Source organism: Bufo gargarizans, chromosome 3, assembly GCF_014858855.1.
Source record: "Bufo gargarizans isolate SCDJY-AF-19 chromosome 3, ASM1485885v1, whole genome shotgun sequence".
NCBI classification, from domain to species: Eukaryota; Metazoa; Chordata; class Amphibia; order Anura; family Bufonidae; genus Bufo; species Bufo gargarizans.
In genome coordinates this window covers 42678627-42966984 of record NC_058082.1, presented here as the reverse complement: position 1 = coordinate 42966984, position 288358 = coordinate 42678627, and the positions used below count along the sequence as shown (strand labels likewise).

Sequence of the window (288358 nt, the reverse complement as noted above, 5' to 3'; positions counted from 1 at the left end):
GTAAGGAATATCACAGTTGTAATTCACTCAATATGAGGGCACAATACTCTTGGGGGTTTCAGTATCTCAAAGGCACAATAAGCATCTTGTCTCTCATGTAGCGGTACAGTCCTTTAATACAGTCCATAGTTTCGCTATCACTAGTCCCAAAGACAATATTCAGACCTTTAGGTCACAAATGCATGGGCCAAGAGCATCGGCCCCTCTTCAGGATCCATAACACTAATTCTACTCTTGGCTTCCTATTCTTTCAATGGACCCAGCTTCCCACGTGGCACTTTTGTGGGTATGGAGACTCCCACTCTTCCCATGCTCTGCATCAGCTGGTCGGTCATCACTGTCATATCTTTAAGTCATGTTCTCTTTGGTGGCAGCGCCTCCAAGTTACCGCACCGATCCCTTTCCTTCTATCTGTGGGCCATCACTTAAACCTTCTCCTGTGCTCAGATTCTCTGCTGCAGCCTCGCTCAGGCTATGCGTAGTGGACCTTGTTCCGACTGAATGGACCTCTTTGGCGTATTTGTGATGCTCTTGGCGCAACTGCACCACTCCAGCACATGTGAAAGGCAGACTCCTCCTTCTGCAGGCTCTTCTATTGCAGGCTCCTCCTTCTGCAGGCTCTTCTATTGCAGACTCCTCCTTCTGCAGGCTCTTCTATTGCAGGCTCCTCCTTCTGCAGGCTCTTCTATTGCACACTCCTCCTTCTGCAGGCTCTTCTATTGCAGACTCCTCCTTCTGCAGGCTCTTCTATTGCACGCTCCTCCTTCTGCAGGCTCTTCTATTGCAGGCTCCTCCTTCTGCAGGCTCTTCTATTGCAGGCTCCTCCTTCTGCAGGCTCTTCTATTGCAGACTCTCCTTCTGCAGGCTCTTCTATTGCAGACTCCTCCTTCTGCAGGCTCTTCTATTGCAGACTCCTCCTTCTGCAGGCTCTTCTATTGCACACTCCTCCTTCTGCAGGCTCTTCTATTGCACACTCCTCCTTCTGCAGGCTCTTCTATTGCACACTCCTCCTTCTGCAGACTCCTCCTTCTGCAGGCTCTTCTATTGCACGCTCCTCCTTCTGCAGGCTCTTCTATTGCAGGCTCCTCCTTCTGCAGGCTCTTCTATTGCACGCTCCTCCTTCTGCAGGCTCTTCTATTGCAGGCTCCTCCTTCTGCAGGCTCTTCTATTGCAGACTCCTCCTTCTGCAGGCTCTTCTACTGCAGACTCCTCCTTCTGCAGGCTCTTCTATTGCAGACTCCTCCTTCTGCAGGCTCTTCTATTGCACACTCCTCCTTCTGCAGGCTCTTCTATTGCAGACTCCTCCTTCTGCAGGCTCTTCTATTGCAGACTCCTCCTTCTGCAGGCTCTTCTATTGCAGCACCTGTTGCAGCAGAGGTTGCTTAGTGCTCACCCCCAGCACAGAGATAAGAGCGCACAATGTAGCTGGTCAAGATGAAACCCCATCTGGCATTTTTATTTTATTTATTTATTTTTTTATTTTATGCACTTATCTAGCACTACTATATTCCCCAGCACTTTACAGACATTAGCATCCAACTGGGGCTCACAATCTAAGGTCCCTATCAGTATGTCTTTGGAGTGTGGGAGGAAACTGAAGAACCCGGAGGAAACCCACGCAAACACAGAGAGAACTCCATACAGATGTTGCCCTTGGTCGGATTCAAACCTAGGACCCCAGCGCTGCAAAGCACCAGTGCTAACCACTGAGCCACCATGCTGCCCACGGGCCCTAATATCCTCTGGGCATGTGACATGCCAGCTGCATTATTGCTCATCGGCTGCACCGCTTGGCCTTTGTGGTGCCAGAGTTCCACTAATTTCTTCTTAGGTGGGCTTACATGGACATAGATTCTTTGACTCTTCTTGAAATCAGTGGAGACCCAAAATCCATTAACCCAGACCTTTTACACACAGAAGAAGAGTAGTACAAGATGAATTGTTTGGGGGATGACTTGTAGAACTGGATAGGAACTCTTAGGGGGGATCTGTAACGGTGACATTAGTAATGAATCTTAGAAGTCTAGCACCTGGCATCTTTCTAGATGCAATTAGTTTTGAGGGAGGCTGCATAGCACCCCCCGAAATATTGTCTATTTGGCTTTTAGAGTCCCATAAACTGGTATTTAGGATCACTTGAGCTTTATACGATAGAACACAAATACAGTTCCTCGGTTTATGTTTATTTGGCAAAGTGAGCTTTACTTTTTAATCACTCTCATAATCCATGAAATAACAAATGCGTTCTCCAAGTCTCTCAATGTTGCAATAATTCCAGAGAAAATCCCAAAGGTCTCTTCTATGTGTGCGGGTATTGTGTCCAAGAAACAAATCTCCATACTGATCCTACCAGACCCAATAGCTAGCTTTTCAAGGTCCTGGTAGGCACTGGAGAGCATTCATAGGTTATAAGTTCTATGGTGGGCACACAGCTTAGTGATTAAACTTCTCTGGGTGTGTACATAGCTTACTGGTCATAGTTCACGCGTGGACACACAGCTGAGTGGTTATAGTTCTTTGGTGGGCACACAGCTTAGAGGTTACAGCTTACTGGTGGGCACACAGCTTAGTGGTTATAGTTCATGTGAATACACAGAAAGTGGTTACAGTTCTCTGGTGGGCATACAACTCAGTGGTTACGGTTCTTTGGTGGGCTTGCAGCTTAGTTGTTACAGTTCTTTGGTGGGCACACAGCTTAGAGGTTATTGTTCTCTGGTGGGCTCACAACTTAGTGGTTATAGTTCTTTGGTGGGCACACAGCTTAGAGGTTACAGTTCTCTGGTGGGCACACAACTTACTGGTTATAGTTCACATGTGAATACACACATAGTGGTTACAGTTCTTTGGTGGGCACGCAACTCTGGTGGGCTCGCAGCTTAGTGGTTATAGTTCTTTGGTGTGCACACAGCTTAAAGGTTATTGTTCTATGGTGGGATCATAGCTTAGTGGTTACAGTTCTTTGTCGGGCACACAGCTTACTGGTTACAGTTCTCTGGTGGGCACCCAGATGACATGGCTTCTCTCAGTCCATAGGCATACACTAGAAGTGTTTTGGAACCAATTGAAGACTGCATAGGATCGATGCCAGTCATGGAGGACTCTCTCGCCCCGATAGAACCAAGCAACACATCAGTCCAGTTAGAGTTGAGGTGTCGGGATTCGAACCTGTGACCAGCCACATCCCAGGTGGATGTGGCTCCCTGCTTAAACAGGGAGCAGACAGACGTCACAAACCCACAACAGGCCTCCATGTGGGAAACAAGGTGTGGCTGTCCACCAGGAACCTCAGATTGAAGGTCCCCTCCAAAAAGTTGGAGATACACAGGTCCGTTCCGGATCACCGCACAAATCAACAAGATCACGTTCCGGCTCGACCTTCCAGACTCCATTAAGGTGCACCCTGTCTTCCATTGCTCCCTCCTCAAGCCATAAGTGGAGAACACTTTCACAGGCCGCCACTCGCCCCCCCCCCACCACCACCCGTGAGGGTACAGGGTGAAGAAGAATACGCTGTCGCAAAGATCCTCCCTGAAGCCTATTATTTAACCTCAGTCTTGCCAAGCCTTGCTCATCACCCTTGATTCCCCACACCTGGTATTTCCCTATATAAGTTCAGCCCCTTGCACTCCAGCTTGCTGATTATTGAGCTCCTGAGCCTTGATCAAGCTTCTACTTATCTGCTGCTCTTGCTACTACTGTAAGTCCACTGCTGACCAGGAATTGACTACCGACTACTCTTCTGCTTGTCCCTACCTATTGAACTGCTACCACCGTTGCCCACCCGGATTGTCTGACCACGCTCACTGCCGCCTGCCCTGACCCACCGCCTGCCAACCGACTACACTTCTGCCAGACTTCCTGCACCTACTACCTGCCTGCGGTCCTTGCCACTGGGCTCCACTCCTACATCCAGCCAGCTGTCCTCTGACTCAGGTGAGCCTGTAGGATTGTTACACTGGGCATCACACTGAAAACAGTCTGCAACCATTTACAGAACCACCAAGCCACTGCAACCCTTAATGACATATGCTGACAGGGCCACAGACCGGGCCATAGACCTCCTCCTGCCTGGTCTTCACTCAACATAGCTCACTGTACCAACTACGAGATGTAGGAGCCTGCCTCATTATATGCTCAGCGCCATCTTTAGGTGAGGTGGTACGGCACTTCAGGTGGTTCAGACTCAACCAAACTCTCACAGATGCAAAATCTATAATAAGCCTCCCACCTACCAGGTGCCATTTGTAAAATTGGGGTCTTCATATGCGACAGAAGGGTCCTTGAATCCCCTCAGGCACCAGCACCAGGGTGCGACTGGTTGCTCTGCACCTCCTATAGCTATACCTCTGGATGGACTATAGTATGACATGAGCACCATGAATCAGTGCATGCCCTAACCTGAACCCAATCGTACATCTCTGGAGAGACCTGAAAATCCAACCTGACAGAGCTTGAGAGGATCTGCAGAGAAGAATGGCAGAAAATCCCCAAATCCAGGTGTGCGAACCTTGTGGCATCATCCCCAAGAAGACTGGAGGCTGGAATCACTGCCAAAGGGGCTTCAACTAAGTCCTGAGTAAAGGGTGTAAATACTTATGTCAATGCAAGGTTTTCGTTTTTCCTTTTCAAAAAATTTGTAAAGATTTGGAACATTCTGTTCTCACTTTACATTATGGGGGAAAAATAGATTTTTTTAAATTGTATTTTAGCACAAGGAACAACATAACAAAATATGAAAAAAGTGAAAGGGTCTGAACACTTTCCCAATGCACTGTAGGTAACTGTATGGTTGTATTAGGCCAAGGTCTGACACTGTATGGCTCTTATAATTCTGCACTCTATGGTATTAATATTTCTCATAGGGCACCAAGCAAGATAAAGCCCTGATGATAGGTGATATGCTGCACATTTTGCCTTTCAGCCCTAGGCCTCTTGGAGGATCGCTGCTCCTACCTCCTGAAGATACATACACAGGACTGTATACTTACATGTAGAGAAGGCGGTGGTATTTCATCAAACGGGTTTAGCAGCATCTATAGTATTGCGCCTCTCCTCAATTGGTGTTTATTATACATTTTTAGCAGTTTTTGTTCTACAGGTTTTAATGGGGGTTTCCAAGACATTTCTACTGATGACTTATCCTCTAGATATCTGATCAGTAGGGGTCCGACACCTGGGACCCCCACCGAACAGCTGTTTGAGTGGCAGTAGCGCCATATGATGTCACGTTCATCGGTCACATGGCATAGGCGCAGCTCAGCTCCATTGAAGTGAATGGAGCTGAGCTGCAATACCAAGCAAAGCCACTATCAAATCTCCGGCGCTGTGCTTGGTGAGCAGGAAGAAGACCTCGGCGCTACTGCCAGCACCAGTGCCTTCTCAAACAGCTGATTGTTGGGGGTCCCAGGTGTCGGACCCCCACCCATCAGATACTGATGACCTATCCAGAGGGCAGGTGATTAGTAGGAAAGTCTCTGAAAACCCATTTAGGTTTTAGCCTTGCTGCAGAGCATCTTAATTTCAGTTTTACACTGAGTGCCGTCATGTTGCTGTTCTGACAGCTGAACGTGAAGCCCTTATCTCTGTATTTCAGACAGCTCATAAACACTTATTTATAGGGCATCGGTCAGCGTTTTGTACCTATGACACTGGCTGACCTGTTACATGTGCGCTTGGCAGCTGAAGACATCTGTGTTGGTCCCATGTTCATATGTGTCCGCATTGCTGAGAAAAATGATGTTTTAATATATGCAAATGAGCCTCTAGGAGCAATGGGGGCGTTGCCATTACACCTAGAGGCTCTGCTCTCTCTGCAAATACCACTCTAGCTCCACTTTAATTCATATGGCCAGGCAATGAAAACATCATTACGCCTGCCTGGCCCTGTCAATCACAGTGCAGAGGGTGAAGCTGTTGCAGAGAGAGCAGAGCCTCAAGGTGTAACGGCAACGCCCCCTTGCTCCTAGAGGCTAATTTACATAAATTAAACATCATATTTTCTCTAGCAATGGGGGCACATGTGAACATGGGACCAACACAGATGCCTTCAGCTGCCAGCGCACATTGTAAACAGGTCAGCCAGTGTCATAGGTACAAAACTGCTGACAGATGCCCTTTAAGCCATACTCTTATCAAACTGATAAGACTATGGCTTAAATGAGTGTTTATGAGCTCTCAGGCCTTTCTAAAAGGCAGCATTATAATAGTTATATTCTTGTACATAGGAGCAGTATTATAGTAGTTATATTCTTGTACATAGGGGCAGTATTATAGCAGTTATATTCTTGTACATAGGAGCAGTATTATAGTAGTTATATTCTTGTACATAGGAGGCAGTATTATAGTAGTTATATTCTTGTACATAGGAGCAGTATTATAGTAGTTATATTCTTGTACATAGGAGCAGTATTATAGTAGTTATATTCTTGTACATAGGGCAGTATTATAGTAGTTATATTCTTGTACATAGGAGCAGTATTATAGTAGTTATATTCTTGTACATAGGAGCAGTATTATAGTAGTTATATTCTTGTACATAGGAGCAGTATTATAGTAGTTATTCTTGTACATAGGAGCAGTATTATAGTAGTTATATTCTTGTACATAGGAGCAGTATTATAGTAGTTATATTCTTGTACATAGGAGCAGTATTATAGTTATATCTTGTACATAGGAGCAGTATTATAGTAGTTATATTCTTGTACATAGGAGCAGTATTATAGTAGTTATATTCTTGTACATAGGGCAGTATTATAGTAGTTATATTCTTGTACATAGGAGCAGTTATAGTAGTTATATTCTTGTACATAGGAGCAGTATTATAGTAGTTATATTCTTGTACATAGGAGCAGTATTATAGTAGTTATATTCTTGTACATAGGAGCAGTATTATAGTAGTTATATTCTTGTACATAGGAGCAGTATTATAGTAGTTATATTCTTGTACATAGGAGCAGTATTATAGTAGTTATTCTTGTACATAGGGCAGTATTATAGTAGTTATATTCTTGTACATAGGAGCAGTATTATAGTAGTTATATCTTGTACATAGGAGCAGTATTATAGTAGTTATATTCTTGTACATAGGAGCAGTATTATAGTAGTTATTCTTGTACATAGGAGCAGTATTATAGTAGTTATATTCTTGTACATAGGAGCAGTATTATAGTAGTTATATTCTTGTACATAGGAGCAGTATAGTAGTTATATTCTTGTACATAGGAGCAGTATTATAGTAGTTATATTCTTGTACATAGGAGCAGTATTATAGTAGTTATATTCTTGTACATAGGGCAGTATTATAGTAGTTATATTCTTGTACATAGGAGCAGTATTATAGTAGTTATATTCTTGTACATAGGAGCAGTATTATAGTAGTTATATTCTTGTACATAGGGGCAGTATTATAGTAGTTATATTCTTGTACATAGGAGCAGTATTATAGTAGTTATATTCTTGTACATAGGCAGTATTATAGTAGTTATATTCTTGTACATAGGAGCAGTATTATAGTAGTTATATTCTTGTACATAGGAGCAGTATTATAGTAGTTATATTCTTGTACATAGGAGCAGTATTATAGTAGTTATATTTGTACATAGGAGCAGTATTATAGTAGTTATATTCTTGTACATAGGAGCAGTATTATAGTAGTTATATTCTTGTACATAGGAGCAGTATTATAGTAGTTATATTCTTGTACATAGGAGCAGTATTATAGTAGTTATATTCTTGTACATAGGAGCAGTATTATAGTAGTTATATTCTTGTACATAGGAGCAGTATTATAGTAGTTATATTCTTGTACATAGGAGCAGTATTATAGTAGTTATATTCTTGTACATAGGAGCAGTATTATAGTAGTTATATTCTTGTACATAGGAGCAGTATTATAGTAGTTATATTCTTGTACATAGGAGCAGTATTATAGTAGTATATTCTTGTACATAGGAGGCAGTATTATAGTAGTTATATTCTTGTACATAGGAGCAGTATTATAGTAGTTATATTCTTGTACATAGGAGCAGTATTATAGTAGTTTATTCTTGTACATAGGAGCAGTATTATAGTAGTTATATTCTTGTACATAGGAGCAGTATTATAGTAGTTATATTCTTGTACATAGGAGCAGTATTATAGTAGTTATATCTTGTACATAGGAGCAGTATTATAGTAGTTATATTCTTGTACATAGGAGCAGTATTATAGTTATATTCTTGTACATAGGAGCAGTATTATAGTAGTTATATTCTTGTACATAGGAGCAGTATTATAGTAGTTATATTCTTGTACATAGGAGCAGTATATAGTAGTTATATTCTTGTACATAGGAGCAGTATTATAGTAGTTATATTCTTGTACATAGGAGCAGTATTATAGTAGTTATTTTTGTACATAGGAGCAGTATTATAGTAGTTATATTCTTGTACATAGGAGCAGTATTATAGTAGTTATATCTTGTACATAGGAGCAGTATTATAGTAGTTATATTCTTGTACATAGGGCAGTATTATAGTAGTTATATTCTTGTACATAGGAGCAGTATTATAGTAGTTATATTCTTGTACATAGGAGCAGTATTATAGTAGTTATATTCTTGTACATAGGAGCAGTATTTAGTAGTTATATTCTTGTACATAGGGCAGTATTATAGTAGTTATATTCTTGTACATAGGAGCAGTATTATAGTAGTTATATTCTTGTACATAGGAGCAGTATTATAGTAGTTATATTCTTGTACATAGGAGCAGTATTATAGTAGTTATATTCTTGTACATAGGAGCAGTATTATAGTAGTTATATTCTTGTACATAGGGCAGTATTATAGTAGTTATATTCTTGTACATAGGGCAGTATTATAGTAGTTATATTCTTGTACATAGGGGCAGTATTATAGTAGTATATTCTTGTACATAGGAGCAGTATTATAGTAGTTATATTCTTGTACATAGGAGCAGTATTATAGTAGTTATATTCTTGTACATAGGAGCAGTATTATAGTTATATTCTTGTACATAGGAGCAGTTAGTATTAGTTTGTATTCTTTACATAGAGCAGTATTATAGTAGTTATATTCTTGTACATAGGAGCAGTATATAGTAGTTATATTCTTGTACATAGGAGCAGTATTATAGTAGTTATATTCTTGTACATAGAGCAGTATTATAGTAGTTATATTCTTGTACATAGGAGCAGTATTATAGTAGTTATATTCTTGTACATAGGAGGCAGTATTATAGTAGTTATATTCTTGTACATAGGAGCAGTATTATAGTAGTTATATTCTTGTACATAGGAGCAGTATTATAGTAGTTATATTCTTGTACATAGGAGCAGTATTATAGTAGTTATATTCTTGTACATAGGAGCAGTATTATAGTAGTTATATTCTTGTACATAGGAGCAGTATTATAGTAGTTATATTCTTGTACATAGGAGCAGTATTATAGTAGTTATATTCTTGTACATAGGAGCAGTATTATAGTAGTTATATTCTTGTACATAGGAGCAGTATTATAGTTTATATTCTTGTACATAGGAGCAGTATTATAGTAGTTATATTCTTGTACATAGGAGCAGTATTATAGTAGTTATATTCTTGTACATAGGAGCAGTATTATAGTAGTTATATTCTTGTATAGGAGCAGTATTATAATAGTTATATTCTTGTACATAGGAGCAGTATTATAGTAGTTATATTCTTGTACATAGGAGCAGTATTATAGTAGTTATATTCTTGTACATAGGAGCAGTATTATAGTAGTTATATTCTTGTACTGTACATAGGAGCAGTATTATAATAGTTATATTCTTGTACATAGGAGCAGTATTATAGTAGTTATATTCTTGTACATAGGAGCAGTATTATAGTAGTTATATTCTTGTACATAGGAGCAGTATTATAGTAGTTATATTCTTGTACATAGGAGCAGTATTATAGTAGTTATATTCTTGTACATAGGAGCAGTATTATAGTAGTTTATTCTTGTACATAGGAGCAGTATTATAGTAGTTATATTCTTGTACATAGGAGCAGTATTATAGTAGTTATATTCTTGTACATAGGAGCAGTATTATAGTAGTTATATTCTTGTACATAGGAGCAGTATTATAGTAGTTATATTCTTGTACATAGGCAGTATTATAGTAGTTATATTCTTGTACATAGGAGCAGTATTATAGTTATATTCTTGTACATAGGAGCAGTATTATAGTAGTTATATTCTTGTACATAGGAGCAGTATTATAGTAGTTATATTCTTGTACATAGGAGCAGTATTATAGTAGTTATATTCTTGTACATAGGAGCAGTATTATAGTAGTTATATTCTTGTACATAGGAGCAGTATTATAGTAGTTATATTCTTGTACATAGGAGCAGTATTATAGTATTATATTCTTGTACATAGGAGCAGTATTATAGTAGTTATATTCTTGTACATAGGAGCAGTATTATAGTAGTTATATTCTTGTACATAGGAGCAGTATTATAGTAGTTATATTCTTGTACATAGGAGCAGTATTATAGTAGTTATATTCTTGTACATAGGAGCAGTATTATAGTAGTTATATTCTTGTACATAGGAGCAGTATTATAGTAGTTATATTCTTGTACATAGGAGCAGTATTATAGTAGTTATATTCTTGTACATAGGAGCAGTATTATAGTAGTTATATTCTTGTACATAGGAGCAGTATTATAGTAGTTATATTCTTGTACATAGGAGCAGTATTATAGTAGTTATATTCTTGTACATAGGAGCAGTATTATAGTAGTTATATTCTTGTACATAGGAGCAGTATTATAGTAGTTATATTCTTGTACATAGGAGCAGTATTATAGTAGTTATATTCTTGTACATAGGAGCAGTATTATAGTAGTTATATTCTTGTACATAGGAGCAGTATTATAGTAGTTATATTTGTACATAGGAGCAGTATTATAGTAGTTATATTCTTGTACATAGGAGCAGTATTATAGTAGTTATATTCTTGTACATAGGAGCAGTATTATTAGTTATATTCTTGTACATAGGAGCAGTATTATAGTAGTTATATTCTTGTACATAGGAGCAGTATTATAGTTTATATTCTTGTACATAGGAGCAGTATTATAGTAGTTATATTCTTGTACATAGGAGCAGTATTATAGTAGTTATATTCTTGTACATAGGAGCTTATAGTAGTTTATTCTTGTACATAGGAGCAGTATTATAGTAGTTATATTCTTGTACATAGGAGCAGTATTATAGTAGTTATATTCTTGTACATAGGAGCAGTATTATAGTAGTTATATTCTTGTACATAGGCAGTATTAGTAGTTATATTCTTGTACATAGGAGCAGTATTATAGTAGTTATATTCTTGTACATAGGAGCAGTATTATAGTAGTTATATTCTTGTACATAGGAGCAGTATTATAGTAGTTATATTCTTGTACATAGGAGCAGTATTAGTAGTTATATTCTTGTACATAGGAGGTATTATAGTAGTTATATTCTTGTACATAGGAGCAGTATTATAGTAGTTATATTCTTGTACATAGGAGCAGTATTAGTAGTTATATTCTTGTACATAGGAGCAGTATTATAGTAGTTATATTCTTGTACATAGGAGCAGTATTATAGTAGTTATATTCTTGTACATAGGAGCAGTATTATAGTAGTTATATTCTTGTACATAGGAGCAGTATTATAGTAGTTATATTCTTGTACATAGGAGCAGTATTATAGTAGTTATATTCTTGTACATAGGGCAATAATATCGTAGTTATATTTTGTACTAGGAGGCAGATTATAGTAGTTATATTCTTGTACATCGGAGCAGATTATAGTAGTTATATTCTTGTAGATAGGAGGCAGTATTTAGTAGTTTATTCTTGTGATAGGAAGGCAGTATTATAGTAGTTATATTCTTGTACAATAGGAGCATTATTATAGTCGTTAATTCTTGTAGATAGGAGGCAGTAGATAGTAGTTATATTCTTTACAGAGGGCAGTATTATAGTAGTTATTTCTAGTACATAGGAAGCAGTATTCTGTAGTTATTCTTGTACATAGGCAGCAGTATTATAGTAGTTTATATTCTTGTAACATAGGAGGGCAGTATCCTATAGTAGTTCTTAATCTTGTAACATAGGAGGCAGTATTATAGTAGTTATATTCTTTGACAATTTTCTTTTTATTGAAAAGCATATCAAAATTGCATACCACAACGGTTTACATTGATGCAGACAATGGAATACAGCATGTACAATACAAAAGTGCATTTCAACAGTCCGTCAGCCTGGGGACAGGATCCTAAATACAAAATCTTCGTAGTGATGACAACAACAGTGATATACATCCTAGATCAAGTGCAGGGAGGATAAACATATCCTGTTATCCATATAATATCCCTAGGCTACGGATGCTCATTTGAATATGCAAAGGACCTTGCAGTATGACAAGTAAATAATATGGCTTAATAGTAGTTATATTCTGGTACATAGGAGGCAGTATTATAGTAGTTATATTCTTGTACATAGGAGTCAGTATCATAGTAGTTATATTATAATACATAGGAGGCAGTATTATAGTAGTTATATTCTTGTACATAGGAGCAGTATTATAGTAGTTATATTCTTGTACATAGGAGCAGTATTATAGTAGTTATATTCTTGTACATAGGAGCAGTATTATAGTAGTTATATTCTTGTACATAGGAGCAGTATTATAGTAGTTATATTCTTGTACATAGGGGCAGTATTATAGTAGTTATATTCTTGTACATAGGAGCAGTATTATAGTAGTTATATTCTTGTACATAGGAGCAGTATTATAGTAGTTATATTCTTGTACATAGGAGCAGTATTATAGTAGTTATATTCTTGTACATAGGAGCAGTATTATAGTAGTTATATTCTTGTACATAGGAGGCAGTATTATAGTAGTTATATTCTTGTACATAGGAGGCAGTATTATAGCAGTTATATTCTTGTACATAGGAGTCAGTATTATAGTAGTTATATTCTTGTACATAGAGAGCAGTATTATAGTAGTTATATTCTTGTACATATGAGGCAGTATTATAGTAGCATTTATATTCTTTTGTTACTGTATAAGCTAGAACTTGTGTTTTATTCTCAAGAACTCCAATCTCCTTGCTGCTAACTGTTTCACAACTATCCTGCATGCAAGTGGTATTTTAATATAGCAACAGTATTACTTGTGTAAATGGGGATTAAAGATTTAATATAATGTTTCTGACGTTACGTAAATCCCCCATCTGCAAATCTATGCAGGTTTTCTTTGCCGGACAGGAAGATTCCCAAGGACAATGCTATTGGTACAATTAAAGGGACTTATGTCTTCTCTCCATTTAAGCTGGGGAGAAGCTGACGGTAGTGTTTGCTATTGAAGGATGATGGACAGGAGGCGGAAAAACTAAATTCAAGCTCCAGATATGTGTACGTTCATATTTTTATGTACTTTATGTATTTGTTCGGTTTTGCTTATTATTAGCGGCTCTGTGATATTCAGGAAAACATAATAAACTTGCACCCGACTGATGAGATGCTGGATTATCCCATTTACCACATTAATGATGTTTAAAGCATTAATTAGACAAATCCTTATGTTTCCAGCTCCAGAGGCAATACAAACAGTTTTTCTATTCACAATAATTTTTTCCAGACCTCAGGGCTACGTTATTGGCATTTTACAAATTATTACATTGGCACTGAGCTCATATATGAGAACTGCATAAAGTGCAACTCCCTAATCTAATGCTATATGATTAATCTTCCCCTTTATACGCAGTCACCACTAGGGGGAGCTCTATAAACAGGGATTTATATACTCAATGGGAACTGCCTAAAACTGTATACGGGGGGGGGGGGTTCTCGCATATCGGAGGCTGCAGGGGCCGCCATGACAGTTTCATGGGATGGATACATAGCGCTATTCACTATGGGCCCCTTTTTAAATAGATATGTGACCCTTCATTCCGTCTTTGTCTGCATCGCTTCCCCATGATCTTGAATCGGATGACATTTTCATCTCCATTCACATCCAAAGCCGCAATCACATTCTGCTTTCAAGGGAGCAGTGCATTGTGGGAGCTTAGGCGTCACCGGGTGGGTGGGGCTCAAGTGTTGTTGTTTTTTTCCCCAAGGGCGACCCCCAAATTCTGAATGCAGCTTTGGATGTGAATGGAGCAAACAACTTGATCCGTAAATGAAAGAAATCGAAGAAAGCAAATTATTTGCAAAGTAGCCCAGTGTATTCCATCATCCCGTGAAACTCAATTTAATCAGATTGTTTCTTTTTCTGCGGATGAGTTTATTGACAGGGGAAGCATTATGTGGCGGACATCTTGCTACAGGCACTTCCTGTAATGACTTGATGACCCACTTTATGTAATTATCATTGATTACCCTGTGGATTACGCAATAGAAGAGACATTTTACCGCAGGATCCTTAAAGACGAACTCCGGCGGAGAAACAGTACAACCGACGGGAGGAGGCCGGCAGCCATCTTCGTTTTTAGATCTTTATTGTGCCTACTTGCCGGGACCAGGGTCACCCTGCCCATTTTGATCCAAAACTAATAGACGGGACTTTGGGTGGACGAGGGGCGGATGTTGGTGCAGGGGTGCAGTTTTCGGGTGAACATTGGACTTTTTGCGGACAGTACATACATTTTTGGGGACGGTAATAATCCCACTTGTCCTTCTTGTGTTCCGTCCATGATTTAGTCACATCATTTCCACATGGTGGAACGCCTGGCGAGCTCGCCGTGGGGGAGAGATGACGAGAACGGCCGCAACTAATTACAGATTTATTCAATTACCTCACCAGCATCATCAGGGAAAGAATGTGCAACACATTCCAATGTCAGCAGACGATCGACCTCGCCGAACCAAACCGGATCAGACAGACTGGTCTTTTGCTTAAAGGGGTTCTCCCCTGATTGATGTAAAAAATGAAAATCAGACATCATCTAGTCCATGACAGTCTTTCTATAACAAAGCTAGAACCAGCCCTGTACCTCACATGGATCCAGAGATATCCTCATTCATTGCTCTGCTAGATTTATATCAATGGGGCGTGTCCTTTGTGCTGCAGCTCAGGGGGCGTGTCCTTTGTGCTGCAGCTCAGGGGGCGTGTCTATGCTCTCCTTATCACAGCTCAGAAGGCAGTTGAAGGATAGAACTGAGCATGTGCGGCCTTCTCAGTGAGCAGGACAAAGAAATAAGAAAAAAAACAAACAGCAGGTGGCGCTATACAGATACTTTTCAGTGAATAACTCAGTGGCTATTATACATTTTTAATTAATTGTAATTACAAAAGTATTCAGATCCGGGTGCTGGTTTGAAAACTGTAGAATATTTTTTCGTGGGACAAATAGTTTATATTTATGTCAGTCATTTTCGAGTTACATTCATGTACGGCGCAGTCCTATCTGCCTCTAGGAAAGATGGGTTCTAACTAATATGGCAGCCGTTATACTGAAATTATACTCGAGCCTAGCTAGGCTGTGATACATGGTCCATTCCTATACCACCTTCGATATCTGGGTGACGTAATGGGCTTGTACAATACTTGACGACATTTCAATAGAGGAATGTGGGTGACTGGCAGGGGCAGACTGGCTATAGACCCTGCAGGGAAATTTCCCGGTGGGCCAGTGCCCAGGGGGCAACCCGAGCCTTCCTCACTGCCGGGTACATAGCAATCTGATGCTCTCAGCATTAACTAATGTAGGAGCATCAGGTTCTTATGGACCTGGTCAATGGCCGCAGGTGCCCTCCTGAACTCCTCAGAATGGTGATACAATTGGATAATGTGGCGAGGGCGGCAGTATATTGTGCTGCACTGTGGTATCTGGTTCTGCTGGGGCAGTATATTGTGCTGCACTGTGGTATTTGGTTCTGCTGGGGCATTATATTCTGCTGCACTGTGGTATCTGGTTCTGCTGGGGCAGTATATTGTGCTGCACTATGGTATTCAGTTCTGCTGGGGCGGTATATTGTGCTGCACTGTGGTATCTGGTTCTGCTGGGGCAGTATATTGTGCTGCACTGTGGTATCAGGTTCTGCTGGGGCAGTATATTGTGCTGCACTGTGGTATCTGGTTCTGCTGGGGCAGTATATTGTGCTGCACTGTGGTATTTGGTTCTGCTGGGGCATTATATTCTGCTGCACTGTGGTATCTGGTTCTGCTGGGGCAGTATATTGTGCTGCACTATGGTATTCAGTTCTGCTGGGGCGGTATATTGTGCTGCACTGTGGTATCTGGTTCTGCTGGGGCAGTATATTGTGCTGCACTGTGGTATCAGGTTCTGCTGGGGCAGTATATTGTGCTGCACTGTGGTATCTGGTTCTGCTGGGGCAGTATATTGTGCTGCACTGTGGTATATGGTTCTGCTGGGGCAGTATATTGTGCTGCACTGTGGTATCAGGTTCTGCTGGGGCGGTATATTGTGCTGCACTGTGGTATTTTGTTCTGCTGGGGTGGTATATTGTGCTGCACTGTGGTATCTGGTTCTGCTGGGGCGGTATATTGTGCTGCACTGTGGTATTTTGTTCTGCTGGGGCAGTATATTGTGCTGCACTGTGGTATCTGGTTCTGCTGGGGCAGTATATTGTGCTGCACTATGGTATTCAGTTCTGCTGGGGCGGTATATTGTGCTGCACTGTGGTATCTGGTTCTGCTGGGGCGGTATATTGTGCTGCACTGTGGTATTCAGTTCTGCTGGGGCGGTATATTGTGCTGTACTGTGGTGTTTGGTTCTGCTGGGGCAGTATATTGTGCTGCACTGTGGTTTTTGGTTCTGCTGGGGCAGTATATTGTGCTGCACTGTGGTATTTGGTTCTGCTGGGGCGGTATATTGTGCTGCACTGTGGTATTTGGTTCTGCTGGGGCAGTGTATTGTGCTGCACTGTGGTATCAGGTTCTGCGGGGGCAGTATATTGTGCTGCACTGTGGTATCTGGTTCTGCTGGGGCGGTATATTGTGCTGCACTGTGGTATTCAGTTCTGCTGGGGCAGTATATTGTGCTGCACTGTGGTATTCAGTTCTGCTGGGGCAGTATATTGTGCTGCACTGTGGTATTCAGTTCTGCTGGGGCAGTATATTGTGCTGCACTGTGGTATTCAGTTCTGCTGGGGCAGTATATTATGCTGCCCTTTGGTATTTGGTTCTGCTAGGGCAGTATATTGTGCTGCACTGTGGTATTCAATTCTGCTGGGGCAGTATATTGTGCTGCACTGTGGTATTCAGTTCTGCTGGGGCAGTATATTATGCTGCCCTTTGGTATTTGGTTCTGCTAGGGCAGTATATTGTGCTGCACTGTGGTATTGCAGGCCCTGCTTACTTGTGTTGCCCCGCTTTTTGTCAATTTGGACCCGCCTACAACATGTGGGCACTTACATTTTTTTTTCCAGAGCCACTTTAAATTCTCAGTCCGCACATGGTGACTGATGTGGTTATGGCACTCTTCTTACTTCCTCATCTAACCCTACAGTGAGCTAGGGAGGACCTAAGTCCATTACCTAGCATCCTACAAGGGAAGTCAGGATTGTTAACCCTGATTGATCCATACAAAGCTATATTGGGTTATACAATACTTTAAATAACAAGAAACTATTTTACAAGTACCCTATTCTGGCGTACTGTATAAGCCCCACCCTTTTTTTGGCAGTTCATGGGATTTGGTTGGCGGTGGGGCTAATCCAGTTTAAATTAAGTCAGATCTGACACAAAAGGGGGGAGAAAAAAACTGACAATATTTAACAACACCATGATGGGACTCCATGCTATGTTCCCACATAAATAGTGTCGTATTTGCAATGTTTAACAAATAGTATAGGAAACTTTGGGTTTCTGAGTAATATATATGCGTTGTCTGGGGGGGGGGGGTACTCTTTCCTATTACAGAGAGTTCCTGGTATGCATAGTATGACTGCCATGTATTGTAGGCCAGGCTATGCCCCTCAGAGTTTCTGGGAAATATGTTCAAATTAGATGGCAGCAGATTCAGGCTACTTTCACACTAGCGTTTCTATTTTCCGGTATTCAGATCCGTCATAGGGGCTCAATAACGGAAAAAAATGCCCCCGTTTTGTTTCCATTCATTGTCAATGGGACAAAACTAAACTGAACAGAACGGAGCGCTCCAAAATGCATTCCGTTCCGTTCTCGTACCGGAGAGCAGCAGCATGCTGCGCTTTGCTTTCCGTCCTGGGATGCGGAGCAAGACGGATCTGTCATGACCCACAATGCAAGTCAATAGGGACAGATCCATTTTCTCTGACACAATCTGTCGCAATAGAAAACGGATCCATCCCCCAGCAGCATCAGGAGGCCACAGAGTAGCACAATGACAAAGTGTGGAGGTGGCAGCAGCGGCAGCATCAGGAGGAGGCCACAGGGTGGCAAGGTGACATAGTGTTGAGGTAGCAGCAGCATCAAGAGACCACAGAGTGGCAAGGTGACATAGTGTGGAGGTGGCAGCAGCATCAGGAGACCACAGAGTAGCACAATGACAGAGTGTGGAGGTGGCGGCAGCATCAGGAGACCACAGAGTGGCAAGGTGACATAGTGTGGTGGTGGCAGCAGCATCAGGAGACCACAGAGTGGCAAGGTGACAGTGTGGTGGTGGCAGCAGCATCAGGAGACCACAGAGTGGCAAGGTGACATAGTGTGGAGGTGGCAGCAGCATCAGGAGACCACAGAGTAGCACAATGACAGAGTGTGGAGGTGGCGGCAGCATCAGGAGACCACAGAGTGGCAAGGTGACATAGTGTGGGGGTGGCAGCAGCATCAGGAGACCACAGAGTAGCACAATGACAGAGTGTGGAGGTGGCGGCAGCAGCATCAGGAGGCCACAGGCTGGCAAGGTGACATAGTGTGGAGATGGCAGCAGCATCAGGAGACCACAGAGTGGCAAGGTGACATAATGTGGAGGTGGCAGCAGCATCAGGAGACCACAGAGTGACCCGGTGACAGAGTGGGGAGGTGGGTGGCAATACCAGTACTAGCTGAAGATGGTGGGTGAAAGAAGGAGCACTTGGCATCAGATGTGTGGCATCAGGTGGGTGGCAGCATCTGAATAGTAGCTGAGGCAGGTAGCCAGAAGAAACCGGTCTCTTTTGTCAAAGTGTTGGTGTGGCACCATGGATGATTTAGTCTAATGCATTAGGCATTGCTGGGTGGAAATCCTGGCTGATCCACGCCTGATTCATCTTGACAAAGGTCAGTCTCTCCACATTTTGGGTGGATAGGAGAGTACTCCTTGGGGTAACTATGGCCCCCGCCGCACTAAACACCCGCTCTGATGCCACACTACTGGCCGGGCAAGACAGCTTTTCCAGGGCAAACTCTGCTAGTTGCGGCCACAAATCCAGTTTGGCAGCCCAGTAGTCCAGCGGATCTTCAATGTGGGGTGGCAGGGTGCTGTCCAAGTATGCCACCACTTGTTGGTTCAGGTCCTGCTCCAGGTCTACCTGCTGCTGGTGAGTAGTTTCTTCACTAGGCAGGTGAAGAAAGCTGCTCATCTGCGACTCTAGACTCAAGTTGCTGCTGATGGAGAGGGCCTTCCCCCGGTCAGACCTGCGAGAGAATGGACGATGGCGCAGATAGGCAGTGGCCAACTGACTACATAGGATGTCTCTATAGTAGTTTAGTTTGTCTTTCAGCGGGTGTAAAAAAGGCCCCCATATTGGACCGGTAGCGAGGGTCTAACATGGTGGAGAGCCAGTAGTCATTCCTCTGCCGAATGGTGACAATTCGGCTGTCACTACGCAAGCAAGTGAGTATGCATTGGGCCATTTGTGCAAGTGACTCAGAGGGACTCCCTGCCTCCATCTCCACTGCATACTGCCACGGTGTGTCTGGGTCCTCTGCCTCATCTTCCTCATCGCCTTGTAGCTCCTCTGGTTCCTCCTGCTCCTCCTCTCCTGTCACCTGTGTAGAAGAACCACCTGTTTCGCTAAACATTGCTTGTGCTCCAATATCCTCCTCCTCCTGTTCAGCCCCACAGGGCTCATGTGGCCGTGAGATGTAGGCGCCACGTCTCCAGTCCCCTGAGCAGCCACATTTACCAGCATCTTTTCCAGGATATGAAGCAGTGGAATGACGTTGTTCATCCTGTAGTCCTGGCGACTGACAAATAACATGGCCTCCTCAAAGGGCCTGAGCAAACGGCAGGTGTCACGCATGAGCTGCCACTGGCTGACATCGAAGGTACACAGGGGAGTACTCCTGTCCGCTTGGATCATCAAGAAATCGTTGATGGCCTTTCTCTGTTCATATAGTCAGTCCAACATATGGAGGGTGGAATTCCAACGGGTGGAAACATTGCATATCAGTTGGGGGATGCCGTTCTGCCGCTGCAGCTCAAGGAGGGTGTGATTTGCAGTGTACGAGTGGCTGAAGTATCCTGGCCATTTTTAGGATGTCTTGAAGATGGGTGGAAGACTTCAGAAACCGCTTGACAACCAGATTGAACATGTGGGCTATGCAGGGAGCATGGCTCAGCCCTCCTTGACGCAGCGCCGACACCATGTTCTTTCTGTTGTTGGTCACCATGGTTACGATCTTGAGTTCATCAGACCCCAGAAAAGGTGTTGGTTGTATCCACTCTAAAGCGGCAGAAGTCTGACGAAGGCCAATATATGGCCGAAACGTCACTTACTATACACAGCCGCAAATGTCTAATAAAGAATTCCTGCTTTTCAACGCAAATGCTGGAGTTTTCATATTCTTACGATCTTGAGTTGTCGTGGAGAAAGCCAGGATTCGATTTCTTGATGAAGGACACAGAGCAGTTCCTCCCCTGTGTGACTCAGTTCGCCCAGGCAAACGAGGTGCAGAACACCGTGACACCGCCGTGCCCTGCACATGTGGTATGCTGGAGGAGCACTGTGAATTGTCCCTGCAGTGGAGGCTGAAGACATGGTGGAGGATGAGGAGGCAGAGGCGGTCATTGGCGGGAGAACGTAGAGGCAGAAGCGGCGTCACCTGGCCAAGTTGCTGGTGTGGCTGTGCAGGAACCACATTCACCCAGTGGGCCGTAAAGGACATATATTGCCCTTGACCGTAGTTACAGCTCCACATGTTGGCTGTCACCGTGCACTTTGGCAGACACTGACAGGCTCAAGGACTGGCCCACCTTCTGTTCTACATATTTGGGAAGGAATGGTACTGCCTTTTTGGCAAAGAACTGACAGCTTGGGACTCTCCACCTCGACTCGGCACAAGCCATCAGTTCTGAAAGGTGCACAGTCCACCACTTGGAAAGGGAGCGACTACAGCACCAGCAACTTGGCCAGGAGCACATTCAGCTTCTGCGCCATTAAATGAGTGCACACATACTGTTGCCTTTTGGCAATCGCTTCGGTGATCGATTGCTGAAGGAATGACTGACGAGGAGGAGGAGCAGGAGCATCGGGACCAGCAGATGATAGGAAGGACAGACAGCTCCCTTCGGCTGAGGTGGTGGAGCCTTTACTGCCTGAAATCGGGTGCGTACCACTGGGTGATGCAGCGGTTGCTGCGGCAGGCTGGACCACCACAACGGAGCCACGGTTCTCTCAGGCCACTTTATGGTGACGCTGCATATGTTGACGCAGGGCCGTGGTGTCAACATTGGCACCCTGGCCACGCTTCACCTTCTGCCCACATATTCTACAAATAGCCATGTTCACCTCCTCCGGCGGCTTAACAAAAAAACTGCCACACCGCCGAGTAGGTGATTTGACCCCCAACACTCCGCAATGACTGACTGCTACCGACGCTGCTTCCGTGAACCCGTGCAACACTACTTTCCAGGCAGTTAGGCTCCTGCGAAGCCGGTGGTCTACCCCTGGCACGTTTGGCTCCCGACCTCCCACTGCTGCCTCCCTGCTGACTCCCGGCCACGCTAGAGACCACCCTCTTTGGGGGGCAGAGGAGGTCATATGGCTTCCTCTGCCCCCCATAGTTGGCACACACGCAAAAAAATTAAAAATAAATAAAGGCTAATACTTACCTGTGTCCGTGATTGTGAGGCAGGAGCACGTACATCAAGGCCCTGCGCCCCGTTACAGGTGCTCAATGACGTCATCACACACGCCTGCGCCGGGCTTTTACTACTACAAAGGTCTCAGGCCTAATAGGTCTGAAGCCTATGGCGGTAATAGGTGGCGGGGCAGGGAACTATGTGCTCCCGTGCCCCGCCGTAGTAAGTGGGTGTTCGGGTCGGCATTGGGCCCGGGTCTGCCGACCCGAACGTCCCTATTATAATCCGCCACTGGGGGTCATTAATAATACTGGGGGGTAATAATAGGGATATTAATACTGCGAGGTACTAGGGAGCCTTATTAATACTAGGGGCACTAACGGGGGTATTAATAATACTGAAAGGCAATAGGAGGCCGTTAATACTGGGAGGAACTAGGGGGAGGGTGTTAAGAGGGCAATAATAATACTGGAGGCACTATGGAGGGGTATTTGATGTCCTCGGGGCACTATGGGGGTCATTATATATACCGAGGGCATTGCAGGGGTTGGGATTTTAACAAAAAGCTAATTGAATTCATCCATTTTAATGGCCGTTAAAAACTGATGCAAAACGGGCATTAAAAACTCTACAGTGCCCCCATTTTTAACATCCGTTATTTTTCAATGTGTGTGCATCCACAAATCCATGCTGCCAAATCATCCTTCTGCGATCTGTTCGGTCTAACATGCGCATGAGGAGAATACAAACCTATAGTAGCCATGTGTAATTGGAAAAACACGACCAACGGGAATAACTGTGGAAGCAAAAACTAACAGACCCAATAAACTCTGCAACTCTCAGTCGTCTTCTAGACAGACAGTGTATCATCTGATCAAAAACCGCGTCCGATCAATCCTACTGGCCGGTAATCTAAACCCCATCGCAGCGGAATCAATTAATATACAGAAGAACTGCAGCTCCTGACAAAGAGCAACTCGACTTCTCATGAGCTAAAGACATACAGTACCAAAATGCTTGCAAACCACAGTAAAAATGTGATAATTTGGAGCAGATGTGAGGACCATGAGGGCCAATAAATAAAAAGAAATGATCTAAGCAGTGCAACATTCCTCCTTCCCTCATGGAATCCACGCCAACCCAATGAAGGAAGGAAGAGAATAGAAACAAGATAATGTAAAGCCCATGGGCAAACGTTTGTCGAAGTGATCATTACAAGGAAAGCCAAGGGAATTAGAGCCTTCAAGGATTAACCGTCAGCAAGCGGAAGGCTGCTCTAATGGCCGCTCTAGCCGTAAAGCAACCTTGACCAACAGCTCGCAATAAAGAAGCGGCATCATCAAATGATCTCGAAGTAACAGATGCCGAATCTTTATCCAAATCGTCATTGAAAGAATGATAAATGATGAATTTAAAAAAATTATTTTAATAGTTCAGACATTTTCGGACGCGATGATACCCAATATGTTTATTTTTTTTATTGTTTATGTAATATACACTCACCTAAAGAATTATTAGGAACACCTGTTCTATTTCTCATTAATGCGATTATCTAGTCAACCAATCACATGGCAGTTGCTTCAATGCTGAATGTCAGAATGGGAAAGAAAGGTGGGCTACAACAGCAGAAGACCCCACCAGGTACCACTCATCTCAGACTCCCTCTGTCTCCCATCTGTCCCCCATCGACAATGTGTGTGAAGGCTGGGTGGGGTCTCGTGTAGGCCTCAGACCAGCCTTGAGTAATTTCCAGCAGTCTGTGCCTCTCTGGTGCAGCCTGCTGGTCAATGTCAGAATAGCATTGCCATTAAAATGCAATGCACAATAAGGGATAGTGCATTGCATTTTAAAAGCAATCAAAATACTGTCTGTTATAGTCCCCTTGTGAGACTATTAGGTGGTAAATAAAAAATAAAAAACACATTTATTAAATAAAAAATTCCATAAACAAAAACCCTTTTATTGAAAATACGCTTTTTTATGAAAAAAATTGCAAAAAAAATCTCCCCTATATGTTTGGTATTGCCGTATCCGAAACGACCCAGACTACATAAATATAATGTAAATTATACCCTACGGTGAACGCCATAAAAAAAAAGAAAGAATTGCAAATTTTTTCTTAGTTGCCACGGAAAAAAGTAATAACAAGCGATCAAAAAGCGTAATTTACTCGAAAATGATACCAATGAAAAATACAAGTCGTCCTGCAAAAATCAAGTCCTCACAAAATTCCATAGAAAAAAAATAATTAAAAAGTTATGGGTCTTGGGAAGCGGCAAGGCAAAAACATTTTTTTCCTTTAAAAAAAAAGTGGTTTTATTGCAAAAAACTAGTAAAACGTTAAAAAAACTATATGTATTTGGTATCACTGTAATCGTACTGACCCAGAGATTAAAAATATTATGTTATTTATACTGAAATATTAACCCTGTAAAATTTATAACGTAAAAAAAAGGAAGTGGCAGAATTGCTGGTTTTCCTATCTCCCTCCCAGAAAGAGTTAATAAAAGTTAATCAGAAATTTATATGTACCCAAAATTAAAAACTACAACTTTTCCCGCAAAAAAACAAGCCCTCATGCAGCTATATAGACGGGAAAATAAAAAAGTTATAGCTCTTGGAACGCGACAATGAAAAAAGGAAGAAAAAACGCTTGATCAGTAAGACCCAAAACAGGCTGGTCACTAAGGGGTTAATTTTTTCTTGAACCACAACTACATTTCTCTTAACCGGCGGTAAAGTATCATGCCGAACCTGAGAGCTTAGGAGCGTAAGAAACCTTGCTTAAACCATAAAGAATGAACTTCGTCTTAGCCAAGGCATCCTTCTTTCCAGATTCGTAGTTGTCGGTGCTTTTTGAAAGATCCCGTGATCCAGCATTTTGCCAAGATTTTTTGAAGCATTGGAACATTGAACCCAAACAGATGGAACATTCATGCCGATAGCGGCAAAGGCTCAACCATTTACATACCTTGTACCATTTCATATTTTGAAGGAACAGCCAAGCTTTTGTCTAGAGATTTCATCGCACTAAAACCAAGCGAGGCCACCAAACTTCCTGTACGCCTCCAAAATGGAATCAATATGCTGAAACAGTCCTGAACATAATTGAGGGTCCTTAGCACCCAATACTGACGTATATGTAAAAATTGTCTGAAGCAAGGAAACACTGGCCATAGACCCTACAGGAAATTTCCCGATGGCCAATGCCAAGGGGCCCACCCAAGCCCTCCTCCAAGTACATAGAGATCTGATGCTCTGAGCATTAATTAATGCTATACACATCAGGTACTAGCACCTGGCCATCGGCGGAAAGTGCCCTCCTGCATTCAACTGTATTGCTGTCCTGAGGATGGCGATACAGTTGAATACTGCAGCCCGGGTGGCAGTATTTTATGCTGGACTGTGGTATTTGGTTCTGTTGGGGAGGTATTTTGTGCTGCACTACAGTATTGTTGGCCTCGCCTACTTCAGTTGCCCCTCCTTCTGTCAGTTTGGACCTGCCTACAACATGGGGCCACTTTTAGTTTTTTTCTAGGGCAAATTTTAAGTTCCCAGTCTCCCCCTTGCCCCAATTATAAAAGTTTTTAGAAGTTGTTCTCTTCCATTCCTCCTCTTTCTCATCAGACTTCTTATCCAACTTCAATACCTCTTTTAGCAAGGAGAAAATATCAATGTACTCCCTCCACAAGCAGCAAAGTCTATAGCCATAAACGAGCGAATACCTTGCTAACACGCACGGCCTTGTGATCCTAGACAGTCTTTGGATAGCTGTTCCTCTAGCCCTCTAGGATTCTCCACTTCTCAGGAATGATATTTGTCCTGGAGAAATCATCTTCTTCCTTGCCTCCAGCTTCACACAGGCTCATAGGCATCTGCTTCTCTCACAAGTAAAGTCCAAAACGACCTAGCATCTCACTTGAACGGCAAGCAGAGTTAAACTCAACTAGCATATGCTCTTAACAGCAAGCAGAGCTAGACTCAAGTGGCTGATGCAATACTAATTAGAAAACTTCTCCCTCAGAGGGGAAAGCTAGTTCCCTCTGCTGAGTCAGGGCATTATTAACAAAACAGTGCCAGCTGTAGACAGCTTGTGGGAATACATACAAAGCATTAATCATTTTAGTATTGTACTAAATGAACACTTTGCAGGGCAACGGTTTGGGGGTACTGCAGTTTCACCAAATGGACTTCAGGCAATGCATTAGAAGAATGATCATACCATACTGCAGCAGGCTGACTCTTCTGAGTAGGCGCATAAAAATTAGCCCATTTGGAAAACACTTTGGCTAAACTATTAAATGACTGGCTGCTACAAACATAATCACAGATGGCAGGCATTGCTCACATGAGCTCTTTTCTGCCCCTCCAGGGGAGGAACGCCTGCTCCCGCTCATTGCTATTCCAGAGGCTGAAGGTGGTCTCTTGGATGACCGGACTGGTGCATCTTGATGAAGTCCACCGCTATAGGGCTTTTCTTTAGTGGGCAGGGTCGATGACGACTTCCAGCGCACTATGGGGGGACTCCACCATTGAGCTACGTGTCCACATTCATTATAGTTCTGGATTTAAAGGCTCACTCCAGACAAATTTGGGACTGATTTATGAAAACTGTCTAAAAAGAAGAACCGTCTTTCTTGCCCTTAGTAACCAATCCCAGCATAGCTTTCATTTTTCAGCAGCAGATTACAACATGAAAGCTTCCCTGTGATATAATTAGTCAGAGTTACCAGCTTTGAAGAACTGGACTTGGGGTTTATTTAAATGAGCTAATACACAGGGCAATTTTCGGGAACGTACCTCATGGGTGGGGAAATGTCATGGCGAGCTTGCACTCAGACTCACAGATAACCCATCAAACCAGGCTCTGGGCGAGAGACAGGGGAAGGGTCACCTCCTAGCTAATCCCTGACCTCTTTCCCTGCACTGCTCAGCCCACATGCAGACCTTAAAGGTAGGTCTGATGTGTCCCAGTGCCTGGGCTGAGAAAACCCTAAATTCCCTGATATGGTGAAGAGGGGAAATAGGAGCAGCCTGCTCGAACAGAACCTGGATGGGAGAGATGAGACAAAACAACCAAACTTGAAATCACACTTATCTTTCTGAGCTGGAACAGACAACCTTCCTTCCTAGCTTCCAAGACCACAATGATTCTTATAATCCGCTCAGAGCACTAAGCTGGTGTGCTATTTAAACTAATGACCCCACCCAGTGCACCTGATGAGAGGCGGATCCAACACGGCTCCAAAACAAACACTAAACTCGTGCTGCTATCCTGGCCGACCTCCGCACATCGTCACATGACAGGAAGTAGGTGAGGTTGATCTGACATAAGCCGGATTTGTCAACCGCAATATTTTAAAAAAGTCACAAAAATTATTACAGCCTTACTTAAAAGGGTGGGGTAGAAATAAGAGTAACATCTTAGGACAGAAATGTTAAAGTTAAATATGCTACAAATTTATAAAGCACTGTGTGACATTTTATATATTTGGGGCAAATTACGGCAACGCAGACTGGGTTTAAAAACTTCCTTCATGATAAATCTCCACAAATATTTTCTGATGTATATGTCTAGAGGTTGGAGTTCATTTTTTAGGATACAAAGCCCCAAATTCCCTGTTTCTTCACACACAGCCATAGAGTGCCTGTCGCCACCACTAGGGGGAGCTTACAAGCCTACTGAAGACGGATTTATTATTGAGTTTAATGGGAACTGTATACCTTTCTCTACAAGGAAGAAAACAATTGGGGGATCTGTTGGTCTAATTTGCCGGCAAAGGTGATATAATTGTGCTTGTATCTTGCAGACATGAGGATCATGTAAGTCATCACAAATGGGGAGCTCCTCCACCACTCTCAGGAGGTTGAAGCTGGGGAAGCTGAAGATTGTGCGCCGACGCCTCCTGCAGCATTATGAGCACCAGCCGTTTATCTCTCTCCTGGCGGGTCTCTACAGCTGCCGGTGGAAACGGTACCAGCGTCAGAAGACAGAGCCAGGACAGTGCTGCTGCAAATGGGTAAGGCACGTTCAAGCCACTGACCAATGACATTCTAACACATCGTATAATCACCTCCAGAGCTGCATTCACGTGGCTTTCGGGTAGATCCAAGTCACCATCTATATTAATATCTATAGAACATGTACCCAACTTGCAAAGTGGCCCATTGTGCCAGTTAACTATCTGCTGCCTATACATCACCCTTTGGGATTTACAGTATACAGGAAAAATAATACTTTAACCATTGCTATACTTAATATTGACTCTTTAGCACTGGATCACTGCCCTCTGTCCTAGATGACTTCAAGAGAATTTTCAAAGCAAAGAGCATTTAGCAAGTAGGGGGAGAGAGAAGTAAACGGCTGATAACAGAAGAACTAGACTTTTCTCTCTGATAAGATATATTATAACGTTTCTTATGGTTGCTTGTACCAATCATTTATACAAAGTTGTGTAAAATGTTAGTGACCATTTAAGCCCTGTCCATTTTTGGACTGAGAGTAGAAGAATTTACTGTGATTGTCTCTGAAAATTCAGGACTACCCTAGCAAATTTGTGACTGTTGCCAATTATGCAGTGCCCCAATATAGTAGCTTTGTAATAGTGCCCTACAGCAGTGGTCCCCAACCTTTTTTTGCAACAAGGACTAATTTCATGCAAGACAATTTTCCCAGGGACCGGGTGGGGTGGGGGGTTCTGGGTGGGCAGGGCTTAGGGGGTGCTGGTCGGCGCTGACTTATTCATGCGCATAACAAAACACAAGGTGCATATTGAAATATATATAACACTATATAACGACTATATAAACTGACTAGGGTCTCTGCTGCACTGTACCGTATTATTCACCCTATAAGACGCACCTAGGTTTTAGAGGAGAACAATAAAAAAAAAATATTTTCCATTACACCTCAGGTCAGACCAGCAATCAGACCCCCAATGTTAATCAGACCTCAGATCAGACCCCCAATGCCTCAGATCAACCCCCTAACATTCAGCCATCTATCACCCCCCATGCCAGCCATCAGCCCCCATGTCAGCCAGCCATCATCTCCCATGTCAGCCAGCCATCATCCCCCCATGTCAGCCAGCCATCAGCCCCCCATGTCAGCCAGCCATCAGCCCCCCATGTCAGCCAGCCATCAGCCCCCCATGTCAGCCAGCCATCAGCCCCCCATGTCAGCCAGCCATCAGCCCCCCATGTCAGCCAGCCATCAGCCCCCATGTCTGCCAGCCATCAACCCCCCATGTCAGCCAGCCATCATCCCCATGTCAGCCAGCCATCATCCCCCATGTCAGCCAGCCACCATCCCCCCATGTCAGCCAGCCACCATCCCCCCATGTCAGCCCGCCACCAGCCCCCCATGTCAGCCAGCCAGCCATCAGCCCCCCATGTCAGCCAGCCATCAGCCCCCCATGTCAGCCAGCCATCAGCCCCCCATGTCAGCCAGCCATCAGCCCCCCATGTCAGCCAGCCATCAGCCCCCCATGTCAGCCAGCCATCAGCCCCCCATGTCAGCCAGCCATCAGCCCCCCATGTCTGCCAGCCATCAGCCCTAACATGTTAGCCCCCATGTCAGCCAGCAATCAGCCCTCATGTCAGTCAGCCATCAGCCCTCATGTCAGCCATCAGCGCAAATAAAATAAAAAACACTTACCTCTCCTGGTCCTGGACGCCACAGGTCAGACCAGTAATCAGACCCCCAATGTTAATCAGACCTCATATCAGACCCCCAATGCCTCAGATCAACCCCCCAACCTTCAGCCATCTATCAGCCCCCTTGTCAGCCATCAGCCCTTATGTCAGCCAGCCATCAGCTCCCCATGTCAGCCAGCCATCAGCCCCCATGTCAGCCAGCCATCAGCCCCCATGTCAGCCAGCCATCAGCCCCCATGTCAGCCAGCCATCAGCCTCCATGTCAGCCAGCCATCAGCCCCCATGTCAGCCAGCCATCAGCCCCCATGTCAGATAGCAGTCAGCCCCCCATGTCAGATAGCAGTCAGCCCCCCATGTCAGCCATCCATCATCCCCATGTCAGCCAGCCATCATCCCCCATGTCAGTCAGCCATCAGCCAGCCACAATCCCCCCATGTCAGCCCGCCACCATCCCCCCATGTCAGCCAGCCATCATCCCCCCATGTCAGCCAGCCATCAGCCCCCCATGTCAGCCAGCCATCAGCCCCCCATGTCAGCCAGCCATCAGCCCCCCATGTCTGCCAGCCATCAGCCCTGACATGTCAGCCCCCATGTCAGCCAGCAATCAGCCCTCATGTCAGTCAGCCATCAGCCCTCATGTCAGCCATCAGCGCAAATAAAATAAAAAACACTTACCTCTCCTGGTCCTGGACGCCACCGGTCAGACCAGCAATCAGACCCCCAATGTTAATCAGACCTCATATCAGACCCCCAATGCCTCAGATCAACCCCCCAACCTTCAGCCATCTATCAGCCCCCTTGTCAGCCATCAGCCCTTAAGTCAGCCAGCCATCAGCCCCCCATGTCAGCCAGCCGTCAGCCCCCCATGTCAGCCAGCCGTCAGCCCCCCATGTCAGCCAGCCGTCAGCCCCCCATGTCAGCCAGCCATCAGCCCCCCATGTCAGCTAGCCATCAGCCCCCATGTCAGCCATCAGCGCAAATAAAAAAAAAAACACTTACCTCTCCTGCTTCTGGATGCCACCGCCCCTCATCATCGCGATCCTCTTCATACTGCTGCCGACTGTGTATCGCGGGTGCGGCGCACAGTGTAAGGTCACAGTGCGCAACCCTGCACAGCCGACAACCAAGCCGAGGACCAGGAAGCGGTGAGTACAGATCCTTCACCGCTTCCTGGTCCTTCGGTACTAATGAAGCGCTTCCATGATGTACTGAGTTAAAGAAGGCCCTGATTGCTGCGGCAAGCAATCTTCCAGGGCCCGGTCCTGGGCCGCGGCTTGGTGGTTGGGGACCGCTGCACTACAGCACAAACATAATAGTACCATACAATACCAAACTCATGCAGCTATGAAGCTCCAAAATAGCGCTATTTGTATGTATATTACTCTTTTTGGGCTAAAAATAATTTAATTTGATCTTTATTAAAAATATTCATCCGTTCTGTCACAAAGGGTTAACTGTCTAGCTGTGTGAACGCTACTCTCACTTTGTGCCTGTCAACCTTATACTAAAAGGTCATAAACACTTATTTAAGCCACATTCTCATCAGTAAGAACTGAGCTACAATGAGAGTTTATAGGGTCAGAGCAGAATGCTTTGCTGCCTGATTGAACAGAGTGGAAACACAAAGCCTGCTACTAGAGAATCTCAAGGCTGTACACAGAAAGGGGCTCAACATTTTTAATAAAATTGAAAAAAAGATTTTTAGCTCAAATTAAGTACAATGCAATAATAAAAAAAAAATATGGCCCTCAAAGATGTACATAGCCTTTAAGTAAAACCATATTAGACAAGATGGTGTAAGTATAGGGGGGAGGGGAGGCGGAGACTCAGGGTAATTGCGACTTTTGGCCTATACTATAATATAGGCCCAAATTTCCCAATGTGCATGTGAACATTGATGTGGATTGTCTCCACAAGTCAGAAGGAGAGATGTCCTCGGAATCTGTCAGTAGTGCAGCCTCAGGTTTAATAGACTGACTTGTTGTAAGAACAGTCTGTAATGATCCGTATTTCCGTCTTGTAGAATGAGTCCCTGTTCTTCCTCCTCCTGGTCGTGGCTTTCTGTCTTGCTTTAGTTTTCGTGTATTTCTGGGGAGAAGCAAAGAACGACTACAATGACTTTGACTGGTAAGTGGCCCTTGTAGATTTCGGGTGTACCTTGATCATAGGGGAAGATTTACAAATCAGAGTGTGCCCGAATTCTGGTGCCTGCACTTTGAACCACATTTATTCAATATTTTAGACACTTTTTGGCAATGGGGTGTGGCTTAACACAAAAGGGGTGTGGTCTAAAGAGAATTTCAAGGCATGAATCTAGATATATAGATGTATTTTTTCTCGATTCCTCACAGGTACTCGTATAGAGGTTTGGGATACTGGTTCCTGTGGTCATTACTGATCCTGGTGGTGGTGGCCGTGCTCTTCACCTATATAGCGATATTGGTGGTAAGCTTGTGATCTGATAATTAATATTTCCAGTAATGTATACATTATATTGTTTTCTCCATTGTTACATTTCATCAATGTCCATAAAGTTTCCAGGATTCAAACATCTCTTTGAAGGCATATCTGCATAGTTAAGTAGTGTAATGCAGCAGAGGTTGTACTGATGTCTACTTAGGACCCTGGGAAAGCTGGGTGGCTATATGTCTCACACGAGTAGGTTTTGAGTATCGTGAGTATACGTTATAGTAATGGATATTTTTTTTTTTCCGTTTAGGTTTTGTCAGTATGTCTGCTCTCAGAAGGTCAGCGGCTGTACCTGCATTGGAGCCACAAGGTAATAGCTTCACAATCCTGTACTTTATATCTGTCAGAGCTTTGTTTCCCTGATACACAGCACCAAAATCCCCTGCTCAGATTTTAAAAATCTGATAAAAAATCAGCCTACCTGCAGCGACCACTAGAGGGAGATCACTGAATTCTGTTTATACATTGAACTAAAAAATAAACCAGTCTGTAGGAAGTTTCTTAGCTCCCCCTAGTGGTGGCTGCAGGTAATCAGAATTTGATCATTAAATGTCTGCAGTGGATTTGGAGCTTTGAATCTGAAAAAAGGAGCATTGACTAATATGAAGATATGAAAAGACATAAATCAGACTAACTTAAAGAGTCTTTTTCATCTATATCAACAAGATTTTGTTGGCTTTTTTTCTGACCTATATGTTTTCTCTGTGCCAGGGTGGGATGATATTTGTCCTCATATTCTTTACTGCTGCCCTCGCTGTTTTGTCTAATTTATGGGGTGAAGAATGGGCAGCTGTTCGCCTCTCCTTCCAGGTAAGTGTTGTAAGCTATGCATCTGTGACCACAAAGACAGTGGGAAACTGTAGAGTAAACGTCTATAAAAGCCATGCAGCTCTGGAGTATAATACAGGATAAGTAATGTAATGTATGTACACAGTGACTGCACCAGCAGAATAGTGAGTGCAGCTCTGGAGTATAATACAGGATAAGTAATGTAATGTATGTACACAGTGACTGCACCAGCAGAATAGTGAGTGCAGCTCTGGAGTATAATACAGGATAAGTAATGTAATGTATGTACACAGTGACTGCACCAGCAGAATAGTGAGTGCAGCTCTGGAGTATAATACAGGATAAGTAATGTAATGTATGTACACAGTGACTGCACCAGCAGAATAGTGAGTGCAGCTCTGGAGTATAATACAGGATAAGTAATGTAATGTATGTACACAGTGACTGCACCAGCAGAATAGTGAGTGCAGCTCTGGAGTATAATACAGGATGTAACTCAGGATCAGTACAGGATAAGTAATGTAATGTATGTACACAGTGACTGCACCAGCAGAATAGTGAGTGCAGCTCTTGAGTATAATACAGGATGTAACTCAGGGTCAGTACAGGATAAGTAATGTAATGTATGTACACAGTGACTGCACCAGCAGAATAGTGAGTGCAGCTCCGGAGTATAATACAGGATGTAACTCAGGATCAGTACAGGATAAGTAATGTAATGTATGTACACAGTGACTGCACCAGCAGAATAGTGAGTGCAGCTCTGGAGTATAATACAGGATGTAACTCAGGATCAGTACAGGATAAGTAATGTAATGTATGTACATAGTGACTGCTCCAGCAGAATAGCGAGTGCAGCTCTGGAGTATAATAGAGGATGTAACTCAGGATCAGTACAGGATAAGTAATTTAATGTATGTTCAAAGTGACTCCACCAGCAGAATAGTGAGTGCAGCTCTGGAGTATAATGCAGGATGTAACTCAGGATCAGTACAGGATAAGTAATGTAATGTATGTACACAGTGACTGCATCAGCAGAATAGTGAGTGCAGCTCTGGAGTATAATACAGGATGTAACTCAGGATCAGTACAGGATAAGTAATGTATGTACACAGTGATCACCAGCAGAATAGTGAGTGCAGCTCCGGAGTATAATACAGGATGTAACTCAGGATCAGTACAGGATAAGTAATGTAATGTATGTACACAGTGATCACCAGCAGAATAGTGAGTGCAGCTCCGGAGTATAATACAGGATGTAACTCAGGATCAGTACAGGATAAGTAATGTAATGTATGCACACAGTGACTGCACCATCAGAATAGTGAGTGCAGCTCTGGAGTATAATACAGGATGTAAATCAGGAACAGTACAGGATAAGTAATGTAATGTATGTACATAGTGACTCCACCAGCAGAATAGTGAGTGCAGCTCTGGAGTATAATACATAACTAACTCAAGATCAGTATGGTATAAGTAATGTAATGTATGTACACAGTGACTGCACCAGCAGAATAGTGAGTGCAGCTCTGGAGTATAATACAGGATGTAACTCAGGATCAGTACAGGATAAGTAATGTATGTACACAGTGACTGCACCAGCAGAATAGTGAGTGCAGCTCTGGAGTATAATACAGGATAAGTAATGTAATGTATGTACACAGTGACTGCACCAGCAGAATAGTGAGTGCAGCTCTGGAGTATAATACAGGATGTAACTCAGGATCAGTACAGGATAAGTAATGTAATGTATGTACACAGTGACTGCACCAGCAGAATAGTGAGTGCAGCTCTGGAGTATAATACAGGATGTAACTCAGGATCAGTACAGGATAAGTAATGTAATGTATGTACACAGTGACTGCACCAGCAGAATAGTGAGTGCAGCTCTGGAGTATAATACAGGATGTAACTCAGGATTAGTACAGGATAAGTAATGTAATGTATGTGCACAGTGACTGCACCAGCAGAATAGTGAGTGCAGCTCCGGAGTATAATACAGGATGTAACTCAGGATCAGTACAGGATAAGTAATGTAATGTATGTACACAGTGACTGCACCAGCAGAATAGTGAGTGCAGCTCTGGAGTATAATACAGGATGTAACTCAGGATCAGTACAGGATAAGTAATGTAATGTATGTACACAGTGACTGCACCAGCAGAATAGCGAGTGCAGCTCTGGAGTATAATAGAGGATGTAACTCAGGATCAGTACAGGATAAGTAATTTAATGTATGTTCAAAGTGACTCCACCAGCAGAATAGTGAGTGCAGCTCTGGAGTATAATGCAGGATGTAACTGTCACGGCTGTTTGAGGGTAACAAGAGCAAACACAGTGAAAAGAGCTACTGACCGGACCCAAACTAGGGAAGATAAGGGGTGACCCCTGTCAGACCCTCAAAGCTCTCCCTATGCTGCTAAAGCACATGCCTGGATCCAAATGGTGGAAGGAGGCATGCCCGCGTACCTCAGACTGATGGCCACTGTAACCCCTACAATAGTGGAAGGGGCACGGCCACCGGTGCCCTACTCAGTATATGGAGGGAACCGTGGCCACCTCAGATCCAGTCAGAAAATAATCAGGAAAACAACAATATCTGCACACTTAGCTGAAGGAGATGCAGCCGCAGAGAAGACGGATCCAAGGACAGCTGGCAATATCCGGAGTGCTTGCTGCAGCAGAAACCAGGTCCAGTGAACTGATAGCTTACAAGTGGAGTTACTCAAGCCAGAGCTACAACAGAAATGAGAAATATAATCCACGCCCTGCAACAGGAGGAGGGGTGATTTAAAGGCAGGAAAATCAACTGCAGGAGAAACAGCTGAGAGTAAAGACCTCATCACAGGGGCGGAGAAACAGAACAGTGAGAACACCTCCAAGCTCTAAGTGACATCATCGCAGGGGTGGAGACACAGAGCTGTGAGAACTTCTCAAAGCTCTGGTAGTGACAGTACCCCCCCCTCTAAGGGTGGACTCCGGACACCCAGGACTCACCTTCCCAGGATGAGCCCTATGAAATGCCCTGATGAGGCGAGTGGCTTTAATGTCCGACACCGGAACCCACATCCTCTCCTCAGGACCATAACCCTTCCAATGAACGAGGTACTGAAGAGAACCGCGGACAATGCGAGAGTCCACAATTCTGGAAACCTCAAACTCCAGATTGCCATCAACCAAAATCGGAGGAGGAGGCAAAGAGGAGGGTACCGGGGGCTGGACATATGGTTTTAAGAGAGATCTGTGAAATACATTATGTATCTTCCAAACCCGTGGAAGATCAAGACGGAAGGCAACCGGATTGATGACTGACAACATTTTATAAGGCCCAATAAACTTGGGACCCAATTTCCAGGAGGGAACCTTTAGTTTAATATTTTTAGTAGACAACCACACCAGATCACCCACATTCAGGTCCGGACCAGGCACACGTCTCTTATCAGCCACACGCTTATACTTCTCACTCATCTTTCTAAGATTACTCTGAATCTTTTGCCAAATGGTAGACAAAGACGAGGAAAATCTCTCCTCCTCAGGTAAACCCGAAAGAGCCCCTCCCGAGAATGTCCCAAACTGCGGATGGAACCCATATGCACCAAAGAATGGTGACTTATCAGAAGATTCCTGACGACGGTTGTTCAAAGCAAACTCAGCAAGAGGGAGAAAAGAACACCAATCCTCCTGGTTCTCTGCCACAAAACAGCGCAAATATGTCTCCAGATTCTGATTGAGGCGCTCAGTCTGACCATTCGACTGCGGGTGAAAAGCAGAAGAGAAGGACAGCCGAACCCCCAGGCGAGAACAGAAAGCCTTCCAGAACCTGGACACAAACTGCGAGCCTCTATCGGAAACAATATCAGAGGGAATGCCATGCAATTTAACAATATGGTCGATAAAAGCTTGCGCCAACGTTTTAGCATTGGGTAAACCAGGGAAAGGAACGAAATGAGCCATCTTGCTAAAACGGTCCACGACCACCAGGATCACCGACTTCCCCGAGGAACGAGGAAGATCCGTGATAAAGTCCATGGACAGGTGTGTCCAAGGACGGGAAGGTATGGGTAACGGGAGAAGGGAACCTGAAGGTCGTGAACGAGGGACCTTAGCGCGAGCGCACGTCTCACAAGCAGCCACAAAACCCTCCACCGACTTACGAAGAGCCGGCCACCAAAATCTCCGAGCAATGAGATCAACCGTGGCTCTACTCCCGGGGTGACCAGCAAGAACCGTATCATGATGCTCCTTAAAGAGTTTGTGACGTAGCTCAGGAGGCACAAACAACTTCCCGGAAGGACAACGGGCAGGTGCCTCAGTCTGGGCAGCCTGGACCTCGGCCTCCAAATCGGAATAAAGAGCAGAAACAACTACCCCCTCCGCCAAAATGGGACCCGGGTCCTCGGAGTTTCCTCCTCCCGGAAAACAGCGAGAGAGAGCATCAGCCTTCACATTTTTGATCCCAGGGCGGAATGTAACGACAAAATTGAATCTGGAGAAGAACAGAGACCATCTGGCCTGTCTCGGATTCATACGCCTGGCCGACTCCAAGTATGCCAGATTCTTATGGTCGGTAAAAACGGTGACAGGGTGCCTGGCCCCCTCCAACCAATGACGCCATTCCTCGAAAGCCAACTTGATGGCCAACAACTCCCTATCTCCCACATCATAGTTTCTCTCTGCCGGGGAGAGTTTTTTAGAGAAAAAGGCACAGGGTCGCCATTTGGCAGGAGAAGGGCCCTGGGACAAAACTGCACCCACACCCACCTCGGAAGCATCCACCTCAACAATAAAAGGTAAGGAAACATCGGGATGCACCAAGATGGGAGCAGACGCAAAACTCTCTTTAATCTTAGAAAAGGCTGCAAGCGCCTCCTCCGACCAAGAGGAAAAATCCGCCCCCTTTTTTGTCATGTCAGTAAGGGGTTTGACAACAGAGGAATAATTCAAAATGAACTTTCTGTAGTAGTTAGCAAAACCCAGAAAGCGCATCAATGCCTTCTGATTCTCAGGAAGCTCCCACTCAAGTACAGCACGGACCTTCTCAGGATCCATGCGAAAACCAGAAGCAGAGAGGAGAAAACCAAGAAATTGAATCTCCGATACCATAAAAAGACATTTCTCTAGCTTGGCATACAGTTTATTCTCCCGCAGTATCTGCAGAACCTGAAAAAGATGATCCTGATGGGTCTGAACATCAGGGGAAAAAATCAAAATATCGTCAAGATACACCAAAACAAATTTCCCCATTAAGTGGTAGAAAATACTATTAACAAAATGCTGAAAGACGGCCGGAGCATTCATCAGGCCGAAAGGCATAACGAGATTCTCAAAATGCCCGTTAGGGGTATTAAAAGCCGTTTTCCATTCATCCCCCTCTCTGACCCTGACCAGGTTGTACGCGCCTCTCAGATCCAATTTGGAAAACACCTTGGCTCCAACAATTTGGTTGAAGAGGTCCGGGATCAGAGGAAGGGGATAGGGATCGCGAATCGTGATACGGTTCAGCTCCCTAAAATCTAAGCAAGGTCTCAGAGAGCCATCTTTTTTTTTAACAAAAAAAAAAACCCGCGGCAACAGGTGACTTTGAGGGACGAATATGCCCCTTCTCGAGACTCTCGGAGATATAGGTTCGCATTGCGATTCTTTCCGGTTGTGAGAGATTGTAGAGGCGTGCTTTTGGCAGCTTGGCGCCGGGAATGAGGTTAATGGGACAGTCAAACTCCCGGTGAGGAGGTAGCTCCTGAACACCGCTCTCGGAAAACACGTCCGAGAAATCAGAGAGAAATGATGGCACAGTTTTAGTAGACACCTCTGCAAAAGTCGCTGTGAGACAATTCTCTCTACAAAAGTCACTCCACTCATTTATTTGCCTTCCTTGCCAATCAATGGTGGGGTTATGTCTAGTGAGCCAGGGTAACCCCAAAACTAGAGGAGAAGGCAATCCGTTAAGGACAAAACAAGATATCTCCTCCACATGAGTGTCACCTACAGCTAGCCGGATATTGTGAACAATGCCTTTCAGAGATCTCTGCGAGAGTGGAGCAGAGTCAATGGCAAAAACAGGTATATCCTTTTCCAATGTGCAAACCTGAAAACCATGCATGGCTACAAATTGAGTGTCAATAAGATTGACGGCCGCTCCACTATCGACAAAAATCTCACAAGAAATGACTTTGCTCTCTAGCGCCACCCTGGCAGACAGGAGAAAACGGGAACTGCAGGTCAGAGGAAAAGCATCAATTCCCACATCAAGTTTGCCCAAAGTAGCAGATGAAGTAGAACTTGATGATCTACCTCTTGAGGTTTTTCTCTTAATATCGCTCTTAGTACAGTTCAGGAATCTCCTAGACGGACAAACATTTGCCAAATGACCTATGCCCCCACAACAAAAACACACCATATTCTGAGGACTAAATCCTCTTATCAGGGGCAAGTCGGCCTAGCTGCATGGGCTCCTCCTCAGAGGGGAGCGAGACAGGATGAGGCCCCTGCACACTGAATGAGTCCGCACCATTGCCCCAAGACTGACAATGGCTGGACAGAAAGGTCTTGTTTCTTTCTCTTAGACGTCTGTCAAGGCGTACCGCCAATGACATGGCAGACTCTAAGGACGTTGGTCTCTCATGGAAAGCAAACGCATCTTTCAATCTCTCTGAGAGACCATGACAGAACTGACTCCGGAGTGCAGCATCATTCCAACCTGAATCAGCTGCCCATCTCCGAAATTCAGAACAATAAAGCTCCGCAGACAGTTTGTTCTGGCATAAAGCACGTAAGTTCGATTCGGCCAGAGCAACACGATCCGGGTCATCATATATTTGCCCCAGGGCCACAAAAAATCTTTCCACGGATCGAAGGGAGGGATCCCCTGATGGCAGCGAAAAAGCCCAAGTCTGAGCATTGCCCCTGAGCAGGGAGATGACAATCCTCACCCTCTGTTCCTCATTACCAGAGGAAAGGGGACACAAGCAAAAATGGAGTTTGCATGCCTCTCTGAAGCGAACAAAATTCTCACTGCCCCCGGAGAACGTCTCCGGAAGTGAGACCTTTGGCTCGCAACAGACTCCATGAGCCGGAGCAGAGCCTAATGCTTGTAACTGAGTCATAGATTGACGGAGATCCGCTACTTCCAAAGAAAGACCCTGCATGCGGTCAACCAGGCCAGAAAGCGGATCCATGTCAAAAAAGGACGGTTTTGGTGGATTATAATGTCACGGCTGTTTGAGGGTAACAAGAGCAAACACAGTGAAAAGAGCTACTGACCGGACCCAAACTAGGGAAGATAAGGGGTGACCCCTGTCAGACCCTCAAAGCTCTCCCTATGCTGCTAAAGCACATGCCTGGATCCAAATGGTGGAAGGAGGCATGCCCGCGTACCTCAGACTGATGGCCACTGTAACCCCTACAATAGTGGAAGGGGCACGGCCACCGGTGCCCTACTCAGTATATGGAGGGAACCGTGGCCACCTCAGATCCAGTCAGAAAATAATCAGGAAAACAACAATATCTGCACACTTAGCTGAAGGAGATGCAGCCGCAGAGAAGACGGATCCAAGGACAGCTGGCAATATCCGGAGTGCTTGCTGCAGCAGAAACCAGGTCCAGTGAACTGATAGCTTACAAGTGGAGTTACTCAAGCCAGAGCTACAACAGAAATGAGAAATATAATCCACGCCCTGCAACAGGAGGAGGGGTGATTTAAAGGCAGGAAAATCAACTGCAGGAGAAACAGCTGAGAGTAAAGACCTCATCACAGGGGCGGAGAAACAGAACAGTGAGAACACCTCCAAGCTCTAAGTGACATCATCGCAGGGGTGGAGACACAGAGCTGTGAGAACTTCTCAAAGCTCTGGTAGTGACAGTAACTCAGGATCAGTACAGGATAAGTAATGTAATGTATGTACACAGTGACTGCATCAGCAGAATAGTGAGTGCAGCTCTGGAGTATAATACAGGATGTAACTCAGGATCAGTACAGGATAAGTAATGTATGTACACAGTGATCACCAGCAGAATAGTGAGTGCAGCTCCGGAGTATAATACAGGATGTAACTCAGGATCAGTACAGGATAAGTAATGTAATGTATGTACACAGTGATCACCAGCAGAATAGTGAGTGCAGCTCCGGAGTATAATACAGGATGTAACTCAGGATCAGTACAGGATAAGTAATGTAATGTATGTACACAGTGACTGCACCATCAGAATAGTGAGTGCAGCTCTGGAGTATAATACAGGATGTAAATCAGGAACAGTACAGGATAAGTAATGTAATGTATGTACATAGTGACTCCACCAGCAGAATAGTGAGTGCAGCTCTGGAGTATAATACATAACTAACTCAAGATCAGTATGGTATAAGTAATGTAATGTATGTACACAGTGACTGCACCAGCAGAATAGTGAGTGCAGCTCTGGAGTATAATACAGGATGTAACTCAGGATCAGTACAGGATAAGTAATGTATGTACACAGTGACTGCACCAGCAGAATAGTGAGTGCAGCTCTGGAGTATAATACAGGATGTAAATCAGGATCAGTACAGGATAAGTAATGTAATGTATGTACACAGTGACTCGACCAGCAGAATAGTGAGTGCAGCTCTGGAGTATAATACAGGATGTAACTCAGGATCAGTACAGGATAAGTAATGTATGTACACAGTGACTGCACCAGCAGAATAGTGAGTGCAGCTCTGGAGTATAATACATAACTAACTCAAGATCAGTAATGTAATGTATGTACATAGTGACTCCACCAGCAGAATAGTGAGTGCAGCTCTGGAGTATAATACCTAACTAACTCAAGATCAGTAATGTAATGTATGTACATAGTGACTCCACCAGCAGAATAGTGAGTGCAGCTCTGGAGTATAATACATAACTAACTCAAGATCAGTAATGTAATGTATGTACATAGTGACTCCACCAGCAGAATAGTGAGTGCAGCTCTGGAGTATAATACATAACTAACTCAAGATCAGTATGGTATAAGTAATGTAATGTATGTACACAGTGACTGCACCAGCAGAATAGCATGCTTAAAGGTTGTGTACACTTTTTTTTACTATTCATTTCCCAAACCTTAAATAAAGCAACTTTCTAAATATCTTCCCATTCTGCTTCTGGGTGCGTGAAAGTCCTTCATCCTGCTAGTGGTGCTGCTGAATCTGACATAAATCCATCAGAGCTCTGCTTCTGGTTCTGATGGCTCTCTGCTCTCCCTTCTCTTAGTGTTAGGAATAGCAGCAGGGAGAATGAGAATATTGTACCAAACAAATCACAAAGTGATGAGTAGTTAAAGCGTCCAAGGAGGGCAGATCACACAGGCTGTAGATAGGTAAGGAAGAACATGGGGCAGTTTACATAGGAAGAAAGACACGGGCTGTGTACAAGTATAGAGAGCAGACTCTGCGGGGAAGGGAGATGGGAACCCAGTCTCCTTAGCAACTGTCACTGTCATGTGGTATAAAAAGGGGGATTAAGCTGTGCTGATACATGAGAGCTAGTGAAGGCAGCAGTATCCTGGAAACACATCTAGCCTTTATTACCGGGAGGGACATGACCACATGAGAAAAGTCTGAAGGAAGGAGCAGGATGCAAACTGAGTATCAAGGGGCTGAAAAGTAATGAAGATTGCAGACTGAAACTTAGTGCAAGCTCTTTTTTTTAAGGGTACTTTCACACTTGCGGCAGAGGATTCCGGCAGGCAGTTCCGTCGCCGGAACTGCCTGCCGGATCTGTCACAACGCATGCAAACTGATGGCATTTGTCAGACGGATCAGGATCCTCATCCGTATGACAAATGCATTGAAATGCCGGATCCGTCTCTCTGGTGTCATCCAGAAAAACGGATCCGGCATTTATTTTTTTTCTAATTTTTTTGCGGTCTGAGCATGTACAGACCGCAATGCCGGATCCATTTTTCCGGAACTCTATGGGCCGGATCCGGCATTAATGCATGTCAATGTTAAAAAATGCCGGATCTGGCATTCCGGCAAGTGTTCTGGAGTTTTGGACAGAGATAAATCTGCAGCATACTGCTGTATTATCTCCGTCCTGAAATGGCAAAAAGACTGGACTGAAGACATCCTGATGCATCCTGAACGGATCGCTCTCCATTCAGAATGCATGGGGATAAAACTGATCAGTTCTTTTCCGGTATTGAGCCCCTAGGACGGAACTCAGTGCCGGAAAAGAATAACGCTAGTGTGAAAGTACCCAAGTAACTAACAGATGTAAAAGATTTTTTCCATGTCTGTAACTTTCAGTAATGCTGCAACTGTTTTCACTGCAGGTGACTGCTCCATACCTTCACATTGGCTCTCTAGCGGCAATGACCCTCTTGTCTTGGCCAGTAGCATTGTATTTTGTCAGAATGAACACAAAACGTAAGTTTTAAGGGCTTGGAGAAAACGGACTGTATATTATCTTTTATTTGTATCGCCAGTGACTTCCATTTTCAAAAGTGTTTTTTACTGTAATCAAAGAGGTAAAGCCTTAAAGTGGATGGAGAGGCTACCAGGATGGATAACACACAATGCAATGTTTGCTTTTTTCATTTTTTGTGGTAGTATTTCTGTAGTATCATTACTTCATTCTACATTTAGCTCCTTAAATGGGAACTAAAGCCAGGACCTACAAAACAATCTCCTTATGTGTCTTAAGTATTTGCTCTTGATTCATCAAATTTCATACTTGCAGACCATGAAAAATACTGAGAAAAGCAGTGCATTGTTCTCTCAGGCTGCAACCATGTTTTTTTTTACCCTCCCTCTCCCTCCTCTGATACTACTGCACTTGAGCCAGGGAGTGTACAACGAGGCGCTGGGTTTAGTCTGGATAACTGGATGACTTTTGTAGTGATAAATCCCTTCATCTAGCTAGAACAACTTGACATTCAGATTACTCGAAAAGCTGGGTGACAAGACAGTCGATCTGCATCGGTGCCTTGGTACCATATGGCAGATTCCCACAATATCTCAGACAATCTATCAGGGTGGCATTGTGTGTACTTTATATGACCAATATGTCCCCTTCAGCACCCGGCTTTCCCAGACTGCAAAATGCAAGATTAGCCTTTTTACGAATTGATAAATCCCCTGTATTGTAAATACCTATCTGGATTTGCTACCCAGGAGCCTGGACAAGCTGAGTAACAATCCCTGTGCTAAACCTCCATGCTGTAGCATAACTAGATTTGTCATTCAGGGTCCCAGGAATGCTGAGTAAAACATAATGTGAAGATGTAATAGGGACTGCTAGATACTAAGTCTACCAAAATAAATCCTTCTCCTGACTCCCAGAGAGTGCCATAGTTATAGACTGATTTGCCTTTCGAGATCCTGAGTCAAAACCTTGTGGAACTGTAATAGACTGCAAAATACTAAGTCTACCGAGATAAATCCCCCTTCCCATTCATAAATAGTGCCATAGCTAGGTAGATTTGCCTTTCAATGTGATGCGAAAGCTGGGTACCACCATATGGAACTGTAATAGGCTGCAGAATACTAAGTCTACCAAGATAAATCCCCCTCCCCATTCCTAAATAGTGCCATAGCTAGGCAGATTTGCCTTTTAATGTCATGGGAAAGCTGGGTACCACCATATGGAACTGTAATAGGCTGCAGAATACTAAGTCTACCAAGATAAATCCCCCTCCCCATTCCTAAATAGTGCCATAGCTAGGCAGATTTGCCTTTTAATGTCATGGGAAAGCTGGGTACCACCATATGGAACTATAATAGGCTGCAGAATACAAAATCTACCAAGATAAATCCTCCTCCTCACTTGTAAATTGTGACATACCTACGCAGTTTTTCTTACAGGATCCTGGGGAAGCTGAGTTGCAACCATGTGGAACTGTAATAAATGGCAGAATACTAAATCTCTCAATCCCCCTCCCCCACTCAAATATATAGAAATATAACCCAAACAGTGGTAGTCAGTGCAGTCCATCAGGTGGCATTTCTTTTCATCATGCTTTTTCATTATTTTAATTGTTCTCCTTCTATAAAGGACGGTTTTGTGATTATTATAATTTATTTTGTGCCATTAAATGTTTTGCAATTACTAAAAATAAATTATAAAATTATACTTCTGCTTTTATCCTCATTAAAAAAAAACACCCACATAATGTACTGTTATCTAGAGACACATCTTGCTAATTAATAACAGTGCATTGAAATACATGGGAAAATATTCGGGTATTTAGACAGAGAAAATCCTCCAATTAATAACCACGAGCTGTGCAGCTTAATGGTTGGAGCATCTGCATCCAATACAGAAGGTCCTAAGTTCAAGACCCGGCAGTGACAATTTAAAAGTAGGGACAGAATAAAAGTTAAACATACAGGGGTAGCCCAAACATTGGGGATACCCCTCATACTGCTATCTCCATTTTTTGGAGTCAGCCACAAAGCAGAGCAGGGACTCCTAAACTATATATGGAGTCAGGACAGGGACTCCTAAAGCAGCACAGACATTTCTTTGTGTCTGAAGCGTAAAGGGATTGGCAAACTCCCCCTCTTGGGCAGACCTGCAAAGAGAAGCATACTTACCTTCTTCCCAGCTCCATCGCTCCCTGGCCTCGCTGCTCCACTGCACTCCTAGAATGTAAACCAATCACCGGCCGCAGTGGTCGCTGCTCCCCTTGCGTCTTGTCAAATAGTCACGTGACGCATGGGGAGCAGGTCACTGCTGAAGCCAGTTTGGCTGCAGTGGAATCAAAATGTAAGTTTACATCCTGGAAGCGCAACTGAAGTCGGGGAGAGAAGGAGTGGTGAGCCAGCGACGTGAAGCAGGTAAGTATGCTCCTCTTCTCATTTCTGCCCAAGAGGGAGGGGGGATTCGAAAAGTTGTACAACTCGTTTAAAATCTGTCCCTCTGTGTGTGAGAATTTGAGGAAGATGGGTCGGCACTGCGGTTTGCACGTGGTGCACGCGTCCAGGGAAGGCGTCCAACTAGTATCATCAAGAAAGTGAATGCCGGTCCTTCTTCGCTATATAACTCTGTGTGTGAGGTCATGTGCACCTAGCCATTCTGTAGCCGAAGATGGAGAGGAAGTGCTTTGTCTGCAAGATCTCTCCTGAACTCGTTATGGCAGCAGTTTGGCGATCAGCCTGTAAATATAGCCGTATGTGCACTATGGGTTAAATGTATTTGTGTTATTTATGGGGTTTTTTCGGGGTTTAGTGTCCCTCTAAAAACTGTCATCTCCTGAAGACTATCCCTAAAGACTATAACCTATTAGGGCATACTGACATCATAGAGTTGAGAAGGCCCACTCTGGATGTATGTGGAGGCATAGACGTCTGTTAAGTTACAATATGTAAATTATCTAAAATATAAAAAAAATGCCCATAAATTACCAAATCAGAAGCTAGAGCACATACGGTACCCTCAGCACGGTAGATAGTACAATGCATGGATCAGCTCTGTAATGTATCTATGGGCCAACTGAATAAGACTAAATAAATATTCATGTGATACCCCAGATCAGAAATTTTAGATACATATATATTATAAAAGTGTATGGTAACAAATTCATACAAAACATATAAACCTGACAACCCCTATAATATTCCTGAGAATGTGGAGATGAGACATTGAGGGCCTCATTTCTAAAAATCGTCTAACAAAAGAACAGATAATTACATATTGCAGGTTTGTGGTAGAACTGTGATGCCTAAAGATCCCCAGAAACAGATGTAAGCAGGAGTTGTGGAAAGACCTTTCAGACATGGTGACATGACCAAAGCTAGTCAGGTCCTCAGGCTCCACAGAGGAGCATGAGAAGAAAACTGAGAGAGTATTAGTTTCTATGTAAGCTATGCGTATGGTGTTGAGTTTTACCTGTGTGGCCGGGGGTCTGTATTAGTTCAGGGGTGATGAGTCTACAATACCAGCATTTATGGGTATGGGGTCCATATCTACTCAGGGGTCTTGTCTGACGTTTTTATTTACTCTGCGTTGTGAATTTATTTTCAGTTCTTGCCGGGGTCTGTATTTATTCTGGGATCTGTATTCAAGGGTCTTTGCTGGTCTCTGTGTTTATTTTGGAGTCTGGTTTGGTATCTATTTATTCTGTGGTGTGGTTTGAGGTCTGTATTTATTCTTGGGTCTGGATTTATTATGGAGTTTGGTTTGAGATCTGTAATCTAGGGTGTAATCTGGGGTCTGGATTTACTCTGGAGTCTGTATTTATTTTGCTTCAGGGTCTGCTATCTGTATTCTAGGGTCTTATCTGTTGTCTGTATTTATTCTAGTATCTTATCTGGGGTGGTGTCTCAAGGGTTTGTATTTATTCTGGGGTCTGGTCTGAGGTCTGAATTAGTTTGGGAATCTCATCTGGGGTCTGTATGTATTTCGGGGCCGATTTACTTTAGGCTGTCAGGTTTATATTATTTTGTGGTCAGTTGCAATATCTATTGTGCAGTCTGTATTTAGTTTGGGGTCCTTATTCTAAGTTTTGAATCTGAATACACTTTGAGGTTGGTCTGGGGTCTGTAATAAACCTGCGGTGTGATAAGTCATGCACCTACCACTAGTGGGGTTTTGGGGAAGTAGCAGTCTAGACTAGTTCTTCTCTCTCTCTCCTGATTTCCCTTTGCTAACAGCAATAAGCTGCCACTTGTGAAATGCAGGCTTTTGCATGTGCCTGTCCTGAATTGCGGTGATGGGTGTCTTAACTTGTTATCCCCTAACCTGCAGCGGAGTCTGTATAGTGCTGATCACTCTTCTGACTGTAAACACTATAGCTTACAGTTCTTCTGGTGGCCCAGGACCCTGCAGTCTGCCTGGAGTAGTGGTCCTCACATACAAGCTGTTTTCCCAGTCCCAAGGCCCTTGGAGCAGGAGCAAATCAACATGCTCCCTCACTCCAGGCTTGCTAAGCTAACTCTCCCTAGAACTCTCTAGAACTCCCCCACCTGGCAGAAAGTAGGAACAACCCCACTCCCACCAAAAGGGAAGGAATGGAATGGTAATTTCCATTTCTAATGCCAACCACCATACCTTATCATTCTGAAGCTTATGGCAGATACATCAAACATAATGTGACATTACAATATATAATAAACAATTTCAGATACACTTTCTGGAGTATTGCAACAGCTTTCATTTTCTGAAGGATTTTCTGATAATGAGAGCTAAAATCTGATTGTTAAAGGGGTTCTCCCATAACTAATGTAAAAAATCAGACATCATATAGTACATGACTAGTGTTGAGCTAAAATTTTTGAATAGCGAATATTAATCGCGAATATCGTAACTTCGTAAACTCGCGAATATTTCGAATATAGTGCTATATATTCGTTAGATCGAATATTCATCATTTTTTAACATCTAAAAAAAACATGATTTCTCCCTGCTTCTTTCTGGTGGGTCAATAAGCCATTGACCCACAAGCAACTTAAGCAGTGGGGAATCATGTTTTCATATGGAAAATAAAATGACCAATATTCTAAAAAACTAATACATAGCAGTATAGTGAATATATTCATTATTTAGAATTTTGGCATTATTTTTTTCCTATCTGTACAGTTGTTCGCATACTCCTCCCCGACAAGCGTCCCCGTCACCATGGGAACGCCTGTGGGTTAGAAAATACCATCGGATCTGAGTTTTCCCTGAGATCGTGAAAACTCAGATCCGATGGTATATTCTAACCCATAGGCGTTCCCATGGTTACGGGGACGCTTGTCGGGGAGCAGTATGCCAAAGTGGAATAACAGTACACGAATATTCTAAATAACGAATTTATTCGCTCTATTGCTATAACTTAGTCTTTTAGAATATTACGAATATTCGTAAGATACACATATAGACTGCAATTTAGCTAATATAGTGCTATAGTAATTTTTTTAATAGTGTATATATTTTCCAAAACTGAAGTTCAGAAGAGGCAAAAAAGACTAATTAGACAAAAAAAAAAGATTATAGCACTATATTAGCTAAATTACAGTCTATATGTGTATTTTACGAAAATTCGTAATATTGCTCTAACTTCGTCTTTTAGAATATTCGCAATATTCTAAAAGACGAAGTTATAGCTATATATAGAATCGTAAACTACACATATTAGCCTAGCCATAGTCATAGGAACGTTGCCTTATACTGTCAAAAGAAAAATCGCAATACGAGAATAATTAAATTGTATATTATTCGCGATAAATAGAATAATGAAATATCGCGAAATAGAATATGGTACCTCCCGCTCATCACTATACATGACAACCTCTTTCTAACAAAGCTAGAACCAGCCCTGTGCCTCACATAGATCCAGAGATCTCCCCATTCATTGCTGTGGTAGATTTATAGCAAGCTGGCAGCTCAAGGGGGAGTGTCTTCTCTACTGCAGCTCAGGGGGCGTGTCTATTCTGCTGCAGCTCAGGGGGCGTGTCTATTCTGCTGCAGCTCTCTCTCTCTATCACAGCTCAGGAGGCAGTTGAAGGAGGAAACTGAGCATGTGCGGCCATTTAAGTGAGCAGGACAAAGAAATAAGAAAAAACAAAACAGCAGGTGGCGCTATACAGATACATCTTATTGAATAACTCAGTGGCTATGCAAATTTTTTAATTACATGCAATTACAAAAGTATTCAGATCCAGGTGCTGGTTTGAAAACTGTAGAATATTTTTAGTGAGACAACCCCCTTAAAGGACAAATGGAAGAGTTGTCTATAGATTGTAGCTTTTAACAATGGAATATAATTGGTTGCTTCGAGCAACTAGTCCACATTTCCTTTGCACTAGTTTTGATAAGTCTTCCCCCTTGGCGGTTCTGTTACAGATAATTACCATATTTTCATTTTTCATTATTTCATAAGCACAAAAATAAAAAACATTAAATTCTCTTTGATTTAATATTATGATAAAATATTCCGCAGTCTGTTCCTATTAAGGCTCCAAAACACTGACATTTTAGATTGTGCAGGAAAATCTCTGTTTTTTGCTTCCACTCTTAATTTATCATCTGCCCGGTGTCAAAAATTGTTTGCGAGATCGGACCTCAGGGGTCACGACGCTGCGGGGAGACTCATTTGTGTTCATGCCGCAGATATGCCAGCAGTTTAGGAGACATACTTGCCTATTTTTGAGAAGTGACACTGGGGAGATTCTAAGACGTGGCATGCAGAGCGCCACACGAGCCACACATGTCTATATAGGACGCGCCCCCAACCAGAATCAGTGTATATGACCCCCTTCATAAATAATTTCAGGCCCCCAGACAATACCTCCTAAACAAACAGAGACCCTAAACCATTTCAAATAACGAAGACCCCAGACCAGACCTCAGACAAATACAGACCCCAGACATTTATTCAGACTTCAGACTAGACTAGAATAATATAGACCCAAACCCCTAAAAAAAACAGATCACAAACCAGACTCCCTAAATATATATGTACTGCAGACCACCTGTGTAAATAGATACCAGGTGTATAAAAAAAATATACCCCAGACAAGATCCCCAGAACATGCTCACTGAAAAGATACAGACCCCCTAAGTAGATGCAGACCCAGACCAGGCCCCCTAAATAGATGCAGACGCTAGACCAGACTCTCTGAATAAATACGGACTCCAGACCAGACTCACTAAATAGATACAGACCCCCTGAATAAATACCGACCCCAGACTCACTAAATAGATCCAGACCCCAGACCAGACTCACTGAATAGATACAGACCCCAGACTCACTAAATATATACAGACCCCAGACCAGAGTCACTAAATAGATACAGACCCCCGACCAGAGTCACTAAATGGATACAGACCCCCCGACCAGAGTCACTAAATAGATACAAACCCCAGACCAGAGTCACTAAATGGATACAGACCCCCGACCAGAGTCACTAAATAGATACAAACCCCAGACCAGAGTCACTAAATGGATACAGACCCCAGACCAGAGTCACTAAATAGATACAGACCCCCGACCAGACTCACTAAATAGATACAGACCCCCGACCAGACTCACTAAATAGATACAGACCCCCGACCAGACTCACTAAATAGATACAGACCCCCGACCAGACTCACTAAATAGATCCAGACCCCAGACCAGACTCACTGAATAGATCCAGACCCCAGACCAGACTCACTGAATAGATACAGACCCCCTGAATAAATGCAAACCCCAGACTCACTAAATAGATACAGACCAGACTCAACTCCATCACAAATATCCTGATGCTGACCCCAGTGTAGGACATTGATGTACCCATGAGTAAAGAGAAGTAAGTATTTATAATATTGTACAGGCACCTCCTGAGTCCCTCCCCAATGCTGCAGCCATAGTCTCCATGATTTTATTTCAGAAGCAATAATTTTGGCATAGACTCCGAAAGGCTGTTCTAGCAGAGAAAAGCCTGCCAGAATTCTCCAGATCCAGCACTGCCCGATGCAACCAGAGTGCCCGCTGGCCCCATTAATTATAATGGGGTCCGGAGAAGATCCGTCCGCAATCCGGCAAATAAGCCGAGAATCTGGCGGACAGAAACCGCTGCACGCTGTGGTTTGTGTGTCGACGACTCCCGGAACTGGCGGCCGGATTGCAGTGCGGCAGATGTGAAAGTAGTGCAAATTACGTTCAGTTCTGAGGTGGGAGACTTGTCAGACCTTGCAACAATATTTCATTTTCACCATTCACGTCCAGAGCTGCTTTCGAAATTCGACTGGTTGCCCTTGGAAACCAATTTTATCTTTATACCTGTCATCTGAATTCCCACAAGGCACTTAGGTGACAAAGCACAGAAGTATCCATGCATGAGAACAATATTTGCAGTGATCTGAATAATTTTAGCAGCGGTGGGGGGCGCAGGGGGGGGGGATTCCTTGGAAAAAACATTCACGTTACAAAGCGTGAAAATTTCGCCATAATCAGACAGTCGTCAAAGGATCTGTATAGTTGCAGAGGAAAACTGGCTGAAAAATCAATCATGGCTGATCACCTTCTTGCCGGATATATACCCCGGTTGTCGGCCATTTTGAACAACTTTGACCAGGTTTTGCTCTAGGATCATTCATTAGGGAAGGACAGGTCGTCAATGACTACTAGAAGAATATCGTTTTTTTGTGGTATTTCCCCTTTAAATCATATATAAAAAAATATATATATATACATTTTTATACGCTCATTTCTTTTTATTTTCAGTCTCTCGGATGCTGATAATCAGTCCGTACATCGCCGTGCTGCTGGTCCTGTTTTTCCTACCACTGGGGATGTATTCGCCCTGCATTAGGGAGAAGGGGACGCTGGGGGCAAAACCATTGCTAATAGGGCACAGGGGATCACCGATGGTAAGTACCCACCTATAGGGTCACACACCCTTTTAATGACTTACCGTAGAGCGTCCTTACAGTCTGATTGATGGGAGACTTCCCTGATCTAGATTGTAAGGGTCATGTGATCAGCTCACATTTTGGTGGATATAGTTATGTCAGACTTTTGTAGAGATCCTGTGCTGCAGCTCTGAATGTGACTGGAGTATAAGGTTATCAACATAAATCTGGTAATGCTTCCTGTAGGGTGTTCAGGTTTAGACAACCTTTTTCAATAGGTGTTATTTGGGGCCCCTCTAATCAGCTAGTGTGGGGGAGGAGGTGGGGGGGAGGAGCATCTCCTTATCAATAACTACAAATTCATTATATTTTTTTTGTCTTATTTTTCCACAGTTTGCACCAGAAAATACCAAAATGTCTTTTGAAAAAACAATAGATTATGAGGGTGACGGCCTGGAGACTGACGTCACAATCAGGTACTATCTGCCTCTCCGAATATAAGATGCCCCACATGGCGCCAAAAAGTTCCCGTGTCTATAAATTTTATATAAACAATGTATCATGCTCCAGAACATTCTTATCTATGGACTGTATAACAGATTTGAAGGGTGTCCAGTACTTGGTCGCAAGGGTTACGTTAAATCTGTTTATGTGCGCTCATCAAATTGTCAGAAATATTACCGTAAAGTGTGTTGACATTTTACAAGGGTTGTAGCTTAATGTCATAGGAACTGTGACCGCACCATCAATAGTGGGTGGCGACTACAATATACCTAAAGGGGTTTTCTTGTAAGAATTAGTTTTTAAGATTTATGGTAAAAAAAAAAAAAAGAATCATTACTCACCTCCACTGATCCCCCACCGCTGCTGTTCTGATGCTGCTCCTCACTTCCTGCTTCCAACTCCACACACCATGAATGCCAGGAAAGGCCTGCTCAGCCAATTATTGGCCACAGCGGTGACCTGCCTCAGACTGTGATTGGCTGAGTGGAACTTTCCTGGTATATCTGAGGTGTCAAGATAGGACCAGGAAGTGAGTAGCCGCATCGGAACAGCAGCAGTGCGGAATCAGTGGAAGTGAGTAATGATTCTTTTTTTTTTTTTTTATTTAACCATTTTCTGACCAGTATTTTCAAAATAAATAAATTAAAATAATAAATAAATATAAACTTAGAGGGAAACCCCTTAAAATGGTGATCCCAGCTATTTAACATCTTAGTTGGCATGGTCAATTTTGATTGGGGCCCCTGCAGCATTTTACATATGCACTATTTACTCAAAAGCTTATACCCAAACACCACCACACAGTGCTAAATAAAATCTCCATGCAATGTCTACCCAATACCGCCAAATAATACCTCCACACACTATCCAAATGATGCCACTATATATTGTATATGCCCATATAACTGTCCAGTATTTTCCATACAATCCTGCCAAGACAAAGATGATATTCAGTGTTCAAATAATACCGCCATACAATGCCTATACAGTCAAAGGGGTTAATGGTAAAGTCCAGTGAACCTATACGTCTAGTCCTTAGGCACCTGGTAAGGAAAGTGGGCCCTGAGCAATTGCCCAATTTGACAATCCCTAAAACTGGCCCTGAGAGTCAGTCAGATCGCAGAAGTGATCAGATGGGTTGAGATCAGCAACAATGACAGCAGTGTTACAGTTTCTACGAGAGCTTACAAAAAAAAGGGGTTTTGGAAGACGAAAATTGTGGTTTTATGATGAGTGGAGGTTGTTTCCTCAGATGTCTGAGAAGATAAAAGGTCTACAAAGTGGCGGCTCCGGTTGTCAGATCTGTGGCACTGATTGTCGGCGGTGTAGGATTTATCTGTAAATGAACTGATGGGACGATGTCCAGAGATTAGTTACACATCCTGATAGAGGAGACTATACCGCCAGAGCCACAATCTCCGTGTGAACAAGAGGGAAGGATCAACAGCAACAATTAAAATAACCTCAAACTACTCCCCTCATCCAGATTATCTATGATTTACTGATCCAAATCTGAGCAGAAATAGAAGGGATACTTTATATCAACATGTAAGAAAATCCCTGCATATGGCATGATCCAACCAGCGGGACCTCCAGATAGAAAGCTAAGCACAGCGGGAAATGAATGCAGGTGAAGGGGACTGAAATCGACGGTGTCCTTACCTGTGCAGAGTCTCTAAGAGCAGTATTATAGTAGTTATATTCTTGTACATAGGAGCAGTATTATAGTATATTCTTGTATAGAGGAGGCAGTATTATAGTAGTTATATTCTTGTACATAGGAGGGAGTATTATAGTAGTTATATTCTTGTACATAGGAGCAGTATTATAGTAGTTATATTCTTGTACATAGGAGGCAGTATTATAGTAGTTATATTCTTGTACATAGGAGGCAGTATTATAGTAGTTTTATTCTTGTACATAGGAGGCAGTATTATAGTAGTTATATTCTTCTACATAGGAGACAATATTATAGTAATTATATTTTTGTACATAGGAGCAGTATTATAGTAGTTATATTCTTGTACATAGGAGGCAGTATTATAGTAGTTATATTCTTGTACATAGGAGGCAGTATTATAGTAGTTTTATTCTTGTACATAGGAGGCAGTATTATAGTAGTTATATTCTTGTACATAGGAGGCAGTATTATAGTAGTTATATTCTTGTACATAGGAGGCAGTATTATAGTAGTTATATTCTTGTACATAGTAGGCAGTATTATAGTAGTTATATTCTTGTATATAGGAGGCAGTATTATAGTAGTTATATTCTTGTACATAGGAGCAGTATTATAGTAGTTTTATTCTTGTACATAGGAGCAGTATTATAGTAGTTATATTCTTGTACATAGAAGGCAGTATTATAGTAGTTATATTCTTGTACATAGCAGCAGTATTATGGTAGTTATATTCTTGTACATAGGAGCAGTATTATAGTAGTTATATTCTTGTACATAGGAGGCAGTATTATAGTAGTTATATTCTTGTACATAGGGGCAGTATTATAGTAGTTATATTCTTGTACATAGGAGCAGTATTATAGTAGTTATATCCTTGTACATAGGAGCAGTATTATAGTAGTTATATTCTTATACATAGGAGGCAGTATTATAGTAGTTATATTCTTGTACATAGGAGCAGTATTATAGTAGTTATATTCTTGTACATAGGAGCAGTATTATAGTAGTTATATTCTTGTACATAGGAGCAGTATTATAGTAGTTATATCCTTGTACATAGGAGCAGTATTATAGTAGTTATATTCTTATACATAGGAGGCAGTATTATAGTAGTTATATTCTTGTACATAGGAGCAGTATTATAGTAGTTATATTCTTGTACATAGGGGCAGTATTATAGTAGTTATATTCTTGTACATAGGAGCAGTATTATAGTAGTTATATTCTTGTACATAGGAGCAGTATTATAGTAGTTATATTCTTGTACATAGGAGCAGTATTATAGTAGTTATATTCTTGTACATAGGAGCAGTATTATAGTAGTTATATAGTAGTTTGAAGAGAATATTACATCTGAAATGAAAGAGCAGTACCTTTTTGACTGATTCTATTCCTAGTTAGATATATGTTTATTTCACAATTCAGTATCCTGTGCTATATTATGTACTATTATTGCTCGTACTTGTGATCCATCGTTCATGATTTGCATGCTATAAAACAACCATTATTTGGGGTGTTGATGTTGATGCAGATGCTGAGCTGGTTTATGTAATGCCACATGTTTCTGATCCAGGATCCCTAACAAGCCTTTCATTGTCCCGGTATTAATGGACTGTTCTGTGTTGCACTTTCCTCCAGTGCTCAGTGTGTACGATCAGCAACTATTCTTATATTTTTCATGACTGACAGCAATGTTTTTCCCTTCCAGTTATGACGGCGTCCCCTTTCTCATGCACGACAACACTTTAAAGAGAACGACGAATGCTGGAGACGTGTTTCCCAACTATACCAACGTCAACGCCGCCTTGTTACCTTGGGATATGCTGGAGATTCTTAATGCTGGAAAGTGGTTCACACAGGTAACCATAGCACTGCAGACACAGGACATTGGGGTCATCTGAAGGGAAATGACATAGTAACATAGTATATAGGGCCGAAAAAAGACATTTGCCCATCCAGTTCGGCCTGTTATCCTGCAAGTTGATCCAGAGGAAGGCAAAAAAAACTGAGGTAGAAGCTAATTTTTCCCTCTTTAGGAGAATAAAAAATTCCCTCCCAACTCCAATCAGGCATCAGAATAACTCCCTGGATCAGCGACCCCTCTCTAGTAGCTACAGCCTGTAATATTATTACACTCCAGAAATACATCCAGGCCCCTCCTGAATTCCGTTATTGTACTCACCATCACCACCTCCTCAGGCAGAGAGCTCCATAGTCTCACTGCTCTTACCGTAAAGAATCCTCTTCCATGTTTGTGTACAAACCTTCTTTCCTCCAGACGCAGAGGATGTCCCCTCGTCACAGTCCTGGGGATAAATAGATGATGGGAGAGATCTCTGTACTGACGCCTGATATATTTATACATAGTAATTAGATCTCCCCTCAGTCGTTTTTTTTCTAAAGTGAATAACCCTATTGTTGATAATCTTTCAGGGTACTGTAGTTGCCCCATTCCAGTTATTACTTTAGTTGCCCTCCTCTGGACCCTCTCCAGCTCTGCTATGTCTGCCTTGTTCACAGGAGCCCAGAACTGTACACAGTACTCCATGTGTGGTCTGACTAGTGATGTGTAAAGTGGTAGGACTATGTTCTCATCACGGGCATCTATGCCCCTTTTGATGCAACCCATTATCTTATTGGCCTTGGCAGCAGCTTCCTGACACTGGTTTTTGCAGCTTAGTTTGCTGTTTATTAAAATTCCTAGATCCTTTTCCATGTCAGTGTTACCCAGTGTTTTACCATTTAGTATGTACGGGTGACTTGCATTATTCCTTCCCATGTGCATAACCTTACATTTGTCAGTGTTAAACCTCATCTGCCACTTCTCTGCCCAAGCCTCCAATCTATCCAGATCCCTCTGTAGCAGTATACTGTCCTCTGTAGTATATACACAGTATACTGTCCTCTGTAGTATATACACAGTATACTGTCCTCTGTAGTATATACACACTATACTGTCCTCTGTAGTATATATCCAGTATAATGTCCTCTGTAGTGTATATACAGTATACTGTCCTCTGTAGTATATACACACTATACTGTCCTCTGTAGTATACTGTATTTTACTATGCAAGCCTTCTACAGGGTCATTAATAAATATATTGAAGAGAATAGGGCCCAATACTGACCCCTGAGGTACCCCACTGGTGACAGTGACCCAATCTGAGTATGTACCGTTAATAACCACCCTCTGTTTTCTATCACTGAGCCAGTTACTTACCCACATACAGACGTTTTCTCCCAGTCCGAGCATTCTCATTTTATATACTAACCTTTTATGTGGTACAGTGTCAAATGCTTTGGAGAAGTCCAGATATACGACATCCATTGATTCGCCGCTGTCAAGTCTAGAACTTACCTCCTCATAGAAACTGATTACATTAGTTTGACATGACCGATCCCTCACGAAGCCATGCTGATATGGCGTTTATTTGCTTATTTCCGTTGAGATGCTCTAATATAGCATCTCTCAGAAAACCTTCAAACAGTTTACCCACAACAGATGTTAAACTTACCGGCCTATAGTTTCCAGGCTCTGTTTTTAGACCCTTTTTAAATATTGGCACCACATTTGCCATGCGCCAATCCTGTGGGACATTCCCTGTCAGTATAGAGTCTGCAAATATCAGAAATAAGGGTCTGGCTATGACATTACTTAATTCCCTTAGGATACGGGGGTGTATGGCATCTGGTCCTGGCGATTTGTCTATTTAGTAGTAGATTTTCTGTGGACTCTGGTATATTAGGTGGTTTATAGTAAACTCCTATTAGTAATTTATTGTTGTTTTTAGCTCCATGTATCTCTACCCACAGTGACTCCACATGTTCATGTCCCTCACTTATATCTTCTCGGACTGTGGGCTTTAGACAGGACTTTACATAAAGGCAGACCCCCCCCCTCTCCGGTTTTAAACAGACTGGAACCTTGTACATTAACTGCCCAGTCATAGCTATCATCCAGCCGTGTCTCAGTTATTCCCACTGTCATAGCTATCATCCAGCCATGTCTCAGTTATTCCCACTGTCATAGCTATCATCCAGCCGTGTCTCAGTTATTCCCACTGTCATAGCTATCATCCAGCCGTGTCTCAGTTATTCCCACTGTCATAGCTATCATCCAGCCATGTCTCAGTTATTCCCACTGTCATAGCTATCATCCAGCCATGTCTCAGTTATTCCCACTGTCATAGCTATCATCCAGCCATGTCTCAGTTATTCCCACTGTCATAGCTATCATCCAGCCATGTCTCAGTTATTCCCACTGTCATAGCTATCATCCAGCCATGTCTCAGTTATTCCCACTGTCATAGCTATCATCCAGCCATGTCTCAGTTATTCCCACTGTCATAGCTATCATCCAACTGTGTCTCAGTTATTCCCACTGGCATAGCCATCATCCAGCCATGTCTCAGTTATTCCCACTGTCATAGCTATCATCCAGCCATGTCTCAGTTATTCCCACTGTCATAGCTATCATCCAGCCGTATCTCAGGTATTCCCACTATGTCATAGTCCTCCTCACACATCACTAATTCCAGTGTTTGTCGGCTAATTGGGCCTTTTATGCAAGCATAAAGTTCTTAGTGGTTAGCAGCACATGATGTGAATATATAAGGGATGAACGATCATAGAGATGAACAATCGTAGTAATGATCATTCATCTCCCAACTGATGAGAAGCCTCTTTAAATCAGTGCTAATTATGGCCCCGGACTGAGTCATGTGAATTACTCTTAGGCGCACAGTATCTGTCTGCCCTACATCTAATTGAAATGTACATCCTTGGAGGATTTCTTGTAATGATAGGTACATTTTATAATGTATTATGAGACAATTATATATTAGTTAAAGGGCATCTAAAGATAATGAGATGACTCTGTCCCAATCTATACAGAAAAGCTTACAAGTGAACTGCAGAAAACAAGGTGGAAAGTACAATATTTCAGGATTTGTAATATACAGATAGTTACATAAAACATTTTTTTTTAAATACCGCAGTTTATAGTTAAAACCTGAGGGTATCTATCAGCAGTTTTGTCCCTATGACACTGGCTGTGACCTGTTACATGGGACCAACACAGATGTCTTCAGCTGCCAAAGGCACATGCAACACGTCAGCCAGTGTCATAGATACAAATCTGCTGACAGAAGCCCTATTAACAATAAATATATTTTTTGCAGTATTTTTTTTAAATCATTTTATGTAATTATCTATATATAAAAAATCCTGAAATATTGTACTTTCCAAACTTGCCATTGGAGCAGTTACAGAAGGCTGATACACCTTGTTTTCTGCAGTTCACTTGTAAGCTTTGCTGTATAGATTGGGACAGAGTTATCTCATTATCTTTAGAGGATAAGTGAGTAAATAACCGCTCTGCTGTACTGCTGGAGGGCTAGAAAGCAACTCCATACACACGGATAAGGCATACAGCTCAATAGTCAATGTGACCATGGACTGCAGCTGCCGTAAAGCACACACAAGTGTGGAGTGTGTCTGTAATATCCCAGGGAAGATTGTAATAATACTAAAGACAAAAAAGTAAGATTGCTTTAAAGGAGTTGTGTAGGATTTTGGAGGAAGTGATGGCCTGTCCTCAACATCTGATCGTCGGGTATCCAACACCTCTTACTGCCTCCGATTAACTGTTCTGAAGTTGGCGCCATTGTGTAGTGGACGGAGCTGGTTACTGCAGCATTCACTTCAGTGGCAGCAGCGTTGCAGTACCCAGGTCCGTCCACTACAAAATGGGTGGCACTGTGTAGTACCGACCCCAGAGCTACTTTGTAACAGCTGATCGGCAGGGGTATGGGTTGTCAGACCCCCAATGATGTGATACTGATGACCTATCCTAGGTCATCAATGTTCCTAATTCGGAAAACCTCTTTAATGTACACCTTCTTGTTTCCCAGAAACCGCCATTTTCCTATATGGAATCCCTGTCCGATGAAGAAGAGCAAACCGCAACGAATCAGTCCATTTACAAACTGATCGACTTCCTAAGGCTTGCTGACCACGCCAAGAAGATGGTGATCTTTGACCTCTATCGCCCTCCTCAAGATCATCCCTACCGAGACACTTGGATTAACCGGACACTGGAGGTCATCAACGAAGCTGCTATTGATCCAAAACTGGTAAATCTCTGTACGATAGAGTACGACTATATTATAGGGGTATTATTTAGGTCCCATTCTCACGACCGTATTTTTAGATGCGAACCCATTCATTTCAATTGGTCCGCAAAAAATGCGAACAACACTCCGTGTTGTTCCGTGGCTCCACAAAAAAGATAGAACATGTCTAATTCTTGTCCGTTTTGTGGACAAGAATAGGCATTATTATAATGGATCCGCAAAAAAATACAACCATGCAACACGAACCTCATCTGTATTTTTTGCAGATCTGCATTTTGTAGACCGCAAAATACATGCGGTTGTGCATGGAAGCCTAAGAAAGGAATTGGCATTTGGTAGTGGTCAGAAGTGGTACTGCAAGAAGAGAAATAATTTTCATTTAAAAATCTGTCACCCTATTTAAATGCATACTGAAATGACAGGTTTTGAGAATTACATAAATATTGGAAATTTGAAAAGTTGCTGCTTAAGTTTTTATAATAGCAATTTGCATATATTCCAGAATGTTATGAAGAGCGATCGGATGAATTGCATAGTCCTTCTTTGCCATGAAAATTAACTTAATCCCAAAAAAAAACTTTCCACTGCATTTCATTGCTGTCATTAAAGGACCTGCTGAGATCATTTCAGTAATCGTCTTGTTAACTCAGGTGAGAATGTTGACGAGCACAAGGCTGGAGATCATTATGTCAGGCTGATTGGGTTAAAATGGCAGACTTGACCTGTTAAAAGGAGGGTGATGCTTGAAATCTTTGTTCTTCCATTGTTAACCATGGTGACCTGCAAAGAAACACGTGCAGCCATCATTGCGTTGCATAAAAATGGCTTCACAGGCAAGGATATTGTGGCTACTAAGATTGCACCTCAATCAACAATTTATAGAATCATCAAGAACTTCAAGAAAAGAGGTTCAATTCTTGTTAGGAAGGCTTCAGGGTGTCCAAGAAAGTCCAGCAAGCGCCAGGATGGTCTCCTAAAGAGGATTCAGCTGCGGGATCGGAGTGCCACCAGTGCAGAGCTTGCTCAGGAATGGCAGCAGGCAGGTGTGAGCGCATCTGCACGCACAGTGAGACGAAGACTTTTGGAAGATGGCCTGGTGTCAAGAAGGGCAGCAAAGAAGCCACTTCTCTCCAAAAAAAACATCAGGGACAGATTGATCTTCTGCAGAAAATATGGTGAATGGACTGCTGAGGACTGGGGCAAAGTCATATTCTCCGATGAAGCCTCTTTCCGATTGTTTGGGGCATCAGGAAAAAGGCTTGTCCGGAGAAGAAAAGGTGAGCGCTACCATCAGTCCTGTGTCATGCCAACAGTAAAGCATCCTGAGACCATTCATGTGTGGGGTTGCTTCTCATCCAAGGGAGTGGGCTCACTCATAATTTTGCCCAAAAACACAGCCATGAATAAAGAATGGTACCAAAACACCCTCCAACAGCAACTTCTTCCAACAATCCAACAACAGTTTGGTGAAGAACAATGCATTTTCCAGCACGATGGAGCACCGTGCCATAAGGCAAAAGTGATAACTAAGTGGCTCGGGGACCAAAACGTTGACATTTTGGGTCCATGGCCTGGAAACTCCCCAGATCTTAATCCCATTGAGAACTTGTGGTCAATCCTCAAGAGGCGGGTGGACAAACAAAAACCCACTAGTTCTGACAAACTCCAAGAAGTGATTATGAAAGAATGGTTTGCCATCAGTCAGGAATTGGCTCAGAAGTTGATTGAGAGCATGCGCAGTCGGATTGCAGAGGTCCTGAAAAAGAAGGGCCAACACTGCAAATACTGACTCTTTGCATAAATGTCATGTAATTGTCGATAAAAGCCTTTGAAACGTATGAAGTGCGTGTAATTATATTTCACTACATCACAGAAACAACTGGAACTAAGATCTAAAAGCAGTTTAGCAGCAAACTTTGTGAAAACTAATATTTGTGTCATTCTCAAAACTTTTGGCCACGACTGTAGACCCAACAGCACAAAACATATTTGGCCAATAGGTTAGCCCTCATAAGAGGATAGGTGTGGGCTGGCCATAATTTAGTACAGTTCGTAGAGAGGAAGGAAGCAGTGACCCATGCTCCTTCTCCTTAGGCCTCAAGTTCCATCCAGAGACTAACCGATCTCTGTGTGATTTACTGAAAGATTAACAGAAAGGGAGAGAATTGGAGAATTTAGAATCTGCATGGCCAAGCATAGGAGTCAGCAAGGTAATCTGCTACTACGGCCACTCAGACTTTGCTGAAGTGAAGGACACCGTTAAGACACCCTTCACACTTTGACACATTCTGGTCAAATGTTCCTTCAAAACCCTGCATCCGGCAGTGAACATTACAGTCATTATTGCCAGCCACAGATGCTACTGAGAGAGACTTTAATGCCTCCAGAGAGAGAAAAGTGCCATAACTCCCAACTTTGCCTAAATCCATACATTGCCAAATGTCTGTGCACAGACAGAACTGTACTACATCTCCCATTTTGCACTTGAGTAAAAGAGATGTTTGTTCTGCTACATCTGGCCTGGTTACTGACTCCTACACCATATGCTGGCCATTGCACTCTGGCCATTACACGCTCCGGCCTTGCACCCATACAAGCACCTAACATCACCGGCACCCCAGGTACCATCAGGCAGGAGCTCCAGAACCAGGCTGTGCCCTCCCTTCACTGCACAGCCCTAGGGAGCAACGGTGTGAGGAAAGCCACTGTAATTGACTATAGCAACCACTACCACTACCACTCACATCCTCTGCTCCAGCTCCTCCTGGGCTGCTGTATATTTAAGCAGGGGGGGGGGGCACTGTAATCAGAGGGGGCAGGGCAGAATCACAACCAGGAAAATGCACTTTTGGCAACTCTATCCCGGCCTAGCTACCCCCTTACTGATGCCGCAGGTTAGCAGTGTCATGGGGGCTGTGTAGTGCCCCCACCCTATACCAGAATCTGGAACATTTTGAAAAGTAGATCTAGATATTCAATTTGATAATAGATGACGTCAATTTTGCAGGGACTGGTTGAAAATATAAAGGTAGGTCATCAAAATGCTTTCATCTACCATGCATCATCCATGGCCACCTTGAGTCATTGGCCACCTTCTGGCCTCACATGGCAGATATGCCCCTGAGTCTCCGATACACATTAATGTCACGGTGGCTGTCTATGGTCTGGGGTCACCTCTGACTTGTCCCATGTCTGAATCATATTTTTTTTAGGTTTTATGGCTTTCAAATGACATGAGATCCTTTGTGCAGTTTGTGAATCCTGGTTTGCAGCAGACATTGGGTTCCAAAGCGAGTATCGAAGAACTTGTCAGCAATCGCATCGTGAAACTGAACCTGCCGTACAACGAGATGTCCCAGCTAGACATCAGGTAGTCTCTACAGACCGCGCGTTATAACGTCTGCCTTGCTCTTATGTGATGAACCTCCTGCACTATATTTAAAGGGGAGGTCCATTTTGCTTTGATTAATCGTCCTGACACGTCCTGACAACTGCCCGGCCGGTCTTCTTCTTTTTTGCTTTCAGTACACTAGGACAGATTTATTAATCTTAATAGATGGCGGCTAGACCGGCACCAGATTTATCGCTGGGGCTCAGGCTGGAGGAGGAATCAGGTGCAGGGGCAAACATGTTTTACTGACTCTATTTACCAACCATTAGTTAGCTTACTTTGCAACGCAATTTCACGCCAGTATCGCGGCACGATTTATTCGCAAAATTTAGCATCTTAGGCCCCACCATGCAACAGAGGGGGGACATTTTTTACTGATCCTGAAGCTAAAATGAGTTTTATCATGAAGGGGTTAAAATGCATTTAAAAGGGGTTTCCCGTGGACAGGTGATGTACGTGATGGGGTCTGAGCGCTGGTATGGGTCCGATCACTAGAACATAGTCCTGAAGGGAATGGTGTGACGGTCACACCAGGGACAGATTCAAAACTTAAAGTGGTGGTGGGAAAAAAAAAACGTTGCCCCCCCTGGATCCGCCACTGGGCAGCGGTGTTATGTGCTAACTGGAGGCACAGCTTCAAAACCTACCAAAAAAAAAAAAAAGAGACTTTTTAAAGAGCGGTTTACTAGTGAGAATCATTAAATGTTAGCTGTGCTTAAGCAGAAATCTATTTATAAGCCAGATTGTGGCGGTGACACAATGATAATGCTGTTTATTCACACTCTGCTATACAATCCAGGTTCACAGCCCACTGCTCTGTCTAATGGCCCCTTGACAGCAATAGTCGCCCACGTGCACCTGGCTCCAGAGATGTCCAATTACATGAGCGGAGAAAACCAACACTGATTATCCTCATACATCCTCTGCTGTCTGAGCCACACACAGGATATCAGAAGAGGTTCTCCAATTACATGGGGCAATTAATTAACCTGGAACTGCCACACTGATCCTATGTACAAGAGTATACTACCATACTGCCCCCCTATGTACAACAGTATAACTACTATAATACTGCTCCTATGAACAAGAATATAACTACTATAATACTGCTCCTATGTACAAGAATATATCTACTATAATACTGCTCCTATGTACAAGAATATAACTACTATAATACTGCTCCTATGTACAAGAATATAACTACTATAATACTTCTCCTATGTACAAGAATATAACTACTATAATAATGCTCCTATGTACAAGAATATTACTACTATAATACTGCTCCTATGTACAAGAATATTACTACTATAATACTGCTCCTATGTACAAGAATATAACTACTATAATACTGCCTCCTATGTACAAGAATATAACTACTATAATACTGCTCCTATGTACAAGGATATAACTACTATAATACTGCCCCCTATGTACAAGAATTTAACTGCTATAATACTGCTCCTATGTACAAGAGTATAACTACTATAATACTGCTCCTATGTACAAGAATATTACTACTATAATACTGCTCCTATGTACAAGACTATTACTACTATAATACTTCTCCTATGTACAAGAATATAACTACTATAATACTGCCTCCTATGTACAAGAATATTACTACTATAATACTGCTCCTTCGTACAAGAATATAACTACTATAATACTGCTCCTATGTACAAGAATATAACTACTATAATATTGCTCCTATGTACAAGAATATAACTACTATAATACTTCTCCTATGTACAAGAATATAACTACTATAATATTGCTCCTATGTACAAGAATATAACTACTATAATACTGCTCCTATGTACAAGAATATTACTACTATAATACTGCTCCTATGTACAAGACTATTACTACTATAATACTTCTCCTATGTACAAGAATATAACTACTATAATACTGCCTCCTATGTACAAGAATATTACTACTATAATACTGCTCCTTCGTACAAGAATATAACTACTATAATACTGCTCCTATGTACAAGAATATAACTACTATAATATTGCTCCTATGTACAAGAATATAACTACTATAATACTGCTCCTATGTACAAGAATATAACTACTATAATATTGCTCCTATGTACAAGAATATAACTACTATAATACTGCTCCTATGTACAAGAATATAACTACTATAATACTGCTCCTATGTACAAGAATATAACTACTATAATATTGCTCCTATGTACAAGAATATAACTACTATAATACTGCTCCTATGTACAAGAATATTACTACTATAATACTGCTCCTATGTACAAGAATATAACTACTATAATACTGCCTCCTATGTACAAGAATATAACTACTATAATACTGCTCCTATGTACAAGATTATAAATACTATAATACTGCTCCTATGTACAAGAATATTACTACTATAATACTGCTCCTATGTACAAAAATATAACTACTATAATACTGCCTCCTATGTACAAGAATATTACTACTATAATACTGCTCGTATGTACAAGAATATAACTACTATAATACTGCCTCCTATGTACAAGAATATAACTACTATAATACTGCTCCTATGTACAGGAATAATACTACTATAATACTGCTCCTATGTACAAGAATATAACTACTATAATACTGCCTCATATGTACAAGAATATTACTACTATAATACTGCTCCTATGTACAAGAATATAACTACTATAATACTGCCTCCTATGTACAAGAATATAACTACTATAATACTGCTCCTATGTACAGGAATAATACTACTATAATACTGCTCCTATGTACAAGAATATAACTACTATAATACTGCCTCCTATGTACAAGAATATTACTACTATAATACTGCTCCTATGTACAAGAATATTACTACTATAATACTGCTCCTATGTACAAGAATATAACTACTATAATACTGCTCCTATGTACAAGAATATAACTACTATAATACTTCTCCTATGTACAAGAATATAACTATTATAATACTTCTCCTATGTACAAGAATATAACTACTATAATACTTCTCCTATGTACAAGAATATAACTACTATAATACTGCCTCCTATGTACAAGAATATAACTACTATAATACTGCTCCTATGTACAAGAATATAACTACTATAATACTGCTCCTATGTACAAAAATATAACTACTATAATACTGCCTCCTATGTACAAGAATATTACTACTATAATACTGCTCCTATGTACAAGAATATAACTACTATAATACTGCTCCTATGTACAAGAATATAACTACTATAATACTGCCTCCTATGTACAAGAATATAACTACTATAATACTGCTCCTATGTACAGGAATAATACTACTATAATACTGCTCCTATGTACAAGAATATAACTACTATAATACTGCCTCCTATGTACAAGAATATTACTACTATAATACTGCCTCCTATGTACAAGAATATTACTACTATAATACTGCTCCTATGTACAAGAATATTACTACTATAATACTGCCTCCTATGTACAAGAATATTACTACTATAATACTGCTCCTATGTACAAGAATATAACTACTATAATACTGCTCCTATGTATCACAATATAACTCTAATATGATCAGGATTTATATAAAGGTCTCTTTGTACCGTTATCAGTGTGATAAATGTTGGGTGATTTTTGTATTTTAGTGAATACGCTGCAGCCAATATTACCACCAACCTGTATGTGGTCAGCGAGCCGTGGCTGTTTTCCTTGGCTTGGTGCTCAGGAGCTTATTCTGTCACCACTAACTCTGTGCACACACTGAAGAAGATGGAGGAGCCCATGTTTCTTTTGGTAAGACATTCTGGAAGTACAGTGATAGTGACAGTACTTTTGTAACAACTTGCATTAAAGACTACTACTCCCACAGTGACTCAACCGCCGGACATGATGATAATACAGCTCCATTATACCCTGTGAAAGGAATGCTACTACAGTACTTCTGAAATGACCCGAGCACTGGACATGATCATAATACTATTCTATTTTACTTATTACATAAAAGACTATTATATTACAGACTTATAGTAGTATATCATTCTCTCTGTTATGCTTTTATAATGGGGCCCTCGGACTCCTCACCAAGTCACATGACCTCCCCCGATATTCTCTTTCAGACCCCGTCTCAGTACAGTCTAATGTGGATTCTCACAGATATCGTTTCTGCTTTGCTGGTTATTCTCATCTTTGTGCTGCACTGGTGAGTCTGACTTATCCGATACCTGACTGCATGATCCCCGTGAGCAGCGTCAACCAGATAGCCCACCTACCAGACACGGGTGACGGCAGATAGGGATCTGGGTACCGTACTACCCTCTAAGCCACAGAGCAGCGCTAGATATACTGTATAATGTCAGCTATACAGCATCTAGTGGGTAATTCCAACGTCACCCGGTGGTCTAGGGCAGTGAAGGGGTAAATTACTGGTGGCCTTGGTTAATGTAAGAGTCAATTTCGACTTCTTTTGTGGTATAGATTAGTTAAAGGGATAATGTTAAAATGCCTGCTGGCCTAGGGTATAGAAGGGGTTAATATCAACTTCCCTAGTGCTCTGGGTGGTGTAAAAGGGGTTAATGGCAACTTCCCTCGTGTTTGTAAGCCAAGCACCCTCTCCTAAAATAAATGATGACAAAGCACTCCCAAAGTTGTAGAGTTACAGTCTCACGATGTGCTTCATCTTTTTTGAGCACAGCCGGTCCTTAATGAAATTAGATGTGGAAGGGTTAAAACCTGCCTAGGGTCTAGTGCAGGGGAGGAGTTAATGTCAGCCTCCCTGGTGGTCTAGGGTAGTGGAGGGGTTCATACCTGTCTCTCTGGTGGTCTAGGGTAGTGGAGGGGTTCATACCTGTCTCTCTGGTGGTCTAGATAGTGAGAGGTTATTACCTGTTCTCTGGTGGTCTAGGTTCGCGGAGGGGTTATTACATGTTTTACTGGTGGTCAAAGGTAGTAGAGGGGTTAATACATGTTTTCCTGATGGTCTAGGTAGTGGGAGGTTAATACCTGTTGTATGGTGGTCTAGGGTAGTGGAGGGGTTATTACATGTTTTACTGGTGGTCAAAGGTAGTAGAGGGGTTAATACATGTTTTCCTGATGGTCTAGGTAGTGGGAGGTTAATACCTGTTGTATGGTGGTCTAGGGTAGTGGAGGGGTTAATACATCTTTTACTGGTGGCCAAGGGTAGTGGAAGGGTTAATACCTGTTTTCATGTTGGTCTAGGTAGTGGGAGGTTAATACCTGTTGTATGGTGGTCTAGGGTAGTGGAGGGGTTAATACATCTTTTACTGGTGGCCAAGGAGAATAGAGGGGTTAATACATGTTTTCCTGAAGGTCTAGAAAACATGTTTACCTAGTGGATTCAGGTAGTGAAGGGGTTAACTCCTGTTTTCCTGGTGGTCTCTGGTAGTGGGGGGTTCATTCTTGTTCCTCTGATGGTCTAGGGTAATACAGAGATTGATTTATCACCTTCTTATTGTCCTGAGGATCTCTGTATAATGTTCTGCTTGTAGGTGGAGAGAAAGGGGCTTCTCGTGTTGTCCACAAAGTAAAGAGGTCCCGGACAGTGGATTTTACAACACATTTAAAACAGGTACGTGACCGTGTGAGAGACAGGCCGAGTGTATAGAGCGCCCCCTGGGGCTGAAATAGGAGCTTTTCAATGGAGATTTACCTTACCCTGTGTAATGTATGTCAGACTTTTCGTGGCTCCTGCATGAGAAGCCTGGCCTCTCAGTCTCCAGGGCTGACTCTTCTTCTCCCATAGGCAGTCACAGTGTGAGCCTCTACCATTGTGAAAGGTCCTGGATGGGCTATAGAGAAGCTTCTCCTATAGATGGATCACAGATCAAGAAATCTGCTTAATCAAATTTTTGGGGGAGGTGAAACGCAGAAATTGGCCATTTAGATTTTTTTTTTCCAGTTACCCCATTCACTATACAGGATAAATAATTTTATATGTTAAAAGTTCGTTTTTGGACATGCCGATGCCAATGATCTTTATTATTTATAATTTTCTATTTTTATTTATGGGAAAAGTGGGTGATCAGGGAGTACAGCACCTCCAGGGAAAGCCACTTCAGATGCCCTGGTTACAGTTGACCAAGGCATCTGAGTGGTTAAATGTCTGTGATCGGCGTTATCTCTGATCACAGGCATTAGTGTTGCTGAAAATTAGTTTTGCCTGGAGTTTAGGTCGCTGTGCAGTACACTGCCACAGTACTGAGGTGCTTGACAGAACACCTCTCTCCCAAAGGCTCTCTCTATATGGGGGTTGACGTGATGACGTAGGTGTGCTGGGTCACATCCTCCTCCCCTCCTCCATCGTGCCGGGCGGAACAAGCTGAGCGCTGGAGGTGCTCTCCGTAGCCGAACAATGGATCCCCGATTGGGGGACTGCACTGGAATAACGGATCCTTGGTTGGTGCTTTGTGGCCTGATGGTGCGCCCGGCTTCTTCTGGCCTTTCCGTCCCCCGCTTCTGGTGGATCTTCAAGTGCCTTGGCCTGGTATTCTTCCCTGTCTCCATGCCTTACCCGCCTCTCTTCTGTGTGCTGGATGTGCCTCTGCACCCCTCCTGCTTGTAGCCTTTTCTCTTTCTGCCTTGTGTATTTAAAAGAATATAATACTGCTGAACCTGATAAAAACTCCCCCTGAGTGATACAAAAAATTTGGTTTGGTGGACTTGTTGAGGTGGTGACAAGAGCAACCGGGGGAAGCGCGAGAGGAGGGAAAATGAAGAGAGAGAGTTAAGAGAGGGGAGAAGGAAAGATAAACATTAAAAAGTAGAGAGGAGAGAAAAGGAGGAGGAAAAAGAAAAAAAAGGAGGGGGAAGGAAAAAAAATAAAGGCGAAAAAAATTAGAGAAAGGGAAGATAAATGGGTCCTAAGCAAAATAGGCGATCAGCGGACTATTCTAAAACGGGACAGAAGCCTCCAGAATCTGCCAAAATCGATCCGTTTTTGAAATCTCCTAATGTAATGGCAGGAGCAGGAGCAGGCCAAAAATGGATGTTTGAATCCAGCGTTAAAAAACATGCTGGACTCAGAGTGGAGGATTCCTCCCAGGAGGAAGGGCGGGGGGAGAGGACATAAATCATTTGCCTATTGTTGAATCTTCCCCACTAAAAGAAATTTTGGTGGTGGTTAAAAAAAAACGGAGAACTAATACAAGATATGTCAATGCAACTTGGGGCAATTCAGAATGTGATTCTGATACGGGAGGACTTCTCCAAGATAAGGGACAGAGTTACAACCATAGAAAAATCTGTGGGGGTCCTGGGGAATGAAGCTAAAATATTTCAAACTGAAATCTCCACCCTGAGTATTTTTTTTTTATATCTGTTAAATAATATGTGATATAATATTAATTGGTATTTAATATAAAGGATGTATTACACTACACACTGACACCATCTATAGTGATACACAAGGGGCGATGGGAGGTCTGTATGAGGACCTCAAGACCTACAGTATATTTGAAGTCTTCATATATGACAATGTAGAAGCCCATACATTAGTAAGACACGCCTGTATCTATGGTATAAATGACTGACGGAGACAGACAGGGGGGGTGGTCTTCTTACTCTCACTGTGTTGGGGGCTGCTGAAGATGATGGAAGAAACACATGGAGTCTTAGAAGAAGATTCCTAACCTTCAACAATGATACTTTATGGACTTTCATATTCACACATGGACAATAGATTAAGACTTCCTAAACTATTTTTGTAAGTAATCAACTTTTATGAAGACCGAAAATAAATCGCATTATTTATTTTTTATATAACTCTTGCTGAATCCTAGTGAATGAGTCCTCCGGGTGTTCCTCACTCCAAATAACCAGACACTAGATTTGGAGAGAATTATTAAATCAGTTTTATATTTTTCATACATATATATTTTACATTTGGCGTTATATTACAATATCCCTGGTCCCGTGACGGACTGGCTTGACCATGCCCTCGTTTCCTAAATTTTTTCTTTTCTTGTGGTTGTGGTGGGGGTGGAGGAGAGCGGGAGGAGTGGTCTTGGCTAAGAGATCTGGTGCAGTAATGTGGCGGATCATGAGGTTGGGGGGGGTGTATGGGATGGATTGCGATGCGTCTCTTTGGAGGAGGGGATGGGAGGTGGGCAAGTTGAATAGTATTTTTTTTTTTGGGAGGGGAATCTATTGATTGATTTGATGTCGAATAAAATTCTAACTTGGAATGTTCCGGGTCTGGAGGATAATCTAAAAAGACAGGCGGTTCTTGATTTGGTACAGAGACACACACCAGCGATTGTTTGCTTACTGGGGACTTACCTCACTGAGGAGACGGCCTGGCGGATCGGTAGGGGATGGGCCAAGCAGATTTATCACTCCACTTTTTCTAGTTATTCTAGAGGAGTGACAGTGTTAGTTCATAAGCGGATTGATTTTGTCTGCCGGGCATCCTCTATTGATAATGAAGGTGGATTTGTATTCTTCCACCCTTCTCTTTCCATGCACTTAATTGTTTGTTAACTTTCATGGATCATTGGCCTGAATGTTCCTCGATAGTCAATGGGGACTTTAATTGTGTTATTAACCCAGGAATTGATAGGATTTCAATGGGGGGGAGACACCCATAATCAGGCCCAAGGGACCCCCCGGCACAATTTTGTCTGGAATCAGGCTTTGTTGCTGTGTGGTGTTACTTGGGGAAGGGGAAAAGAGCGTATTCTTGTGTAAGTAAATCCGGAAACTCCATGTCTAGGATAGATCTGGCTCTGATAAATAAAAAATACCTTAGATGTATAAAGCGGATGAAATATGAGGCCACGGCTTTATCGGACCATGTACCATTTACTCTTGAAGTATCTATGGTGGATAATAAACATTGGGTAAGACCCCCATTTAGATTAAATCCCCATTGGATCTTTATAATGGATAATCATAAAATGATGGAACGGGAGATTGTCCGTTTTGGGGTATTAATTACAACACAGTTGTTATGGGATGCCTTTAACCCCTTAAGGACTCAGCCCTATTTCACCTTAAGGACTTGGCCATTTTTTGCAAATCTGACCAGTGTCACTTTAAGTGCTGATAACTTTAAAACGCTTTGACTTATCCAGGCCATTCTGAGATTGTTTTTTCGTCACATATTGTACTTCATGACACTGGTAAAATGAAGTTAAAAAAAAATCATTTTTATTTATAAAAAAATACCAAATTTACCAAAATATTTTTTTAAATAGCAAATTTCTAAGTTTCAAGTTCTCTACTTCTATAATACATAGTAATACCTCCAAAAATAGTTATTACTTTACATTCCCCATATGTCTACTTCATGTTTGGATCATTTTGAGAATGATATTTTATTTTTTGGGGATGTTACAAGGCTTAGAAGTTTAAAGGGGGGGAAGCAAATCTTGAAATTTTTCAGAAATTTTCAAAAACCCAATTTTTAGGGACCAGTTCAGGTCTGAAGTCACTTTGCGAGGCTTACATAATAAAAACCACCTAAAAATGACCCCATTCTATAAACTACACCCCTCAAGGTATTAAAAACTGATTTTACAAACTTTGTTAACCCTTTAGGTGTTCCACAAGAATTAATGGAAAATCGAGATACAATTTAAAAATTTCCCTTTTTTGGAAGATTTCCCATTTTAATAATTTTTTTCCAGTTACAAAGCAAGGGTTAACAGCCAAACCAAACTCAATATTTATGGCCCGGATTCTGTAGTTTACAGAAACACCCCATATGTGGTCGTAAACTGCTGTACGGGCACACGGCAGGGCGCAGAAGGAAAGGAACGCCATACGGTTTTTGGAAGGCAGGTTTTGCTGGACTGTTTTTTTTGACACCATGTCCCATTTGAAGCCACCCTGATGCGCCCCTAGAGTAGAAACTCCATAAAAGTGACCCCATTTTAGAAACTACGGGATAGAGTGGCAGTATTGTTGGTACTAGTTTAGGGTACATATGATTTTTGGTTGCTCTAGATTACACTTTTTGTGAGGCAAGATAACAAGAAATAGCTGTTTTGGCACCGTTTTTATTTTTTGTTATTTACAACATTCATCTGACAGGTTAGATCATGTGATATTTTTATAGACCAGGTTGTCACGGATTCTGCGATACCTAATATGTATACTTTTTTTTATTTCTGTAAATTTTACACAATGATTTCATTTCTGAAACAAAAAAAATCATGTTTTAGTGTTTCCATAGTCTGAGAGCCATAATTTTTTCAGTTTTTGGGCGATTACCTTGGGTAGGGTATGATTTTTCCGGGATGAGATGACGGTTTTATTGGCACTATTTTGGGGTGCGTGTGACTTTTTGATTGCTTGCTATTACACTTTTTGTGATGTAAGGTGACAAAAAATGGTTTATTTAGCACAGTTTTTATTTTTTATGGTGTTCATCTGAGAGGTTAGGTCATGTGATATTTGTTATAGAGCCGGTCGATACGAACGCGCCGATACCAAATATGTATACTTTTTTTTATTTATGTAAGTTTTACACAATAACAGCTTTTTTCAAAAAAAAAAAATTATGTTTTAGTGTCTCCATATTCTGAGCCATATTTTTTTTATTTTTTGGGCGATTGTCTCAGGTAGGGGCTCATTTTTTGCAGGATGAGGTGACGGTTAGATTGGTACTATTTTGGTGGGCAAACGCCTTTTTGATCGCTTGCTGTTGTACTTTTTGTTATGTAAGGGGACAAAAAATGGTTTATTTAGCACAGTTTTTATTTTTTATTTTTTACGGGGTTAGCTCATGTGATATGTTTATAGAGTAGGTCGATACGGACGTGGCGATACCTAATATGTATACATTTTTTCCCCCCCCCCTATTTTTTACCTTTTATTTTACTTTATTTGGGGAAAATTACGTTTTTGTTTATTTTTACTTGAAATTTTTAAGGGGGAAAACTTATTTTTTAAACTTTTTTTTCACTTTATTTTTTGTCCCACTTTGGGACTTAAACTTTGGGGGGTATATTCCTTTACAATGCATTCCAATACTTCTGTATTGGAATGCATTGGCTGTATGAGTAATACTGTGTGTATTACTCATACAGCTTCCGGGGCCTGTGAGATCCAGGGGGCTGGATCTCACAGACTCTTCACCGGAAGGCAGCGCGATGCCTTCCTTAGACATCGCGCTGCCTTCCATGCCATCAGGTCCCCCCCACAGCCGCATGGGGACCTGATGGCACCGCCGCAACTGCAGGTAAAGCTGCAAACTGCAGGTCTGAATTGACCTGCGGTTTGCGGCGATCGCCGATACGGAGGGGTCACATGACCCCCCCAGCGTTGTGACAGGATGCCGGCTGAATGATTTCAGCGGGCATCCTGTTCCGATTAACCCCCGCCGCACCGCGGTTTAAACCCATGACGTATCGGTACGTCATGGGTCCTTAAGGACTCGGGAAACATGCCGTATCGGTATGTCATGCGTCCCTAAGGGGTTAAGGCCTTTATGAGGGGTAATATTTCTAATTTAAGAAAGGGGTATAGTATGAAAGAGAAGGGTTTAAAAGAACTAGTTGTAGGCGCTACGAAGGAATTTTCCAGGAATAAAACAGAAGAAAATAGGGAAATTATGGAGAATGCGAGCCAGGCCTATTCCGATGTTCTTCTGGGTAAGGCACAGCAGAGGCTTTTCTTTAAGGGACAAAAATATTTTGCCAAATCAGGTCGCCCAGGGAAATTGTTGGCTAGGGTGATCTTGAATCAGGACCAAAAAAAAATAGATAGTAAGTATTCGTTCACCTGAAGGATTAATTCTAGAAGATCAAGAATCTATAAAAGGAATCTTTGTTAAGCATTTTGTGGATTTATACAAACCAGATAAGAATGTTCCAGATGAAATGGTGGATGCAAATCTGGATTCCATCTCTTTACCAGTCCTAACGGACACTCAAAGAGAATTTCTCAATCATGAGAGGCTGCAATAAAGGCTTGCTCGGGGAACTCCTCCTCTGGTTCAGATGGATTCCCATATGATTTCTATCGTAAATATAGGGAGGTCATTCTCCCATGTTTATTGAAGGTATTCACGGAATCACTGGAGGACGGTTCCCTTCTGGAATCAATGACAGAAGCCATAATAATAGTAATATTTAAAAAAGGCAAGGATGCCCTAGATTTGGAGGCATATAGGCCGATTTCTTTATTGAATACTGATGTAAAGCTTCTTTCAGGGCTTGCTAAGGGTATTACATCAATTATACACCTTGACCAGAACGGTTTCATTCCCAATAAGGGTTCGCATTATAATCTGCATCGCTTGCTTGCGAATATACAATCTCCCGGGGGAAATCTACCGATCCATCCTGTCTCTTGATGCCTCTAAGGCCTTTGATAGGGTGGAGTGGAGATTCCTCTGGAAGGTTTTGGAAAAAATGGGAAGCTTTTGTATAAGTCCCCTAAGGCTAGTTTGAATATTAATGGGAGTTTGACAAATAGCATCATATTGAATAGAGGCACCCTTTAAGGATGCCCACTTTCCCCATTACTATTCGATATATATATATATATACAGTATATATCGAGCCTCTTGCAGTTAGGGTAAGGCAAGACTCTGGGATTGAAGGGTTTGGGACACTTGGAAGGGAGGATCGCATCTCTTTATATGCAGATGACGTATTATTTTTTATACAGAATACCAATATTACACTCCCAAGAATTATTCAATAGTTAACTCCTTTGGTGAAGTTTCAGGTCTTGATATTATGCCCCTAGACAGATTTCAGATTTCCAATGAGGGACCCCTGAACATTTTGAAGATTTCTGACTCCTTTAAATATTTGGGTATAAGGATATCTCCTAAGATTAAAAAATTGTTTGCACCTTAATTGTCACCGCCAGACATCTGAGAAGCTCTGACAGACGTTCTTCAGAACCTCCTGCTTGAGGTTCTTTTGTTTTGCTTTCATTTTGTCATCTCGTTTCCCTCTCTCAGCTGTCATCTAGTTGCACTGATTGCATCCCTTTAAATCCCCTCCCATACTGCATCACTTTGCGGTTTATACAACTTCCTGGAGTGTGTGCATCTTGGATGCTACAACTGATGCTTCTACAGATAAGTTTTGTTCATTTATTTGTGTTTTCCTGTGGGCTTGATCCTAGGTGACCCTGACTCCCTCCGTATTAAGTGTAGGGAGCCGGTGGTCGTGTCCCCTCACTATTATAGGGTGTTCAGGTGTCATACAGTCGAGGAACGAGGATATGCAATTATCTACCATAGAGATTTTTGCATAGGCTGAGCAGTAAGGGAGAGAGCTAGGGCTGTTACAGGGCTTACCCTTTGGTTCCTTAGTTTTGGATCAAGTCAATCGGATCTTCATTTGTGTCTTCTAGTTTTCTGTAACACCATCCGTGACATTAATCTAAATCCATTGATAAGTAAAAGGAAGGCTCAAATTGTGACGTGTCTTAGATTTCCTTCACCTAGAGCCGATAGAATATCCCTAATTAAGATGGTGATTCTACCCCAGTTCCTATACATTCTGAGGAACTCCTCAATATGGAATGAGGATGCGTTTTTTTTTCAATTAATGATCTAATTTGGGGAAGAAAGCGTGTAAGACTTAAAGTGGAACATCTTTATAAGCCGATAGAAAGGGGAGGGTTGAACCTTTCATATTTTAAGGGTTACTTCATATCTGCACAGTTAAGGCTATACTGTGAATGGAAGAAAAGTCCACTATGTAGGACCCTGGTGAGCAGATCTTCCTACGATAGCATGTTTACCTTATTGGAATCCGGGCAATTATTGGATATACAACAGGATCACCGAGAAGCTAGGAAATTGTTTAGTAAATCCTGGTGTACTATCAGAGGTCGGTTGGGAATAAAGGGATCTTTAGGTTGTACTCCCCTTTGGCACAATTATTATTTACAGGTTTTAGATGAATTAGTAGGGGATCGGTTTTGGCAAAAATGTTTTATTTTTTATGTAGCACAGGTAGTAAGGAATGGGGAAATACTTTCATTTGTGGAGTTAGCACAAAAAGAGAATATGATTAATATATCGCGGTTTAGGTATTTTCACTGCACAGTGTTAAAGAAAAGTCTTAGTTAGATGTAGATATAGTGAAATTGAGGCGCACAGATTTTCGGTGCTGCAATTAAAATATTTATTTCGTTTCGCAGTAGTTTCATCCAATTGCCCAAAATTTTTCTTTAAGGTACAAACAGAATATCTAGACCGGACGTTTCGGTCACATCAGACCTTCATCAGCGGTCACATTTTTATCTGTTCTGGAAGGAAGAATGGGGGAATGTAGGGCACAAGGTTAAGACTTCCCAACTTTATAAATTATTAGTTAAAACACTATTTAATGATACACGATCTCCTGGACAAAGGGCGTGGGGAGGTGAATGTTTAAATATACAAGTAGATCATTGGCAGAACACATTGTCCACTTTAAGATTAGTGTCTCACAAGTTTAATCACGTTTTAGTTCAATTCAATATTTTACATAGAGTTTATGGCTTAATAAATGTGGTTTAAGGAATACATCTAATTGCCCGCGGTGCGACTCACCAGGAGCTGACTTTGTACAGAACTAAAAGAATATTGGGCTGCGATTGATGACTTTATTACCCAAAAACTGAAAGTAGTGATTCCTTTCATGGTGGAATGCTGGATACTGGGCGATCTTTCTTTCCAAGGTAAACTGTCATAAAGAGAAGAAGATTCTTTTGACAAAAGTAATGTTCTTGGCAAGACTCTTGATTACACGGGTCGGGTTTTCACAGGATATTCCAAATGTGATCATGTGGCTTAACTTGGTTAAGAAGACTACGTTCTTTATAAACGAAGAAGTATAGATGAAAAATGAATCAGGATATGGGGTGCCTGGAAATTTTTGAATTTTTTTGCCTTGATTCCTCCTTTTTTATTTTATTTATTTTTTTATATAGAGAGACGCACCGCAGAAGGAGGGCACTAAGGGGTTAGGTAAAAAAATGAATATATTGATATGAATTAGTATGGAAAATACAGTTTGATTCTTAATAAAAAAAAAATAAAAATAAAAATGCTCTCTCTATATACCCCAGTGATTGAAGATACAGGGGGCGGCAGATCAGAGGGGGTGGAGCATGACACTGGAAATTGCTACATAGATGACAGGGATAGAGACAGGGCTTGATCAATTGAGATTTGGTGAGTGGTAGAGTCTGGTACTTGGGGTGAGTTGACACTCATTTTTTTTTCTTGTTGCATCTCTTTAAGGCTCCATTCAGACGTCCGCACTTTGGGTCCGGATCCGTTCCGCAATTATGCAGAACGGGTGCGGACCCATTAATTTTCAACGGGGACATAAAAGATGCGGACAGCATCGGCATTTCCGGTCTGGGGACCCGAACTTCCGGTCCGCATAAGTGAAGTGCCCCTTAATGATCGGGCCATTTTTCACCTTCGTGACCAGGCTTATTTTTTTAAATCTGACATGTATCACTTTATGTTGTAATAACTTCGGAACACTTTTACCTATCCAAGCCATTCGGAGATTGTTTTCTCGTGACAGTCATACATTTGATTCAATAGATTTCACCTTTATTTATGAAAAAAATCACGAAATGTACCCCAAATTTTGAAAAATTTGCAATTTTCAAAATTTTTATTTCTCTGATTTTAAAACAGAAAGTGATACTTCATAAAATATTTATTACTTAACTTTCCCCATATGTCTAATTTATGTTGGCATCATATTGTAAATGTCATTTTATTTTTTTAGGACGTTAGAAGGCTTAGAATTTTTGAAGCAATTCTTAAAATATTTAAGAACATTTCCAAAACCCACTTTTTAAGGACCAGTTCAGGTCTGAAGTCACTTTGTGGGGCTTAGGCCTCATGCACACGACCGTTGTGTGCACCCGTGGCCGTTGTGCCGTTTTCCGTTTTTTTCTGCGGCTCCATTGACTTTCAATGGGGCCGTAGAAAACTCGGCTTGTGCACCGTTTTTACACCGCGCCCGTGACCCGTGTTTCGAGGCCGTGAAAAAAATATAACCTGTCCTATTTTTTTCACGGCCAACGGTTCACGGGCCCATTCAAGTCAATGGGTCCGTGAAAGAACACGGATGCACACAAGATTGGCATCCGTGTCCGTGATCCGTGGCCGTAGGTTGCTTTCATACAGACGGATCCGAAGATCCGTCTGCATAAAAGCTTTTTCTGATCTAAGTTTTCACTTCGTGAAAACTCATTTCCGACAGTATATTCTAACACAGAAGCGTTCCCATGGTGATGGGGACGCTTCAGGTTAGAATATACTGAAAAACTGTGTACATGACTGCTGCCTGGCAGGTGCTGCCAGGCAGCAGGGGGCAGACCCCCCCCCCTGTTTTTAACTCATTTGTGGCCAGTGCGGCCGCCCCCCCCCCTCCCTCCCCTGTAGTTAACTTCTTGGTAGCCAGCCCCCCCTCCCTCCCCTGTAGTTAACTAATTGGTGTCCAGTGGGCCCCCCCTCCGTCCGCTATAGATAACTCATTGGTGTCCAGTGGGCCCCCCCTCCGTCCGCTATAGATAACTCATTGGTGTCCAGTGGGCCCCCCCTCCGTCCGCTATAGATAACTCATTGGTGTCCAGTGGGCCCCCCCTCCGTCCGCTATAGATAACTCATTGGTGGCCAGTGGGCCCTCTCCCCTCCCACCCCCTCCTAATTAAAATCGCCCCCCTATCATTGGTGGCAGTGGAGTGGTGAGTACCGATCGGAGTCCCAGTGTAATCGCTGGGGCTCCGATCGGTAACCATGGCAACCGGGACGCTACTGCAGTCCCGGTTGCCATGGTAGCTTAGCAATTTGTAGAAGCTTTATACTTACCTGAAGAGCAGCGATGTCTGTGACCGGCCGGGAGCTCCTCCTACTGGTAAGTGACAGGTCTGTGCTATAAGCAATGCGCCGCACAGACCTTTCACTTACCAGTAGGAGGAGCTCCCGGCCGGTCACAGACATCGCAGCTCTTCAGGTAAGTATGAAGCTTCTACAAATTGCTAAGCTACCATGGCAACCGGGACTGCAGTAGCGTCCCGGTTGCCATGGTTACCGATCGGAGCCCCAGCGATTACACTGGGACTCCGATCGGTACTCACCACTGCCACCAATGATAGGGGGGCGATTTTAATTAGGAGGGGGAGGGAGGGGAGAGGGCCCACTGGCCACCAACGAGTTATCTACAGCGGACGGAGGGGGGGCCCACTGGACACCAATGAGTTATCTATAGCGGACGGAGGGGGGGCCCACTGGCCACCAACGAGTTAACTACAGGGGAGGGAGGGGGGGCCCACTGGACACCAACGAGTTTACTACAGGGGAGGGAGGGGGGGGAGGGAGGGGGGGGGGCGGCCTTACTGGCCACCAATGAGTTAACTACAGGGGAGGGAGGGGGGGCGGCCGCACTGGCCACCAATGAGTTAAAAACAGGGGGGGGGGGTCTGCCCCCTGCTGCCTGGCAGCACCTGCCAGGCAGCAGGGGGCAGTCATGTACACAGTTTTTCAGTATATTCTAACCTGAAGCGTCCCCATCACCATGGGAACGCCTCTGTGTTAGAATATACTGTCGGATCTGATTTTCACGATGTAGCTCATATCCGACAGTATATTCTAACATAGAGGCGTTCCCATGGTGATGGGGACGCTTCAAGTTAAAATATACCATCGGATTGGAGAAAACTCCAATCCGATGGTATAAAAGAACTCCAGACTTTACATTGAAAGTCAATGGGGACGGATCCGTTTGAAATGGCACCATATTGTGTCAACTTCAAACGGATCCGTCCCTATTGACTTGCATTGTAATTCAGGACGGATCCGTTTGGCTCCGCACGGCCAGGCGGACGCCAAAACGACTTTTTTTTCATGTCCGTGGATCCTCCAAAAATCAAGGAAGACCCACGGACGAAAAAACGGTCACGGATCACGGACCCACGGACCCCGTTTTTGCGGGCCGTGAAAAAAAACTGTCGTGTGCATGAGGCCTTACATAGTAGAAACCCCCATAAATGATCCCATTTTGGAAACTACACTCCTCAAGTTACTACAAACTGATTTTACAAACTTTGTTAACCGTTTAGGTGTTCCACAAGAATTAATGAAAAATGGAGATGAAATTTCTAAATTTCACTATTCCCATTTTAATCCATTTTTTTCTTTAACACATCGAGGGTTAACAGCCAAATAAAACTCAATATTTATTACCCTGATTCTGCGGTTTACAGAAACACCCCACATGTGATCATAAACTGCTGTATGGGCACATGGTAGGGGGTAGAAGAAAAAGAGTGCCATATGGTTTTTGGAAGGCAGATTTAGCTGGACTGGTTTTTAGACACCATGTCCCATTTCAAGCCCCCCAGATGCACCGTTACAGTAGAAACCATCAAAAAGTGACCCCATTTTGGAAACTACAGGATAAGGCTACTTTCACACTTGCGCTTGATCGGATCCGTTCTGAACGGATCCGATCATATTAATGCAGACGGAGGCTCCGTTCAGTATGGATCCGTCTGCATTAATAACTTTAAAAAATTTCGCAAGTGCGCAAGTAGCCTGAGCGGATCCGTTCAGACTTTCAATGTAAAGTCAATGGGGGACGGATCCGCTTGAAGATTGAGCCATATGGTGACATCTTCAAGCGGATCCGTTCCCATTGACTTACATTGTAAGTCTGAACGGATCCGCACGCCTCCGCACGGCCAGGCAGACACCCGAACGCTGCAAGCAGCGTTCAGCTGTCCGCCTGTCCGTGCGGAGGCGAGCGGAGCGGAGGCTGAACGCCGCCAGACTGATGCAGTCTGAGCGGATCCGCGTCCATTCAGACTGCATCAGGGCTGGACGGAGGCGTTCGGGTCCGCTCGTGAGCCCCTTCAAACGGAGCTCACGAGCGGACAGCCGAACGCTAGTGTGAAACTAGCCTTAGGTGACAGTTTTATTGGTACTATTTTGGGGTACATATGATTTTTAACTGCTCTATATTATGATTTTTGTGAGGCAAGGTAACCAAAGAATGGATGTTTTGGCACCGTTTTTATTTTTAGTTTTTTACAATATTCAGGGTAGATCATGTGCTATTTTTACAGAGCAGGTTGTTACGGACGCGATGATATCAAATATGTCTACTTTCTTAGTTTGTTTCAGGTTTACATAATAAAGCATTTTTTTAAGAAAAATTATGTTTTTGTGTCTCCATTTTCTGAACGTGCAGGGGCTAGTTTTTTGCAGGAAGAGTTGACGTTTTTTATTGGTACCATTTTTGGGTACATATGATTTTTTGATCATTCATTATTACACTTTTTCGGGCAAGGTGACCAAAAATTTTTTAATTTTGGTACAGTTTTTATTTATTTATTTTTACGGCATTCACCTGAGGGGTTAGGTCATGTGACATTTTTATAGAGAAGATCGTTACGGACGTGGCAATACCTAATATGTATACTTTTTCTTATTTATTTAAGTTTTACACAATAATAGCATTTTTGAAGCAAAAAAAAAAATTGTATTTTAGTGTCTCCATAGTCTGAGAGCCATAACTTTTTTTTTTTTTTTGGCCGATTGTCTTAAGTAGGATCTCATTTTTTGCGGGATGAGGTGACTGTTTGATTGGTACAATTTTGTGGGACATATACCCTTTTTTGATCGTTTGGTGTTACACTTTTTGTGATGGTAGGTGACAAAAAATGTCCGTAGCACCCGTTTAGATGCCGGGTGTATACTTGCGGTGACACTTTGATCTCCTGACGTACTGTGCACGAGTAACTCACACTACATCATGATCTACACCGTACATAATTAGTCACTAAGAAAGGAATGTTGTGTACAGTGTGACATTGCCATCTAGTGGTGAGATGTGGTAATAATCACAATAACAGCTGAGCCAACACAGGTAGGATTAGGGCTATTGGTCCAGTAGTTGAGCATCATTCCTGTCTCATCCCTTTAAATTGTCTTTAGGGGAATTATTAGTCCACACAAATTTTATACATGGTAATTTTGGTGCAACTAGGTGAGTGTTATATGATAGCGGAATATGTTCTCCCCCTCCTCCTGCCATATTACAGTACAATACAGTGATGCTAGCAAAAGGGGCGGGGCTGTGACAACCACTCATAACTACTCTTTATTTCCACAGAGATGGATATGTCAATATCGGAAGACAGCTACGTCAGGAGTCCCCCGACCACCCCAAGTGCCAGACCCAGCGCCCAAAACATGGGTTCTGGTGAAATTGCCTGAAAGCAAGACACAGACAAAGGATGCCCGGCACTGTAAATGGCACAGCAATGACCAGTCATGCCCAGGTCCGTACAGCGGTCCATCTACCCACAGACTCAAATTCTGGGACAGCTGTGGCCATTCTGCTGCTTGAGGTGGAGAATAAACTGGTGCCCCCCTCCCCCCTCAAACTGGAGCTGGGAAGAGGGATATTGGGCCCGTTGTGATGCCCTCCACAGTGCCAGCGCCATAGTCATAATAGTCCATGCAGTGTCATTGGTGCCCACCGTGCTAGTGCCATATTAGTCCCTACTGTGTCAGACTTATTCTGGTGCCCACAGTGTCATCATCATAAAAGTCTCTGCTGTGTCAGACCCATTGTGGTGCCCACAGTGCCAGCCTCATAATAGTCTCTGTTGTGTCAGACTCACTGTGGTGCCCACAGTGCCATCGTCATAAAAGTCCCTGCATTGTCAGACTCATTCTGGTGCCCACAGTGCCATCATCATAAAAGTCCCTGCTGTGTCAGACCCATTGTGGTGCCCACAGTGCCATCCACATAATAGTCTCTGTTGTGTCAGACTGATTGTGGTGCCCACAGTGCCATCCTCATAATAGTCTTTGCAGTGTCAGACCCATTGTGGTGCCCACAGTGCCATCCTCATAATAGTCTTTGCAGTGTCAGACCCATTGTGGTGCCCACAGTGCCATCCTCATAATAGTCTCTGCAGTGTCAGACCCATTGTGGTGCCCACAGTGCCATCCTCATAATAGTCTCTGCAGTGTCAGACCCATTGTGGTGCCCACAGTGCCATCCTCATAATAGTCTTTGCAGTGTCAGACCCATTGTGGTGCCCACAGTATCAACCTCATAGTCTCTGCTGTGTCAGACTCGTTGTGGTGCCCACAGTATCAACCTCATAATAGTCTCTGCAGTGTCAGACCCATTGTGGTGCCCACAGTGCCATCCTCATAATAGTCTTTGCAGTGTCAGACCCATTGTGGTGCCCACAGTATCAACCTCATAGTCTCTGCTGTGTCAGACTCGTTGTGGTGCCCACAGTATCAACCTCATAGTCTCTGCTGTGTCAGACTCGTTGTGGTGCCCACAGTGCCATCCTCATAATAGTCCCTGCAGTGTCAGACCCATTGTGGTGTCCACAGTATCAACCTCATAGTCTCTGCAGTGTCAGACTCGTTGTGGTGCCCACAGTGCCATCCTCATAATAGTCTCTGCTGTGTCAGACCCATTGTGGTGCCCACAGTATCAACCTCATAGTCTCTGCTGTGTCAGACTCGTTGTGGTGCCCACAGTGCCAAGCTCATAGTCTCTGCTGTGTCAGACCCATTGTGGTGCCCACAGTGCCAAGCTCATAGTCTCTGCTGTGTCAGACTCGTTGTGGTGCCCACAGTGCCAAGCTCATAGTAAGCTACAACACACTGACCAACTCCACCCTCTCAGCAGCGAGGAAATGACATATGAGCCGCTTGTTGCAGTCACTTCCTCTTGCGGTGCCCACAGAAGGATGTCTGTGCTATTACTGATTGCCATTTCTCAGTGCTGCCCCTGCAGGCAAGGAGGTGCAGTGCAGCGTCAGCTTCTGCTATGGTCCTTGGTGAGCTCCACTCTGGATAGCTCAGAAGTTGCCATCTTGTTTTCATCAGACGCAATCTTCACCTAAGAAGCCAGGATCATATAAGGACAATGGAGAACACGTGACCCAAGAGTTCTCCCCAAACCTCCAACCATTATTGATCCCATCACGTTTTCTTGGACATAGATGAGATGAAGGTGTCAACATGATTCCAGACATGAGATCCTTATAGAGGTGAGGTAGTGGACCTGACCTCATGACACGGGCTCCTACGGGTGACCCCTGCGCCGAACCTTTGGACTGAAGAGATGTTCTGGTTCTGCATATACATGGCCGGCTTCATGGTGCCTGCACTTCTTCAAGGATGGAAGTCATGATCCTTTGGGTCAGAAAGCTGCAGTGGAACCTATAGGGGCCCCTAGGGTCAAACAATGAATATAACCTGGGGCCCCTGGACATGTGACAGCACAACATGTACATAGCGAAGACTTATGCCCGCTGAACTTACACCCATTAAATGCCCCTACCCAGCATGTGTACCAGGAATACGGGGCTCCATATATACAGAGGGCTTATCCGCCCCCCATATTACACACTTTTCCAACAACCCCCATTACTGGGAATTGTTTAAAAAAAAAAGCAAAGAAACATTTGAATAAACTTCGATGCTGCTGAGATCTGCTCTTTTACCAAAGCCTGAGGCTGCACTACTGAGACGTTATGTACAGCTCACCCTCCCCGTCCATATCTACATCCTACCCGCCAACGTCTACTATGAACATTGATGGGGATGGAGATTGTTTGATTAAAGCAATGTCCCCATCATCACCCTGCACCTGGCAGAACCTGGAAGGTCTCCTTTTACTGTAGGAATCCCTCAGTGGTGCAGCCTCAGGCTTTGGGCCTGTGACTTCATATCTTTGCCTAGGAGTGAGGTATTAAAAAATGGTTTCCATATTCTTTTCTTTTTTCTTTTTCTATATTCTTGGGTGCGCCAAATTTTACAATTTATACAGTGCGTGTTCCCACTGACGATTTGGGGGAGTGGCTTTACTTTTTCACAAAAACCCCCCGGTAAAAATGGTGAAATTAAATTTTACGCTGGACCTCATACATACACTGAGTCTCTACTCTTGTAAGCTCCTCTGTGTAGATATAGCCCCCAATCAACCTGCGATTACATTGGGCTGTAAGGCCGACCTGTTTGAATATGCTGGGACTTGTAGTTCGCCACAAGGTACAGATGCCTAAGCCTATGTTAGAGAGAGAAATGATTCCAGGACTGGTTTTATATTTTCTCTAGATGGGAGACTTGTATCTTGTACCATTTGTATCATTGCATTTAAAGTAACAGGCACATAAAAAAATTACCATTAAAAAAACAAAAATTAATATTTTCTTATTTTTATCTATTTTAGAAAATGATCATATTCAATGTTTACTGTCAGAGCTGAGAAAGCTGCGGCTAAGAGCAATAATGTATTTTCCTGTACAGTCTAATCTGATGTGATGAAGGCTCTGTCTCTCCGGAGATGTGTCTGCTTTAATAAAAAAAATAATATAATAAAAGGATTTTTATATTAAAAAAAATTGGGATCAACCTGTCATTAATACCATATTATTATGGCAAAAATTAAAGTGGTTAGCCTGCCAAAAAAATGAACAGGGCATTGCAAATGAAGAATTACTGTAATATATAAAATGCTATAAAACTATGTTACGTACGTTTTGCTCCGTGGTGGCACCCCCTGCTGGTCCACCTTCTCCTGCATTCAGTAGTGGACCAATATGCTCAGTGTTTATCTGCTACACAAGAGGTCCAGACTAGGGATGCCACTACAACTTCCATTCTGCCCACACTGCCTACAGCAGGACATGGTGGGAGTTGTAGTTTTACAACAGCTGGAGAGCCGCGGGTTGGCCATCCCTGGTCCAGACACTTGTCGCTACTTCTAGATTCACTGAAATACTGTAGATGGCTCTAGCTCTCTCTAGACAGCGGAGAAGGAACTTGTGGGGACTTACGTCCCATATGTATCTCTGGGGCTATACATGAGGGGCTGAGGAGGAAGAGGTTAACAAGAGCTAACTGCAATGCATCCTGGGAGAGGCAGGTGCTTAATGAGCTGCTGCCCACCTACAGACAGGTGAGTAAAAGAGTTTTATATTCGTGGAATAACTGCTTTCAAAAGAAACTTTTCCCTCCCCAAAATGCTTTTCAAAAATACATTACATATCCTGAGCTGATGAGAAACATACAGGATATAACGCAGGATCTCTACTGGAATATATTTATACAATGACTCCACCAGCAGAATAGTGAGTGCAGCTCTGGAGTATAATACAGGATGTAACTCAGGATCAGTACAGGATATGTAATGTATGTACACAGTGACTGCTCCAGCAGAATAGTGAGTGCAGCTCTGGAGTATAATACAGGATGTAACTCAGGATTAGTACAGGATAAGTAATGTATGTACACAGTGACTGCACCAGCAGAATAGTGAGTGCAGCTCTGGGGTATAATACAGGATGTAACTCAGGATTAGTACAGGATAATGTCACGGACGGTGTACAGGAAACAAGACAAAGCAACATGCATATATGACTGAGTGGATCCAAAGCTAAGGAACCAAAAGGGAGACCCCTGCACAAGACCTGAGACTTTCCCTGGCTGCTCAGCCTATGCAAAGATCCCAGAGGTGGAAGGTTGCATATCCACGTACCTCGACTATCTAACCCCTGAACACCCTACAATAGTGAGGGGACACGACCACCGGCTCCCTACACCAGACACGGAGGGAGTCAGGGTCACCTGGGATCCAGCAAACAGAAAATAACAGATAAATGTTCAGCACTTAACTTTGTAGCAGACTGGAAAACAAGATCAGCATGCACACACACTCCAGGAAGTAGTATAAGCCGCCCAGTAATGCATTATGGGGCGGAATTTAAAGGGATGCAATCAGTCCAACTCCATGACAGCTGAGAGAGGCTAACGAGATGAGGAACTGAACAGCACAACAAAGAGAACTCAAGGAGGAGGTTCTGAAAGGCCTCTGTCAGAGCTTCTCAGCTGTCTGGTTGTGACAGTACCCCTCCCTCTACGAGTGGACTCCGGACACTCAGAGCCCACCTTCTCAGGATGGGACCTATGGAAAGCCCTGATGAGACGAGAGGCCTTAATGTCCGTCACTGGGACCCACATCCTCTCCTCGGGACCATAACCCTCCCAATGAACAAGGTACTGAAGAGAACCGCGGACAAGACGGGAATCCACAATCCTAGAGACCTGAAATTCAAGATTCCCATCAACCATAATCGGAGAAGGAGGCAAAGGCGAGGGTACAATGGGTTGAACATAAGGTTTCAATAAGGACTTATGAAAAACATTATGGATCTTCCAAGTCTGAGGAAGATCAAGACGGTAGGCAACAGGATTGATGACAGACAGGATTTTGTAAGGCCCAATAAACCTAGGACCCAACTTCCAGGAGGGAACCTTCAATTTGATATTCTTGGTAGACAACCACACCAGATCACCAACATTCAGGTCCGGACCAAGCACACGTCTCTTATCTGCCACACGCTTATATCTCTCACTCATGCTCTTTAGATTATCCTGAATCTTTTGCCAAATAGATGACAAAGACGAGGAGAATCTGTCCTCATCAGGTAAACCAGAAGACCCCTCTCCCGAGAAAGTCCCAAACTGCGGATGAAACCCATATGCACCAAAAAATGGTGACTTATCAGAGGACTCCTGACGACGGTTATTTAAAGCAAACTCAGCAAGGGACAAAAAAGAACACCAATCCTCTTGATTCTCCGCCACAAAACAGTGCAGATATGTCTCCAGATTCTGATTGACGCGCTCTGTCTGGCCATTCGACTGCGGGTGGAAAGCAGAAGAGAATGACAACCGAACCCCCAAGCGAGAACAGAAAGCCTTCCAGAATCTGGAAACAAACTGCGTGCCCCTATCAGAGACTATGTCTGAAGGAATACCGTGCAATTTGACAATGTGATCAATAAATGCCTGCGCCAGCGTCTTAGCATTGGGCAAACCAGGAAAAGCGATGGAATGCACCATTTTGCTAAAACGGTCCACCACCACCAGAATCACAGTCTTCCCCGAGGAACGAGGCAGGTCCGTTATAAAGTCCATGGACAGATGTGTCCAAGGACGGGAAGGAATGGGTAAGGGAAGGAGAGGACCTGATGGCCGTGAATGAGGGACTTTGGCACGAGCGCAAGTCTCGCAGGCTGCCACAAAACCCTCAACCGACTTACGAAGCGCAGGCCACCAGAATCTCCAAGCGATGAGATCCAGTGTGGCTCTTGCCCCCGGGTGCCCAGCAAGGACCGTATCGTGGTGTTCCTTAAAAATCTTGTGTCTTAAAGCGAGAGGCACAAACAACCTCCCAGGAGGACAAAGATCAGGAGCCTCAGACTGGGCTGCCTGCACCTCTGCCTCCAATTCAGAAAAAAGAGCAGAGACCACCACACCTTCAGCCAAAATGGGACCCGGGTCTTCAAAATTCCCGCCTCCCAGAAAACAACGTGACAGGGCATCTGCCTTCACATTCTTAACTCCAGGGCGGAACGTGACCACAAAATTAAACCTAGAAAAGAACAAAGACCATCTGGCCTGTCTCGGGTTCAGACGCTTGGCTGACTCCAAGTAGGCCAGATTTTTATGGTCAGTAAATACGGTAATAGGGTGTCTGGCTCCCTCTAGCCAATGGCGCCATTCCTCAAAAGCCAACTTGATGGCCAACAACTCCCTATCTCCCACATCGTAATTTTTCTCTGCAGAGGAGAGTTTTTTCGAGAAAAAGGCACACGGTCGCCAATTGGCAGGAGAGGAACCCTGAGACAAGACCGCCCCCACACCCACCTCAGAAGCATCAACCTCGACTATGAAGGGTAAAGAAATATCAGGTTGCACCAAGATGGGAGCGGAAGCAAAACTCTCCTTGATATTAGAAAAAGCCTTACGCGCCTCTACTGACCAAGAAGAAAAATCTACCCCCTTTCTGGTCATATCAGTGAGTGGTTTAACAATAGAAGAATAATTCAAAATGAACTTCCTGTAATAATTGGCAAAGCCCAAAAAACGCATCAGCGCCTTCTGATTCTCAGGAAGCTCCCACTCAAGCACAGCGCGGACCTTCTCGGGGTCCATGCGAAAACCAGAAGCGGAGAGAAGAAACCCCAGAAACTGAATTTCTGGAACCGCAAACACACATTTTTCCAGTTTCGCATATAATTTATTCACCCGCAGGATGAGCAAGACCTGACGTAATAGTTCCTTATGAGTTTTGAAATCAGGAGAAAAAAATCTAAATGTCATCCAAATACACCAATACACATTTTCCCATCAAATGATAAAAAATGCTGTTCGCGAAATGCTGAAAAACGGCTGGGGCATTCATCAAACCAAAAGGCATAACCAAATTCTCAAAATGGCCCCCAGGGGTATTGAAGGCCGTCTTCCATTCGTCCCCTTCTCTGACCCTGACCAGGTTGTATGCCCCTCTTAGATCTAATTTGGAAAAGACTTTAGCCCCAACAACCTGGTTAAATAGGTCCGGGATCAGAGGAAGTGGATAAGGGTCGTGAATTGTGATATTGTTCAGCTCCCTGAAATCCAGACAAGGTCTTAAAGAACCATCTTATTTCTTAACAAAGAAAAAACCAGCGGCAACAGGTGACTTCGAGGGTCGTATGTGTCCTTTTCTCAGACTCTCAGAGATATAAGTACGCATAGCGATCCTCTCAGGTTGGGAAAGATTGTATAAACGAGATTTAGGCAGTTTGGCACCTGGGATGAGATTAATAGGGCAATCGTACTCCCTGTGCGGGGGCAAATCCTGAACTCCACTCTCAGAGAAGACATCCGAAAATTCAGAGAGAAAAGATGGTACAGTCTTAGTAGCAACCTCAGAAACAGATGTCGTGAGGCAATTCTCTCTGCAAAAGTCACTCCAACCATTTATTTGCCTCGCTTGCCAATCAATGGTGGGGTTATGTTTAGTGAGCCAGGGTAGCCCCAACACTAGAGGAGTAGGCAAACCGCTAAGGACGAAACATGACACATCCTCAACATGAGCATCACTCACAATTAAACGGATATTGTGAACTATGCCCTTTAATGATTTCTGAAAAAGTGGAGCGGAATCAATAGCAAAAACCGGAATATCCTTTCCCAAAGTGCGCACCTGGAAACCATGAGTTATCGCAAAATGATTATCAATGAGATTGACAGCTGCTCCACTATCCACAAAAATCTCATAAAATTTGTTCTTGCTCTCTAGCGCCACCCTAGCTGGCAGGACAAAACGGGAACTACAAGCAAACGGAAAACCTTCAATTTCCGCCTCAACCCTGCCAATAGTAACAGACGGAACATTTTTAAAAGATTTTTTCCTGTTTGTTTCTTTATTACTCCCAGAAAACTGCCTGAATCTCCTAGAGGGACAAATATTTGCCAAATGATTTATACCTCCACAACAAAAACAAACCCTCCCATGCGAGCTGAATCTTCTATTGTCAGAAGCAATCAACCCCAGCTGCATGGGCTCCTGCTCAGAAGGGGCTGACAGCGACTGAGACCCCTGCGCAGAGAATGGGACCGCTGCACAGTCCTGGGACCGAGTATGACAGGAAGGGGACATCTCTCCTCTCTCTCTAAGACGCCTGTCAATACGAACGGCCTGAGACATAGCAGAGTCCAAAGAAATAGGCCTCTCATGAAAGGCAAATGCATCTTTCAATCCCTCTGAAAGACCATGGCAAAATTGACTTCGGAGTGCAGCATGATTCCAACCAGTATCAGCTGCCCATCTCAGAAATTCTGAGCAGTATATTTCTGCGGATTGTTTACCCTGGCATAACAGACGTAGTCTAGACTCAGCCAGAGCAATACGATCCGGATCATCATATATCTGACCCAGGGCTAAAAAGAATTCATCCACTGAACGGAGAGGCCGTGCCCCCTCCGGCAGCGAAAAGGCCCAGGACTGAGCGTTACCTCTGAGCAGCGATATAATGATCCCCACCCTCCGTTCCTCATCACCAGAGGAATGGGGAAGAAGGCAAAAATGGAGTTTGCAAGCCTCTCTAAAACGCACAAAATTCTCACTACCCCCGGAGAACGTATCCGAGAGCGAGATCTTAGGCTCAGAACAAACTCCATGAACGCAAGCTGAACCGGTCACTTGAAGCTGAGAAAAAGTCTTACGGAGATCAGCTACCTCCAATGAAAGACCCTGAAGGCGTTCAGCCAAAAGTGAAACCGGATCTATGCTTGAGACGGTTTTGGCTGCTTATCATGTCACGGACGGTGTACAGGAAACAAGACAAAGCAACATGCATATATGACTGAGTGGATCCAAAGCTAAGGAACCAAAAGGGAGACCCCTGCACAAGACCTGAGACATTCCCTGGCTGCTCAGCCTATGCAAAGATCCAAGAGGTGGAAGGTTGCATATCCACGTACCTCGACTATCTAACCCCTGAACACCCTACAATAGTGAGGGGACACGACCACCGGCTCCCTACACCAGACACGGAGGGAGTCAGGGTCACCTGGGATCCAGCAAACAGAAAATAACAGATAAATGTTCAGCACTTAACTTTGTAGCAGACTGGAAAACAAGATCAGCATGCACACACACTCCAGGAAGTAGTATAAGCCGCCCAGTAATGCATTATGGGGCGGAATTTAAAGGGATGCAATCAGTCCAACTCCATGACAGCTGAGAGAGGCTAACGAGATGAGGAACTGAACAGCACAACAAAGAGAACTCAAGGAGGAGGTTCTGAAAGGCCTCTGTCAGAGCTTCTCAGCTGTCTGGTTGTGACAGATAAGTAATATAATGTATGTACACAGTGACTCCACCAGCAGAATAGTGAGTGCAGCTCTGGAGTATAATACAGGATGTAACTCAGGATCAGTACAGGATAAGTAATGTATGTACACAGTGACTCCACACCAGCAGAATAGTGAGTGCAGCTCTGGAGTATAGTACAGGATGTAACTCGGGATCAGTAATGTAAGGTATGTACACAGTGACTGTGAACCCAAATAATAAAACTTTTTGCTGCTACAAATCTCATTGTTTCACACTGATATAACATAGGCTTGTGCCTCCATCATTACAAACACAAAATTCAAACTTCTCAATTTTCTCAATTATATATTTTTTCAAATTCAAAATTTCAGAACAATTTGGGACGCCATAATCATTTTAAGTTAAATAAATAAAGAAGTTAATTTTACTTTTAAATACTGGGAGGTTGCTCTAAGACTCTGGAATATATTATAATCTGTTTCATAGATTTTATATAAAAAGTCCACTTCGTGTTCTCCTGGAATATTTCCGGCTTCATCTCTCGTATCTCCTATTTTGTATTGTTCATCGGCTCCAACCAGATCCTAAATACTGACTATTTACAAGGGCCTCTTGTCATCTCCTGCTCCGTACGAAAGGGTCCATCCAAAAATCAGTGCACCCCTATTGTGACTGTAAACGTGACTGCGCCCTTACAGGTAGTCATCCTCGCTGGATGGGGTGTCTGAACCTTCAGTCTCTGAATCAGATGAGATTTGGGATTCAGCTCTGCTCATGTTCCAGACTTGGGAGGAGAAGGTCTTGCCCCAGCTACACGGATACCCCACGGACCTCAGGCGGCGGATTAAGTCTACCACAAGATGCCAACGCTCCTTCCCAGTTCACTTGCTGCCCTTTGCCCCTCGCTGTTTGCTCATTGATGTCAGCATCTGGCTGATGTAGGAGGTCAACAGGTCGTCCATCTTGTAGCCCTGGCAAATAGGAGACCATGAAATGAGTATCTGCATCAACACATTTTTCAGATAAAAGATTGGTCGCCACTGGTTCCACTAAATCTCCATTACTGGTGCGCCAATAGTTGGAACCACGACTGTGAACATGAAAGCCCTTCTTCATCTGCTTCATATGGTTGGCACTACGTTTACCTCTTCGTAGACAAATTGAAAGTAAATCTTTGCCCCCTTTATCTTTCCAACTGTCTCATGAGTGACAAGTCTGTGCAAAAAGGAGAGGCAGTCTGCTGTTAAAGGGCATCTGTCAGCAGTTTTGAACTTATGAAACTGGCTTACTTGTTGCATGTACGCTTGGCAGCTGATTGAATCTGTGTTGGTCCCATGTTCATATGTGCCCTCATAGCGGAGAAAAATGAAGTTTTGAAATATGCAAATGAGCCTCTAGGAGCAACGGGAGTGTTTCTATTGCACCTAGAGGCTCAGCTCTCTCTGGAACGGTCATCCCTCTGCACTTTGATTGACAGGAACAGGTGTGATGATGCTTTCACTGCCCAGCCCTGAAAGTGGAGAGGGCGCAGCAGTTGCAAAGAGAACAAAGCCTCTAGGTGTAACGGCAACACCCCCGTTGCTCCTAGAGGCTCATTTGCATATATTAGAACCTCATTGTTCTCAGTAATGCGGGCACATATGACCATGGAACCAACACAGATGCCTTCAGCTGCCAAGCGCACATGCAACAAGTCAGCCAGTTTCATACGTTCAAAACTGCTGACAGATGCCCTTTAACACCAGACTGCTTCTCCTTTTTGCACAGACTTGTCACTCATGAGACAGTTGGAAAGATAAAGGGGGCAAAGATTTACTTTCAATTGGTCTACGAAAAGGGAAATGTAGTGCCAACCATATGAAGCAGATGAAGAAGGGCTTGCCCTCAGATGCCCAAAAATTTATTTTCAGGGAGCAGTTCAGTAATGGAGGTCACCTTGTTAGAAATTCATGTAGTTGTCAGTCCATCCGAATTTAGATGTCCTACAGAGTAAATTATGGGCCCGAAGATGCTAAATAACCAGTTATGCAACCCAATGATCTGCCTGGGGAGGAGAAGGTTCTCCTTAGCTTCCAGGCCTCAGTTCTTCCACGTTTGACTATCATGAAGAAACTTAGATGCACAACAAATGTCATGACTCCATTTAGTGTGAAACGCGTTAGGCTACTTTCATACTCGTGTTTTGGCTTTCCGTTTGTGAGATCCGTTCAGGGCTCTCACAAGCGGTCCAAAACAAATCAGTTTTGCCTTAATGCATTCTGAATGGAAGAGGATCCGCTCAGAATGCATCAGTTTGCCTCCGATCTGTCTCCATGCCGCTCTGGAGGCGGACACCAAAATGCTGCCTGCAGCATCTTGCTGTCCGCTTGACGAAACTGAGCCAAACGTATCCGTCCTGACACATAATGTAAGTCAATGGGGACGGATCCGTTTTCTCTGGCACAATAGAAAATGGATCCGTCCTCCTATTGACTTTCAGTGGAGTTGATGACTGATCCGTCTTGGCTATGTTACAAATAATACAAACGGATCCGTTCATGATGGATGCATGCGGTTGTATTATTGTAACGGATCGGTTTTTGCAGAACCATGACGGATCCGCCCCAAAACACGAGTGTGAATGTAGCCTTAGTCTTACAGTATAACTGCTAATAATTTGGCACATAGATGAGATCTACTGTCTATGGCCTTGGGATTGTCAGCCCTGGGGGAGTGTGCCGGATTAGTTGGCAGGTCACTTACCAGCGAGGTCTCACACAGCAGTTTGCTGCCTCTCACCAGATTCCCAATGGTTATATGGAAGTAAGTGTTCCCGCTGCTCCAGTTAGAAATCTTTGTGAAAGGATGAGTAGCCAAGATGTCCTGCGAGAGACATGGGAGGCAGAGGTCAGGGGGTGGTACTATTAGTGAGACCAGCTAGCATATGTCATTTAAGGGGGAGGTGTAAAAATTTGGATGGGTTCATTACAGTTTTCACTGTTCTCACTCCCCCAAGTAGTTGCTGTATAATCCTATATGCAGTGAGCTCCCCCTAGTGGTGGCTGTATAAACCGATAAGCAGTAAGCTCCCCATAGTGGTGGTTGTATAAACCCATAAGCAGTGACAGCCCCCTAGTATTGGTTGTATAACTGCATATGCAGCGAGCTCCCCTTAGTGGTGGTTATATAAACCTATATGCAGTGAGCTCCCCCTAGTGGTGGCTGTATAAACCTATATACAGAACCCAGACCAGATCCCCTAAAGAGAGCTACTAAAAATAAATACTCTAGAGCCCCTAAATAAATACCCCAAACCAGACCCACCCAAAAAACTACTAACTACAGATCCCCTAAAAATCCAGATCCTACACCAGACAAAAAAGTATCGACCTCAGACCACCTAATTAAACATAGACCCTAGACTAGACCCCCTAAAAACAAACACTCCAGACCAGACCTACTAAAATACACACCCTAGATCAGACAACCTGATTGAAGACCCCAAATCACCCCCTCCTTGTTTACAGATACTAGACCAGACCCTTCCTGTTTACAAATCATAGACCACACCCTTCCTATTTATATATCCTAGACCACACCGTTCCTGTTTACAGATCCTAGACCACACCCTTCCTGTTTACAGATCCTAGACCACACCCTTCCTGTTTACATATCCTAGACCACAGCCTTCCTGTTTACATATCCTAGACCACACCCTTCCTGTTTACATATCCTAGACCACACCCTTCCTGTTTACAGATCCTAGACCACACCCTTCCTGTTTACAGACCCCAGACCATCCCTGCTGCAACATAGTCTATAGCAATGCCTGGGAGCAGAGGGAAACACAGGAACGGGGTTAAATAAGTGGGGCACCCAGAACAAGTCTGGGAGGTGTTCTCTATTTCTGGGAGTTCTTCAGACATTCTGGGAGAGTTGGCAGGTAGACAATAATGAATATCTAACTATAATTCGTACCTTCGTCTTCGGATCTATCAGGCTGACGCCATGTTTGTTGATTGCTATCAGGAGGATTTCAGGGAAGTGCGGCTCAGTGGTTTGCTGAATTAAAAGAAAAAATGAGGTTATTCCCAGATTCCAACTGTGATTTCTCTTGTCAAACCCTTTACCGGTCGCCCAGCCTTTCACCAAACCCAGCGCTGGCTTTTCTTTTTACATCTTGCATGCAACGCAAAGCTTGCAAACTCAGTTGTGACTGCAGTTAATCCCAGGTCATATACAAGGGGCCAAGAAGCTGATATATGTGGAGCCGCAGGGCAAAACAATGGCCACCTGTCAGCAAAATAGCAGGACTGCAGGGGTGAAACATACAGTATGGTTTTGCACTGCTTAGCCATGCACTGTTACACACAACCCTCGATAAAATGCAAGCCTAAAACACACAATGAATAAAAACACAGCAATTTGCTGTAAAGTGTGCAGGATGCTACCACCACATACGGCACAATAAGTCCAGGCATGAAAACAAACAGTCATTGACTGTAGTAATATGAAAGTCATGGACACAGTCTGGGAACACCGTGGTCAGTGGCGGTTTTCTTATCCCTTCATATAACGCTATAGATCTCGAAACCTTAACCTGTGTCTTACCTTAACCTCAAAGAAAGCTGAACCAAACGTTGGCCACTTATAGATAATCTTCAGAAAGGCCACCTTGGCTTCCTCTCGCGTCTTGCCAGCGTGTTTATTGAAGTAGGCAATAATGGACTGAAGGGTGGAAACAAAGAGCCGCCTTATGATCGATGTAATCTTATACGACAGATATCAGCTACCTACAGCCACCACTAGGGGGAGATCACTGCATACATTCATATAGCATCTATTGAGTTCAATACTAGATATATAAACCCAAATGCAGTGAGCTCCTCCCAGTGGTTGCTGTATAAATTCATACACAATCAGCTTCCCTAGTGGTGGCTGAATAAACCCATATACCGTGAGCTCCCCCTAGTAGTGGCTATATAAATCCATAAGCAGTGACAGACCCTTATTCGTGGCTGAATAAACCCATATGCAGTGAGCTCCCCCTGGTGGTGGCTGTATAAATCCATATGCAGTGAGCTGCCCCTAGTGGTGGCTGTATAAATCCATATGCAGTGAGCTGCCCCTAGTGGTGGCTGAATAAACCCATATACCGTGAGCTCCCCCTAGTAGTGGCTATATAAATCCATAAGCAGTGACAGACCCTTATTCATGGTTGAATAAACCCATATGCAGTGAGCTCCCCCTGGTGGTGGCTGTATAAATCCATATGCAGTGAGCTGCCCCTAGTGGTGGCTGTATAAATCCATATGCAGTGAGCTGCCCCTAGTGGTGGCTGTATAAATCCATATGCAGTGAGCTCCCCCTTGTGGTGGCTGTATAAACCCATATGCAGTAAGCTCCCCCTTGTGGTGGCTGAATAAACCCATATGCAGTGAGCTCCCCCTGGTGGTGGCTGTATAAATCCATATGCAGTGAGCTCCCTCTAGTGGTGGCTGTATAAATCCATATGCAGTGAGCTCCCTCTAGTGGTGGCTGTATAAATCCATATGCAGTGAGCTCCCCCTGGTGGTGGCTGTATAAATCCATATGCAGTGAGCTCCCCTTGTGGTGGCTGTATAAACCCATATGCAGTGAGCTCCCCCTGGTGGTGGCTGTATAAATCCATATGCAGTGAGCTCCCCTTGTGGTGGCTGAATAAACCTATATGTAGTGAGCTCCCCCTTGTGGTGGCTGAAAAAATCCATATACAATGAGCTCCCCCTAGTGGTGGCCGAATAAACACATATACAGTGAGCTCCCTCTGGTGGTAGCTGTATAAACCTATATGCAGGGGATGTAAAAAAATAAAAAAATAAAATAAAATGGAGACAGCACGTCCAAAGAAATGGAAATTTAGTGCTGTTCACCTGTGTTTTTGTTAAACCTATATGCAGTGAACTCCCCCCTAGTGGTTGCTGTATAATCCTATATGCAATGAGCTCCCCCTAGTGGTGGCTGAATAAACCCATATGCAGTGAGCTCCCCCAAGTAGTTGCTGTATAATCCTATATGCAATGAGCTCCCCCTAGTGGTGACTGCAGGCAGCAAGAATTATGTCATTTATTAAATCCACAAGACTAGAGCACACTATACAGATGCATTCAAAATTTTAGACCTAAAACCTTGTACTGAGAGTCTATTTGGTCGAGCTCTTGGTGGAAGGGGGGGACTATTCTAGGTTTTGCTATGGGCCTAATGATTTTTCTGTACTGCCCTGCATACAGTGCTGTTTATTTCAGCCTGTGTTTTGCCTATGGTGTAGCAGGCACAGGCTGCCATAATACATCTGACTGCAGGGAAGCCACGGGGAGTTTGCCCCATTGCTGGAGTGTTCATACTGTTAAAGGGAAGGATTCTGATTTCCTACTCACTCTCTTCCAGTCGTCCGGGTTTAGTTGCCGGATTAAGTCTTGAGGAACCAGCTCCTTCAGCGTTTTGGGAATGTTTGGGAAATAGGATTTGTCATCCTCATACTTCACTCTGTAGATGAGAGCGGCTAGCTGCAGGACATCTTCCCGGGTGCACTTATGGTAACCTCGTAGGTACTTTGGAAGCTCCTGTATCAAGAAAACATCCATCATCTCCAGGCCTGACGTCCCACTGACAACCTCTCAAGCTAGATTATTGCCCTTGAAAGGATTTTCCAGAAATGTATACGCTATCCTCAGGATAAGTCATCAATATCACATAGATGTGGGTCCTGGCACGTCCACGAATCAGCTCTTCCCTCTAGCCTAAAGCACCAGAACTATCCCTATGAATAGAGCCAGAAGCACAAGTATGGTGGTCATGCTGGTTTACTGCAACTCAGGTCCTATTCTAGTGAATGAAGCTGGGGTTCCAAAACGACTGAAAGTGGTAGTTCTGGTGCTGAGAGCTGCAGGGAAAACCTGAACGGTGACGGTGCCTGGCGTCAGACCCCCACCGATCCAACACTGATGACCTATCCTGAGGAGGAGCCATCGATATCTGAAGCCCAGACAAAACCTTCAAGGCTACAGCTTGTCAAGTGGTAGAATATTACCAAGTGACCATATTGTATAATTGAGCTACGAACCTGGTAGTAGTGGAAGATGGAATCAGCCATCGAGTCCTTTCCAGGAACTGTATTGGTCCACAGTTTCTTCATAAAGAACACTTGATACGTGAGAGAAGGCACTATACCTGCAATACCCAACAAGAAGGGTGGTTACAAAAACATATCAACATAGTCAGATATCTAAAGCGCACTTTGTAAAACATTGTCTTATAGGAGGCAGTATTATAGTAGTTGTATTCGTGTACATAGGAGCAGTATTATAGCAGTTATATTCCTGTACATAGAAGGCAGTATTATAGTAGTTATATTCTTGTACATAGGAGGCAGTATTATAGTAGTTATATTCTTGTACATAGGAGGCAGTATTATAGTAGTTATATTCTTATACATAGGAGCAGTATTATAGTAGTTATATTCTTGTACATAGGAGAAGTATTATAGTAGTTATATTCCTGTACATAGGAGCAGTATTATAGTAGTTATATTCTTGTATATAGGAACAGTATTATAGTAGTTATATTCTTGTACATAGGAGCAGTATTATAGTAGTTATATTCTTGTACATAGAAGGCAGTATTATAGCAGTTATTATCTTGTACATAGGAGCAGTATTATAGTAGTTATATTCTTGTACATAGGGGCAGTATTATAGTAGTTATATTCCTGTACATAGAAGGCAGTATTATAGTAGTTATATTCTTGTACATAGGAGGCAGTATTATAGTAGTTATATTCTTGTACATAGGAGGCAGTATTATAGTAGTTATATTCTTATACATAGGAGCAGTATTATAGTAGTTATATTCTTGTACATAGGAGAAGTATTATAGTAGTTATATTCCTGTACATAGGAGCAGTATTATAGTAGTTATATTCTTGTATATAGGAACAGTATTATAGTAGTTATATTCTTGTACATAGGAGCAGTATTATAGTAGTTATATTCTTGTACATAGAAGGCAGTATTATAGCAGTTATTATCTTGTACATAGGAGCAGTATTATAGTAGTTATATTCTTGTACATAGGGGCAGTATTATAGTAGTTATATTCCTGTACATAGAAGGCAGTATTATAGTAGTTATATTCTTGTACATAGGAGGCAGTATTATAGTAGTTATATTCTTGTACATAGGAGGCAGTATTATAGTAGTTATATTCTTATACATAGGAGCAGTATTATAGTAGTTATATTCTTGTACATAGGAGAAGTATTATAGTAGTTATATTCCTGTACATAGGAGCAGTATTATAGTAGTTATATTCTTGTATATAGGAACAGTATTATAGTAGTTATATTCTTGTACATAGGAGCAGTATTATAGTAGTTATATTCTTGTACATAGAAGGCAGTATTATAGCAGTTATTATCTTGTACATAGGAGCAGTATTATAGTAGTTATATTCTTGTACATAGGGGCAGTATTATAGTAGTTATATTCTTGTACATAGGAGCAGTATTATAGTAGTTATATTCTTGTACATAGGAGCAGTATTATAGTAGTTATAGTCCTGTACATAGGAGCAGTATTATAGTAGTTATAATCTTGTGCATAGGAGGCAGTATTATAGTAGTTATATTCTTGTACATAGGAGCAGTATTATAGTAGTTATATTCCTGTACATAGGAGGCAGTATTATAGTAGTTATATTCTTGTACATAGGATGCAGTATTATAGTAGTTATATTCTTGTACATAGGAGCAGTATTATAGTAGTTATATTCTTGTACATAGGAGCAGTATTATAGTAGTTATATTCTTGTACATAGGAGCAGTATTATAGTAGTTATAGTCCTGTACATAGGAGGCAGTATTATAGTAGTTATATTCTTGTACATAGGAGGCAGTATTATAGTAGTTATATTCTTGTACATAGGAGGCAGTATTATAGTAGTTATATTCTTATACATAGGAGCAGTATTATAGTAGTTATATTCTTGTACATAGGAGAAGTATTATAGTAGTTATATTCCTGTACATAGGAGCAGTATTATAGTAGTTATATTCTTGTATATAGGAACAGTATTATAGTAGTTATATTCTTGTACATAGGAGCAGTATTATAGTAGTTATATTCTTGTACATAGAAGGCAGTATTATAGCAGTTATATCTTGTACATAGGAGCAGTATTATAGTAGTTATATTCTTGTACATAGGGGGCAATATTATAGTAGTTATATTCTTGTACATAGGAGCAGTATTATAGTAGTTATATTCTTGTACATAGGAGCAGTATTATAGTAGTTATATTCCTGTACATAGGAGCAGTATTATAGTAGTTATATTCTGTACATATGAGGCAGTATTATAGTAGTTATATTCTTGTACATAGGATGCAGTATTATAGTAGTTATATTCTTGTACATAGGAGCAGTATTATAGTAGTTATATTCTTGTACATAGGAGCAGTATTATAGTAGTTATATTCTTGTACATAGGAGCAGTATTATAGTAGTTATAGTCCTTGTACATAGGAGCAGTATTATAGTAGTTATATTCTTGTACATAGGAGCAGTATTATAGTAGTTATATTCTTGTACATAGGAGCAGTATTATAGTAGTTATATTCCTGTACATAGGAGGCAGTATTATAGTAGTTATATTCTTGTACATAGGATGCAGTATTATAGTAGTTATATTCTTGTACATAGGAGCAGTATTATAGTAGTTATATTCTTGTACATAGGAGCAGTATTATAGTAGTTATATTCTTGTACATAGGAGCAGTATTATAGTAGTTATAGTCCTGTACATAGGAGCAGTATTATAGTAGTTATATTCTTGTACATAGGAGCAGTATTATAGTAGTTATATTCTTGTACATAGGAGGCAGTATTATAGTAGTTATATTCTTGTACATAGGAGGCAGTATTATAGTAGTTATATTCTTGTACATAGGAGCAGTATTATAGTAGTTATATTCTTGTACATAGGAGCAGTATTATAGTATTATATTCTTGTACATAGGAGCAGTATTATAGTAGTTATATTCTTGTACATAGGAGGCAGTATTATAGTAGTTATATTCTTGTACATAGGAGCAGTATTATAGTAGTTATATTCTTGTACATAGGAGCAGTATTATAGTAGTTATATTCTTGTACATAGGAGCAGTATTACAGTAGTTATATTCTTGTACATAGGAGGCAGTATTATAGTAGTTATATTCTTGTACATAGGAGCAGTATTATAGTAGTTATATTCTTGTACATAGGAGCAGTATTATAGTAGTTATATTCTTGTACATAGGAGGCAGTATTATAGCAGTTATATTCTTGTACATAGGGGGCAGTATTATAGTAGTTATATTCTTGTACATAGGATAGTATTATAGTAGTTATATTCTTGTACATAGGAGCAGTATTATAGTAGTTATATTCTTGTACATAGGGGGCAATATTATAGTAGCTATATTCTTTTATATAGTAAGAGTAGTTGCATGCTATAGTTGTCTATAAGAGACATTACATGTGTAAAGTATATGAACATTATTGTCATATTTTTCTCCTTCATTACATAAAGCATCAAGCCTTGGGTAAGTTCTTACCATCCTTTGATGGTCGGGCTTTCTTTATCCAGTCTGTCAGATGTCGGACAAAATCAAAGAAAAAGTCTCCTTCTGGGACACTTATTACCTAGCAAAAGAATAAAGATCTCTAAAGTAAAATGTTTTATGCTAATGGATTAGTTTCAACCTTAATGCTAGGAGAACTAAAAGAAAACAGAAATTAGGATCCATGATTAGTGCTATTATCAATAGATTTTCAGAAGCGACATCCTACATTTACCCCTATAATCTATGTACGGTATAAACTATGTGACAACTGCCTTATAAAATGCACAAATTACTTACATTGTGTTGCCCCTTATAACCTCAATTGGTACTGCATTTTGTTTTCACATTTGGTCAATCATGCCAGTATTGGTTTCAGTAGTAGCGAGTGTCTGAAACACAGCTCAGTCAATTACTATAGAAGGAGGCCGCGGGTTCCAAAACCTTTATTTCAAGCGCTAAGCTAACCCTTAATATGCAATTGATCCTAGCTCTGATTTAAAGGGATCTTCCATGGTTTTACGCTTTCTTTTATCATTTCATTTGTGACCCCCTCTCTCAGGCTCAATTGTTACCTTATCTGAGATCTTCACAAACAGGCTGAAGCCTTCTGGGGATTTCAGAAGAAGGCGGTTAGCAATATCTTGGCAGAAATCCTTGGCTTTCGTGCTTGACTCTACTTCAAACGCCTGTAAGAGAAGAAGCGGTGTGAATGTCCACCTTGGGATGATATTCTGTCTTCCAAAGTCTTATGAGTACAAAGCTGGGAAAGAAAACCAGACCGATCCCATCACCAACATTACAGAGAAGCTTTGTAGTCCATGGAAGATCCTGGAAACTGGTCCAGATCTGTCCTAGAAGGAGTTGGAGGAACAGGACTGATACAGATAATTCTACAATCTCATGATCATGTTCCCATAATTCGCTTAATGGGAAGAGTCAGAGTAGCTGTACAGAATAGTGAGTGCAGCTGTGGAGCATATTACACAGTGTAACTCAGCATTTGTACAGGGTATGTAATGTATGTACACAGTGACTCCACCAGCAGAATAGTGAGTGCAGCTCTGGAGTATAATACAGGATGTAACTCAGCATTTGTACAGAATATGTAATGTATGCACACAGTGACTCCACCAGCAGAATAGTGAGTGCAGCTCTGGAGTATAATACAGGATGTAACTCAGCATTTGTACAGAATATGTAATGTATGTACACAGTGACTCCACCAGCAGAATAGTGAGTGCAGCTCTGGAGTATAATACAGGATGTAACTCAGGATCAGTACAGGATAAGTAATGTAATGTATGTACACAGTGACTCCACCAGCAGAATAGTGAGTGCAGCTCTGGAGTATAATACAGGATGTAACTCAGGATCAGTACAGGATAAGTAATGTAATGTATGTACACAGTGACTCCACCAGCAGAATAGTGAGTGCAGCTCTGGAGTATAATACAGGATGTAACTCAGGATCAGTACAGAATAAGTAATGTAATGTATGTACACAGTGACTGCACCAGGAGAATAGTGAGTGCAGCTCTGGAGTATAATACAGGATGTAACTCAGGATCAGTACAGGATAAGTAATGTAGTGTATGTACACAGTGACTGCTCCAGCAGAATAGTGAGTGCAGCTCTGGAGTATAATACAGGATGTAACTCAGGATCAGTACAGGATAAGTAATGTAATGTATGTACACAGTGACTTCACCAGCAGAATAGTGAGTGCAGCTCTGCAGTATAATACAGGATGTAACTCAGGATCAGTACAGGATAAGTAATGTAGTGTATGTACACAGTGACTGCTCCAGCAGAATAGTGAGTGCAGCTCTGGAGTATAATACAGGATGTAACTCAGGATCAGTACAGGATAAGTAATGTAATGTATGTACACAGTGACTGCACCAGCAGAATAGTGAGTGCAGCTCTGCAGTATAATACAGGATAAGTAATGTAATGTATGTACACAGTGACTGCACCAGCAGAATAGTGAGTGCAGCTCTGGAGTATAATACAGGATGTAACTCAGGATCAGTACAGGATAAGTAATGTAATGTATGTACACAGTGACTGCACCAGGAGAATAGTGAGTGCAGCTCTGGAGTATAATACAGGATGTAACTCAGGATCAGTACAGGATAAGTAATGTATGTACACAGTGACTCCACCAGCAGAATAGTGAGTGCAGCTCTGGAGTATAATACAGGATGTAACTCGGGATCAGTACAGGATAAGTAATGTAATGTATGTACACAGTGACTGCACCAGCAGAATAGTGAGTGCAGCTCTGGAGTATAATACAGGATGTAACTCAGGATCAGTACAGGATAAGTAATGTATGTACACAGTGACTCCACCAGCAGAATAGTGAGTGCAGCTCTGGAGTATAATGCAGGATGTAAATGTATGTACACAGTGACTAAGTTTCTCTAGCGAAACCTGATATTTTACTGTTCTTACCTCATCTGTGTCATCAGGGAAGTACACTTTGTGGAATATTTGGGTAGTTTTGTGTTGTATGGCTTCCACTTCAACTAAATGTGGTGGATACTTTCTGCAGCCATTCCTAAAAAAGTAAGAAACAAGTAAAACTTTGCAAGTTAGATATTAGCAGCTGACAGATTTATATATATTGTGGTAGCAGTAATCCACGGAGCACATAAATGGCTAACGCCTCCCACATGTGCGGCTGAAGGCGACAGAGTTGTGATTTTCAATCACAGATTAAGGCCTCTTGCACACGACCGCATGCCCTCCGAGATACCGTCCGTGAGCGGGCCATATGTCCCGGAGCGGCATTGATCGTGTGCACGGGAGTGCACATAGATTACAATGACGCTGTGCACGTCGGGCCGCCCGCGGGACTATCGTCCGGCACGCATATGATCTCATGAGTACAGGACAATAGCCCCGCGGACCACAAAACACAGCACGGACGTGTGAACGAGCCCTAAGGCTAAGTTCAAATATGCGCAGGAATTCTGGCATTCAGCATAGGAAGAGCCTTCGGGAGCAGGACAACACCGTCCCCTGAAGGATGCCATTGACTATAATGAGGTAAATCGGGTTTCCTGCATGGATACTGGCATCTGCCAAACAAAATACCACTTTTTTTTTTTGCCAGAATCTGTGACGGAGGCTTCTTCTGGATCCTCTGCCACAGATGTGAACTTAACCTTAGAAATAAGACGTGCGGTCTTAGCCTCTGCATGTAAAAATAATATTCACATTCACTGACAGCAAGTAGAGATCTTGTAAATGGTGAAAAAAGAAGGTATATAAGAAGGCTGCAAACCTTTTCGCAATGATTGACCCTGACCCTAACTGACACAAAGTTAGTAACCCCCTTTAAATCCTCACTCCAGTGACATCCAAAGCTGCATGCAGAATTTTGTTGGTTGCTATCCTTAACAGCATAGCTTAAAGGGGTTCTCCGGGCTTTCAATATTGATGATCTACCCTATCCGCGCAGAGTGCACGTGCCGTCTCCTGTCTCTTCCTGCTTTGCCACAGACATAGCAGCAGGAGCAGGAAGAGAGACAGGAGGCAGCACATGCACGCTGTGAGCGCCGCCTCCTGCTGATCGGCCCCGATCTGATATTGATGACCTATCCCGAGGAGTGGTCGATCTGCGGTGGAGGTCATACTTACCTGTGCTCAGCATTTAACGCTCCCAGGCCAGCTTCTCCTCTCCCTGCCATGCTGAGATCAACATCCATTGATGGGGAACATGTGATCACTGCAGCCAATCACAGGCTGCAGCAGTGACCTTCTCCTCTTGTGTCATGTGACCAGTTGTCTGACTCTGGGATAAGGGTCCATTCACACGTCCGTAGTGCATTGCGGATCCGCCATACACTCGGCCGGCACCCCCTATAGAAATGCCTATTCTTGTCTGTAATTGCAGACACGAATAGGACATGTTCTATTTTTTTCCGGAGCCGCGGACCGAAAGATCAGGGCCGCGCTCCGGAAATGCGGATGCAGAGAGCACATAGTGTGCTCTCTGCATCCATTCCATACCCATAGAGAATGAATGGGTCCGCAGTCATTCCACAATTTGCGGAACGGATGCGGACCCATTATACGGACGTGTGAATGGACTCTAACCCCTTTAAATCCTATAACGGACTGCACACTGTTAAACCTCAATGTAGGACTAGTAAGGAGAATGGAGATAACTGTATTCTAATCTACTGTACAGTGGCCATATATACTGAACCAGCAGGGGGCGGCAGTGAGATGTCCGTCAAACTACCGCCTCCAATGCAGGTATATGCACAGCTACAGTACAGCCCAAAAGTTTGGACACACCTTCTCATTCAAAGAGTTTTCTTTATTTTCATGACTATGAAAATTGTAGATTCACACTGAAGGCATCAAAACTATGAATTATCACATGTGGAATTATATACATAACAAAAAAGTGTGAAACAACTGAAAATATGTCATATTCTAGGTTCTTCAAAGTAGCCACCTTTTGCTTTGATTACTGCTTTGCACACTCTTGGCATTCTCTTGATGAGCTTCAAGAGGTAGTCACCTGAAATGGTTTTCACTTCACAGGTGTGCCCTGTCAGGTTTAATAAGTGGGATTTCTTGCCTTATAAATGGGGTTGGGACCATCAGTTGCGTTGTGGAGAAGTCAGGTGGATACACAGCTGATAGTCCTACTGAATAGACTGTTAGAATTTGTATTATGGCAAGAAAAAAGCAGCTAAGTAAAGAAAAACGAGTGGCCATCATTACTTTAAGAAATGAAGGTCAGTCAGTCTGAAAAATTGGGAAAACTTTGAAAGTGTCCCCAAGTGCAGTCACAAAAACCATCAAGCGCTACAAAGAAACTGTCTCACATGCGGACCGCCCCAGGAAAGGAAGACCAAGAGTTACCTCTGCTGCGGAGGATAAGTTCATCCGAGTCACCAGCCTCAGAAATCACAGGTTAACAGCAGCTCAGATTAGAGACCAGGTCAATGCCACACAGAGTTCTAGCAGCAGACACATCTCTAGAACAACTGTTAAGGGGAGACTGTGTGAATCAGGCCTTCATGGTAGAATATCTGCTAGGAAACCACTGCTAAGGACAGGAAACAAGCAGAAGAGACTTGTTTGGGCTAAAGAACACAAGGGGCCAGATATATCATTAGGCAAAGTCACTTTTGTGGAGTGGAAAAGTCGCAAAAAAGTCCCAAAGGCTAAAACTGCGCACAAATTTGCGACTTTTTTCTGCTCTGCACTATGCTCGCCAGTTTTCTGAAAGTGGGCGTGTTTTCGTATGTAAATGAATCTCTAGACAGATTTACTATTGGGACTTTTTTAAAAAGTCGCAAAAAAGTCGCAACTTCACTCCAGTGAGGACCATGCTTATCTTATGAGACTTTTTAATGGAACATGCGACTTTTTCATAAAAACGTGCGACTTTTGTAAAGCTGCTTACTGACGGATAAACTGCTACCGTCAAACCACATTTATTACAGTCTTAAAGGGCCGATCATAAATCTGACTTGGCTAAAACTGACTTTAGCCATATGTGAAAGTGGAGTGAGCTGTCAGAGTCGTGATAAATCTGGCCCAAGGAATGGACATTAGACCAGTGGAAATCTGTGCTTTGGTCTGATGAGTCCAAATTTGAGATCTTTGGTTCCAACCACCGTGTCTTTGTGCGACGCAGAAAAGGTGAACGGATGGACTCTACATGCCTGGTTCCCACCGTGAAGCATGGAGGAGGAGGTGTGATGGTGTGGGGGTGCTTTGCTGGTGACACTGTTGGGGATTTATTCAAAATTGAAGGCATACTGAACCAGCATGGCTACCACAGCATCTTGCAGCGGCATGCTATTCCATCCAGTTTGCGTTTAGTTGGACCATCATTTATTTTTCAACAGGACAATGACCCCAAACACACCTCCAGGCTGTGTAAGGGCTATTTGACCATGAAGGAGAGTGATGGGGTGCTGCGCCAGATGACCTGGCCTCCACAGTCACCGGACCTGAACCCAATCAAGATGGTTTGGGGTGAGCTGGACCGCAGAGTGAAGGCAAAAGGGCCAACAAGTGCTAAGCATCTCTGGGAACTCCTTCAAGACTGTTGGAAGACCATTTCAGGTGACTACCTCTTGAAGCTCATCAAGAGAATGCCAAGAGTGTGCAAAGCAGTAATCAAAGCAAAAGGTGGCTACTTTGAAGAACCTAGAATATGACATATTTTCAGTTTCACACTTTTTTGTTATGTATATAATTCCACATGTGTTAATTCATAGTTTTGATGCCTTCAGTGTGAATCTACAATTTTCATAGTCATGAAAATAAAGAAAACTCTTTGAATGAGAAGGTGTGTCCAAACTTTTGGTCTGTATGGTACATCTATGACTGAGTGAAATTGGTTTCCTCTGCTAGATGGTAGAACAGAATGAGAAGACACGGGACCGGCACTTACCGGAGGGCTCTCTGCAGCCGATGCATGCAGTCTGCCGCCAGGACATGCTGCTTCCGGGACTGGATGAACCGCTGTACATGAGGCAGTAGGATGTTGCTGGGTGGAAAGAGGCCAGTGGTCAACCACAGCAGCTCCCAGCCCTTCTCTTCACTGTACCTAAAACAACATATTCACTATTAAAGGGGCTGTCCAGTTTAGAAAAACTCATTTTTATACATCCCACTAGAGAGTTCTGAGCTAATAGAGGGTGGTCCTCTGTTCAGGAACCTCATCTCTTGGACAGTGTGGAGATAAAGAACACCTCTCTCTGGAGGACCTGTCCTGTATTACACAGAAAACCCACTGATATGGATGGACACTGTAATACTTCAGCTCTCCAGTGGTGGCGCTGTAGGAAAAATGAACACTTACTTCCAGGTCTCTCCACAGATTAGGGCTGATCGCTGGTGATCCCAGCACCAGGGTGATTACTGATCAGCTTATTGACCCATCTCACAAGTATGGATTGTCCAAAGAGGAGAATCCCTTTAAAGAGAATTTCTATGTAATATATATGAATACATGGGACGACTGTATGAGAACCAAACGTAAACTGAGGAGGGGTTTCCCAGCTGGACTACAGAGCTCTATTGTCCCTCATTTCCGAATGGATGAAGTGAACTGATCAGGGCTAAATTGGAATTTTTCAAGTTGGTTTACCATGTGCATTGGTGTCCATGGTGGATCCACTACACAGTCTCTAATAACTCGGAACCCTGGTTAACACATACTCCAAGTAGTTTGGCATATAAAGGGGTTAATGCACGTGGCTTAGGGTGGGTGATTTTCTGATAGAACTCACCTGCTTCCCTTCACACAGCCACAGAGTGAAAATTCTGTTTACTTGCAGCCACCACTAGAGGGAGCTTACGTGATGCCTATATAGATGTCTATAATGAATCCAAATGCAGTGAGATCCCTCTAGTGGCTGTAAAAAGAATTCCAGCAATTTACGCAGCTTCTAACGAACAGGTTGGGGAAGGTACTAGGAAACCCCCCAGACCCATGTTCACATTGCACAGATTTTCCATAGACAAATCCACCATGGATGTTTTTTAAAATCTGGTTCACCATCCCATGCAGAGTGTTTCCTGAGGATGTGAATAGGGTCATAGGGATTAGTTGGTGTACAGAAATTTCAAATATCCAATTCGGGAGTCAACTGTGGAGAGTCTCCCATTCAGAACCTCTATCAATAAGCCAAGACTGTCTCTCACTCTGCTGGAACCAGGGGATACTATATCTCCTTATGGAGAGTGCCTAAATGGCGTGAGGAGACTTATAGGCCATACACGCTCCTCTGGGATTCTGGGAAGAAGGTATGGAAATCAGCTGTTAGCAAGCTCTGCCTCTAATGCCACCAGATGTACACTAGCCATCCTATAAGTCAATGTTTGACCTTTTACACAGGCCTCGAGACATGACTTGGATATTAACTAAGCCAGCACCCAGACTGGCCGACTGGGAGGCGGGGAATTCCACGGTGGGCCCCCAGTCTTCTGCGCCCAGAGGTAAGATGGAAGAGTAATTATTTCTCTTGTTTCTCAGGAGAGAGAATTATTGTAGCCACTAGATGGCAGTATCGCACAGTGATGCAGACTCCTACTGGTGTACATTGTACAGGAGGCCCCGCAGTATCTTCTAAGCTTCCGGGGATGCTGGCAGTGAAGGAGGAGAGAACATGTCTGGCCATCCTCCTGCCCTCCCTGCTGTCAGGAAACTGTGGCTGCTGGAGAGAAGGACTCCTCTGGATTTTTGGGCCGATTTCTCAGGTGTGTGACGGTAGTGAGCTGTAGGAGACTGTAAGGGGGAAATAGGGGATTTGTTTATAGCAGACACAGATCTATGAATGTGTGCTGCTCTCTGCAGAGTTCAGAGTGGCATTGGGGGGACTCTGCCCTAGGTCCCTCCAAAGCCTCTGCTTTAGGTGCACCCCCATTAGTGTCACGGCTCCAGATGCCGCCCAATGCCCCCACTCTAAATGCACTCCTAAAAATGCCTTTTCTCCAGGTGCCCCCCTAATACCCTAATGGCACTCTGCCCTAACCCCTGAAGACACCGTGATACGGCGAAACATGTCGGGGGGCAGCGTGAGGCTCTGATTTGAAAACAGTAAATCACTGTCGCCTAACAGTACAAGCAAAATGACACACACAGTGCATATATAATACACAGGCAGCGCGCAGCCTGTTGGCACAAGTGTATATAAACCCAGTAGGAGATTAACCTAGTCAGGTGACTATCCTGACAAGGTGGTCTAAGTGATATATGAAGGGCAGTGATTACTGGAATTTTAATTCTAATGAACTAGCTATTCACACCAGTAATATTAAGTAATAGAGAATAAAAGTTAAGTCTTAGTTAAATAGGTAGGTGCAGGGAAAATTGGTGGAATTGAGTCCAAAAGGACATTAGTAGTAGCGAATGTTGGTCAACACACCATACCCCTGCTCTTAAAGTGGAAGTACAGTAATTGTACCCCTAATACCTCTGCTCCAGGATGACCACTATTACCCTGCCTCAGACGACCCTAATATCTCTGCTTTAGGTGCACCAGCTCCAGATGCCCCCACTCTAAATGCACCGCTAATATTGCCTCTTCTCCAGTTACCCCTGCTCCAGGATACCGCTATTACCCTGCCTCAGGTGACCCTAATGCCTCTGCTTCAGTTATGACCCTCCGTTTGTGCCCTTTGCTCACGTTGCTCCTCTAGCGCCTTTGCTTGGGCTTTGTTAAAGGTTATGACCTGCAAAGGGGGTTGGACTTATGCCCGAAAAATTCTATACAGTGCGTCACATTCTCCAGTACTGACACGTACGGTTTAGATGGCGGCAGTGACGATATTCCGTATTTACAGGCATCACTGCTACCATGTAAAGAGATACTGGTGGTGGAGTGGTGGAAGATTTAAAGGGGTTGTCCAGGTTTTCAAGTTATCCTCTCCACACCATAGGGCATAACTATATGATTAGTGGGGTCCGACTCTGCTACCCCCACTGATCCCAGGAACAGGTCCTGTTCACCCTTTTAGATGGTGTGGCCGACCACACATACGCCCTGCTGCTCCATTTATTCTCTTTGGGACCACTGGAACTAGCCTAAATTGGGCCCCTATGCCCTGTTCCTAGCCCCTCCCACTACCCATACCTGGTCCCACCCACTACCCACACATGGCTCCTCCTCCTACTTACATTGGCTGCTCCCTGGCCACGACCCCTTTTCACCCACAAACAAAGAAATAAAATGTACCATAAATAACTTAATCGAACAGAGATAAAAAAAATCTAAAATACATGTAGCGGCATAGAATGCCAGCTGTTAGCAGAGCAGGTGCAGGGCAGCAGCTCACATGAGACATTGCCCTCCTGCCTGTGCCCATGTATGCCGGGCTTTAGCAGGTACATTGTAGAGGTTAGGTACACTTTAAGCTTACAGCACTGGCAGTCGCCCTTATTACCTATACCTGTTGTCACCATAGTAACCCTTATGAACTACACTTGTGCCACCATACGCCCCCTTATAAACTACACCAGTTCCACCATAGCCCCCTTTTGAACTGTACCGTTGCCACCATAAACCGCCTTATGAACTGTACCAGTGCCATCATTGCCCAAACCATACCAGTGCCACCATAGCCCCACTTTTGAACTGTACCAGTGTCACCATAGCACACTTATGAATCAATGCCACCATAGCCCCTCTTTGTTAACTGTCCCAGTGCCACCATAACCCCCTTTATGAACAATGCCAGTGCCACCATAGCCCTCCTTAAGAACAGTACCAGTGCCACCATAGACCCCATAAGAACAGTACCAGTGCCACCATAGACCCCCTTATGAACAATGCCAGTACCACCATAGACCCCCTTATGGACAATACTAGTGCCACCATAGCCCCCCTTAAGAATAGTACCAGTGCAACCATAGACCCCATAAGAATAGTACCAGTGCCACCATAGACCCCATAAGAACAGTACCAGTGCCACCATAACCCCCTTTATGAACAATGCCAGTGCCACCATAAGCCCTCCTTAAGAACAGTACCAGTGCCACCATAGACCCCATAAGAACAGTACCAGTGCCACCATAGACCCCCTTATGAACAATGCCAGTACCACCATAGACCCCCTTATGGACAATACTAGTGCCACCATAGCCCCCCTTAAGAATAGTACCAGTGCAACCATAGACCCCATAAGAATAGTACCAGTGCCACCATAGACCCCATAAGAACAGTACCAGTGCCACCATAGCCCCCCTTATGAACAATGCCAGTGCCACCATAGCCCTCTTATGAAGTATACCTTGCACTGTCTGCCCTGCTGCTGCTGCTTATAGTGTGGATAAGCAGAGCTCCTGGGCCCAAACCTCAGACATGGACTCAGGTTAGAAGCAGCTATATTAAGTTAGCATAATTAGGGGGCGGAGCCTTCCATACATGGCCGGGCCCCATAGCAGCTGCGTGGTTTGCCTCTATTAGAGGTACGCCACTGGCAGGGCATATGCTCCCCCTGCCACTTAATCAAGAAGGAGGATCAGTGGGGGCTCCAGCGTTCAGACCCCCACGAATCACTTAGTTATCCCCGATCCTGTGGATAGAGGATAACTAGAAAAGTGGACACTGGCCCTTTAACAGGCGAGCGTTTCTATTTTAGTTTGACACATATTTTGGGCCAGATTTTTAATTTTTATTTAATTTTATTTTTTTTACACCCAAAGAAAACCTTTAAGGAATAGGGAATGTGAAAAGGTCCAACAGCTATGACACGACAGGTGATCGGTGTCTGATTGATGGGGTCTGACTGCTGGGACCCCCATGATCAAGGGAACGTGGTCGAGACCCTTGTGTACATAGATTGGCGGTAATGTAATTGGATGTCTCAGGACCCCTTTTTTCATGATCAGTGGGTGTTCCAGCAGTCAGACCCCAGCAATCTGATATCTATCACCGATCCTGTAGATGGGCGATCGGTCATTATGGTCGGACAACCCTTATAATTATAATGTAGATTATGTGCAATCTGAGGAGGTTACGATTTGGTAAATTTCATGCCAGACATTTATACTTAAAGGGGTTAAAGGGTTTGTCTCACTTCAGTGAATGGCATTTATCATGCAGTTAATACAAGGCACTTACTAATGTATTGTGATTGTCCATATTGCCTCCTTTCCATCACATTATACACAGCACGTATCCGCGGTTATTACCACCGTGTAATCCGGCAGCGGTTGCCGTGCTTACACACTATAGGGAAAGGCTGGAAGTGCGCATAGGCCAACACCTTTACTATAGTGTGTAAGCACGGCCACCGCTGCTGGATTACACGGTGGTAATAACCGCGGATACGTGCTGTGTATAATGTGATGGAAAGGAGGCAATATGGACAATCACAATACATTAGTAAGTGCCTTGTAACTTTCTCTACATGATAAATGCCATTTACTGAAGTGAGACAAACCCTTTAACCCCTTTGTGCTACACTTAATAGGGTTAGGCATACATGTATTGGTGTGTGCATTGCGTGTTTCCTATGTGTGATTGGTGTGTGCTCTATATGCTCTATGTATCAGTGGTGTATGTGCAGCATGTGACATATGCATCAGTGGCATGTGAGCCACGTATCAGTGTCTTGTGTGCCACATGTATCCAATGTGAGTGATTGGTGTGCGCTGCCTGTGTCTTGTTTCTGACTGACTTAGGGCTCGTTCACACAAACGTGTGAAGCCTGTGCCCGTGCTGTGGACCGCAAATTGCGGTCCGCAATGCACGGGCACCGTCCATGGGGCAGGCGCATGGGAATCGCAGACCCATTCACTTGAATGGGTCCGCGATCCTTCCATTCCGCAAAAAGATAGAGCAAGTTCTATCTTTTTGCAGTGCGAACGCACGGAACGGACCCCCAAAAAGTACTCCCTAGTGCTTTCATACTGTTCTGTTTCATTCCGCATCTCCAGATTTGCGGACCCATTGAAATAAACGGGTCCGCATCCGTGATATGGAATGGCCACGGAACGGTGCCAGTGTATTGCCGATCCGTTGGATGTTTTGCAGTCTGCAAATTGCGGATCCGCAAAACATGGATACTGAGTGTGTGCATTCCACATTATGCAGAACAGAACACCGGCCTCTAATAGAACCGTCCTGTCCGTGTCTGTAATGTGGACAATAATAGGACATGTTCTATCATTCTGCAGAACGGCCATGCGGACATACAGACATGGAATGCACACGCTGCCTTTTTTTTTTTTGCGGCCCTATTGAAGTGAAGTGAACGTTACAGACATGGGGAAAAAAATAAGTTAGTGTGCAGGAGCCCTAAGGTGGGCCCCCAGAATCAGTTACACTGGTGGGCCCTAAGTACCGACACTGCCAGTACCACATCTGCTTTGCTACTAAAGGACTCAGCAATTCTGTCCATTAAACAGACTATTTCACTGGGTGCCATGTAATGTTTCATTTGTCCTGTGGTGGCGCTGCAGGGAACTTGAACACTTGTTCCCAATTGCTCCACAGATTACCACTGATTGCTGCTGGTCCTATTAAGGGGAAACTCTGCAACTGGCTTATTTTTAGAGGCCCCTTTTAACAAAAAAAAAAAAAAAGAAGGGGATTATCCATGGTAAAGAACCCCCTTCAAGGTAAAGACTCTAACCACAACCTCCGTCCTGGTGATGGGGGTTGCAGACACTCACTTGATGTGGTTGTCCGTCAGCTGCTTGAGAATCTGACTGTAGATCTCGTCCTTCAGGGGTTCCGCTTTTAAGGCACCTTCAAAGATTTGATCCGTCAGCTCGTTGACTGAGCGCATGCGCTTGGACGGGTAGTCTCCCATATACTTCAATATAGGTGCACAGGAGCAGTCAAGGAATATCAGGCTTAGTTGTGGTGCAATATCTGTCAAACATCTTAGGATATGGGAAATCGGCGAGTTTGGCCGACTTTACGCTTAGGTTTATGGGTTCCTTATGAGCCCCCCTATATCAAAACTGTAGATAAGCTGCATTTATTTCACTTTGGGCTGAGAGTTTCTTAGGAAAGGATATCTATGAAGGCCATGCAGGCTTCTTGTGAGAGCTCGTCACTCATTAACACCTTCCTCAGGAGGGCCTGTTTGATGGGCTCCCGGGTGTAACACCACAGCTTGTCCTTCCCCCGGTTCTTGGTGATCATAACGCGGCTCAGGGTGTGCTTTGGTGGCGGCCTGAAGGAGAGAGTCAGATAATGGATTACCGAGAGCATGGATCTGAGAAGAGCGTCTCTGTTTTAGGGCTCATGCACACAAAACGTATTTTCTGTGTCCATCCCTTTTTTTTTATTTTGCAGACCGTATGCAGAACCATTAATTTCAATGGGTCCGCAAAAAAATGGAAGTTCCTCCGTGTGCATTCCGTTTCCATATGTCCGCATGTCCTTTCCGCACAAGAAATAGAACATGTCCTATTATTGTCCGCATTACGGACAACGATAGGACTGTTCTATTCTGGCCAAACTTTTCTGTTCCTCAACGGAATGTTCACGGATGTCATCCGTAACTTTTGCGGATCCATGTTTTGCGGACTGCAAAATACATATGGTCGTGTGCATGAGCCCTTAGTGGATCGTCGGTGGTGCAAGCGCAGTGTATGGGACTGATGGAGAGAGCCGAGCGCTGTACGCGGCTGCCTCCGTCAGTCCCACAGACTTGTAAGGTGGCGAGAGGGAGCATGCTCGACCGCTGCATCATTCACAAGGGAGAAATGGGACCCCCGTGCTTGTAAAAGGAGGAGGGCCACGTGCTGGGACCTCCAGCAATCAGACTCTTATGCCATCTCCACAAATTTTAATTCTTAAAAAAAAAAAAAAAACTTTAACATTGCAATTCCCTCATTGGAGCGGAAATCAGCTCTAGATGTTTCTGCCTTGCAGCACAAGAACATGAGCATAGTTATGGGGGCACTCTGGAAAGACTTCTTTATTGTTGAGGTCTGGAGGGGTTCGTACTTTTAGGCCTCTTTCACACGGGAGTCCCGGATTTGCTCCGGATGCATCGCGTGTGCATTGTGGGAAAACCGCGCGAGTAAGCACGCAATTGCAGTCAGTTTTGTCTGAGATTGCGTTCCGATGTTCAGTTTTTTCCGCGCAAGTGCAATGCGTTTTGCACACGCGTGAGAAAAAACTGAATGTGGTACCCAGACCCGAACCCGGACTTCTTCACTGATCTTCTATCTTCATTCAGCAGGACCTGCGCTGATGTCACCAAAGGTCCTTTTGCAGGTCCTGAAAGCAGACGAAAGAAGCAGATGCCGGCTGCGCAAACAAGAGGATGAGGTGAGTTAATTTTTTTTTTTACTTATTAACCCCTCAAGCCACATTTTAGTAAGCATTGTGTATTCAGAATGCTATTATTTTCCCTTATAATCATGTTACAAGGGAAAATAATAAAATCTACAGAACACCGAACCCAAACCTGAACTTCAGTGAAGAAGTCCGGGTTCGGGTCTGGGTACCACATTCACCCGTGCGATAAAAACTTAACAACGCAATTGCAGTCAAAACTGACTGAAATTGCGTGTGCACTGGCGCTGGTTTCCCGCAATGCATACGCGACGCCTCCTGAGCAAATCCGGGACGCCCGTATGAAAGAGGCCTAAAGGAGCAAATTTTGGTAAGTGAAGCAGTGGGAAAAATTGCCCAAGGGTCATTGAAAAGGGTTTAGGCAGAAACCCTTCTGTCCTGTGTGGGGGGCCTGGTTTGATCCTTGCTACGGGGCCCTTATTTCTCTATGTACGCCCCTGACTGAGACTGCACTATTGGGGTGGACATTACTTTGGTGCTACTATGGTTGTCTATGTTATTGTAGCCACCGTGACTGGTATTGTAGCTGGTACAACTCCGAGTCAGTTACCATCATCAGCTGCCATCACTGCAGGAAATCCAGTAAGATAATACGATCCCAAAACATAAAGTTACAGATGTAGCAGAGCTGAAGTTTACATATTATGGACAGGGGAATAACTTACTGGAGCCAATGTACATGTTGTACAATGTAAAATTTCAAATGACAAACTCAGCACTGCTACATCTTAAGGCCTCATGCACACGACCGTTGTGTGTTTTGCGGGTCTGCAAAACACGGATGGCGTCCGTGTGTGTTCCACAATTTGCGGAACGGCACGGACAGCCATTGATATAACTGCCTATTCTTGTCTGCAAAACGGACAAGAATAAGACAGATTATATTTGTTTCGCGGACCACGGAACGGAGTAACGGATGCGGACACCCCATTGAAGTGAATGGGTCCGCATCCAAGCCGCCAAAACTGCTGCTCGGATGCGGACCAAAACAACGGTCGTGTGCATGAGGCCTAACAGAAACATTGCCCTGTTTCTTGACTGTACTGCTGCAGTGACCCAGTGGGTTACATTGGATGACTGAACTGTGAATGTCTTCCATCCTGAGAGCTGCATACAGGGTTAACAGGCCCATCTTAGTCATAGGGGCCACTCTCCCCCCCAGCATGGTCTGCTGCTCAATGTAGTGAGTTACACCCCTGAAGGAGACTGTGGAGATACCGCCATTTTCAGTAATGACTGCTTATTTCGATCATTGCCGCCTCAGCCGGCCCCGTCTCCTGCCTTACACCTCACAATGTAGCACCAACACCAAGGGCACCCTAAACCACCATAAGACAGGAGATCCCTCACTTCAGGGTGTGCCCCTCATCTTACTGTGTGTGCACGCCCAGGTAGAGCTGGAGCAGGATTGCCGTCAGGAGCACTACTCCCGGCATCCTCATCGCAGCCACCACTCCCATCCTAACCTGAAGTAATTATAGGAGAACTCCTCCAGGGTGTATGGCTTCAGCTTCTCCTCCTGCTCCAATGTGGCCGTCTGGACGGTCCGCACTACATCCTGCCTCTGGTCCGGGGTCAGGGTCACCAGCGTCTGGATGAGAGAAAATAAAAAATGGCTGTAATGAGCTTTGACTATTCGCCTTTCCAATCAATATATGTGATATTTAAACCAATCAGCCTGCGGCTGGCAAGGAATGCTGGGAGTTGTAGTTGTCCGAAAGCCACAGGTCAGAGACAACTGCGGGGATTTCAACGTCTGTAATTCTTACTGGAGAAAAACTTTTCGTTATTGGGTTTTGTCCGTCTCACCCCCAATTGGCACCCAGCATAGAGATTGAGGGGTGCAATAAGGCGACAGAAAGCACATTTTTTTCAAAGTTTTTTCCCCCAAAAAGTAGTAAAGCAAAATAAAAACTACAGTATATCAATTTGGTATAGCTGCAATCGTACTGACCACGGAATTAGGCCTCCTGCACACGAACGTGTGCGCCCCGTGGCTGTGCTTCAGGCCGCAATGCACGAACACCAACCGTGGGGCAGCGGATCGCGGACCTATTCACTTTAATGGGTCCGCGATCCGCTCGTTCCGCAAAAAGATGGGACATGTTCTATCTTTTTGCGGAACGGAAGTACGGGACGAAACCCTGCGGAAGCACTCCGTAGGGTTCCGTTCCGTGCTTCCGTTCCGCATCTCCGGATTCGCATACCCATTGAAGTGATTGGGTCTGCATCCGTGATGCAGAATGCCAACGGAACGGCGCCCGTGTATTGCGGATCCGCACAGGCCTAAAGGTCAGTTTTAGCCCAAACCGTAAAGATGATAAGAAACAATGGGAATTGTGATTTTGTTTTTATTTCATACCAAAATATTTTTTTCCCATTCTCCAATACATGATACGGTAGATTAGCGTAAAAAATACAACTTGTCTTGCAAAAACAAGTGTGGAAAAAACTAAAAAATTCGAACTGTTTACGGTGCCAAGGGGTGAGCCCCTTCCTGATGCAATCGTTGCTTCTAGCAGACACAACTGCTTTCCGCTCACATAACCGTACGAGAGCTTGTTGTTTTTTGCGCGAGAAGTTGTACTTTCTAACGTCACCGTTTAATATTGCATAGGATGTCATGGCAAGCTGTTTTTTTTTTCCAAATGGGGTGGAACTGGAAAAAGATGCAATTCTGCCACTGTTTTATGGGTTTCGTGTTTATACTGTTCCCTATGCGCTAAAACTGACCTGTCACCTTCATTCTACAGATCAGTTCAATTACAGCAACACCACGTTTTCCTACCTTTTAATAAATAAAAAATAAAAAAAAAAACATTGAAAATGTTTTTTCTTTGCATCGCCATAGTCTGATATCTGATATATTTCGTTCCATCTACAGAGCTCAGTGAAGGCCCCTTTTTGTGGCGCAATCTGTAGTTATTTTTGGGGCGTGTATGACTTTTTGATCATTGTTTATTCATTTCTTTATTTTGCGAGGTACAGTGATCAAAAAGAGGTGATTCGGCCATTTTGATATTTTTTTTCGTTACACCATTCACCATATGGAATAAATACTTTTACATTTTAATAATTCAGGCAATTTTTGGACTTGGAAGTGCCAATCATGTTTTTGTGTTTATTTATCTTAAATTTATATTTTATGTTTTAAAGACGTTTTAAACTTTCGTTCACCTTTATGTTTAGTTCCCCTGGGGGACAAAATGTTATTGTTATATCACTTATACCATAGACTGCAATGCTTTACTCTTGCAGTCTATGGGAATATCACTCTTCCTATTAAGCCCTGCCTGTGGCAGGGCTCAATAGGAACTTTACTATGGCAGGCCTGTCAGCTTTCAGAAGGCCCCAGATTGCCATAGCAGCTGAATGTTTCCCACAACCTCCTCATGTGGGTATGGAGGGGCGGATGCCCAGTCCCACTCCTTGTAAATGACCGCTTAGATGCCATGGTTGCAATTGACCACTGCATCTGAGGGGTTAAAAGTCACAGACTCCTTCACTTGGTGTCTGGCTATGGCTGAGCAGGCTCCATCTTTAAAACCCCAACATCTGTCGTCCATGTACGGGAGATGTTGGGAAGTGGTTAATGTATAAACAGTGTGCAGTAAGCTCCTAAGCTCCCTCTAGTGGTGGCTGCTGGTGGACATAATTATTTTAATTATCTGTATGTCTGCGCAGAGGATTTGGAGCTCTGTATCAGAAAAAAACGCAGAGTTCCAATTACTAAAAAATATATTAAGACATTAATCAGCGCAGAAGGTCGAAACTTAAAGCAGTAAGGACGGACATTACAGCAATGAACACATGGTGGACAGTCTGACTAAGTCTTTAGGTCTATGGCTAGTTTTACTGTCAAGATGGAGCAATACTTATTCAAAAGTTAATTTAAAGGGAGTGTCTCATGTGTGTAACCTTTGTTCCAATAATTAGATAATAATAATTAGATAGCTGTCGGCCTAGCAATTGGCAGTCATCTCATCCAACTCCCCCATACACATGTATACTTGGCTCGGGTGAGCATGCATGTTTCCAGAAAATGGAGAGGCAAGAAAGCCGTTGCCAGTCTCCTTGGCAGCAGCTTGTCTCCTGGAGAACAAATGGATAAGGTAGCTGAAATATAATGGACTGATCCTTATCCCCCCGCCCCATACATTAGATGTGATCCGGGCAGCTTCAAGTGACAGTCATCTAATGTGTATGGACAGCTTACTATTCTGCTTTATCTAGGCCTCCAACAGTACAATAGAGCTGTCATTAACAGGCCTGTTCTCTAATGATAATGAGATGACTCTGACCATTCTGCCCCTGTCTACACAGCAAAGCTAAGTGAGCCCAATTTAAATATTATGTTGTCTTCTGATGTTAAATTCCCTGTAGGTCTTTATTTATAGGCATACAATAATATCTCAAGATCCAAAGTATTATAAAACAGTATAAAAATTATAATAGTTTTGATTATGATGTGTTTTAATAAGTTTATGCACAAAAGTAGCATCTCAATGTTACCAAAATACTCAAACCTCAGCCGGACACAAGCCTATGGCGAGCACCTACCACAATCTCCGAGGGGGGTTTAGTGACGGTTGGCATGACGTACACAATCTCTGTCGGAAAATCTCCCTTTTGCTTTGTCCTCTCATTATAGCCATGGGCCCAGCCGCCATTCATGATGGATTCCCCGGTGTCCTGGTCCAGGATGATTAAGTCTCCCTTCATAAAACTGAGGAATCCTGAATCTTCTCCGGCTATAGAAGCCAAAAAAACAGGGATGAGATCAGATAATGGAGATGCAATCACTGAATGGGGGGGAAACAGCCTCTGTATTTCCGCGTCTCATGTAGGACTTTGCTACCACCATGCCCTCACCAGTTACATTGTAGCAGTGGATTTTCAAAGGGATACTCCAGTGTTCTGTTAATTAGGGCCTCATGCACACGACCGTATGATTTTTGCGCTTCGCAAATTGTGGATCTGCAAAATACTGATACCGTCTGTGTTGCATCCGCACTTTTTGCGGACCCATTGACTTCAGTGGGTCTGTAGTCGGCATTTTGCAGCCAAGTATAGGACATGCTTTATCTTTCTGCAAAAAGCTATAATAGGTCCGCAAAATTTGGACCACAGAGCCGAGTCCCCAAAAAAATGCCGACGGCACACAGATCGCATCCGTGTTTTGCAGATTCATGATCCATGATTGTGTGCATGAGGATTGCGTGCAAGGGGTTTTCTGAGATTTTTAATAATGATGACCTATCCTAGTATCTGATCGGTGGGGGTCTGACACCGGGGACCACCGCCGTTCATCTGTGAGCGCCACGGCCTTCTCACAACTTTTCCTAGACCAGTGACGTCACGTTCATCCGTCACGTGGCCTAGGCGCAGCTCAGCCCCATTCAAGTGAGCACAATGCCAAGTGCAGCCACTATACAATGGACGGCACTGTGCTTGGTGAGGTGCGAGAAGGCACGGCGCTCAGTGCCATCTCAAACATCTGATCGGTGGGGGTCCAACACCCAAGACCCCCACCCATCAAATACTGATGACCTATCTTGAGGATTAACTGTCATATAATGAAAAGTTCTGCAAGCATTCAATATACTGTGTTTTAATTTGTCACCTTTGACAAGACCTCTGCTGGCTGGCAGTGAATGGAGAGGCAGTCAGGCATGTGCGCTGCTGCACCATTCAATTCTAAAGGGGAGCGCTGTACATAGATTCCGTTCAGCAGACCCATAGAACTGAATAGAGCTCAGCGTGCATCAGTGACCCCCGCTCTAGTCACCCTGGGGCCTCATATTCTTGCGATCGGTGGGGGGCCCAGCAGTCAGACCCCACTTACCCTCTTCTATTCTGCCGATAAGAAATACATTCTTAGGCTACATTCACACGACCGTATGTATTTTGTGGTCCGCAAAATGCGGATCCTCAAAAAATACAGCTGTACAGATGGCGTCCGTGTGACATCCGTGTTGCATCATTTTTTATTTTTGCGGATCCATTGTAACAATGCCTATCATTGTCTGCAAAACGGACAGAAATAGGACATGCTCTATATTTTTTACGGGGCTACAGGAGACTCGTTGAAATTAATGGGTCCTCATCCAATCTGCAAAAAAACGGAACGGACACGGAAACAAAATACGTTCATGTGAATGTAGCCTTATGGTGGGACAGCCCCTTTAAATGGAACTTCCACCTTTTTATAACTTTGTCTCTAGAGTCAGAAAAAGTCGTTGTTTTAAACGTTTCCAGTTAGTTTTTGCTTTGAAGGCTAAAGGCTAAAAAAAAAAATACCCATTACTACCTGGAAACCATCAGCAAGTAGGGATTGGCTGCTATTGACTGATCTATTCTTCTACTATGCCCCGGTTTAGGACTTTGAGTGTATAGGAGTGTACGTTTATGAATGGGTTGTGGGTCTCATCGATTCTAACACCATGATACCCCCTTGCTGACTGACTTGATAATAAACAAGTCAGAATCAGAATAAAAATAATATTGTATAAATCAGGGATGCCCAATCTAAGGATGTTGCAAAACTACAACTCCCAGCATGCCTGGACAGCCTACAGCTATTAGGGCATGCTGGGAGTTGTAGCTGGAGGGACGCAGGTTGAGCATCCCTGGTATAAATGATTTATCGGTTGCAGGATCCTGCTTGATGATTGTTTCCAGGCAGTGACAGATTTATCTGCAGAAACGGAAAAGAACTGAAAAAATATGGGAAAAGTGCAAAAACATCATGAAGATACATTATATATATCTGTATATCCAATGTCGGTATAAGCCGGGGCATCACTAGAAGCAGTTGCCCAGTCGGTCTGCTTGGATAAACCCACGCTGATTACTTGAGAACCCTTCTTACCAGGGTTTGGATTGTCCTGAAGAGCCACCACGTACTTGGACCTTTTTCTTAGTCCTTCCAAGAAGGTCACCACAAGTTCTCGGATATCTTCGGCATTGTTGGATGTGAAGGTGTACTCATCTCCTTTGATGGTGGCCAGGGTGAAGCTCTGTCCCTGCAGCTTTCCTCCCCTGTAAGAGACCACAATGACAAGAATGAATCTGGATGCCTTTAAGGCACATCTGCCAGGCAGGACCACTTTAATTATAGTGCAAGCGGTGCCCCTCCCTGGCAGCAGCACCACCCCTAAATGTATCGGTGTCCTTTTTGTAGTAGACTACAAGGCAGTGGACTGGCGGCATTGCACCGTCTGCTCCAAGCCACTAAAGGTAGAAGATGTCGGTGGCAAGCATCAGCTGTCAGTATCCCTGCATAGGCACTGCGATGATGCCATCACGCCGGATGGAGAACAGTACATAGTGGAAGAGGTCCCAACCACTCCAATCACTGTGGGAATAGGTCTTTTTTTTTTTTTTTACATTTTCAATTCTATTTAAATCACTGTGGGGGATGCATAAAATCACTTTGTTGGGCACAGTTTTACACTGTGGGTTCTAAAGGCTGTTATTACTGTGGAGCACAAACAGGGGCACGTTTACTGAGGGAAGCAGGAGACAGAGGCTTATTATATGGGTGAAAAACATAGCAGGACTCACAGGTTTTTTTTTTATGCAAAGGCAGACAAAGCAGGACTCACAGGTTTTTTTAATGCAAAGTCAGGACTCACAGGCTTTCTGTACAAGTGAGGGGGGAAGAGAACTCACAGGCTTTCTCTATGAGTGATCAAGAAAAAGCAAGACTCACAGGCTTCCTCTATGAGTGAAAGGTGAAGCAGGACTCACAGGCTTTCTCTATGAGTGAAAGGTGGAGCAGGACTCACAGGCTTTCTCTATGAGGGAAAGGTGGAGCAGGACTCGCAGGCTTTCTCTGAGTGGTCAGAAAAAAACAGGACTCACAGGCATTCTCTGTGTCTGGGTGAAAGAAGTAGGACTCACAGGCTTTCGCTATGAGTGGTCAGGAAAAACCAGGATTCACAGGCGTTCTCTGTGTCTGGGTTAAAGAAGCAGGACGCACAGGCTTTACTATGAGTGGTCAGGAAAAAACAGGACTCACAGGCTTTCTCTGTGTCTGGATGAAAGAAGCAGGACTCACAGGCATTCTCTGTGGGTGAAAGAAGCAGGACTCACAGGCTTTCGCTATGAGTGGTCAGGAAAAACCAAGACTCACAGGCATTCTCTGTGTCTGGGTGAAAGAAGCAGGACTCACAGCTTTCACTATGAGTGGTCAGGAAAAACCAGGACTCATTATATGGGTGGAAAACGGAAACAGGACTCACAGGTTTTTTTTTTAATGCAAAGGCAGACGAAGCAGGACTCACAGGTTTTTTTTTATGCAAAGTCAGGACTCACAGGCTTTCTCTACAAGTGAGGGGGGAAGAGAACTCACATGCTTTCTCTATGAGTGATCAAGAAAAAGCAAGACTCACAGGCTTCCTCTATGAGTGAAAGGTGAAGCAGGACTCACAGGCTTTCTCTATGAGTGAAAGGTGGAGCAGGACTCACAGGCTTTCTCTATGAGTGGTCAGAAAAAAACAGGACTCACAGGCATTCTCTGTGTCTGGGTGAAAGAAGTAGGACTCACGGGCTTTCGCTATGAGTGGTCAGGAAAAACCAGGATTCACAGGCGTTCTCTGTGTCTGGGTTAAAGAAGCAGGACTCACAGGCTTTACTATGAGTGGTCAGGAAAAAACAGGACTCACAGGCTTTCTCTGTGTCTGGATGAAAGAAGCAGGACTCACAGGCATTCTCTGTGGGGGAAAGAAGCAGGACTCACAGGCACTCTACAAGTGAGGGGGGAAGAGAACTCACAGGCTTTCTCTATGAGTGATCAAGAAAAAGCAAGACTCACAGGCTTCCTCTATGAGTGAAAGGTGGAGCAGGACTCACAGGCTTTTTCTATGAGTGAAAGGTGGAGCAGGACTCACAGACTTTCTCTATCAGTGGTGAAAAAAAAGGTCGACTCGCAGGGCTTCTATGTCTGGGTGACGGAAGCAGGACTCACAGGCTTTCACTATGAGTGGTCAGGAAAAAACAGGACTCACAGGCGTTCTCTGTGTCTGGGTGAAGGAAGCAGGACTCACAGGCTTTCGCTATGAGTGGTCAGGAAAAACCAGGACTCACAGGCGTTCTCTGTGTCTGGGTGAAGGAAGCAGGACTCACAGGCTTTCGCTATGAGTGGTCAGGAAAAAACAGGACTCACAGGCGTTCCCTATGAGTGAAAGGTGGTGCAGGACTCACAGGCTTTCTCTATCAGTAGTGAAAAAAAAGGTGGACTCGCAGGGCTTCTATGTCTGGGTGAAGGAAGCAGGACTCACAGGCTTTCGCTATGAGTGGTCAGGAAAAACCACGACTCACAGGCATTCTCTGTGTCTGGGTGAAAGAAGCAGGACTCACAGCTTTCACTATGAGTGGTCAGGAAAAACCAGGACTCACAGGCTTCCTCTATGAGTGAAAGGTGGAACAGGACTCACAGGCTTTCTCTATGCGTGGTGAAAAAAAAGCTGGACTCGCAGGGGTTCAATGTCTGAGTGAAGGAATCACTTTGTTGGGCCCAGTTTTACACTGTGGGTTCTAAAGGGTGTTATTACTGTGGAGCACAAACAGGGGCACGTTTACTGAGGGAAGCAGGAGACAGAGGCTTATTATATGGGTGAAAAACATAGCAGGACTCACAGGTTTTTTTTTTATGCAAAGGCAGACGAAGCAGGACTCACAGGTTTTTTTAATGCAAAGTCAGGACTCACAGGCTATCTGTACAAGTGAGGGGGGGAAGAGAACTCACATGCTTTCTCTATGAGTGATCAAGAAAAAGCAAGACTCACAGGCTTCCTCTATGAGTGAAAGGTGAAGCAGGACTCACAGGCTTTCTCTATGAGTGAAAGGTGGAGCAGGACTCACAGGCTTTCTCTATGAGTGAAAGGTGGAGCAGGACTCACAGGCTTTCTCTATGAGTGGTCAGAAAAAAACAGGACTCACAGGCATTCTCTGTGTCTGGGTGAAAGAAGTAGGACTCACGGGCTTTCGCTATGAGTGGTCAGGAAAAAACAGGATTCACAGGCGTTCTCTGTGTCTGGGTTAAAGAAGCAGGACTCACAGGCTTTACTATGAGTGGTCAGGAAAAAACAGGACTCACAGGCTTTCTCTGTGTCTGGATGAAAGAAGCAGGACTCACAGGCATTCTCTGTGGGGGAAAGAAGCAGGACTCACAGGCATTCTCTACAAGTGAGGGGGGAAGAGAACTCACAGGCTTTCTCTATGAGTGATCAAGAAAAAGCAAGACTCACAGGCTTCCTCTATGAGTGAAAGGTGGAGCAGGACTCACAGGCTTTTTCTATGAGTGAAAGGTGGAGCAGGACTCACAGACTTTCTCTATCAGTGGTGAAAAAAAAGGTGGACTCGCAGGGCTTCTATGTCTGGGTGACGGAAGCAGGACTCACAGGCTTTCGCTATGAGTGGTCAGGAAAAACCAGGACTCACAGGCATTCTCTGTGTCTGGGTGAAAGAAGCAGGACTCACAGCTTTCACTATGAGTGGTCAGGAAAAACCAGGACTCACAGGCGTTCTCTGTGTCTGGGTGAAAGAAGCAGGACTCACAGGCTTTCACTATGAGTGGTCAGGAAAAAACAGGACTCACAGGCGTTCTCTATGAGTGAAAGGTGGAGCAGGACTCACAGGCTTTCTCTATCAGTAGTGAAAAAAAAGGTGGACTCGCAGGGCTTCTATGTCTGGGTGAAGGAAGCAGGACTCACAGGCTTTCGCTATGAGTGGTCAGGAAAAACCACGACTCACAGGCATTCTGTGTCTGGGTGAAAGAAGCAGGACTCACAGCTTTCACTATGAGTGGTCAGGAAAAACCAGGACTCACAGGCTTCCTCTATGAGTGAAAGGTGGAACAGGACTCACAGGCTTTCTCTATGCGTGGTGAAAAAAAAGCTGGACTCGCAGGGGTTCAATGTCTGAGTGAAGGAATCACTTTGTTGGGCCCAGTTTTACACTGTGGGTTCTAAAGGGTGTTATTACTGTGGAGCACAAACAGGGGCACGTTTACTGAGGGAAGCAGGAGACAGAGGCTTATAATATGGGTGAAAAACATAGCAGGACTCACAGGTTTTTTTTTAATGCAAAGGCAGACGAAGCAGGACTCACAGGTTTTTTTAATGCAAAGTCAGGACTCACAGGCTATCTGTACAAGTGAGGGGGGAAGAGAACTCACATGCTTTATCTATGAGTGATCAAGAAAAAGCAAGACTCACAGGCTTTCTCTATGAGTGAAAGGTGGAGCAGGACTCACAGGCTTTCTCTATGAGTGGTCAGAAAAAAACAGGACTCACAGGCATTCTCTGTGTCTGGGTGAAAGAAGTAGGACTCACGGGCTTTCGCTATGAGTGGTCAGGAAAAAACAGGATTCACAGGCGTTCTCTGTGTCTGGGTTAAAGAAGCAGGACTCACAGGCTTTACTATGAGTGGTCAGGAAAAAACAGGACTCACAGGCTTTCTCTGTGTCTGGATGAAAGAAGCAGGACTCACAGGCATTCTCTGTGGGGGAAAGAAGCAGGACTCACAGGCATTCTCTACAAGTGAGGGGGGGGAAGAGAACTCACAGGCTTTCTCTATGAGTGATCAAGAAAAAGCAAGACTCACAGGCTTCCTCTATGAGTGAAAGGTGGAGCATGACTCACAGGCTTTTTCTATGAGTGAAAGGTGGAGCAGGACTCACAGACTTTCTCTATCAGTGGTGAAAAAAAAGGTGGACTCGCAGGGCTTCTATGTCTGGGTGAAGGAAGCAGGACTCACAGGCTTTCGCTATGAGTGGTCAGGAAAAACCAGGACTCACAGGCATTCTCTGTGTCTGGGTGAAAGAAGCAGGACTCACAGCTTTCACTATGAGTGGTCAGGAAAAACCAGGACTCACAGGCATTCTCTGTGTCTGGGTGAAAGAAGCAGGACTCACAGGCTTTCACTATGAGTGGTCAGGAAAAAACAGGACTCACAGGCGTTCTCTGTGTCTGGGTGAAGGAAGCAGGACTCACAGGCTTTCGCTATGAGTGGTCAGGAAAAACCACGACTCACAGGCATTCTCTGTGTCTGGGTGAAAGAAGCAGGACTCACAGCTTTCACTATGAGTGGTCAGGAAAAACCAGGACTCACAGGCATTCTCTGTGTCTGGGTGAAAGAAGCAGGACTCACAGGCTTTCACTATGAGTGGTCAGGAAAAACCAGGACTCACAGGCTTCCTCTATGAGTGAAAGGTGGAACAGGACTCACAGGCTTTCTCTATGCGTGGTGAAAAAAAAGCTGGACTCGCAGGGGTGCAATGTCTGAGTGAAGGAAGCAGGACTCACAGGCGTTCTCCATGAGTGAACTCACAAATCTCCTTTAGTCCAGAAGTATGCATCTCTGATGGGAGGGCAGTATATTTGATGTAGCATTCTTTTCTTTTGTACACATATTATCCTTATGATTGTGTCTGTGGAGAATCTCTTGCAGATGGCTCACATTCATAGGCGGTGTATTTTTCGATTGATTTCTATAGGGAAAATACTTTTACCTGCTGCTGGAGACAGCTGTGATCTCAGGGAAGGACAGCTCCAGGAGAACCTGCTCTTGCTCATCTACAAAGTAGACCCCGGTCCAGTTCACAGCCACAATCACGTCGTTCTTGGGAAGGCTCGGTCCTGAAAATGACACGACATGGAAGCCATGACAAATTAATCATGATACATAAATTGTACCAAAATCTCCCATCGTGCCCCTCTTATAGCGGTGCCTGTATACTGTATTATCATTGAGATCAATGTATGAATAGCATGCAGTAAGCTCCTGAGCTCCCCCTAGTGCAGGGGTGGCCATCCCACGGCTGGTGAGCCGCATGCGGCTCCTTGCATCTTTATTTGCAGCTCACAGGGGAGCGGGCCAGCTATTACTCTACTTTGCGCTTGTTTCAGCAGTGATCACCACTGGTGTGCTGGGGGGTGGGGGCGGTCCTCAGGAGGTGCCCGAACACAGAAGCAATCAGCGCTTCCATCAATACAAATAGATGCGCTCGATGCTGGGAGCTGGGTCCTGTCCCTCACCGCTCAGCTCCCCGTGCTCCTCCCCTCCTTCAGGCCGGCGGCGCACAGAATGGTGAAGCAGAAGACTTTTCCCCGCTCCACCATCCAGCCTGCAGACACGGATCGCGCTGCCAGCATGTGTGGGTGGGGCCTGTAGCCCAGAAATCTGCATAAGCTCCACCCACACAGTGCTGCAGAGCGATCTGTGCCTGCAGGGAAGAGAGGATTGTGAGCCTCAGGAACGGGACAAGGTGAGTAGTTACTGTGTTTTTTTGTTTTTAATACAGAAGGTGCACAGAGGGCATTATTATTATGGAGGGGCACAGAGGGCATTACTAATGTGAAGGGGGCACAATTAGCATTTCTACTATGGATGGGGCACAGAGCCAGAGGGCATTACTACAATGAAGGGGGCACAGAGGGCATTATTATTGTGAAGGGGGCACAATGGGGATTTCTACTATGGAGGGAGCACAGAGGGCATTACTAGCACAGTGAGCATTACTACTATTAAGGGGGCACAATGGGCATTATTACTGTGAAGGAGGCACAGTGGACATTATTACTGTGAAGGGGGCATAATGGGCATTATTACTATGAAGGGGGCACAAAGAGGGGATTACAACTGTGAAATGGGCACAGAGGGCATAACTACTGTGAGGGGTGCACAATGTGGGCATAACTACTGTGAGGGGGCACACATCTCTACAAAACTACTGTGAAGGTTGTACAATAAGGGCAATATTACTGTGAGGGGGAACAATTTTTTTTGGGGGGGCCAGCTCAGATAAGACCCCCAAATCCTTATCAGACCCACAAAATAAGCCCACAGTGCCCACATAAGACAGCTAAAATCAGACACCCCATGCTCACATCTCCGCTATGTCAAATCACCCCCACACATGATGTCAGAATGGGGGAGAGACGGTCATTCGAACATGAGGGTGTCATCTGTGCATGAGGCAGTCATCTGTGCATGGGGCGGTCATCTGTGCATGAGGCGGTCATCTGTGCATGAGGCGGTCATCTGTGCATGAGGCGGTCATCTGTGCATGGGGCGGTCATCTGTGCATGGGGCGGTCATCTGTGCATGGGGCGGTCATCTGTGCATGAGGCGGTCATCTGTGCATGGGGCGGTCATCTGTGCATGGGGCGGTCATCTGTGCATGGGGCGGTCATCTGTGCATGGGGCGGTCATCTGTGCATGAGGCGGTCATCTGTGCATGAGGCGGTCATCTGTGCATGAGGCGGTCATCTGTGCATGGGGCGGACATCTGTGCATGGGGCGGTCATCTGTGCATGAGGCGGTCATCTGTGCATGGGGCGGTCATCTGTGCATGAGGCGGTCATCTGTGCATGAGGCGGTCATCTGTGCATGGGGCGGTCATCTGTGCATGAGGCGGTCATCTGTGCATGAGGCGGTCATCTGTGCATGGGGCGGACATCTGTGCATGGGGCGGTCATCTGTGCATGAGGCGGTCATCTGTGCATGGGGCGGTCATCTGTGCATGAGGCGGTCATCTGTGCATGAGGCGGTCATCTGTGCATGAGGCGGTCATCTGTGCATGAGGCGGTCATCTGTGCATGGGGCGGTCATCTGTGCATGGGGCGGTCATCTGTGCATGGGGCGGTCATCTGTGCATGGGGCGGTCATCTGTGCATGGGGCGGACATCTGTGCATGGGGCGGACATCTGTGCATGGGGCGGTCATCTGTGCATGGGGCGGTCATCTGTGCATGGGGCGGTCATCTGTGCATGGGGCGGTCATCTGTGCATGGGGCGGTCATCTGTGCATGGGGCGGTCATCTGTGCATGGGGCGGTCATCTGTGCATGGGGCGGACATCTGTGCATGGGGCGGACATCTGTGCATGGGGCGGACATCTGTGCATGGGCGGTCATCTGTGCATGGGGCCGTCATCTGTGCATGGGGCCGTCATCTGTGCATGGGGCCGTCATCTGTGCATGGGGCCGTCATCTGTGCATGGGGCCGTCATCTGTGCATGGGGCCGTCATCTGTGCATGGGGCCGTCATCTGTGCATGGGGCCGTCATCTGTGCATGGGGCGGTCATCTGTGCATGGGGCGGTCATCTGTGCATGGGGCGGTCATCTGTGCATGGGCGGTCATCTGTGCATGGGCGGTCATCTGTGCATGGGGCGGTCATCTGTGCATGGGGCGGTCATCTGTGCATGGGCCGTCATCTGTGCATGGGCCGTCATCTGTGCATGGGGCCGTCATCTGTGCATGGGGCCGTCATCTGTGCATGGGGCGGACATCTGTGCATGGGGCGGTCATCTGTGCATGGGGCGGTCATCTGTGCATGGGGCGGACATCTGTGCATGGGGCGGACATCTGTGCATGGGGCGGACATCTGTGCATGGGGCGGACATCTGTGCATGGGGCGGTCATCTGTGCATGGGCGGTCATCTGTGCATGGGGCGGTCATCTGTGCATGGGGCGGTCATCTGTGCATGGGGCGGTCATCTGTGCATGGGGCGGACATCTGTGCATGGGGCGGACATCTGTGCATTGGGCGGACATCTGTGCATGGGGCGGACATCTGTGCATGGGGCGGTCATCTGTGCATGGGGCGGTCATCTGTGCATGGGGCGGTCATCTGAGCATGGGGCGGACATCTGTGCATGGGGCGGACATCTGTGCATTAGGCGGTCATCTGTGCATGGGGCGGTCATCTGTGCATGGGGCGGTCATCTGTGCATGGGGCGGTCATCTGAGCATGGGGCGGTCATCTGAGCATGGGGCGGACATCTGAGCATGGGGCGGACATCTGTGCATGGGGCGGTCATCTGTGCATGGGGCGGTCATCTGTGCATGGGGCGGTCATCTGTGCATGGGGCGGTCATCTGTGCATAGGGGGGTCATCTGTGCATGGGTTGGTCATCTGTGCATGGGGCGGTTATCTGTGCATGGGGCCGTCATCTGTGCATGGGGCGGTCATCTGTGCATGGGGCGGTAATCTGTGCATGGGGCGGACATCTGAGCATGGGGCGGACATCTGTGCATAGGGCCGTCATCTGAGCATGGGGCGGTCATCTGTGCATGGGGCGGACATCTGAGCATGGGGCGGACATCTGTGCATAGGGCCGTCATCTGTGCATGGGGCGGTCATCTGTGTATGGGGCGGACATCTGTGCATGGGGCGGACATCTGTGCATGGGGCGGACATCTGTGCATGGGGCCGTCATCTGAGCATGGGGCGGTCATCTGTGCATGGGGCGGACATCTGAGCATGGGGCGGACATCTGAGCATGGGGCGGACATCTGTGCATAGGGCCGTCATCTGTGCATGGGGCGGTCATCTGTGCATGGGGCGGACATCTGAGCATGGGGCGGACATCTGTGCATGGGCCGTCATCTGTGCATGGGGCGGTCATCTGTGCATGGGGCGGTCATCTGTGCATAGGGCCGTCATCTGTGCATGGGGCGGTCATCTGTGCATGGGGCGGACATCTGAGCATGGGGCGGACATCTGTGCATAGGGCCGTCATCTGTGCATGGGGCGGTCATCTGTGCATGGGGCGGTCATCTGTGCATAGGGGGGTCATCTGTGCATGGGTTGGTTATCTGTGCATGGGGCGGTCATCTGTGCATGGGGCGGTCATCTGTGCATGGGGCGGTTATCTGTGCATGGGGCGGACATCTGAGCATGGGGCGGACATCTGTGCATAGGGCCGTCATCTGAGCATGGGGCGGTCATCTGTGCATGGGGCGGACATCTGAGCATGGGGCGGACATCTGTGCATAGGGCCGTCATCTGTGCATGGGGCGGTCATCTGTGCATGGGGCGGTCATCTGTGCATGGGGCGGACATCTGTGCATAGGGCGGTCATCTGTGCATGGGGCGGTCATCTGTGCATAGGGCCGTCATCTGTGCATAGGGCGGTCATCTGTGCATGGGGCCGTCATCTGAGCATGGGGCGGACATCTGAGCATGGGGCGGACATCTGAGCATGGGGCGGACATCTGTGCATGGGGCGGACATCTGTGCATAGGGCCGTCATCTGTGCATGGGGCGGTCATCTGTGCATGGGGCGGTCATCTGTGCATGGGGCGGACATCTGTGCATAGGGCGGTCATCTGTGCATGGGGCGGTCATCTGTGCATGGGGCGGACTGAATACAAGCCAGATTTGAAACACATTGTGAAAAACAAAGATTGCCAGAAGTCTCACTAAGAATACTTTCACATTAGCGTTTTTCTTTTCCGGCATAGAGTTCCGTCCTCGGGGCTCAATACCGGAAAAGAACTGATCAGTTATATCCCCATGCATTCTGAATAGAGAGCAATCTGCTCAGGATGCATCAGGATGTCTTCAGTTCAGTCTTTTTGACTGATCAGGACGGAGATAATACCGCAGCATGCTGCGCTTTGATCTCTGGCCAAAAAAACTAAACATTTGCCTGAATGCCGGATCCGGCATTTTTTTCCATAGGAATGTATTAGTGCCAGGTACGGCATTCAAAATACCGGAATGCCGGATCCGTCCTTCCGGTCTCCGCATGCGCAGACCGAAAAAAAAAAAGGTGAAAAAAGTAAATGCCGGATCCGTTTTTCCGGATGACACCGGAAAGACGGATCCGGCATTTCAATGCATTTTATTGACTGATCATGACCCTGATCACTCTGCTGCAAGTGTGAAAATAGCCTTAAGCCGTCTACATTACAGGTAGGAAAGGTGGTTTAAATACACTTTTTAAATGTTTGAAAACTCAGTTGCAGTAATACTGTCGTGTGCACGCATTTGTGTAAATGTACAGCTTGTGGCTCCGGGCAGTCATCCGATTTATTTTCCTGGCTCTTTGTGTCTGTAAGGTTGGCCGCCCCTGCCGTCTATGTAGGGGATGTGGAGCTCTGTATCAGACAACTCCGCACCAATCGTTATAAAGACATATTAAAAAGTTAATCGGCGCAAATTCTTGGACCAATTTAATAATACAAAAACAAAATATACATTCGATGTAATATAAAGCGGATCTGGTTACTTTACCCGAGAACTTAAAGGCCTCATAGAATCTGGAAAACAACAAAGGCCACTTAAACCGCGCAAAATCCACCACGTTCTCCTTAACCTTCTGTGCATCGGACCTCCTCTGGGCGTATATACCCTGCAGGGATCAAAGGCATTTACTGCTTATTGCAATTTACCTACATTCGATGCAAACTGTAGCGGCGGTATGGATTAACACAAGTGTAAAGGGTACCTATCAGCAGGATCAACCCTACTACCCCTCATCTGTACAGAGTGGGATTCTGGCTGGCTGGGTGCGATGTCTTGGATGAAGTTTAAATGGGTTATCCCATGATTAATGTGAAAAAAATGAAAATCGGATATCATATGGCACATTTCAGCATCTTTCTAACAAACTACCCTTGAACCAGCCCTGCACCTCACATGGATCCAGGGATCTCCCCATTCATTACTCTAATTGCTTTGCTGCATTTTTCATGCAAGCTGTCAGCTTAGGGGGCATGTATATTTCGGGGGGGGGGGGGGGCTCATGTCCTTTCTACTGAAGTCGGTGGTATATGAAGGACGGAACTGAGCATATGCTTCTATCTGAGGGAGCAGGACAAAGATATTACGCTACTTTCACACTTGCGGCAGATTGAACCGGCAAAACGTATGCCAACTATTTGTAAGGCCTCATGCACACGACCGTTGTTTCATTCCGTGTCCATTGTTCTGTTTTTCGTGATTTTCTGCGGACCCATTGACTTTCAATGGGTCCGTTGAAAACTCGGCTAATGCACTGTTTGTCATCCGCGTCCGTGATCCGTGGTTTCAGTCCGTTAAAAAAATATAACCTGTCCTATTTTTTTCACGGAAAAAAGTTTGCGGACCCATTCAAGTCAATGGGTCCGTGAAAAAACGCGGAGGCACACAAGATTGTCATCCGCGTCCGCGCGTCCGTGTCCGTTTTTTTCCTATCATTTGCATGGCAAACTTGACTTAGACTTTTTTTTACTTTCCTTCATGTCTGGTGATCCTCCAAAAATAAAGGAAGACACACGGAAACAAAAACGGATCACGGAACAACGAAACCCCATTTTGCGGAACGGAACACAGCAACGGTCGTGTGCATGAGGCCTAAGACTGATCAGGATCCTTATCAGTCAGAAAAATGCATTGAAATGCCGGATCCGTCTTTCCAGTGTAAGGCCTCATGCACACGACAGTTGTTTTTTTTGGTCCGCAAAATGGGGTTCCGTTGTTCCGTGATCCGTTTCCGTTTTTGTTTCCGTGTGTCTTCCTTTATTTTTGGAGGATCTCCAGACATGAAGAAAAGTAAAAAAAATCTAAGTCAAGTTTGCCATGCAAATGATAGGAAAAAAACGGACGCGGACGCGCGGACGCAGATGACAATCTTGTGTGCCTCTGCGTTTTTTACGGCCCCTTTCACTTGAATGGGTCCGCGAACCGTTTTCCATAAAAAAAATAGGACAGGTTATATTTTTGGGACGGACTGAAAACAAACGGTGCATTAGCCGAGTTTTTAACGGACCCATTGAAAGTCAACGGGTCCGCAGAAAATCACGAAAAACTGAACAACGGACACGGAATGAAACAACGGTCGTGTGCATAAGGCCTAATCCGGAAAAACGGATCCGGCATTTATTTTTTTCACCTTTTTTCGGTCTGCGCATGCGGAGACCGGAAGGATGGATCCGGCATTCCGGTATTTTGAATGCTGGGTCCGGCACTTATATATTCCTATGGAAAAAAATGGCATTCAGGCATAGCATGCTGCGGTTTTATCTCCGTCCTGATCAGTCAAAATAACTGAACTGAAGACATCCTGATGCATCCTGAACGGATTACTCTCCATTCAGAATGCATGGCGATATGCCTGATCAGTTCTTTTCCGGTATTGAGCCCCTAGGACGGAACTCAGCGCCGGAAAAGACAAACGCAAGTGTGAAAGTACCCTTAGAAAAACAGCAGGTGGCGCTATACAGATGGATTTTTATTGAATAACTCAGGGGCTATACAACATTTTTAATTACATGCAATTACAAAAGTATTCAGATCCAGGTGTCGGTGTAACAAAAATTATAGACTATTTTTTGTGGGACAACCCCTTTAAGCAGGGTACTGGTTCTTCTTAAAGGGACCAGTCCTGTATGGAGACTTCTTGGCAATGCTCCATGGGAAAATAATATGCAAATGAGACATCTCATTTGCATATTATTTCCCATGAAGCACTTTCAGGAAGTCCATCTTACTTTTTTGTGTGCAGCAATGATGTACTGGGCCCATTTCTCCACGTTTTTGGATGGCGTGATCTCACGGTCCGGAATATAAGACGGTATAAGATTCATTAGTCTTTCCATTATCAGCTCGGAACCATAGTCCACGTAGTATTGCTGAGATGCCAGCTCCGCTAAATCTTCCTCCTGGAATTTAGGACAAGAATCCATCAAAAAAAAGCAACGTCCCAATGGAAATCATGTGACCCAATGTGGATACCGTTGGTGTCCTGTTCCCGTATTGCGGACCGCATTTGCGGATCTGCAATACAAGGGCACCGTTCCGTGGCCATTCCGCTTTACGGATGCAGACTCATTCATTTCAATGGGTCCGCAAATCCGGAGATGCAGAAGGGAAGCACGGAACGGAACACTACGGAAGCACTACGGAGTGCTTTCTGGGGTTTCGTTCTGTGCCTCCGCACCGCAAAAAGATAGAACATGTTGTATGTTTTTGCGGAACGGAGGGACCGCTGACCTATTCAAGTGAATGGGTCTGCGATCCCCATGCGGCTGGGTCACGGAAGGTGTCCGTGCATTGCACGGGCTTCACACGGTCGTGTGAACAAGCCCTAAGGCTCAGGTGTAATATGCAGATTTAAAGGAAAACTCCACTACCGCCACTGCACACACCTTGATAATCAGCAGCATACCCAATGCATGATCTGTGATAATTGCTCCTCGTCCTGTCCCCTATCACCTCCATCCTCCCTGTGTATTCTGTTCTGTTACCTAGCAACCACACATTGCTGTTTTGGTGACCACTATTTGAGCACATGGAGATACTGATGTACTGAGTTTGTCACTGAGACTCCTCCCTGCTGTAAAATACTCTGTCTGCCCACGCTCCACGTTCCCTCCCTGCTGTAAAATACTCTGTCTGCCCACGCTCCACGTTCCCTCCCTGCTGTAAAATACTCTGTCTGCCCACGCTCCACGTTCCCTCCCTGCTGTAAAATACTCTGTCTGCCCACGCTCCACATTCCCTCCCTGTCTGACCACGCTCCACGTTCCCTCCCTGCTGTAAAATACTCTGTCTGCCCACGCTCCACGTTCCCTCCCTGCTGTAAAATACTCTGTCTGCCCACACTCCACGTTCCCTCCCTGTCTGACCACGCTCCACGTTCCCTCCCTGCTGTAAAATACTCTGTCTGCCCACGCTCCACGTTCCCTCCCTGCTGTAAAATACTCTGTCTGCCCACACTCCACGTTCCCTCCCTGTCTGACCACGCTCCACGTTCCCTCCCTGCTGTAAAATACTCTGTCTGCCCACCCTCCACATTCCCTCCCTGCTGTAAAATACTCTGTCTGCCCACGCTCCACGTTCCCTCCCTGCTGTAAAATACTCTGTCTGCCCACGCTCCACGTTCCCACCCTGCTGTAAAATACTCTGTCTGCCCACGCTCCACGTTCCCTCCCTGCTGTAAAATACTCTGTCTGCCCATGCTCCACGTTCCCTCCCTGCTGTAAAATACTCTGTCTGCCCGTGCTCCATGTTCCCTTCCTGCTCTAAAATACTCTGTCTGCCCGCGCTCCACGTTCCCTCCCTGCTGTAAAATACTCTGTCTGCCCGCGCTCCACGTTCCCTCCCTGCTGTAAAATACTCTGTCTGCCCACGCTCCATGTTCCCTTCCTGCTCTAAAATACTCTGTCTGCCCACGCTCCACGTTCCCTCCCTGCGTGAGAAGACGGTAGAAGAAATCAAAGACACATGGGTAAAGTAAGTTATGTGCCTCGTGTGGGAGAGAAGCTTAGGGAGCACATTGTGGATCCAGGGAGACTAGGAGTAATACCAGAAGGGCCAAGGAAATTTTCTTGGGGATAAGCTCTACCCTTTATTTAAGGGTAACACTGATAACGCCCCTTTAACTGTTCTGGATCCCCATAAATTGTTTGCTTTCATAGGGTGAAGACCTGCCCTGGTGATGTCCAGATGAAACAGGCGCAGGGTTCCTTACAAGAGGGATCAGGTAGGAACACACAAGGTGTGACGGTGGCGCGCGGCCGAAACTCCACCCACATGCAAGGGCTCATGCACAGGAACGTATTTTCTTTCCGTTTCTGTTCTGAAAGTTACTCCATGCGCATTCCATTTCCGTATGTCCGTTCCGCAAAAAATAGAACCGGTCCTATTATCGTCCGCATTACGGACAAGGATAGGACTGTTCTATTAAGGGCCAGCTGTTCCGTTCCACAAAATGCGGAATACACACGGACGTCATCCGGACTTTTTGTGGATCTATGTTTTGCGGTCGTTTGCATGAGCCCTAAAACGGACGTATTATCCTCAAATTTTGGCACGAATTGGCCACTGAACATGGGCAGGGTTTCGGCTGCACATGGATGTGTCCCCACCCTGACTACTGACAGGTGAAGATCTCACATCCACTCTTTTAGGCCTCATGCACATGACCGTTGCTCTGGTCCGCATCCGAGCCGCAGTTTAGGCGGCTCGCATGCGGACCCATTCACTTCCGTGGGCTGTCCGCATCCGTTGCTCTGTTCCGTGGCCCTGCAAAAATAATATAACATGTCCTATTCTTGTCCGAATAGGCCATCCGTGTTTTGCGGACCGCAAAACACACAACGGTCGTGTCCATGAGGCCTTACTATAAGCTTTAAAGTAACTCTTGGTTAAATAATGCTGTTAAAATGCAGTAATAAAAAAAAAAAACAGTAAAAATGCTAAAAAAAAAAAAAATTCACTTTATTGTTGCTCTGTGTGTTTTTATCAACTTTTATTATGCTTCCAGGAGTTACTTTAAACTATGTACAAAGCCTTTTTGGGGGGTCTTTTTGCCTTGTTGTTGTGTGTTTTTAGTAGTTTCGCCTTTTTTTCTTTAAGATGCAGCACGCTCTAGCTATGGGGTATTTTTTTCTGACATTTTCCCATACGTTTCTCTACAGGAAAAACAGCAAAACCCCCTCCACCCACAAAATGTAAAAAAAAAGACATAGGTAGAAACACCATCAAAAGTACCACTAAAAAAATCTATTAAATATGTGTGTGCGGACATACATAATAATAATTATAAAAAATAATACACAAAATGTAACAATACACCTATGTCATGTTATATGTTTACATATATATTTGTTTTGTTTTATTACTTAAATTTGTTACACATTTAATTTATATGTAAGTGTTTGACAAAAAGGAACAAGGGACTACGATCCCAAAAAGGCTTGTAAAAAATCTAATGTTCTGATTTATTCATTATAATTGAAAATTTCAATAAAAGGAATAGAAAATAAAAAACTGTACAAAAATGCATCACGCATGTAAAGCGGCGCTGCTGCAGAAGACAGGACTCAGGTAGGTAAAATAAAGTAGGTTCTTTATTAGTATAAGTCTACGCGTTTCTGGGGCGGACTGCCCCCTTCATCAGGACAATAGGCCTGTCACCAGGTTCAATTTTTTACCTCTATCCGCCACTGCCTTTTATATATCCCATAGACTGTCAGATAAGATCTGGAGGTTTTATCCGCGTGAAAGACACAAAAACCGCAGGTGCAAAAAGCGCGACTTATAATTCAAAAGTGCACAAAACCGCTTTGTGTGAACCGGCTTTTACGGTTTATTGACTCGTGGTGTTTGAGACGCTGTTCCTGCTTGGTGGTAAGAATTATGGGGCAAAAACCTCACACAGTTTTACCACAAATTATCGCTGTTCCGCAACTAGCACCGGTGACGTTCAGCAAAACTGCGCTAATTCGCTGTAAAACAAAGTTTTCTCAATCGGTTCTTGGTCTCGCAGCTAGAACAGATGCTTAGGGGTGTTTTTGTTGCATTTTATTTTTTCTCACAATTTTCGGAACTGCTGCAAAACCACCGTTTTTACCAGTTTTCTGCGGACAGCGCTCGTACCCATTGATTTGAATGTATCTGTTCACACATCAATATTTTTTTACTAAGTAAAAAAATCACGGAGACGTGCACCAATTTGGTCCGTGATGTGGACCTAATATGCCCAATGAAGTCTATGGTCCGTGAAAATCACGGACACAACACAGATGGCATTAGTGGTGCATCCGTTTTTCACTGAAGACTAGGAGATGCTCTGGATATTTATTTTCAGCCGAGCAACGTCCATGGATTACGGTCGACGCACATACCAAACAGAGATCCTTCACGGATGAAACAAGGACGCTTTTTTCACGGACTTGAAAATAACACGGAAATGTGGACGAGGCCTAAGAGGTGTTACCGGGATGGCGCTTACCTTGTCGCACCGGTACTCGCCGAACTTCACTCCCCTAACAATCTGCTGATAAATAAGATTGGTTGCCACGTTGTCTTCTGAAGGATTGTGCCATGGGGTGAAAATTTCCTTCCTGAAAAAGAGCCTCCAGGGGGCGTTCCTTTCTTGCGCTCCCTGCTCCTTGGCGTATTGCTCACATTGGGATACGGCATCCATCACATGGTCATTCCCGCTGCCCAGCGAGGACACCTGGTGGACAGAGAGGAAAACATATGAACGCCGTATATGCAAATGCAAATCAATGCACTGCAGGGATCTGTTACTGTACAGTATTATAGAGCAGCATTAGTTTGAACTGTAGGGATACTTATCCATTCTTGGTGAGGTACTATTTGAAAGGAATCATATAGTAGTGTTATTTAGCTAGTATTATTATTTGGCACTGTATATAGACATTGTATGGCAGTATTTTGTGGGCACCGTATTATAATATTATATAGCACTGTATAGGAATATTATTTTAGCACTGTATACGAGTATTATTTGGTCGTGGTACTGGTACTATATAGTGACGGTACAATAGTATAATGAAGGCACGGTATGATATTGTTATACAAATAGGGGTATTGTTTTCCCATTATATAGAACTGTTATTCTTGCACTATTTGGCAGTCTTATTTGGTTAGTGTATAGTACTATTTTGGGACTGTATGGTGGCATTTTTTATTTTGTATGACAGTATTATGTGGTCACTGTATAGTACTATTATATAGCACTGTATAGGGGCACTGTATTAGCACTATATACCAGTGTTATTTCATAATTGTAGGTATTGTACGATAGTATTATGTGGGCAAGATATGGTATTATTTTATGGTACTATTTTAGCACTATATAGCATAGTTATTCCTGCACTATTTGGCAGTATTATTTGGTTAGTGTATAGTACTATTTTGGCACTGTATGGTTGCATTTTTGACATTGTATGACAGCATTATGTGGGCACTGTATACAGGCAGTATTATAGCACTATATAGAGTACCGATTGTATGTTACTATTATCTGCACTGTATAGTAACCTTTAGAGAGCATCTGTCAGCAGTTTTGTACCTATGACACTGGCTGATCTGTTACATGTGCTCTTGGCAGCTGAAGGCGTCTGTGTTGGTCCCATGCAGAGCCGGTGCAAGGATTTTTGCCAACACAAGCGAAGCTACATTTTGGCGGCCTGGTCCCATGTTCATAGGTGTCCGCATTGCTGAGAAAAATTATGTTTTAACATATGCAAATGAGCCTCTAGGAGCAACGGGGGCGTTACCATTACACCTAGAGGCTCAGCTCTTCCTGCAACTTCTGCATCCTCTTCACTTTAGTTGACAGCACCAGGCAGTGTAAACGTCGTCACACATGGTCCTGTCAATCAAAGTACAGAGGACGTGGCAGTTACAGAGAGAGCTGAGCCTCTAGGTGTAATGGTAACACCCCCGTTGCTCCTAGAGGCTCATTTGCATATAATAAAACATCATCTTTCTCAGCAATGCGGGCACATATCAACATGGGACCAACACAGATGTCTTCAGCTGCCAAGCGCACATGTAACAGGTCAGCCAGTGTCATAGATGCCTTACTGTACGGTAGGATTATGTGGGCATGATATGGTATGGTATTATTTTATGGTAGGCTATTATTTTAGCATTATGTAGCACTGTTATTCTTGCACTATTTTGCAGTATTATTTTGTCATTACATAGCACTATTTGACACTGTATGGTGGCATTTTTTAGTTATTGTATGACAGCATTATGTGGGCACTGTATAGTAGTGTCCTATAGCACTATATGTTTTATTTTTATTTTAGCACTATAAAAGGGCTCATTCACACGACCGTGTCCGCATCCGTTGCTCCGTTCTGTGGCCCCGCAAAAATTATAAATCATGTCCTATTCTTGTCCGTTTTTCAGACAAGAATAGGCATTTCTATAATGGGCCGTTCCACAAATTGCAGAAGGCACACGGGCGGCATCCGTGTTTTGCGGATCTGCAATTTGCGGACTGCAAAACACGGCACGGTCGTGTTGTTCCTTTACTGAGGTTAATAGACCTTAACCATTAATCAATGGTGCTTGTTTTAATGAAGTATACTAACAACAAGGCACCACATTGAGTAGGTAAGACTTTTCCTCTGGGACGTTTGCCTCGGATTGACAGGACATGCTGGGAGTTGTAGTTATAAAAAATATCCCCTTATTCATGAACAGAATGCCAAAATGCCAAAAGATAACTTGGTTTCCATGGACTGATTATAACATTGAAAGACTTCACACGAAGCCAGGGTCGGTCTGACCCACCAGAACGCCAGAGGATCCTCCGGTGGGCCCAAGCTCTAGTAAAACAGGGCCTTTAAGGTTCTATATACACAGAGGGTGGGCCCTCAGAATCATTTCTGCTGGTGGGTCCAATGGATTTCAGAGCGATGGTTCAGGAGATCATACCTTATCAAACAGAGCTATGTATAAGGAGAACCCAAATCTGTCCTTCAGGTTGACTTTGTCGGCCAGGGAGTTGCAGAGTTCCTTGGCTGTGGTGGCCGAATCCGTGAGGAGGGTCTTTGTTGTCCCATCCATGAACGTGACAGGAAGCATAATCGGCTTCTTGGATTTGGTGGCCTGTAGAGAAGATCATAGGTGGAAAGGTTCATGAAGCAAGAAGTCTTCTCATGTTCAAGGGAATACATTGATTCCTATGGGAGCGCAAGGGAAGGTTTTCTTCTCCTCCGTTGTCAAAAATGTCACAATTTGTCCCAAATTTCCCAAGGTGACACTCGTGGAATAATATATTTGCTAGAAATGCTATGAAATGCTGTTAGATGCTTTTTCTTACTCCACTTCGGGGCTGGTGAACATCGATATTTTTTGGCGCAGGCTGCTAATCCATTTGAGGCATCTTCTCTTATCTATGCCCCTTTTCACAACTGTCGAGGTAGTGGGCAACATTGACTACAGTTATATTTGTCATCAGGTTAGGAGGTGAACTAATACCCCTATAACAATGCAGAGGACTATTGTATGTCCTGACTCCATCACAGGAGTAACTGTCTAAGAACTTACACTATACATTGTGACTATTATATTCAAGGGTGGACTTTGCCACCATGCATGGGGCCAACCTGGTTGGCTGAATGCCAGGTCGTCCGGACATACCTCCTGTGCAGTCAGTTCAGCTGCGCAGGCGCCCAGTGGGGAAGGGCACTGTTGTAGAGCAGTATCAGAAGTTGAGAGAGAGGAGCAGCTTCCTCACAGGATGGAGCGTAGCGGTGCCACGGGGGACCACCAGGGCAGAGTGATAATATGATGCTTGCCATTACAGATGGGAATATATTGATTAGCATCAGGACTAGACACTACCTGGAATGGACCTATTATCTAATGCCATACGGAAGATTATAATATTCCATATATGATTATTACAGTACACGGTATCAAGTATGGCAACATGTAATTTTATTTAAAAAAAGACAGTAAAACGTTGGTACAGCCATATAGCGCTGTGAGAACGCACCTGAAGCTCCAGCCAGCTGGGGGGCTGCGTCCTGGTGCCATTGGCGAATGTCCTCCTCATCCTCTCTTCACAGTATGGAGCATATCCGGGGGGCCCCCCGCTAATGAAGTTTCTGAGATACTGAAAGGCGCAGAAAGATACGTACAGTGTAAATGGTGTATGGTACAGTGCCATAGTGTGGGGTAAGGTGTCTGTCTGCACTATAGATGCATGAGCGGCGGGTGCTATGGGCCCCAGGGTAAGACAGGGGCCCTGGTCTGGTTTCTACATTCTCATAACCCCCAGGTGGTGGACACCTACATTACAATTATTAATGGGACATTCTGGAGTTATTGATGGGGGGCATTCTGGAGTTTATAATGGGGGCATTCTGGAGTTATTAGAGGGGGGAATTCTGGAGTTATTAATGGGGGGAAATTCTGGAGTTATTGATGGGGACATTCTGGAGTTATTAATGGGGGGCATTCTGGAGTTATTAATGGGGGGCATTCTGGAGTTATTAATGGGGGGCATTCTGGAGTTATTAATGGGGGGCATTCTGGAGTTATTGATGGGGGCATTCTAGAGTGATTGATGGGGGCATTCTGGAGTTATTGATGGGGGCATTCTGGAGTTATTGATGGGGGGCATTCTGGAGTTATCAATAGGGGGCATATTCTCGTATTATTAAAAGGGACATTCTGGCAATGGAGGGCATTCTAACATTGTTAATGAGGGACATATTGGCATAATTATTGAAGCATTCTGGTATTATTACCGGGCATATTCTTGCATTATTAAAGGGGGCGTTCTGATATTATTAATGGTGGCATTTTGAAATTTTTAGGCTACTTTAACACTAGCGTTTTTTCTGGATCCGGCAGGGTTCAGCAAACAACGCTTCCATTACTGATAATACAACCATCTGCATCCGTTATGAACGGATCCGGTTGTATTATCTGTAACATAGCCAAAACGGATCCGTCATGAACTCCAGTGAAAGTCAATTGGGGACGGATCAGTTTTCTATTGTGGCAGAGAAAACGGATTGGTCCCCATTGACTTGCATTGGGGGTCATGCCGGATCCATCTTGCTCCGCAGCCCAGGACGGAAAGCAAACTACAACATGCTGCGGTTTGCTCTCCGGTCTGGAAACGCAACTAAACGGAACGGGATGCATTTTGGAGCGCTCCGTTCTGTTCAGTTACGTTTTGTTCCCATTGACAATGAATGGGGACAAAACTGAAGCTTTTTTTCCGGTATTGAGCCCCTATGACGGATCTCAATACCAGAAAACTAGTGTGAAAGTAGCCCTAGTGGTGGACACTCTTGCATTATTAAAGGGGGGCATTATGACATTATTACTATTGGGGTTATTCTGGCATTATTAATGGAGCATTCCAACATTCTTATTATGGGGCATTCTAGCAGCATTATTATTATTAGGGTATTCTGACATTATAATTACTGTGAGCATTCTGTCATTACTAATGGGGACATTCCGTCATACTTATTGGGGCAATCTGGCATTATCAATGGGGGCATTTAGAAAAATGTGCTTACAAGCATCAGATGTATCTCACACTAACCTTGACAAACTTCTCAGAGGGGGCAAAGCATCCCACACACAGAGACATAAGGATCCAGCCACGGGCATGGCTGCTTTTGGAGGGGTTCTGGGTAAGCTGCTTGGAGATTTGGCAGTAGATTTCATCCCTGAAGAGGAAGGAAGTCGATTTCAACGCGGTTGGGAAAATATAAATTCAAAGGCTAACACCATTAAAAATCTTTTCACATAAGAATAAGAGAAAAGATAAAAAATAATATCTTATACTCCAGTCACAACCAGAGCTTTATTGACAATTCCACATGTTTTTGCACTCGAAACCCAAAAGACACCCCTAACAACTTTACGGGAATCTCTGTGCATTTCATTCTTCTGTTTTGTGGTAGAGATGTTTCCCACATCATCCTGCTGGATATAACACTATATGTGCAGCGTCCCACATCAGTGTGCAAATGGGACACTTTAAACATCTGCCTATGTATTTGCATTGTATGGTGTTTCCTATTATCAGGCTGGCAATGTCATTACACCCAGTCGCCCCTAGGTGGTGCTGGCACCACATAATATATATAGCTTGGGTGTGTCTAGCTGAGAAAAGAACAGGAAGTTAGTAGTTAGTGAGAGCAGGAAAAGCAAGTGTATGAGGGAGAGAAACGGGCATCCTCCACCATGTAGTCTGCCATTTATACCCCTTGGTCATGGCCAGGCTAAGGGAGTACATCTAACATGTATCTACAGCAGCCAAGCACCAGACAGTAAGTCTATGTCTAAATATGAAGCAAGCCTAGTGAGGGTTACAGCTGAACCTAGCTTATGGACCTCATTAGCACAAGTGCCTGAGAGTAACTTTCTAAGTGCCGGGACACGAATGGATAATTAGTGCGCAGAATTGTCCCTATTCACTACACAAGCCTTCCGGGACATAGTGGAAAAAACTAAACCTTGTTAGTGGAGTATCCTGCAAATAATGTCACAGAGAGTTTGCCTGCCGTGAGGGGAACGCCCTTATTGGATAGCTCAAGATAAGTAGAAAACAGCATATTTAGTACTAGAGTGCTATAGTCTTGCCTGTAAGTCTTGCCTGTAAAGAGTCAATCCTAAAGAGAACTCCTCAACTGACAATTGGCTAAACCTGATAAAAGGAATACAATTAAACTTATTTCTGAGTCATCACTTATATCCTACAAATGAACTGTGTCTGTACTGACTACCTGAAGACAATTGATTTAGTAAATGTTCAACTGTTTGATAACAACTGACTCCTCATCATTTCCACTACTAAACTCAACATTTGCACCTTACGGTGCTGGCGTCACAAACCAGGGGCCCAGCCACCAAAGCACCTTAAACACCAATTACCATCAAGGGCACCTCAACCAGCATCTGGCTGGTGTTCCCTGCAATAGAGCGTGCCCCGGAGGATTTCGTGCTGTCTTCCCATCCACTGTACGCCAGACCAGGGAGGCATCTGCTAACCGTGAGTACAGGAACTATTACACCCATCGGTCCACCGTGAGCCTCAAGTGTTTTCCCTGTGGTTTGGTAGTGCTACACATGGACCACATATGCAGACATTAAACCAGCAGGGGCAAACAGCTCACAGAAAACCATTGTGAATGCAGCTCTGGATGTGACTGGAGTTCAAAGCAATTTATTTGCAATGAATTTCGTATCTGGACTTCAACTACATGGTGACTGAAGGTTAGCTGGCCCTTTAATTGATATTCTATTCTCTTCTATGCGAGTACAAGTAAATGTCTGGAGGCTGCAGGTAAAGGCTCCTATGTCCATCACTTATTAATGTGGGTGCATTGACAGCGATAGTATTATCACACAGATGGTAGGTGCACACGACAGCTGCTACAGGGACCAGCGCTAATTCATTATTAATTGTTAGGGATATTGTAGGTTACAGAGGCCTTTATGAGCGAGGCACTGTGAACCCCTCACCTCTATTCATGGGGCTCATGACGTCTCTAAGAATTGCATCATGCCTTGTGCTCTAGTCACCACCAGAGCTGCCATAAGAATTGTGCTAGTTTCCTGATGACTCTAAAACTCAATGGACTCTCATCTCCGTGCATCCTATCGGACATGATCTGCTGTACTGCATTCTAGGACATGTAGTGTTTGTATAGGATGCAGAAAAAACAATATCTTTCTCTGTGCGGGGGATTATGAGATCTCAGCTAAGCAGCGAGAATCTACAAGCACAATGCTGTCTGGTTCCATGTGGCAGCCTTCTTGCTGCAGCTTTAGGTGTGATTGGAGTAGATTATGTAACTTAAAGGGTCACTGTACCTTCACACAATTTAATTTAATTTAATAGAGAATGGTGTACCTAGCAAATTTCTAAATCTCGTCATTTAAAAAATCTGCCTGCATCCACCAGAAAAAAAGCTGTAAAGTCGTAGCCACTAGGGGTCTCACTTCCACCTAATTTGTAGTCCACTGCCTATTGTCAGGCTACATCTATCTGTAGTAACGGAGACACAGAAGATGGCTGAGAAGAAGTGGGGGCATGTCCGTGCTAGCTGAGATCCTGAGCCAGTAAAACAACTGCTTCTGAAGGTTATCGGAGCCTCCTGTGTGTCTGTAAGGGCTCGTACACACAAACGTGTGCTGCCCGTTGCCGTATTGTGGACCCCATTTGCGGCTCCGCAATACACAGGCACCGTGCCGTGTGCGCTCCGCATCACGGATGCAGACCCATTCACTTCAATGGGTCCGCAAATCCGGAGATGTGGAACGGAATCATGGAACGGAACACTACGGAAGCACTACGGAGTGCTTCCGTGGGGTTCTGTTCCATACTTCCTTTCCGCAAAAAGATAGAGCAAGTTCTATCTTTTTGCGGAACGGACGAATGCAGACCCATTCAAGTTGAATGGGTCTGGATTCATCCCGGCAGCCGCAAATTGCGGTCCCCAATGCACGGAACGGCCCACCTACGGCTGTGTGAATGAGCCCTAAGTGTGATTTCTACCTCCTTATCTGTTCTGTAAACTCCATAGCTGAAAGCAAACATAGTGGGAAGTAAGGGAAGGATAGCACAGCAGTACACTGCTGGCAGATTTCACAGAAGGGACACGCTCTCGCTTCTGAGTGAAATGCATCTAGCTGTGCAGCTGAAACAGGGAATAATAGGGAGTAGGGCTGAAAGAGATTTTAGGGAAGCCCAAAAGAGACCTGTTCCTGAACAGTTATTATTGTACAAAGAAGTGCAGCCTTTATGCAAACTTTTTTTTGAAAACCGAGGTACATTTGAAGATAAGGTAGAAGAAAGATCTACCGTAGTGCTGGCCTCAGGATGCCATTCCCAATAACGAAATGGAGCTTCTCCAGGTTTGAGGTGGGCCGATCTTCCAGCATGCTGTTACCCTGTAGTGTGGACTCTCCGTCATGGAGTCTTTTAGTGACCTGTTCAATATCAGTGGAGAGAAAATGATGTGAAAAGGAGGGATGAAGGGAATATGCTTACAGTCAGGGTCGTCTCTGAGGGTGTGGGGGTGCCTATAGTACTGGAGCTTCTGCAGACTGATATCCATCATAATGACAATGAAGATATTGGAGCTTGAATACTAACTAGAGGTAGCCACTGTGCCTGCTGAGTGGAGGATGGGGGTCCCCAGACTAGGTTGATCCCTGACCCTAATACCAACCCTAATGTGAATGTCCTCAAGCTCATCACTCCTCTCTCACCAATCAGCTGGTCAGGCTGCCCCCCATCTCCTGCATGAGACCCCTTCCTGATAGGAAGACCCTTGCTAGCACTTTGCACCTGGAGGTCTCTTCTTAGCACTTTGCACCAGGGGCACATGGGTCTCCTGCTAGCTCTTTGCATCAGGGGCACATGGGTCTCATGCTAGCTCTTTGCATCAGGGGCACATGGGTCTCCTGCTAGCTCTTTGCACCAGGGGCACATGGGTCTCCTGCTAGCTCTTTGCACCAGGGGCACATGGGTCTCCTGCTAGCTCTTTGCATCAGGGGCACATGGGTCTCCTGCTAGCTCTTTGCACCAGGGGCACATGGGTCTCCTGCTAGCTCTTTGCACCAGGGGCACATGGGTCTCTTGCTAGCACTTTGCATCAGGGGCACATGGGTCTCCTGCTAGCACTTTGCACAAGGGGCACATGGGTCTCTTGCTAGCACTTTGCATCAGGGGCACATGGGTCTCTTGCTAGCACTTTGCATCAGGGGCACATGGGTCGCATGTTAGTACTTTGCACCTGGAGCACATGGGTCTCTTGCTAGCACTTTGCATCAGGGGCACATGGGTCACCTGCTAGCACTTTGCACAAGGGGCACATGGGTCTCTTGTTAGCACTTTGCATCAGGGGCACATGGGTCTCTTGCTAGCACTTTGCATCAGGGGCACATGGGTCACCTGCTAGCACTTTGCACAAGGGGCACATGGGTCTCTTGTTAGCACTTTGCACAAGGGGCACATGGGTCTCTTGTTAGCACTTTGCACCTGGGGCACATGGGTCGCATGTTAGTACTTTGCACCTGGAGCACATGGGTCTCTTGTTAGCACTTTGCATCAGGGGCACATGGGTCTCTTGTTAGCACTTTGCATCAGGGGCACATGGGTCTCCTGCTAGCACTTTGCACAAGGGGCACATGGGTCTCTTGCTAGCAATTTGCATCAGGGGCACATGGGTCGCATGTTAGCACGTTGCACCTGGAGCACATGGGTCTCTTGCTAGCACTTTTGACCAGGGGCAGAAGGGTCTCTTGCACTTTCTGCAGTGCCCCAGAGGACTACTGCAAAGGCTAACAAATTTTAAAAGGGTTAATTTACTGTTACTGAGTTTAATGTTGGGATTTATTGTTAAAGCACTAGTAGCAATGTATGGGCAATATATGATTAATGGTCCATTCACACGTCCGCAAATGGGTCCGCATCCGTTCCGCAATTTTGGGTGCGGACCCATTCATTCTCTATGGGGACGGAATGGATGCGGACAGTAGCTCCGCAAAAGATAGAACATGTCCTATTCTTGTCCGCAGCTGCGGACAAGAATAGGCATTTCTATAGGGGTGCCAGGTGGGTGTGTTGTGGATCCGCAATTTGCGGGTCCGCAACACACTACGGACGTGTGAATGGAGCCTAAGGTCTGGATGCACTGTGGGTGCGTTGCGGCAAACCCGCGCAAGTAGGTACCCAATTGCAGTCAGTTTTGAGAAGAGGGAGAAGACCTACGTGAGCAAGCTCCTGAGAACCAGGCCAGAGAACCTTTATCTCTGAGGCTACAACTGCCAGAGGAGATACTTTATCGTCAGAGTACCCCCTGAAGATAGAGACCAGCCATCTTAGTAGGTCCATAACCATCATGGCCATGCAAGATAACATTAATTAATAATTTATCAATTAATAAATAATGTATTCGCTTGTTTATGGCATTAAAGGGCATCTGCCAGCAGTTTTGTCCCTATGACACTGGCTGACCTGTTACATGTGCCCTTGGCAGCTGAAGACATCTATGTTGGTCCCATGTTCATATGTGCCCGCATTGCTGAGTAAAAATATGTTTTTATATATGCAAATGAGCCTCTAGGAGCAACGGGGGCGTTGGCGTTACTGTCCTTAGAGGGAGAGTCGGGGAGTACTACTATTACCATCATTGTTGCTGCCCATACACAGCTATTGGAAGCGGACTATACTGTGATATACTTGTGAACTGTCTTTTTCCTGCTAGATGTACTACTACTCCCAACATTGATTAAGTAAAGAAAGAATATATCTATTGCAATCAATGGGCCTGATTATTAACTCCATCATCCAACCTACATCCGTACTCCTGTCTTGCATCCTACCACCACCTAAAATCAAGACCACCCCAAGTACATCAGACAGAAGCCCCAGAAAGTCAGGGAGAGCCTGGAGGTAAGAAAAGATGTGCCCTAAATTCACTGTGCTCGGCCTTGGGAGCGCTAATATGAGAACTGCCATCCTCTCTGCCCTGCACCTCCCCTCGCTGCATTTACACTAGGGTCACCCGTCTCTATTCATAACAGTTTGCACCAAAAGGGGTACCTGGAATGACATTCATTTGTTCCTGCCTCCTGACCTTTTGCCAGTGTCCCAGGCATCTACAGGGTCTACCAAGACCCCTGCTACAGGATGAAAATAACCCTCCACTTTGACATTTGTTTGGGGTATGACGTATAACCCAGAACTAGGACGAGAGGTTCTATATTAATTTGGAGGTCCCCTGTTCTCTAAACCAAAGAGTAGGATCCCTCTAGAACAGATCATTAAACAGACTGGGCCTCCTTGTCTCCTGTAACCTCAATACTTGTCCCACAGCTGGAGTTGGAGACCAGTGTCCTGTCCCAGTTTGGCTTTCAGGCTGGAGATTACTCTTTAAAACTAGGTATGACATATATAAGTGTAATCTCCTGATGTAGAGCACCTCCTCGGTTAACTTGGACTTCTTCTTCAAGGTCAGGGACACCAGCTTGTGGCGCACACTGTTCTTCTTCAGGCCGTCGATGTGAGCGCTCTACATAGAGGAGAAAAGATATCAAGAATGAATATTATTATATTCTATAGGGTCTGGGAGCTAAAGTTTCCTATCAACCACGTGTGAAGTGGAGCTCTAAGGGGACACCTAGGGGAGATAATAAATGTTTGAAGGAGATACACTTTGAAAATGGGCTCCACCTATTTGCAGGGTGCAACATAAAGAGAAAGATGTCACTGAACAGGCTTAAAAACATGGCCGCCCATCGCCATAGCTGTTCACAGGTTGTATCTGGTATTGCATCTTATCTCTATTAAAGTAAATGGCGCAGATCCGCAATACCACATACAAATTGCAGACAGGTGTGGCACTATTTTTGTAGGAAAGCACCATGTACAACCCCTTAAGAGGGATTGGACCATGTCACACGCTGGTGGCATATCTCCAGGATTTGCCACCTACTGTATCTCTAGAATAGGGGCCCCCAAAGTGAACAAGGGCGCACGTCCACCCTCTATTCACTTCTATAGGAGTGCTGAAAATAGCCGAGGCTACTTCCGAAAAGAGGAGAATGGAGAGGTAGCCGCACCATTCATTTCTGTAGGAGTTCTGGATATAGTTGAGCGCCTTCACTCTGCTCTTTTCGGAACTCCAATAAGAGTGAATGGAGAGCACGCCGCGCATTTCTGGTGCGCTCTCCTTTGCTTTGGGTGCTCTGTTCTAGAGATATCTGCGGGTCCTAGATGTGGGACCTGAACCTATCTGATATTGGGATATGCCACCAATATGTGAGATGGGCCAACCCCTTTATGTCTTGCTAATCAATTCTCATTTCCCATCATTCCCCCAATTCAGGAGCCAATCACCCTTGAGCTAAAGAGCTGAGTAGTCTGAGACAACTGCCCGACAACTCCACTGAAGCTGTGGTTGTTAGGCAGCTTGTCCCTAGCAACCATGGTGTCAGACAAAGATGTTGAGCTCAGAGATGGATTGGCATTGTGCTGACGGGAAAAAAACCCAGCATGGCACCAGTCAGGCCATGACATTTCTAATCTCAAGCTACAGTACATCATTTTTCAAAAAATTAAAAATAGGGCTATGTTCATAGCAGAAGAAAATTGAGCAGCTCCGTATAACACTCCTTCTCAAATATATGACTGACGTCAGCCAGTTCTGGGGTCCGCACGTCTTACCTCCCCCTCTCCTTGCACAGCCTGGAGCTCTCTCTTATACGTCTTTTTCCCCAGGGTTTCATAGATCTTTGTCATCACCGGGATCTTCTCGCTCCCGTCGCTCATGGCCGTGTGGTACTTTGGTTCCGGAAGGTCACCCATAAATCGGAGAATAGTGATCCAAACAGCGAGAGCAGCCTGGGAAATGAGCTCACAAGTATTAATTTTTCTCAAAAATAGTCAAAAAATACATTATAAAGTGAAAAAAAAAGTGATTATGCGGTGTAATTTGGCGTCAGGGGTGACAAGTACGACAGTCGTCAACAGTTTTTTTTGCGGACCATATGCAGAACCATTCACTTCAATGTGTCCGCAAAAAAAACAGAAGTTACTCCGTGTGCATTCCGTTTCCGTGTGTCTGCAAAAAAAAAGAACATGTCCTATTATTGTCCGCATTACGGACAAGGATAGTACTGTTCTATGAAGAGCCAGCTGTTCCGTTCCGCAAAATACGGAATGCACACGGATCTCATCCGTATGTTTTGCAGATCCGTTTTTTGCGGACCGCAAAATACATACGGTCGTGTGCATGAGCCCTAAGTGTGACATTTTATTTCAAGGAGTGAATATTACATACCAGCTGGTCGCCTTCATCTTCATGGTAGAGCAGGGGCTGCTTTAATGGTCTTCGGATGTAGGTGTTAGTGGTGGTTCCTTGGAAGTAAGTGGCTGCAAACTTTGCAAACTTATACTCGGAGAGATCTTCTTCTTCCTCCTCTGGGAGAGGCAGCGCCTGATCCAAATCCTCCTCCACCATTTCTCCCTGGGTTCGCTCCAGATCCTGGGAGATGGGAACAGGAAGAAAGTGTTTCGATCTATGGTTTGGTTTGATGGGTCCGCCATATGTTGGTCCAGAAACCCCAATTACCTGCAGGCAGCAAATGACCTACCACCGAAACATGCGACACAATTAGGAGAAAACACTGCATTGTACCTCAAAACCTGTTGGCGCCTGCCCTTCCTGCCCGGGCAGTGATGATGTGGTACCAAGAAAGCCGAACATTTTGTCCACCATATCAGAGTCGTTGACCGGTTCATTTCTGGCTTTTTCCATCTTTTCCAGCAGTTCCTTCTTCCTACGAGCTTCCTCCTTCTCCCTCACCTCCCTCTCTGCATCTTCACGGGCCAGCTGGGCCAGGCGCTCCTAGTGACAGAGGGGTAGAGGCCCATCAGACCTCAAGCATCAATATGGATGAGTAGATAGGACCTATGTGATATGTGGGAATTTTGGCCTTTTTTACATGGTGGCGACCAGTTTTCCAGGTTACGAATCCCATAAAGCATTGTGTAATTTGTATCTGTGATGGAGCTGGAACTGCATACAAGTAGGCAATATTCCGATTACTGGGTCACTGAGTTTTGGTGAAACTTTCATACGTCATAAGGATATATCAAAGTTTATGATCATAGGAAGAGCAGGCTACTGGGGGGCAGCCATTTCTTTGTTGTGGTAGCCTAAGTCCCACTAAAGGATCCAAGGCTATCACAGCAATAGTTCCTATGGAGCCATCTTCATAGAAACCTACTGTATGTCCCATACGCTGCAATGGTAATTCATTGCAGTCTATGGGACAAGCGATCTAACGATCTCATGTTCAAGTCCCCTAAGGGGACTTAAAATATGTGTGGGGAAAAAAAGTAAAAAAAAAGTTTTTAAAAGTATAAAAAATAAATATATAAAAATTCTAATCACTCCCCTTCCACCATAATAAAAATAAAAAAACTATAAAAAAATAAAGATTGAAGAACTATTCCAGCATAAGAGAACTGTGTATGTAGGACCACCATGGAGTATGTCGGTATGATACCACCTGATACTTCCAGGCTCATTCTATAAGACTCCTTACTTGGTGCTTCTTTTCTGCTTGCTGTTTGGCTTTCTTCGCGCTCATCTCCTTCTTCAGGCGTTCTTCTTCAGCAAGGCGCAGCTTTTCGGCTTCCAAACGCCGGTGATACTAAAACAGGAAAAAGAACAATATTAAAGGCCGTTCTGAGAGGGTCTCTTTACCGGCCCCTCTGTAATGTGAGAAGACTGTTGGTATTCTCAGGTGTCTTCTGCTCTGATAATAGTGGAATCTAATATATAAAGCTGAGTGTATGTATGTATGTATGTCCGCTAAAGGAATCCGCACCGTCGCATTTACAATCATCAAATTTGGCACACAGGTACATCAGGTGTCCGGGAAGGTTTTAGACCAGGTCACAGCTCTCTAGCACATACCGTTCCTGAGATATTCCCCCAAAAATGCGAATATGGCACATCACATGACCTACATTAGCCAATACAAGCCTGCAGGTCTTTCTCTTCATATCCCAAATGCCATACACACGGTCACATGTCTGTTATCAGCCAATAGAAGCTCGCAGGTCCTTAGTCTCCACATGCACACAGTTTTATACCAGGTTTCCAAAAAAAAACAGCCATTTTTCTTCACTGCTGCAGGTCAGCTTTAAAGGGGCAGGGCGCTGTGGATGACACTGTTTAAGGGAGCGGAGTGCTGTGGAGGTCGCAGTTCAGGGGCAGGTTGGGTGGCCATTCAGGAAAACCTTTAAAAGACAAACTTAAAAACCCCTCCCCAGGTCCCGATAAGCCATGCCCCCCGACCTGGTTAGGCCATGCCCCCCCCCCCCCCCCACTCTGCAGCTGACGGATATTGAAATAATTAAGGTAAAAAACAACTTCTGTCAGCTGCAGGGGTGGGAGGGAGGGTGACTTTCTCCCTGCAGCTCACTCTCAGACAGCACAGTGCTGCTGTCTGAGAGTGAGCTTTTCAAAAGGACATCCCTGTGTCTGTCCAGGTCCTGCACCGGACGGTGGACAGGGAGTCTGAAAGCTGGACGGTCCGGCCTAAAACCGGACCTCTGGCTACCCTAGGGGCAGGCTGCTGTGGAGGTCACAGTTAAGTGGACGGTCCACTATGGAAGTCAGTGTTAAGGGGAAGATTGCTGTAGAGGCCACTGTTAAGGGGACGGGGTGTTGTGGAAAACACTGTTAAGAAAATGGGGTACTGTGGAGGTCACTAATAAAAGGGGCAGCCGCTGTGGAGGCCAGTGTTAAGGGGGCGGGATGCTGTGTAGGCCACTGTTAAAGGGGCGGTCACTGTGGAGGTCTCTGTTAAGGGGGCAGGGAACGGTGGAGGTCACAGTTAAGGGGACGGTCCGCTATAAAGGTCAGTGTTAAGGGGCGACATGCTGTAGAGGTCACTGTTAATGGGGTGGGGTGTTGTGGAATTCACATTTTAAGGGAACTGAGCTCTGTGGAGGTCACTGTTAAATGGGCAGTTGCTGTGGAGGTCTCTGTTAAGGGGGCTGGGAATAGTGGAGGTCAGTTAAGGAGACTGTAACCTATGGTCAATGTTAAGGGGGCAGCGGGTGGGGTGCTGTAGAACTCACTGTTAAAGGGGCAGGCTGCTGTAAAGGTCAAAGTTAAGGGGGTGGGCTGCTGTGGAGGTCCCATTTTAAGGGCACAGGGCACTGTGGGGAGGGGCAGTGTTAAGGGGTGGGGGGCTGTGGATGTCACTGTTATAGTGGATACTGTCGATATCTTTTAACGACACACACAAACATGAAATTAAATAGATTAAATATACCCGAGGGTCCTTCAGCTATAAAGGCAGTTGTAGAAAACGAATAATATAAGATTCTATGACAAAGCCATTAAGCGCCTCGTACTGATGTCAGTGTGTCGGTATGAGTCCTAGGGGGCGTCCCTGTGAGCCCCCTGAGCACTGGATGATCCTCCATCCCACCCTACGTCAGCGCTGACTTTCTCATACCTCTCCTTTAAGGCGCTTGTAAAGTCTTCTGGCGATCATCCCCCTGGAATAGGCCTGAATGGTATAAACTGCCCACAGTCGGTGTCGGAAAGCCCTTCGGACCAGGTACCCTCGGCACCGTGATTGGAAATGGCTGATCCGCTGGCGAACAATATGGTACTGCTGGCAAAGTCTTCTGGAGCGGTAGAGCGCCTGAAGCCTCAGAAAGCCTATTTTCATCTGGTCAAAAGAGATAAAACTATAAGAATGTGGTCTTAGAATTTTTTTTTTTAACGCTGCAACTTTCTATTTCATTTCCTTACCTGTTTTCGAGATCTCTGCTTGCTGTCAGTGAATTGAAACATTTTTATTTATACCAAGAGACTCCAAAATCTGACTTTGTTCTGCTCATACAGTGACACATTGTAAAGAGCTGGACAGGTTTTCAGCCATCAAGAATGATTTAATTCATTTACAGCAAGCAGAGATCCTGCTTGATAAAACTGAAGATCCAGTTGCGGTCACATGTTGAGGAAGACTCAGTTTTGGTGGGAAATGGCATACGAAATGGTAGCACAGATCAGGGCTCACAGTGAGGTCCATGGGTGTCTATGGGTAACTCGTGTAAATAATGCACGGCGTCCATATGTTCCCGGGATGGCGGCTGCTGCATCCTCTACTGCACAGGCATTGAAAGCACTCAGCACCGGCAAAGATACGGGATGGCCATAGCTTTCCAATATGGCAGCTGTGTCCCCTGTGGCTCAAATACATGCAGCAGAACGTCCTGTATTTGCGCCTGCGCTGGACACCTTCAGCGCTTGCGCAATAGAATATGCAGCCGCCATCTTGGAAACCTGTGGACGCCTAATATTGTTTACAAGGGTAACTCATGGACACCAGGGGGCTAAGGTAAGCCACGTATGTCATTACAAAAACACTGTTAATCCACAAAAGTTGGCAAATATTTTTGCTGAATTTTGAGTTTTCTGCAGCATTTTTTTAGCGGGAATTATTAAACACGGTGCAGACATGTTTTTTTTTCTGTAGTGTCATTTTTTCTTCTTGCATTTTTTGGGTCAACAGCATTTTTTTTTTAAATCATCCGATTTTGGGCTTATTTTTTGGCGTATTTGTGCCATAGACATCCATTGTTTTTTTCCCCTGAAAAAAAATTCTACAGCCAAGAGGAAGTGACATCAGAGGGCGGTATCTACTCCCACCCATAGCACAATGCAAAATTACTGATACCCCCACCCATAGTGACTATTTTTGGCGTCATGTATAACGGAACCAAATGGAACCGTTATTTGTCCCCATAGACCTGTATTAGGACGGAGCAAAACTGAATGCCTCTTAAAGGCTTCCATTTTGAATTCCGTCCTAACATTCCATCATATTCCGTTATATCTCAGTCACAATGGAACCTATAACGGAATTCCATAACGCAAATGCAAACCCGCCCTTACTTTGTTTTTTAAATGACATCAGAGGGCGTACATACTTATCTGTTTAAAGCCCTTCTGTCAGCAGATCTGTCCCTAGGACACTATCTGACCTGTTACATGTGCGCTTGGCAGCTGACGGCATCTGTGTTGGTCCCATGTTCATATGTGTCCGCATTGCTGAGAAAAATTATGTTTTAACAGGGGTGCATCACTAATGAGGCCAGGTGAGGCAATTGCCTCAGGCGGCAAGACCTAGAGACAAGTGAGGGCAATAGTAGGCCTGTGGGAATATCTCTCTATATTCAACTGTATCACAGTATGCCTTAAACATACTGTTGGGCGCCGTTTAAATTTTCGGCTCAGGCAGCAAAAAGGCTGGATGCACCCCTGTGTTTTAATATATGCAAATTAGCCTCTAGGTGCAACAGGGGCATTGCCATTACTCCTAGAGACTCTGCTCTCTGCAACTGCTGCGTCCTCTGCACTTTGATTGACAGGACCATTAGGGTGAACATGATCACACCTGGTCCTGACTTCTCCTAAAGTAAAATCAAAGTGCAGAAGGTGCGGCAGAGAGAGCAGGTGAGGGACTACGGCTCAGACACCCATCACCTAAGATCACATTCAGGCGAGACCAACTCACAGCCTACATTACATAGTGGACACTTTTATCCACATGTTAGCCTGAAATTCAGGAGAGAGACATCGGCAAGATATCATACCAGAGGTGCCATTATCTGTGACTTTGTCAGCCACCGTTCCTCATCATCTGGGAAGAAAAATTGCACTATATGCAACTACTGCTGGATGTACTACAACTCCTATTTTGCACAGTAAAGAGAGACTTTCATTCTTCTACTTCTGGCCTGATTCCTTATACCACCTTTCCACTGCACTGATCCCGAGGGAGCAATGGCCTGCGGGAGTACACTGAGACACATCATCTCATCAGGGCCACTACCACTCCCATCCTCTGCACCAGATCCTCAGGGGCTCACTGCAATGGCGGGAGGGCAATTAAAGGGAAAATTGAAAGAATCTGACTCAGTTATTGTCCACCTCTTCCTCCATCGTGTAAGCTTACCACAGAGTAGTTTCTTCTGCAGTTGTATCCTCTCCAGTATCTCTGGATCATAAGAACCGATTTTCTAACTTTTACAAAGTTGGACCTGGAAATAAATAAAAAAAATGGATTCAATCCAAAGTATTGCTATTCTAAAGAGCCATGGCGAAATGTAGGGGTCACACGTGGGCAGCTCCGGGTCAGGGTGTCTGAGGAGGTCCCTCTGCTACATAGGAAAACACACACTTGATCATTTTTGAAGGGATGTCCCAAGGGGATATGTAGGTGCAGTGCACCACCACAATTTTTCCATCATCAACACACCCTTTTATCAGGCCACGCCCCCTTATTAGACAAACCACGCCCCTGTTGTGCAGTGCTCCACCCCCTCTCACACTAAAAGCCTGTCTGCTACATGGGAAGACACAGCCTTGATCCTTTTTGAAATGAGGGCTCTGGGAGACATGTAAGTGCACCGCCAAAATCTTTTTGCATCAGCGCGCTCTTCTAGCAGGTCAAGGACCCTTAGAACACAAACCACGCCCCATTGTACAGAGCTCCACCCCCTTTTATATGGCAGTCTACCCCATGTCAACCTGAACCATGCTCCTCAATGCATTTTGGGCACTTGGCTGGGTCTGATGATGTAATATCCCAGCAGCACCACATACAGGTAAAGTACATGGAGGACTTCTGTCCAGAAGAAAGCAGCCCTCCGTGGTGCACCTGGGAGAAAGTTCCTCCTTTTTGCGAGAGCCCCCCAGTTCTTCCAGTAGAGTTGGCATGTAGGAGATGAAACCAGTATTCCGAATATCGCATCGTAGATTTTGTATTAGGGCCCAGGAGCTTCTACACCTCGGGAGCCACCTCACCTGTCCTTGAAGCCCCGCACCACCTTCTGGATGAGGATGACTTTGTCGGTGATGGCTCTGTCTCTTTCAATCTCCAGCAGCATATCATGGTGGTCCTGTAATACAGAACAATAGTGATGCTGAGGTTCCCCCACACTGAGCGATGTGTAAGTAATAACCCCCCCCCCCCAATGGAAAATAGAGTCCACACCACTGATTCTAATCCACTGCCATCATTATAAATGAGCACGACTGGCCCACCTCAACAATCATGTCAAAGTCCCCAACATTTTACCCTGTGATGTGGAAATACGGACCCTGCACCCCCTCGCAACACACACCGCTAACCCCATCTTTTGACCAATGACTCGCATCTCCCTAAACGCTTGCCTATGACTGATATAAAAATACTAAGCTGCCCCCCCCCCACTAAAATTTGCAGAAATACTAATGTAACACCCCAGAGTTGTGTTACTACACTCCTCTACCCCGCTACTATCTTCCAAGAGCCTTTATACTGATATTTGATGTTATGCAAGCGGGTGTGGACCTACTGCGCTACTGACTGGGTATACTACGGAGGGGCGTAACTAAGCAGCTACCTGGTATTCACTAGAGCCCCTGATGGTGGGGATAGGCTTGGGCCGTAGAGTAGCTGCCAGGTGTCACTCCAGAGTAGTCCCCAAGTCAGTGGCAGCTGACAAGGTGGTCAGAGTACTCTGTGCAAGCACCGAGGGGACGTACGAGGCCTGGAGGTACGGGTCAGGACAGGCGGCAATCAAGCAAATTCAGCAAACAAGATCCGAGGTCAGGGGCAGGCAGCAAACAGGCAAAGTCCATAAACGAAGTCCGAGGTCAGAGGCAGGCGGCAGAAAGCAAAGTCCAGGAGTACAATAGCAGGATTCGGTACACAGGAAGGCAGACAAGATAAACACCTTTGCACAGGGGCTAGACACTGTGGTAGGAAGTGCCTTTAAATACCTGCTGCAATCCAGCCATAGGCTGCTGAGACAGAGGGCGTGTGTGTGCTGCCTCTTAGGTGAAGAGAGACACAACCATGCAAGCTTCAACACTAATGCAAGTCTCCAGCAGGAAGGAACATATGTAGTAGAAGCAAGTTGTTGCCCATGTTTGTCAGCAGGACGACAGGAGGAAAAAGAGGGAGCCTGCCGCCCGTGCCTGCGGTTAGGAGCAGCGGCGCCGGCACAGACTGCAGGCCTAACATCTGATATGATTTTGCTCATGTCTTCCACAAATGTACATACAAATCTATGTTAAATGCAATTGTTCATGTAATTTGCTTGGTTACCAGTAGGTGGCAGCAACCCATTGGCAAGTACACGTCACAGTTTAGTGAATCTAAGCTGGAATGGTTTATTCCAGCTTAGCTCCCCCTCTGGGGAGAGGTGGGCTGGTCCCATATCTTGCAGCATGGGTGGAGAAGGAATTTTAGTCAGTGTAGCCTCCCCCCTGCTAGGGGAAGGCTGTGTAATAGTGTCCAGGTGACCCCTTCTTAGGGAAGACAGCATGGACCTAGTCTCGGCTGAGACTTGGCCATATACCCAGTCTGAGCACCTTCAGCTCTGCTGGATGAGGAAAGCAAAAAACTACAGACAAACGCCAGAGTTCCAGGAAAAAAGCATCCCCTGAGAATCCATCTGTGAGATAAGTCCAGAGACCTAGGAAAAGCTAGTCTGTTCCCATAGAGCAGAAGGTACAGATAAGTGCAGAAGCTAACCCTGCCGCAGTTACAGAGCTACTAAGCAGACATTTATCCTGCAAGCTCCACATTTAAAGCAGAAGTACTCATTTCTGCCAATGATTGCCAAAACCTGCTGGGACCAAGAGACCAAAGCTGTATACTGTTTGGATGCAAGTTATTCCACGTAAAGCAACTTTTGAACTTCATCTAAAGGTCTGGACATCATTTATTCGGACAAGTTCCTCTATTACTCCTACTATCACTACACTCAAATTTATTGCAAGTGAGCCAGGAGTCCAGCCGTACCCAGGTAGGAGACACCGTGACACAACTAACATCAAGCTATAGAGACAATATAGGCCATTACACCACTCTGGCATTCCTAATCTGGGACGTGCGCTATAACACCTTGGAAGGGCCCTGGGATAGTACCCTGCGCACGCTGCAATTGGTGTCACGACAAATACAGGATATATTATCCACCTGACCCGACCACTGCACTAAATGTGGCGTCACCGAACCCGTTCCTGGTCACTGCACTAACACCCCCTTATACTGCTTGCTGATGACTATTATACAAAATACTGACAACCCCTCCTATAGTGTTTGTCAGTAACCAATTGTGAAATCCTGACACCCCCACCAATAGGGCTTGTCCATGACCAATGCAAAAACACTGACACTTTCACCCATAGTGCTTGTCTATGACCTCTGCAAAATATTAACACCCCCACATACAGTAATCGTCTATGACCAATGTAAAAATACTGACACCTCCACCCACAGCGCTCGTCTATGATCAGTGCACAAATACTGATAGCCTTGACCATTTGTCTATGTCCAGTGGATAAACGGTGATGTCTCTTCTTCCCCCACCCACCAATATTCTATGACTGAAGTAGACACCTTGGCTCGCTCCACCACAGTGCCTGATTATATGTAGAAGTATTAGCACCCTGCCATCACGTGACCAATTCAGAAATACTGGCACACCTTCATATGCAGAGCTCTTGGATGGACCCGGCCCACAGGTCCTGTTTTTCTACACATGTCAATGTTATGGACTGTCCACCCAGAGGTTCTCTCCATTTCCTGCCGGGGAAACCTCAATTTCCTGCAAGTGTTTCCTCCAGGACTGACGGCTGCAGGGCCCCGATAGAAAACATTAGAGAGGATCCTGATCTGAATAAACTCCACAATGGGTTTTGTGGGCAGGATAGCTGGAAAATGGACATGAACAAAAACCTGAAGTTCTCTTCTGGAACTGTCAGATTGATTGAGAATTCATTACTATGCAGAACCCTCCAGAGTGCCCACCAAAAATGCCCCTAGAGTACATGACAGAGATGCCTCCAGATTCTTCCCGCTGTCCAAGCCATCAATATCCTTATACAGTGTCCCAACCTTAGGCACTCTAGGGGGCATCTGTGGCAGGCTCCTTGAGGTTCTTCTAAGGTTGGCACACTGCACTGATGGCTTGGACAGTGGGAAGAATCAGGAGGCATCTATGGCAGGTATTCTAGGGGCATCTTTGGTGGGCACTCTCAGAGGCATCTGTGGCAAGCACTCTAGGGGCATCTGTAGCAGGCTATTTGAGGTTCCTCTGACACAAATGTCTTGTAGAATGCCTGCCACAGATTTCCCCCCAGGGGGCCTTCCATAGATACCTCCCCAGACCCCAAGATTCTCTGCCACAGATTCCCCCAGGGGGCCTGCCACAGATACCTCTCCAAGAGTCTCTGCAACAGATGCCCCCAGAGTGCCTGCCACAGATGTTCCCTACAGTTCCCACCACAGATGTCGCTAGAATGCATGCCACAGATGCCCTCTAGTCTCAGAGTGTCTGTCACAGATGCCCCCAGAGTGTCTGCCACAGATGATCCCTAGACTGCCTACCACAGATGCCCCCTAGAGTTCCCTTCACAGATGCCCCCTAGACTGCCTACCACAGATGCCCTCTAGAGTTCCCTCCACAGATGCCCCCTAGAGTTCCCTTCATATATGCCCCCTAGAGTTCCCTTCACAGATGCCCCCTAGAGTGCCTGCCACAGATGCCCCTTGTACTGAAAGACACTAATGCCCCCTGGAGTGCCTTCTACCAATACCCCCCCAAGAGAGCATGCCTCTGATGTTCCCTGGCCTAGGCTACCCACCACAGATGCCCCTTCTCAGCCTCAGATATCCCTCGAGAGTGCCTGTCTTAGATGCCCCCAGAGGGGCCACCATGGATTTCATCTAAAAAATCAGCTATAATACCACAGGTTGGTGGAGTTAGAAGCCTTTGAGAATACATTTGGGGACCTTTTATGTATATACCGGTGACTCACCATTTTTAAAAAATCATGAACACATATTAACCCCTGCTGACTGCAACATTAAAGGGGGTTGTCCAGGATTAGAAGAACATGGCTGCTCTCTTCCAAAACAGCCCCACCACTGTCCCTGTCCATAGGCTTTGTCTGCTATTGCAGCTCTGTTCCATTGGAGTCAATGGGGCAGAACTGCAATACCACACACAACCTGTGCACAGGGGAGGTGCTGTTTTTGAAAGAAAGCGTCCATGTTCTTCTAATCCTGGACAACCCCTTTAACCAGTATTGGTACTCATCGCTGATTCTGCTTCCACTACCTGTGTGATGTGATAGTGGTCTCAGAAAGTACTCCGTAGCTGCACCCGATGCAGATCCCTGGTGGCAGACATGGTGTCCCATATAAAACCTGCTACCAGTTCTAACATTATACTCGGCTCCAGCATGAAAGTCCCAGCCCTGTGTCTCTTGTGTGGTTTGTACAGGATTTTGGGCTACATCAACACTGTCATACGGTAAGAATGTCTTTGTTGCCCATAGCAACCCATCAGAGCTCAGCTGCCATAGTAACCCATCAGAGCTCAGCTGCCATAGCAACCCTTTAGAGCTCAGCTTTCATAGTCAGCAAACAGAGCTCAGCTTCCATAACAACTAATTAGAGCTCAGCTTCCATAGCAACCAATCAGAGCTCAGCTTCCATAGCAACCAATCAGAGCTCACCTTCCATAGCAACCAATCAGTGCTCAGCTTCCATAGCAACCAATTAGTGCTCAGCATCCATAGCAACCAGAGCACAACTTTCATAGCAACCTATCAGAGCTCAGTTTTCATAGCCGCCAATCGGAGCTCAGCTTTCATAGCCACCAATCAGAGCTCAGTTTTCTTAGCCACCAATCAGAGCTCAGCTTTCATAAAAACCCATCAGAGCTCAGCTTTCTTAGCAACCTTTCATAGGAACCAATCAGAGCTCAGCTTTCATAGCGACCAATCAGAGCTTAGCTGGAAGCAGACAGCGCCATATATAATGTAGTGGACGTGAGGGGTACTGCAGCTCAGCACTTGTCATGGATCTATGTAGAGAATCGTGTCAGACGTGGCCTCTCATATGAAGTCTGGTAACTTGGCACCAAGCCCATCATCACGTGATCTGCCCAGCTTCCTATGTGCTTGTCCAATGCTGGAGGTTAGGAGCCCGGGCTCCTCATGGCTCGTCCCTCACCCATAATTTATAATCCCGGAACACGATGATGAATACCTTTAAGAAAATCTTGGTTTTGCCAATCTGCCAGTCGCCATCCTTGCCCAGCACACGCTCCGCTATACGTTGACCTGTCCCCCGCAGATCCCCCTAGAGAGAAAAAAATTAGGAAAAAAATTAGGAAAAAGGAATTGACTCTTTTTTTTTTATAATTTATAATCTTGTAAATTTTTTTTTTTTTTTTTTGTTGATTTTTTTTATTTCTGGATTCAGGCAGGATGTGAGGTTTACGGGTGAGGCTGGCGATGTTCCTGGCACACTCCATGTTTTTCCCGTATGACACACGGTACGGGATGATGTGCGTATTTGTTTGGTAAAGTGGGTGGATGATGGGAGTTGGTCACTGTTTTGCTATCTCCACTGTGCAGTCTGAGATGGATGATGGGACTTCAGTCTACAGTCTTTACTGCTTTACCATGGCGGAAACCATGACTTTTTTCTCTCTTTCCTATTAGACCGCTAATCCCCCTCCTCAAATGATTCCATAATCCTCACCCTGGACTATGCTCTGCCCATTGACTACTTTACCCCCCCCCCCCCCCCCCCCCCCATGTAATTTCTCTTGCCCCGGCTTTCTTCCGGAGCACCACCATTGACCAGAGAAAATTGTGGTTTGGCATAAAATGTCAGTCAGCTCCTGCAAAAGCCATTCAAATTATATCATGCAATGACATTAAAGTCCTACGCCAGGTCCAGTTCCCCTTTTGTGATGACACAGGGGTTCCGGAAGATAACATATGTTCTTTTCCCCTATACCTGTGTTGTTGAAACACTGTACAACTACAAGCCCCACCATGCTACACACTGCAGGTTTTCTCTCCCTAGAGATAATACCTGTTTGTAAGCAGGCTTCACCCCCGGCATTAACACACGATAACGGTCCACAAACTCCACAAACGTATAGCGTATGGGGTACCCAGCTCTGCGGATGCGAATGGTCTCCATCATTCCCGAGTACCTCAGCTGACGGATGCACAGCTCTCTGTCAAACAGCTGCCGGAGAACAAGGAAATGGTTAGCACAAGAAACAGAGGATTCTGGGAAAGCTAGGTGGAAAACAATATGGCTGCCATTACCGCTCCCAAAAGTGTTGTCACCCAGCTTTCCAGGCTCCTGAATATCAATATGTGCATTGTATCCTCCCTCTCAACCATCTCATTGCAGATCTAATGTTGGGACCACCTCCTGGACACTGCCCATGAAGGAACCACCTCCTGGACACTGCACATGAAGGGACCACCTCCTGGACACAGAACATGAAGGGACCGCCTCCTGGACACAGAACATGAAAGGACCACCTCCTGGACACTGCCCCCGAAGGGACCGCCTCCTGGGCACAGAACATGAAGCGACCGCCTCCTGGACACAGAACATGAAGGGACCACCTCCTGGACACAGAACATGAAGGGACCACCTCCTGGACACAGAACATGAAGGGACCACCTCCTGGTCACTGTACATGAAGGGACCGCCTCCTGGACACAGAACATGAAGGGACCACCTCCTGGACACAGAACATGAAGGGACCACCTCCTGGACACAGAACATGAAGGGACCACCTCCTGGGCACAGAACATGAAGGGACCACCTCCTGGACACAGAACATGAAGGGACCACCTCCTGGGCACAGAACATGAAGGGACCACCTCCTGGACACTGTACATGAAGCGACCGCCTCCTGGGCACAGAACATGAAGGGACCACCTCCTGGACACTGTACATGAAGGGACCACCTCCTGGGCACAGAACATGAAGGGACCACCTCCTGGACACTGCACATGAAGGGACCACCTCCTGGACACTGTACATGAAGGGACCACCTCCTGGACACAGAACATGAAGGCACCACCTCCTGGACACAGAACATGAAGGGACCACCTCCTGGACACAGAACATAAAGAGACCGCCTCCTGAACAATGCACATGAAGGGACCACCTCCTGGACACTGCACATAAAGGAACCACCTTCTGGACACTGCACATGAAGGGACCGCCTCCTGGACACTGCAAATGAAGGGACCTCCTCCTGGACACTGCACATGAAGGGACCACCTCCTGGACACTGCACATGAGGGGACCACCTCCTGGACACAGAACATAAAGGGACCACCTCCTGAACAATGCACATGAAGTGACTGCCTCCTGGACACTGTACATGAAGGGACCACCTCCTGGACACTGTACATGAAGGGACCACCTCCTGAACAATGCACATGAAGGGACCGCCTCCCGGACACTGTACATGAAGGGACCACCTCCTGGACACTGCACATGAGGGAACCACCTCCTGAACAATGCACATGAAGGGACCGCCTCCTGGACACTGTACATGAAGGGACCACCTCCTGGACACTGCACATGAGGGGACCACCTCCTGGACACTGTACATGAAGGGACCACCTCCTGGACACAGAACATAAAGGGACCACCTCCTGAACAATGCACATGAAGGGACCGCCTCCTGGACACTGCACATAAAGGAACCACCTTCTGGACACTGCCCATGAAGGGACCGCCTCCTGGGCACAGAACATGAAGGGACCACCTTCTGGACACTGCACATGAAGGGACCGCCTCCTGGACACTGCACATAAAGGAACCACCTTCTGGACACTGCCCATGAAGGGACCGCCTCCTGGGCACAGAACATGAAGGGACCACCTCCTGGACACTGCCCATGAAGGGACCGCCTCCTGAACACTGCCCATGAAGGGACCGCCTCCTGAACACTGCCCATGAAGGGACCGCCTCCTGAACACTGCACATGAAGGGACCACCTCCTGGACACTGCCCATGAAGGGACCGCCTCCTGAACACTGCCCATGAAGGGACCGCCTCCTGAACACTGCCCATGAAGGGACCGCCTCCTGAACACTGCACATGAAGGGACCACCTCCTGGACACTGCCCATGAAGGGGACCGCCTCCTGGGCACAGAACATGTAGGGACCGCCTCCTGGGCACAGAACATAAAGGGACCGCCTCCTGGACACTGCACATAAAGGGATCGCCTCCTGGTCATTGTCCAGTACCCCAAGTGTAGGTATCAGCTATAGTACTTGGTGTCAGGTAGGTGCACCCCGCTCTAAGGGGAGACTCTGAATATAATCCAGCACAGATCACCTCATCAGTCTGCCATTTAATTATATGGGTACACATTATATCTGTATAACACTGCTATCATGACACGTTCCTGATCCATCTCATCTACCCACACTACAGTATGTCACCTCCAGCAGCACCCTGCTTGTTCACGGTTTCCTGGTGCAAGCAGATTTTTCTCTACACCGTCCAGAATTAAAACAACATAAAACAGCAAAAAATGTCCCGAATGTCTATAACACGGGATGTACAGACGCTGACACGGGCCCCAACATCACTGTTTCTGGGCAGCAGATCGTCCGGTGTAAACTGAGAGCTGCTACCCAGAAACAATGAATTTGTATGGGAATGAGCGAATACACCAGCGATCATTCATCCCCATACAATCACTTAACGGAGAGCTTGTTCCCAAACATTTCCTGCACATTCTGCCAGTGTAAAGGAACAGCTAGGCCTGGATACACACAGGGAGTTAGAGATGGTCAGAAATCATACATTATGGGCTGTGCTTGTCAATATTATGGGGGCACTGTGGATGTCACTGCTATGGGGACACCGTGGATGTCACTGTTATAAGAGCACTGTGGATGTCACTGCTATGGGGGCACTGTGGATGTCACTGCTATGGGGGCACTGTGGATGTCACTGCTATGGGGGCACTGTGGATGTTACTGTTATGGGCGCACTGTGGATGTCACTGCTATGGGGACACCGTGGATGTCACTGTTATAAGAGCACTGTGGATCTCACTGCTATGGGGGCACTGTGGATGTCACCGTTATGGGGGCACTGTGGATGTCACTGCTATGGGGGCACTGTGGATGTCACTGCTATGGGGGCACTGTTGATGTCACTGCTATGGGGGCGCTGTGGATGTCACTGCTATGGGGGCACTGTGGATGTCACTGTTATGTGGCGCTGGGGCTGTCACTGTTATGGGAGATCTCTGGATGTCACTGTTATGGGGGGCTGTGGCTGTCACTGTTATGGGGGCACTGTGGGAGTCACTGTTATGGGAGATCTCTGGATGTCACTGTTATAGGGGCGCTGTGGCTGTCACTGTTATGGGGGCGCTGTGGCTGTCACTGTTATGGGAGATCTCTGGATGTCATTGTTATGGGGGCGCTGTGGATGTCACTGTTATGGGGGCTCTGTGGATGTCACTGCTATGGGGGCGCTGTGGATGTCTCTGTATGGGGGCACTGTGGATGTCACTGTTATCGGAGATCTGTGGATGTCACTGCTATGGGGGCGCTGTGGATGTCACTGTTATGGGGACACTGTGGATGTCACTGTTATGGGAGATCTCTGGATGTCACTGTTATGTGGCGCTGTGGCTGTCACTGTTATGGGGGCGCTGTGGATGTCACTGTTATGGGAGATCTCTGGATGTCACTGTTATGGGGGCGCTGTGGATGTCACTGTTATGGGGGCACTGTGGATGTCACTGTTATGGGGGCGCTGTGGATGTCACTGTTATGTGGGCACTGTGGATGTCTCTGTTATGTGGGCACTGTGGATGTCTCTGTTATGGGGGCACTGTGGATGTCACTGTTATGGGGGCGCTGTAGATGTCACTGTTATGGGGGCACTGTGGATGTCACTGTTATGGGAGATCTGTTAATGTCACTGCTATGGGGGCACTGTGGATGTCACTGTTATGGGAGATCTCTGGATGTCACTGTTATGGGGGCGCTGTGGATGTCACTGTTATGTGGCGCTGTGGCTGTCACTGTTATGGGAGATCTGTGGATGTCACTGTTATGTGGGCACTGTGGATGTCACTGTTATGGGAGATCTGTGGCTGTCACTGTTATGGGGGCACTGTGGATGTCACTGTTATGTGGGCACTGTGGATGTCACTGTTATGGGGACACTGTGGATGTTACTGTTATGTGGCGCTGTGGCTGTCACTGTTATGGGGACACTGTGGATGTCACTGTTATGGGAGATCTCTAGATGTCACTGTTATGGGGGCGCTGTGGATGTCACTGTTATGGGGGCGCTGTGGATGTCACTGTTATGGGAGATCTGTGGATGTCACTGTTATGGGGACACCGTGGATGTCACTGTTATAAGAGCACTGTGGATGTCACTGCTTTGGTGGCGCTGTGGACTTAAATGTTATGGGGGCGCTGTGGATGTCACTGTTATGAGAGATCTCTGGATGTCACTGTTATGGGGGCGCTGTGGATGTCACTGTTATGGGGGCGCTGTGGATGTCACTGTTATGGGGGCGCTGTGGATGTCACTGTTATGTGGACACTGTGGATGTCACTGTTATGGGGGCACTGTGGATGTCACTGTTATAGGGGATCTGTGGATGTCACTGTTATGGGGGATCTGTGGATGTCACTGTTATGGGGTCTCTGTGGATGTCACTGTTATGGGGGCGCTGTGGATGTCACTGTTATGGGGGCGCTGTGGATGTCACTGTTATGGGGTCTCTGTGGATGTCACTGTTATGGGGGGCACTGTGGATGTCACTGTTATGGGGGATCTGTGGATGTCACTGTTATGGGGGCACTGTGGATGTCACTGTTATGGGGGGCACTGTGGATGTCACTGTTATGGGGGCACTGTGGATGTCACTGTTATGGGGGCACTGTGGATGTCACTGTTATGGGGGCACTGTGGATGTCACTGTTATGGGGGGCACTGTGGATGTCACTGTTATGGGGGCGCTGTGGATGTCACTGTTATGTGGGCACTGTGGATGTCACTGTTATGGGGGCTCTGTGGATGTCACTGTTATGGGGGCGCTGTGGATGTCACTGATGCCCATAAACATAACTTCTGTCCTGAGGTCAAGGAGGTTGACCCATATCCCTTGGTCGTGGATAGAAGGAGGTCCCAGAAGACCTCAGCACCCGTCAGTCATAATGGAAGGGAAATGTCCTATTTGTACGTTATTTGGGGTGCAGGGTAAACTGAGGTACTGCCATGAACACATGAAGGCATACAAACTCTATGAGCATGCTGTGATCTGTAGTCCGACAGCATCAGCTCCATCGTCTATGTTAACCCTTCTCTTGCCAGGCTGACTGCACAGCTTATGGCCAATGTAGGTAACGCCACCAGCATATAAAGCAAACATAATGGTGCCCTCTCCGGTGCCCGCCAGATAAACTTACCATAGGCTTCTTGTATTCATTGGGCTTGATACAGCGGACGAAGAAGGGCTGACACACGCTCAGGGTTCTCATGAGCAGCTCCAGTGAGCGCTTGAACTGACTGCTCAGGGTGGGCGAGCGTTTCCTGGTCTCTGCCCCCTACAAAAAATACATTGGAATTAGCAGCAAACAAATCTGTGCCAGGAAATGAAGGGATGATAAGAAGCTCTTCCTCTCTGAGTGTCACCAGGATGATGGGAAACACTGCCGGAGGGGGCAGAGGTGCAAATCCACACCACTGGAGTAACCCCTGCCCTGCCAGGATGATGGGAAACACTGCCGGAGGGGGCAGAAGTGCAAATCTACACCACTGGAGTAACCCCTGCCATGCCAGGATGATGGGAAACACTTCCGGAGGGGGCAGAGGTGCAAATCTACACCACTGGAGTAACCCCTGCCATGCCAGGATGATGGGAAACACTGCCGGAGGGGGCAGAGGTGCAAATCCACACCACTGGAGTAACCCCTGCCCTGCCAGGATGATGGGAAACACTGCCGGAGGGGGCAGAAGTGCAAATCTACACCACTGGAGTAACCCCTGCCATGCCAGGATGATGGGAAACACTGCCGGAGGGGGCAGAGGTGCAAATCTACACCACTGGAGTAACCCCTGCCCTGCCAGGATGATGGGAAACACTGCCGGAGGGGGCAGAGGTGCAAATCTACACCACTGGAGTAACCCCTGCCATGCCAGGATGATGGGAAACACTGCCGGAGGGGGCAGAGGTGCAAATCCACACCACTGGAGTAACCCCTGCCCTGCCAGGATGATGGGAAACACTGCCGGAGGGGGCAGAGGTGCAAATCTACACCACTGGAGTAACCCCTGCCCTGCCAGGATGATGGGAAACACTGCCGGAGGGGGCAGAAGTGCAAATCCACACCACTGGAGTAACCCCTGCCCTGCCAGGATGATGGGAAACACTGCCGGAGGGGGCAGAAGTGCAAATCCACACCACTGGAGTAACCCCTGCCCTGCCAGGATGATAGGAAACACTGCCGGAGGGGGCAGAGGTGCAAATCCACACCACTGGAGTAACCCCTGCCCTGCCAGGATGATGGGAAACACTGCTGGAGGGGGCAGAGGTGCAAATCTACACCACTGGAGTAACCCCTGCCCTGCCAGGATGATGGGAAACACTGCCGAGGGGACAGAAGTGCAAATCCACACCACTGGAGTAACCCCTGCCCTGCCAGGATGATGGGAAACACTGCCGGAGGGGGCAGAGGTGCAAATCCACACCACTGGAGTAACCCCTGCCCTGCCAGGATGATGGGAAACACTGCTGGAGGGGGCAGAGGTGCAAATCTACACCACTGGAGTAACCCCTGCCCTGCCAGGATGATGGGAAAAACTGCCGAGGGGACAGAAGTGCAAATCCACACCACTGGAGTAACCCCTGCCCTGCCAGGATGATGGGAAACACTGCCGGAGGGGGCAGAGGTGCAAATCTACACCACTGGAGTAACCCCTGCCCTGCCAGGATGATGGGAAACACTGCCGGAGGGGGCAGAGGTGCAAATCCACACCACTGGAGTAACCCCTGCCCTGCCAGGATGATGGGAAACACTGCTGAGGGGACAGAAGTGCAAATCTACACCACTGGAGTAACCCCTGCCCTGCCAGGATGATGGGAAACACTGCCGGAGGGGGCAGAGGTGCAAATCCACACCACTGGAGTAACCCCTGCCCTGCCAGGATGATGGGAAACACTGCCGGAGGGGGCAGAGGTGCAAATCCACACCACTGGAGTAACCCCTGCCATGCCAGGATGATGGGAAACACTGCCGGAGGGGGCAGAGGTGCAAATCCACACCACTGGAGTAACCCCTGCCCTGCCAGGATGATGGGAAACACTGCCGGAGGGGGCAGAGGTGCAAATCTACACCACTGGAGTAACCCCTGCCCTGCCAGGATGATGGGAAACACTGCCGGAGGGGGCAGAGGTGCAAATCCACACCACTGGAGTAACCCCTGCCCTGCCAGGATGATGGGAAACACTGCCGGAGGGGGCAGAGGTGCAAATCCACACCACTGGAGTAACCCCTGCCATGCCAGGATGATGGGAAACACTGCCGGAGGGGGCAGAGGTGCAAATCCACACCACTGGAGTAACCCCTGCCCTGCCAGGATGATGGGAAACACTGCCGGAGGGGGCAGAGGTGCAAATCTACACCACTGGAGTAACCCCTGCCCTGCCAGGATGATGGGAAACACTGCCGGAGGGGGCAGAGGTGCAAATCCACACCACTGGAGTAACCCCTGCCCTGCCAGGATGATGGGAAACACTGCCGGAGGGGGCAGAGGTGCAAATCTACACCACTGGAGTAACCCCTGCCCTGCCAGGATGATGGGAAACACTGCCGGAGGGGGCAGAGGTGCAAATCTACACCACTGGAGTAACCCCTGCCCTGCCAGGATGATGGGAAACACTGCCGGAGGGGGCAGAGGTGCAAATCCACACCACTGGAGTAACCCCTGCCCTGCCAGGATGATGGGAAACACTGCCGAGGGGACAGAAGTGCAAATCTACACCACTGGAGTAACCCCTGCCCTGCCAGGATGATGGGAAACACTGCCGAGGGGACAGAAGTGCAAATCCACACCACTGGAGTAACCCCTGCCCTGCCAGGATGATGGGAAACACTGCCGGAGGGGGCAGAAGTGCAAATCCACACCACTGGAGTAACCCCTGCCCTGCCAGGATTATAGGAAACACTGCCGGAGGGGGCAGAAGTGCAAATCTACACCACTGGAGTAACCCCTGCCATGCCAGGATGATAGGAAACACTGCCGGATGGGGCAGAGGTGCAAATCTACACCACTGGAGTAACCCCTGCCCTGCCAGGATGATGGGAAACACTGCCGGAGGGGGCAGAGGTGCAAATCCACACCACTGGAGTAACCCCTGCCCTGCCAGGATGATGGGAAACACTGCCGAGGGGACAGAAGTGCAAATCTACACCACTGGAGTAACCCCTGCCCTGCCAGGATGATGGGAAACACTGCCGGAGGGGGCAGAGGGGCAAATCTACACCACTGGAGTAACCCCTGCCCTGCCAGGATGATGGGAAACACTGCCGGAGACGGCAGAGGTGCAAATCTGCACCACTGGAGTAACCCCTGCCATGCCAGGATGATGGGAAACACTGCCGGAGGGGGCAGAGGTGCAAATCTACACCACTGGAGTAACCCCTGCCATGCCAGGATGATGGGAAACACTGCCGGAGGGGGCAGAGGTGCAAATCCACACCACTGGAGTAACCCCTGCCCTGCCAGGATGATGGGAAACACTGCCGGAGGGGGCAGAGGTGCAAATCTACACCACTGGAGTAACCCCTGCCCTGCCAGGATGATGGGAAACACTGCCGGAGGGGGCAGAAGTGCAAATCCACACCACTGGAGTAACCCCTGCCCTGCCAGGATGATAGGAAACACTGCTGGAGGGGGCAGAGGGGCAAATCTACACCACTGGAGTAACCCCTGCCCTGCCAGGATGATGGGAAACACTGCCGGAGGGGGCAGAAGTGCAAATCCACACCACTGGAGTAACCCCTGCCCTGCCAGGATGATAGGAAACACTGCCGGAGGGGGCAGAGGTGCAAATCCACACCACTGGAGTAACCCCTGCCCTGCCAGGATGATGGGAAACACTGCCGGAGGGGGCAGAGGTGCAAATCTACACCACTGGAGTAACCCCTGCCCTGCCAGGATGATGGGAAACACTGCCGAGGGGACAGAAGTGCAAATCCACACCACTGGAGTAACCCCTGCCCTGCCAGGATGATGGGAAACACTGCTAAAACGTACTGTGTACATCTATGATTGTAGATCACAGTCACTCAGCGCAGTACTGCAGTTGTGGTAAGTGATTCCCCATTCAGTCCATTATCCATCAGCAAACGCGGCCATGCGGTCGTGTGACTAAAGCCTGACACGCTCCCACTGCTGCTATAAGAACGCTGGAAGATTTTACATCAAAATACTCATTATTCAGGATTGAAGAGAGGGAGGAGGGGGGTGCAGCTGCAGTATCTCTCCCCCAGTCTGTGTGTGAGTGGCTGCAGACCTCCCAAGTGTCCCTCTTTTTGACCCAAGTCCCTCTGTCCCTCTTTGCTCCTTAAATCTCCCTCTTTTTGATCTGAGATACAGTTTTGCATCATTAATCATTTTGCATCCCAATCATTGTTTGCCGGGCACTGCTTGGTGGGATTTCTAGAAGTTCTGCCCGGTGGGACTGAGCTGCAGTACCAGGCACAGCCACTAGACAATGTGTAACGCTGTGCTGAGACCCTCTTCATTGGTCGGGGTGCCGGAAGTCGGATTACCACCAATCTGATATTGATGGCTTATCCTAAGAACAGACCATCAATAGCAAAGTACAAGAGAACCCCCATAAGTCATCCTCCTATCATCGCATGCAGTCAGACACTCTGAGCGACAGATACTGCAGCTGCATCCCCCTCCTCCCTCTCTTCAGAATAGTCTAGATGGATTTTTTGGTGACTGAGGAGGTTTCTGAACATCCATAGAGAACCTGCAGACGGGAGAAGAGAAACTACAGGCAGCTGGAAGGCAAGGAAGATGCCACTACTCCTAATGGGATAGATTACTGGGTGGTAGCTGGGCATGTACCATGGCGGCTGGGGCACCAACAAGCCAATCTGCCATATTTAAAGTACTAAGGCAGCGGACTCTGCCCAGGTGAAGGAAGGCCCAGCTATGACTCCGTATTACAGCGTATCATACAGTGTCTTCTGCTTCCGATTTATGCAGAAAGAGGTAGGTTCCCTTTAAGGCCAAAAGTCGCGTCCTCAAAGGCACTAACCACCGAGTTATTATTGTATCGGCGTGATGATATAACGCTGAAGTCCGGACACGGGAAACAGGAAAAAACACCAGCGCCGAGGCCGGTCGGGCCTACACTGACTTTCACTCCATCAGCAATGATCAGGAAGTTATAATAGACTAGCGGTTTACGCCGGTCTATGATGTCCCTTGCACACGCCTTGGCCGTCCATGCACCTGGAATGAAATCTACATCAGATTTCAGTCTTCTTTTATGCCATTGAAAGAAGATAAATTCACTTGCCCCCGTCCCCCCTCGCCATGGCTCCTTTTCGGGCGAAACACCACATTGATCAGTACCATAATGACCTTAGCGTGAGTTTTGCGACAGAGACAGATTCTGTACGCCAAAGACTTGAAAAAAGTGCTGCGTGAGTTGGGAATTCTGGGTGAAAAAGGATTTTATTACGTTATATATTATTATAATTATCATGGTATAGCGGTATGTTGTATCCTACTGTGTTATATTGATATCTGTTATGCTACAATAGATCATTAGAAATAGTATTAAAGGGGTTCTCCGGGCTTTTATTATTGATGACCTATCCTCAGGATAGGTCATCGATGTCCGATCAGAGCACCCCCGCCGATCAGCTGTATGAGGAGACGGCGCGCTCAGTGTGCGAGTGCCGCCGCCCTTCTCTATTCCTGCTCGCTGCTGCTATGTCTATGGCAGGAAGAGAGACTGCGTGCACCTTCCCCGGATCCCCTCCGATCTGATATCCTGAGGATAGGTCATCAATATTAAAAGCCCGGAGAACCCCTTTATCCAGTATAAGGCCTCCTGCACACGACCGTTTTTTCCCCCCGTTTACTGGCCATTTTTTGCGTTCCGTATACGGTCCGTATACGGAACCATTCATTTCAATAGTTCCGCAAAAAAAACGGAATGTACTCCGTATGCATTCCGTTTCCGTATTTCCATTCTGTTTAGGGTCCATTCACACGTCCGTAATTTGAGTCCGCATTCATTCCGCAATTTGCGGACCTATTCACTTTCAATGGGGCTGGAACGGATGCAAATCCACATTTCCTGGATCCGTATCCGCATTTTCGGGATCCGCATTTTCGGGATCAGTTTTTTCGGGATCCGCAATTTCGTTCCTGAAAAAAATAGAACATGTCCTATTCTTGTCCGCAATTGCGGACAAGAACAGGCATATTCTATTAGTGCCGGCAATGTGCGGTCCGCAAAATGCGGAACGCACATTGCCGCTTTCCGTGTTTTGCGGATCTGTGGCTCCGTGTATCCGCAAAACACATTGCGGACGTGTGAATGGAGACTTATAGTGTCTGTGATGTGCGGTCCGCAAATTGCGGATCACACATTACAGGTGTCCGTGTTTTGCGGATCCGCAATTTGCGGATCCGCAAAACACTTACGGACGTGTGAATGGACCCTTAGGGCTCATGCACACGACAGTATTTTGCGTTCAGTATACTGGCCGTTTTTTTAGTTCAGTATGCGGTACATATACTAAACCATTCATTTCAATGGTTCAGCAAAAAAAAACTGAAGTGTCTCCGTGTGCATTCCGTTTCAGTATTTCCGTACTGTGAAAAGATAGAACATGTCCTATTATTGCCAGCAAATCACGTTCCGTGGCTCCATTCAAGTCAATGGGTCCACAAAAAAACGGAACACATACGGAAATGCATCTGTATGTCTTCCGTTTCCGTTCCGTTTTTTGCTGAACCATCTATTGAAAATGTTATGCCCAGCCCAATTTTATCTATGTAATTACTGTATACTGTATGTGGCATACGGAAAAACGGAACGGAAAAACGGAACAGAAATGGAAACACAACGGAAACAAAAAACGGAACAACGGATCCGTGAAAAACGGACCGCAAAACATTGAAAAAGCCATACGGTCGTGTGCATAAGGCCTAAGACAGGACATTTTCCCCCGTTCATGACCAGACATTTTGTTTGGTTATTTAAATCATTTTTGTGCCATTTTATGTGGTGATCGAGGATGATTTATTTATTATACTGAGGAACTTTATTTTAGTCGATTTTATTTTAGTATTTTTTATATATTTATTTTTTATACCTAGGAGCAAAGAGGTGAAATAGTTATTTTTCCACACTTTTCTCTACTTTATTTCTGTCATTTTTATTTTAGTATTTTTTTATATCTATTTTTTATACCTAGGAACAAGGAGGTGAAATAGTCATTTTTACACACTTTTCTCTACTTTATTTTTGTCCTTTTTATTTTAGTATTTTTTTTATATCTATTTTCTATACCTAGGAACAAGGAGGTGAAATAGTCAGTTTTCCACAATTTTCTCTACTTTATTTTTGTCATTTTTATTTTAGTATTTTTTATATATTTATTTTTTATACCTAGGGACAAGGAGGTGAAATAGTCAGTTTTCCACACTTTTCTCTACTTTATTTTTGTCATTTTTATTTTAGTATTTTTTATATATTTATTTTTTATACCTAGGAACAAAGAGGTGAAATAGTTATTTTTCCACACTTTTCTCTACTTTATTTTAGTAATTTTTATTTTAGTATTTTTTTTATATCTATTTTTTATACCTAGGAACAAGGAGGTGAAATAGTCATTTTTTCACACCTTTCTCTACTTTATTTTTGTCATTTTTATTTTAGTATTTTTTTATATCTATTTTCTATACCTAGGAACAAAGAGGTGAAATAGTCATTTTTCCACACTTTTCTCTACTTTATTTTTGTCATTTTTATTTTAGTATTTTTTATATATTTATTTTTTATACCTAGGGACAAAGAAGTGAAATAGTCATTTTTTCACACTTTTCTCTACTTTATTTTTGTCAATTTTAATTTAGTATTTTTTTTATATTTATTTTTTTATACCTAGGAACAAAGAGGGGAAATAGTTTTTCACACTTTTCTCTACTTTACGTTTTTTAACAGCACAAAGTAAAGCTACAATACTTTTTTTAAATTGTGTTCTTTTTTTTTAACCTAGGGGATGTATAGTTCACAGATGCTGGGGGCAGGTCTAGAAACTTCCATGTGAGTTTTATGTTGGCGGTCTATTTTATTTTTATTTTGTCTTTATTTCACGTTATAGATTGTACTTATTACATTATTTTTATTGCAGATTTTTCCTGTAATGCTAAACCTTTGTAATTTAAAATGATTGTCTCAATGACACAACTCCCAGACCCACCACAGGGCAGAGAGGGTTCTCCCTCTGGGCCACCCCACCATGTGTCACACCTCTGGCTGTTCATGTGACTTGGTGGCATGCAGTAATACATTTGTGCCACAGCCTGTCATAACTTCCCCATTGTGACATCAGCTGCTTGCTGGGGCATCCTGAAGGGTTGGAGATTTCCAAATGAAAAAAAGATGTTGTGTTATTTTATGCTATATTATGTTATACGGTATTACTTTACATTATGCTATATTGTATTATGTTATGCTTAGTTATGTTGTATTTTATTTTCTGTTAAATGCTATTGCATTGTATTATTGTTCTATTATATTGCTACTTTATGTAAAACATGCTGCACTGTATAATCGCACGTTATTCAGGTTTTATTATGTTGTATTGTTATCTAGTATTGTGTTATGTTGGGTTGTATTGTGTTCTATTGTATTATTACATTATATCATATGATGTATTATTTTATGCTGTACTGTTTTCTATTATGTTGTCCTATACGGCTGCCACACTCATATCAGATCAACAGATTCCATTTAATACCGATACATTGGGACAGATGCTGGACAGTACAAGTGACGGGGGATAGAAGAGCAGAGACCTTTCTTTACCTTTGCAGGAGGGGTAGATGATTGGCCAAAAGCAGTGCTGGTATAGCCACAGAGAAACTACAGGACGGGGCAAAGCGTAGGAGACAGAGAAACAGACAGAAGACGGGTCAGTATAAGGCGATTAGCAGCAGTGAAGATATAAGTGTCACGCAGAGGGAGACGCTGAGGACACCGCTATCTAATTACCAGATTACAGTTATATAATGTCCTGCTGTGCTCAATGTGATACAGCAACATCCCGGAGAGGCACCGCCAGACACCTACCTACCCAACGTCCTGAAGTATCAGTGTGTATCCTGTACCCCAAGTGTCAGTGTCATTATCCTGTACCCCGAGTGTCAGTGTCATCATCCTGCACCCCAAGTGTCAGTGTCATTATCCTGTACCCCAAGTGTCAGCGTCATTATCCTGTACCCCGAGTGTCAGTGTCATCATCCTGCACCCCAAGTGTCAGTGTCATTATCCTGTACCCCAAGTGTCAGCGTCATTATCCTGTACCCCAAGTGTCAGTGTCATTATCCTGTACCCCAAGTGTCAGTGTCATCATCCTATACCCCAAGTGTCAGTGTATCATTATCCTGTACCCCAAGTGTCAGTGTCATTATCCTGTACCCCAAGTGTCAGTGTCATTACCCTGTACCCCAAGTGTCACTGTCATTATCCTGTACCCCAAGTGTCACTGTCATTATCCTGTACCCCAAGTGTCACTGTCATTATCCTGTACCCCAAGTGTCAGTGTCATTATCCTGTACCCCAAGTGTCAGTGTCATTACCCTGTACCCCAAGTGTCACTGTCATTATCCTGTACCCCAAGTGTCACTGTCATTATCCTGTACCCCAAGTGTCACTGTCATTATCCTGTACCCCAAGTGTCAGTGTATCATTATCCTGTACCCCAAGTGTCAGTGTCATTGTCCTGTACCCCAAGTGTCACTGTCATTATCCTGTACCCCGAGTGTCAGTGTCCTTATCCTGTACCCCAAGTGTCAGTGTCATTATCCTGTACCCCGAGTGTCACTGTCATTATCCTGTACCCCAAGTGTCACTGTCATTATCCTGTACCCCGAGTGTCAGTGTCATTATCCTGTACCCCCAGTGTCAGTGTCATTATCCTGTACCCCGAGTGTCAGTGTCATTATCCTGTACCCCCAGTGTCAGTGTCATTATCCTGTACCCCGAGTGTCAGTGTCAATATCCTGTACCCCGAGTGTCAGTGTGTCATTATCCTGTACCCCAAGTGTCAGTGTCATTATCCTGTACCCCAAGTGTCAGTGTCATTATCCTGTACCCCATGTGTCAGTGTCATTATCCTGTACCCCAAGTGTCAGTGTCATTATCCTGTACCCCAAGTGTCAGTGTCATTGTCCTGTACCCCGAGTGTCAGTGTCATTGTCCTGTACCCCGAGTGTCAGTGTCATTATCCTGTACCCCAAGTGTCAGTGTCATTATCCTGTTCCCCAAGTGTCAGCGTCATTATCCTGTACCCCAAGTGTCAGTGTCATTATCCTGTACCCCGAGTGTCAGTGTCATTATCCTGTACCCCAAGTGTCAGTGTCATCATCCTGTACCCCAAGTGTCAGTGTCATCATCCTGTACCCCAAGTGTCAGTGTCATTACCCTGTACCCCAAGTGTAAGTGTCATTGTCCTGTACCCGGAGTGTCAGTGTCATTATCCTGTACCCCAAGTGTCAGTGTCATTATCCTGTACCCCAAGTGTCAGTGTCATTGTCCTGTACCCCGAGTGTCAGTGTCATTATCCTGTACCCCAAGTGTCAGTGTCATTACCCTGTACCCCAAGTGTCAGTGTCATCATCCTGTACCCCAAGTGTCAGTGTCATCATCCTGTACCCCAAGTGTCAGTGTCATTACCCTGTACCCCAAGTGTCAGTGTCATTACCCTGTACCCCAAGTGTCAGTGTCATCATCCTGTACCCCAAGTGTCAGTGTCATTATCCTGTACCCCAAGTGTCAGTGTCATTACCCTGTACCCCAAGTGTCAGTGTCATCATCCTGTACCCCAAGTGTCAGTGTCATTATCCTGTAGCCCAAGTGTCAGTGTCATTATCCTGTACCCCAAGTGTCAGTGTGTCATTATCCTGTACCCCAAGTGTCAGTGTCATTACCCTGTACCCCAAGTGTCAGTGTCATCATCCTGTAGCCCAAGTTTCAGTGTCATTATCCTGTACCCCAAGTGTCAGTGTCATCATCCTGTACCCCAAGTGTCAGTGTCATCATCCTGTACCCCAAGTGTCAGTGTGTCATTATCCTGTACCCCAAGTGTCAGTGTGTCATTATCCTGTACCCCAAGTGTCAGCGTCATTATCCTGTACCCCAAGTGTCACTGTCATTATCCTGTACCCGAGTGTCAGTGTCATCATCCTGTACCCCAAGTGTCAGTGTCATCATCCTGTACCCCAAGTGTCAGTGTCATCATCCTGTACCCCAAGTGTCAGTGTCATTATCCTGTACCCCAAGTGTCAGTGTCATTATCCTGTACCCCAAGTGTCAGTGTCATCATCCTGTACCCCGAGTGTCAGTGTCATCATCCTGTACCCCAAGTGTCAGTGTCATTATCCTGTACCCCAAGTGTCACTGTCATTATCCTGTACCCGAGTGTCAGTGTCATCATCCTGTACCCCAAGTGTCAGTGTCATCATCCTGTACCCCAAGTGTCAGCGTCATTATCCTGTACCCCAAGTGTCAGTGTCATTATCCTGTACCCCAAGTGTCACTGTGTCATTATCCTGTACCCCAAGTGTCAGTGTCATTATCCTGTACCCTGAGTGTCACTGTATCATTATCCTGAACCCCAAGTGTCACTGTCATTATCCTGTACCCCGAGTGTCACTGTATCATTATCCTGTACCCCAAGTGTCAGTGTCATTATCCTGTACCCCAAGTGTCAGTGTCATTATCCTGTACCCCAAGTGTCAGTGTCATTATCCTGTACCCCAAGTGTCAGTGTCATCATCCTGTACCCCAAGTGTCACTGTCATTATCCTGTACCCCAAGTGTCAGTGTCATTATCCTGTACCCCAAGTGTCACTGTGTTATTATCCTGTACCCCAAGTGTCACTGTCATTATCCTGTACCCCAAGTGTCAGTGTTATTATCCTGTACCCCAAGTGTCAGTGTCATTATCCTGTACCCCAAGAGTCAGCGTCATTATCCTGTACCCCGAGTGTCAGTGTCATTATCCTGTACCCCGAGTGTCAGTGTCTAATTATCCTGTTCACTGGTCCCAGCCATCCAATAGGTACTATCACAATTACATTGTAAGTATTCACACAAAGACAACATCTACAATCTTACCATAGCCACATCAGCCTGAAATATCTGCTTGATGAATTTATTCTTTGATGAGTGAACCAGCTGTATAATATCTCCATGAAGAGTGTCCCGATTCTTCTCCAGGAATCCTGCAGTGGGAAGAACCAGAAATGTGACCATGGCCGGAGTCACAGTATGCGGTATTACATAGGTCACACTACATGGGATTGTGGTAATGCATTGCATTGTGCCCTGTCCTATCCCACAATGTCATGTTGCATTATGTTATATTTTAGGTTTTATTTTGGTATTCTGTATTGTATTGTGTTATATGGCATCATATTATCCTGAACTGAGCAGTATTATTTTGTATTATATTGAGATATTCTGCATACGTAATTTTCTATTGTGTCATATTGTATTCTGTTATTTTGTTTGGCCTTATGCTTTGTTGCATTGTGTTTTGTGATGTTTTTTATGTTGGGATGCTTTACAGCGTGATGATATATTGCCTTATGTAAGGCCTTAGGAGCCTATTTAATGTTATATTATTTGGATAGATTACCATTATGCTGTCCTGGGATGGTTCTATTCTTGTTGTATTGTGTTTTGCTACATTGTATTAGCTAGTACTGTATTATACTCTTCTATTACGTGTTCTGCTATGTTGCTATCTCATTATGTTACGTTGTATGAAGCTGCAGTATGTTTGTCTTGTTATATTGTGTTACATTGTGTTCCCAGTCAGTGCCCCATGTTCACAGACACATTTACTATTGGCCACCGAAAAGCAATATTTTTTGCTTGCCCTACGATGAGGCTACAGAAACATCAATGAGAGCGACAGGGTCGTTTCTTTAACAATATTTTTGTATAATTTTTGTTATCTTTTTCCATAATGTTGTATCTGAAGGTGACTACAAATCTTTAAAAAAGTGTGTGATTTTGTATTATAAGCCACTTACTAATGTATTGTGCTTGTCCATATTGCTTCCTTTGCTGGCTGGATTCATTTTTCCATTACATTATACACTTTCCATGGTGACGACCACCCTGCAATCTATCAGTGGTGATCGCGCTTGCACACTAGCTTATGTGCGGTCCCACAGTCCCGGGCACCAGAGAGGCTGGTGCTTTTCCCTATAGTGTGCAAGCGCGACCACCACTGATGGACTGCAGGGTGGTCGTAACCATGGAAACGAGCAGTGTATAATGTGATGGAAAAATGAATCCAGCCAGCAAAGGAAGCAATATGGACAATCACAATACATTAGTAAGTGCCTTGTATTAACGTTCTCTACATAAGTGAGACAGCCCCTTTAAGCCGTGTCACATTTCATATACTGGAGCAGGGATAAAATGGCATCAACTGTACCGCACGTATGCAATAACTGGTGCAAGAGCATGTGAGAATGTGTTAAGGTTCCGTATAATGGCATAACAATAAAAAAAGGGCTAATCATTTAGAATATATCCATTCCAGATAGACAGTATGTTACAATGACTGTTCACTTTTTGCCATTGTTCTGAAGGCTCAGGCACCGGCTTCTTGTGGCTTTGAATTTGCGCCATCGTGGTCAATGGTGGTCATGTTGCCACCGTTCCTTGTATCCTGGCCTCAGTTACTTGTAGCTGTGAATTGGTGTTATTGTGCTTTGTGTCTGGCCTCAGTTTGGCACGGCTAGGGTTAACTTTCCCTGAGCTCATTTTACCTGCCATATATATTCTGAACTCCGTGTCCTGCCCCTGGTTGTGCACCACGTTCTGTCTGCCTGGTTTCTCCAACGTCTGTTTGGTTCTGTTCAGATTCTGTCTGCTTGGCCTGAACGCTGACCCAAGTTCCGTTTGCCATTCCCCAGTGTCTGTTCCGTGGATAGGCATGTATTCTGTGTGCCCAGTGGCGGATTGGCCATAGACCTTACAGGGAAATTTCCCGGTGGGCCGATGCCCTGGGGGCCGACCAGTGGAGGTTTTTGGGGATGTATTTTGTGCTGCTGGCAGCAGTAATTTGTCGTGGACTGTGGTATTTGGCTCTGTTGGGGCGGTATAATGTGCCACAACATGGTATTGCTGGCCCTGCCTTCCATCAATTTGGACTCAACTACAAAACGGGGCCACTTTTAGTATTTTTTCCAGGGCCAGTTTAATTCCCAGTCCGCCCCTGTGTGTGCCTGACCTTGTCTTGTTCAGCCTGTGCTTGCAGGTTCTCCGCCAGCCTATCCTTCACCTGCTTCTGTCTCTGTTCTGTGCCTGACTCCTTGGTGCATTGCACTGGACTCTCTGACCCTTGTTGTGTGCCAGCTATACCAGGACTATTCCTAAAGATAGCAGCCTTGCGGTTCACCTGCATCAAGAACAGGATCCCTGTGTAGGTGTTAAAGGGTGAAAACCAGGGGACCACCAAGATAACACCCTCAGGACTAACCATAGGACAAACCAGTTAGTTGGCACTGTGGTTCCACAACCCTAGCCACGCATATAATCCGTACAGTGCAGAGATACCAACATTGTCTCACCTTTTGTTTCATAGTAGACAATCCCAGCAAAGTGATTGATCCCGAACTGGGTCTCATAGCAGTTTTTTGGGGGGATGTAGAAGGTGTTGAGCCTATGCTGGCTGTTGAGTTTGTACAGCATCGTGGTGTCTGTACCCTGAGAGCAGCAAACACACATTCACATATAGATCATACAGGACACATGTAGACATGGATGATGGGTGGCTGCCAGACCGAGTGATCAGACACCCGGATATACTGCTCTATGCGGCCTCTAGTCATTGTCAGGAGATGCATTACTGCTGGGCGAGAGGCCCTGTCCTTATACAATCAGCGGCATTGTCAGGGGACAGGTCCCCTGTAACGCCAGATCTTCTTGTAGGCAGGTTTGACTCATTAATTAATTTTTTTAGATAATTACAGCAGCAGAACGGACAACAAGTAACAGCAACTGTCACAGGACTCAGAGGTCGTCACTGAATACATAGATGAATGGTAGATAGATATGAGATAGATAGATAGATAGATAGATAGATAGATATGAGATAGATAGATAGATAATAGATAGATAGATAGATAGATAGATAATAGATAATAGAGAGATTGATAGATTCATAGATAGATAATAGAGAGAATAGAGAGAGAGCGATACATTAATAGATAGATAGACAGATATGAGATAGATAAAAGAAAGATGGATAGATATTAGAGCGATAGATAAATAGATAATAGATAGATAATAGAGAGAGAGAACGATAGATTAATAGAAAGATACATAATAAATCCAAAAAACAAGGCAGCACTCCAACTCCAGGTGAAAAGGTCATGACCCAATTTATTTCCCAGGCAACATTTCGGCCCACTCAATGGGGCCACTGTTAAGCCTTTTCACCTGGAGTCGGAGAGCTGCCTTGTTTTTTGGATTTATTAGACAGTGGAAGAGACGCCTGCCTTCCCTGAGGAGTTGCACCCTATTCACGCTGTCTAACTGTGCTGCTGCTTTATCTGTGTTTGTAGATAGATACATAGATAGATAGATAGATAATTTGCACTGTAGTTCCATTAAGTTTCCTGTGAACCAGGAGGCTCAGGATGAACAGGATCATTATTACTGTTTGCAGTACATCATTAACATGATGGTTCCTGGAAGGGACAATGGCTATGACTGATCGACAAGGCATTCATTAACCTCAGTGGGGGTGTCGGGGATGGAAACTAGATGAGAGAGGGGGGAAAGGACATTATTCAAGATTAAGTTTAACACCTTTGGGAATTTGCTCTCTTCATCAATGAGTGAGATGATGTTCATAGGTTTAATAGCGATCATATCCAGGGCGTCCTGGTTGTCCGTGAACTCAATGTGCTGCCAGTTGATATTCTCCAAGTTGTATTCCTCCTGCTCCAACTTAAATACATGGCGGACAAAGAACTGCTGCAGGTTCTCATTGGCAAAATTGATGCAAAGCTGCTCAAAGCTGAAAAAATAAGTTATAATGTTATTAAACAGCGGTAATAAATATACAGATACAATAGAAATAAATATTACATAGATAGATATAGTCAGACACATGTGTTTGATCAGATAACCAGGTTGCTCCTCTATGATTACCTGTTTACAGTGAAGTTCTCAAAGCCAAATATGTCCAGCAGACCGATGGATCTCCTGAGCAGTCTTGGTTCATTGGAAAGTGGTCTGTAAATAGCAGCATTGATTTTCTCCACGATCCATACAAAGAGCCGTCCGTATATTCCCTGTTAGGTAAAAAATAATATGATTACTACTAGAAGCTCAGCACCAAATTGCACATGGTCCATGGTACATGGACTTAGTAAATGCTCTCCATGAGGGTTCTCAACAGGCGGGTTTTCTTGTATTAACTCAAACTTTTCTAATACAGAATTTAAAAATGGGGTTTCTAATCCAGACCACCAGTTTAAGTACCTTAACAAAGGCATCCCTGACATCCAACGCTTGTTCCATGCTCAGGGGGGTGGACACAGTCTCTCCTCTGGTGATAATAGTTCGACTGGTTAGACAATTCATCAGGTCTTGAGGCTGAACCTGTTAACATAGAAAAAGAAAATATTACTAAAGAGAGACAGTAGAAATAATTCTAGAAATCTGTTCAATTATTTTTGGATAACTACTATAATACTGCCTCATGTGTACAAAATATAACTACTATAATACTGCTCCTATGTACAAGAATATAACTACTATAATACTGCCTCCTATGTACAAGAATATAACTACTATAATACTGCCTCCTATGTACAAGAATATAACTACTATAATACTGCTCCTATGTACAGGAATATAACTACTATAATACTGCTCCTATGTACAATAATATAACTACTATAATACTGCTTATATGTACAAGAATATATCTACTATAATACTGCTCCTATGTACAAGAATATAACTACTATAATACTACTCCTATATACAAGAATATAACTACTATAATACTGCTCCTATGTACAAGAATATAACTACTATAATACTACCTCCTATATACAAGAATATAACTACTATAATACTGCCTCCTATGTACAAGAATATAACTACTACAATACTGCCTCCTATGTACAAGAATATAACTACTATAATACTGCTCCTATGTACAAGAATATAACTACTATAATACTGCTCCTATGTACAAGAATATAACTACTATAATACTGCTCCTATGTACAGGAATATAACTACTATAATACTGCTCCTATGTACAAGAATATAACTACTATAATACTGCCCTATGTACAAGAATATATCTACTATAATACTGCCTCCTATGTACAAGAATATAACTACTATAATACTGCTCCTATGTACAAGAATATAACTACTATAATACTGCCTCCTATGTACAAGAATATAACTACTATAATACTGCTCCTATGTACAAGAATATAACTACTATAATACTGCTCCTATGTACAAGAATATAACTGCTATAATACTGCCTCCTATGTACAAGAATATAACTACTATAATACTGCTCCTATGTACAAGAATATAACTACTATAATACTGCTCCTATGTACAAAAATATAACTACTATAATACTGTTTCTATATACAAGTGCAACATTAACTACTAAAAAGTCTATAAATACTGATAACTCACCTCCAGGAGATTGGCTGCTGTGGTTAATGAGGTTGAGTAAATCACTTCACAGGCGTCCAAGTTATCATACATACGAGCTGCAGATATAGCAGAGGTTATTTGTATATGAATATTGCAGTATTTACTTTTACAGTTGAGTCAGACATTATCCTATTTTTATTTACTTTATATTTCACAATTTTCGGTTCACTATGGTATTATTGTATTATTTCAGCACAGTAATGTTTCCAGAATATGGGTCTTTCTGGAACAGTCGGAGAAAGGCCGCTTGGACTCAGAGGATTTCGGGTGTATACAGTATGCACAAACTGTTTTGTTTTTGCCCAGATGACTATATTGTCTGTGTCGGAACCTCACAGTAAAATGGGGTCATGGACACATTAAAGACTCCCAGAGCCTACTTTCTTGTCCTCCAAGCAGCCAAGGAACACATTTGTGTATGTTGGGGTGTAGGGATACCCCATTGCGGTGCCCTGCGGCTAGTCATACAAAAGACACACACACAAAAGTGATACATCTGTAACCACCATTTACCATTTTCATTGATTTTATAAGGGTGATCTTGTGGTTTTGGAATTCTGTACAATCGAGGTGATCCACCACATAGAAAGGGGCGGCGATACAGATAGGCACATTATACAGAAAAGGGCACAATGGATGTACCGCCTAAAATCAGTGCAGCCCCCAGGCTTCCAGGAGTACTTTGCATTCTTTGTCTTCTCATCCCCTACATAAGGTTTGCTTGTGGAATCCTGTTACACCTCATGTCCTAATTTCTGATTACCGCCATGGGTCTGCCTGCAGATAAGCCAGATCCAATGGTGCTAGCAGTGTTTTGCCACCCACCGTGGTCTCAACAGTGTTTCTGGTGCTGAAAACGTGGCAAGATAGGGCAGAATGTTTTTTTGGGGGGGGATACAGATTTGAGGCATTTTTCAATGCTGATTCTACCCCGAACAGTTCTGATTGGCCAGTCATGACCGCTTTCGGTTAGAAAGGTTATCCAATGATTAACCCCTTAAGTATCGGGCCCATTTTTGGTTTAGCGTTTTCATTTTTTCCTCCCCACGTTCCAATAGCCATAACGTTTAAAATTTTCCATTTATCTAACCATTTTTTAAGGGCATGGTATCTGTTATTGGAAAATAGAAGAACAATGCTTTGTGGGGTTAAATTGGTAATAAAAAAAAACACATTTCCTTCAAGTTTTTTTAGGTTTTGACATCGCAGTGTTCACTGTGCGCTAAAAATAACATGATGTCCTTATTCTGCAGCTCAATGCAAATGTGGGGATACCAAAGTTGTATAGTTTTTTTTATTTATTTACTACTTTAAAAAAAATTAAAACCTTTTAAAAAAATCTACATTTTCTTTGCATCGCCATTTTCTGACAGCCATAACTTTTTTATTTCTCTATCCACAGAACTAATGGAGGGCTTGTTTTTTGCGTGACGAACTGTTGTTTTTATTGGTATTAATTTTGTGTATGTGCAACTGTTTACTCACTGTTATTCAATTTTTATTGGGGGGGAAAGGTGACTAAAAAATGGCAAATTGTGTTTTTCATTTTTTTCTATGACAGCGTTTACTGCACAGGAAATGTAAAAAAAATATTTTTACATTTCAGACATTTTCAGATGGGGCGGTACCTGATATGTTTATTTTTTTTATTGTTCTGATATTTTTATATGTAAAATGGGAAATAGAGGGGCGACTAACTTTTAATATTTTAATGTTCTTTTTACTTTTATAATAACTTTTACCCACCCCTTAGGGGGCTAGTACATTGAAATGAATGGGTCACGACTCAGTACGGGTGCTATGCGTTCACATCACACATTGCACCCGCACGGAAAACTCGCTCATGTGAAAGGGACCTTAGGGTGCATGGGATTTCGACACGCTCCCTGCTTTGTGCGCAGTTCAGCAGGGAGCTTACCACTGCAGGGGCTCTGATTGGAAGGCAGATGGAGCTGCATCCCTCTGCCTCATCTCACAGATGCAGCATCTGAGGGGTTAAATGACAGGGTTCGGCGTGATTGCCATTCCCCGTCATTGCAGCCAGGTGCCTGCTGTATTATACAGCCGGCACCCGCCGAGTATGGAGTGGGCCCACTCCATACATTACCTCAACTACTGTGACGTACCGGTGGCAGAAGGGGTTAATTTAAAAAATGAAAATCGGACATCATAAAGTAAATGACAATCTCTTTCTAACAAAGCTAGAACCGGCCCTGTACCTCACATGGATCCAAAGATCTCCACATTCATTGTTCTAGTTGAATTGTTAGATTTATATCAAGGTGGCAGTTCAGGGGGGTGTCCTTTCTGCTGCTGCTCAGGGGGGTGTCCTTTCTGCTGCTGCTCAGGGGCGTGTCTTTTGAGCTGCAGCTCACTCCCTATCACAGCTGAGGAGGCAGTTGAAGGATGGAACTGAGCATATGTGACCTCCTCAGCATGGTGGACAGAGAAATAAGAAAAAGAAGAAACAGCAGGTGGCGCTATAGAGATATATTTTATTGAATAACTCAATAGCTATGCTACATTTTTAAATAGATGCAGATCCAGGTGTTGGTTTGAAAACTACAGAATATTTTTTCATGGGACTACCCCTTTAATAATGCCGGATGTCATCTTCACCCTGTGCGACCTTCAAACCAAAGCCTCCTCCAGCACTATCTAATATATCGGATGATAGCCCCGCATCGAAGCCACTCTACTTTCACCAACCAGTGGTGACGTATTTTACATTTTCTTCTATTGTATTAAGTCTTTAGAGGATTTTATGTACTGGTCATGGGGCATCTTGTATATTAGACCCATCATCTGCTGCTGCATCTTGTTTTTAGGCCTGTCCGTTGACATCTGTTTTTGGTAGCCCTGTATGATCATCCCACCTTGGCTTCTTAGCTCCATCATTTTGTAGAAGTGTGAGATCTTGTTATCTTCCAAATCGAGCTAGAGTTTTTGTGACAGATCTCAATGGTTCCAGATCCCATCATCATCTAGACAGTCCATCAAGCTCTCTAGTGTTTTGATGGTAAGAATAGTGCTGCGTACAATGCTATTCTGGCTGATTCCCCGAAGGAGCCCCTGATACATATGTGAGCCTTATATGTCCATAAGAAGGAGTCACCATAGCCACCACTTATGGTGTATGATATGATGGTTGGGGGTCTGACTACTGGGATCTCTCTACTCCTCTTCTACTCCCATTGACCATGCTTTGCTTTTCACAAAGAAACCAGTTTGGCCCATGGGCTAAAAGGCACAGTGTTGGTGTCTCTTAAGTAAAGCCAAGCAGAGTCGACCAGAGCCTAAGGAGAATGATGGAGGAGTGTCAAAGCCCTTCATTTAATGATCCATGGAGGTCCCAGTGATTGGGGCCCAACTTTTTAATACTAAGCTCAGGTCGTGACTACAGCTGCTTTCTTGTGTATAAAGTAATGGCTGTACTTGGGACATATTTAAGGGTCCTTCTACCATTCAGTGAGGGTGTTCTGCTAAGTACTAAAGGGCCCCTTTAACACTATACATAGGTTACGTCAATATATGGGCCATACCTTCGTAGCGCAGGTTTCCCAAGTGCAATATGGCAGCCAGAAGGCGAGATATCTCCCAGTTCTCCGTATCGGTAAACATCAGAACTTTCATGGCAGAACGAATGTTGGCGTATTCCTTACTGTCATCTCTGCCATCGCACGTGGTGCATTTCCCCTGCAAGGAAAGTCAAGTGACTACTAAATGTGCCCACAGTGAGTGGGGAAAGACCTACTGAGCTGCCAACAGTCAAAAAATTTTGGCTTGTCCCCAGTTAGAAGTGAGGGCTCACATGGACCCTGGTGCCTCTCTGAAACATGAGTGACACCGGTATTATGAATGGGAGGTGAAGGCCTGTCATAGATTTTCCACTGTAGTACGCAAACATCTGGGCTTATACCATAGAAGAAACATTCCTCACCATACAGAGGTAGTTGTACTCCGTCGCTTTGCCAAGACCCAGCTTCTTCTTCTGATCTGGAGGCATCCCTTTCAGCATACAGTAGAACACGTGGTAATTCCTCTCATCTTGAGCCTGAAGGGAAAAAACATAAAAAGTGATTCATTATTATCAGACTTAATGTCTTAAAAACGTACATGTAAACCAAATATATTATACACAGTGACTCCACCAGCAGAATAGTGAGTGCAGCTCTGGAGTATAATACAGGATGTAACTCAGGATCAGTACAGGATAAGTAATGTAATGTATGTACACAGTGACTGCACCAGCAGAATAGTGAGTGCAGCTCTGGAGTATAGTACAGGATGTAACTCAGGATCAGTACAGGATAAGTAATGTATGTACACAGTGACTGCACCAGCAGGATAGTGAGTGCAGCTCTGGAGTATAATACAGGATGTAACTCAGGATCAATACAGGATAAGTAATGTAATGTATGTACACAGTGACTGCACCAGCAGAATAGTGAGTGCAGCTCTGGAGTATAATACAGGATGTAACTCAGGATCAGTACAGGACAAGTAATGTATGTACACAGTGACTGCACCAGCAGAATAGTGAGTGCAGCTCTGGAGTATAATACAGGATGTAACTCAGGATCAGTACAGGATAAGTAATGTAATGTATGTATACAGTGACTGCACCAGCAGAATAGTGAGTGCAGCTCTGGAGTACAATACACTGGATGTAACTCAGGATCAGTACAGGATAAGTAATGTATGTACACAGTGACTGCACCAGCAGAATAGTGAGTGCAGCTCTGGAGTATAATTCAGGATGTAACTCAGGATCAGTACAGGATAAGTAATGTAATGTATGTATACAGTGACTGCACCAGCAGAATAGTGAGTGCAGCTCTGGAGTATAATACAGGATGTAACTCAGGATCAGTACAGGATAAGTAATGTAATGTATGTACACAGTGACTGCACCAGCAGAATAGTGAGTGCAGCTCTGGAGTATAATAATGTCACAACCAGACAGCTGAGAAGCTCTGACAGAAGCCTTTCAGAACCTCCTCCTTGAGTTTTCTTTGTTTTGAATTTCAGTTCCTCATCTCATTAGCCTCTCTCAGCTGCCATGTAGTTGGACTGATTGCATCCCTTTAAATTCCTCCCCATAATGCATTAGTGTGCGGCTTATACAACTTCCTGGAGTGTGTGTGCATGCTGATCCTATCTTCCAGCCTTCTACAAGATAAGTGCTGTACATTTATTTGTGATTTTCTGTTTGCTGGATCCCAGGTGACCCTGACTCCCTCCGTGTCTAGTGTAGGGAGCCGGTGGTCGTGTCCCCTCACTATTGTAGGGTGTTCAGGTGGTATATAGTTGAGGTACGTGGATATGCGATCATCCACCATTGGGATTTTCGCATAGGCTGAGCAGACAGGGAGAGAGCCAGGTCTGATGCAGGGGTCTCCCTTTTGTTCCTTAGTTTTGGATCCAGTGAGTCATATATTCATTTTGCATGGTCTTGTTTCCTGTACACCTTCCGTGACAAATACAGGATGTAATTTAGGATCAGTACAGGATAAGTAATGTAATGTATGTACACAGTGACTGCACCAGAAGAACAGTGAGTACAGCTCTGGAGTATAATACAGGATGTAACTCAGGATCAGTACAGGATAAGTAATGTATGTACACAGTGACTGCACCAGCAGAATAGTGAGTGCAGCTCTGGAGTATAATACAGGATGTAACTCAGGATCAGTACAGGATAAGTAATGTATGTACACAGTGACTGCACCAGCAGAATAGTGAGTGCAGCTCTGGAGTATAATACAAGATGTAACTGAGGATCAGTACAGGATAAGTAATGTAATGTATGTATACAGTGATTTCACCAGCAGAATAGTAAGTGCAGCTCTGGAGTATAATACAGGATGCGGAGTGCTCCGGGGAACAGTTGTGGGCCTGTTCAGTGTGGCCCGCCTTCTCCCTGCCTCTTCCAGCCTGTTGCGGTGCTGCTGATCCCTCCCCCTCTGTAGTGACTTCATCGTCCACCACCTCCTCTTCCACTTCCTCACTCTGGTCATCCTCCTGACTTGTTGACCTAACAACAACCTCACTTATTGACAACTGTGTCTCATCTTCATTATCAACCTCTTGAGACACTAATTGCCGTTGACTTATTGGCAACTGTGTCTCATCATCATCATCATCATCCACCTCATTTAACACTAATTGCTGCTCCCCACCGTCATCTTCTTGTGACTGTGGATGCTCAAGAGTTTGGGAATCAGTGCACAAGATCTCCCTATGTCCCTCTTCAAGTGGCCAGAGTGTGGGATCACTCGTTTGCCAAGACTCTCCATGGTGGGAGGAAGGAGGATCAGGGCGAGGATTCTGTTGACCAGACTCTTGGCTACTGAGACTGGACTTGGTGGAAGACAGGGTGGTGCTTAACCGACTGGAAGGATTATCTGCTGAAATCCAACCGACCGCCTGGTCGCACTGGTCTGACTTCCAGAGTGGTGTCCTGCGCCGCCCTGCAAACTGGGACATGAAGCTAGGTATCGTGGATGAGTGTGTTTCTTGTGCTCTGGCAGCAGACACAGTTTCACCGTGCCCAGGGCCACGGCCTCTGTGTGCACCATCAGCAGCACGGCCACTGCCCCGTCCATTACTACCCGCCTTCAGCATATTAAATGGTATATGTGCTCGCAAGTGTGTCACACATACAGTAGAGCAGGTTTTGTAAGTGTATGCGCAAATAAAGTACACAGAATGTCACAGATACTTTTAGGATGCGCAAACGTTATACAGGAGGTATAACGCAAGTATGTCATTAGTGTTGATCGCGAATATTCTAATCGCAATTTTTTTTACGAATATTGGCACTTTGAGAATTCGCGAATATCTAGAATATAGTGCTATATCTTCGTAATCGCAAATATTCTAGATTCTTTTTTATCAGTACCCATGATCCCTCCCTGCTTCTAGCTTGCGGGCCAATGAGAAGGCGGCAATATCTTTGACTTTAGGAGTAGTGTTGATCGTGAATTTTCGTATCACAAATATATGACGAATATTCACCCAAATATTCACGAAATATCGCAAATTAGAATATTGCCCCTGCCGCTCATCACTGGCTGTCATCACCGTCTAATAAAAAATGACACTGAATGAATGTCACTGATATTTTGGATACGCAAACATTATACTGGAGATATCGCACAGGTAATGTAACTGTCCGCAGCGGACACCATCTATAAACAAAGTACACTGCAGGGCTCCAGATGGCGACCAAAATGGTCGCCAATGCGACTTAGAATTTACAAATGGCGACAAGACTTTTTAGTCTTGTCGCCATTTGCGACTAGACCCTCCATGGCAGCTCTGCAGTAGAACAGCGACGGGCACAGGAGCCCCGCCGATGTTCTTCTCAGTCTGAGGCAGCTCGGTCACAGCACACAGACAACAGCAGAGCCGCTGGCAGCAGGGAGGGGAGGGGCTGGGAGGAGCGTAATCTGATCCTAGAGTGGAAGCTGCTTCTGCCAGCCCCTCCCCTCCCCCGCCCCCGCCCACCAACCAATCAGAGCTGAGGCAAGGCAAGCACTAGCAGCTCTGAGTCTGAGTCACTGACACAAGTGCAGGGAGTCTGAGAAAGAATCGAATGAGTCATAGGTTAAAATAATCTAAAGATCCGACATTAGGCTACTTTCACACTAGCGTTCGGCTGTCCGCTCGTGAGCTCCGTTTGAAGGGGCTCACGAGCGGACCCGAACGCCTCCGTCCAGCCCTGATGCAGTCTGAATGGATGCGGATCCGCTCAGACTGCATCAGTCTGGCGGCGTTCAGCCTCCGCTCCGCTCAGCAGGCGGACACCTGAACGCTGCTTGCAGCGTTCGGGTGTCCGCCTGGCCGTGCGGAGGCGTGCGGATCCGTCCAGACTTACAATGTAAGTCAATGGGGACGGATTCGTTTGAAGATGCCACAATATGGCTCAATCTTCAAGCGGATCCGTCCCCCATTGACTTTCAATGTAAAAGTCTGGACGGATCCGCTCAGGCTAATTTCACACTTAGCTTTTTTTTTGCCAATATAATGCAGACGGATCCGTTCTGAACGCAGCCTCCGTCTGCATTATTATGATCGGATCCGTTCAGAACGGATCCGATCGAACGCTGGTGTGAAAGTAGCCTTAGAGACTCATTCGATTCTTTCTTAGACTCCCTGTACAGTGTGCCCCCCCAACACCCCAGTATAAGAAACATTGGTGGCACAGTGTGCCCCCCCAACACCCCAGTATAAGAAACATTGGTGGCACAGTGCACCCCCCCAACACCCCAGTATAAGAAACATTGGTGGCACAGTGTGCCCCCCCCCCCAACACCCCAGTATAGGAAACATTAGTGGCTCAGTGGGAAGTGCCAATGAGGGTTAAAAAATAATTTAAAAAAATTAACTCACCTCCTCTAGTTGATCGCGTAGCTGCCGGTCTCCTGTTCTTTCTTCAGGACCTGTGGTGACGTCAGAGCTCATCACATGGTCCATTACCATGGTGATAGATCATGTGATGTATCATGTGATGAGCACAGTGATGTCACCACAGGTCCTTTGACAGGTCCTGAAGAAAGAACAGGAGACGATCAATTGGAGGAGATGAGTTAATTTTTATTTTTTAACCCTCATTGGCACTGCCCACTGCGCCACCAATGTTCATTATATTGAGGGGGGGGGGCGCACTGCGCCACCAATGTTTATTATATTGAGGGGGCACACACTGCGCCCCCCAATGTTTATTATACTGGGGTGTTGGGGGGGGTGCGCACTGCGTCACCAATGTTTATTATATTGAGGGGGGGCACACTGCGCCACCAATGTTTATTATACTGGGGTGTTGGGGGGGTGCGCACTGTGCCACCAATGTTTATTATATTGAGGGGGGGCACACTGCGCCACCAATGTTTATTATACTGGGGTGTTGGGGGGGTGCGCACTGTGCCACCAATGTTTATTATATTGAGGGGGGCACACTGCGCCACCAATGTTTATTATATTGACCTTCTACTATGCATTCTGTATTAAAGAATGCTATTATTTTCCCTTAGAACCATGTTATAAGGGAAAATAATACAGTGAATAGACTTTCATCCTAGCAACCATGAGTGAAAATTGCACCGCATCCGTACTTGCTTGCGGATGCTTGCGATTTTTACGCAACCCCATTAGCTTCTATGAGGCCTGCGTTGCATGAAAAATGCACAACATAGTGCATGCTGCGATTTTCACGCAACGCACAAGTGATGTGTGAAAATCACCGCTCATGTGCACAGCCCCATAGAAATGAATGGGTCCGGATTTAGTGCGGGTGCATTCCGGTATTTTGAATGCCAGATCCGGCACTAATACATTCCTATGGGAAAAAATGCTGGTTCCGGCATTCAGGCAAATCTTCAGTTTTTTTCGCCGGAGATAAAACCGTAGCATGCTGCGGTTTTATCTTTTGCCTGATCAGTCAAAATGACTGAACTGAAGACATCCTGATGCAAACTGAACGGATTGCTCTCCATTCAGAATGCATGGGGATATGCCTGATCAGTTCTTTTCTGGTATAGAGCCCCTGTGACGGAACTCTATGCCGGAAAAGAAAAACACTAGTGTGAAAGTACCCTAAAATATTTTAGTTTAAATCCCCCCTTTCCCAATTTTACATATAAAATATATAAACAATAAATAAATAAACATATTACATAGCGCTGTCCAAACTATTAAAAAATATCTCCTATGCGGTGAGCATTAGACATTTTTTAGTCACCTTGTCACCCCAAAAAATAGGATAGGACTGTTCTATTATGGGCCGAATGTTTCATAAAATGCGAAATGCACGCAGCTTTTTTTGGGTTGATTGAGTATCGCAATACTTTTTTATGGTGACAAAAGCGAATCAAAATTTTGGTATCAAAACAACCCTACGCCGATCTGATCGGATTAGCGTTGTCACGATACCAAAATTTTGATTCGGTTTCGATTTGGCGACTAAAAATTTGATTTGGCTCCTAAATTTTTCAGTTCAGGAGCCAATGGCTACTAGGTATTTTTTTTAGTCTGGAGCACTGCACTGGATGTCGCTGCACACACGTTAGACAGGAGATGTAGCGCAGATAATGTCGCTGTCTGCAGCGGCCAAACAATTGCAAGCCAGATACAACTATACTACTGTCCTTATGAGGACTTTTGGGTCTATAACAAGTATAAAAGCTAAAATATTCCTATATCACTCCCTACACTATCTCTCCCTTCCTCAGCACAGCTCTCCCTGACTAATACTGAGCCGCACACGTGTCATGGGGTGCTATATAGCACCCGATGACGCGTTCCGGCCAGCCAATCACTGTAATGCCAGCAGCCAACATGGCTACGGCATTACAGTGAAGGGCAGTACTTACCTGCACGTTTATTGGCTGCGTAGCAGCAAACAGACGTGCGGGGAGGAGACTTGAACATCGCGCTCGAGCACACGCCGAACACCGCGATGTGCTCGAGTAAAATTAGTGTTCGGCCGAGCATTCTCACCCAACACTACTTGTGACATGCCAATGAGAATGACTGAGGTGACGGGTTTATGACCATGTAATGACTGACATCTTACCATTCAATACTTGCCGGATTATCAGCCTAATATTTCTTTACCTGTCTGCAGACACGAGACTTCTCCAGCAGATACTGCTCGATCTTGGCGCCCTCAATGGCTCCTTTCTTATTGAAGTGTATATCGATGTACTTCCCGAAACGACTGGAATTGTCATTGCGAATTGTCTTGGCGTTGCCAAAAGCTGAAAGGGCATCGATAACAGCGCCAATGTCAGGGCGTATACAGGAAGTACCACATACAGTGTCCGATACGTGAGTAGATAATGGAGGAGGGGCTTATGTATCAATAGTGTAGCTTAAGAAATTGACACATTTTAACTTACACTTTTTACTAAAACTTTTAGGACTATTGGTACAGTATATTAAAGTGGTTGTTCACCTGCGTCAACATCCATTTCACATGGGACCCGTGACCTCTGCAGCCGATCATTGGCTGCTGCAGTGACTAGTGTTGAGCGAAGTTATGGGAAATTCGATTTGGCTGCTTCGCCGATTTTAGCAAACAAATTCGCTTTGTGGCGAAATGCTTCGTCACGAAGTGCATTTCTTTCTAAATAGTGGGTGCAATGACAGGGAAGGGCAACGTGCCGCACGGGTGACACACTGTGGCGGATTACAATAGGGGCGTTCGGGTCAGCAGCCCCGGGCCCAACACCGCTGGGGGGCCCAACGTCGACCCGAACGCCCTCATACTGCGGGGGGGGGGGGGGCACGGGAGCGCATAGTTCCCTGCTCCGCCGCTGATCACCGCCATAGGCTTCAGGCCTAGTAGGCGGTAGTTAAATCCCGATGGTGTCATTGCGCGCCTGTGACGGGACACAGTACTGTGACGTGTGCGCGCCTGCCTCATCCCGCCTTCCTCTGGCCCTGGACATAGGTGAGTATTTAGCTTTAATTTTTTTCATTTTTTATTTTTTTATTTCATGTGCCTACTTTGGGGGACATGGAGTGTGGGAACACAGGAGGACATATTAGTGTAGAGGCATCGATCGAGTACATCGGGGGAAAATTACTATATTGGGTCTTCTGTGTGGGGCCAAATTATTACGGAAGGGACTACTATGTGGGGGCAAGTTACTATATGGGGCAGTGTGGGGGCAATTACTGTGTGGGACAGTGTGGGAGAAATCACTATATGAGGCTTCGTGGGGGACGTTGTTATTGGGGAGGCACTGTAGGGACCAGTCTATTATTTTTGGGGACACTATTCAGGGATTATTGCCTGGAGCACAATAGAGGGTGGTATTATTACTGGGGGGCTCTAGGGGACATTATAGCTGCTGTGGAGACTATAGGGACATTTGGGGTAATTTATCAAACTGGTGTACAGTACAATTGGCTTAGTTGCCCATAGCAACCGATCAGATTCCACCTTTCATATTTGACAGCTCTTTTGGAAATCCAGTTCTACTTTACACCAGTTTGATAAATGACCCCAATTATGTCTATTAGGGTCACTATTTTTTCAGCAGTATAGTACCTGGGGCATTGGGGGGCGCAACGGCACAGTATTGGGGGTGGCAGCAGGATGACACTGTGGGGACACCAGGATGGGGAGGTTGATGGAAAAATTGAGAAATCTAACGTGTCTGTGTTACAAACTGTAGAGACGAGATGCGGCTGAAAGAATTTGTCATGGCGGTCTGGGTCTAACGGAGGAGAAGAGGAAAGAGAAGGTCTACATGACAGGAGATGTCACTGGATGTAAGAGGTATGTGGTGCTGTATGCTGTATGTTTTTTTTATTATAATTATATGAATTTTAAATTTGGCGACCACATTTTTCAGTTTAGGACCCAATTTGGGGTAATTTGGGGTATTTTTAGTCTGAAGATGTCATATGGTCTAGGAAGAGATTGTGTCGCTCATGAAGCACCACAGCCTCTTCATACAAAAAAAACTAAACTAAAATGGAGGGGGAGGGGGCCCAAGTTGGGTAGACAGCACCGGGCCTATCATGCACCTTATCCGCCCCTGGTGACTCGTGACTGCTGCGACCAGTGATTGGATGCAGTAGTCACATGACCTGTGTTGAAATGGATATTGACATAGGGAGACCCAGAACCTGAAGAGCCAACGGGACACCGTTAGAGCCAGAACACGGTGGTGCGGACCAGGTAGGTATGATCGCCACTGCAGGTCAGGCCATGCTGTGTGGTCTGTGTAAAACATTATAAAGCTGAACAATCCCTTTAAGGGGTTTCCCAGGCTTAGCTTAAGTAAATATTAAATTAATCACTGTATCAAGAAAAGTTCTTCAACTTTCTGATATAATGTGTGTTTTAATTTAGCAGTTTCAAGATCTCTGCTAGCGGTCAGTGAATAGAAACATTCTTAACCAGTCTTAAAACCTATTGAGAAATTGCTAGTGACTGTCTACCAGAGCTTTCTCTTCTCATAAACCCTGCAGCACTATGAACAGGACTAGGGAGAGAAAAAGTTCCATTCACTGACAGCTAGCAGAGATTGTTAAAATGATGATGGACTGAAAGCTGCAGAAATGTTTAGCATACTTTTTTTTTTTTTTTGCTGCATGACATGGTACATGAGGTTTTTAAGTATTATCAACTGGGGTTCTTTCCTACTGACCCTCCAGGATGGGATTGGCTTCCAGCACTTGTTGCTCTATCCACGAGTGTTGACCACTGATAGCTGCCAGGAATTGCAGGATAAGTTTGGTGCTCTCGGTTTTACCGGCACCAGATTCACCGCTGCAACAGATCACGTGTCAATGAAATTAATTCAGTTATACATAGTAGCATCAATAACGATAATTACAATATAAAACACAACAACGGCTACAAGTCTAAATGTAAATCCGAGATATAATATTGAACATTTTGCAATTATTGCTTCTTGCAGCCACCACTAGAGGGAGCTTATGAGCTTACTGCATCATTTGCGGTATGCAGTGAGCTCCCTCTAGTGGTGGCTTCAGGCAGTCAGAATTTTCCAATTACAACCTCTATAAAAGCATTAACAAACTAATAGGGACATTCACTTGGCATTTTAACTGTTTACAGTATATAACCCTGCGAGAGGGCCTGTATTGGGGCCATGGGGTTGTTTTTCTCACCTAATGATACAACACTGGTCCTTACTGTTTCGCTGCATGTTGAAGTAACAGTTGTCGGCTATGGCAAAGATGTGGGGGGGCATTTCTCCGATCTTTTTGTTGGTATAAAGGCGTATCTGGTCTGGAGTGTAGATGGGGAGTAGCTGGTAGGGGTTCACTGCAACTAATATGGATCCAGTGTAGGTCTGCAAGAGGAAAATGAGAGTCACATCACATACAACTTAACCTGCATACAGGGTACCGTTATATACCGTGCCTACTGTAACGCCCCAGAGTGGCATTACCACTTCTGCATCCTGCTACTATCTCTAATGGGCTAATATAATGTCATCTTATGTATTTTATTCAGGTCCACTTCACTGTGCATTTTCAATGTTTTGCAACTGTTTATATGTAATGTGCCTGGTTCACCAGCAGGTGGCAGCAAACACGGCAGAGCTGTACTTAGAGAGAATGGAGCTTTCCATTCCATAATAACCCCCCTCTGTAGAGGAGTGGGCTCGTCCAGATTCCTGCAGGAAGGGTGGGGACCTGTTCAACTATATACAAGGTCTGGACTAAATTTTTCTCTGAAATTCCTCAATTATTCCCCCTATTTATTGCTTCGCAGCCAAAGCCTGGGGTCTAGCCGTATCCAGGTAGGAGCTCTGTGACACATATAAAGAGAAATTTTAGGCCACACTATACCACTAGTATATTCCTATACCTGGGTCGCATTACATAGAGGACCCTAGGTGGAGGCGCCCATTGCACTACAATGTAGCATACAGCTGCTTACTAACCTGTACTGTGTTATCATATATAGACCTGTATTTAGTTCAGCGTTGCAAGGAGTGGGGCAGAGGGACTGCATACTTACCAACATTTGAACCCCAAATTTTCTGGTCATTTTATGCACTGCCTTTCCCCCAGACAGGACAGTCGAGAAACGTCCCTTTATGCATAAATTCTGAGACAATGTAGCAAAAATCTGCACTTGTTAATATTGGGAGCAGATTATTAAAGTGACTGTAGGATCCGACTACACAGGGTTTTATTGTAGTCTGTAACCATGGAAACACAGAGCTGTATGCACAAACTGATAGGAGCTTTTTAAACAGGAATACTAATTGTAACGTTTAATGCCCAAATCTTACTTACAAATATTTAAATCTCAATAGTGGGGCTAATTAAATCCTGCTATGTTCTGACTATGATCACCCCTTAAATAGTTTTACCTCTGTAGGCATTCTGCCTTTTTTTGTTTGTTTTTTAGGCCCCGTCTCAGCTGTATGTGGCACGAACCCAAACCCACTTTTATGCATATTTGCCCCTGTTGACCCATTTTACTGGATACTCTACAATATCCATGGGGGTAGGCTTCTGCCACTAGGAGGCAGCACTAATTGAAAAGTCTTGAGCTCCTCCCTCACAGCCTATGCCCACCTATAGGGGTTGTCACCCGACGCCCCCAAAGTAGCAATTAGCTTGTCTGGTCAGACCTTACCCCTGAGGCGCCCCCTAATTCATGAATGGCTCATGTCCGCTAGAGGAGATGACCGTACAAAGTGGCTCTCAGCTCCTGCTCATGGAGGGCGGTCCTCAGCGAGAGACCACCCTTCTATAACCTCCATATACATGACTGCTGCCAAAACTGGACAAATGGCAGAAAACTGGAATTGTCCAACTAAAGACCCTATATCAGGCATACCATGACATGCAATAATATCACATGCACATGAGATGGTGACATGGATTAGGTGGTCATAAGCTGCAGGTCACATGACGGTGACCAGAGGACATGCTGGTGAGATGTCTGCATGGCTCTTACCTGGAAACCATGCAGGCAGTGCAGGCTGTCGTGAGGCCTCCCATGACGCTGCAGGTCCAGAGTGTGGAGATTTGCGGGGTCAAGACCATTAGGCAGCAAAAGGGGTGATATAATGTTCTTACCAATCCATGTTCTGGCCCATAACGGTAAGAGGCAGGCTACCATAGGTGATGGCACCCTGTTTCGGTCTTGTCTATTCCCATCGCATCGAGGTCTGAGACCTCCACCTATCCTGAGAATGAAGGGGCCACATCGCTGATTCGGCACTGATGCCGCCTGCACAGCGGCGGCCTGGCCTTCCGATATAAGGGAATGGACCCCAGGTCCATTTAGTTTCATGCACAGCCAGGTGGCTGGAAAAATCTAGACGGGGCACAATCGGCAGTGTGGCCCCTTCATTCTTAGCAATGGTCAAGGATCCCACCTCCAAAGGTCAGACCCACACCTACTATAAAAAAAAATGCATGGTCTACCCATAGGCCATCACTTTTTGAGATGGATATACCCCTTTGCACCTATAGCTGACTGTTGTGACTACTTTTCTGACTACTTCTTCTTCACAGTACTTCTTCCCGATCCTGCCTGCCCTCCATTACTGACTACTGGCCTGTCTGACTACGCCCCAGAGTCCCAGACTCATCCTGCTACCTTTCCCATACGTTTTAGGGCTCATGCTGCTTACCGCAAATAGCCATCTGAAATACAATGCCATCGGCCGTGTGGACTCCTGGTGCGGGTTCGAAAACATTGACTTGAATGGGTCCGAGATCCGCAAAATACGAGAAAAGATAGGACATGTCTTATCTTTAGCGGTGCAGAGGCACGGACCCAAAATCCCACAGAAGCTCTTTGTAGTTCTTCTGTGGGCTTCCGATCCCTGCCTCTGCTCTGCAAAAGATAGGAGATTACCAATCTTCGGCCATATGTTGCCCATCGCGGACCCATTCAAGTCAATGGGTCCGCACCACGGAGAGCAGGCGGCCTGTGCCCATATACGCACTGAGCCCATATAGGCACTGAGCCCTTACGTTTGTGGGCATCAGCCCTGAAAGTGACTTCTGTTACCATAACCACCGTGTTGTGTCACACCGCTATATGGGGAATTATGGGGCACCTATGGGCCCACGGAGCACCCTGATTTAAAACAAAGTCGGGGGAGGGTGCTATAGGTGAATTTAGCTGTCTGACTGACTGTTTCTAAGGGTTGTAAGGGATTAGATAACAAAAGAGGTAAAGTTCGGCAGCAATAATCTTGGATCTCAAAAGGTTACCCTGCCTCCTTCTGGGACCACCTCAATTACTGGTGGCACCTTCTAAACCAATCACAGTTCAGCTTTCATTTCATAATCTGCTCTTGAAAAATGAAAGCTGCTCTGTGATTGGTTGCCAGGGGCAACCTTTTCCTTTTAGATGGGGATTAAATGTCTTCTTGCCTTAGCCTTAGCGCTTAGTGTGGAAGCTTTAAGGTGGCGTCCACCTTCGTTCCAGGAAACCCGATGGACCAATATGAATGTAATGATGGCTGGGTTATACGACAAGCAGAATGGAGATGGAGGCGGCGGCCGGAGACACGATGGTAATATGAATGGCTACACTGAAGAATACTCACCCTGCCCCCACAGTTAGTCTTAGGAAAGAAGAACGGGTTAGATAATTATCAGTCACGTTATACACACACCTGATCATAGGATATATCAGTTCCTTTTTTCAAGAAACCGTCAACCAGCTGCTGTTGATGGATCTGTTATTCTTGTCATAGGTCTCAGTTTAGTGCTTTGTACTACTAAGTTGTACTTGGCCCCTGTTCCCATCTGCCTTTTGACTTTGGTCTGTACTAGCAGTACACAGGATCCATCATACGACATTAACGCCGGCCGATGGACGCCATCGACCTATTATGGTGTCCATCAGGGTTCCGTCCATAAGAAAAGATGCATTTTCTTACAACCTTGACCAATTTCCTAAACCGAGCTGGCCGAAATCATGGGACAACCCCTTTAAGTACTAAATAGTAAAAACGGATCTGTCAAAAGCAGCTTGTTGATGGTTTCCTTTTCTTTTTTTCTGGGATTAAGTGAACTAAAATGACATGGTCAGAAGTCACAATATATTGCAAAGACATGGGATGCATTTAGGAATGCTTCCATTCAAAGACAACAAGCAGAGATCTTGAAAAGGGAGGAGTTGAACCGTAAAGTGCATTAAAAAGTTGCAGAATTTTTTATTCTAAACAGGTATCGGTCGCACATCTAGACTGGCAGCAAATGGGCGAGAGCTGCAGGGGGAATCTAATGTCTTAAAGGGGAACTCTACCAGAACAAGAAAAAACTATTTCCGAGTGTAGTTATTCACTTTGTCCTCTTGCGAATGTCCAGGTTTGTCCCTCTCCAGGAAGATGGCAATAGGGTAAATAGTGACCCCCACGAGACACCCACAAAGATCTGCCGAGGTCTCTGTAACCCCAGGATGTCAGCATAAGTAATACAAGGTCACACACCGAAGTCTCCCGGGGGGGGGGGGGGAACATCTCCTATTCTTACCATGAATTATTCAGGGCAGTGATAGGGTTAATTCTGCTCATACAATGGCCGCCACAATGCGCATTAAATCTTAATGCAGATCATGTAGACGGTCGGCCATAATTATCTGTCTCATATCTCACCCTTGTATCTGGGTGACACGTTCCTGCAGATCCGCTGGAGTGGATAGTGTTGCCAGTTCAGCATTTAAGTAACTTTACAAATACTTAGTATCATGTCCTATACTCCAGTCCCCTCCAGAGTTGCAATAAAAAAAATTCTGCTGGCTGCCACTTGAAACTGAGCTTCACGAAAGACGGTAAAAATTCTAACTGCAGCTCTGGATGTGACTAGAGTATAAGTCTGCTGGCGCCACTTGGAACTGATTTCCCATAATAGACTATAGTTCTGGATTGGATATTCTTGCCATAGAGCTACAAGAAATCCAGCAAAAATTTTAAATGCAGGCTTGTATGTGACTAGTGTATACTGCTGGGGAACATGCAACCATAGCCACTGTGTTTGTCCACACTTTTAGGTTCCAGATTATGCGCTGATTAATTTTACAACACATCTTTATATGGGTCAGTTTTCTGATACAGTGCTCTAAATCTCCTGCATAGACATAGAGTGACATGATACAATTCTGACTACCTGCTGTCACAACCAGACAGCTGAGAAGCTCTGACAGAGGCCTTTCAGAACCTCCCCCTTGAGTTCTGTGTTGTGGTATTCAGCTCCTCCTCTCATTAGCATCTCTCAGCTGTTATGTGTTGGACTAATTGTTTCCCTTTAAATTCTTTCCCAGAATGCTTTTCTGGGCGGCTTATATTTCTTCCTGGAGTATGTGTGCTTGCCCATCTGGTTCTCCTCTCCTCCACAAAGTTAAGTGTTACACTGTTATCTGTTATTTTCTGTTTGCTGGATCCCAGGTGACCCTGACTCCCTCCGTGTCTGGTGTAGGGAGCCGGTGGTCGTGTCCCCTCACTAATGTAGGGTGCTCAGGGCTTTATAGTCAAGGTTCGTGGATATGCATACCTCCACCATTCGGATCTATGCATAGGCTGAGCAGCCAGGGAAAGTGCCAGGTCTTCTACAGGGGTCTCCCTTTCGTTCCTTAGCTTTTGGATCCAGCGAGTCATTTATACATGTTGTTTTGCCTTGTTACCTGTACACATTCCGTGACATTATAAGCCGCCCAGACCGTCTTAAGCATGGATCCGGTTTCACTTTTGGCTGAACGCCTCCAGGGTCTTTCATTGGAGGTAGCTGACCTCCGTAAGACTTTTTCTCAGCTTCAAGTGACCGGTTCAGCTTGCGTTCATGGAGCTTGTTCTGAGCCTAAGATCTCGCTCCCGGATACGTTCTCCGGGGGTAGTGAGAATTTTGTGCGTTTTAGAGAGGCTTGCAAACTCCATTTTCGCCTTCTTCCCCATTCTTCTGGTGATGAGGAACGGAGGGTGGGGATCATTATATCGCTGCTCAGGGGTAACGCTCAGTCCTGGGCCTTTTCGCTGCCGGAGGGGGCACGGCCCCTCCGTTCAGTGGATGAATTCTTTTTAGCCCTGGGTCAGATATATGATGATCCGGATCGTATTGCTCTGGCGGAGTCTAGACTACGTCTCCTATGCCAGGGTAAACAATCCGCAGAAATATACTGCTCAGAATTTCGGAGTTGGGCAGCTGATACTGGTTGGAATGATGCTGCACTCCGAAGTCAATTTTGCCATGGTCTTTCAGAGGGATTGAAAGATGCATTTGCCTTTCATGAAAGGCCTATTTCTTTGGACTCTGCTATGTCTCAGGCCGTTCGTATTGACAGGCGTCTTAGAGAGAGAGGAGAGATCTCTCCTTCCTGTCATACTCGGTCCCAGGACTGTGCAGCGGTCCCATTCTCTGCGCAGGGGTCTCAGTCGCTGTCAGCCCCTTCTGAGCAGGAGCCCATGCAGTTGGGGTTGATTGCTTCTGACAATAGAAGATTCAGCCCGCATGGGAGGGTTTGTTTTTGTTGTGGAGGTATTAATCATTTGGCAAATATTTGTCCCTCTAGGAGATTCAGGCAGTTCTCTGGGTATAATAAAGAAACAAAGAGGAAAAAATCTTTGAAAAATGTTCCGTCTGTTACTATTGGCAGGATTGAGGCGGAGATTGAAGATTTTCCGTTTGCTTGTAGTTCCCGTTTTGTCCTGCCGGCTAGGGTGGCGCTAGAGAGCAATAACATTTTTTGTGAGATTTTTGTGGATAGTGGAGCAGCGGTCAATCTCATTGATAATCACTTTGCGATAACTCATGGTTTCCAGGTGTGCGCTTTGAGAAAGGATATTCCTGTATTTGCTATCGATTCCGCTCCACTTTCTCAGAAATCATTAAAGGGCATAGTTCACAATATCCGTTTAATTGTAAGTGATGCTCATGTTGAGGATGTGTCATGTTTCGTCCTTAGCGGTTTGCCCACCCCGCTGGTGTTGGGGCTGCCCTGGCTCACTAAGCATAACCCCACCATTGATTGGCAAGCGAAGCAAATAAATGGTTGGAGTGACTTTTGCAGAGAGAATTGCCTCATGACATCTGTTTCTGAGGTTGCTACTAAGACTGTACCATCTTTTCTCTCTGAATTTTCGGATGTCTTCTCTGAGAGTGGAGTTCAGGATTTGCCCCCGCACAGGGAGTACGATTGCCCTATTAATCTCATCCCAGGTGCCAAGCTGCCTAAATCTCGTTTATACAATCTTTCCCAACCTGAGAGGATCGCTATGCGTACTTATATCTCTGAGAGTCTGAGAAAGGGACACATACGACCCTCGAAGTCACCTGTTGCCGCTGGTTTTTTCTTTGTTAAGAAAAAAGATGGTTCTTTAAGACCTTGTCTGGATTTCAGGGAGCTGAACAATATCACAATTCGTGACCCTTATCCGCTTCCTCTGATCCCGGACCTATTTAACCAGGTTGTTGGGGCTAAACTCTTTTCCAAATTAGATTTAAGAGGGGCATACAACCTGGTCAGGGTCAGAGAAGGGGACGAATGGAAGACGGCCTTCAATACCCCTGAGGGCCATTTTGAAAACTTGGTTATGCCTTTTGGTTTGATGAATGCCCCAGCCGTTTTCCAGCATTTCGTGAACAGCATTTTTTATCATTTGATGGGAAAATTTGTATTGGTGTATTTGGATGACATTTTGATTTTTTCTCCCGATTTCAAAACTCATAAGGAACATTTACGTCAGGTCTTGCTCATCCTGCGGGAGAATAAATTATATGCGAAACTGGAAAAATGTGTGTTTGCGGTTCCAGAAATTCAATTTCTGGGGTTTCTTCTCTCCGCTTCTGGTTTTCGCATGGACCCAGAGAAGGTCCGCGCTGTGCTTGAGTGGGAGCTTCCTGAGAATCAAAAGGCGCTGATGCGTTTTTTGGGCTTTGCCAATTATTACAGGAAGTTTATCTTAAATTATTCTTCTATTGTTAAACCACTCACTGATATGACCAGAAAGGGGGTAGATTTTTCTTCTTGGTCAGTAGAGGCGCGTAAGGCTTTTTCTGATATCAAGGAGAGTTTTGCTTCCGCTCCCATCTTGGTGCAACCTGATGTTTCGTTACCCTTCATAGTTGAGGTTGATGCTTCTGAGGTGGGTGTGGGGGCGGTCTTGTCTCAGGGTTCCTCTCCTGCCAATTGGCGACCGTGTGCCTTTTTCTCAAGAAAACTCTCCTCCGCAGAGAGAAATTACGATGTGGGAGATAGGGAATTGTTGGCCATCAAGTTGGCTTTTGAGGAATGGCGCCATTGGCTAGAGGGAGCCAGACACCCTATTACCGTATTTACTGACCATAAAAATCTGGCCTACTTGGAGTCAGCCAAGCGTCTGAACCCGAGACAGGCCAGATGGTCGTTGTTCTTTTCTAGGTTTAATTTTGTTGTCACGTTCCGCCCTGGAGTTAAGAATGTGAAGGCAGATGCCCTGTCACGTTGTTTTCCGGGAGGCGGGAATTTTGAAGACCCGGGTCCCATTTTGGCTGAAGGTGTGGTGGTCTCTGCTCTTTTTCCTGAATTGGAGGCAGAAGTGCAGGCAGCCCAGTCAGAGGCTCCTGATCTTTGTCCTCCTGGGAGGTTGTTTGTGCCTCTCGCTTTAAGACACAAGATTTTTAAAGAACACCACGATACGGTCCTTGCTGGGCACCCGGGGGTAAGAGCCACACTGGATCTCATCGCTCGGAGATTCTGGTGGCCTGCGCTTCGTAAGTCGGTTGAGGGTTTTGTGGCAGCCTGCGAGACTTGCGCTCGTGCCAAAGTCCCTCATTCACGGCCATCAGGTCCTCTCCTTCCCTTACCCATTCCTTCCCGTCCTTGGACACATCTGTCCATGGACTTTATCACGGACCTGCCTCGTTCCTCGGGGAAGACTGTGATTCTGGTGGTGGTGGACCGTTTTAGCAAAATGGTGCATTTCATCCCTTTTCCTGGTTTGCCCAATGCTAAGACGCTGGCGCAGGCATTTGTTGATCACATTGTCAAATTGCACGGTATTCCTTCAGACATAGTCTCTGATAGGGGCACGCAGTTTGTTTCCAGATTCTGGAAGGCTTTCTGTTCTCGCTTGGGGGTTCGGTTGTCATTCTCTTCTGCTTTCCACCCGCAGTCGAATGGCCAGACAGAGCGCGTCAATCAGAATCTGGAGACATATCTGCGCTGTTTTGTGGCGGAGAATCAAGAGGATTGGTGTTCTTTTTTGTCCCTTGCTGAGTTTGCTTTAAATAACCGTCGTCAGGAGTCCTCTGATAAGTCACCATTTTTTGGTGCATATGGGTTTCATCCACAGTTTGGGACTTTCTCGGGAGAGGGGTCTTCTGGTTTACCTGATGAGGACAGATTCTCCTCGTCTTTGTCATCTATTTGGCAAAAGATTCAAGATAATCTAAAGAGCATGACTGAGAGATATAAGCGTGTGGCTGATAAGAGACGTGTGCTTGGTCCGGACCTGAATGTTGGTGATCTGGTGTGGTTGTCTACCAAGAATATCAAATTGAAGGTTCCCTCCTGGAAGTTGGGTCCTAGGTTTATTGGGCCTTACAAAATCCTGTCTGTCATCAATCCTGTTGCATACCGTCTTGATCTTCCTCAGACTTGGAAGATCCATAATGTTTTTCATAAGTCCTTATTGAAACCTTATGTTCAACCCATTGTACCCTCGCCTTTGCCTCCTCCTCCGATTATGGTTGATGGGAATCTTGAATTTCAGGTCTCTAGGATTGTGGATTCTCGTCTTGTCCGCGGTTCTCTTCAGTACCTTGTTCACTGGGAGGGGTATGGTCCTGAGGAGAGGATGTGGGTCTCAGTGACGGACATTAAAGCCTCTCGTCTCATCAAGGCTTTCCATAGGTCCCATCCTGAGAAGGTGGGTTCTGAGTGTCCGGAGTCCACTCGTAGAGGGAGGGGTACTGTCACAACCAGACAGCTGAGAAGCTCTGACAGAGGCCTTTCAGAACCTCCCCCTTGAGTTCTGTGTTGTGGTATTCAGCTCCTCCTCTCATTAGCATCTCTCAGCTGTTATGTGTTGGACTAATTGTTTCCCTTTAAATTCTTTCCCAGAATGCTTTTCTGGGCGGCTTATATTTCTTCCTGGAGTATGTGTGCTTGCCCATCTGGTTCTCCTCTCCTCCACAAAGTTAAGTGTTACACTGTTATCTGTTATTTTCTGTTTGCTGGATCCCAGGTGACCCTGACTCCCTCCGTGTCTGGTGTAGGGAGCCGGTGGTCGTGTCCCCTCACTAATGTAGGGTGCTCAGGGCTTTATAGTCAAGGTTCGTGGATATGCATACCTCCACCATTTGGATCTATGCATAGGCTGAGCAGCCAGGGAAAGTGCCAGGTCTTCTACAGGGGTCTCCCTTTCGTTCCTTAGCTTTTGGATCCAGCGAGACATTTATGCATGTTGTTTTGCCTTGTTACCTGTACACATTCCGTGACACCTGCAGCCACCACTAGAGGGAGCTCACTGCATACTGTTTTATTATTACATAAAAACTGTATGCAGCGAGCCCCCTCTAGTGGTGGCTGCAGGCAATCAGAAGTGTATCATGTCACTTTATGTCTCTGCAGGGGGAATTTGGAGCTCTGTATCAGAAAAATTAAGCTTATAAAAATATATTATGAAAATAGAATTTTGGATGATGGTGGTGACTTTTGGACATTTACTTTCAGGTTCTGGAAAACTGATCTGTAAATATTCCCTTAACACTTGCTCTACTCCTTTACAAGGAATCCATGGGATCTGGGAAGCAGCAATGACTAACATCTTGGCAACCTCCGTATAATCCTCCACCTTTGCTTCCTGTGTGTCAAGAATACAGAAAGTATCCACATCCTCGGACTCACATATATGAGGTGCTCCCTGTATCGAATGAGTAGATTACGCAGGATCCCAGCCTCGTTGAGATCTCCTAGGCGGATCATGTCCTCCACTCCATGGATTGATGTTGGGTGCATCGGTTTAATGTGTGTTGCATTTTGAGGAGATATCCAGTTTTCCTGGAAGTGAAACAGATTAGTATAAAAGACGTTTATAATTTATCGAATAATTTAAAGGGGGGTTCCACCTAAAAAAAGTAAAGCTGGGTGACAACTAATATGGCCGATGTCCCTGCTATCAACATACTGTACCTTCATTTGAATTCTTATTTAGCAGGACAAGACCCATTCCTGTTACACTGCTGGTGCCCTCAAAATAGTCAGTAATGCCCCCCTGTAAATTATTATTAACTCTATCCCTTTATGGTCTAGGTTCAATCATCACCCAGCTTGGCCTTGAACAGATACATGCGAGAAAAAGTTGAATTACAGTCTCTAACACCTTTTTGCATATATCGTGGTGGAACACTGAGGTCATGACCCAACAGAGCCACTATTTTGTTAGTCAGAGTTGGAAAGTTCTCAGCCACAGTTGTCTCCCAGGGTTGGGAATCATGACTGTTTCCCTAGTGTTCTAGAGTAGTGGAGAGATTCATGTCTGCTTCCTTGGTGGTGTAGGATAGTGGAAGGTTTGCTGCTTGCTTCCCTAGTGGTCTAGAGTAGTAGAGGGATTTATGCCTGTTTCCCTACTGATTTAAGGTAGGGGACTCATGCTTGCTTTACGCTAGCGAAGTGTAGGGATTCATACCTGCTTGATTCATGGCTGCTTCCCTAGTGGTCTAAGGTAGTGAAGAGATCCATGCTTGCCACCCTGGTGGTCTAGGGGAGTAAAGTGATTCATGCCTGCTTCCTTTGGGATATAGTGGATGGAATCATGGCTGCTTCCCTAGTGGTCTAGGGAAGTGAGGGGATTCATATCTGCATCTGGTAGTCTGGGTTAGTGGAGAGCTTCATCCCTGCTTCCCTGGTGGTCTAAGGTAGTGGAGAGATTCATGCATGCTTCTGCTGTAGGGTAGTGAAGGGATTCATGCCTGCTTCCTTGATGGTCTAGGGTAGTGGAGGGATTCATATCTGCCTCCCTAGTGGTCTAGCATGGTGGAGAGATTCATGCGTGGTGCGATGGTAGTGGGTAGTGGAAGAATTCATTCTAGATTTTATGGTATTCTAGGGTAGTGAGTACTACTACCTGCTTCCCTGTCTATGGTTGTGGAGGTAGGGGCGGAACTACTACTGTAGCAGCCATCTCGGCTGCTACAGAGACCAAAATATCAAGGAGACTGGCCTGGCAGTAGCTGAGACCATAGCTCAAGGATGGCCAACCTGAGGCTCTGCCTTGTTTTACAGCTGACCATCTAAGGACCGCGGTGCTAACCACCATACAGACAGAGATAGAGCATTTTAGAAACTGGGTGAGGAGTGAGAGCTGCAAGTCGTAACTGCACATCGCATTTCCGACCTAGTTTCTAAAGGTTCTGTTTCTAGCTGTATGCTTTGGCTTTAGTCTTGTTTTAAAGCTTAGATTGTCTCATATCTCTAGGTAAAATATAGCCTGACTGTTATATTGGCAGCCCATGTCCACCACTGCTCTGTTATCCCAGGTGGGCTGCAGTTTTTTTCGTGCAGGTCCGACTACCATAATCTTCTGACCTATCTTCCCGGGCAGGCTGCAGTCCCTCCATTCCGACTGGGCCTCTTTTTAGGGCGCGCAACCGCTCCCTACGGCTCTTAAAGGGGCAAGTGTGTCCCAATCTTTATCAACCACTGGCTTCTAACCTAGGGGTATTTCAGATACCTTCCCAAGTGGCAGAGTGTCTGAGCAATAGGTTTGTTAGCTTGCTAGATCCTTCTTGTCTGCCCATGTACTTCTGCCTGATTCCCAGATTCTGACCCTCTGCTTCCTGACCTGACCCTGGCCTAATCACTGTACTGACCCTGTTCTGCCTGCCCTGACCTTTGGACTGTTTCATGGATTTGCACAAACTCTGCTTGCTCTGACCTCAGCTTATTACTCTTTTGCCTGATCCCTCTGTGCTTCACACCGGTGTCTCTGACCTCTGTGGGTCAGCTGTTAACCACACCAGGACTAATTCAGGAGGTAAAGTCTTGTGACTCCCCTGCAGCACAGTCCAGATCTCTGTATAGGGATTAAAGGGTGAATACCAGGGGACTGCTAGGATAAGGCCCTTAGGATTAGCCCAAAGTCAAATAGGTTATTTGATGCAGAGGTTCCACACCCACTACCTGTAACAGCCCTCTCCTTTAGCTATGTCTCAGCTAGCATGGAGGAGGAAAGTGGGGCATGCTGACAGGCTGCAGGGAAAGGAGAGAAATATAGATCCTCTCCTCTCTGTGTAACTACTGTACATGACCCCATGGAGAGGGGTAACATGAACTCATGTGCATGTTATCCCCTGCTCCTCCATCAATTACAGAGCATACTTGTACATATAAGGTCCTTTTTCCAGAAAACAAGTGAAAAGATATGCGCTTGCTCATCTAGTCACCCCTTTGCACCTAATTTGGACATTTATTGATCATCGACGCAGACGTTTGCCAGTGTCCGGATCTCGTCGTAAAGTAAGTCACCCACGAAACACTTGCACCACAGTCACACAAACATCATTAAAGTTTAGATTTTACACTGTCCCTATCCTATGCTTTTGCCATAAAATGTACTATCATTGTACAAAAGTAGTAAAACTTAAGTAGAACTGCACATATTTGGTATTGCCATAACCGTACCAACCCAGAGAATTACACATCATTTATGCCACATGATGGTGGTGAGGGAACTCAAAAGTTTCATATGGATCCCAGCTTTTTCTACAAACCGGATTCCAAAAAAGTTGGGACACTAAACAAATTGTGAATAAAAACTGAATGCAATGATGTGGAGATGGCAAATGTCAATATTTTATTTGTAATAGAACGTAGATGACAGATCAAACGTTTAATCCGAGTAAATGTATCATTTTAAAGGAAAAATACGTTGATTCAAATTTTCACTGTGTCAACAAATCCCCAAAAAGTTGGGACAAGTAGCAATAAGAGGCTGGAAAAAGTAAATTTGAGCATAACGAAGAGCTGGAAGACCAATTAACACTAATTAGGTCAATTGGCAACATGATTGGGTATAAAAAGAGCTTCTCAGAGCGGCAGTGTCTCTCAGAAGCCAAGATGGGTAGAGGATCACCAATTCCCACAATGTTGCGCAGAAAGATAGTGGAGCAATATCAGAAAGGTGTTACCCAGCGAAAAATTGCAAAGACTTTGCATCTATCATCATCAACTGTGCATAACATCACCCGAAGATTCAGAGAATCTGGAACAATCTCTGTGCGTAAGGGTCAAGGCCGTAAAACCATACTGGATGCCCGTGATCTCCGGGCCCTTAAACGACACTGCACCACAAACAGGAATGCTACTGTAAAGGAAATCACAGAACGGGCTCAGGAATACTTCCAGAAACCATTGTCAGTGAACACAATCCACCATGCCATCCGCCGGTGCCAGCTGAAACTCTACAGTGCAAAGAAGAAGCCATTTCTATGCAAGATCCACAAGCTCAGGCGTTTTCACTGGGCCAGGGATCATTTAAAATGGAGTGTGGCAAAATGGAAGACTGTTCTGTGGTCAGACGAGTCACGATTCAAAGTTCTTTTTGGAAATCTGGGACGCCATGTCATCCGGACCAAAGAGGACAAGGACAACCCAAGTTGTTATCAACGCTCAGTTCAGAAGCCTGCATCTCTGATGGTATGGGGTTGCATGAGTGCGTGTGGCATGGGCAGCTTGCATGTCTGGAAAGGCACCATCAATGCAGAAAAATATATTCAGGTTCTAGAACAACATCTGCTCCCATCCAGACGTCATCTCTTTCAGGGAAGACCCTGCATTTTTCAACAAGATGATGCCAGACCACATTCTGCATCAATCACAACATCATGGCTGCGTAGGAGAAGGATCCGGGTACTGAAATGGCCGGTCTGCAGTCCAGATCTTTCACCTATAGAGAACATTTGGCGCATCATAAAGAGGAAGGTGCAACAAAGAAGGCCCAAGACGATTGAACAGTTAGAGGCCTGTATTAGACAAGAATGGGAGAGCATTCCTATTTCTAAACTTGAGAAACTGGTCTCCTCGGTCCCCAGACGTCTGTTGAGTGTTGTAAGAAGAAGGGGAGATGCCACGCAGTGGTGAAAATGGCCTTGTCCCAACTTTTTGGGGATTTGTTGACACCATGAAATTTTGATTCAACATATTTTTCCCTTAAAATGGTACATTTTCTCAGCTTAAACTTTTGTTCCGTGATTTATGTTCTATTCTGAATAAAATATTAGAAGTTGGCACCTCCACATCATTGCATTCAGTTTTTATTCACGATTTGTATAGTGTCCCAACTTTTTTGGAATCCGGTTTGTAGTTACAACCCTGTGTGGAGAGGTTACTGCCCTAGTCTATGGTAGTGGAGTATTTAATATCCATTTCCTTGGGGGTCTAGGGTAATGAAGGAGTTAGCCTTGGCTACAGTGTTCCCACCATGTCACAGGCAGCACATGGACAACTAAAGTAGGTCTACAGTGTAAAGACCTTGCTTCCTAGAAACTGATTGTTGGGGGCTTGAGATGCATTCGCCGCTGAATCTTCAAGTTAGACTTTAATAGTAAGCTAAGAGGTCCCAAATAAATATTTTTTGCTAGACTTTTTGGCCTAAACATATTTAACACCATAGAATGCAAGAGCTGGGCAGCCCCTCCAGAAATCCACCCTCTTGTGGAGATCTGCAGATTTTCCTGACAATAATGTACATTACAAGTGTTGTTGACCATAAAGGAAGAAACATGGTGGCAAATGTGTAATGGTGCAAAATTAGGGTCTGACCCATCAAGATGGCTCTTTTGTGGCATTTACCCTTTACGACTTACGCTCAAAAGTGAAAAATATCAAATACTTGTTGGATTGGGATAAATTTGACTCATGTTTGACCAGGTCTTAGTCTCCACTAATACAAACTTACATTTCCTTCATCATCCAAGACCTGGATCTGACCCGAGTCGCACAGCTTAACCACGGCTCCAACCGGAACATCAAACTCTCGACCCGTCTTAAGGTCCAGCCAGACATAGTCACCCTGAAAGATAGGAGATCAGATAAGATTATATTCTGTTCTTCAAGGTGAAGGATTCCTTTCTACATCAACCATAAGCAGGGCTGGTGGCCCTTGATTTTGAGAAGACCATTGTGTAGCAAGGTGTTGAACTCGGGATGTTTAGGGTTTTTCACTTTTATGATTTCTCAATCAAACGTCGCACCACTCATTTTTTGGATCAACCACAGTACTAATGATAACATCTCAAATTTCGATTTGTCATGGCTAAAAATTTTATTTTTGGTATTCTGTAGCTATGTTGAAGGACGATTTAATTAAAACCATGGTATTGTCATAGAATGCTATGAAAAGAAAAACTTTCCTTTATACTGGCATCTCATAGTCAAGAATCTGATGACAATCTAACATCTAGATCACCAAGTATGGACATTAAATCACTAGGTCACCGGGCACCAAGAATAATCACTGTATTCTCAAGGACAGAGCATTAAATCTGTGGACCACCTGGAGTAGGACAATTAAATCATCAAATTCTGGACACTATACCACTAGATTACCAGGGATAGAACACTGAAACATTAAATAACCCTTGATAGGACAGTAGACCACTACATCACCAGGGACAGGACACTAAACACTGGATAATCAGTATAGGAAAGTAAACCACTAGATTATCAGGATAGGACAGCAAACCTCTGGATCAGTACAGATAAGACACCAAACATTAGATAACCAAGATAGGCCAGTAAACCACTAGATCACCAGGGCAGAAGACACTAAACACTAGATCAAAGGGACAGAAATAAACATCTAGTTCATGCAAGGCAGGAGTATAATACACTGGATCACCAGGATACAACAGTAAACCACAAGATCACCGGGGACAGGACACTGAACACTTGATCACCAGAATAGGACAGTACACCACAAAGTCACTGGGACAGTCACTGTATTCTCAAGGAGAGGACTATAAACTGTTACAAGGGACAAACTGTAGAGCATTAAATCAGTGGATCACCTGGATTAGGACAGTTAAATCATCAAGGTCAGGACACAAAACCACTAGATCACCATGGATAGAACACTGAAACACTAGATATCAAGGATAGGACATTAAACCACTAGATTGCCAGAAACAGGACACTAAACACTAGATCATCAGGATATAAGTAAACCACAAGGTCACCAGGGACAGGACGCTAAACCACATGGTCACCAGGGACAGGACGCTAAACCACATGGTCACCAGGGACAGGACGCTAAACCACATGGTCACCAGGGACAAGGCACTGAACATCTAGTTCCCGAGAGGCAGCATGCTAAACCACAGGGACAGAGCATTTCATCAATAAACCAGCACAGTAAAGACTGTATACCACTAAATCACTAGAAGAAGAAATCATTGGTAAACCACTGGATCAGAACACCAAAACACTAGATTACAGGGGAAAGATTTTTCATGTATGCCAATGGCAGGACACTAATCACTGAATCAACAAGGGAGGAAAACTATTCTTGGATCACTACAATAAAGACTGTAGATGACTAAATCACCAGATTACTAGGGGTAGGACTCTAAACAACTGGATTACCAGGGACAGGACAATAAATGAATAGACTACCCAGTGGCGTATATAGAGAAGGGCCCCATAGCAAGCGTCAAACCAGCCCCCCACACAGGACAGAAGGGTTTCTGCCTAAACCCTTTTCAATGACCTTGGGCCATTTTTCCACTGCCTCATCTGCTAAAAGTTGTCCCTTTAGTGCTCGTTCACACGAACGTTTTTTGCGTTCCGTATACGGACCGTTTATTGCGTTCCGTATACGTTCCGTATATGGAACCATTCATTTCAATGGGTCCGCCAAAAAAACGGAATGTACTCCATGAACATTCCGTTTCCGTATGTCCGCGATTCCATTCCGCTAGATTTTGAGTCTTGTCCTATTCTTGTCCGCAAATCACGGTCCGCGGCTCCATTCAAGTCAATGGGTCCGCAAAAAAAACTGAACACATACGGAAATGCATCTGTATGTCTTCCGTATCTGTTCCGTTTTTTTGCGGAACCATCTATTGAAAATGTTATGCCCAGCCCAATTTTTTCTGTGTAATTACTGTATACTGTATAGGCCATACGGAAAAACGGAACGGAACAGCGGAACCAAAACAGAAACACAACGGAAACAAAAAACGGAACAAGGGATCCGGAAAAAACGGACTGCAAAACACTGAAAAAGCCATACGGTCGTGTGAAAGAGGCCTTAGAGGGTAGAGTCCTGACCAAATTTTCACCACCAGTAGAAGAGGAGATAATCCCAACTAAGACTCGGCCCCCTTTTGCCCTGAGCCCCATAGCAGTCGCATGGTCTGCCGCTATCGTAGTTATGCCCCTGAGACTACCAGGACTAGTGCTCTCAACAAATGGACCACTGGACGCTAGCTCAGTTGGGAAAGTACTATAAAGCAGTGAATCAACAAAAACAGGACACTAAAGGGGGAATTTATTATGTTTTGTTTTGCCACTTTTTGGCATATTTTTCTCACATATTTTTTGCGGGACAAGTTGTAGTTTCTAATGGCTCCATTTATGGTTGCATACCATGTATTGGGAAGCGCAAAAAAAATTCCAAATAGGGTAGAATTTGGAAAAAATGCAATTCTGACAAAGGTTTTTATTTTAATTTTTTACACCGTACACCATGTGGTAAAATTTACCTGTTATCTTCATTCTCCAGGTCAGTACGGTTACAAGGATACCACACTTGTATAATTTTTCTTGCGTTTTAATACTGAAAAAAAATTAAAACCTTTGAGGAAAATTATTATTTTTTATAACCATATTCTGACCCCTATAACTTTTTTGTAGTTATGTGTACAGAGCTGTGTGAGGGCTTACTTTTGCGGGACGATCTGTTCTTTTTAGTGATACCAATTTGAAGTGTGTGCGACTTTTTGCTCACTTTTTATTAAAATATTATTGGGTAGTTGAAGTGACAAAAAAATGGTAATATCGCTGTTTTTATTTTTATTCCCGTTACGCCATTTGCTGTATGCTATTAATATTGTTATATTTTAATAGTATGGGCATTTTTGCATGTGGCGATGCCCATGATGTTTATTTTTTTTATTGTTTCAGTATTTTTATTTTTATTGTAAGGAAAGGGGGGTGATTTGAACTTTTTTTTTTATATTTGCAAAAACTTTTTTTTACTTTTTTTTTTACTTTTTTTAAGTCACCTTGGTGACAATAACTGGCAATCATTAGATTGCCTATTGTGTCCATTGATGTCTATATAGACACCATTGAACACTTAATTTGCACTATACCAATACAATGCTGCCACCTAGTGGTCTGTATTGGCATAGTCATCTAATAGGCACCGAAGCCTGCTTGAGGCTTCAGCCTATTAGATCAATGTAACAGGTTCCCCGATCTCAGCCGGGGAACGCTGTTACCAGAGCGGAAGTGCGCGACTTCTGCTTCCAGACTGCACAGATGCAGGGGTAGTACTATAAACTAGTGGGTCACCAGGGACAGGGCACTAAATCATTATATCACCAGGGGTAGTTCTGGAAAATATTGGTTTACCATGGACAGGACAGTACAACACTAGATCACTAGGGGTAGTACTGTAAATAAGTGTGTCACCAGAGACAGGGCACTAAATCTCTAGATAACCAGGGGTAGTACTGGAAACTAGTGGCTCACCAGGGACAGGACAATAAATCACTAGATCACCAGGGGTAGTTCTGTAAACTAATAGGTCACAAGGGACAGGACAATTAATCACTAGATCACCAGGGGTAGTACTGTAAACTAATGGGTCACCAGGGACAGGACATTAAATCATCAGGGGTAGTACTGGAAACTAGTGGGTCACCAGGGACAGAACGCTAAATCACCAGGAGAAGTACTGTAAACTAGTTGGTCTCCATGGACAGGACAATAAATCACTAGATCACCAGAGGTAGTACTGGAAAGTAATAGGTCACCAGAGACAGGACAATAAATTACTATATCACCAGGAGTAGTTCTGTAAACTAATAGGTCACCAGGGACAGGACAATAAATCATAAGATCACCAGGGGTAGTACTGGAAACTAGTGGGTCCCCAGGGACAGGACACTAAATCATCAGGGGTAGTACTGGAAACAAGTGGGTCCCCAGGGACAGGATGCTAAATCACTAGATCGCCAGGGGTAGTACTGGAGACTAGTGGGTCACCAGGGACAGGACACTAAATCACTAGATCACCAGGGGTAGTAATGGAAACTAGTGGGTCACCAGGGACAGGACAATAAATCACTAGATCACCAGGGGTAGTACTGGAAACTAGTGGGTCACCAGGGACAGGACAATAAATCACTATATCACCAGGAGTAGTTCTGTAAACTAATAGATCACCAGGGACAGGACAAAAAATCACTAGATCACTAGGGGTAGTACTGTAAACTAATGGGTCACCATGGACAGGACACTAAATCATCAGGGGTAGTACTGGAAACTAGTGGGTCCCCAGGGACAGGATGCTAAATCACCAGGGGTAGTACTGGAAACTAGTGGGTCACCAGGGACAGGACAATAAATCACTAGATCACCAGGGGTAGTACTGGAAACTAATGGGTCACCAGGGACAGGACTAGTACTGTAAACTGATGGGTCACCAGGGACAGGACACTAAATCATCAGGGGTAGTACTGGAAACTAGTGGGTCCCCAGGGACAGGATGCTAAATCACTAGATCACCAGGGGTAGTACTGGAAACTAGTGGGTCACCAGGGACAGGACACTAGATCACCAGGGTAGCACTGGAAACTAGTGGGTTACCATGGACAGGGCACTAAATACCTAGATCACCAGGGGCAGTACTGTAAACTAGTGGGTCACCAAGGACAGGACACTAGATCACCAGGGTAGTACTGGAAACTAGTGGATCACCAAAGACAGGACAATAAATCACTAGATCACCAGTGGTAGTACTGTAAACTAGTGGGTCACCAGGGACAGGTCAATAAATCACTAGATCACCAGGAGTAGTACTGTAAACTAGTGGGTCACCAGGGACAGGGCACTAAATCACTAGATCACCAGGGGTAGTACTGGAAACTAGTGGGTCACCAGAGACAGGATGCTAAATCACTAGATTACCAGGGGTAGTCCTAGTGGGTCACCAGGAACAGGACACTAAATCACTAGGGGTAGTACTGTACGCGAATGGGTCACCAGGGACAGGATGCTAATTCACTAGAACACTAGGGGTAGTACTGTAAATTAGTGGGTCACCAGGGACAGGACGCTAAATCACTATATCACCAGGGGTAGTACTGGAAACTAGTGGGTCACCATTGACAGGACATTAAATCACTAGATCACCAGGAGTAGTACTGTAAACTAGTGTGTCACCAGGGACAGGATAGTAGATCACCAGGGTAGTACTGGAAACTAGTGGGTTACCATGGACAGGGCACTAATTCACTAGATCACCAGGGGCAGTACTGGAAACTAGTGGGTCACAAGGGGAAGGGTGCTAAACCACTAGATTACCAGGGGTACTCCTAGTGGGTCACCAGGAACAGGACACTAAATCACTAGGGGTAGTACTGTAAGCGAATGGGTCACCAGGGACAGGATGCTAATTCACTAGAACACTAGGGGTAGTACTGTAAATTAGTGGGTCACCAGGGACAGGACGCTAAATCACCATATCACCAGGGGTAGTACTGGAAACTAGTGGGTCACCAGGGACAGGATAATAAATCACTAGATCACCAGGGGTAGTACTGTAAACTAGTGGGTCACCAGGGACAGGGCACTGAATCACTAGATCACCAGGGGTAGTGCTGTAAACTAGTGGGTCACCAGGGATAGGACACTACTGTAAATGAATTTGGGTAGCACTCTAAAGTACTGGATCACCAGGTCATCAGGGGTAGCACTCTAACCAAATGGATCACTGAGGACATCACATTAGATCTCTTGAGATCAAAAAGATCAAGTGGATCAAAAGAGTAGAACACTAAATTATCAGATCACCAATAGATTAAAAGGGGCAGAACACTAAATCATCAGATCATCAGGGGTAGCACTCTAAACAAATGGATCACTGGAAACACATGAATCACAAAGGATGCAGAAAAGTAGCTACAAGGACGGCTAAGGCTCCATTCACATGTCCGTGGTGTGTTGCGGACCCGCAAATTGCGGATCCACAACACACCCGCCCGGCACCCCTATAGAAATGCCTATTCTTGTCCGCAGCTGCGGACAAGAATAGGACATGTTCTATCTTTTGCGGAGCTGCGGACCCGAAGATCGGGGCCGCGCTCCGCAATTGCGGATGCAGACAGCACACTGTGTGCTGTCCGCATCCATTCAGTCCCCATAGAGAATGAATGGGTCCGCACCCGTTCCGCAAAATTGCCGAACGGATGCGGACCCATTTTGCGGACGTGTGAATGGAGCCTAAGGGCTTCTTCACATCACCATTATGGGATTCCATTATTGTTTTTTCACAGGACTTTTTTTCCGTTCTGCATAAAGGAAACCATTATGAATCCCATAGACTTCTATTATGACAGAAAGCAAAACGGAATGCCTCTTAACCCCTTAAGGACCCTGGGATTTTCCATTTTTGCGTTTTCGTTTTTCACTCCCCGCCTTCCCATAGTCCTTAGGACTATGAGGGCTTATGTTTGCGGTATAAGTTGTAGTTTCTAATGGCGCCATTTATGGTTGCATACCATGTAGTGGGAAGCGCAAAAAAAAATCCAAATGGGGTAGAATTGGGAAAAAATGCAATTCTGACAAAGGTTTTTATTTTTTATTTTACACCGTACACCATGCAGTAAAATTTACCTGTTATCTTTATTCTCCAGGTAAGTACGGTTACAAGGATACCACACTTGTATAATTTTTCTTGCGTTTTAATACTGAATTATTTTTATAACCTTTGAGGAAATTTTTTTTTTAGAACCATTTTCTGACCCCTATAACTTTTATGTAGTTATGTGTACAGAGCTGTGTGAGGGCTTATTTTTTGCGGGACGATATGTTCTTTTCAGTGATACCAAGTGAAGTGTGTGCAACTTTTTGCTCACTTTTTATTAAAAAATTATTGGGTAGTTGAAGTGACAAAAAATGGCAAATTGGCTGTTTTTCATTTTTATTCCCGTTACGCCATTTGCCGTATGCCATTAATATTGTTATATTTTAATAGTATGGGCATTTTCGCATGTGGCGATGCCCATGATGCTCATTTTTTTATTGTTTAAGTATTTTTATTTTAAGGAAAGGGGGGTGAAAAAAAATACCAAACTTCAAAAAAGCTAAATTTAGCCAACTAAGAGAGGCCATAGGCCAAACTAACTGGGACAAAGTCCTCAAAAATAAAAATACAGCCACAAAATGGGATATCTTTAAAAACATCCTAAAATCTCATTGTGAGAGGTACATACCGTATGGGAATAAAAGGTTAAGGAACAAAAAGAAACCAATGTGGATAAATAGAACTGTAAAGAAAGCAATAAATGACAAAAAGAAAGCATATAAAACACTAAAACAGGAGGGGAGCGAAGAAGCACTGAAAAACTATAAGGAAAAAAATAGAACATGTAAAAAACAAATAAAAGCGGCCAAACTAGAGACCGAGAGATTAATTGCCAAAGAGAGTAAAACTAACCCTAAAATGTTCTTCAATTATATAAATGTTAAAAAGTATAAATCTGAAGGTGTCGGCCCTTTAAAGAGTAATGAGGGGGAAGTCGCAGAGAGCGATGAGGAGAAAGCAAAGCTGTTAAATATTTTTTTCTCCAATGTATTCACTGAGGAAAAGAAACTGTCAGATGACATGCCGAATGTTGAAATAAATTCCCCATTAAAAGTGTCCTGTCTGACCCAGGAAGAAGTACATCAGCAACTTAAAAAGATTAAAATAGACAAATAGCCAGGACCGGATGGCATACACCCCCGTATCCTAAGGGAATTAAGTAACGTCATAGCCAGACCCTTATTTCTGATATTTGCAGACTCTATACTGACAGGGAATGTCCCACAGGATTGGCGCATGGCATATGTGGTGCCAATATTCAAAAAGGGGCCAAAAACAGAGCCTGGAAACTATAGGCCGGTAAGTTTAACATCTGTTGTGGGTAAACAGTTTGAAGGTTTTCTGAGAGATTCGTTAATTTCTAACGATAATTTGTTTTCCCTTAGTCCTAACAGCAGCACAGATGGGGTTAACTGCCCCCCGTGGACTGGTAGGACCGGCGGAATTTTTAATGAGCCCAAAGACCTAAACCAATAAAAGAACTCCAGCTCCCTTAAAGGGAGGGGTTCATCCCCCAGCCCACCGTGTATGTTACAAGAAAAAAAGTACTTTAGGGCGGGAAATTTGTGTGCTGCTGTTAGGACTAAGGGAAAACAAATTATCGTTAGAAATTAACGATTCCCTTACGTCCTACCAGCAGCACAGATGGAGAGATAGCAAGAAGAATCCCCTAGGGAGGGTCCTCGGCAGAAGTAAGGACTGTCTGCCCAAAGGCCGAGAACTCAGATATCCTAGCATCGATCCTATAATGGGAGATGAAGGTAGACTCCGAGCTCCAGGAAGCTGCCTTGCAGATCAACTCTAGGGGGAGAAGATTTCTCTCCGCCACAGAGGTAGCTACGGCCCTTGTAGAATGGGCCCTCACAAACTCCGGAGGATCTAAGGCTTGGGAAATGAAGGCTTCCCTAATGGCTTCCTTAACCCAGCGACTAATGGTCGTCTTAGACGCTTTACGGCCTTTTGACTTACCGGCAAACAGGATAAAGAGATTTTCATCCATCCTGAACTCTTTGGATCTATCCACATAGATCTGAAGGCATCTAGCTATGTCCAGTGGATGTCGGACTGGAGCATCTGGGGGAGGAGGCAGAGAGTAATACAGGAAGAGAGACTACCTGATTAATATTTTGAAAGGTAGAAACCTTAGGTCTAAAGTAAGGTAGAAATTTCAAAAGGACCCTATCTTGTAAAAACATGGTATAAGGGTATAACGCGGAGAAAGCTTGAAGCTCCGAAACTCTTTTGGCCGAAGTTATGGCCAGAAGAAAAACCATCTTAAGTGTTAAGAGTTTAAAACTTGCCTCCTCCAAGGGTTCAAAGGGGGGAGATGCTAGCCCCCTAAGAACAACTGACAAATCCCATTGAGGAACGGGTCTCAGTATTGTAGGCTTCAATCTTTCCGCTCCTTTAAGGAAGCGCTTGATGAGCGGGTCCCGAGAATATGGTCTGTTAAGACAGGCCGAGATGGCAAACACTTGGACCTTCAGGGTAGAAGGGGAGAGACCTCTGTCTATCCCATCCTGAAGGAACTGTAGGATCGCTGCGGGGGGCGGATCTGCAGACGCCACCTGATTGGAGCTACAACAAGAGGTGAAGATCCTCATAATCCGGGAGTAGGCCTTTTTGGTAGACTCTGCTCTGGAATGCGATAATGTTCTCAGGACCGACTCAGAGAGCCCTTCTACTCTGGGAAGGGACTGGTCAACCTCCAGGCTGTCATGTTGAATCTGTGCAGATCTGGGCAGAGATGAGTGTCCCACGACACCAGGGTCTGCTCCGGGGGGAGTCTCCAATATTGTCCCCGACTCATCTGAATGAGCTGGGTAAACCAGGATCTCCTGGGCCAATACGGTATGATGGCTATAACCGAGGCCTGATCCTGACGGATTTTCATCAATACCCTCGGGATCATGGAAAAGGGAGGGAAGATGTACGCCAGCCTGAACCTCCACGGTATTGTCAGAGCATCTATCGCCAGGGGGTTGTCCTCCCTGTAAAGGGAACAGAACCTCTGTACCTTGGCGTTGAACTTGGTTGCCATGAGATCCACCTCTGGCATCCCCCACCTGAGGACTAATTGTTTGAAGATCTCCGGATGTAATGACCATTCCATGGTCGGTAGGCCGCGACTTAGGCGGTCCGCGATGACATTGAGGGAGCCTTTGATGTGAGTGGCGGATAGATGGGATAGGTTCAGCTCTGCCCACCGAAGAATTACCCCAATCTCTAAAAGAAGGGGTACGGATCTTGTGCCTCCCTGCTTGTTTATATAAAGCACGGCAGTCATATTGTCTGACTGGACTTTCACTGCTTTGCCCCGAATCCGAGGGGCGAAGTGAAGGAGGGCTAGCCGGATAGCACGCATCTCGCGGAGGTTTGAAGAAAGAAGCCGCTCCTGAGGAGACCAGGATCCCCGAACTGGGGACCCGTCTAGATGAGCGCCCCAGCCTACAAGGGACGCGTCCGTGGTCAATATGAGCCAAGCTGGTTGGGTCATAGACTTCCCTTCTGGTAGATGGAACCACCATCTGAGGGAATTCCGGGATTGGTTGGATAGGGAGCACAGGGAATCTAGCCCCTTGGGGCTGCCGTTCCATTTGCTTAAGACCTCCGATTGAAGAGGTCGGAGGTGCCATAAAGCCCAAGGGACTGCATCCGCAGCCGCTGACATGAGCCCCACCATCTTCATGAGGGTCCGTATGGAGACTCGTCGTGGTACGTAAAGGAACCTTGCTAGGTCCTGAATCCGCATTCTTCTTTCCGGTGTCAACTGGAGGGACATCTGCAGAGAGTCGATTATGAATCCCAGATAATGGATAGAAGTCGAAGGGCTCACGTTCGACTTCGACCAGTTGACCATCCAGCCTAGGCAGAGCAGAAAAGAAATTGCGACATGAAGATGGTGGGAAAGTAGAGGGACAGAAGGGGCTAGAAGAAGCCAGTCGTCCAGGTAAGGGACAATGGTCAGACCTTGGAGTCTCAATGCTGCCACAACCGATACTACCACCTTGGTGAAGATCAGGGGGGCAGACGAGATTCCGAAGGGAAGGGCGGCAAACTGGAAATGTTTGCACACTCCTGATATCTGGACCGCGATCCTGAGAAACTTCCGGGAGGAAGGATGGATCGGGATGTGGAGGTAAGCATCTTTGAGGTCCAGAGTAGCCATCACATCCCCAGGGTTGAGGAGGTGGCTGACTGACCTTATGGTTTCCATGCGGAACCTGGTCCTCCTTATGAAACGATTGAGAAATCTCAAATCTATAATCATCCGAAGATCTCCTGTCTTTTTGGGTACCAGGAAAACTGGAGAATAAATCCCTAGACCCTTCTCCCCTGCCGGTACCTCCTCCAGGGCTCCCTTGGAAAGGTAGTCTTGGATATAGGCTTCCAAGACCCTTTGCCTGGTTGGCAAAAAACTGCGTGTGGCAATGAATCTTCCTGGGGGGGGGGGGGGGGGGGAGAAATAAGGTCTATTAGATAGCCGACGGCTACTATATTTTGGACCCAAGGGTCCCGGATTTCCTGGGCCCATACGTGGCTGAAGTGAAGAAGACGCCCCCCCACAGAAAGGTGGGGGAGGGGTACGGGAAAATCCAGAGGCGTAACGGCAGGGATAGCAGGGTTTATCCAAGAGCCTCTGAGAGGCCCATAGTCAGGAGGGCTTTGCCTCCCTGGTGGGTTTGCGGGAACGCCTAGAGAACTTTCTAGGCGGCCCCCCCCCCCCAATCCTTACGTCCCTGCTGTCCTGGTCGGCCTCCGCGGGCTTGTCTTCCCCTGCCTCGAAAGGGCTGTTGGGGAAGGCTCTTCCCCTTTTTGTCTGATAGACCCTCCATAATGGTGTCTAGCTCAGATCCGAACAGACGGTTCGGTTCAAAGGGGAGCCCACAGAGGTTGTATTTGGACGCGTTATCCGCGTTCCAAGGTTTGAGCCACAGAGGTCTCCTGGCGGCAGACACTAAAGCCATAGTCTTGGCCGCCAACTTTAATTGGAGTTGGGCTGTGTCACAGAGAAAATCCATGGCTAGGTTGACGGACTTAAAGGCAGCGAGGATATCGTCCCGAGAGACACTCTGGTCAACATCCGTCTGGATCTGGTTCAGCTTGGTTCTGAGGAAGGAGGAGACCTCTGTGGCAGCAATAGAAGTCGAGGCCGAGGCTGCGGCCGCCGAGTAACCTCTTCTGAGGGTGCACTCTGCCCTCCTATCTAGGGGGTCCTGCAGGCTAGACCCATCATCTGCAGGGACCAGAGTGCGCCTGGACAACTTGGCAATCGCCATGTCCACCTTAGGAATGGAACCCCATGATTCCACTAATGGTATAGCCATAGGAAACATTAGTTTGAACTTCCTGGTAAGGACTGGGCCTTTTTCTGGCTTTTTCCACTCCGTGCGCATCACAGAGAGAGGGGTCTCATCTGCCCTGAAGACCCGCTGGGTCCGGCAGGCGGGATCGGAAGACTCCCCTACGTCAACATCATGGTCCCCCGACCTGATGGACCTTAGAAGCTTCTGGGTCTTTTCCGGTGGAAAGAAGCCAGAAGTTGCTTCTTCCTCATCCGAGGAAGATGACCCCACAGAAAGGGGCATAGGCCTATCGGTGGGGGCGGGCACCTCCATAGGTATCTGGGAGGGAACGGGTAGTCTCTCGTTAAGGAGACTTACGACCCCCTTGATGGAGTCGTCGACATAAGTCTTAGCCCACTGGTACATATCCTGCATTGAAGGCTCTGTAGCAGTGGCGGAACGACAGCTGTTACATCTGGAAAATGGGCAGCTGTCCTCAAGAGGCGTATTGCAATCATAGCAAGCCAGGTGTCTCCTCTTGGTGGCTGATTTCCGTGGCTGATCGGGCTCTGCAGGAGAGGCCATAGCTACAAGGAAACAAAAGGAGAGGAATTTAAACATCATAAAAAATTGAAATAAAAGAAAAAACCTCCCAGATTTTTAGCACGAACCAGAGGAGAGAACAAAGATAGCTGTTAAAGCAAAAAAAGACCGGTCTGAAGGCAATGTCTCACAAATGACAGGAGACTCTGGAGCTAGCTTGTTAAAGCAGCGCAACCAGAGACCGAGTGAGGGAATCAGGGAGCTTAAATAGGATAGCTCCGCCCAGGGGAGTGGTGAAGCTCAGGGCTAAACCTCCCCCTGAAACAGCTATACAAAACAGCCTTCCCTTGTTAAAAAAAGGGGAAAGAAGGCCAAAGCCTAAGTGAGAGTTTCCCCCACATCACCTATTCCCCCCTGCGCAAGAGAAACAACGGCCGAAAAACCCATTCGGCAGACGCCGGGGAAACCGGAAGTGCCGTCGCGGCTAGGGCCGCGTCACTTCCGGTTATGGCGGCGCCCAGGCAAACTTTCTCAGCGGAGCGCTGCCGGCTATAGCAGGGGAGAAGACGGAGGGACATGTGAGCATGTGAAACCACACTGCAATGGGGCGCAAAAAATAAGCGCATCTCCATAAGGGACTAAAGGAGACCTTTTCAGGTCACATGTTAACGTCCCAAACCCCCTGTCTAAAATAAATAAACCAGGGAGAAGACTCGCCAGTCCACCTGTCCAAAGGACAGAAAAAAACACGGTGGGCTGGGGGATGAACCCCTCCCTTTAAGGGAGCTGGAGTTCTTTTATTGGTTTAGGTCTTTGGGCTCATTAAAAATTCCGCCGGTCCTACCAGTCCACGGGGGGCAGTTAACCCCATCTGTGCTGCTGGTAGGACGTAAGGGAAGCTATATTAGAGCATCTCAACAGAAATAAGCAGATAACGCCATATCAGCATGGCTTCGTGAGGGATCGGTCCTGTCAGACTAATTTAATCAGTTTCTATGAGGAGGTAAGTTCTAGACTTGACAGCGGCGAATTAATGGATGTCGTATATCTGGACTTCTCCAAAGCATCTGACACTGTACAGCATAAAAGGTTAGTATATAAAATGAGAATGCTCGGACTGGGAGAAAACGTCTGTATGTGGGTAAGTAACCGGCTGAGGGATAGAAAACAGAAGGGTGGTTATTAATGGTACACACTCAGATCGGGTCACTGTCACTAGTGGAGTACCTCAGGGGTCAGTATTGGGCCCTATTCTCTTCAATATATTTATTATTGATCTTGTAGAAGGCTTGCACAGTAAAGTATCAATTTTCGCAGATGACACTAAACTGTGTAAAGTAATTTACACTGATGAGGACAGTATACTGTATATATACTACAGCGGACATTATACTGTATATATATACTACAGAGGACAGTGTACTGTGTATATATACTACAGAGGACAGTATACTATATATATATACTACAGAGGACAGTATACTGTATATATATATATATTACAGATGACAGTATACTACTACAGAGGGATCTGGATAGATTGGAGGCTTGGGCAGAGAAGTGGCAGATGAGGTTTAACACTGACAAATGTAAAGTTATGTACATGGGAAGGAATAATGCAAGTCACCCGTACATACTAAATGGTAAAACACTCGGTAACACTGACATGGAAAAGGACCTAGGAATTTTAATAAACAGCAAACTAAGCTGCAAAAACCAGTGTCAGGCAGCTGCTGCCAAGGCCAATAAGATAATGGGTTGCATCAGAAGGGGCATAGATGCCGGTGATGAGAACATAGTCCTACCACTTTACACATCATTAGTCAGACCACACATGGAGTACTGTGTACAGTTCTGGGCTCCTGTGACCAAGGCAGACATAGCAGAGCTGGAGAGGGTCCAGAGGAGGGCAACTAAAGTAATAACTGGAATGGGGCAACTACAGTACCCTGAAAGATTATCAAAATTAGGGTTATTCACTTTAGAAAAAAGACGACTGAGGGGAGATCTAATTACTATGTATAAATATATCAGGGGTCAGTACAGAGATCACTCCCATCATCTATTTATCCCCAGGACTGTGACTGTGACGAGGGGACATCCTCTGCGTCTGGAGGAAAGAAGGTTTGTACACAGACATAGAAGAGGATTCTTTACGGTAAGAGCAGTGAGACTATGGAGCTCTCTGCCTGAGGAGGTGGTGATGGTGAGTACAATAAAGGAATTCAGGAGGGGCCTGGATGTATTTCTGGAGCGTAATAATATTACAGGCTATAGCTACTAGAGAGGGGTCGCTGATCCAGGGAGTTATTCTGATGCCTGATTGGAGTCGGGAAGGAAGTTTATATTCCCCTAAAGTGGAGAAAATTGGCTTCTACCTCACAGGATTTTTATTTTTTTTTTGCCTTCCTCTGGATCAACTTGCAGGATAACAGGCCGAAATGGATGGACAAATGTCTTTTTTGGCCTTATGTACTATGTTACTATGTTACTATGAATTGAATTTTTATTTATTTTTTATATATATATATTTGCAAAAACTTTTTTTTTTTTTTACTTTTTTTAAGTCACCTTGGGTGACAATAACTGCCAATCATTAGATTGCCTATTGTGTTCATTGATTTCTATAAAGACACCATTGAACACTTCATTTGCACTATACCAATACAATGCTGCCACCTAGTGGTCTGTATAGGTATAGTCATCTAATAGGCACCGAAGCCTGCTTGAGGCTTCAGCCTATTAGATCAATGTAACAGGTTCCCCGATCTCAGCCGGGGAACGCTGTACCAGAGCGGAAGTGCGCGACTTCTGCTTCCGGACTGCGCAGATGCCGTGGTCACATTTGACCACGGCAGCTGAAAGGGAAAATGTATGCGATCAGCCTTATGGCTAATCGCATACATGTGCCGTGGGTCTCTGCTATTTAAAATGGCGCCTGCTGCACATGCGAGTGGATGCCATGTTTGGGGATCGGACTTCCGCCGTACATGCCCTTAAAGGGTTAAAGACTTCCGTTTTGCTTTCCGTCATAATACAATTCTATGGGCAGCATAACGGATCCGTCCTGGTTTTCTGTTATGCAGGACTGGACTCCTGCTTAAGGCCTCTTTTACACGACCGTATGGCTTTTTTAGTGTTTTGCAGTCTGTTTTGCACGGATCTGTTGTTCTGTTTTTGGTTTCCGCAATAATAGGACATGTTCTATCTTTCAACGGAACGGAACAACGGAATTACCGAAAACGTAATGCATACAAGCACATTCCGTTTTTTTTACGGAACCATTGAATGAATGGTTCCGTATACAGACCGTATACGGAACACAAAAAACGGCCCGTAAGGCCTCATGCACACGACCGTTGTGTGCATCCGTGTCGGTTTTTCCGTTTTCCGTGATTTTCTGCGGACCCATTGACTTTCAATGGGTCCGTTGAAAACTCAGAAAATGCACCATTGTTCATCCGCGGCCGTGATCCGTGTTTCCCATCCGTCAAAAAAATATGACCTGTCCTATTTTTTTGACGGACAACGGTTCATGGACCCATTCAAGTCAATGGGTCCGTGAAAAAACACGGATGCACACAAGATTGTCATCCGCGTCAGTGATCCGTGTCCGTAGGCTACCTTCATACAGACGGATCCGAAGATCCGTCTGCATAAAAGCTTTTTCAGATCTAAGTTTTCACTTCGTAAAAACTCAGATCCGACAGTATATTCTAACACAGAGGCGTTCCCATGGTGATGGGGATGCTTCAAGTGAGAATATACTACGAACTGTGTACATGACTGCCCCCTGCTGCCTGGCAGCACCCGACCTCTTATAGGGGGCTGTGATCCGCACAATTAACCCCTAATTGTGCGTATCATAGCCCCCTGTAAGAGATCAGGTGCTGCCAGGCAGCAGGAGGCAGACCCCCCTCGCTCCCCAGTTTAAATTTCATTGGTGGCCAGTGAAACCCCCCTCCCTCCCTCTGCTGTATTAATTTCATGGGTGGCCAGTGTGCGGCCACCCATGAAGAAAAAACGGACACGGATCACGGAACTACGGGACCCATTTTTGCGGACCACAAAAAAAACGGTCGTGTGGATGAGGCCTAAATGAAAAAAAAAAAACGGTTGTGTGAAAGAGGCCTAATGGAAACCAGGACGGATCCATCATGCTGCCCATAGACCTGTATTATGAAGGATCAAAACGGAATGTCTCTTAAAGGCTTCCATTTTGACTTCCGTCTTATGGATTCCGTTATTTTTCGTTTTAACCATGTTATAACGGAAAACAATAACGGAATCCATAAGGGTGATGTGAACAACCCCCTATTATGCCATGGAGGGCGCAGGGACAGGACACTGCAGAGGCACCCACACCTAGCTGATCACTGTGATGTGGGCAGGATGCCATGGAGTCACCAGGGAGTATGTTTGTGCTGTTGTTTGGTATAGGAGGTGGCGGCACTTTTTCTTTGTTATGCTCTTTAAGAGTAAAAGGTTGTGGTTTTCTTTTGAGAATATCTCCCGGATATTTGCACCCACAGTGCACACACGAGCAAGTATACCGACTGCTTACCGTCGCCCAGAGGTGATTATGTAACATGTAGGTTCTCCCCTGGCACCAAGTAGTATAATAAAATATACAACAACAACTCCCATCATGTCCTGACAACCTCAGGCCTCGCAACAGCAGGACTGACACAGGTTTGCCAAAACTGGTATTGCAGATTTTTTTTCTCGGCCAGCCCCTGTTCTCTGTTATCAGCCATTTCTTGTAGTGTTCCTCCAGGAGAACAGGCCATGGAGTTTTGATGCGCTGGATTTGTAATCAAATTTATGCGTGCGCAGTCCTGTCCGCTGTATAGCGTACATATACAGTGTCTGCATAACAGTACCACTTATTAAATACAGTACATAGCAGTGCCATACAGCACCTACATCATAATACCATACAGTAACTACTGTACATATACAGCGCCTACATCATAATACCCTACATATTACCTACTGTACATATACAGCGCCTACATCATAATACCCTACATATTACCTACTGTACATATACAGCGCCTACATCATAATACCATACAGTAACTACTGTACATATACAGTCCCTACATCATAATACCATACATAGTACCTACTGTACATATACAGTCCCTACATCATAATACCATACAGTAACTACTGTACATATACAGTCCCTACATCATAATACCATACAGTAACTACTGTACATATACAGTCCCTACATCATAATACCATACAGTAACTACTGTACATATACAGTCCCTACATCATAATACCATACAGTAACTACTGTACATATACAGCGCCTACATCATAATACCATACAGTAACTACTGTACATATACAGTCCCTACATCATAATACCATACATAGTACCTACTGTACATATACAGTCCCTACATCATAATACCATACAGTAACTACTGTACATATACAGTCCCTACATCATAATACCATACAGTAACTACTGTACATATACAGCGCCTACATCATAATACCATACAGTAACTACTGTACATATACAGTCCCTACATAATAATACCATACAGTAACTACTGTACATATACAGTCCCTACATCATAATACCATACAGTAACTACTGTACATATACAGCGCCTACATCATAATACCATACAGTAACTACTGTACATATACAGCGCCTACATAATAATACCATACAGTAACTACTGTACATATACAGTCCCTACATCATAATACCATACAGTAACTACTGTACATATACAGTCCCTACATCATAATACCATACAGTAACTACTGTACATATACAGCGCCTACATCATAATACCATACAGTAACTACTGTACATATACAGCGCCTACATCATAATACCATACAGTAACTACTGTACATATACAGCGCCTACATCATAATACCATACAGTAACTACTGTACATATACAGCGCCTACATAATAATACCATACAGTAACTACTGTACATATACAGTCCCTAAATAATACCATACAGTAACTACTGTACATATACAGTCCCTAAATAATACCATACAGTAACTACTGTACATATACAGTCCCTACATCATAATACCATACAGTAACTACTGTACATATACAGTCCCTACATCATAATACCATACAGTAACTACTGTACATATACAGTCCCTACATCATAATACCATACAGTAACTACTGTACATATACAGTCCCTACATCACAATACCATACATATTACCTACTGTACATATACAGCCCCTACATCATAATACCATACAGTAACTACTGTACATATACAGCGCCTACATAATAATACCATACATATTACCTACTGTACATATACAGCCCCTACATAATACCATACAGTAACTACTGTACATATACAGCGCCTACTCAATAATACCATACATATTACCTACTGTACATATACAGCGCCTACATAATAATACCATACAGTAACTACTGTACATATACAGCGCCTACTCAATAATACCATACATATTACCTACTGTACATATACAGCGCCTACATAATAATACCATACATAGTACCTACTGTACATATACAGCGCCTACATAATAATACCATACAGTAACTACTGTACATATACAGCGCCTACTCAATAATACCATACATATTACCTACTGTACATATACAGCGCCTACATAATAATACCATACATAGTACCTACTGTACATATACAGCGCCTACATAATAATACCATACATAGTACCTACTGTACATATACAGCGCCTACATAATAATGCCCTACATATTACCTACTGTACATTTACAGCGCCCACATAATAGTACCACACATTAAATACAGTACATAGCAGTGCCTACATAATAATGCCCTAAATATTACCTACTGTACATATACAGCGCCCACATAATAGTACCACACATTAAATACAGTACATAGCAGTGCCATACAGTCCCTACATAATAGTGTGAGATATTAAATACCTAACATCGCAATACAGTGCCAAAAACAGTACTGACTAGTGTGCCAATGAGAACACTATATAGGCTTATATAAAACCGGCATCATTATGTAAAAGTGATGGGCACACTTGTGGTGGGGTACTCTGGGAATGGCCCCTTTTGTCCATGCTATATTCTGGCCCTTCATGTATTTTACAAAATTTTAAGAAAACATTTCAGATTGTTTATTATAGGAACATTTTTAAACCAAAGGCCAGTATAAGAGACCTCAGGTCCATTGGCGCCCCCGTCCCACATGTGGCACCCCACGGGTATGGTAACACTAGATCTCTCACCGGTAGTAGCGTGCTGGGTTTCAGAGCTTGGTTAATGTTACGTAGTAGAGCCCACTTGCCCTGGTCTTTTTCCAAGACGTCCTCCACTCCTCTGCGTTGGTACATCCCGACCTTTCGCAGTCAGTAGTTCAAAAAAACACAATGTACAGACCACAACCTCACCACCATGCTCACCGCCACGTCAAAATCCACAATATTCCAATCAAAGAAGAGTGTCCATGTCATTGGAAGACATCACCAAAAATTCAAAAACGTCCCTCAAAGAGTCCAACAATGTATCAATCCTCCACATCGACCATCGATAAGCAAAAGTTGAGGCTTCAAAAACACTTATGGGGATCTGAGGAACCTTCCTTGGCCAAGTCCTGGTGAACTCTGAGACAGATCACTCTCCTTGGAGGAGCCTTTGAGAGTCCGTCTTGGTACTTATTAATCTGCAGATGGCCCCGGTGGTATGTGACACATGGCTTTTGATTAACTTAATACCTTAACAACCACCAGTAAAGGCAAAGCACTAAGGGAACCCAAGACCCACCTGCAGCTCCTCAGTGTCTACACAGATAGCCTACCTCCATAGCAACCCTTCTTACATAATTCATGGATTTGTCACCTTCCTTAAGCAGTCCGTGCTCCTCCGAGGATTCACTGCTGTCCAGGCCTCCTGTTAATCAATTTCTATTAAGCAAAACCAATAGATGGAATCATTGATGGAGGACGTCTGACCAGAGATGACAGGCCGCAGTGAAGAAGATGGGGATATATCAGTCTGTGAGAACTGTTCTGGAGCATTTCATCCAGAAGATACAGAACTTGTCTCTCTATCAAATCTATCTATCTCTCATATATCTATCTATCTATCTATCTCCTATCTGTCTATCTATCTATCTATCTATCTATCTATCTATCTATCTCATATCTATCTCTATTATCTATCTATGTATCTATCTATCTATGTATCTATCTATCTCATATCTATCTCCTATCTATCTATCTATCTATCTATCTATCTATCTATTATCTCCTATCTATCTATCTATCTATCTATCTATCTATCTATCTATTATCTATCTATCTATCTATTATCTATCTATCTATCTATCTATTATCTATCTCATATCTATCTATCTTTCTCTCTAACTAGGCATTTCTCAAGTCCAGAGGTCCACAAATAGCAGAATGAACTGCCATAGACTGTATGTGAACATATGGTTGAATATGCTTTATTTTCGATAGATAGATAGCAGATAAATGACAGACAGATTGCGTGTGTGTTTGCACATGCCAGTATGCTGCTACTTATAGTCCTTGTTTGCATTTACATTGCAGCCATGGTAGCATGCACCTGAACCCCTTTTATTACATTGTTTTGGAGGTGCTGGTCCAACTCTGTTTTCTGGTTTAGATAAATAAAAAATCCCACGGCACTCCCAAAAGAAGTAGATCAAAAGTATTGTTCTTTAATTACCAAACATTGATGTTTCAGTCCTCTTGCTGGGACTTGAGAAAAGTTCCAATAAGAGGACTGAAACGCCGCTGTCTGGTGATTAAAGAACAATACTTTTGATCTACTTCTTTTGGGAGTGCCGTGGGATTTTTTATTTATCTATTGGATGTTGGATCGCTTCTGCAGCCGCAGGCAGTGCATTATATCGCAGTGCATTATATCGCAGTGCATTATACCGCAGTGCATTATACCGCAGTGCATTATACCGCAGTGCATTATACCGCAGTGCATTATATCGCAGTGCATTATACCGCAGTGCATTATACCGCAGTGCATTATATCGCAGTGCATTATACCGCAGTGCATTATACCGCAGTGCATTATATCGCAGTGCATTATACCGCAGTGCATTATACCGCAGTGCATTATACCGCAGTGCATTATACCGCAGTGCATTATACCGCAGTGCATTATACCGCAGTGCATTATATCGCAGTGCATTATACCGCAGTGCATTATACCGCAGTGCATTATACCGCAGTGCATTATACCGCAGTGCATTATACCGCAGTGCATTATACCGCAGTGCATTATACCGCAGTGCATTATACCGCAGTGCATTATACCGCAGTGCATTATATCGCAGTGCATTATATCGCAGTGCATTATATCGCAGTGCATTATATCGCAGTGCATTATACCGCAGTGCATTATACCGCAGTGCATTATACAGCAGTGCATTATATCGCAGTGCATTATACAGCAGTGCATTATATCGCAGTGCATTATACAGCAGTGCATTATATCGCAGTGCATTATATCGCAGTGCATTATATCGCAGTGCATTATATCGCAGTGCCGCTCACAGTATTTGCTTTAGATAGACAGATAGATGTGACGTTCCAGCAGCGGTCCGCTCTCTCCTTCTCATTTGTCTTATATTCTGATGGTAATACTGGACAATGGGGAATTGATGGCTCCTCGCTGTCCACCAGCTGGCCGGGATGTGTGGTCATATCCCCAGGGAAACCAGCACTGAGCACACTGTCAATAATGTATGAATGAGAGCGGGCGACCTCGTGTATCACCGCAGACACTATAATATATTCAGGTAAACCACACCACAACCCAGGAAATATACCGCAGTCCTATATACACCACAACCCAGGAAATATACCGCAGTCCTATATACACCACAACCCAGGAAATATACCGCAGTCCTATATACACCACAACCCAGGAAATATAATACAACCCCGTAAATATACTGCAGTCCTATATACACCACAACCCAGGAAATATACTGCAACCCCGTAAATATACCGCAATCCTATATATACACCACAACCCAGGAAATATACTGCAACCCTGTAAATATACTGCAGTCCTATATAGACCACAACCCTGTAAATATACTGCAACCCTGTAAATATACTGCAGTCCTATATACACCACAACCCAGGAAATATACTGCAACCCCGTAAATATACCGCAGTCCTATATACACCACAACCCAGGGAATATACTGCAACCCTGTAAATATACCGCAGTATATAGGACACCACAACCCAGGAAATATACTGCAGTCCTATATATACACCACAACCCAGAGAAATATATTGCAAGCCTATAAATATACCGCAAGCCTATATATACACCACGACCTCAGAGGCTAGTACTGAGGGTATTGTGGCTGTTATAGAGGGAGGCTGCCAGTACAGTAGATGTCACTTTTTATGAGGGCACAGTGAATGCTTCTGTTATGGCAGTAGTATTGATAACACTTTATAAGTTTACAGAGCATGAGCTTCTAGTTATTGCAATACTACTACTCTCATCATACCCGACAGCACTGGGAAGCCTTCCCTATTGTCTATCTTAGAATCATTTTCTCCTTTCCTTTCTTAAAGGAAGTGAAAAAAATATATATCTTGGCTGATTGAATCTCCCTTTTTGCAGCACATTGCAGATGGAAGGTCACAAATGGGCTGGGCACCTCCGGTTCTGGTAGGTTAAGAGGCATCCTACCCAGTACTAGAAAGATGGGCCCAATAAAGTGGCCAGTAAAGGCATATTTCACGTAAATATATTTTTGTTCTAAATTCTGCACTCATTACATTCTTAATATATCTGTTGGTTTTTCGGATACAGAGGGAGCTCTCTGAATGCTGTGCTATTATTGTGTATACAGAAAGACCCTAAGCCCCCTCTAGTGGTGGCTGCAGGAAACCAAAATGTTAATATTTGTCTAAACAGGTGAGTTCTGAGATAAGGTGAGGTGATATTTCTCAGCACAGAATGCTGGACGTAAAATTAACATGGCATTAAAAGGTGGCGTTCCTTAAAAATAATGTTGTTGCTGATCTCTGAGCACAAGGTACAAATCAAATACTTCTGAGGAAGAAAGCCCCAAGACTCCTTAAGGCAGCTGAGACAATCTGCTAAAAGTGAAAAATGCAAGTCATCGAGAAATGATAAGAACCATAGTTCTTACCAAACAATCCATTTTAACGTTACTGCCCCTTTAAGCAGCTGTTTTTGCAGTAGACATTGACCAGAGGCTGCGGGTCACCTCCTGGTGGAGACATAAATAGAACATACATCTTGGAATTTCTCCCCTGACGACTTTTAATGCTGAGATTGAGATAATTTGATCAAGTGACTTCTGGGAGTTCGGACGTAGTGTCATAAATGTCACCACACGATCAAAGCCGTTCACAGAAACACGGAGACAGCATCGTCTTAATGTCTCTATAAATTGTGGTGGTGGAGAACGTTAAAATGTCAATGCTGACCCTAATGGAGGAGATCGGAGGCTTATACTGCAATCTATATGGTAATGTGATCTTCTGGAGGACGTACAATAAACCGACACTTAGCCTGCTGTCTTCATTCCTTCAGTGGTGGTACCCATCATGAAGAACTTTGTGGGTACTTATATAGCACCAACATATTCCACAGCGCTGTACAGACATTATCATCATTCGCTGGCTGTCCCCAATGGGGCTCACAATTTAAGTTCCCTATCAGTATGTCTTTGGAGTGTGGGAGGAAACGTAAACAAACATGGGGAGAACATGCAAACTCCATGCAGATGTTCTCCTTGCATCAAATTTGCACCTAGAAGGCCCCAGGGCTTCAAGGCACCAGTGCTAACCACTAAGCCATGAGCTCCTGGGCTTTGGGCAATAGACAACCAGATGATTGATGATATCCTCCATTATATATAGAGGGAGCAAAATACTATATAAAGTGATGCCAATCATATACTGGGCGAATATCCAGCATAATATACCATGTGATGACCATCGCAGAATATCCAACATGTTATACAATATTTGTCATATACAATTCAGATTATTAAGCATATTATACAGTGTGATATCCATCATACACCGTCGAGTCCCATTATTCTGATCGCTTCCTATTTTCAACGTCATGAAGGAAGTCACGTATGCTGAGCGGGCTCGGTGGGTACATAAGGTGGGTGTATGGAGTGTACGTGTGTGGAGCAGATGGATGGTCACTGCACCTCTGCTAAACTAAGTTGTATCAGCAGAAAAGGCTTCAACTTTGATGCCAGTATCGGAATTGGAACTTCGCTGACTGGCAAAGGGTTGTCTTTTCTGATGAGTCACATCTTCTGCTTCATCGAAGGAATAAACATTGGTGTGTCAGACGAGAAACATCAGAGAACAAACACCCTGCGACCATTGCTGGAAGAACACAAGCTGGTGGTGGCAGCGTTATGGTCTGAGGAATGTTTTTGTGGCATTCTCTCGGCCCATTTATCCATATGGAAGGCACTCTAAACGATTTGGGTATGAATCCATCCTTGCAGATCACGTACACCCATACATGTGGATTGTCTTTCCTGGGGAGGATGGAATCTTCCAGCAAGACAATGTGACATGTCACACAGCTAGAAATGTCCGACATTGGTTGAAAGAGCAAGGGTGCACAGAGTGGCTTAGACCGTTCCTCGGTGCACTTAACCTCGGTGCACTTAAGTGCTTTTTCTCTAGAATGACTTCACAGATCACTAAGTGAAAGGTATCATTATAGTCATCTATTATAGCCCTACAAGGCATTAATCAGGGAATTTTCTGCTGACAGGTTCCCTTTACATAAAACTCAAAAGTGCAGGGGTGGTCAACTTTTTTCACTGACAAGACGTTCATAAGGAGGGGAGCCAACTGGTGTGAACCCCCATTTTCAGCTTCCATACTAGTAAAATGACTGGCAGGGCTACATTATACTAAACCCATTGAAATCAGTAACAATTTATTGATTTTAAAGGACACTGGAAGCTGATTAGAGTGAAGTACCGCCCTTAACTCCACCTAATACTGCGAGCCCCACCCATGAGGAGCCTGGCTATGGAAGAAAACTAAGTACCACCTACAAGCTCCCTATCTACCAAATATAACTCAAAGCTACTAAGCATCAATGCAAAATCTGAATCAACCCCCTTCCCCCATCACCACCTACCACAAGCCTGTTAGAAAACTACTTATTTTCAGGAAGAGGAGCCTTGAGGTTATTTCAGGTAACAGGACTCACTGCAATTACAACCTATGCATCCACTATAGCTACACCCCTGTCTTACTACAAGCTACTTATGCGCCAGAAGATCATTTTTTACTAACCCAGAGACACCTTGCAACATGACTCGTATATTATAAGCTTATATCAGGTTAGTATAATACAAACATCTTATTTGCTCAGGTGATGGCCACTTAGTCCTTCCCAGTGTTTTCTATTTCAAGCCACAGAGATAACAATAAATAAATTACCTGTCTAAGTGGAGAACGTGAGTGATCGCCCAACCCAACATTCCAGGAGTGGCCCTCTGGCTGCCAGTCCGCACACCTAGGTGACTCTGCAGCCATGATGCCAGCCACTGTATCTCTGCAGACACCTCTTCAGGCTGTCCCACGGCAATGTGCTTCATGTGAAGTCACCAAACCAAACTTTAACATAATAGTCCGGTGACACAGACACGATTTACAGCCTCATTAGGCCCCCATTATGAAGCATCCAGGCAAAACCCACTGTTTACCAGCCTAGAGGTGCCAAGACCAATTTGTCCATGAATAGGGGAGATGTGCTGGCTCCATCCAAGCTCCTTCACTCATGAGTTCCCTTCTGTATAAAGGCAGCGAGTGGAAAGTTTAGCTCTGTGCAAATGTGGAGGAATGTTTACTCCTGAATGCATTAAGAGATTTGTAACTATTTATCCACCAGAACATTGTGCTATATATCTGACCGCAACATGAGCAGCGTATTCAGCCACTGAGAACAAGATATACAGACACAGGAGACTACACTGGGGCAGAGTTATAGCAATTATATCATACTTAGAGTGCAGTATTCAAGCAGTTATATTCTTATACATAGGAGCAGTATTATAGTAGTTATATTCTTGTACATAGGAGCAGTATTATAGTAGTTATATTCTTGTACATAGGAGGCAGTATTATAGTAGTTATATTCTTGTACATAGGAGCAGTATTCTAGCAGTTATATTCTTATACATAGGAGCAGTATTATAGTAGTTATATTCTTGTACATAGGAGCAGTATTATAGTAGTTATATTCTTAACCAAATTTCTTTTTATTGAAAGAAAAATCAAGGCCATAGCCCACACATGACAGTACAATGATGGCAATAGGGTACAAGATAGTCATCCCGCATACATGTCAAGTGCAAACAATACCAGCTGTCATTGACATTGATCATACAAAGAAATCAAAGAAAAGAGAAAAGGGGGGAAAGGGGGTGTCAGGAGGGGAAGGAGGGGAGAGAAACCAGGAAGGGATACACATCTGCTCTATCAAGTAAAGTTTCTATAGACTTTCCATGGAGACCATAATTTTAAGAAGCGAGAGCGTGAGTCAGTCTCCCAATGCGCTAGCTCCTCGAAACGGTAGATCTGATCTACCTTCTCAGACCACATAAGGGCAGTCGGCGGGGAATCATTCTTCCACAAAAAGGGTATGATCAACCTAGCCGCTGTGAGCAACATCGTTGGAAGGTCATGTTTGGTAGGTGTAAGGGACTTGTTGGGGCACCATAACAGAATAAGCTTGACATCCAGTGATATCTCAGTATTACATATTTGGTTGATTAGTGCCTCAATAGCGCTCCAGAACGGCCGGATCTTAAGACAGAACCACCAAATATGTGATAGAGATCCAGTATCTGTGCCACATCTCCAACATTTTTCGGAGACCTCTGGGTTCAGTTTATGCAAAAACTCAAGTGTTTTGTACCACCTGCAGAGAAGTTTAAATGAGTTCTCCTGGATTCTCACACTACGGCTGAAACCGTGCGAATGAGCCAGAATAAACGCCCGTTCTGGATCCGTGAAGGCTATGGAGAGTTCACGTTCCCATGAAGCCATGAAACGAAGCTCCGGGGGCAGGGTATAGTAGTTATATTCTTGTACATAGGAGGCAGTATTATAGTGGTTATATTCTTGTACATAGGAGCAGTATTATAGTAGTTATATTCTTGTACATAGGAGCAGTATTATAGTAGTTATATTCTTGTACATAGGAGCAGTATTCTAGTAGTTATATTCTTGTACATAGGAGGCAGTATTATAGTGGTTATATTCTTGTACATAGAAGCAGTATTATAGTAGTTATATTCTTGTACATAAGAGCGGTATTATAGTAGTTATATTCTTGTACATAGGAGCAGTATTATAGTAGTTATATTCTTGTACATAGGGGCAGTATTATAGTAGTTATATTCTTGTACATAGGAGCAGTATTATAGTAGTTATATTCTTGTACATAGGGGCAGTATTATAGTAGTTATATTCCTGTACATAGGAGGCAGTATTATAGTAGTTATATTCTTGTACACAGGAGCAGTATTATAGTAGTTATATTCTTGTACATAGGAGGCAGTATTATAGTAGTTATATTCTTGTACATAGGAGGCAGTATTATAGTAGTTATATTCTTGTACATAGGAGCAGTATTCTAGTAGTTATATTCTTATACATAGGAGCAGTAGTATAGCAGTTATATTCTTGTACATAGGAGTCAGTATTATAGTAGTTATATTCTTATACATAGGAGCAGTATTATAGTAGTTATATTCTTATACATAGGAGCAGTATTATAGTAGTTATATTCTTATACATAGGAGGAGTATTATAGCAGTTATATTATTATACATAGGAGCAGTATTATAGTAGTTATATTCTTGTACATAGGAGCAGTATTCTAGTAGTTATATCCTTATACATAGGAGCAGTAGTATAGCAGTTATATTCTTATACATAGGAGCAGTATTATAGTAGTTATATTCTTATACATAGGAGCAGTATTATAGTAGTTATATTCTTATACATAGGAGCAGTAGTATAGCAGTTATATTCTTGTACATAGGAGTCAGTATTATAGTAGTTATATTCTTATACATAGGAGCAGTATTATAGTAGTTATATTCTTGTACATAGGAGTCAGTATTATAGTAGTTATATTCTTATACATAGGAGCAGTATTATAGTAGTTATATTCTTGTACATAGGAGCAGTATTATAGTAGTTATATCCTTGTACATAGGAGCAGTATTATAGTAGTTATATTCTTGTACATAGGGGCAGTATTAGAGCAGTTATATTCTTATACATAGGAGCAGTATTATAGTAGTTATATTCTTATACATAGGAGCAGTATTATAGTAGTTATATTCTTATACATAGGAGGAGTATTATAGCAGTTATATTCTTATACATAGGAGCAGTATTATAGTAGTTATATTCTTGTACATAGGAGCAGTATTATAGTAGTTATATCCTTGTACATAGGAGCAGTATTATAGTAGTTATATTCTTGTACATAGGGGCAGTATTAGAGCAGTTATATTCTTATACATAGGAGCAGTATTATAGTAGTTATATTCTTATACATAGGAGCAGTATTATAGTAGTTATATTCTTATACATAGGAGGAGTATTATAGCAGTTATATTCTTATACATAGGAGCAGTATTATAGTAGTTATATTCTTGTACATAGGAGCAGTATTATAGTAGTTATATTCTTGTACATAGGAGCAGTATTATAGTAGTTATATTCTTGTACATAGGAGCAGTATTATAGTAGTTATATTCTTGTACATAGGAGGCAGTATTATAGTAGTTATATTCTTGTACATAGGAGGCAGTATTATAGTAGTTATATTCTTGTACATAGGAGCAGTATTATAGTAGTTATATTCTTGTACATAGGAGGCAGCATTATAGTAGTTATATTCTTGTACATAGGAGCAGTATTATAGCAGTTATATTCTTATACATAGGAGCAGTATTATAGTAGTTATATTCTTGTACATAAGAGGCAGTATTATAGTAGTTATATTCTTAACCAATTTTCTTTTTATTGGTCATATCATGTGCAAACATAAATATACTGACACAAAATCCATTTTACATCAATACATATACAGGATGAGTCAAAGAAAGCAGAAGTAAAACACATCTCTTCAGATACATTCAGCGATCTGCTCAAAGCAGTGAAGAACAAAGACATCTTCTTTACGTGAGCACATGGACCATAACTCAAATATCAAAATAGATATTAGACAAAATAAATGATAAGAAAAAGGACGGGGAGACAAACATGACGAAAGAGGGGAAAGGGGGTTAAGGGGGGGGGGGGATGCTCTATCTGGCAGGATATCTAAAGTTTTCCCAGGGACGCCATGTTCTCAGAAATTTTTCACGAGTATGTGATTCCCAATGGGCCAGCTCCTCAAACCTGTATAACTGGTCTATTTTTCCCAACTATCTCAATACAGTAGGAGGCTCGGTTTGTCTCCATAGAAGGGGAATTAAGAGTTTGGCTGCTGTAATAAGTATAGTAGGTAAATCTGATTTAGCTGGGGTGATCGACGCGTTTGGGCACCAGAATAAGATCAGCTTTTGGTCTAGGACAATGGAAGTGGAGCAAATCTTGTTCAGCTCGCTTTCTATCTGTCTCCAATAGGGGCAAATAATAGGGCAGCTCCACCATATGTGTGAGAGAGAGCCGATGCCCGCTCCACACCTCCAGCAGACCTCAGGAATCTCCGGATTGAGTCTATGAAGGAACTCAGGTGTCTTATACCAGCGGGTGAGCAACTTATACGAGTTCTCCTGAATTTTAATGCAACGGCTAAAGCCGTGTGAGTGGGTCAATATAAAGGCTTTCTCTGGGTCAGACAGTTTAAGGGATAATTTTTTCTCCCAGGAGCCTATGAAGTGAGGTTCAGAATATGCGGAAGATAGTAATTCTTTATACATCACTGAGAAGGGTCTGCTGGAGGGTCGAGCGGACCTCAGCCTCCGCTCCAGCCAAGTGGGTGAAGTAAGGTGAGAGGTCTGTAGCTGCAAAAGCTTTATATCTCTCCTAAAACTATTAAGATGAAGAAATGTTATTGATTTAACCCTAGGCAATCCGAGTATCCCCTCCCAATCCAACCCTCCCCCTGTAGACATCACCTCCTGTAAAGTGTGATTTCTGAGCAACGCCCATACTCCCGTAGCATTCGGTACTGTAGGATTAATAAAGAACTGCAGGAGATGTAGCGGAAGGTCGGGGCTAGGGAAGTTAAGCGTCTTGGAGCTATACAACATGGACCAGGTGAGCAGCACCCCTCTCCACAACAATGGTAATTTAGAGGCTGTAGGGGGACATGAGCGAATACCCCACAATATTAATCTTTCACGGTCGGTGAGTAATGCTCGTTCCAGGTGTGAGCAAATACTTCCAGAATGGTCTGAAAGGAGGCCCATACCTCTACACATAAGATTGGCTTTATAGTACCCATGAACATCAGGCAGCCCAAATCCCCCAAACCGTCTCTCCCTAGTCAGAATGGTATAGGCTATTCTAGGGGACCGACCTCTCCAAAGAAAGAGGGACACCGTCCGGCGGACTTCTATAAAGTAGGACTGCGGAATCCATATTGGTAATGTCTGTATAAGGTACAAAAACCTGGGGATTATATAAGTTTTTAAGTAGTTTTTTCTTCCTATCCAGGAAATAAATGGCATTTTTAAGGATTGAAGCTGCGCTTTGACAGACTTCAGCAAATGCAGGTAATTAGACGGGAACAGCTCCTTGGGATCCTCTGTTACACGAATGCCAAGAAATGGTATTTCCTTCGGGGCCCATTTGAAGGGGGTAGAGTTTTTCAGGCGTTGCACCACATTAGTAGGGCAGGAGATATTGAGGGCCATGGATTTGGAGTAATTTATCTTAAAATTGGAAACAAAGCCAAAATCTTCAAAAATAGCAAGCAATTTGGGGAAAGACGCCTTCGGGTTTGAGGTCATCACCAGGAGGTCGTCCGCAAAGGCAGCTGTCAGGTGTCTCTGAGATCCTATGGTGATTCCCTCAATCCCAGGTGACTGGCGAATTTTGCTTAAAAGTGTCTCCATCACCATTACAAATAGTGCTGGAGAAAGTGGGCATCCCTGGCGCGTGCCATTTGTGATGTCAAATGATGGGGAAAGGGTTCCATTGACTTTGACCCTGGCAGAGGGGGCCAAATATAGTGAGAAAACGGCAGAGATAAATTGCTCTGGTATTCCAAATTTTGACAGCGTCTTGGACATGAAGGCCCAACTCACCCTGTCAAAAGCTTTTTCTGCATCAGTACTCAGCAATGCTACCGGCACTGCCTTAGTTCTCGCCCAAGACATTAAATGCAGTGGACGAATGGTGTTCTCAGTGCCCCATCTGCCAGGGACAAAGCCAACCTGCTCTCCATAGATTATATCTGGGAGTATCAGTTGAAGACGCTGGGCCAGTATTTTCGCCCACCACTTGACATCTACATTCAATAATGAAATGGGCCTGTAACTGCCACATTCAAGGGGGTCTTTATTCTCTTTTGGGAAAATGGTCACATGGGCCATCAAGGATTGTGGGGGCAGAGAACCACCTTTTAGTAAATAGTTGCACAAAGAGTTAAAATAAGGGAGCAGTGTGTCTTTAAAGGTCTTATAGTATGAGATAGGTAGGCCATCGGGGCCAGGGCTTTTCCCAGATGGGATAGAAGATAATACCTTTAATATCTCTGCGTCTGTGATCGGAGAAGTGAGTTGGGAGGCCTGAGAGGAGTTCAGTGACGGAAGGTTAATTGAGCCAAGGAAAGCATCTGACGCCTTGGCAATCATATCAGGAGTCGCCTGGTTAGGGGGAGGCAAGTTGTATAAGTCGGAGTAGAAGGTGCAAAAGGCCTTCGCTATTTCAGGTGTGGTCTTACGTTTAACACCCGTTGCGTCCTTAATGGCAGGAATAAAGGAGTCTGTCCGCTGCTTCTTACTGAGCGCTGTCATCAGCTTATTTCCTTTGTCACCATGAGCGTAAGCTTTAAACTTCGCTCTAAACAGCAATTTGGAAGATGTGACATTTAAAAGATTCTTTAAATCATTTCTAGCCTCATATAACTCAGCAGCTACCTGGGAGGCCTGGGACTGCTTGTGTGAGAGCTCAAGGGCCGAAATTCGGGACACTAACAGGTTCTGGGCTTGGGAACGCTTCTTCTTGATATGAGAGCCGAGTGCAATCAGCTCTCCCCTTATCACAGCTTTGTGCGTCTCCCATATAATGGGAATAGTTGGAGCAGATGGACCGGATGTGTTTATCTTAAAAAACTCTGCCAATAAAGCTGACATTTTGGAGACACTATCAGGGTCTTGAATAAGGGTATCATTTAGTCGCCATGTCCAGTCTTTCTTTGGGAGGTCGGTCAGAGAGAGGGTCAAGGAGACTGGTGCATGATCAGATAATACAATATTCCCAATTTTAGCACCGGAGACAAGTGGGGCATTAGCTGATGAAAGAAAGAGATAATCAATCCTATGGTACGATGTTTTTGCATGAGAATAAAATGAATAATCCCTTCCAGAGGGATTCAATGTGCGCCACACATCCAGTACACCCAGTCTCCTCAAAGAGATCTTGAGACGTCTCAAGAGTCTGTGTGTAATGGACGACCTGCCTGAAGATGAGTCCAGGGACGGCTCCAGGGCCACATTAAAATCCCCTCCTAAAATAAGCATTCCTTCCTTAAAGGAGCTCAATTGTCTAAGGGTCTGAACGAGCCACGGGACCTGACCCCGATTAGGGGCGTATACATGAGAGCCACAGATAGGCTTTCAGAGGGGGATTTACCATCATATGGTAAAGAACCGGTGTAACCCCAAATCTTGACCATCAGGGGTGGGTAACCATGTGGCTAGCAAAATTCTTTCTAGGATTGTCCCAAGGTGATTTGCAAGGGTTAAAGACGGCTTTTGGAACAACAGCGTCCTTTTCAGTCAGCAAGATCCCCAAAAACTGCAAGGGGTTAAAAATCTCAGAATGTGGATATCTCCATCTTCGATGTAAGCTTAACTTGGAGAGGTAGGCACACAGCCCTACAACTGAAGGCACAGAATCAACTGCTGTGCATAACAAGGGAGGGAATCCCTAATGAGACAACAGAAAGAGGTAAGAAAGCCGCCTCAGGTGATCCGTCGATCTTTCTTGGCCTTATCTGCCCTTCCAGGGGACACCTCCGTCCAGGCATCCATTTTAGGCGGAGTAGGCAAGGGGTCGCCCTGATCCGCGGGCATCCAGGAGGGGATTTCTATGGGAGTCAGGCCAAGCGGGCCCCAAATAGATTTCAGGTCAGCTGGTTTGCGGATTGTAAGCTGCCTGCCGTCCTTCATTATGGCCAGGCCGAAGGGGTACAGCCACCTAAACTGAGTGGAGGATGCTCTCAGAGCGTCTAGCAACGGGCGAAGGATGCGCCGCTTCCCCAGCGTGGTAGGTGCCAGGTCCTGGAAGAACAGGAGTGGGGCATTTTCCTACCTTAGATTTTCGGCTTCTCTGCTATGTCTCAGGATGTCAGCCGTGTCAATGAAGCTAAGAAGGCCGCAGATCACGTCGCGCGGCGGCTCTGCAGGTTTCGGCCTAGGACGCAGCGCACGATGGATGCGCTCCACCACCACTGTTGCTGCTCTGTCTGGGCCTAGTAGCTGCGCGAAAATCTCAGCTGCCACTTTACGGAGGGCCTCTGCTGCAATGTGTAGTGTCCCACTAGGTATGGGTGGGCACTACACAAGGGTCAATTGGTGTGCACGTTACTCCTACTCACAAGGAACAGAAATGTCATATTTAATTCTGCATTTAATGTATGTTTTAATGTGTTGTTATATGCAATGTACCCCTGTCTAATGCAGCAGCAGGCCTAGAGGGTGTAGTTAGACATCCCAGACACTAGAGGGAGATAGGGAGCCCCTAGTATAAATGTCCAGGCCCAGACAGGGAGAGGGTGTGCAGAGCCAGGAGTCTGAGAGGACAGAGGTTAAGAAGCCTGCTCCTGACATGCAGCTGGATAGCCCTGGCTGCTAGTGATGTCCAGGAGGCTGTTGAGAAGCTCCAGCTTGCCTGAAGAACAAGAGAGCCTAAGTTAGCTCTGAAGAGATACCCCAGTTGCAGGATTCAACCTCCTGGGAGAAACTGACAGTATCCACCTGATGGGAGGAGGCGTCCCAGGGTAAGCAAAGTGACCCTGATAGGCAGAGGAACTTAGGAACCATTGCAAGCAGTATAATACCTGAGGAAGGAAGTAACCAAGGATATAAGCCACCCTTTTAGGCATCCGGGCCTTGGGAATTATCAAGCCAGAGTAGGAGTTCTAGAAAGGACAGTGTGAACGTACAACCTGCTGCTGAGTGCTTGTGGAATTTACCCTCAGTGTAACTTGCATGACTATTGCCTGCCATACTTGTGAATAAGCCCCTTTTTGTGGAACTGTAATAATCTAAAGACTGTACTACTCCCTGCTGTACAAAGTTGGATTGTCCAGTAAAGTTTACGTTTGGTTCACTGCATACTTGTGTACCTTCATCTTTCCAACCACCAACCGGCGTGCCACCGGCCAAAGGCACTGGCGTCACGAATACCACAGGGACCTTGCCCCAGGCACACAAAATACCTGTAACATCCAGGGCACCTCAACTACCATCAGGCCTGGTCCCTATCTACAGAGCGTGCCCCAGAGGAACTGTGTCTACCTCTCCTTCACTGCCACGCGCCTGCCCAGGGTTCTCCAATACAGTGAGTAACCCTCGATTGCCCATAACTGTGACCTCACTTCGTCTATACCCTGCAGGTCTGGCGTGTTGCAAATGGACTCAGGTAGGCCCCGAATTCGCAGGTTTCTGCGCCGGCTCCTGTTTTTCCTGGTGTTCTATACGGAGGTGGGCCTCATTGATCAGGTCATGATGCATCTGCAGTGCTTGACAGGTTTTGCCTTCATGTTGAAGGATGGCTTCCTGGGTATTTTCAAGCGCCATTACCCTGTGACCAAGGCCGCGGAGATCCTCCTTTATATCTTCTAGATCCCTCTTCAGAGGGGCTAAAGCGGCATCCAGAAGCTCTTGAAATACCTCTTTAGAAAGATGTAAGCGCCGCCGCAGGATTCGGCACTCCGATGCTTCCGATGCACTGCCAGCTTCAGATGGATCCTCTGCGTCTGAGGGCTGAAGCGCGCGCGGCGCCATTTTGGAGACATCGTTGGTGTGCAGCTTCGCCTGTTTTTTGAGGTACTGCTCCATATCTGGTTGCTTGGAGCGAGCAGGTGTCGGTTCTGAGTGATCCCTGCTCTTATCCTTCCCAATTTTCCCCATCTGTGTGCAATAATATAGCAGCTAAAAGGGGTAAATCACCGGTGTGTGTGAGGAGCTCAGGAAGCTGCTGCCATTCAGCTTCACAGCCAGGCTCCGCCCCCATAGTAGTTATATTCCTGTACATAGTAGCAGTATTATAGTAGTTATATTCTTGTACATAGGAGCAGTATTATAGTAATTATATTCCTGTACATAGTAGCAGTATTATAGTAGTTATATTCTCGTACATAGGAGCAGTATTATAGTAGTTATATTCTTGTACATAGGAGGCAGTATTATAGTAGTTATATTCTTGTACATAGGAGCAGTATTATAGTAGTTATATTCTTGTACATAGGAGGCAGTATTATAGTAGTTATATTCTTGTACATAGGAGCAGTATTATAGTGGTTATATTCTTGTACATAGGAGGCAGTATTATAGTAGTTATATTCTTGTACATAGTAGCAGTATTATAGTAGTTATATTCTTGTACATAGGAGCAGTATTATAGTAGTTATATTCTTGTACATAGGAGCAGTATTATAGTAGTTATATTCCTGTACATAGTAGCAGTATTATAGTAGTTATATTCTCGTACATAGGAGCAGTATTATAGTAGTTATATTCTTGTACATAGGAGGCAGTATTATAGTAGTTATATTCTTGTACATAGGAGGCAGTATTATAGTAGTTATATTCTTGTACATAGGAGGCAGTATTATAGTAGTTATATTCTTGTACATAGGAGCAGTATTATAGTAGGTATATTCTTGTACATAGTAGCAGTATTATAGTAGTTATATTCTCGTACATAGGAGCAGTATTATAGTAGTTATATTCTTGTACATAGGAGGCAGTATTATAGTAGTTATATTCTTATACATAGGAGCAGTATTATAGCAGTTATATTCTTATACATAGGAGCAGTATTATAGTAGGTATATTCTTGTACATAGGAGGCAGTATTATAGTAGTTATATTCTTGTACATAGGAGCAGTATTATAGTAGTTATATTCTTGTACATAGGAGCAGTATTATAGTAGTTATGTTCTTGTACATAGGAGCAGTATTATAGTAGTTATATTCTTTTACATAGGAGCAGTATTATAGCAGTTATATTCTTGTACATAGGAGCAGTATTATAGTAGCTATATACTTTTATATAGGAGCAGTATTATAGTAGTTATATCCTTGTACATAGGAGCAGTATTATAGTAGTTATATTCTTGTACATAGGAGCAGTATTATAGTAGTTATATTCTTGTACATAGGAGCAGTAGTTTAGTAGTTATTTTCTTGTACATAGGAGCAGCATTATAGCAGTTATATTCTTGTACATAGGAGGCAGTATTATAGTAGTTATATTCTTGTACATAGGAGCAGTATTATAGTAGTTATATTCTTGTACATAGGAGCAGCATTATAGCAGTTATATTCTTGTACATAGGAGGCAGTATTATAGTAGTTATATTCTTGTACATAGGAGCAGTATTTTAGTAGCTATATTCTTGTACTTAGGAGGCAGTATTATAGTAGTTATATTCTTGTACATAGGTGCAGTATTATAGTAGTTATATTCTTGTACATAGGAGCAGTATTTTAGTAGTTATATTCTTGTACTTAGGAGGCAGTATTATAGTAGTTATATTCTTGTACATAGGAGCAGTATTATAGTAGTTATATTCTTGTACACAGGAGCAGTATTATAGTAGTTATATTCGTGTACACAGGAGCAGTATTATAGTAGTTATATTCTTGTACATAGGAGGCAGTATTATAGTAGTTATATTCTTGTACATAGGAGCAGTATTATAGTAGTTATATTCTTGTACATAGGAGGCAGTATTATAGTAGTTATATTCTTGTACATAGGAGCAGTATTATAGTAGTTATATTCTTGTACATAGGAGGCAGTATTATAGTAGTTATATTCTTGTCCATAGGAGGCAGTATTATAGTAGTTATATTCTTGTACATAGGAGGCAGTATTATAGTAGTTATATTCTTGTACATAGGAGCAGTATTATAGTAGTTATATTCTTGTACATAGGAGGCAGTATTATAGTAGTTATATTCTTGTACATAGGAGCAGTATTATAGTAGTTATATTCTTGTACATAGGAGCAGTATTATAGTAATTATATTCTTGTACATAGGGGGCAGAATTATAGTAATTATATTCTTGTACATAGGGGGCAGTATTATAGTAGTTATATTCTTGTACATAGTAGCAGTATTATAGTAGCTATATACTTTTATATAGGAGCAGTATTATAGTAACAGCTGTTTGTTTGTATCTTTTACACTACTAGGCGGAGGCTGGTAGTGTTGCCAGTAATGTCATCGGCACTGATAGGCGAACTTTAGCTCTTCCCTCGCCATTTTAAAGGCTAGAGCAGCACTAAAGCACGGCTTATTAGTGCCAGTGACATCACCAGGCTGACTGCTAGACGGAAGCCTCCACCTAGATTTGCCCAGGACATCATCGGATCTCCAAAAAAATCCTTAGCCCTGCGTGATTCAGTGCAGGGCAAAGGAGAGCATCGGAACATGAAAGTCTCCGATGCTCATATCAGGGAGGCTGCCTGGTTGAAAATAGAGATTGCAGAGCTACATTGTTCTTTAAATAATCACTAAAAAGGAACTAATTACCAACTATATACAGTGATTAAAGTGTCTATTCATTAATTTATAATATACAGAATATTATATCTATTACTGCAGTCCGAATATCATGTGTTTCTAATCTACACTGAACAAAAATATAAACGCAACACTTTGGGTTTTGCTCCCATTTTGAATGAGCTGGACTCAAAGATCTGAAACATTTTCTACAGACACAAAACACCCATTACTCTCAAATATTGTTCACAAATCTGTCTAATTCTGTGTTAGTGAGCACTTCTCCTTTGCCGAGATAATCCATCCCACCTCACAGGTGTGGCATATCAAGGTGCTGATTAGACAGCATGAATATTGCACAGGTGTGCCTTAGACTGTCCACAATAAAAGGCCACTCTGAAATGTGCAGTTTGATCACACAGCACAATGCCACAGATGTCGCAACGTTTGAGGGAGCGTGAAATTGGCATGCTGACTGCAGGAATGTCTACCAGAGCTGTTGACCGTGCAATGAATGTTCATTTCTCTACCATAAGCCGTCTCCAAAGGCGTTTCAGAGAATTTGGCAGTACATCCAACCGGCCTCACAACCGCAGACCACATGTAACCACACCAGACCAGAACACAGCGCCAGCGTCCACAGGATTGCAATTATATACCAGGCCTGAGGAAGTGCTACATATAGCCCGAAACGTTGCCTGAATTTATTATAACCATGTCCGGCTGAATAAAAATCACTAATTATTTCATCTGCAAGTCTGTAGTGCTGTCGATTTGTATATTTACCAGCCCAGGACCTCCACATCCAGCATGTTCACCTCCATGATCGTCTGAGACCAGCCACCCGGACAGCTGCAGCAACAATCGGTTTGCATAACCAAAGAATTTCTGCACAAACTGTCAGAAACCGTCTCAGGGAAGCTCATCTGCAGCTCGTCGTCCTCATCGGGGTCTGGACCTGACTGCAGTTCGTCGTCGTAGCCGACTTGAGTGGGCAAATGCTCACATCCGATGGCGTCTGGCACGTTGGAGAGGCGTTCTGTTCACGGATGAGTCCCGGTTTTCACTGTTTAGGGCAGATGGCAGACGGCGTGTGTTGGGTCGTGTGGGTGAGTGGTTTGCTGACGGCAACGTTGTGGATGGAGTGGCCCATGGTGGCGGTGGGGTTATGGTATGGGCAGGCGTATGTTATGGACAACGAACACAGGTGCATTTTGTTGATGTCATTTTGAATGCACAGAGACACCGTGACGAGATCCTGAGGCCCATTGTTGTGCCATTCATCCACGACCATCACGTCATGTTGCAGCAGGATAATGCACGGCCCCATATTACAAGGATCTGTACACAATTCCTGGAAGCTGAAAACATCCCAGTTCTTGCATGGCCACCAGCATACTCACCGGACAGGTCAGCCATTGAGCATGTGTGGGATGCTCTGGATCGGCGTATACGACAGCGTGTTCCAGTTCCTGCCAATATTCTGCAACTTCTCACAGATATTGAAGAGGAGTGGACCAACATCCCACAGGCCACAATCAACAAACGGATCAACTCTATGCGATTGAGATGTGCTGCACTGCGTGAGGTAAATGGTGGCCACACACCCCCCCCCCCCCCCTTCCCCAGTAAGGCAAAACTGTGCACATTTCAGAGTGGTCTTTTATTGTGGGCAGTCTAAGGCACACCTCTGCAATATTCATGCTGTCTAATCAGCACCTTGATATGCCACACCTGTGAGGTGGGATGGATTATCTCGGCAAAGGAGAAGCGCTCACTGACACAGATTTAGACAGATTTGTGAACAATATTTGAGAGTAATGGGTCTTTTGTGTATGTAGAAAATGTTTCAGATCTTTGAGCTCAGCTCATGCAAAATGGGAGCAAAACCGAAAGTGTTGTGTTTATATTTTTGTTCAGTGTATATAAATTGCTATCATATACATGTGCAGATTAGTTAGGGCTTATTGTGTTACTTGATATGTATATTGGGGAGACATTTATTGTATTTATTCATTTTCAGTATTTTTAACTTAATATGAATTACCCCTTTTTTAAATTATGTGGACAATAAAATATGTATATACAGTTGAAACCAAAAGTTTACATACACTATAAAAAAAAGACACATATGCATGTTTTTCCCAATATCTGGCCCACTATAACTGGTGGCAAGTAGAGGGCAGTTCACCAGACGCTTTTTGGGGTCTATCCTGACCCCTTCCTCAGTGGTCCCCAAAAACGCATCTGGTGAACTTACACCACCCGCCTGTCTAGATTACATCTATATTTTTATATAACTTTAACATTTTTTACATTTTATATTTTTCTATTGTTCTATACATCATTTGCTTCACCTGTACTTGCATCTCTCCATTCCCCTATTTTCTACTTTTACTATAATAGGGAGAATAAACTATCACCATACTTTACCTAACTTGTCTGCCCTCTTACAAATAGACCGAATAGGAGGGGCTTCCATATAACTGTTAGTCCACAGATCTACCATAGCCTCCTCGGTATACACCACCAGTGAAGGACAACCACGTGACATGCCAAATTTACATAACATCACGGGGAACGCTGAATCTACATAGCACCACATGGGACGCCAAGCACTCCGAGCGCGCAGAATTTACACAGCACCATGTGGGGCGCCGAACCTTCCACGTGTTCTGGAAGAAGACAGCAGACAGCGGCCAGCGAACCCTACCAGAAGGCTCACTGTGAAAGTGTCAGTGAACGCAAAAGAAGATACCAGTAAGGTAAAAACAGGCAGTACACTGCTCTCCTGCGGGACGCCACAGGAGTTATACAAGTGTCACTTGCCTGCTACAAAATTTTGATCATTGGTTATTGTGAGGAATATGGATTAATATTTACTGTCAGCCATGTCCTCACACCCCCATTTGCTGACAGATAGCCGAGGTAGTGAACTCCACAGGAGGGCCCTGCTTCAAAGCCCTAGCCCTGGCTGTCATTTGATTCACCTCTTGGCCTGTTAAACAGTGTACATGCAAAATAAGTTTCCACCCCCCAGCCATCTGAATGTCAGCTGGCAAGGAAGAAAGCCCCAGGGGTCCAGGCTTCAAGGAGGCTCCAGGTGAAGAAGGTCACACCTCAGTCAACCAGTTTGGAGCCAAGCTAAATCCTGCAGGAAAACTCCCAGCAGAAGGAATCAGCCCTTGCCCAGGATCAATGATGCCTCCCAGACATGTTGGCACCTATCTTTCATAAGGAATTATGAATCGCCTGGCCATCGCAGACGCAAACCGGATACATATTTGTGTCCCGGTGGCCACGAGGTACATGCCCATGGTCTTTGTTTAATGGGGCAAGGTCAGGGAAGGGAGATATCCATATCTCCCCATAGAAACCACATAACGATACCAGGTTTGGACTCTACATGTTAAAAGGCTTGTGCCAGCAAGCGGGACTGTGGACTGCAGCAAAGAACACCTCACCACCAAAAGGAACTTCCATCTACCCGGTAACTGACTTTTACACTGCTTAACCCTGTTGTACCCATATAATCTGTATCTGTAACCTCAGACCACTGTATATATTCTCTGTGTATATTGTGGTATATCTAGAGTGCCCTTATGGCCATTAAATATATAATTTAATCTTGTGCTATCTTGTCTCTCGATCACGAATCCCCACGTCCGTGTTTTGGCCTAGTTGTAAACTACCGCGGGTTGGTTTCTCACCCTATATAATCCCGTTAGCGGACCGGGCTTATATCAAACGAGAAGCTGTTGGCAGATTTCCCGGGCTGAGACAGCGCTGTTTTCACTGCGGCAGTGAAAAGGCTCTCTCAGCTTGTTGCCTCTCTGTGCCTGCGTGGACAAGAGGTGTCTGTGTAAACTGTAGCAAGCTGATCTTACCTGCTCCTCTGGAGGGCGTAACGTCACAGTTATAGTGTGCCAGTCTTAACAAAACTTGTATCTATATCCCTCCTCTAACTGGGTGAGTCAGTTAGACTTTGAGCACCTTCCATGACAATAGACAGGTGAGCATCTATATAACTTTTTGTTATTTCTCAATATCCGACATGAAATCAGAATAAACCTTTCCTGTTTTTGGTCAATTAGGATTCCCATAATTATTATTATTTGCCAAATGCCAGAATGAGAAAGAGAATGTTTCTTTCTGCAATGTCAAAAGTTTACATACACTAAAATTACTATGCCTTTAAACACTTCTAGACTGCCCATATGATGATGTCATGTGTTTGGAATCTTCTGTTAGGTTTGTTGGCAACATCTGAGTTAATTAGAGACACACTTGTGGATGTATTTAAATGCACACCTGAAACACACTGCTTCTTTGTGTAGCATCATGGGAAAGTCTAAAGAAATCAGCCAAGATATCAGGAAGAGAATTGTGGACTTGCACAAGTCTGGCTCAAGCTTGGGTGCAATTTCAAGATACCTGAAGGTGCCTCGTTCATCTGTACAAACAATTATACGCAAGTACAAACAAGATGGGAATGTCCAGCCATCATACCGCTCAGGAAGGAGACGGGTTCTGTGTCCCAGAGATGAACGGGCTTTGGTCTGACGTGCATATCAACCCAAGGATAAAAGCAAAAGACCTTGTGAAGATGATGGCGGAAGCTGGTAAGATTGTGTCAATATCCACAGTCAAACAAGTACTGGATCAACATGGGCTGAAAGGCCTCTCTGCCAGGAAGAAGCCATTACTCCAAAAGAAACAGAAAAAAGCCAGATTAATGTTTGTAAATGCACACAGGAACAAAGACCTACATTTTTGGAGACATGTCCTGTGCTCTGACGAAACTAAAATTGAACTTTTTGGCCATAATGACCATCGTTTCGTTTGGAGGAAAAAGGGAGAAGCTTAGAAGCCTAAGAGCACCATCCCAACTGTTAAACATGGGGGGCGGCAGCATCATGGTGTGGGGTTGTTTTGCTGCAGGAGGGACTGGTGCACTTCACAAAATAGATGGCATCATGAGGAAAGAAGATTGTGTGGAAATACTGAAGCCACATCTCAAGACATCAGCCAGGAAGTTAAAGCTTGGGCGGAAATGGGTCTTCCAAATGGACAATGACCCGAAGCATACTGCCAGACTGGTTACAAAGTGGCTGAAGGATAACAAAGTCAGTGTTTTGGAGCGGCCATCACATAGCCCTAATCTCAATCCTATTGAAAATTTATGGGCAAAGCTGAAAAGGCAGGTGCAAGCAAGGCGACCAACAAACATAGCTCAGTTACACCAGTTTTGTCAGGAGGAATGGGGCCAAATTCCAACCAACTGTTGTGAGAAGCTTGTGGAAGGATATCCAAAACGTTTGACCCAAGTCATGCAGTTTAACCCTGCTTTCACACCTGAGTTTTACGCGCGTTTTTGTCGCACGTTTTTATGCGCGTTTTTTGTAATAGTAAACGCGCGTTTGTGTGATTGACTGCAGTGTCCTATGGCCACAAACGTGCGTCAAAACGCCCCAAAGAAGCTCAAGAACTTGATTATGCGTCGGGCGTTTTACAGCGCTGTAAAACGCCCAGGTGAGAACCATTCCCATAGGGAAGCATTGGTTTTCATGTGTTGAGCGTTTTACAGCGCGTTTGAACGCGCTGTAAAACGCTCAGGTGTGAACTTAGGGTAAGGGAAATGGAACCAAATATTAATGAAATGAATGTAAACTTTTGACTTTGCAGAAAGTAATAAAAATGCCTTAAAACATTCTCTCTCTCTCATTATTCTGGCATTTGGCAAATAATAACAATTATGGTAATCCTAACTGACCAAAAACAGGAAAGGTTTATTCTGATTTCATGTCAGATATTGAGAAAAACATGCATATATGTCTTTATATATACAGGGAGTGCAGAATTATTAGGCAAGTTGTATTTTTGAGGATTAATTTTATTATTGAACAACAACCATGTTCTCAATGAACCCAAAAAACTCATTAATATCAAAGCTGAATATTTTTGGAAGTAGTTTTTAGTTTGTTTTTAGTTTTAGCTATTTTAGGGGGATATCTGTGTGTGCAGGTGACTATTACTGTGCATAATTATTAGGCAACTTAACAAAAAACTAATATATACCCATTTCAATTATTTATTTTTACCAGTGAAACCAATATAACATCTCAACATTCACAAATATACATTTCTGACATTCAAAAACAAAACAAAAACAAATCAGTGACCAATATAGCCACCTTTCTATGCAAGGACACTCAAAAGCCTGCCATCCATGGATTCTGTCAGTGTTTTGATCTGTTCACCATCAACATTGCGTGCAGCAGCAACCACAGCCTCCCAGACACTGTTCAGAGAGGTGTACTGTTTTCCCTCCTTGTAAATCTCACATTTGATGATGGACCACAGGTTCTCAATGGGGTTCAGATCAGGTGAACAAGGAGGCCATGTCATTAGATTTTCTTCTTTTATACCCTTTCTTGCTAGCCACGCTGTGGAGTACTTGGACGCGTGTGATGGAGCATTGTCCTGCATGAAAATCATGTTTTTCATACCTTGCAGACTTCTTCCTGTACCACTGCTTGAAGAAGATGTCTTCCAGAAACTGGCAGTAGGACTGGGAGTTGAGCTTGACTCCATCCTCAACCCAAAAAGGCCCCACAAGCTCATCTTTGATGATACCAGCCCAAACCAGTACTCCACCTCCACCTTGCTGGCATCTGAGTCGGACTGGAGCTCTCTGCCCTTTACCAATCCAGCCATCTGGCCCATCAAGACTCACTCTCATTTCATCAGTCCATAAAACCTTAGAAAAATCAGTCTTGAGATATTTCTTGGCCCAGTCTTGACGTTTCAGCTTGTGTGTCTTGTTCAGTGGTGGTCGTCTTTCAGCCTTTCTTACCTTGGCCATGTCTCTGATTATTGCACACCTTGTGCTTTTGGGCACTCCAGTGATGTTGCAGCTCTGAAATATGGCCAAACTGGTGGCAAGTGGCATCTTGGCAGCTGCACGCTTGACTTTTCTCAGTTCATGGGCAGTTATTTTGCGCCTTGGTTTTTCCACACGCTTCTTGCGACCCTGTTGACTATTTTGAATGAAACGCTTGATTGTTCGATGATCACGCTTCAGAAGCTTTGCAATTTTAAGAGTGCTGCATCCCTCTGCAAGATATCTCACTATTTTTGACTTTTCTGAGCCTGTCAAGTCCTTCTTTTGACCCATTTTGCCAGAGGAAAGGAAGTTGCCTAATAATTATGCACACCTGATATAGGGTGTTGATGTCATTAGACCACACCCCTTCTCATTACAGAGATGCACATCACCTAATATGCTTAATTGGTAGTAGGCTTTCGAGCCTATACAGCTTGGAGTAAGACAACATGCATAAAGAGGATGATGTGGTCAAAATACTCATTTGCCTAATAATTCTGCACGTAGTGTAGTGTATGTAACTTCTGGTTTCAACTGTATACATACCTATTTGATTGATTCGTCTATGCAACTCCGGTATATATAGTGCCTGCCACTTGCATCATTATTGATACTTTTTAATAATTGGGGATATGTCCAGGTTCAGCTCTAAACCTTTAACCCTTTAATTAAAATTTTTAACATAGCTGGAGAAAATGAGGGTGTCCCTGAACTGCATGCCTGTCTGCTGCCACATTCCTCTAATGTCCAACTGCCAGAGCCACAATTTGTCTAATTTGGTGGGCAGTTAATACTCAAGTGTAAACGCTCAGGTCAGTCAGTCCACAGTTCAGTGCTATCACTGCGGTAATTCAGTCTATATAATCTAGTGTAGATGTACATTTGTAGTACCCCAGAGCGGGCACTACCATTCCTACACCTTGCTACTGTCTCTAATGGCTAACAAATAATGTATTCTGTGTATTAATAATATTGTTATTTAACTGTCATGTGCATGTACTGTGCCTGGTTCACCAGCAGGTGGCAGTGTATCTGGCAGAGACAGATCTTTAGGTAGAATGGGACTTAATATTCCATTTTGCCCATTTTGGGCAGAAGTAGGCTAGTCCTACCAAGGGAGGGGTTGCAGGAAGATATAGACTTGAGTTTCAGAGTTTTTCGGACCAGACATGGCACAGTAATTCTTCCAGGGGAAGCAGCTTGCAAAGCACCCCGACTCCTTGCAGTTTATAGACAGAGTATTATGAGGGGGTCAACAGCCAAAGGTACACCACTTAAGGGTACCAAAACTGTCAGAAAGTTGTGTAACCAGACTGAAGCCAGAGCTTAGCCCAGCAGTGAGATAAAGCAAAGTATTCAAGCTAGCCTGCCAGTGCACCCCAAAACCTGCTGGAGCCAAGAGAAAGACCAAATATTATCTGGATGCAAGTTTAATCAAGTAAAGCTGTTGAACTTTATAAAGTCTGGACTATTAAGTCTTCGCCAACTATTAACTGGGCCCCCCCCCCCCCCCCTTTGTTGCTGTGGAGCTTGACCCTGGGGAGTGACAGTATCCAGTTAGGAGCACCACTCGGCATTCCTAAACACAGGGACCCGATCAGCCCTGGGGGGTGGCACGTTGAAATTAGCGTCACAAACAGGATATTTATTTCTGTGTCTTACTAATGAAATCCCACATCTGTAAAACCTCGTACAAGTGACTTTATTGCATTTACTTACTGCTGGACAGTGTGAATCTGCATCTGTTGCAGCACTGTGGCAAAACAGGGGTTAATCATCCATCTTGGATTTGTGTCTCATGTATTGAGAGGAAAGACAGCCACCCAGGAGAGGGGAGGGAGCCAAACAGTCCGCCTCCACAGATGAACCATCCTTACAACAGGGGGAACTAAAGTGCTGAATTCAAGTTCCCAGGATGACAAAGAAACCAACTGTACCCCTACAGGAAGTAAAAGTAGCAGCCATCTTGGAGAAGGGAAAATACAGTTCCAGCTTCCCTGGATTCCGAGTATCATTGTCCAGAGGTCTGAGCGAGTACTGCTGCGGAAACTAACCTGGCTAGAGACTGTTTGGGGCCATAATCTGCCCCTCAGAGCATCATACTCCCCAAAATTGAGCAGTCGCAGCAACTCTTAAAGGGGCCACACACAAATTCTGCTGCAGTTGCCCATAGCAACGTGCAACTAAATTGCATTATTGCTTTCTGCTGACCTATTTAATTGGGAGAACACATCTAAAGCCATGTCTGACAGTGAGAACTGTCCCCATCTGGACTGCGGTGACCCACCACCAGCAGCTTCATCCACCTGCCTCATGCCTCTCACTATGCCATACTATTTTGGGACCTCTTGGCTCCCATGTTATTTAGGAGAACCCCATACACTCAGGGAATTCTGTGATAAAATGTTGGTTATATCCAGTATCTCAGGACCAGAAAGTAGAAATCCTAATTGGCCAGTTATAGGGAGCAGCACTTTGCGAGGTCAAGTCCTGGCCTTGGCCAGAGCGATGAACCGCTGAGCAGATCTTAGACCACCTGAGTGCCACCTTTGAGACTAGGACCGCCTCTGAGCTTAAGATGCACTTCTTTGGAAAGCGACAGCAGTCAAAAGAGACTTTGAGATACTTTGCCCTGTCCCTGCAAGAAGCTCTGCGGACTGTTATCCACATAGACCCCTGGGAAGCTGAAACACAGGATCAAACCCTCAGAGAACAGTTTATTGAAGGTGTCCTGGATGAATCACTCAAACATCAGCTGAAGATGCTGTCAGCTCAGCACCCGGATACCCCATTCTTGGATTTTTAGGAGCTTGTTATTGGCATCTTGGGGGAAAGTCACAAATCAGAACCCCCCAAAGACAAAGACAACCATCCCGGATCCGGTGGGACAGTCCTGGATTTCAGTGCGGTACGGGGGAGGCATGTCATGTTCTCTGGCAGCTGTCCCTGCTTCCATAGGAAGCAGAGAAAGCTGCTTGTAATGATGAAGCAAGAGCTGTCCGTCCAGCAGCTCCGTGTATCATTCCGCTGCTGCTGGGGAACGAGGTGAGTATGTGGAGTTTATTATTTTTACTGCCTGTGAAGGGGGCACAGCTGGGCATATTACTGTCAGGGGCAGTTTACTGGGCATATTACTGTCAGGGGCAGTTTACTGGGCATATTACTGTCAGGGGGCACTTTACTGGGCAAATTACTGTCAGGGGGCACTTCTTTTTTTTTTTCATTAAATAAATCTTTATTATTATTTCAAAAATTCATTACAATCATCAACAATATTAATTATTTTTACATTATAAGACACTTTACTAGCAAATTACTGTCAGGGGGCACTTTACTGGGCATATTACTGTTAGGGAGCAGTTTACTGGGCATATTACTGTGAGGGGGCACTTTACTGGGCATACGACTGTCAGGGGGCATATTACTGGGCATATTACTGTCAGGGGGCACTTTACTGGGCATATTACTGTCAGGGGGCACTTTACTGGGCATATTACTGTCAGGGGCTCATATCCGGCCATAACTACTGGGAAGAGGCACATATCTGGCCATAACTACTGTGAGGGGTACATATCTGGGCATAACAACTGTGAAGGAGGCATAACTACTGTGTGGTGGCATAAAGGGGGAATAGTTACTATGTGGGGGCATTTGGAGGACTGGGTCGGATTAGGTGTTATGTAAGTGTTATGTTTTGGGCGGAGTAAGAGCGGTGGCCTAGTGCGGAAAAATTTGCGTGCCGCACATAATGTCTCTCTTCCTTCTTTTCAAAAGTTGGGAGGTATGCTACGGCCTTCTGCACACGGCCAGATAGCCAAGCATCGGGCTCAGGTGCCCGTCACAGATGCCGTCTCTGCCCTGACTGCGCAGGTCATCCTCCTAGCTGAGAATGTGGAGAGGATGAGGAAGCAGCTGGAGCAACTGAAACAGCAGCCAAAGGCCGGGAGAGGGACTCCCATACCAAGAGACCGGTCTACACCTGGTCGACGAGTACATCAACGTCAGCTGACCAGTAAGTTGTCCGACCCTGGGTATCGAGACACCAGAAAGCTCGTATGCTGGTATTGTCATAAGCATGGACACACCAAAACGGACTGCTGGCAGTTAAACAGGTGTCCCCTGAGGCCAAGGACTGCCCCTTGGGAGGAACAATACTAGGTCGCAAAGATCCAGTCTTCATGCCTAGATATGCGGGCGCCCGCCCTGTCATTGAAGTTGGCATCAATGGAGTGATGTTTCCTGCTTGATTGATGCTGGATCTCAAGTGACTACCATCTGTCAATTTGCATTTGAAAAATTACAGAGCGGAGCCCAGCTGACACAAGCCCCGGAATCCTGACTCCTCATCATAGCTACCAACGGCCAACCGGTACCTATACAAGGCTACTAGGAGCCTACCATACATATGGAGATTCTGAACTCCCACGAGAAGTGGTAGTCGTGATCCAGGTCCCGAAAAATTACAATTGTCCTGTGGTCCTGGGGATGAATGTACTCGGCAACTGTTACACTGAGGTGTTGGAAGCCTTGAAGAAAACCCTTCCGACTGCACCCCAGGTAACTCAACACGTCATACACAAAATCATCTAGGTGCTAGGCGCCCAACTAAAATTCAGCAACCGACAGGGTGAAATCTGCCGTGTTAAGGATGCTCAGTCTATTAAACTCCAGCCTGGAGCAGAGACCCTGATATGATGCAAGGCCTGCATCGGTATCGGAGGTCAGGATTACCAGGCCCTCGTGGAACCCCTGCATCTACAAGATCATCCCCTTGTCCTGACCGCTAGGAGCTTGGTCACTGTGTCAAGCTCCCATACGCTTGGTCAATCTAAGTGGTCAAGCTGTGGAACTAAAGAAGTACTACCCAGTGGCCTGTCTATATCACGTCAGTCAGCAGGATATCCTGGATCCCACTACTGCTGCTGCACAACAATTGCTTCAAATAGCGGAGGCAGCCAAAGACCCTCCTGAGCAGCCCTGGTGGGCCGAACTAGATGTTGGAGATGCCACAACCTCTGCTGAACAGATCAACGGTGTGCTGGACATAGCCAAGGACCACCACCAAGTCTTCAGCAAACACCCCCTGGACTATGGTCAAACTCACCAAATACAGCACCCCATTCCAACTGGCATTCATCCTCGCATCAAAGAGAGATACAGGCCGGTGCCTCCTGCCATGTACCAGCAGGTGAAGAAGATGGTTCAGGATATAAAGACAGCTAACATCATCCAGGATAGTCACAGCTCTTGGGCTGCACCTCTGGTCCTGGTGAAAAAGAAGGATGGAACCATCTGTTTCTGTGTGGATTACTGCAAGATCAACAACATTACACACAAGGATGCGTACCCCCTACCACGAATTGAGGAGTCTCTGGCAGCCCTGGGATCTGCTGCTTATTTCTCGGCCTTGGATCTAACCAGTGGCTAATGGCAATTCCCCATGGCACCAGAAGATTAAGAGAAAATGGCTTTTACTACCCCAATCGGTCTGTTCGAGTTCAACTACATGCCATTTGGGCTTTGCAATGTGCCTGGGACATTTCAGAGACTCGTGGAGAGATGTCTTGGACACAAAAACTTTGAGACCATATTGCCATACCTGGATGATGTGATTGTCTACTCCAAGACCTACGAAGAGCATTTGCAGCGCCTGGCTGGGGTGTTTCAGACTCTGGCCCAATATGGATTAAAAATAAAGCCTTCAAAGTGTTACTTACTGAAGCCCCAAGTGAAATATCTGGGACATGTGAGTGAGGAGGGTGTGAAACCGGACCCCGATAAGATAGTGGCAGTACCAAGCTGGCCAGCTCCTAAGATTTGCAAGTTACTACCGGAGATTTAACCCGCACTTTGCTCAAATTGAGTAGCCTACCCAGGAGCTTTTGAAGGGTCACCTTAAAGGTTGTCAGAATGCTAAGATACCGGTAGAGTGGAATGAAGAGAGAGAGAGACCGCTTTCTGGGTCACCCTGACTATGGCCTGCCATTATGCCTTTATACGGATGCCAGTAAGAAAGGTTTAGGAGCCATATTATTTCAGACACAAGCTGAAGCTGAAAGAGTCATTGCCTATGCCAGCAAGTCTCTGCGAAAGCCAGAGCAGAATGACCAAAATTATAGCTCTTTCAAACTGGAGTTCCTAGCCTTGGTATGGGCTGTAACTGAGAAGTTTGAGGATTATCTGGCGGCCACACCTTTCACTGTCTACATCGATAATAATCCGCTGGCTCTGCACTCCTGGGAGCTCTGGAGAAAAGTTGGGCCTCTAAACTGGCAAATTTCGACTGCACCATTAAGTACCGGACTGGCAAAACTAATGACAACGCCAACGCCTTGTCCAGGCTACCGACCCAGAAGGGACTAATTTCTACAGATGATCAGTGGGAAGACATGGAAATGCCAATGTTCTACTCCCTGTTTGCCAGGCAGGAAACCTAGCACACTAGGCGTCAGGCCACTAACGCCACTAGTTTTTCGACAGATCTGTGACCCCTCACCCCCAATTAAGAAGGAACTCTGAAGAACGGTTGGATTATTTTTCCAGTGGGTGCGTACCGGAGAGAATACGCCAGAAGAGAGCTGGCTCTGAGCTAGTTCGTCTCTGGTGACAACGTAATCTACTCTTCCTACAAAGAGATCTGCTACTCAGGAGGACACTTGATCCAGTCACCTGTGAGCGCCTCCATCAGATAGTGGTGCCCCAAAGAGATGCTAAAATGGTAATGGACATGTACCATAACAGGTCTGGTCATTTTGGAACCCAAAAGACAGTAGCCACCATTAGGCGGCACTGCTACTGGATTGGCATGAGAACTGACATCGAAACCTATAGAGAGAAGTAGACCAGGCACTCTATATATATTGTCAAAAGTGAGATTTTTATTTGATACGTATATAAAATCAGTTGTTAAAATCAGAATAAACTATGAACAACAGTATTAAAAGGAAAATATAATAAGTAGCAGCAATGGTATACGTGTCCAATGTAGCAGTAGTGTGAACAAAACCGCAACAATAGAGGTTCAAACAATGATCCAGCAGTACCGCTATTGAAGTCCAACGGAAAACTGCAAGCTGTTATGCGTTTATATATCCATTTGAATCGTAATATCAGCTAGTAGCAGTACAAAGTCACAGGTGATTCCGAATCCGAAATATCAGATATGTGAATACCACTTCTGGCTTTCTATGCCAGCATAAACAAACGGCAATAGCAGCACAAAGTCACAAGTTAATCCCAATCTAAAATTGTTAGATATACGTGATTCCGGTTATGGCTTGCTGTGCCAGTGTAGACAGATGAATTCCCAGTCTTTTCAATATAACAGGAAGACCAGCAGGTTGATGTAGTAAGCATTCATGGTGGCGTCCCACCTATTTGTAATTGCTGTTGCACTAATACCTTAGTCTGGTCGTTCCGCTCCTCTGGACGCTGATGTGATGGTCTGGTGGATATCAGCTGACTGTACCTTGTATCATCAGCGAGTTATGCGCTCCGTGAGACCATGCGTCGTCAGAGTTATTTTTGGAGTTCCGAAGTTTAATTCAAGTCTGGGGGAGACTCTTTGCCAGCACGCCGGTGCAAGGTGTAGAGGAGCAGAACGACCAGACTAAGGTATTAGTGCAACAGCAATTACAAATAGGTGGGATGCCACCATGAATGCTTACTACATCAACCTGCTGGTCTTCCTGTTATATTGAAAAGACTGGGAATTCATCTGTCTACACTGGCACAGCAAGCCATAAGCGGAATCACGTATATCTAACAATTTTAGATTGGGATTAACTTGTGACTTTGTGCTGCTATTGCCGTTTGTTTATACTGGCATAGAAAGCCAGAAGTGGTATTCACATATCTGATATTTCGGATTCGGAATCACCTGTGACTTTGTACTGCTATTACGATTCAAATAGATATATAAACGCATAACAGCTTGCGGTTTTCCGTTGGACTTCAATGGCGGTACCGCTGGATCATTGTTTGAACCTCTATTGTTGCGGTTTTGTTCACACTACTGCTACATTGGACACGTATACCATTGCTGCTACTTATTATATTTTCCTTTTAATACTGTTGTTCATAGTTTATGCTGATTTTAACAACTGATTTTTTATACGTATCAAATAAAAATCTCACTTTTGACAATATATATATAGAGTGCCTGGTCTACTTCTCTCTATTTGTATCCATTTATTTGAGGCTGGGTGGGCCACTCAGACCAAGAGCACCTGATCCACATTGCCTAGCCGAAGTGATCCACAGATTTTTTCTTCTGACATCGAAACCTGGTGTCGGGAGTGTGCTACTTGTGTTATGGCTAGAAGGAAAAGACACAACCAGCGACCCCCCCTTCATCCGATAGCGAGTAGGAGTCCTCTGGAAATCGTGGCCATTGACCACGTGAGACTGGAACCCAGCAGATCCGGGTACACCTATGCTATGACAATCAAAGACCACTACACCAAGTTCGCCAAGGCTGTACCTATAAAGGACTTAACTACTAAAACTATGGCTGCTGCCATGTGGAAGAGCTTTATTTTGCCGTATGGGTGTCCTGACAAGATACTCACTGACCAAGTATCTGCATTCGAGTCTCAGTTGTACTATGAACGTTGTGCCTTGAACAAATGCAAAAAACTGAGAACTACCGCATACCACGCTCAGGGAAATGGGCTGTGCGAGAAGATGAACCAGATACTGATCAACATGCTGAGTGGCCGTTGCTTCTCCCTGAATTAGTGTACCTGTACAATAACACAACTCATTGCTCCACCGGGTACACCCCATACTACCTCATGTTTGGAAGACATGGCCGTTTACCTGCAGACCTCGCCCCAGATGTCCCTGTGCCAGACTCTGAACCACTCCTCTCCCAATCTGAGTGGGTCAAAGGGCTACAGCAGTGTCTGGAGGACCCCAAAGAAATAATGGAGTCCAAAATAGAAAAGGCCCAGCAAAAACAAAAACAGGACTTTGATCTTAATGCACATGTTGAGCCCTTATGACCAGGAGACAAGGTCTGGCTAGGAAACAATCACACAGTCAACAAACTGGATAAACACTGGGAGCGCAAGCCATATACAGTGGTGGCTGTCCCCTCATCGATTGAAGATGTATAACTTATACCAGCTGTACATATATAATTATATACTGGAGATGCCCAGGTTATACCAGCATGGTCCATATCACTATATACAGGAAGATGTATAACTTATACCAGCTGTACATATATAACTATATACAGGAGATGCCCAGGTTATACCAGCATGGTCCATATCACTGTATACAAGAAGATGTATAACTTATACCAGCTGTACATATATAATTATATACAGGAGATACCCAGGTTATACCAGCATGCTCCATATCACTATATACAAGAAGATGTATAACTTATACCAGCTGTATATATATAATTATATACAGGAGATACCCAGGTTATACCAGCTTGCTCCATATCACTATATACAGGAAGATGTATAACTTATACCAGCTGAACATATATAATTATATACAGGAGATACCCAGGTTATACCAGCATGCTCCATATCACTATATACAGAAGATGTATAACTTATACCAGCTGTACATATATAATTATATACAGGAGATGCCCAGGTTATACCAGCATGCTCCATATCACTATATACAAGAAGATGTATAACTTATACCAGCTGTACATATATAATTATATACAGGAGATGCCCAGGTTATACCAGCATGCTCCATATCACTATATACAAGAAGATGTATAACTTATACCAGCTGTACATATATAATTATATACAGGAGATGCCCAGGTTATACCAGCATGCTCCATATCACTATATACAAGAAGATGTATAACTTATACCAGCTGTACATATATAATTATATACAGGAGATGCCCAGGTTATACCAGCATGGTCCATATCACTATATACAAGAAGATGTATAACTTATACCAGCTGTACATATATAATTATATACAGGAGATGCCCAGGTTATACCGGCATGGTCCATATCACTATATACAAGAAGATGTATAACTTATACCAGCTGTACATATATAATTATACACAGGAGATGCCCAGGTTATACCAGCTGTACATAGCTCAGTACACATATAGAATCCATACCAGCTTCATTATTCCTAGACAAAGCCCTTTGTAGCGGCTCTGACACCACAGAATAGTGTCTAGACCTGACCGCTGTATCCATATTTTATTCTTAGAAACAAAACATATACTTTTGCTCTATATTAGAAAACAGGATTCTAAAGATAGAGAAAAAATAATCAGGACTGAGGTCGCTTTATGACACTGTCTATAAAACTATATCAAGCGACGTACCTGCCGCAGAATGACCATCTCTCCGGGTTCTTCAGAGACATCAAGCAGCAGTTGTCTGGGGAAGAATAAACATAAATCACAGTTATTACAGGCAATGAAAGTATAAAGGCTGTGAGGATCACACAACAACATCAACGGTGGTCACATGTGGTGCTTGTAGGACGCTAATGAAATTAACATAGCCACCAATGGTAAGCTGGTAATAGATGGAGACTTAAATTCCTATTGATGAATTAGAGAAGTCATATGACCTCTATCTGTCCCCAGAGAAATAGTAAATGAATCCTCCCCAAGTGTCTTATTTCCTGACCTATCACACAATGCAAAAACAGGGAGTGGATCCAAAAAATATTAGGCTATCAGAACCTTCCACAAGGTCCAATACAAAGACATTAAACAATTTAAATTTAATAACACTGTAAAAAATTTTAAATAACATTGTCATTTTAGGTTTTACCATACACTGCCACTATGAACAAAAATCATACTAATAATACTGCTCCTATGTACAAGAATATAACTACTATAATACTGCCTCCTATGTACAAGGATATAACTACTATAATACTGCCTCCTATGTACAGGAATATAACTACTATAATACTGTCTCCTATGTACAAGAATATAACTACTATATTACTGCCTCCTATGTACAGGAATATAACTACTATAATACTGTCTCCTATGTACAAGAATATAACTACTATAATACTGCCTCCTATGTACAGGAATATAACTACTATAATACTGCTCCTATGTACAAGAATATAACTACTATAATACTGCCCCCTATGTAGAAGAATATAACTACTATAATACTGCTCCTATGTACAAGAATATAACTACTATAATACTGCCTCCTATGTACAAGAATATAACTACTATAATACTGCTCCTATGTACAAGGATATAACTACTATAATACTGCCTCCTCTGTACAGGAATATAACTACTATAATACTGCTCCTATGTACAAGAATATAACTACTATAATACTGCCCCCTATGTACAAGAATATAACTACTATAATACTGCCCCCTATGTACAAGAATATAACTACTATAATACTGCTCCTATGTACAAGAATATAACTACTATAATACTGCCCCCTATGTACAAGAATATAACTACTATAATACTGCTCCTATGTACAAGAATATAACTACTATAATACTGCCCCCTATGTACAAGAATATAACTACTATAATACTGCTCCTATGTACAAGAATATAACTACTATAATACTGCCCCCTATGTACAAGAATATAACTACTATAATACTGCTCCTATGTACAAGAATATAACTACTATAATACTGCCCCTATGTACAAGAATATAACTACTATAATACTGCCTCCTATGTACAAGAATATAACTACTATAATACTGCCTCCTATGTACAAGGATATAATTACTATAATACTGCCTGCTATGTACAAGAATATAACTACTATAATACTGCTCCTATGTACAAGAATATAACTACTATAATACTGCCCCCTATGTACAAGAATATAACTACTATAATACTGCTCCTATGTACAAGAATATAACTACTATAATACTGCTCCCTATGTACAAGAATATAACTGCTATAATACTGCTCCTATGTACAAGAATATAACTACTATAATACTGCTCCTATGTACAAGAATATAACTACTATAATACTGCTCCTATGTACAAGAATATAACTACTATAATACTGCCTCCTATGTACAAGAATATAACTACTATAATACTGCTCCCTATGTACAAGAATATAACTACTATAATACTGCTCCTAGTACAAGAATATAACTACTATAATACTGCTCCCTATGTACAAGAATATAACTACTATAATACTGCCTCCTATGTACAAGGAATATAACTTACTATAATACTGCTCCTATGTACAAGAATATACTACTATAATACTGCTCCTATGTACAAGAATATAACTACGATAATACTGCTCCTATGTACAAAGAATATAACTACTATAATACTGCTCCTATGTACAAGAATATAACTACTATAATACTGCTCCTATGTACAAGAATATAACTACTATAATACTGCTCCTATGTACAAGAATATAACTACTATAATACTGCTCCTATGTACAAGAATATAACTACTATAATACTGCTCCTATGTACAAGATATAACTACTATATACTGCCTCCTATGTACAAGAATATAACTACTATAATACTGCCTCCTATGTACAAGAATATAACTACTATAATACTGCCTCCTATGTACAAGAATATAACTACTATTAATACTGCTCCTATGTACAAGAATATAACTACTATAATACTGCCTCCTATGTACAAGAATATAACTACTATAATACTGCTCCTATGTACAAGAATATAACTACTATAATACTGCCTCCTATGTACAAGAATATAACTACTATAATACTGCTCCTATGTACAAGAATATAACTACTATAATACTGCTCCTATGTACAAGAATATAACTACTATAATACTGCTCCTATGTACAAGAATATAACTACTATAATACTGCTCCTATGTACAAGAATATAACTACTATAATACTGCTCCTATGTACAAGAATATAACTACTATAATACTGCCTCCTATGTACAAGAATATAACTACTATAATACTGCCTCCTATGTACAAGAATATAACTACTATAATACTGCCTCCTATGTACAAGAATATAACTACTATAATACTGCTCCTATGTACAAGAATATAACTACTATAATACTGCCTCCTATGTACAAGAATATAACTACTATAATACTGCCTCCTATGTACAGGAATATAACTACTATAATACTGCTCCTATGTACAAGAATATAACTACTATAATACTGCTCCTATGTACAAGAATATAACTACTATAATACTGCTCCTATGTACAAGAATATAACTACTATAATACTGCTCCTATGTACAGGAATATAATTACTATAATACTGCTCCTATGTACAAGAATATAACTACTATAATACTGCTCCTATGTACAAGAATATAACTACTATAATACTGCTCCTATGTATAAGAATATAACTACTATATTATTTTTTAAGACAACATAATTGGGTTACTGCACAGATTTTCCAAAATGGCATTAAAGAGGTTTCTCCAAGTTCACCCCCATTGATCCCGAGAACAGGAGTCTTGTTCCACAGACCTGATGGAGCGGCATTTCGGGCATGTACCCTTCCACTCTATTTATTCTCTGTAGTACTGCCAGAGGAGGCTCAGTATTGCACTCGATTATTTCCAGCAATCCCATAGAGAACCAGGTCAGCAGGGCATACGCTCGTCCATCAGATCAGTGGACTTACTTCCTTGCTGTGGAGAGCCCCTTTAAGTTTTTAAGTTCTGCTCTATCTCTGATTTCACGCAGTCACTCTCATGTGTTGCATTTCTCTACGCTCAGCTTGTCCACCGCCCATCCGTGCAGCCACCATTCTTTACAGGCACCGCACTGATTCCAGTCACATGAGAGAGAGGCCAAGTCACTAATAAAGATATAATCTGTAATTAACGTCTTCCTTCTATTCTGATACTGCTACATTGTGGCCATGCATTTCCCATCTGACCCTATGACATGACAGTTGGGGCTCATTCACAGTAAGCACAAAATTATTTCAGTCTGATCCACTTACAAGGCAATTCCAGTGGAGATAAGCAGCGCCAGAGGCATCTGGCAGCCTTGTAGTGACACACATCCAGGTCTATAGAACATCACAGATCAATGCTGCCCTCTGCTGGTTCAGTGTCTTTTCTGAGCATACCCCCAACTCATCTGCTAAAGTGCATGATGGGGAGAGTAGTTTATACCAAATACTGTATACTATTGTTTCTCAATATTTATAAGCCAAGTACCCTGATTCAATTCCACATCCTGCAGACAGGTGGCGCTGTCACTGGGCTCAGTACCATATTGTTTTAACTCTTTCCATTACAGGTCTGTGCAAGCACTGCCATATTGTCACTGTCTCCATCACAAAGTCATCCTCTCTAAACGGAGAGTCAACCTGCAGTGGAACCCCCATAACAGAAATGGTCTTCAACAATGCTGGAGGTCTTACTCAGGATTGAAGCAGCTAGCTTGGCATTTATAGTCTCTCTCTCTTACAGAGGGTATAGACTTAATGGTTACACACAATAATGTATGTAATAGACCATGCTTGATGGGTACACTTCTCGAAAGAAATACCGTGCTTGATGGTTACACTTCTGGGCAGAGACACCATGCTTGATGGGTACTCTTCTCAAAAGAGGTACCGTGCTTAATGGGTACACATCTCAGCAGAGGCAGTATGGTTGGTGGGTACACTTCTCAAAAGAGGTACTGTGCTTGATGGTTACACTTATGGGCAGAAGAGGCACTATGCTTGATGGGTACTCGTCTTGAAAGAGGTACCGTGCTTGATGGGTACACCTCTCTGCAGAGGCAATATGGTTGATGGGTACACTTCTCAAAAGAGGCACTGTACTCGATGGTTACACTTCTGGGCAGAGGCACCATTCTCGAGAGTTACACTTCTCGGCAGAGATACAGTGCTTTATGGTTATACTTTTGGGCAGAGGAGATTGGTGGGGCTAAAATGATCAAACAGGCTCGGGCAGTGCTATGTGCCAATGCCTCATGGCAACACTGTACACATGGTGTAACACATGCATTACATACCGTTACATGTGCGTAGAATGACAGCCTGTAGTAAAGTGCTCATATAGCAATAGAAAACACAGTGCTTCACATAAGTGCTCCTATAAGCGAACCAACCTCCAAAAACCACCCTTTGATCAGAGCCAAACTACAGCATTGCCCCAACATAGACTCAACATCCCAAAGCACCCCTATAACACAGCCAACCTCCATTAACACCCTACATGATAGCCACCCTCCAAAATCCCTCCTTTTTCAGAGTGAATCTACAGCATTGCCCCTATAAGACAAAAATCCTCCAACGGGGCCCTATAACAGAGCCAACCTCCAACCTTCCCCATTAACAAAGCCAACGTTTAACAGTGCCTGTAGATCAGAGCCAACCTCCAATAATGCCAGTCTCCAACCATGCCCCAATAAGAGGGCCAAATTCATTCAGGGCCCTTATAAAACAACCTTCCACAGTGCCCCTCTAAGAGAGCCAAAAAGTGGTGGCTAAATAGCAGTACCAACACAGCTAACTCTAGGTAGCACTATTTAGTTAACTGTGCTCTAACTCTTCAGAAGGGAGTATAGCCCTGCCTTCTCTGGGGGCAGAGCAGTGTAGTTGGATTGCATCAGCCTGAGCAGTCTGGCTGCAGCCTAGGAGAGTAGCAGATATGTGGCTGGAGCCTATGTGAAGCTAAAGCCAGAAAAGAGCATTTTTTCCCCAGGGTATAGACATCATTCCTGTGGAGTGGGAAGCTGCCAGAGAACAGAAATTGTGGCAGAAAACTAGCCCTGAGGGTAAGAGACCACATCCACAGACTGTCTAGGTGTCACGGAAGGTGTACAGGAAACAAGACCATGCAAAATGAATATATGACTCACTGGATCCAAAACTAGGGAACAAAAGGGAGACCCCTGCATCAGACCTGGCTCTCTCCCTGTCTGCTCAGCCTATGCGAAAATCCCAATGGTGGATGATCGCATATCCTCGTACCTCGACTGTATAACACCTGAACACCCTACAATAGTGAGGGGACACGACCACCAGCTCCCTACACTAGACACGGAGGGAGTCAGGGTCACCTGGGATCCAGCAAACAGAAAATCACAAATAAATGTACAGCACTTATCTTGTAGAAGGCTGGAAGATAGGATCAGCATGCACACACACTCCAGGAAGTTGTATAAGCCGCACACTAATGCATTATGGGGTGGAATTTAAAGGGATGCAATCAGTCCAACTACATGACAGCTGAGAGAGGCTAACGAGATGAGGAACTGAAATTCAAAACAAAGAAAACTCAAGGAGGAGGTTCTGAAAGGCTTCTGTCAGAGCTTCTCAGCTGTCTGGTTGTGACACTAGGACCACAAGACAGTGCATGTTAGTAAAGGTAATGCTCGTTTATGGTAAAAGACTTTGCTGTTTGTGAAGAGCACCCACCACACATATATAACAGATGGGCCGTCCGTTTGCGGACCTGCACCCGCCGTTGGAACTGCAGCACTGATTATGAGAGGTTTGCCCGACTGTGGTCCATTTGGAAGGATAGCAGAGTGTTTAGAAAGAGCTCAGGGACTGCTACTACAGCTATCGGGATATACTTTAGTACTACCACCTGGTGGTGAGAAAACCCTGATCACCCAATGGTTGGTCTTAGATATTAGATTCTTTCAGCGGATCGTGCAGATTTGGATGGAATCCACTGTCCATTGGATGTTCATGGATACAGCCAACGTATCCTCGATGTCTTCTTATCGAGGAAACAAGGATCCAGCAGGCTTCATTTTTAACCCATCAGCTCCTTTGTTCCCTCTGGAGATAATCAGAGGTAGAGATGGTTGGCAGCCGCTTATCTTCCACTGGTAAAACAGCATGCACATTCAGGAGAGATTCATGCTAAACTGGTGTCACGAGAAGCTCCAGGGAGGCTTCTGAAAGTTTTATCGGATTATATTGAGCTTGGCTTGTGTCTGTCACCGCTTATCTCCATACTATCATCCCTGAACCGCCTATTAAAACTGGCATTCATTAGGCAGCAGGTGGGTGTAGGCTGTGGCACTAGTCACGACTCTATGGCACCACCAAGCGGTTGTCCAAATTCTTGAGTATACAAGACTCCTGACTTCTGTAGGCTCTGTTCTGTTGACATATGACTCTTTAGCACCACCAAGTGGATGTTGTTGGTTCTACTCCAGATTAGAGGAAGTTTCCAACAGATTTTCATCACCAAATAATCATGAAAAAGGTGATAATTGTCAGACTACTGGGGGTCCCACCACTGAGACCCCCACTGATCACTAATACAGTGTCCAAGTTCTGGGCTATACAAGACTCCTGACTACTGTAGTCTACAAATAGCGCTGCTCTGTCGGAATATGATGCCTCCATAGCACCACCAAGTGGTTGTTGTTGGTTCTACGCCAGATTAGAGGAATTTTCCAACTGACTTTAATCACCAAATCATGGAAAAGGTGATTATTATTAGATGACTGGGGGTCCCACCATTGAGACTCTCAATGATCACTAGTACAGGGTGTACGTTCTTGGCTATACAAGACTCCTGACTTCTGTAGTCTACAAACTGATTTGCTCTGTTGGAATGTGATGGCTCTATAGCACCACTAAGTGGTTGTTGGTGGTCCTGCGCAAAATTAGAGGGATTTTCCAACTGACTTTAATCACCAAATCATGGAAAAGGTAATAATTGTTAGATTACTGGGGGTCCCACCACTGGGACCCTCAATAATCACTGATTCAGAAGGAGTAAATTCTTGGGTATACAAGACTCCTGACTACTGTAGTTTACAGATTGCTCCGCTCTGCTGGAATATGATGACTCTATAGCACTACCAAGTGGTTGTTGTTGGTCCTACACCAGATAAAGGGATTTTCCAACTAAGTTTGATCACCAAAGCACAGAAAAGATGAAAATGGTTAGATTAGGAGGGGTCTCTCCACTGGGACCCCCAATAATCACTGATACAGAAGGTGTAGGTTCTCGAGTATACAAGACTCCTGACTACTGTAGTCTACAAAAATAAATTCTAGAACTATAAGAAAGCTCCACAGCACCACCCAGTGGTCACTGTTGGTACTGTAACTGTTTTAACAAGCAATTAGTGTGTACAGTGAGAACTATTCGCTCTACTGATCCCCAATGACCACCTAAAAATGAGCACCACGGTTCAGGGCACAGGCGTCATTGGACAGAGGAGCCTATAGTGTTATCCATTCAGTACGTATATTCACTGTGCTAGTTCTTCAGAGATTATTACTACATTATTGATGTCACTCATAGGAGCACGGATATCACATCTCCGACCCCTGTATAGAGCAGGGAAGGCTTGTTATGGTCGGGTACGGTTGCACTAAGCTTTTCTGTGACACCTCATGAAGATTTTATGCCATTGTTTGGTGTCTGATCCTGAATAGGTTCCGGCTCATGACGATACAGAAGACGCGGTCAAGTCGTGCGAAAGCCCTGAGGCCAATGGAGTTGGTAGAGGGTAATTTACACACAAAGGAAATTCTGAGTTCACTCTTTAACAGTAAATATTTTTGGTTCCTAAAGAGGTTCTGAGTTGAGTGGGACTAACCTTTGGGACGACCATCAACGAATGAAGAGCAATGAAGAGCATTTCTCTTTGGAGGACCTGGGACATTGGTGTATGGTCACAGCCCATTGATTTTACAGGGTATTGTGTAATGCTTCACATCACCTCTGGTGGCGCTGCTGGAAAATGGAACACTTTCTGCCCGTTTTAACCACACATCGGAGCTGATCAATGGGGTTTACAGCCACAGAACACCCGGTTATCAGCCCATTATGAGGGGATCGTTCTTCTAAGGCCTCATAGAAACATAGAATGTGTCGGCAGATGAGAACCATTTGGCCCATCTAGTCTGCCCAATATACTGAATACTATGGATAGCCCCCGGCCCTATCTTATATGGAGGATGGCCTTATGCCCTATCCCATGCATGCTTAAACTCCTCCACTGTATTTGCAGCTGCCACTTCTGCAGGAAGGCTATTCCATGCATCCACTACTCTCTCAGTAAAGTAATACTTCCTGATATTACTTTTAAACCTTTGCCCCTCTAATTTAGAACTATGTCCTCTTGTAGCAGTTTTTCTTCTTTTAAATATTCTCTCCTCTTTTACCTTGTTGATTCCCTTTATGTATTTAGCAGTTTCTATCATATCCCCTCTGTCTCGTCTTTCTTCCAAGCTATACATGTTAAGGTCCTTTAATCTTTCCTGGTAAGTTTTATCCTGCCATCCATGGACCAGTTTAGTAGCTCTTCTCTGAACTCTCTCCAAAGTATCAATATCCTTCTGGAGATATGGTCTCCAGTACTGCGCACAATACTCCAAATGAGGTCTCACTAGTGCTCTGTAGAGCGGCATGAGCGCCCCCTCTGTCTACTGGTAATGCCTCTCCCTATACACCCCAGCATTCTGCTAGCATTTCCTGCTGCTCTATGACATGGTCTGCCTACCTTTAAGTCTTCTGAAATAATGATCCCTAAATCCCTTTCCTCAGATACTGAGGTTAGGACTGTATCACTGATTGTATATTCTGCTCTTGGGTTTTTACGCCCCAGGTGCATTATCTTGCACTTATGAACATTACATTTTAGTTGCCAGATTTTTGACCATTCCTCTAGTTTTCCTAAATCCTTTTCCATTTGGTCTATCCCTCCAGGAACATCAACCCTGTTACAAATCTTTGTGTCATCAGCAAAAAGACACACCTTACCATCGAGGCCTTCTGCAATTTCGCTGATAAAGATATTAAACAATATGGGTCCCAGAACAGATCCCTGAGGTACCCCACTGGTAACAAGACCTTGGTCTGAATATACTCCATTGACTACAACCCTCTGTTGCCTGTCCCTCGGCCGCTGCCTAATCCATTCAACAATATGGGAGTCCAAGCCCAAAGACTGCAATTTATTGATAAGCCTTCTGTGTGGGACAGTATCAAAAGCCTTACTGAAGTCTAGATAAGCGATGTCTACTGCACCTCCGCCATCTATTATTTTAGTCACCCAATCAAAAAAATGAATAAGATTAGTTTGACATGATCTCCCTGAAGTAAACCCATGCTGGTTTTCATCTTTCAATCTATGGGATTTTAGATGTTCCACAATCCTCTCCTTAAGTATGGTTTCCATTAATTTCCCCACTATTGATGTCAGGCTTACTGGCCTATAGTTGCCCGATTCCTCCCTACTACCTTTCCTGTGAATGGGCACAACATTTGCTAATTTCCAATCTTCTGGGACGACTCCTGTTGCCAGTGATTGGTTAAATAAATCTGTTAATGGTTTTGCTAGTTCACCGCTAAGATCTTTTAATAGCTTTGGGTGTATCATGCACATGGCAGAGCGCACACAGGCCTATACGGTAACACATGGAGGCCATAGAGCTACCAGTATGGAGCTTTACGGGGCTTTATGTTCTGCCATATGGCCTCCACTGGGAGCCTTTCTACATACACTATGCAAAGAAGCTTGCCACCATTTTTTCTTTCAGTTTTCCATAGGAAATGTTTTATTTTTAATAAAGATTAGTGAATTGGTGAGCACTGGTGCCTTACAGCGGTGAGGTCCTTGGTTCGAATGTGACCAAGAACAACATCTGCATGGAGTATATTTATGTTCCTCCCATGTTTGCATGGGTTTTCTCCAGGTATTTCAGTTTCCAAAGTCTAAAAACATACAGATAGGTCAATCTGGAATTTAGATTGTGAGCTCCAATAGCCAACAATATCTGGACACTATCTATCTATCTATCTATCTATTATCTATTTTCAATCTATCTATTTATCTATCTAAAATAAAATAAATAATACAACATTTTATATACAAATTTTGA

General features: G+C 44.4%; 2 protein-coding genes across 3 annotated transcripts; one reads left to right on the top strand and one right to left on the bottom strand.

Moving 5' to 3' along the window:
- Positions 1–13307: 13307 nt before the first annotated feature.
- GDPD4 (glycerophosphodiester phosphodiesterase domain containing 4) lies at positions 13308–85005 on the top strand. Its single transcript, XM_044287889.1, has 16 exons — positions 13308–13447; positions 27795–28004; positions 31664–31767; positions 31992–32085; positions 32360–32419; positions 32821–32919; positions 43192–43285; positions 52051–52196; positions 52572–52654; positions 56072–56222; positions 60276–60497; positions 63710–63867; positions 67532–67679; positions 68003–68085; positions 69392–69471; positions 83996–85005. The coding sequence occupies exons 2-16, from the start codon at positions 27822–27824 to the stop codon at positions 84097–84099; spliced, it is 1809 nt and encodes a 602-aa protein (XP_044143824.1). The 5' UTR covers positions 13308–13447; positions 27795–27821; the 3' UTR covers positions 84100–85005.
- Positions 85006–93862: 8857 nt separating this feature from the next.
- Positions 93863–242233, bottom strand: MYO7A (myosin VIIA). Of its 2 annotated transcripts, XM_044284681.1 has the most exons (49): positions 241882–242233; positions 221865–221978; positions 216815–216967; positions 206119–206303; positions 205632–205753; positions 203083–203225; positions 196403–196516; positions 196005–196158; positions 192442–192518; positions 191251–191370; positions 190918–191060; positions 190573–190783; positions 189330–189465; positions 186856–186962; positions 183544–183600; positions 174881–175018; positions 169480–169638; positions 168643–168735; positions 163398–163492; positions 162547–162631; positions 160036–160254; positions 158107–158214; positions 157194–157403; positions 156837–157040; positions 156221–156397; positions 154977–155066; positions 151850–151977; positions 148580–148706; positions 147011–147130; positions 145945–146118; positions 143474–143701; positions 139227–139397; positions 136990–137107; positions 131477–131603; positions 125831–126000; positions 123520–123710; positions 120426–120550; positions 117669–117826; positions 117318–117471; positions 110586–110741; positions 106610–106715; positions 104725–104838; positions 104144–104231; positions 100614–100720; positions 99928–100113; positions 98123–98239; positions 97490–97573; positions 96275–96394; positions 93863–94503 (listed from the first exon to the last, which is right to left on the bottom strand). In XM_044284681.1, the coding sequence occupies exons 1-49, from the start codon at positions 241984–241986 to the stop codon at positions 94414–94416; spliced, it is 6678 nt and encodes a 2225-aa protein (XP_044140616.1). In that variant the 5' UTR covers positions 241987–242233; the 3' UTR covers positions 93863–94413. The 2 variants fall into 2 exon arrangements, with proteins under 2 accessions (XP_044140616.1, XP_044140617.1); XM_044284682.1 differs by lacking the exon at positions 183544–183600.
- Between the last annotated feature and the right edge of the window lie 46125 nt (positions 242234–288358).

What these genes read in the sequence shown, in the direction of transcription:
- GDPD4 (XM_044287889.1), top strand. Translation starts at nt 27,822, where the DNA reads ATGGGGAGCTCCTCCACCACTCTCAGGAGGTTGAAGCTGGGGAAGCTG. An exon ending in CTGTTCGCCTCTCCTTCCAG is followed by an intron (nt 32,920 to 43,191) that starts GTAAGTGTTGTA and finishes TTTTCACTGCAG; the next exon opens with GTGACTGCTCCATACCTTCA. An exon ending in ATGTCCCAGCTAGACATCAG is followed by an intron (nt 63,868 to 67,531) that starts GTAGTCTCTACA and finishes TTTGTATTTTAG; the next exon opens with TGAATACGCTGCAGCCAATA.
- MYO7A (XM_044284681.1), bottom strand. Translation starts at nt 241,986, where the DNA reads ATGTACCAACGCAGAGGAGTGGAGGACGTCTTGGAAAAAGACCAGGGC. An exon ending in TGAAGCCTGCTTACAAACAG is followed by an intron (nt 168,736 to 169,479) that starts GTATTATCTCTA and finishes TTTTCTCTCTAG; the next exon opens with GGGGATCTGCGGGGGACAGG. An exon ending in GCAGAAGAAACTACTCTGTG is followed by an intron (nt 160,255 to 162,546) that starts GTAAGCTTACAC and finishes TCTTTTGACCAG; the next exon opens with ATGAAAATAGGCTTTCTGAG.